This window comes from Aythya ferina (assembly GCF_964211825.1).
Source record: "Aythya ferina genome assembly, chromosome: 16".
Classification (NCBI taxonomy): Eukaryota; Metazoa; Chordata; class Aves; order Anseriformes; family Anatidae; genus Aythya; species Aythya ferina.
The window spans coordinates 14,688,258-14,976,615 of NC_140315.1; the positions used below are offsets into that span (position 1 = coordinate 14,688,258).

The window sequence follows — 288,358 nt, forward strand, 5'->3', positions numbered from 1 at the left end:
GCGTCTGTTCTCCTTTCTGAAACGAAATGGTTGATGCTCATTGTCATCCAGGGGAAGGAAGATGTGACCCATCGCATCTAGCCACATTCTGATCCTAGGTAGTTTGTACACAGTAGCAAGAAATGCTCAAAGGGAAAGATCCCTCAAAGAACATTTGAAGAAAAGGAATTTTAAATTCATTCAGGTAGAGATTGAGAAGAAAATATACCACCAAAGACTGAGCTCTTCAGAGATGAAGGAGACTGTGTTCCTGTGCAAAGCACCTAGCACCAAGTTCAGCCAGTTCACCAGTGAACAATACTCAAAAGTAATGGAATTAGTGAGCATCCATCAAGCTGCTGCAAGACTGTTCAATAATATGATTTGGAAGACATTAATTTTTGTCATTTTTGTGATCTGCTTTATCTGTCCCATCATATCTTTGCTTAATTGTTTTTTACTTGCTTATCTATTGAAATTAAGCATCCCAGCTTCATTTCCCAGGCCTCCAGTTAAAGGGACTTACCAGGTTTATGAGTAGGTTCCTAAATTTTGAACAGGAGTTAAAACAGGTTCAGGTACGATTACAAAACTTCATTTTTTTTTTTCAATCTGACAGCCCCTTTGGCTGCCACAGGTCTCCTCCCCACCTTAGCAGAGCAGCAGCTTCCATGCTAACCTGAACAGGCTCTGCCAGTAAGCCAACAGCTCTTACTTTCTATCATCTCATTTTTTTTTTTTAGATGAAATAGCTTGGTTTTGACTTTCTCTGCAGAAAATACTTTTTCTAAGTCTTTTGTCTTTTTCTTTCATGTTTATTCTCAACTTTGTGGCAGGATCTAATGAGACTCTGAACCAAATCTGACACAGTCAGTCTCAGACAGAATGATCTCTTCTCATAGTGCACATAAGTGCTTTTTGGACCAGTTTCCTTTCTCTCAGGCAATTATAGGTGATTTTAAAGAGATAGATGTTGTCAGATTTCTCCTTTGTCTGTCAGGCTTTTTTTTTTTTTTTTTTTCCCCTTGGCTTTCTCTTTTCTGAGTAATAACAAAAAGTTGGCATTTCTGGGTGACTTCCCAAATTTCTGACCACACCACAGGATTGCATTCCAGCACAAAATCCCAGCTATTTCCTGTTTTCTGTCACAACTAGCAAACAAATGCCCCAAAAAGATCAGAATTTCTAGGGAAGAGCTGTGGATAGTCTGCTGGCAAATGACTGCAGTTAAGTAGGAGCTTATATTTATGAATTCCCTTCTCATGATAAAAGACAAAGGTATTTTTCCCATTTACTCTTCACTTAAGAACCACATCTAGCTGAGCATTTTATTTCAATCTGATTGCCAGAAATACCCTTGGAAGGATAAAATTACCCATTACAGTCCTTATGAACAGCCTGGTAATTAGAAGCAATTAAGATGCCCATTAGCCTTTCACAGCTCTCACCAAGGTGCTTGCTCCAGCCTCCTGACCATCCTAGAGGCCCTGCACTGTGGACGCCCTCCAGTTTATCAGTGTCTTGAAATGGGGAGCCCAGAACCAGCATTTCACTCCAGGAAGCATGGAGCAGAGGAAAATAACCATTTTCTCCAACCTCTTGGCTGCCCTTTTATTAATGCAGCCCAATGTGCCTTTGTCACCTCTGCATTCATCTTTCTTTCCTTCACCTTGCTTTCTTGGTGAATAAATGAGCAGATTCTTTCAACTGAAAAGATTTTTTATGTCCTCTTTATCTTTACATTATGCAAATAAAGAAATAAATACGTATAATTAGGTATTGTTGGTTTTGCAGTAACCCCACAGCTTTTGCAAAACTTTAGTCTTAATTTAGCATACTTTTCAGACACATTTTGGTTCTAGGAAAGCCTGAAGGAATTGAAATGGGGCCCAAAATTGAGGGCTCGAGCAAATGTTAGACAGCTGCATGCATCCTTCCAAAGTAAAATAGATACTGAATGTAGCTGCTTGGAAATGAGGATTTTCTGCTTCTGCTATGCTTGTCATATTGGAAGTTCTTGTTTTATTTATCAGTTTGGATGCACCTGACCTTGTCCGTTCCATCTTGAAAACCTCCTTGTGCAGAGAGAGCAGCTGGACAACTGTCCCACTCACAGTCCCAAGCAAAGCAAACAAATAACCCAACAGGTTTGGAGATACACTTGTTTCAGACCTTGTTTAAGCAAAAAGAGGGGGCAAAGAACTCAATGAGGTTCACTAACCTTCACCAGCACAGGCAGAGATGAACCACAGATGCAGAAGAAAGTCCCCTTGGGTTGCTCAGCTCACAGCTCACAGTTGCTGCCGTCCCGAGGTTCTCTCTGACCCGAACGCTGTCTCCTTCCAATCGCCCTTTCTGATGTCCTTGCCTAGCCAAGATGGAGCAATAAACTCATCTGGGTAAAAAGCACCCTGCAGGAAAACAGAATAAAATGATACTCTTACTACAAATTTTGTCCTAATGTTGAAAATGTCAAATGAAAACTGGATGCACTCTTGTCCCCTGGAGCAGGGTGGTGGCTCCCAGGAGCTGCTGAGGGACACAGCAGTCACCCCGTCTTTGTCCCATCAGAGCCCCAGGGAGTGAAGCCAGTCCTCAGCCACAACCCCAGCCCTGCAGGCTCTAGGGGCCATGGCCATTAACCTCATTTCTGCCACCACTGGGGACAGCATCGCCGGGGTCAACTCCCAGCCGCCCTGCAGCGTCAGCAGTCTTACACCAGGGAAATGCCTACAAAATGCCTTTAAACCAGCACAACAAAAGTCCACGGCCACTTTGGTAGATGAAAATGGAAACGTTGAGGAAACAGAGATCAGACCTCTCGTGCTCAGAATCACAGTAAATAACTTCCCCACCTCCAGGATCATTTCTCACCTCCTCTGTCTTTAAATCATCAGTGTCATGGTGGAAAAAAAAACAAAAAAAAAAAACAAAAAAAAAACCAGAAGGACTCAGTCCCTTAAAGCTCTTTCCTCTTTTTGCCTATCATTTAATTAAATTATCCTATAATGAAATCTTTCCCTAATGAGTCAGTGTTTAATAATTTATTAGACGCTGAAGCCCTGCTTGGAGTCTCATCAATTATGTATCACAGCACCAGGCACTTTCAAACTCTCTTTTTTCATTTCTCATTCACTTCATTAAAAGCCCCAGCCTTGCTACTTCTAGGTTTCAGATCACTTGCCTAGACTTAGAGGTCAGCTCACTGTTTAGCCCAGAACTCACCAACAGATGTCTGCGTGCATGTGCTACGTGTTCTAAAATTGTGTGGCATCTGCATACATGTCTGTGCACATGCAGAAGGGCACAAGTACCTGTCTGTAAGCAAGAATGAGCATAAATCACACTGTTTTATTCAGATTGGCACATGGGTGTATACATATCTTTGTTGATTTGTAAAATCTGTGTATGTGTAGATGAGTTTCTGTTAGCACTCGTGCATCTGCATCTATAAGGCTATATTTGCTTTACATCCATGCACGTATATATCAGTACTGGCATTCCTGCCCACAGCAGTGTGCCAGCACACTCTTCTAAGTGCAGTAAATGAGCCTGTCTTTTCTCACTGCCTTTTTCGTTTGTTTTGCTTGAAACAGTAGCACATACAGGAATTCCTGTAGGAATCAGTCAGGAAATACGTACATGAGCTGTAAAGATAATGAATCTATGTAAGTGATCAAGAAAGGACTACGAAGTGCACATTGCTTCAGTCCTGACCAGCACCCACAGAGTCATTTGGGGAAACTGAGCTGATTTTTCACTGTGTTTCCCATCCTGGCCACTATAACCCCTCTGCCTCCTGTAGAGCACTAAGCCTTTATTTAAAACACATTGCCTTATTTACATGGAGGCAGTTTTGGAGTCAGCAGCTCTGTTGATTACATATCCTGGGAGCATTTTGCTGTAAAGACTTGTGTAAAGTGCACTGCTATTAAAAAACTAGTCTAGGGAACATTTCCCCCAAAGAACTGGTGATCTTGGAAGAGTTATTCTAAAACTTCGCTCATTCGCTCCAGCTTGTTTCGTCAAGTCTGGGTCAAATCTGCTCAGTTAGCACAGAAACACAATTAGTTTAATCCCCAGTTTGGGAGCAGAGGGTCAAGCTCAGTTGTTGCTAACTCACATGGTCTCCGCAGAAAGAAAAGTGATGTTGGTGCTCAGGGGAGCTGCAGGGCTGGAACAGCTGAAGCCTGTGGCTCCAGGTGCCTGCATGGGGAGCACACATCAGTGGGATGATGCTAGCAGCAGCAGAGCAGATCTGATGTTGATCTGATGCTGTGCTGTAAAGGGTTTTTTGTTTTCTTTTCCCGAGCACAACCATGCATATTCCATACCTGAATTGGGGCATGCTGAAGCACCACCAATTTGCCACATCTTAAGGTCTCCTGTAGCTTAGGGCAAGGATTCTCCAACGGGAGCAGGTCTGCTTTTTCAGTTTCAAAATTATGCTCTTTACATTAGCCAGTCTGGGGGAGGAAAAAAAATGTGGTGCTGGCTTCCTTTCAAAAGACTCAAATTGTGACTTTGTGCCATTTCACAGCAAGTCCAAGAAAGAAATCGAGTCCCACAGGACATGGACTGGGTCACTACTTGTTCCTGGTGGCCCGATTCAGACTGACCAGGAGGAACATAGGCAGAAGGAATCCCCTTATCTCCTCTGAAGAGCTAGCGAAGTCACAGCACAGGCTGGTGCTGTCCCACTCAGCCACTGCTTCCCTTGGATCCGGGCTGGTCCACTTTGCTGCTCCTGCTGGCTGCTACCAATGCTTCCAAGGATGGGGAAATGACACTAACTCCCATGCTCATGCATTTGCATTTTGAATACTTAACTAGACAGCTGTGCAAGGGAAAGATTTTTTTGATCAATTTATACCCCAAAGCACAAAATCTGATTTTCCTTGTAATTATCTTATCAAGCAAATCTAAAGGAGTTATTAGCTGTAACAATCCCATCAGGTCTTTCAAAAAACTGCTACGATTTTAGAGGGTCTTTTCTTACTTCAGATTGTTTCCTTCAAAGTGAACACTTCCCCAAAACCATAGTAAGAGACTCCATAACAGACACAATAACATACATTTTGCCAATCAAATGATGATTTAAAAAAAAAAAAAAAAAGAAAGAAAGAAAAAAGAAGCATGCAGCCCTCCAAAACAACCCTGTACTGGTGTTACTGGAACTCTTGCATTGCTCAGCAGTAAATATTCTGTGTCAATAGGCCATTAACTTTTAATCCCAGTGCTGGCCATTTGAGAACCTTACATCAACACTCCTGTTATTTTACACATTGCTTCTCATCTTATTAAGTGACTTGCACATATGGACAAGAGCACAGTTTCACAAATGAGCTTGCGTCAATAATGCACAGGACACCACCTCTGATAAGGAAGAGGGAGAATTGCAAGAAAATGAATATGTCTGGGGCTATCATGAGTATTTATTTACATTGAGAAGAAAGAGAATCCACTCTTGAAGAGCTTAATGCATTACCTAAGCTGAACTTCCAACATATGCTCACTCTCAGCGGCATTCTAACTTCATTTTTTTCATCCTCACAGCAAATTTGGTGTTAGTGAAAGATGCCAGGCTGACAAGCAGAGTTCACTGCTCACAGCACAGGCTGCTGCCCAAGCAAGCTTCTCTCCAGGCTCAGGTCTCTGCTGCTACCTGATGCAGACAGATGATTTCCAGGGTGAGAACTGAGCTTGCTGATCCAGCTCTACAGTGCTGTTGAAGAGCATCTCCTCCAGGAATAACAGACAAGGGGAGAGCTTAATAGTTTTGATTCTCATCCTTTTCTTCAACAGTATCTTGCAGATAAAATGTACAAAGCAACATTTTATTTTAATTGTGAAATATGGTGCATCAAAAAAACCTGGTTTTGAAATGAGCTCAGAAGGCTGAACATTGTTTCTCCCAATAAATTCTTTCCAAGCACTGAATTTATGATATTGAATCAAGCCCTGACCTGTTGATTTTAAACTGGTTCTCCTGTAAGTCACCCTACAAATATTTAGATTCCCCAACCGGCCCTTCTCTTCCTTCCAACTAACTGTTGTGCAAATCCACAAAGCTACTACAAGCAATTACTCAACTGGACAAACTAAGAAATACAATATCCTGTATCCAGCTACTAGAGATGTCCCTACAGTATTCCTCAGGCTGTTATGAAAGGTGACTGGCAAAGTTTTGAAAAGTCCTATTAGAGACGTACATGGTGAGATTGAAGGGGAAAAATGCTCACTTCTTGGTTTAGCTCTAGCACAGAAATAGAAGTGAGTGGGTAAGCAAAGAACAGAGATTTGCTGAGGGTGTCAGGAGCATGTGGCAGTCCAGCAGCCAGACAGTCACGCACACATACAGATATAATTGAATAATATTGAAGTGGCAATTGCTACTCTGTAATTGCATGGCTCTAATTCCTGGCATTTAGTTGGCTGGAATTCAGTAGGAGTTGGTGTGTCTTCTATGGAGAGAAATGATGACAGTGTAACAGCTGTGCTCTCCGGCAAACTGCGCAATGATATTAGGGCTTTACGGCTCTTTGGTTTGATTCCCAATAGCAACTACCCTATTATCTGTGGTCAAGACAGGTTAGCACCTGCTAAAAACAATTTCTCATAAATTAGTTCATGTCAGCTCTTGAATAGCTGCTACTTAAGCCTAAGGCCTGTCCGTGCCTGGCCGCAGCCACCCCTCCCCATGCAGATGGCCGTGGTCGCGCAGCTGTGCACCACAGCGGGGCAGCCCGCAGAACAATCAGGGCAGTGTGCGAGGCCTGCCAGGTTGTGCGGGGTGTCAGCAAGGGGACCCACACCTGTGCTGTGCAGATGGCAAACGCGCTCCTTCCCTTTGGGGGATTGCAGAGGGCCTGGTGCGGAGGAGGAGTGCATGGTGCTGCTGTTTGTGTCTAACCCTGGGTATCCCTTTACAAGTGGGGCCAGCTCACTGGAGGAGAGGCATAGCCCATGCCTTGCACCGGGTCCCTGAGCTGCCTAAGGGGATCTATTTGTTTGCACTGGGAAAGCTGTCCTCTGTCAGGAGGCAGCAGGTCTTACCCAGCCAAGTCAGGTCCTTGCTGAACACTGGCCATTTAACACTGGCCTTTACTAAGCATCTGAGGCCAGACCCAGCTTTATGTTTCAGCCACCGTGAAGATAAGGATGGCCCTTGAGCTGAGAGCAAAATCTGAATCACAGCTATAAAAATTCAGGTCTCTCTCCAGTTTTTGTCACCATTCAGCTGCATGTGCTTCATGCTCTCTTCTTGGACCCACATGTGTCTGTGCCCACTCCACATGCAGCTCGAGACAGCATCATACAAAGAGACCCGTGAGCGACACCTTTGCAGGCTGAGCTGCCGGCACTGACCTTGACGTGATCGAGATGTTTCCAGGACAGCACATACAGATGGAACATTTCCTTGACACAGACAGACCTTATATTACACAGAGTCCAGCAGGTCACTGTAAGTGCTCTGAATCAATAAGGCATCTCATGAGAGCCTGTGCAGCCCCCGAACAGAAATGAAATCTGATCTCGCAGCTCAATGTGTTACAACAATTTTTCAACTGCATAGAAAACAAGGGGCTGCAGGGCAAGCAGTTGTGTCTCTTGAGGAAATAGCCAGAAAAGGACGAGGTTTGCGCAAGGCACATTCAGGATCAGCAAACTAGGATTTGAACAGACCATTTGGAAAAGATCAAAAAGTAATAGTTGTGAATAGGGGGCAGTAATAAACATGGTGCCCATCAGTTCACTAACACCAGTCACAGCATGAGTACCAGCAGGACATTTTTGCCTGTTGTGTAGATTTCACTAGCCTGATGTTACAAAGCAGCATTGCCTGCAGATGCCATCACTATCACATTGCAGACCAGGGAGCATTGTTTCCATTTGTGCAACTGAGCTCCAGCCTTTCCCTTCACCTGGATGAAGTCACATCCCAAGGTCTCTGTCACCAGTGGCAGTTACAGGAAACACGATCAGCCTGCCATCATGCTTATTTTTCCTCACTTTGTCACTCCAGGCATCCTTTTTACATTTCAGTTGGCTTTTGTTGTTGTTGTTTTCTCCAGAAGATAACTTTCTCTTCATTTTTCCTCTGCATCTGCTCTTCCCACATTTTTCTTTTTTTCTTTTCTGCTATCCTACCATCTGCTGTGCTTGTGAAACCATACTTATCCAAAGTTAGTTCATCTTTATTTGCAAACAGCTTCTATTTTTATCTTAACAGCTATTTCTTTGGCTGTTGGACAACATACTAAACACTGCTCAAAGCTTTAGGTTTCCACCCAGAGGGAGGCTGAGCAGATTCTTTTTACCCTTCTCCAGGGGTAGGGAGAATGTGACACTTCTAGGGGAAAAAAAATAAAAAATAAAAATAATAATAAAAAAAAAAATTATGAATTAAACAGTTTAAAGACATACTTAGCTAAGAAGCAAACTGGACTGATTCCCCTTGACCCGCAAAAGCAGTGATGATTCTGGAGAAAAATATTAAATGAGATATTTTACCTGGGAAAAGTGACCATTCATTAGAGCAGACTCCAGATCCTACAAAGGTGGTATGGGTACACACAGCTGAAGAGCCCCCAGCAGTCATCACTTCTCCAAAACACACCACGTGAAATTTCTCAACATTTGAACTCTAGCAGTAGGAAATACTAGGAAGCATACAGCCCTGATGCTCAGGAGTTAAACAAACAGAGGGTTAGGTGTACCATTCTTGCAGGACAGCACTTGCCATCCAGCAGACCCAGCTTCTGAATAACAAAAAGCACCTGGAAAGTGTGAAAAAAGTATGAGAGTCAATGCAGAAAAGTCAGAGTCAGAGAGAGCACAAAGTCCTCATTTTGTAGCACCAGACAGTGAAAAAAAGGACATAACAGAACCAACTTCATCTGTCATAGACAAGCTGATTACAATCAATAGACACTTAATGGTCTCTCAGAGTCCCAGCTGGGCAATTAGCAATAGCATTAAGCAAGCAAAGACGTACTGAAAGCCCGTTTCTTCAGTGGAAGTGACAGAAAAGACAAATAAGAAACCAAATTAATATTTTTTGATACAAATTCCTCTCTCATTATTACTGCATGAAACCTACTGCCATTGGTAAAAATAGAATAAGAGTTTTTCTTTTCTTTCTGCAATTTTCTGATTTTTTTTTAATGAAAAAAATCTATCTCAGCTTCAAACTGTAATAAAATGTATTGAAGTCAGGAGGTAAATATGAGTGAGAAGGAAAGAGTGGTCTTTGGGGTATTCCTTTTACAACCAAATAAATCAAAAATAATGATTTTGAAAGTCCCAAGTTCATTAAAATCAAAGAGCACAATTCATGGTTTTGCTTTCTCATCCCTAAAATGCAGCAGGTATCATCCCAGTCTTTCCAATGATAGAAAATAGCATTAAAAATAATTGAAAAAATGAAAGTTTTCTATATACCTTTTATTTTGTTCACGGTGTAATTACTGAACTAGAATGCACTCAAAAAATATGACACTGCTGCATTATGAATGACAAAATTAGACAACTAAATGACTGCCTCCTCTGTGACCTCAGAACACTTTTCTTGAGAATTGGAACAGACCCAGTATTTTGCACAAATTTAGTTGATTAACCTAAATTTTCCCCCACAACTCAGGTGACCTGCTGTTTTGCAAGTTTTGACCTGTGATTTCATATGAAATAAAGAATAAAGTTGAAGATTATATTTCCTATAATAAATTGTGCTCTTTCTAGAATGTACCAATCCAGATCATCCAAAAATAACAGGGGAACTAATTGATGAGTGTGCAAATTTCCCGTGTGAGATGTGCTTAATTATTATTGCACAAGCAAAATAGGAATCTGTGCACACAGCTCAAAAATTGGGGACACTCTTACATTAAAAACAATTATATGTTTTGTGTGCCTTCAGTTGACTTACATGGACAAGACAAACTATCACACTGAAGTCAATCTATAACTTATAAATCAATTTTGAAAGATCAAGTTTCCAGAGTCTATCAGAGAATACAGTATTAGGCTCCATAAATGGCAAGTTATTAGCTGCTTTCTATATGCAAGTAGGGCCATTAAGATCAAATTTGAAGCAGATTCTTTTAACTTAATCCATGGAATTTTGCAGACAAAACAGACAAATTACACAAGCGTATGCCAACTTGCCAGTGGAAAGCCATATCCTCTGTATACATGAGTTATGTTGTACTATTTATTATGTTGAACTCTTATATAAAGAGCTGGTGAAGTATGTATTCCTTATGCATTTGCTCCATGGCATATCTATGAATTGAAGACAATAATCTCAAAGTGATAGAGAAAGAAAGCACTACAGCTCTGAGCATGATAAACCTCTATTATGGTAACTTACTGCATCACTTACCAGTGTAACAGAGACTTCTTTGAGTTCAGTGCTGCCCCTTGAAGGATCAAATTACTTTAAACCTGCAGAGCTACTACTTTTCTTATCTTTGATCTACTGTATAAAGCAATTTAAAGTCTGTCCTGAGTGGGCCTATTTTCAACAAACTTTTTAACTATTGAACTGGTGGTGAGCACTGAACAACAGGAGCAGCAACTCATTTGTAAATACTTAGTAAATCACTTTATCTGAAGTAGTTGTCAGTGAGTTAGAGCCTGTGTTTCTCTTCAAAATCTTATCTAAGAAAGAGGTCTGTATAATGGCTTTATTAAATATTGTAGAAAACTGAGAGTCCTCCAAACTGACATCCGTAACAACTGAGCCACAACCAGATGCCAGGAGTCAGGCCACTGCAGCAATTATATTTGGCAGTATAGGTTGCTGAAATGCTTCTAGTCATTGAATTTCTTCTTTAAAACCCCTTCCTTTCCTCTGCCATAATGAGCTTTGCAAACATATATAAAAGATGGCACTGAAACAGCTTCTAACATATTGACTGGGTTAACTGGGTCTGCCTAGAAGGGTTTTAGGTATGAAAGTGATACTGAAAGCAATCCTGAATGCTGCCTGCTTGCTCCTAATTGATTTACATAAATGTTTATATGACTCTGATTTGATAAACATTACATGCGATGTTAAGGGATTCGTAGGAAAGATTTTTACAGCTTTCCATTTGGTCTCCATTTATCAACAAAGCCCATGAGAGATAGCAAAGGACCAGAAGATCCAGTGTCAGAAGTACTGAACAGATTAAGTTTATAATGTCTGATGGGCTATTTTTAAAGGTTTCTGGGCTTCCCAGTACAACAGAGACATGGATATACTGGGGTTAAGTCCAGCAAAGGGCAACAGGGACCAGAGCATCTGATTTACTAAGAGGTGCAGAGGGCTGGGAGTGCTTATCCTATAGAAGAAAAGCCTCCTGGGGCACCTTTTAATGCATAAAATACCTGATGGGAAGCAGACAAGAAGATGGGTCAGTGGAATCCAGTGACAGGACAAGAGGCAATTTCTTCCAACCTCAAAGACTCTGTAATTCGGCTCTGCAGATGGGGTCCCTGCCACAACAAACAGCCCTGTTACTTTGATGTACACCATCTGAAAGGCTGGGTCTGTAGTGAGATACTGAAGGAAGAAGATAGAAGTGGGTTTTGTTACGTTCTTGATTCTCTAGATCGATATGATGGCACTCAAAATATGATGATAAATTATCAGTTGTTGCTAACTGTTAAACACAGTGGCAGCACTGCAGAGAAATATTTTTTTTCTGAACATGATGTGGGTGTATGCTAATGGCAATATCCTACATCTGGGTATAATTGTCATTATTAATACTTACATAAAGGAAATGTTAATTCTTGCTAATAGATTAAGCTATGAAATGTTTTAAGAGCAGAATAGCTACAGTAAAAGCAAATGCGTCGTTTCTTTGTAACTTGAAGGCCCACAGAAGTCCTGAAACATATCTTATGGCTTTACAAATCTGTGATAATTTCCTTCAACTTTTACTTTTATTGCCTTGTCATTAAATTCACATTGAGTTCTTAAAACAAAAATGTTTAAAACAGATGTGGCTATTAAAGTTACAATATGAATTTTACAACCCTAAATTTTATGACACTGAAAAAAATTTCGGCCACCAAGGTCAGAGACAAGAATGGAAGCTGAAGGCAGCACTAAGGGTGACAGATTTCTGTAATTACCAAAAAGTTAAGCAAACATAACACATACAGTATATACCAATTATGTAAATCATGGTTCAGAAAGAAAATAATCCAAAAAAATAAAATCATGAATTATCAGGAGTGAATAGCAAATAAGCAAGGGGAAAAAAAAAAAAAAAAGAGAGAGAGAGAGAGAAAGAGAGAGAGGTAAAGTTTTAAATGTCTTAATCCAACTTGTGTTCTGTATCATTTTGCTTTATGGCTCTTCTTTACAAGACCTAACTTGTTTGCTGCACAGTGATCCACACAATGACTTTGAAGCAATCCTAAGGCAAAGATTCCTTCTAACAAAAAACATAATTTTTATGATATTTTGAAGAGGACATTAAACATCCTTTTAATCTTCTTATTAAAAAATAAAAACCATACCAAACACAAAACACCACACAACTAAACTAAACAACTAAAGATGTCTGATTTCACTACAAGTTCCACTGTGTGTGGACAGACAGAAGTGTAGACATGGTCTATTTGTATCTTAAAATAATTCATAACAAGTGAAGGAATAACCTCTTGCAGTATATTATTCCGCACAATATGTTTTCTGATTTTTCACATGAATGGCTCCATGCTAATTCCTCCTTTCCTGGAATGAGGAGTCTGTGCCATAACCCTCCACTGGTATGCACACATTTCATTCATTCCCTGTCAGCAGAGAACGTCTTCTCCAGCTGACTATTCTTCTTCAGCAGGATTACATAATGATTATCCCAAGTGTGAGAAGTAGAAAATTGACTTCAGATTTGCTTCCTATTTTCTCTTTCTCTCAGCCTTTATTGCCTTTCCCGTTCTATAGATCTCTAAACCTTTGGTCCTCTTAGCAGCTGCATTTACAAGTTTCCAAGGTGATTCATATCAATGGTCGTTTGCTAAATTTGAGGTCTACATATTTCAGATAGGGTCTGGCTGACCCTCTCACAAGAAAACATCCATAATTTGGATTATAACCTGTCCTCTTTTTGTTGTTTCATCAGTTCTTCAAACCTCAGCTTTGTAATCAATTTAAGCAGTTTTAGTGAGGATTTGAACCTTATGCTCAAGGAAATTGGAAATTCTAGATGAAAATAACCTCCAGTGAGATAATACCATCTCCCTGTGTGCTGTGACCCACTATGTCAGAGAACACACTATGAAGTTTGCCATGTGGGTTTCAGTGGGATGTGCATTTAAGAAGAACGGTACCACCTACTTAACCATGCAATCAAGTTGCTGTATTTATATACTTCCCATTTTTGATTGGATCAGTATTGATCTTAGTTTGGTCTCCTCTGGCTGTATGTGAAGAGCATTTCTGGAAGCAGAGACACCCTTGCACCACACTGCTCTGTGTTGCCTCTTTGCTCTAGCTCCCCTGGCAGCTTGCTCCTGCAGACTTTTTTCTGTTCCCAGACTCCTGGTTCTTGCTTCCACTTCACTAACAATTGGCTTTCCAGCCTTCTGCTGCTCCTTGGTTTTACTGCCTTTTCTCTCATGCGCTTTACAGTCTAAATTCAGTAACTTCCTCATGCTTGCTATTTCCATATCATCAAGAACATCCTAGAAAACGCAGCTCTGTCATTCAGCCATGTTATTACATACACTGCTGGCTACAGCAGAGAAAACCTTTTGCCTCTTGTCTTTCAGCTGCCACAAGCTCCAGCTCCTCATCACCAGAGGCCACATTACCTCACGGCTTCGGCAGTCCTCCCTGTGATCTTTCCACTTCCCTTGGGACTGATCTCAACACTGGCCAGGTAACTTTCCATATTAGCAGTTAATCTCTCTGTTCCCATATGGCTGGGGTCAGTCATCATTTCCATGACTTATTTGTTTCAATATCCGTATAAAGTGAGGAAGTCCTTGGCATCAAGTAGCTTTAAATGATGTCAGGGGTCAATGGTGTCTTTGTTCCTGCACCGTAAATGTTCCCTCATGCCTGTGCTCACCTCCAAAGACTGCCCTGTAGTGAACAAGGGGGTAGAACAGGTGTCCGACTTTCTCATTTAATTTATTGCAGACTTTATTATATCCGTGGCAGTTCGGTTAAAAATAATATGCTCCCTTTTCTATCAGCCAAGTCATAGGTGCTTGAGAAACTTCTGAGCTGAGAGGGTACTTTCTTGTGGGAAATCTGCAAAATACTGCCTGCACTTCCAGAATTCCAGTGTCAGAATCTTAGATCTCTCTCAAAATTTGTATCATCCATGAAGGGTCACAAAGGCAAAGGAGAAGAAATTAGATATATAAAATGATTTTAAAATAAACCAGTCATATGCCAGAAAGCAGAAGCTCCGTTGTGTAACTGAGTGTATTTAGCTCTGACAACTGTCAGTCCATTTTGCTCATGTCTGTTAAACTTGGTCTATTTTAAACCTATTTTCCTAAAATTCCTCCCCCACTGCTGTGATTGGTGTAAGATCTACTAATAATGATGCTTTTGCAAGTAAGGCATATATATCTGTCAGCATCTTGGCTCTTCTGTCATCCAGACATGTTCAGAGTAGGATTGAATATCTCTTTGATTAATGTTAATGCTTGATTAGCGTACTAATGCTCTCACGAATGGTAGCAAGCCATCACATAGAAGAAAGCGTTGCAGGAAACAATTAGACACTGGCAGGAGATGATGATCCAAGAGGCCTCTTAATATTTTAGGTTTTATAATTTATTTTATCTAATTTATATGCAACTTGCATGTTGTAGTCTAATGTTAACATTATTTGAAAAGTCTGAAATCTCTCAGCTGTTAAGAGGCTCACAAACATATATGAAGTCACAAATATGCTGAAAATCTTAAATAGCTTCTACACATTTACAGCTGCAGCTATTGCATGCAGCTTCAGAGAAGGTATCTCTTCATTGAAAGTATCACCACCACTTCCCATTCACAAATAGTTTGGACATGATATAATAGCAACAGTGCTTCGAACTAAGCAGCCCCCAGATTTCACAGATGGGCTGTGTAACTGGCTGCCACCCAAGCTGCAACACACTCCACTCTGAGCAGTGCAAATAGATTTCACCCAGAAAGTCTGAGTGGCTCCTCCCTAGGAGTGCAGAAAACAGAGTATGAGCTATGTAATAATACACAGCTAGTAATAGTAATCAAGCTGGGGTGTCCTCCAAGGCAGCATGATGTTTGCTTTTGTGTTTAGAGACAGACAAAAAGAAATGATAAGAATAAATTCCACCTGCTGTTCCAGGACATGTTCAAAAGCTAATTAAGGCTCCTCTGGTCACAAAACCATGGTACAAGGAGGCAAAACAGGAGGAGGAAGAGCAGAGGGTCTGTGTAAGGTTTTCATCACATTAAGCATCTCAAGAAGCACTGCTATTTAGATCCTGGCATTGACATTTAGATCACCGACATTTAGATCCTGGTGATGTCTCTGAAATTTAGGAATACTGTAAACATAACAATCTCAAAGATATTCACTGAGAAGTTCTTGCCCCTAGTAAGGGCTTGAAATTTGATGATGTCAGAATCAGCACACTGCCTGGATCATTTGCAATCCCTAATGTTACCAGACTTTCACCTAGATCTACCTCATGCAGATCAAACATGCTAGTCTGCAAATACTCACTGGAGATTTGTGGAAGCTGAGCAGCTATCTTCTGTACTTAGTCATAAAAGGGAGCTAATAATGATTGACTATTGCAGCAGTGATGCAAAGATGAAGTAATTGACTTTGAGAAGCATTCAGATATGATGGTGATGCCACCACGGAAATGTACACAAGTAAATTAACTTTTATATTCCGGCAGCCTTTGAATAATGCACAGCACAAAACATCTGGGACCACATATTAAAAGGGCATATAAAAATCCTGAATACATGGAACATCCAGTGGATGAGGCAGTACAGTATAATGCAATTATGTTTTAAGTGAATCAAGCATAGAAAAAAAAAAAAAAAAAAAAAAGGCTACATTAAAGATACAACCCTAAATATCAACCATCCTACTTTTTGAGTGCTTGAATTAACAACTTCAATATAAGTTGTGAAATGTAACATAAGTTTTGTGGATAACTCTTTGACTTCTGTGAAAGCGCATGCAGATACCACTAGATAGTATCTATTATCCCCAAACTTTTCTCTGAGTTAGATTATAACTGAGTCTTGCACATGAGAGAAAGGAGAGGTACATGTGTAACACAGAGACAAACAGGCACCTATTTCTTCTATCAGCTGTGGCATTGAGGAACACCTTCAGACATTAGCTTTGTTTTAAAATTCTTGAACAACTTTCCAGATCTCTACAGCTTCTCTGATAAATGCACTCATAGCAAACGCCTGCAGAAAAACTTGATATTACATTAAATTAATCTGGTTTCTGATTCTGTCACAGCCTCCAAACCAAGTGCCACCCTGCAGAAAGATTTTTCACTTACTGTGGGAAAATTCAGCAATGCTATGATGGAAGCAAAAGCACAGCCTGGCTCTGAAAAGCATCTCTGTTAAAAGACCATCATGGAGCATTTAATCCCTCTCACTTTGATTTCTGTATTAAAATATATGCATATTAAAAGTAAATATAGTTTAATTAAAGCCCAGTTACCAAGAACAAAGTCTGGGGTGTGTGTGAGTTATTCCAGTCTTATACCTTCGTCTCATATTATTCTGTTGGTCAAATTTGGATCTTAGCAAAATTCATGATCCCCCACTGCCTTGTTGAGCTTAAGCAGGTGAATTTGAATCCTCGGTTTGCTGATCCTCCATTGTTTTTGTTCTTTCAGGCTACCAGAAGTAAAAATCAGTAAAACCTTATTTTTGGCATGAAAGGCAGAGGATCTAACTGAATACAGGAAAACAGCAGATTGACTAAAAGAGTTCCATTATTACATGGTCGTTTTGAATGTTGAACTTCACTTTAAGCCAAAGAACATGCTAAAGAAAATAAAGCTTGAATATATTGTTCCCACATTTGCAAACCACTAACATAAGAATATTTTTGAGCATCCTAAATATTCAGCATTTTTGGCTATAACTTTATCACAGTCACCATCTCCAATGCCAAGTTTATTTTTAAAGAGCAGCCCAGTTCCTGCTCCTTCAGGTTTATGCAGACAGCTGTTTTGTTTTGCTCTTCCCATGCTATGAAAAATCTGTCATTCGGTATTTAATTCTAGCACCTAACTGGCTCTCTTGAGACAACAGAGGAGCCTCTGACAAATATGAACCCATCAAGATCCCCGAGTAGGATAAAAAAACCCAAAGTGAAAGCTAAAGCAAAACAGCAGGTCAGGAAGCTCAAAGGCTTGTAGCATTGATTTCTTTGGCACAAAAAGCACTGTGTTAGTCCAGTCCATACTCTGATTTAAATGGAATTATCCTGAGGTAAAAATAAAGGAATGCGGTGGTGAATCAAGCTCATTGTCTACATTTAATACAAAGCTCAGATGAAGGCACTGGGCTGTATGTGATGCAAGGTGTAAATGAACAACACGCGTGAGCAGGACTTGATCTGTTCCTTATGGTTCTCGCTAAACTTTTTGTCCGGTATTCATCTGCACAGCTCTCAAGGCCACACAGGACTCGTCTGTTTTGCAATAAAATGATTTGGCTGCTATGTCAGGATCTTAAAAAACAATTGTATCCAAATGGTTCAGTAAGATTCCACCATTCCTCTGACAAAATTTGGAGGATGCCACATCTAATTGGGAAGTGTTTAAAGCTGTGAGCTTATGTTTGTCAATATGTATTTGGGAACAATTTGCTATCTTTGCATCTAATCCTTTCACATGGCTACCCCACAACTGTATTTGATTTTTTAAACTCCTGTGAAGGTTTAAGGGCTGGAACCCTGCTACTGCTTTCTCTTCTCCTTGTTATCCAAAGCAAGAGCTGTTTCTCTGCCCCAAATAACCTGCAGAAAGCAGGGATTTGGCTGGCCAGTCGTGCAGACTGCAAAGTTTCAGGTTGGGAGAGGCTGCAGAGAGACACCACGAAGAGGAAAGCCATAGAGGAGGCTGAGGAAGAGGGGATGATCAACAACTTACCATGCCCTTAACATGGCTTTCAGCAAATATCACCCTATTCTGCTTTATATTCCTCAGGAAAATTGATGGCAGATGATTTAGCATGACTTCAGGCTGTTTCAAAGGTGCATGAGAAGAGGCTCAGCAGCACAATTGTGCACTCACTCACCTGAGCGCTGAGCACATCAGATACCAGCATGAACCAGGGGCTCACCAGATCTTCTGGGTGTCCTGAAACTGTGCATGCTCTGGGTGTCCTTGTTACTGTGCATGCTCACAGTAACAAGGTTTGTCAGTTGGACTCCCACTTCTGTGAATCTGCATGCACTCTGAGCACAACTCTGAGGGGTTCCTAAGACAGACAGAACTGACCAGAGAAGTATCCACTGGAATATGCAGAGGTTTTGTTCTCTTTAAGGAAATGCCCCTAATGTAATGTTACTAGATAATGAGATACGAGTTCATTTGAAATACAAATGTACTGAAAATCACAGATATGAGGATAAACCCTTAAAGGCTGAAAGAGCACATCATCATTGCTTTAAGCACCAGATGACTTTCTCTTACACATCTCTCTAGTGAGGGATCCTCTTTGAGACGCCAGAGCTGCTGCCTGGGTGTACACAAGACTCCCAGAGGTGCAAGTGGCACTTCTCGAAGCAGCTGCTTGCCTTTACAGGATGCCTCTTCTGGAGATTTCCATATCTCACGATAATCTGGCTGAGTTTTAAACAGAAACTTAGCTGAAAAGAGGCTTCTCACTGTGTTTCACAATACCTGGCACTGACTGCTTCAACAGTGAGCACAAACACCCTAAGAAAAACACAAGTTCAGCCATAATTTCCTGTCTTTCTGTTTCTGCTTTTCGGGGTTATGCATACCATTACCTAGAGCTTAGCAGTGTTGTGAACGACGCTAACCAAGTGTAATGATTTAGGGAATTCTGCTCACTTTAGAAATTTTTCTCCCCCAAGAAGTTTTTCCAGTTATTTTACAGACACCAGAAGGAAAAACGTTTTACCTGGACAGCAGCAGAGTGAGCTGTCTTTGGGTTCACACCATCGAATGCAGAAGGCATTTGTTGGGCAGCTCTTGAAGTGTGCATGCCACCAGATTTAATCAGGGGAACTCAACTTTGTGTCCTGTTTTGCAAGAGGTATATTCCCCAGCAGGCCTGGGCACACTTCCAGAGAAAACTCGTCACTGCTGTGGAGCAAAAGGGAGAGGCCAAATGCTTTAATGGTGGAAATATCCCTACACTGCTTCTGTGCTGCCTGGTGACCAGACCTGGTCCTGTGGAGACAGGACCACAGCCTGTGCTCAGGCATTTACAGAATGTGGGGCACTGCAATGGAGCACCAGCACTGCTTTCAGCATCATGTGCTTGGCAGCAGCACAGGCAAAGCCCCTTGGTGAGTCTTCTAGAAACTCCAGAAGATCCTCCATAGCTGTCAAAAGTCGTAATAAGTTCTTGGGTTTTTTTTTCTTTTATTAGACAGACAACTTTGATTTGGAAGTTTGATTAGGAGACAGACTTATTTGGAAAGCCCTTTGTATTCTATAAATGATGCTAATGTTAAACCAACACAGCCAGATAAGATACCAACAGCCAAGGCAGAGAAGAGACAGATTCTGTTATCTTTGCTCAGATAAACTAGCACTTCTGTAAAAATAGCTCCATGGAAGCTGACAGCTATTGAATGAGAAAAAGATCAGCATTAAAATAATACCCAAATAATATGAGAATCAGTCTTTTTATAATAACAAAAATAAATGTCAAGAGTGATAATGATCAATACCAATAATGAGCAAAGCATGCTTCTTTTTAATGGAAAAACATATGCTCTCTCTTTCTCTCTTTTTTTTTTCTTTTTTTTTTTCCTGGACATTATGAATATAGCTGGTTTTGCCTGGGGAGGCAGAAAAGGTTTCACTCCACTAGTAACGCCTTCATTTTTCTGCTGACCCCTTGGATCATTTAATTGGGCTCCTTTTAAAGCCAGTATGTAGGTAAACTGCATGCATAATTAGCCAGCTGGGTTCCCTGCCAAGAGCATGTCATTTAGTATCTGTGAGTGCCAGCAGGGTCAGCGCATGACACATGGTGCATTTTTGAAAAGCAAACAACCTTAAGGTCTTGTCCATAAAACACGGAACATGTTTCAGGGCTGTATCAACCTCTTTTAGCAGTTTCTCATGCATGACCAGAGGTGTGGATTTTATGTGCAGCTCATAAAGAAAACTCTCCAATTTGCACACCACAAGCACTAGCAGGTGATGGCTTAGAGTAGCAGAGGAGGTGAAAAAAGTTTGGCAAAGACATTAAACTGCATGTGCACATAAAGAATACACTTTTCCATTTAGTGCAGGCATCGGTTGCTATGTGATGCCTTAAGGAGCTAAGCAGCAGGTTTGAAATCTGGTCAGAAGTAATGGCTTAATCTCCCAGCAGGACAGGCTCAGCCCTTTAAGAAGTCAAATTTTAGCAATCTACTTGTCAATGCATTTCAATTTGCATGAAATGCTCTAACAGGATGTACCCTTCATTTTCAGTGCAAAAGAGGTGCTTGGTACAGTCACCAGAGAGTTAATGGTGCCCCGGACATGTGGTCACTGGCACTAGATCCTGGGAGGATTCTGTAGAAGGGTGTGTGTAAACGAACTCCAGGCATCTTTGAAGCCACTTGAAAAGTACTTGTAGTAACAGAGCTGCACGTGTTTCTGCCTTTCCTGGAAATTATCAGTCACAATAAGGTCTGCAGCAATGAGACACAGAATGAGATTTTTCCGGACCTGTTGAATACAGAGGCCATTTCCTGACCATAGTAATTTAATGCATCATTGTTATGCTCTCACTTCTATCACGTCGCTCTTACTCCAAATTTCTGTCTTGCCTTTAATGAATTTCCATCTGAAATCCATCTGAGACTTGTATATGTGATGTGTACTTGCCTGTATTAGTGAGGAGGCAGCAGACATCATTACCTCTGCTCTTCCCCTGGCCAGCCATGACTTTGCCATCGGAGAGCTGTCTGCTCCTTTGAGGCCATGTTGCCAAGTACAGTGTTGTCAAATAAACCCTAATTCTGATGAGAAGGACTCTCACGCTTCATGTGGGGAACAAGAACACAGAAAGCACTCATAAACCCAATTGTTGGTGATATTCACATCCCAGTTGTGACAGACCCAAAGCAAAGCCCCATGTGTGGATCCCAGACCAGAAGCCCAGGCAGTTTGGTACTCATTGAGCACTCGGACAGTACCCCTCACTGCCTCACAACCAGCTCTGTACAAACACACAGCAAATGTCCATGGATTATCAATAAATGACAGGCAGAAAAGAAGCAGGGAACATTTAAGGGATGTAAGTACCCCATGATGCCCGTGCCACCTCTCACAACTGACACTTACCAGCCACACATACCAGACACATACCAGCCACTGCTTTTATTTGCTGAGGTATGGGCAAACTTGCAGGTTCAGAACACAAAGAACTGCCAGATCTGCTAAATCTCAAATGGATAGTTCTTCCTATTTCCTAACATTTGAATCCTTTAGTTTCATGTTTATGTTTTTTCTCCACGAGTAGGGAAGCTTGTAACTCAGCTATGGGCTTGCTTATGTAAGGTACATGGTAATGTTGACAAATTCATTCAGCTCCAGAAGCTGGAGGTTATGAAAAACACTGGTACTGGGAAACTCTCGATAGCCATAACATTTGATGTTTTGAGCAATGGAGCTGAGCAATGGAGTTTCTACCACTTTCAGTGGAGACTGCTCCACAACAGATTCCTGTATACTCATGGCTCTGTTATTCAGCACTTTTGTATTTTTACTACAAAACAACTCCCGTCGTATCATTTTTGACAAGCCACAGAGAGGAAAGCCAAAGTGTAGAGGTTTCTCAGTTCTCCATACCACTTAAGGTTATGAGATTAATACATTTATGTGGTCCACTTAAGGTTATCACAAGATTGTCTTCAGGAAATGAAAGGGGCCACTTTTTCCACATTTGAAGCACATACTAATAATTAAAAATAAATAAATAAATAAATAAATCACCTCTGCAATCTTTTTGTTTAACGAAGAAGACATTGTTTGGAAGATAGAAAATAAATTAATTTTCTACTATGACCTCATTAAAATTGGATTTAAGTTCCAACCCAAAAGAATTTTAGAACAACACTAATCTCTTGCCCCTGAATCTCCATCTATTGAAGCCGGTCTATTTATTAATTTTGCTGCCAGAAAGCATATTTTGACTGGCCTGTGAGCTGAGCAGACAGTCTCTCCCCAGAAGCTTACACATGAGGGCCATTTCCTTATTCACTTCTTCTCAGCAAAGAGGGTGTTTCCAACCATATCATTTTTAATCAAAGCACTCTTGACTCAGACACAATTGTTCCCTTTGATGGACAGATGGGGATTTGATCCCAACCCAAGAAAACAAAAAAAGCAGAAAGGATAGTGCCTCTCTTATCTGCAACAAATGAACAAGATTAGCCACAACCTGTTTTCTTCTCACCATACAACAAATCCAGTGTGTGCTCTCAGCACAGCCATAGATTCTCATCTTGTAATTTTTAATACAAGACATATACAGCCTGAGGGAACAAATTACTCTTCTGTATTCAACATGCTTCAGTGCCTTCAGAGGACTGTGCTTGAGAAATACACTTACTTTGCTTGGCAGAAAAAGCCTTTGAAAACAAAGGAGAGGGCTCTCTGCTATGAAAGTCGAGTTCATCCCAAAAGCAACAAAAGAAAGCAGTTTGGGAAGTTGGACATGCTTTGGGGGAAAATTGTCCAGACTCAAGTTTACGTTCAAAGTGGCACTGTACATCAAATTATTTTTTGGTAGCATCCCAAAGCATTACTGTATTTAAAAAGTTGGAAATCTGCAGGACCCTGTATCCTGCACATGCAATTTGCTGTTGGGGACCTGGAGCTGAGCAGTGAGGACAGTGGAGCCTTTCTATTCCCTCTACCGCCATCGGTCAGTCTGCTGCTAGAATCTCAGTTCTTCAGGACAGGCACTGCTTTCTCATGTGGAGGTACAGGAAAATGGGATCTCAAATGTTACTGAAATAAAAATACCAGTCAGAGATGAAAAACTTGTGGGCTCTATAAATAAGACAGAGGGGGTTTGCTGTCTGATACCTTTCTGCAGCTGTCAACGGCATGTCTACTAAATCATAATAGGGTAGGCCTTCACGCCACCACAAAATAGTGACATTAATTTAAAAAAAATGAAATTTTTAAAGTTATGAAGTTTGAGAGATTTGAGAGCTTTTTTTTAATTCAGCACATGGGGGTTTTGAGCCTATGAAAGCAGGAAAACCCAGAAACTTATTCTACCATTAAAATCAACAAAAACAAACAAACAGAGACAAACAGTAAGTTTGCTTTTACAAAGCTAGAAAGCGGGGCTCTTTTTATAGTGGATATTTGAAAAAACAAATCAAATGTTCCATTTGACTTCACTTTTCCCCAAACTTTTGCTCCGTAAAAATCTCCATTGGACTGCAAACGCCAATCACAGAAAATATTTCTATTTCTTTGACTGCAGTACTGCACTTACCAGCCTGTAGTGCTTCTACTTTTTCTTTTTTGCATAAAGCACTCTTCATTATTAAAGGAATCTGTAATACTCAATTCTCTCTTTTTTTTTTTTTTTTTTTTTGGGGGGGGGGGAGGGTGGGGAATGAAGGTACAAAGACAGCCCATTTCTTTTTCTTTTCCAGAAATGTTTTCAAACATGGTATAACTCTAATTCCATTTTAGTTCAAATGAAAATATCAAAATACAGCTACTTCACACTGCATCCTTTCAGAACATTGTTTCAAGTTTTAGCAACTGAACATTTTTGTTTTGCAGCTCTGATGGCAGAGCAGGAGGGTTTCCAATTTCTTAACTTTCTCCCTCAACAAAAAAACAATGAGACTTGTAAAAAGGATGAAAAGAAAAAGAAAAAATGTAAATAGAGACTGTATTTTTTTCAGTTTACAAGTAACAGAAACATGGAACTTCCAGTATAGAAACCCCAGTTAAGGTATTCTGTCCTCTTTCCATACAGCAGTTGGTGTATTTGTTTGCCAAGCTAAGTATACAAAAATGTATACAGACATTAAATGTAATTTTAGCATTCGTACAGTTGCATAGGTAACAACAATACTTTTGTTTGTTAGCTTGTGGACATACTTAGAGAAGTGCAATGTTTTGCAGTTCTGAAAATCTAAATTCACTTACAAATTCTACCAACTATCTTCCTTACCAACAGTTGTCAGAACAAAGAAAAAACATATGCAAAAGTTTACCTATACAGTGCCTATGTCCACAGACTCAAATAAAATACAACAAAATTAAATTAAATTAAATTAAATACAATATATATGGTCCCTGCTATGAATTTGACTTTGTCTGTAACTAAATTCCCCTGATATTTCAGTTTTATGGTGGTGTGATGTAGTGGTAAAGCGGGACCATACTGATGATCTAAGTCAGAAAAACCAGCATGTTTTTCATTTCAGAAGAAAAAAAAAAAAAAAAAAAGTTTGCAAGAGAAAGTTTGCCAGTTTCAGCACTTCCTGGCCGCCAAGAACATTTACTGAAAATCAATGGTCTGTCCAAAATCTAATGTGAGCAGGAGTCATAGTGCAGCTGTTAAGAATCTATACTGTTTCCTAGGCAAAGTTTCTAAGCCCTTTCAGTCCTTTAGAATAATAAAAATGATTAATGGCCTTGAACACTGTGAACCAAGTGTTTTGAAGTGTAACCTGCTACTTGTAATGTACTCAGTATTTCTGGTCTGCATTGCACTTGAATACAAGGCCTCTGGAAATTGATGCTAAAATGGGCAATGTTTGAAATGAATGAGGAAGGGTTCACGAAGTCTGAATGCAAAATCAGTTTTGCCCAAATCAAGACATTATTTTCCATCAGCTCATAAAGACAAAAAATAAGTGTAAATACATATAAACAGATAACATTTTCTATAAACACATTCTAAGAGAGCAATGCTGATACCACACAACATTTTTTCAGCAAAATGATCCATCTCACTCAGTGCAAGCATCTGACATAAAGAAACCTCAATATGTTTTAGAGAAACATAAAGAGTTGGGGCTTCTCAGAGATTTTACGCAGCAAACAGAGATTTGGAAGCTTGAGGGAACAAATTCTTCCACCTGGGCCTTCTCATATGGACTTGATGATCTTTGTAGGTCCCTTCAAAAAGAATTACCCTACATTGTTGTACCTTTAATGTAGAATTCCAGCAATAAGTGTAAGCCTTAAAGCCAGTTCGATTGATGTCAAGATTTAGTAGATTCACCCGAATCATAAAAAACACAGATAAATGTTGGTGACCAGATAGCAGGTACTTGCAGTGTACAGTTGCATAGGTTATTGCGGGACATTTCTTTGGTTTGCACAAAGCTGGTCTCCAGCTGCCACATGCCTGGTCCCTGGCTCTGCTCACGCTGAGGCTGCAGTTGCACAACCACCTTCTTCTGAGAATTTGGACTCAAGCCTAAGTTGTCAGTTAGCTCCCATTTACCTTGACTTGTTTGCTCATGCCCTGTACCAAACTCAAGCAAACAAACTGACAAAGTTGGAACTCACCTATTTCTAAATATTGTCACGGCCCTGAATTTACCAAGAGGCCTTAATTCCCTCGACCAGTCTCACCTGGGACCCCACCTCCTGCCCACGGCCCACGAGCTCTAGTTAAGTTCAGCACCAGGACACTTACCCCTGCCTGAGCTGTAGGTGTTTCTGTGAGCAGCTCTGACTCCTGGATAGACCTTCACCCTATGCTGTAGGCAGCTCATCTTGTTTTCTCTCTGGCCTCTTCTTGTTTTGCTCCTAGTAGGGCTCCCTGGATGGACCCAGGCCCAAGTTCATCACTCTTTGTACCTGGGGTCTCAATGGACTCCATTACCAGCATCCATCGCTGCCTGTGTTGGGGTCACACTTGGATGCGGGGTCACCTTCCCTTAGGAAGCTGTTGGCACCTGCTGCTCCCTGAAGAATATAGAACTTTGTGACAATCTGGGGGAGGAAGTGGAAAGCCAGCAAAAAAACACAAAGGAATAAGAGAAAGCTTGACCACTGGACTGAATCTCCACTGCTGCTTTGGCATCCCTGCTGCCACTATTTCTCCATCTGATTGTTGGGTGTAATAGAAGCTGAAAAAAGCATTACAAGGAACACTTAATTAACATTTACAGAGAGGTAATGTGCTAAGTTCTCTTATGAAACTTTTTAGTCTAAACTTACAGGCCTTACATGTGATATAATTTTGGGGACAGCAGATTGTATTCATTATATATTTTAAATGGTATAAACAAGGCAGTAGAAGTACTCAAATTGCCACAAGCCAGATGGAGATCTTATCATACTACCTCCCACAACTTAGAGCAACTTCTTGAAAGCCCCAAGTTATTCTGCTTCTAACGCAGCAGATGAGCAAATCTCCTGGGTGAATGCTGGGCTGTGTCACGTGCAACAGACACTTCTGTCCCCTCCCTTTGCTAAAGAAAGAGTAAAAAGTGCAGCCTCTTGTCTGGGCACCCACTGCTCAATTGTACAGTGGTGAGAGAAAGGTGCATGCAAGCTTAAAGTAAAAATTAAATCACGAGAAGTCACATTTTTGGAGCATAAGGGAACACTTTAGTCAAATTATCTTATTGAGCACAGAATGAAAAGGAAACATTTTACCGGAGTTAGTTTTTAAAAGAATTATCCTAGGTAAATTGATCTGCAGAGAATTGTTCCCAAAACTATAAATCATATTAATTTACTTGCTTTATACTTCCAAAGGGTGACCAATGAGTTATTGGATGGGTGCACTGAGCGCTTAGTCTCACAGGCTGAGGATGTGACTTATTCCTGCCTTTAATATGGATTAGCAAGATTCAAATGATCTCAATCACAGTAAGTGAACTATTGTTTCAAAAACAAAACAAAACAAAAACAAACAAACAAACAAACAAAACAGACTATTGGTGATTTCCTAGAACTATCTAATTAGATCTGAGTTTCTTAAATTTCACTATATTTACGTGGTAGTTAGAAAACAGTATTCCTTCTTTTAACTTGGGGTAGATCTTCACAGCTTGCAGTCACCTGTATTCATTAAATATAGTTCAAGTTGCACACCAAAAGCATGTTTCCTTTGGTGCTTTCCAGTTCTTCAGAATATAACATTCTGCCTTTTCATTAGTTTGTAAAACAAATTTGAAAGTCCAACCAATCCTAACAGTGGGGAAAATAGCAAATGCACCTACTGTATTCTTAGTTTGTTTAAAAAGATTTAATCATCATATTTTGGAGCATTTTTTCAATACCGATTTTTTTAATTAGGAAGTTTTCAGACAACTAAATTGTCTCTTCTGAACAGAGCAATGAGTTTGGCAGAATTGACTCATGGTCATTCTACCTGACAGCATTCCCTTTTGTGGGAATGTAACCCTTACTGTGAAAATGTTGTACTAAGCAAGCCTTAGTTCCGCTCGTAAATCAGTTCGATGAAAGGTTTGAAAGCCTGTTTCTATGCTGTAGTTAAATTACATTGAAAGTACAGCTGAATTTGTCCCTCATTTTTCCATCAAGTACAATGTGACTTAGAAGTTAGCTAAGACATGAGTAGAGTTTAGAAAGCCAGATGAGATTTCTTGAACAAAAGTAGGTAGAATTTAGGTAAACATTCTCCAAGTTTAAAATAACAAATTGAAGCATTTGTCTTTGATTATCAGCTTGAATGTACATAATAATAAGGCTTTATTCCCACCAGACAGGCACATTAAAAAAGTTCCAGAGTGCTTGTATTCAGAGTTCTAAAATCAAACTCCTCCTTGCAGTGAAAATCAGATGTCAAGTTGGAAGCAGGATGGCTTTTGATTCATGTGTGAATGAAGTTCCCAAACACTTGGCAATTCTAACTGTCAGATTAAATGGAAAACTTGTAGAAAACTACTCACCCGCTCTGTACCAGTGGTGCTGCTGTCACAGCAACAGCTGAGGGACTTTGACACTTTTTGGTAGCCAGTACCTAATTTGGAGCCCTCGCAACATTTAGCTGGTTTAGGCTTACTGTAACATCAACTACCTGCGGGCAGATGCAACATTATGTGGGTCAGAGGCAACTCCAGTGATGTCCCTGAATTACATTTTGCTTCATGCATGCTGCTCTAGTCATAAAGAAACAGCCAAGAATCTGAGTAGGTTTGCCAGTCTGTGGAATTCACAAGTCCTCCCTAAGGAGGAAGCTGATATCTACAAAATATTACACTTGAAGTGCAAAAAAAAAAAAAAAAAAAACCAACAACAAACAAACAAACAACCCATGAGAAAACTGCACAAATGCCTTCCATTTTTATTCTCAGTGCACTCACAGCCATATAAATGGACCATGAGTCTTCCTTTTGGACCACAAACACATCCTATTTTCAAAGGGAACATTCTTTTATTAAAAATTAATACAAGTTTTCTTAATCCGACTTGTAATGCACATACTGATTAGAGTTGTAAACTGACAATTTTCCGGCTCTGCTCTAGCACCAAAACCCATACTTTTCTACCTCCTCTCCCAATGGATCAGTGTCCAAACTCTGAGTGATTTTGTATTACTGGTAATTCAAATAACACATCAAATCTTTAAAATATTACTCTAGCTCTGTCCCAGGTCAGGTTTTCAAGTTTCTACTGCAGACCATAATTCCTTCCACCAGCAAAGCCACAGCCTTTTCCCCATTGAGAACAGGGTTGGTAACCGCATGTGCAGCAGTGAGTCAGCAGGAAGCCAGCAGGATTTGCATATAATGCTCCATCACAAGCTAGGAAGGCAGCACAACAAGAATTTCACTCTCCCATTGCTATTTAAAGAGCTCTTACACTCATGGAGAAAACAATCAAAATGTTCCCAGAACTTTTCCATTTCAATACCTTTCCAAGCAAACTTATTGTTAGGCACTTGTAGCCAGAGGTGTTGTTCTTATTCCTGTTCTCAGAAATGGGTGTCCACAGTAAAGAACCACCCTGCAACATATAATTTTTTTTCTCAATGGGTGTGCTATCTGTGAAATTTCATTGTCTGCATAGTACACATCATTTTTCTGCTAAAGCAGAAGGAAGCAGGAAGGATGGAGTAGAGATCTTTTGTTTCTACAGGAGAAATTCCAAGCAAAATAGTGGGAGGGTTTAGAAAAAAAAAGAAAAAAATCTTTTTCTTTTTCTTTTTTTTTTTTTTTTCATTTCAAGCCAGTAATGGAAATTGATTAATGAAGCCCATCTGTACCTGGTACAAAGGGCCAAATCTTCAGCTAATATAAAATAGCAAGCTTCCACTTTTAAAACCCAGAAAGAGGAAGGGGACATAAAACTAAAAAACAAACAGGCGCATTTGATCATTTAGTGGTGAAAAGATCAGGCACTCCTCAGTTGCAGGGTTTTATTTTTGTGCATTGTGTCAACGATTGGAAACCATATGTTTTAAGACCAGCTTCAATAGTATCAGTAGCTACAGTCCTCCTCTCAGATTACTTTTTACTGCCTGCCTAATTTTGAGCTTTAATAGCTAACATGCACTTTGTTTATCAGTTACAAATGTTCTGAATGTTGATGAAGTAGATCAGACAGCACATATTGGTTCATCATCAGTACTAAAGACCCAACTAACAACTTGTTTAACATCGTGGCCTGCAACTTTGCAAGTAAGGGTTTCTTAGGAATAAGAAAACCAATCTCACAGTCAATAGCTCTGGTTCACAATGCTGAGTGCGAGATGTTAGCACTGGGATCCTTATGCAGCTCTCGTGCATCCCTAGAAGAATCCTTCCTACAAGGTACAGAGTTTGTGGCATCAGAAGTGCAGCCAAGTGGAGCGTCGTTAAGTCTCTTCACATACCACTGCCGTTGAATAGCCAGCCCCATATTAAGTGCTTTATTGCACAGAGGGCAGTCTGGCAGTATTAAAATTAAATATGTTTAAAGTCTTTCCAGGATCAGACCTGTAGTACCTTACAGGATTGAGCACTAATATATGAAATAGCTCTTTTTAAAATTAATTCTGTTTAGCTGTATGACACAGAAGATTCAAAATAGTCTCTAGCTTGCATTATTTATCCTCTAATTACTTGAGGACAGGGTATCTCTCCTCTGTTTTTAAAGCACTGCAAAAAGTAATGATGTTCTAACAATAACATCAGCAGCAATACTGGGTATCTACCAGAAAGGAAGCAACCATTAGCCCTGAGAATGAAATTTCAATGCAATCCACAAAATAATGTGTTAGGAAATTCTTATGGTTGCCAACTTTCGCAATTTTACTGAAAGTCTTCTAAAATTTGAGGGTTTCTCTTCACAAAGCCTGAGCTCTGGCATCATGTTTTCATGTGAGATTCTCAGTTTTAATTTTAGAAGACAAGTAAGTTACTCAGCATTGTGGTTGCAAAGAAGAATTGAAAACATGAACCCTCGGACCAGAGAACAATTAGTAAGAGCTTGAAATGTGTTGCTTTTAAAATCTTACACTTGGTAAAACAACTTTGTGATGCTCAGGGTCTGATCCGAGTGCTTCTGTGCTTGGGGTTAACAATGTCCAGCACTCCAATAAGCCTTGGTACCTCTGTTTGAGGGCCTCTCGCCTAGGTTCGCACCAGAGAGTGGCACAAGATCTTAATTGTCAGAGAAGCTGCTAAAATAAAATATTGGCCCATTTCTCATTTGTACTGCTGTAATTATGTTCATTTCAGCTATGAGGTGGACAGCAGAAACTGGAAATATTTGAAGGAAAATGTGTTTTCTGTAGTACCTACGCTTGGGGATGTAGCTCCTTGCCTCCTCAGAGGAAAGGCAGAGGTGGGCTGTGGGCTCTCTTGCACTACAGGCACAGCAGTCCACATCTTGTAGACACAGAAAGCAGCTTTCCCTGGCAGAAAGCAGCTTCCTGACCTGTTGCCTTCCCCTAAAGGAAGGATAAGGGCTCACTGCTGGGGTTCCTGGAATGTCCAAGAAGGACCATTAGCTCCTCAGTCTGTCCAGGACACTGACACCCAGCCAGGTGACTGGGAGCATTTCCATTTGGTGAATACCTGAGCTTTCTCCAGTTTCCCTTTATTCTTTCATTTTGTCATACATGGGAATAAGCACAGAGAGTACCCCAATCCATAATCCCATCTGTGGCGCAGAAACCACCTCGTTTCCCCACCTTTCTAAGTTGCTTTTTAAGATCTACAGGTATTTTGCTGGTTACTAACAATGACGAAAATACTTAAAATTCCTAATTGAAAAAATATCCTTTATCTTCCTCTTTGCACCCTTTTTCCAGTGAGCCCTTATCTGCTTTTCTAAATATTGCATACAATGTTTTCAGTAAATAGAAAGAATATTGGAGTAGACAAACAATGTTTGCCCACCAGCTCAGGAAGGTGTTTCTGGCACCAATTCACAAGTTGCAGAAATTACTTATGCTGAAAAGGACAAGGAGTGTCTTTTTGTGTGCAGGGTGCTGTACAAACAACGAGGTCCTGGTCTCTGACTGGCTTTCTGTGGCATTACCACAAACAATACTAATTCTTAAATACCTGCCTGGCTTTAAGCACTTAAGTAAATAATTGTATTGATTCTTGTAGGACTATTCACATGCATAAAACTTAAGCATATATTTAAATATGTTGTGAAATCAGGGGTTGAGTGAATTTTGCATGCAAGGCATTTCTAGATGATTAGTATATATGAATTTACTTGTTTAGACCAGCTTCAAAAGCAGCTAATGTGGCAATCCGTTTTCTGGGCAGGGTGGGCAGAATTGGGGAGAAAGGAAAGGATTTTTTTTTCAAGACAGATCTTGAGAGACCTAAAGGCTTATTTGTCCTTCACAGACTCCTCACCAGAACCGAGATTACAAGAAAAAAGGCAGCGAAGAAGTCCCCCAAAGCAGCGATCTCTCCGAGTTTCATGTGAGAGCGGTGTAAACTCAGAACTGCAGATAATCCATGGGGAAATCACGGGGTTAGTGCTGAGAACTGATGGGGAATAACAACTGAAAGAGCTTTGGTTTTTCTAGGCCGGCAGGAGGTAGCTCATGCTAGGACGCTTGCCAGCTCCGAACTGATGCTGGGAGCTTTGTCTCCTTTGGATTGTAGGAACACACTTTGCAGTCAAACTGATCTGAGAGATTTTGATAGTAAAAACAGCTGTCTCGTTGCAATGATGTTTTTGTTCCATTGTCAAAATTTTGAGTTAAATCCATGAGTGGGCTGCAGCTTGTTCAAACCCTGAACTCAACACCCTTTGTGCTCCTTTGGCTTTTCCACTGCGGTTCATGATATATCCCCTTCCTGAGGAAAGGGCTAGGTGTAATAAAAGCCGTCGGTGCAAGGACTTGCAGGTCTCCTCTGATGCCTCGCCAGTGCTGCAGAGACGGAAGAGGAGAGCTGCAGGCTGCCTCAAATTGGTGAAAAGGGGGGAATAAAGAAGAAGAGCAGGGCGCAGAAAAGAAACACCCCAATGCCGCAGTGGCCAGGCTGCTTCCCCAGCGAGCAGGTATGCCAGTGGGAAGGGGCAGCCATGCAGTACCCGTACTGTGCCGTGTGTGGGGACAAGGCTGTGTGGGCAAGGTGAAGCACACGGAGGTGCACGCGGTGGGAGCCCTCTGGATATGCCCATGGCCACGCTCTGGAATGCACCCGGGTGAGGCTCCCACCACCAAGCAGGAGCAGAAGCCCCCCTCGAGGTGTGGGAGGGTGCCTCTGATTTTGTGCTGCCACAGGAGATGGCAGGGCACTTCCCTTTGGACACAGATCTGGTCTGGTTCCTTTGAGGATGTCAGAGGTAGAAGCAGATTGCATGGGTGGGGGTTGTTGACCCCCTGGAGAGTCAGGAGCTGTGACACCATGTGTCCATGAGTACAGAGGGCTGGCATGCTTGAATGAGACTATTCCTGAGGGTCTGCGGGACCTGCATCCCTGTGGTAGAGCGTGCGTAAGAAAAATAAGCATCCCCCCAGCTCCTTTTAAAATTGCTATTTAAAAATTGTCACTGGAGGTCAGCAACACGAAGACTGCAGTGATTATTTTCCTGGAAGCGAAGAGCCAAGGTAGCATTCAAGCATCCAAGTTTCAAACCACGACCCCCTCTTGAAAACTTCCAGCTACGTGCGGATTGATAGCAGCGACAGAGATAGAACTGGAGGTACGACCGCAAACCCGCAGGCTGGCAGTACCTGCCGCCCTGGGAGAACACAGCGCGGCTCTCCTTAGGGAGCAAGGGGGGGGCGAGGAGGACACGTTCCCCCCAGCCCAAGCAGCGGGGCTGGGCACTCGGGGCAGGGTCGTGCCAGGAGCAGCGGGGGGCTGCCAGCGCGTCCCCGCGCTCCGGCCGGGCCCCGCGGCGTGCGGGAGCCGCGGGAGGCTCCTCCTCCGCCGGGCCGGGCCGTGCCGAGCCGTGCTGTGCCGTGCCGGGCAGCGGGACACCTCCGAGGGCGGCCCCAGGCGTGCGGTAGGTGCGGGGCCAGCATCAGGTCGGTGCGCGGCGAGAAGGGGGTTTAGGGGAGGAAAGGGGTGCAAGGGGAGGTAAGGGAGTGTAAAGGGGGGTAAGAGGGGTGGGGGCACCGCGGGGTGCGGAGCCGCCGCCCCGTTCCGCAGGCATGCGCGCCCGCCCCGCACATGCTCGCTGCGCCCACCGCGGGTGCGCATCCTGCGCTGCGCCTCCGCGCTGCGCCTCCGGTGAGTCGGGGCGGCGGGGGGCGGCCGCTCCGCGCGGCTCCTTACCGGCTTCAGCCCTCCTTCAGCGCCCGCGGAGGGGCTGGGAGGCAAGGGGGGGCTCCGCTAAGCCCGCCTTGGTGGTGCTCGCGGGGCAGGGCGCTGCTTTGCGCGCCCGCGGAGCCCCCGCGGCGCGCCGGGGTCCTGCATGCGCAGCTGCGAGCAGCGCTTATTGCCGGCGTTAATTGGGGCGCAGCGCTAACGCCTGCCTCGGGAGGCTGTTTTGCGAGCTGAGGTGCGCGCTGAAATAAAGTTATTGAATGCTCTTTTGGCTGCTGCGCAAATGGGGAAAATTTCTAGCGCGGCTTGCGCGCTTTCGGGTGAAGTTTTGGGAGCGCTGAGTTGTGCTTGAGCGCCGTGATGAGCCGCTGGAGGAAGTTATTTATGGTCTGCTACCGCTTTTCAGACGTTTCAAATAGTAGTATGTGCTGTTGGATCAGATATTAATTGTTAAAATGCATACGGTTAACCAATAAAGAGTTTATTGGCCTCCATCAAATTTATTAATAGGACTTTTTTTGCAGTGTAGCATCAGATTTGCACATCCCTTAGCGCTGGTAAGGGCAGGGATATTTCATCGTTTCATCTTTCTCGCAGACTTCAGTAATTTGCTGTGAGCTTCCTCCCTCTGCAGTGCTCTCCACAGAGAGTTTTTGCCCCCCAGTATATATAGAAAGCATGTGAAATTTCTGCCTACGTCTGTGTGTTCTGGTCCCTAAATGACAGTATGGATTTAAGCTAATTCTTCTCTACGCTATTAAAAGTAATGTTTCTTAGCACTTTTCCTGCAGTCCACGTTGCATTGTTGTTTGTTACATGTAGCTGCATACAGGATAAGTCATCTCCTTGTCCATTTTGGTTTGAATAAACTGTTTCTGTTCTTGAACAAAGTTAAATTTTTATTTCTGCTTTGGAATTTAAGGCATTGTGTGGCCTCAAATGTTATGCATGCAAATAAGAAAGACTTAAAGTACAGCTACCTTGCAAATAATTAGTGCTTGTAGCTTTAGAAACATCCCAAAACCTTTAAAAAAAATACTTTGAAAATTCACTTAAAATGAGTCTGCAGCAAATAATTTGATTTAATTAGTCTAATTTGCATTTCTTTCCTCCCAAAAAATAATCTTCCAGTGCGATGCAGAGTTAAATTGTAAAGTTATTAAGTCAAACTGTCCAGACAATTCTCATGCCTCTTCTACGTTCCCACCAACAGGTCAAAACATTTGGCTAAATAACAAGTAGTGTACTCTTTTGGTTTGGGGCACATCGTTTTGTTTTGCTTTGCTTTGTTTAGCCCGCTCCCCTTAGCTCATTTTCTTGTGACAGTGCACAAGTACTGTGCAGAGACTTGATTCCCACAACTCGCTAATATTATCACCATTATTTGGCTGAAATGCTTGAAATTGGCTCCGATTTCAAATATCTTGCAACCTTGGCGGTCTTAAATTTCATTAGAAAAGCTTCATTAGGGAGAAATAAAGATGTTGCTGATAATTCTCCCTGCAACAATAAGTCCCACATTCAACATAATGTGTGTAGTTGCACCTTAATTATACAAAAAGATTAAACTCACGTATTCAATATGAAGAACTTGATCTCAGAATATCATTTAAAAATCTCATGAGTTGCTGTGTTGTTGTCCTTCTATTATGTCAGCCATCGGCAGATTTTTTCCTGAAAATTAAATAACTTAACTGTTAATCCTGCAAAAACAAATTGCATCTTTAACTTGGACTGTAAGATGTCCTGCTGAAGCAGTGTGGCTGTATTTGTTTGTCAGTGTGTATGTGTGCATGCTGCTGATAAATAAAATAATTAAAGAAGTTAGTAATTTTCTGCTGTCTTCCTAAGTGTTATTTATGATGTGTAGTAGTAAAACAGCTATTCTGAATTCAGCTATAATTCTCGTCAGTAAGATTTGTTTCTTCTGTGCCAAATTTTGCAGTAACCAGATGGCTTTAAGGTGTCTTCAGCTGGAGAGCAAGCAAGAACAGTGCTGAAGACTAATTATTCCTTGCAGTAAATTTCTTCTGCAATAAATTCACAGGTTGTTAGACTTAATCTGTGGAAATGATTGTTAAGATTACTTGTGCAGTGAAAAATGCTTTTAAATTTTTGTGAAAACTAGCAAAAGTTCTTAGAATGCCAGGAAAATATTTTTGAATTAATTTTGCCTAGCTGGAATAACTTTTATTAGGGATGAATTGTTAAGCAAAGTTGCAAACTCCAATCCTTTTCATAAACCATGGAACTCTGCAATTTTAATGTGATGATTTTAAATACATCCCAGAAATTGAGGGCTTATTTTTTAGACTGAGCAGGGAAAACTTCTACTACCATTTCTGATGGATGGTTACTGTATGCATGTACATTATTCACAGCAGTAATGCTGGACTAACAATCCGGTTCTTTTCATTAGATTTCATGTCATTGTGCTACACAGGACAAAAAATAGTTACACCAAGGAAAAACAAAAAATATGTTCAGAGCTATAAGCAATGACGCATGCAAAAGTACAGCCATTCAGGTTTAGGTGCATTCTCCCTTTCAGTGTATTAATTTAGTATAAGATATGATGTATGTATGTTTTTAAAAGTATAACCACTCAAACCTTTTGGCATAATAATCACTTTGATATGAACAAGGAGAACCGAGCAAATCTTTCTCTTCTTCCCACCCTCCCTTTTCTACTGCAAAGTCAGAGACCATCCTGGTTAGGTTTGTTTTTTAAGAGGTCTCATCAGAAAACAATTGTTCGTGGCAGCCTAATTCTTAAAACAATACTTCATCTTTATTTGCAGATCTTAACTCAAGTAAGGATGTTTAACAAACAACCTGTTTTAATCAGGTGAGGATAAGCCCCTCAATTAGGATGCAAATAATTGTATATCGTGGTTGTGTCATTTGGGGCCTGGGGGTGTTGCCATTTGCAGGTAGATTTGGTGCTACTGAAGTGTTGAAGCAGGAGGGAGGAGAAAACGGGAATAAGGATACAGGACTGCTCAGTTCTCTTGCAAAATATTTGTGATCGCAGCATATAAAACTAGACCAAGTTTCCTTCTTCAGCAAGCTGCTGATTAACAGTTAAAAATGGTGTGAAAGGGAAACTGGATCCAAAGTAGCTGTCTATGTAACTGTTGTCACATAGACAGTTCCAGTGAATGTGTCACAGAGTGAATATTTAATTTAAAATAGTCAAGCTTCTTTTCACCCACTCTTCCTAGCTGGGCTTTAAGTATCTATGTGAATTATTTTTAAAAGTACGTAAAATGAGAGGAAAAAAGTTACATGGGCAAAATCCTTCCCATTTAAAATTGTTTGTCTGCAGCTGCTTAAGTCCTGGCATTAGGAGTCACATACAAACATGTTTATTTAACATCAGTGTTATCTCTTAGATTGTACATGGTTCATTAACATGGAGAGAATACGTTTTGTTTAATAGTGTGTGGGAGCTGCCAGAGGTCAGAAGAGGTTGTTTGCCTGAAGTTGAGATGGCATCTTGGCTTTGCTCTCATTCTGTTTGTCACCTCTGCTGTCTCCAGAAAATACTTCATTAGTGGAATGTTAAGCTATTTTCCCTCGTGTTTATGTGCAGAGGCTCTGCAGAAAGCCAGAAGTATGCTGCAAGGCTGCGGTAAGGTTTATGAGGAATTTTAAGGAAGCTTTGTTGTAATTTGTGAAGGATTGGTTTAGTTGGAGTTCGATTAGGAAAGGTGCTTAGAAAGGGAAGAGCAGTACAGGAAAGGGGAGCCTGGGAAAATGTTGTGATGCCCTCAAAATGTGTGGCTGTAAATTGTGGTATTTTACAGAAACAGGGAGACACAAGGGGTTCAATGTGTTAAGAAATTCAGAATGTTTTGTGTGCTGTTGAAAGAGCGTTTTTGTCACTGTCAGTGCAGTTGGGTCACAGCCGGACTTGAAATGGCTGTAGCTGGTGGTGACGCTGAGCTGAGAACCAAGAGGTGAGCTGGTACCTCTGTCTGCACGGGACAGAGCAGGATTGGGCCCTTTCTGTCTCCTACAAGATTTGCTGGGTGCTGTCCGTTCTTTCTTCTGTTAACTAGCAGTGTGTTTGGAAACGTTAATAACTGGGGATGCTGGAAATATCTTGTATAGAAATAACCATAGCTTCGAGTTTGAAAAGGTTATTTAAAAAGTATTTTAATGCTATTTATGTATACAACCTAACAGCCATGTACTGTACACAGTATTCTGAAGGAGAGATAAGCACATCCTTTTTCAAACTTTTTTTTTTTTTTTAAACAAAAACAACAACAAAAAAACATTTCTGAATGTTTTTGACATGCTAGTGAATTTCTCCAACCTGAATTAGATGGGGGTTGTTTGGTCTTTTTTTGCTTTGGAGGGAAAAGAAGATAAATTTTGGTTAGAAAAATTGACCTCTATGATTTTTATCAAGGAAGGACCCTTAACAGATTATAACAAAAAGGCATTGAATAAAATGAGCATTATGGCAGAGGTCAAAGTAGCTATAGAAGAGGCAATTTGAATGAAACTTACTGGAAGCGTGCAGTATTTTAAAAAGCAAAACAGTAGAAATAGATTTAAAAAATAAACTGAGCATTGCTTGTTGTAAATGAAATACATTGAGGGGCAGAATGTTGTTGGGGCTTTTTGTGTTGTTGGTTGTTTTTGTTTTTTTTTTTTTTGAGCCAGCAAAACTTCTGTTTCTAAAGAATACTAGGTTCTCTCGTGGCTAGAGAGAAAACAAAAATAAGTGCTGTGTTGGTGGAAGATGTCTGGTGCAGGATTTTTTATTCTTTGAATTATTTTCAACAAGTACTTACTCTGTTCTGTATTTTTAAGAAATTATGTGGACAGCAATTTTGTTTCTTTACCAAGGCAGTGAAAACACCAAGAATCCTTTTTATAATTTGGAAAGAATGTCAAAAGAATGAAGTAGTTAAACCTAAGTGTATTAGATCATATGCTCTAAATGCATAAATAAGCATAACTGCAATCACAGAAACCAATGTTAAAACCACCAGGAAAACTCACCCACAAACCCTAATGACTTAAAGGGAATGACCTCAGCCATTGTGAAATTTGTGCCTATTTGTTGACTGACATTTTTTGTAGAACCAGAGTGCATGTTTCACTGGGGTGTGGGATTTTGTTGTTTGAAAGACTGCTGTTTTTTCTTCTGTTGTTGCTGCCAGTTTGAATACAAAGAGTGAAAATGGGATTGAGGCAGGGAGAGCCTGGATATGATTTGGGCCTCAGCAATTTGAAAAGCAGGTGAAGGGGTTGTTATTGATGGACAGAGATTGGTAGGAACTGATGGAAGTTTGTTTTTCAGACGTTAGAAACTTCCTCGATGATAGTCCATTTCTAACTTATTCCCAACTGGCTTCCTCTTAAGGAAATGAAGGTTTAAGGTATTTGGTTACAAACGTAAGATTTTTTCACGTCCGTGTCTTTGCATGAGTGCTGCTTGAAATACCAGTGTCATTCATCTCCCCTCTGCTTTTTTGAGAGGAAATTGATGCATAGTAGAAGCTCAACTTGCTACTGCTGCAACACCAGCTAATTCAGCAAAACTGAAGTCTTGAATTGTTTCAACAATAAAAGACTTATTTGGGGATGTTTTTAAATAAACCAGTGCTACAGGCAACAAACCTGGTCAGAGCCAAGTCACTCTGCAGACCTGGTTCATCTCTGCTGGCCATTTCCAGCAGTGGGCTCCTACTTTTCTGGGCTGTGGTAATTAAAGTAGGTCCAGATTTAATTGCCCCTTCTCAGTTGTGCAGACAGGTTTAAGAAAACATACTTTTACGCTCTTTGGTGCCTTACTCTAGACGTTCGATTTCATGGTGCAGAAATCCTCATTTGCCATCCTTGCTTCTGAGGAGGAAAACAGCCCAGCTAAGTAAGTAAATAAAAATCCTAGATGAAAAAGAACTATTTGGGACTAGTCAGTTCAGATAGTAATTGGTTAACCCACAGAGAACTGATGCTTCACTCTATGCTGAAAAGAGCAGACTTACCAGAGAAACTTAACTGGAGTAAAAAAGCAATGTATTTCTGAACAAAAGGCAAGAGGACGTGGGGAAATTTTCTTAAACTCAGCAAATGCCTTAAAAACTGGAAATGCCTCTAGGATTACTCAAGCACCCACAAGAAACAGTGAGGGAAAAGTGGAGCAGGCATCTGATTTTTTTTTTTATTATTTATTTTTTAAATAGGTTGAGTAAGCAAAGCATTCTGAGGGCCCCAGTTATTTACAACTTAGACTGTGCACCATGCAGAGATGCTCATCAGCTGTCTTAGAGGCAAGTTTTGCATCTATTGCGAATTGTCTTTTGATGACATGCTTGATTCAGCTTTTTTGCCATGTAATTGTCCTACAACTACTTTGAAAAAAACAATCGGTTTTGAATATAGATCTCTATCACAAGTTTTGATTCCCCTTGCAACTGTGCTTCTGTGCTAGATTACCATCTTCAGAATTTAATTGTAACTGCCTAATGATTCTTTAAGATTGTAACTCAAATCAAAACATATTTACAAAATACTTCACTTCCAGTAAGTGTTGAAAATGTTCACTTCAGTTTACAAAGCTAAAGTACTGCTATGCAAATGCGTGTTGTTTTTTTTTTTTTCAGTTTCTGTGGCTGAAACAATCAAAATTTTGTTTAGAATTGAGCAATACTTTTTCTTTGAAAAGATATTGTTTATTCACCCTTTAACAAACTAAAAAGCACCATTTTTAATGAAATGTAACACTTTTGTAAGTAAAACATTTGAATGTTATATTGGCTGTGTCCAAATTTTACTTTTTAAAAAGGATTTATTTGATTTTATGAAACACTTTCTTTTCTGAATTTATAAAGCACCTTAGTTTGCCTAAAGTATGCTTTTTGTTAGCTTACATTTGGTAAATGTTACATTGACACTCCTGCTCTCCACTGAGATACAGAACTGGAAGTCAGTCAGTTTTAATGCTTGTTGCAAAATTATCTCCTTTCTTGTGCTTAACTGTGGGCAAATATATGTCAGATCAGTCCTGCCCTCACTACAGTTTCCAGTCATTTCATTTAAATAAGGATTGCACCACCCATTGAGAGGGAGCAGTTTTAAATTTTTTGTACTTTTTGCTTAAATGCATTTAAAGAAATGGTTTTGTATCGTAACCACTGTCCGTGCAAGTCCGACAGACTTCTTCAGGGCCTGAGTCTTGCAAAACGGGAGCAGGAATTGCCATGTCTCTCTGCTATCCACACTCATAGACATTACTTGCAACTTGGCAAAGGTCTTCAGCAGCAGTTAGCAAAAGCTGAGAAATCCAAATCCAGTGGAAGCCCGTAAAGCTCCAGCAGGAGGTACCACAGCCCCTGCAGTAACAGTGGATGTAACCTCCTGCACCAAAAGACCGTTGCGGTGGTCTGACTTAGTACTCGGTCATAGCATCTTCTATGACCAAATACTCTGGGGCATATTGGTGGAGTCAGGAGTCTAGCAGGAAAATAAGACAGGCACCAATTTTCGTTTTATTTCTTGATATAAAATAATCAAGATTTTCATTCTGTTTAGCCTTGGTAGACTCTTGTGTAAACATCTACTTCAGAGGAACCTTGTTTTTAATAAAATTCAGTTCTCTTTGAATAAAGGACAAATTTAGGTCTTAGACCTAAACTACGGGATCTTTCAGCAATGCTGTAAATTGTGTGTACAAGGGAATGTAAGGCTCTTCTGTCTACAATCTTAAACAGACCTTTGCTGTCTCTCCTTAAAATGACTTTGCCTTCTTCAATCTCTCTGCACCTGAACATTTGTAAGTTGTAATTTGAAAGAAGGAATATTTCACCCTTAACATACGATTTGATTTTGTTTGTTTGGCAGCGATCCTTCCTGTTTGCTGCAACAGATGAATATAATTTGGGGAAGAGAAATGGTTGTGGAGGGAGACTAGGGAAGCAATCTTGTGTAAAATATTTGAGATCCAGTAAAACCTCTGGAGTAGATTAGTTTTGAAAATCCACTTATGCCCCCCTGCAAGGTAGGGGGTGGAGACAATGCTTGTTTAGAATTTTGAAGTAATAAAGGGTGCTACTGCTATAAGATGCATTGACGTTAGTCTGGTGTTTTCCTTCTTAAAGCTCAGTGCTGTTTCTTCCCCCAGTCCAAGCTGCCACAAATCAGGATTATTCAATCACAACAGTGGTTTAACTGCGTCTGTGGTGGAGTGTGATGGTTGCTTAACAATGCACAGAAGCATTGTGCCCTGGTTTAGGACAGGAAGTGGAAAATGAATGTTGTTTTGAACTTGAACTTCGTGAGCAGGCAGAAAGTAATTATTAGAGCTGGAACTCCCCCCGGGAGAAGCAGGGGAGTGATGCACCACACTTGTAAGATGCACTGTGGGATTTTAAATATCTAGTTGTGTTTAATGCTTTGGTTTTACATTTCTGCTTTTTAATTGATCTTCTGCTCCTCATTTTTTTTCATGGCTAATGGAGGAAGAGACAATTGTGTGTAGACTTAATGTTCTGTATTTATTGAGAGACATCTCCTGCCTGCCTTTCCCTGTAGGGGCGGACTGAATTTCCATCTTGGTCCTAGTGTTCCTTTCAGTTGTAAAAGAAACTCTTTCACTGCCTGGGTTATTTAATAGGCCTACTATAATGTGGAAAAGTGGCTTAATTGATGATTAAGAGCACATAATTGTGAAGCTATTTAATCAGAAATCCTAAATAAGGCACTTGTGTAGTACTCAGCATTAATTATAAACTATAGAAGTATTTTTTCTGTGTTATAAATAAGAAAACTCCACTGAAATGACACAGTCTGCATAATTGTGAGGTTAACATTTTAAATAACGCATTTTTAATAAACACATCACTATTAAAGTATTACTCTGACCACTTTCTAGGGAAAAAAATTAAAAGGCAAAGTTCTGCCTTCAGTGATTTTTATTTATTTATGTATTGTATTTCAGTGGCCTGTGATTTCAGCAACCTAACACTTAAGATTTTTTTTTCCCTCTATTTTGGCTGCTACTTAACAAGTTCTTCAACAAAGAATAGTCAGCAGAAGATTTTGCCTTTCCGTACAGACTACAGTTATCTTCTGTAGATTTTTAAAGTACTATTCCCTATTGCATTAGATAATTAAACAAAAAAGGGAAAAGATTTTTTCCATCATTCTGAAGATGATACTTCTAACCATTATAGGTGCAGGGTTTTTTTTTGTTCTTGGGAGGGAGCAACTCCTCTAAAAGATGTTTATTTTTAACATAAATATTCAAAATGTGTTCTTTATACTTCATGATAATATCTTCTTTATCAAATTCATAAGATTATTTTAATTCTACATTAACAAAGTTGTGGGATTCTTTATTTGTGAGTTTTAAAGGTAGCAAAACTAAGTCACTTTAAAAAAAAAAAAAAAAAAGGTGTGATGATTTATTGTGGCACAGTGGGAGAAATTCCTCCTGAGATTTTAATATCTTCCACCTGGTATAGAAATGAAAAGAAAGTAGTCTTTAGCCGGTGACTAATTTGTCACTAATACCCAGGGGTTCCTTCATTACAACACAAAGATGTCAGTTTTAAGAGAAACATACAGTAAAAAAGTTGAGTGCAACTTCCTGTTGCAGACACAAAAAAGAGAAAAATAAAGGTCTGGAAAGCAGCTGAAGCTGTGTGAAGGAAGGCTCAAAAGCTATCAATCAGGGTAAAATGAATGGAGAAGGATTTTACCTGCAGGCTTCAGTCGTATTCACTGGGACGTGTTTGAGGAGGAAAGTCACTTGATATGACTCCAGAGGAGGAGCTCTGGCAAGCAGTAATACCCAGACTGACGCTCAGTTCTCTTCCAATCTACACGTACTGCATCCTGGTAACTGAGGAGGAACTGTACTGTGTTTAAAAAAAAAAAAAAAAAAAAAAAAAGTCACACTCTGCTTACTGATGTCTTTTATATTTCATCATAATGTTAAATGAACTGCCTCCAAGACTTACCACAGTTCAAAAGAAAATGCTACTAGAGAATACCTGGCTCTACTGACAGCTCAAACCTGACAACAAAGATCACAGTTACATCAAAGATTCAATAAGTCCTTTTTACCAGCGGAGAACTATTGTGGTGTTCAGACACTTGCATATTTAGTGTCATCCCTTTGTTGCGTTAACAAAATTTTGACTCAGTTCCTGTCCTTTCAGTATTGTAGTTTCATGACAGCTTAGTATAAGAGGGGGAGCTTGAGTAGTCATCACACCCTCAAAAAAACAACACACTTCTGCACCAGTGTAATATGTCACTAGGCACAATAAAACATGTATGTTAATGTTGGACAGAAAACTTCTGCTTAAAACCAGATTTAGAAATGTGAACTAGGCAATTTGCTATGGCAGCAATGTGTTGAGCTGTGGTGGCCGGCCCTGTTGTGGGTGATTTACCTGTGCAAGAAGTGTGGTAATTGGTCTGGTTTCTCCCCCAGCAGCGGATGTTCTCAGATAGGGCAGGTGCCGCTATTCCATGCTTCTGCAGCAGCAGTCCTGCCTCTCAAGAACTTTGTTTTATTCTTCCCCTACTTTTTAATCCAACTTAAAAACTCACTTTGGAACCCTTGAGCTGGCTCTGGACATTACCAGTTGTCTGTGATAGTAGTGATTCAGTGTCAGGACTGCAGAGATGTTAGAGATTTAGAAAGTAGTAGTGAATACTACAGCAAAAACCATACATGTTGGAAACAACATGCTTGACAACTTTGTGGTAAAAGTGTTTATGTAGCAGGGAAAGCCCTGGCATGTCCTGCAGCCCCCAGGCCATATTAACACAGGCCTCTGTTTCTTGCTGGTGAGTAAGTTTTAATGTTAGCTGTTCTATAGTTGAAGAAAAGGAAGATTTTGTATTTTGTCAGAAGCAGATTATTGGAAAGGAAACAATTGGTTTTGCTACGTTTCTTTCAGTTTTAACTTCAGTTGAACGTTTTTGTGTGCCTGCGGGCTCGAGCTCGCTTGGAGAGCACTGCTCCTCTCTGGGGCTTTAAATTCCTGTCGGGGGAGCCTGTCCCATCGTGGTGCCCCCACAGGCTGCGGGGGAACCTGCTCCGGCGCCTGCAGCGCCGCCCCCTGCTCCCTCACCTACCTGTGTGCTTGTAGGGCTGTTTCTCGCACTTTTCTCCTCACTCCTCTCTGCCCTGACCCGTTTTGCTCTTTTCTTCAATGCGTTTTCACGGAGGTGCCACCAGCTTGCCTGACGGGCTCGACCGGGTTGCGCCGCGGGTCTGTAAGGAGCCAGCGGGAGCAGGCCCGGGGCAGCCCTGACCTCTCATCACAGAGGCTGCCCATGTGGGCAACCAATACACTATGCCGAAATTAGGGCTTTATTAACTGATATCAGACTGATCTAGAGCAGCAGCACTTCTCATCCTGGGAGAATTGCTGCAGTTTTCAAGGCACATCGTGACAGGGAACGAAGGAGAAGGGTGACGAGGGAGGTTGCACACGCTCCCGCCTCCCACCTGAGGTAAGTCAGACAATTAGCCCAGCGCTTGGTCACCTAAAACTGCAACCACTTTTTCAAAAGTCTTTTGAGTTGAGGCCAACTGACTCTTTAAGCATCTTGTGGGCACAGAAAATTGAGCTTGTGCTTTGCTGATCTTTAAGGACTGGATGTTTTCCAAAATAATCTAATTTTATTTGTACAGTAGTGTGCTAGCTGTTGAAATGTGTTGAATGTGTTGTTGTCTTTCACATGACTGTCTTAACTAGGGATGTGTCTTTTCCAGGTGCAAGATACATGCTACTTCTGTGGTGTTTTGTTTTTGTTTTTGTTTTTTTTTGTTTGTTTGTTTTTGTGTGTGTGTGTGTATTTTTGATTTTAAGTTGCGTGTAACTGCTTTGAAGATGGGATGCACTCCTGTAGCGAGGCAGCATCTACCATCTCCTCCCCAGCTTTCCAAAAGCCAGGTCTTTTTATCTGTTTGTTGTTGTGGTTGTTTTGTTTGTTTGTTTTTGTATTATTTATGTTCTGCTAATATTCATATCGTGAGGGAAGAAACAGGTGAGACGTGTTTCTCAAATCAGATTAAATGGTGGCAGTCCTCTGGTTTTGATCACATGCTCAAGGCCTTAAATAGCATTTAATGTTTTTTCCAGATGTTAGGCTTCACGACTTCTCAAGCCATTAACCTGATGCTTGTATGGCACCATTTTCTACCTGGTTTACGTTACAAACAAGGTGATATTTGTGTTCAGTTCCCCCTTGGCCTTGGCCTTCCTGGTGGTGATGGCAGCGCTGTGCCTAGGAGGAGCCTGGAGCAGGCGGGGATGGTTGCGGATGAGAAGGGCAAAGGATCCTGCTCTTTGCAGGAGAAGCAGGCTTACTTTCAGAGGAGTCAAATCAAAGACTTAACCTGTAGTTACTAACGAGATAGTAAGTGAAGATGACCAAATGGTGTTAGTGTTTTGGCACCTATTAATGGCCCAGTTACTGTGTTGGCAAACTAACATTTTGGGGGGTTTCTTTTTCTCGAAAAAGAGCCTTATATTTATGCCTTCATCCTGGGAATTAAGTTAGTCATTTGAACAGCAACAGGCTCAGGAAAGAGCTCTACATGAGCATTGTTATGCTTACTCAGACAAGCCAGACCCTTTCCCCAGAACACTGTCTGCTGCTCCAGAGAGAGACTGGTTGTCTTTTATTAATCATGCAGTGTTCTTTTAACTATATGGGAAATAAAACCCTCTAGGCCTGTGTTATCCTGCTTGCAGCCAATTCTCTTTTGTTCAACACCTCAAGCAGAACTTGGTTTGATACCCAATCTAGCGAGGTGCTGCCTCCCCCAGGAGACATGCTATTAATGGCCACAGATGTGTCCTTAACAAATAGGATTCGTTATGCCAACACGATGTTCTGTCCTTCCTCAAATGGACGCTTTCTGTGTTGATGCAAATACTATTACCAGAAGAAATATTATGGAACCTGCAATCGTGTGGTCACTGGCACTTACAATTCTGTGATTATTCTTTGCATATAATCTTAAAGGTTAATGCATACTGGGCTTTTTTTCAGAGTCACTGAAAATCAGGCTTTAAGTTGTATCTCTCTCTCTCTTTTTTTTTTTTTTTTTTTTTTTTTTTTTTTTTTTTTTTTTTTTAGTGCATGGTTTATATACCCTAGAGACCTTTGGAAGTGCAACTTGTAATTCACAAATCAAATATTAGTAAAGAAGAAGTAGCTGGGATGTGACTTGTGGAAGCATTTTTCAGATGGTCCCCTGACAATTAAGGGTAAAATGCTTAGAAGTTGGATTATTACATACGCGAAAGGAAAACCAGGGTTTAGTTGCCAAAATCTGACTACTTTAACTTGTAAGTTGACTCAATAGGAGGTAGGCTTTGCCCTGAGGTCTTAGCCTAGAAGTTACGCGGCAATTCCTGACACTGTAAATTTGAAGATTTCCAGGCTCATTTAAGTGCTGTCAACCAAGTCTTGTGTTCAGTCTTAAGTGTTTTGCACTTTAGTTAGGAAGGCCTGAAATCATGACTCCTTGGAAAAGAAGCTGTGTTATCCTGACATGAGTTTAAAAGAAACATTTATCCCAGATTGTAAATGTCCAAAATACACTGCTCAAATTTGTTCTGTTCAATGTTAACTTATAATGGTGAAGGTAAGTGACTGTAAAGTCAGTTTTCATATTTAATTAGTTCTGTGCATGATTCATGTATTTTTTTATTCTCATTCCAGTTTCTTGCCAGCCTTGTATTTTTATACTGCTATGAGTTTGTATTTCAAGGTAATACTTGTGGAGTGAGGGCCGCTGGCTCTCAGCTTTCACGGGCATACTAAGTGTATTTTTGATCTGGGGATTTTTACTCTATAGTTACTGACAAGTAAGATTTTTTTTGGACACAACAGACATACAATCCAGTTGTCTTTAACAATGCGTGTAATCTCGGAAGAGGAGAACCCTATTCTTATCCATTTAAAAATGAAAAAGAATTGCATGGTGGAAAACCTGCCAAGATTTCCTCTACTTAAAAAGAAAGATGGCAATGGCCACTTGCCTGACAAAGAAATCTTTATTCTCTCCACCCTTCTAGGTAGCTGCCGAGCTGTTGAAAGTCCAGCTGTTCACAGCATCTAAAATGCTGTGCTTACAAGGGTGCCCTGTAGCCAGCTACAATGTTCAGTGATACTAAACACTACTGAGCAATTTCCCACTAATTCCTAAATGCTGTTTCATTTTCTAGATATCTAGTAGAGCTTTTTGGCTCTCTCTTGACTGCAGTAGATGGCTGCCAGGGTAAATGCATGACATGAAGTAAACCCGCAAAGTAGTTTGATAGCCCTGTAAATAGGACAGTGCTGCAAGTACCTAAAGTAGATGTCAAGTAGGAATTGCTGACTCAGTCTGCACAAGTGTGGGATTAGTGTTGTGGATTATGGTGGGCATAGTCCTCAAATCCATGTCATGCAAATGTTTGTCACTTAGAGTAGTAAAAGTGGTGCCAGCTTCAAATATATAGGGGCATTTTATAGAAATATGTTGTTTACAGGGAAGTAAAGGTTGCTGTCACCTAAGCAGTGGAGTAATTTGGTCGGACTGTCTTACTTGGCATTATAACTGCAGTCACCTTGCAAGCAACAAGGCCCTCCTTACAGCAGTCATGTTGATAGATTGCAGGTGTAGATTCAGGACTGGATGAAGCTGACTGAGAGCTGTGTTGACATCAAAAGAAGTGGCCTTCTAAGCCTGGCTGCATGTTCCTGTCTCCTCCTTTGTGTTGGTGCTTACCAGACATGAGACAAATCAGATCAACTCACTGATCTAGCTGAAAAGAAAACCAGGAAAAAAAAAAAAAGTTTTCTGGTGTAGCTGAAAACAGACTTGTGTGGTTGCAGGAGCTTGTGGCTCAGGCAAGGACATAGAAGGGTTGCATCTTTGGTCAGAAGTGAGGTTTTGATTTTTATAGTCATTAGAAGCTGATAGAATGCTGGATGATGATGCAGTTTTGCTGTTACCCTTGATAACTGAACTTCAAGGCAGCAATTTGGAAAATAAGTCAATTTACAAGATGTAGTCACCTTGGCTGTTGAGGATTAATTGGTTTAATGCTTTAGTTTATATATAAATGTATATTTAAAGCCAATATATAAAATTCTATCCCTTACCAGGCTTGGATTTCCAACAGCACATGCCAAGTCCTGTCGTGTTCCTTCACCGGTTCCCAAAGGCATTTTTGGATAGGTATTTTTGAAATATGTGTCTTAAGCACGTCCTAGAGGAGATTCTGAGCAAGACATGAAGTTTACTACTGCTTTCTTTGATGACAGCCGTAGAAACTGGAGAAGAGTCATGTTTGTGTATTGAACTGATAAAAGGACTTGCCCCAGTGGCAGGAAGCCAGGGATGATTCCCTCTAGGCACAGGCTGTGTGTGACATCTTCAGTGGATAACAGTAATGCACTGATCCTGATTTCATTCCTGTTCGGGATCTTGTTAGAAGGGCCTTGCTTAAAATCTAACACCGTGTTAGTAGGATAGCAGTAAGAAAGAGGAATTCTTAATTCCTGGGTTTCTGAAAGCATTGGTGTGTTCACTGCTTAAAGACCTCACTGAAACAAGCTATAGCAATCTCAATTTTTTGGTTGCAATTTATACAATTTGGAAATTGTATTTTAAATTAATATTAACTCTCCCGTGAAGTGGGGTTGATGGGGTTGACTGACTAGCTATTTTAATTACTGAAAGTAGGTTACATATCTACAAGAATAACTTCTCTCTGACAAAAGCATATTATATCTTGGCTCTTACTAATAACCAGCTCAACTTTAATTTCACAGCTTGCTGCCAACAGCTGCCTTACTAAGACATAGCACTCATAATAAATGAAATTTCATGTAAAAAAAAAAGAAAAATGAAAACTTTGTTCCAGCTGGATTGAAAAGGCAGTTGGAACATTTTTGTCCTGCATATAAAGCTGCCATCCACATAAACATTTCAAATTACTTTTTCATTTTTAATAATCAGGATCAGACCTTTTCTGAGTATTGAGGCAACAGCAACATATTAGGAGCATACAGTTTCATTCAGACTCCATTAGTTATTGAATCCTGTCCAAAGTTAAGTATTTGGAGTGTTTTGGGAGAAACTCACCTTTTAGTTTCAGGATTTTGACAACCTCCTTGGATGAAAACCCTGAAATGAGCAGGCTCTAGTCCTGCTTGGTAGCTTTCGAAGACATTGGTTACATCATTTTCTCTTGGAGCTGTTGCTTGTGTGTTGTTGAAAGTCCTGCAGCTGATGAGTACTTGCCTGAACTACCAACAGGAGTCTCAGTTCAATTATCACACAGCCTCTCTGCACATGGAAGAGATTAATTCTCATAGCCACAAACAGAATGAATGCTTTGTACTTGCTATTATAATGTAAGTTCATGCTGAAATGCAGTGCCAGTAACCAACTTCTTCACCAATAAATTCACAGTTCTAATAACCATGTGTTTTTACAGCATCTTGATCCCAAAGGATCAAAGAAACATTGATTTACTTAGCTTTGGGTCCCATCCCCCCTTATTCTCTTTTTTTTTTTTTCCTCCTTGCTCCCCATGAGCTCGAAAAAGCCCTATATGAGAAGAAACCCAACTGTTGTTGTATAGTCCACAGCAGGGAAGGGCACTTTGCAAAACCACAGAAGAGAAGATTTTAGCCAGTAGAAATGGCAGGAAGTGTTGTGGGCAGACGGAACCCAAATACCAGAGCCTGCTTTGGCCAAGAGGCAACATCAACCTGTTTAAACTGCCATGAGGTCCTTAAGTGACTATAACTGGTTTGAAAGTTCAAAATCCAATACGTTAAAAAGTTGCACTATGCCTGCAGCAGTATCACTTTGCTCCTGTGTAGAGGAGTTCACTGAAGACACCACTGATCTTCTGCAGACGTGGTTGAGGATGCAGCTAAGAGTACTAGCTCAAGACAGTGAAGTCAAGAAGCGATGGAGCAATATGCCTAAGGCAGTCAAGGTACCAACAGTGGGTGCATTTTGGCCTTAGGAAAAGGTGAATAAAGCTCACAAGGAGCATTACTGTCCTATAGGTGAGCTTTTGGTACATGATTGTGTCCCCAGACCTCTGTGAAGGCCCCTTGTACAATTGTAAGCATGAGCTGAGAGTCTGGCACATCTGTAAGCACTCCCTGAGGGCTGTTAGGATTTATAACCTAGGGGTTTCCAATGTTGTAGGACAGGCTGATGTTCTCATCAAAAGGCCAACCGAATACAAGGCTTTTGAAAATGTGAATGGACAAAACTATTTGGTAAGTGTTACTGAAACTACTCTAAAAAGGTGTTCTGTAATTCAGGAAGTATTTGGTGGCTGTTATGCTGCAGTAGCAGGTAGAGGTCCCAGCCCCACACAGCGTGTAACTGAAGTGCTTCCTGACTCAGAATATTCTGTTTCTCATGAGGGGAGAAAAATGTGTGGAAAAACAGGGTGGACACAAGATATAAAATTGCTATGGCCAGGTAATTATGTTGTTACTAAGTAAACCAAATATTTGTTTTTTTTTGCCTGTGACTTATACAACTTTGGGACAGCTCAATAATTCCTCATTGCTGAAACATCCTATTCCTAAACGTAGAAATCCTGCTTCTGATTAAATGGAACTTATTTTTAAGAGAAGAATCCCAGGCTGAGTAGCTGCAACTTTCACTGTTTTAAATATTTTCAATCCCATCTTAGACCAATGCAATGAGATAGTTATTAGTTATACTCAGGCATATGTGTCTGTCAGAACAAGCAATTATTTGGGGAAAATCAAATTGAAACACTGGAGAGAAAAAAAAAAAAGGCAATTGGAGGAAATCCTTTTCTGTTATTAGTCTAACTTTAATGTGCTTATACTTCTGAAGTAAATTGTCACCTCAAGCGTGCTTTGTTTGCTTTCTTGCTTCTGTCTAGGGTCTATAAAGCAGAGGTTGAGGCCAGTACTTGAAGCAGCGCTTGTTGCCAGCAAAAGAGACAGAAAGTGTTGGGGAAAGGAGAAAAATTGAAAAAAATTAAACATACATGTTTGTATGTTTAAGAATGTTTTTTGTTTGTTTGTTTGTTTGGTTTTTTTGCTTAGGTTTTTGGAAAGTCCAAAAAATGCTGCAAAAATGACATTATCCCATGTCTTTGTGGATGGGAATGGCAGAATAACATGAGTGTCTTTTCCTGTGCAGATAATATATAGTGGGAATACTGAACAAAATGAATAAGAGTTAATATCTGTAGTTATTACCAACTCTAATATTATTCTCCCACATCTAACAGTGCAAACCTTTATCTGTCATTTGATCTGTACTGTCCATAGGTCTTTTATATACACAGAGGGATTTACTGCTTTGTAATCAAGCTGCTGAAGAAAAACGTTGTCCTTTTATTCACTAGGGATGACTGTAATAAATTAAAATGGTTTCCCATTAGCCTTCCCTACTTAGGGGAACCACTTAAAATTACTTTGGACTTTGCCCTTGTCTGACCTCCTCACCTTTGCTCAAACACTTCTGCTTCCAGGAGTGCGGCAGTGTTGGTCCTCAAGCCTTGCTTCTCTGAATAAAGTTACAAATCGTTTCAGGCTGGAAACAGAGCACCAAGGTGGAGCCCATTCGGAGTTAAAGGAAATGCTGAGTAATTTTAAAAGTCTGATGTAGCACCTGACTTGCAGGCAACCTGTGGCATCATAGATTGCTGTTTGTGCCAAGAGCCGATTGTAACTTAATTGCATGCATATCATTCACTAAGACCATGTGCATGAAAATGAAGATGGGTTTGGGTGTTTTTTTATTACTCCTCTGAGGTTTCTGTGGCAATAATGGCTTTACCAGCTTGTGGAAGAAGCTGTGGAGTTGCAACAACCAAAACTCAGGGGCCTGTTTGAGCACAGCAGTAGGTTTAAACAAGCATATGGGAAGTTCTCTCTTGCTTTGCTTATTAAATGCAGCTAGGGGTATGCTGATTTACAAAACAAACTGCAGGATTACAGAACCTGTTTGGTCAAATGTTCAACTATTGTTTTATAACTGATAGTACACTAGTGTTAAATGCATACATATTAATTAGGTATGCTAAAGTGAAAAGAAAATAGAAACAATTCTTAGACAGAATATATGTAGTTCTATTCTGGATTGTCAGTTTTAGTTATGAGATGAACGAGAGAGCTACTTTTTTTTTTTTTTTTTTTTTTTTTTATACTGAGTTGCCATATCTTGTGTTCTTTTGCCTGTTCCTTCTATTTGTATTCGGGTCCTAAGGTCAGTTTTTGCGCTCCTCGCTGGTGTGGAATCGTAACTTGAAGGTGGTTTGAGAAGGCCTCAGTGTGGTGTTATCATCTGAGGAGCTTTAGAGAAGATGCTGCTCTTGTAGCAGTACAGAGAAATACATGGCATCGCTGACTGGAATTCTTTCAAAATTTTCAGTAGCATAAAGTGCACAAGGAGTGGATAGCAGAACAGTGATAGGATCGAGAAGTTTTTTTTAACAATATGAAAATCACTCACATGTATAGAAGTCTGAGCAGACTGACTTTTATCTGTGCCAGGAAAGCCCGGAGGGCCAGCCCAGAACAACTCCGTGGCTGTGGTGTGCACGGTGTGTGGTGTGCGAATGTCTGGCTTTGGAGGCACTGCTAGTGGAAAACCCCCCTGGGTAATCATGAGCGTGCACTCCCTGATAGATGGCATGTTTATTAGTGCTTACAAATGAGCGGCTTATTTTATAGACAAGGAAACTGGGTAGAGCTCCAGATATGTCTCAGCACACCCATACTGGAGACAAGTAAATGCACTAGGGAGGGAGATAACCAAATCCTTCAAAAAACAGCACACTTGTGGGAAGGTAGGAACTGAGAAAGAAGCTCAAAGGGCATTCTGCAAAGGTATCTTGTGGTAGCCTGGTTTTACAGGAATTGGTAGATAATGTCAGTCTCTGTGTTTCAGGAAAATTTCCAAAGCTGTTCTATTCTCTGCTATTCCAATTCTGAAATATTTTCATTAAGCAAGGGATAACTTGTCAGAAGAGAAAAAGCAGCCACAAGATTTTTGGCTGGTCACAGTGAAGATCTCACATCTTAAGTATTTTCAGCTATCTGTGATTATTCCACATAGGTAAAAATAACTCATAGTCTGCATAAATTTGAATAAACAGAGGGAAACCGCAAGCTGACTGCAAATGTTGCTTAAAGAAATAAACCATACCCTGTGTGCCATTGATCAAAGTCATCAAGTCACAGCTGAGGGCAGTTTGGTATCGCCAGCATTTTCTGGTCAACAGGATGCTGAGACTGTGGCAACACGTGGCGGTCATAGGTCAGGCTCAGGTACGTTGTGTGATGTAGGGAATATCTGCTTAAGAAACATGGAAAAACCACTGTTTCTGATACTAGTTTTGGAACCTCGAATAATGTATCTTGGGCCATTGGGATGCCAAGGGCAATATTGTGAGCAGCTGAGAAAAGGAAATATGTTGCCTAGTTTTGCAATCATTAGTGCGCACTTGTATCCTGGGAGGAGGAGAGCAAGACCAGCAGAGCGTTTGACCAGGAAGGCTTGTCCCCATTCCAAAGCAAACTCTGGGCTTTTTGCACATGAAACTATGCAAGAATTCATAATCTGACCCTCTGTATTATTTGTATGTATACACAGGCTGCAATTTATTAAAGAAATCCTCGGTGCAGCTCCCTGTCTCAGCACCATCTGGGAGCAATGCAGAGATGAGAACGCTCTTAGCCACTGCAAGAGATTCAGGCAAAACCACCAGTTTGAACAAGCTTATCACTGGTGAGAGAACTGTCTCTGGCATTTCATAAATCATCAGCAGTACTAACATGCTGTTTGGAGATTTGTATCATTAGCAAATTAATCACATTCAGGAACACTCCCGTAGCAGTGTTGGATGAGACACTGTGCAACGCCTTTCTGCCAAATCAACTGTAGAAAGAGGGGCCTGGGGGTTGGGAGGTGGAGTGGGGAAACCAGAGCTCAGCTGTCGTATTACCTCAGTGTTGTCCTTGATAGCAAACTTTAAAAATATTTAAACAAAATGACAGTGAAAATCTTCTTCAGCATTTTAACTTATGCTGCTGGCAGAGTATGATGGAGAAATTCTTCCAGGTTCTGTCATCTTTTGTTTCTACCCCTTCAGGGAGAAGTCACAAAAGTTTGCTCGTTGGTCTTCCAAGTCTGTAACATCCCTGCCATGGCCCAGCCCTGGAGTGCCAATGCTCACCAGGCTGCTTCACGTAAGGAAGAATAGAGAAGCTAGGAAGTGCAGTGTTTATATGGAACACATGAAAACCCCATTTTGGAGTGAGAACTAAACGTGAAGTTCTGCCCACTTGAGCGCTCCTGTCTAAAACCAGCTTTTCTTGGCGTAAACCCAAAGTTTTGGTGTAACTGAGGATAATCTTGCCAGCTTGTCTAGAGTTTCATTTATACACTCAGTTTTTCTTAAATTGATGCAGTGTTCATTCTCTTTTTCCCTTGAATTCGCTGAGCTTCAGTTTTGAATTTTAAATCCAATTGGTAATATTTCCCATGCATTGCACTCTAAAATGCATACTTGGATAAAAGTTTCCATACAGCAAAAGATAATGTTTATACCGCTGCTTCTCTGATGTAATCTCCTTTCCCCTTTAAAAAAATAAACAAACATAAACCACATATTAAAACAAATGAGCAAGCTGCTGGACTATTGAATCTTGCCAGTTTTTAATCACTGGGTGTTACCTGCAAATTTTGAGCTATAGTAGTACAAAACACCAGCAGAACACTATCTAGATATTTGATAAACTGCGTTGTAAATAGCCTTTAGTTGGCTTTATCGTTTGATTAGACTTTCATACCATCCATCCAAAGATGAATCATTTTACTGAGGAACAATACAGCCAGCAGGTTATACTATGTTACTCCACAGCCCGCCACCACCTCTTCTGTGTTGTGGCATAAATCAGGTAACTGCCATTAGTGACTAAGCCTACAGTGTACATTTTCTGTTTCATACTAGCTGCTAGGTTAGTCTTCTCAGTTCTTCTGCTATGCCAGTGTGTGCCAGCAACTTTCAAATTTAAATGCTTTTTGATGCTTTGTACAGCACTGGCCACATTTATAGAGCTCAACTGGACATATGCTATATTGTGCTTACTTTTTAAAATAGCCATGATTCAGCTCCTTGTATGGAAAAATGTATACTTAGCTTTTGAGAAAAATCTTAACTCTTACAGCTCTTGGGGTCAGGCTATTGCTTTTGAAACTTAGATTTTTGCTTTGAGTGTGTATACGTGCTTTTCAATGTATTTGTCCCATGCATTTACTGGCAGAGTGGTGTGTGACAGGACAAGAAGAAAGTTTCCTTTTTCAGCTAGTTTTTATTAACCTTTTTCCCAATAAGCCAGAAATTTGAGGTCTTCTGGGCAGTCCCTTGACAGAGGGAAATAATGTAATTCTTGCAGAAGCATGTTTTGTTTGTTTACAAATAATACTGAAAGGGGGGTTGTATGTGCTTTGTTGGTTTGTTTTTGTTTTCTCCAGTGCACAAAAAGGAACAGAGATTGTGGTTTTCAGTAGTATTCTATGAGGTTTCCATAGGCCTTTCTCATGCCCGTGTCTCAGGAGCTTGTTTTTTTTTGTTTTGTTTTGTTTTGTTTTTGACTTTTTTTGCTCACTGATTTTGTGTCTCTCAGCTTCCACTAGTTCCTAGGCCAGGTTTAGAGGGAGAAGTTCTAGTACGGGCTGTCCTCTCTTGTTAAATGCTTGCATTTCTGGATCTTTGTCGAGCCCATTTGCTCTGCAATGGCTCTTGCTGAAAATGTACCTTCAGGAACTGTGTTAGAAGTGGGAGGTGCAGGACTTTCAGCCGTTACACCCCCAGCACTAGCTTGTGAAGAGAAGCTAAATGAAGGGAAGCTGGTTCTCTAATTGTGGCATTTCAATTCCGTGCTTAAATTTGCAGCTGAGCTGAATGAATTCAGTTTCTGGGCTCCTGAAGAATTGAAGTGCTCCAAGCAGGCACACAGGCAGTCTTTGTGATGACAGCCTGTAAAACCAGCAGCTGTCTAGGGGTTAGCAGATTGGTTCTGCTTAATGCAAACCATGGCAGGACATGTGCTAACGGAAGATGCACAACATACCTAGCACCTATTGCTCCAGGGTGAAAACAGACCAACTGGAGTAGAATGACTGGGAGAGGAGAGTTACGCAGCCAGTCGTGAATTAAAAGAATTTAGCTGTGCAGAAGTTGGGCATAGGAGAAAGGGGTTATGTGGTCTAGGAGAAAATAGGAATGTGAGATTCTGGTCTGTGCTGACAACTGCAGGCAGTATCTGCTCTCACCATTGGTAAAAAAAAAAAAAAAAAAAAAAAAAAAAAGTGGAGAAAGTAGTAAGGAAAGTCAAAAAATACACTAGTTTCATGGTATTCTTAGTAGGTTTAGGGTTTGGCATTTGTATAGCTTTCTCCCTTACTCCCTTGTGCTGATTTACCCGAATGTAACCCATTATCTGCATGGTTTTGAGCTCAGCTTACTCAGAAGTGAAAAAAATGCAGGAAGCCTTGCTTTACAGAGGTAAATAGAGGCAGGCAGATTAAATATGAATTGTCTCTGTAAGATGCTCTGGTAACAGGAAACCTGTGGCTGATGTGGAACTGAATACACGTCTGCCTAATGAGAGCCCTTACCATGCGAGTGTGGCTTCAAAATTGCCATTTCTGAGAATACCACTTGAGAAAAAAGTAAATTTTTACATAATTACGGGGTTTTTGGTGTTAGCATTTTAGGATGGCTGTTTAATTGTTCAGGGGAATTCATGTAGTACTGTAAGTCTGTAATTTATCTGAGCTGAAACCCCTTTTCTCCAATTTTTGCTTTGTTCCATGCAGTAGTTAGTTGTTTTGTTTGTTTCTGCTGTTTTTATTTTTAAAGGAGGCACACTTTCCATTTTTCTTTTGTTTCACTAGTTACCAGGACTGCTATTCTGGAAGGAAGGGAAAGAGATGAGCTACTGTACTTCCTTCAGAAGCTAAGCATTGTGCTCAGATATTTAGCCAAGTTGTTGATTTTTGGTAGCTCATATTGCAGTAGCCATGGCAAACAGTGGGGGTCAGCGAGAGCATCTTTGCATGTTGATTATTGTGAATTTGTTGCGTTTGTGCCATCCTGTAGTAGCCAAAGGAAATAAATGATTTTGACTCTTTTGTCTGTTGTTGAAGTTATTCCATCAAAGTGTCGGAGAGAAGCTGTGCCAAAGGCGATGAGCTGGACTTAATGTGGTGTCAGCAAAGGCATCAGCTGTTGAACCGGGCTGTCGGGTTCCTCTCCTGGGCTGTCGAAGGGGAGGGCCTTTGAAGTCCCACGTGCGTGGGAGAGCTTTGCCTTTAAGCTAAGGATATTGCAGATCAAATCTGAGTTTTAGGCCTACGGCAGTCACCTTCTTAATGTCATATGTAAGCTGCTTCTCATATATCCAAGAGGCTGAAGTTGGCTTTTGCTTGCAGCTGGATTTCCTAATCTGTGGAGATGATAAAGTTTTCTTAAATTATTTGAATGAACTTGAGGTAGCTGCCAATTTCTCTGCTTGCAGGAGGTTTTCCAGAGCTGCCTTGCAGTCCTGTAAATGAAGCCATCATCTCTGTTGCTGCCCCGAATCCTGGTACTCTTGTGTTCATGGCAGTCCCTGCGTTTGGCGTTGTGCTCAAGCAGTTGCTGTTGACAGCCAGGCTCAGAGGTGATGAGCTGCTGGACTGGTGATCCCAAGGGTGAGTGGTGCATAATGTGATAGGAGGAAACTGCTCTTTGGTGAAACAAAAAGGCTTCAGGGTGCTAGGTTTGTCACTGCAGCTGTAAACATCTGGTAAAAGACAACATGGTTTGTGGTCATTGAAAGTTGTCTCGGTTTTCAGATTTGTCAGTTTTGTTTGGAGAATTTGAAGCCACCAGGAAAAAGTTGGGTCATGGTAATCAGATCCTCTTTTTCTCAGTTTGCTTGTTTTTTTTTTTTTTTTTGTTTGTTTTTTTTTTGGGGGGGGGGGGAAGAAAAAGTGGAGTTTTCACCTTTAAACCAAGTCTTTCCTTTCATGTGTGTGCAAGTAAGTTGGGACAGGAGGTAACTTTTATACGCCTCCCCATGCAAACAGCACGTTGGGTATCCCACTAGGAGTGCTTGTAAATATTACTTACAAAAATTGCATGGTTACTACTGAGGTTCAGATAAGTAGCTTGAAATCTGCTGTCTGCTTTTAGCATTCTTTTAAATTTTAGTACTAACCAGATTGGCAAAAAGCTCTTAAGACACCACACGCATTTCTGACTTAAGTGCAGTTTGTCTGCCTTGTGAAAGTGGTCCCTTGTTTGAGAGCTGGGTGAGCTTGTAGAGTTTTAGAATTTGGGGTGGAATATGGGGATTTCCTGCTGAAGGAAATGAGTTGCTTGTTTGTTTGTGTGTTATTTTTTGTTTGTTTTGTTTTTTAAGATAAAATAGCAATTGAAAAATGCTGCTCTTATGTGGCTGCCTGGTTGTCTGTGTGAAGGAAGATGGTGTTGTCTGTCCAGTTGCAGGCAGACACATGTCCACATCACAAATCATCAGAGCCTCATGTAGAGCAGACAAAATCAGCCCATGCTCCTTCAGTTCAAGTCAGTAGAGAGACAGAGAGAGTGGAGAAGAAAACTTGCATTTCTCTTCTCCTTTATGTCTGCATTAAAAAAAAAAAAAAAAAATCCTCATGCACATCTATTTCCAGAGCACTGCACCGGCATCACTGACTGGAAGCAAATTCCCTCTCTGGAAAAAGTATTTTCGTGTGAGTGATCTGGTGTAACTTGCGGTTGTGCACAGAGCTTCTCCTGGCAGATAGGTAGCTGGTGGGTTTTGTGGGCTCGCTTTGGTGTGACGGACATATGAAAGGCACTGCTGTGTTACGTTTGGTCCTTGCCATTGCCCTTAATTTTGACATGCCATTGTAAAACCATTTAATAGGTGCTAGATTAAGTGGTTAGCTAATTGGCATCTTTGTTCCAGCAACAAAACCATGGCCTTTCTCAGCATTTTTCCATTTAGTGCTCTGTATGCTGTTTATGGCAGCAGTGGCAAACCTTTTCAGTGCGTCTGCCAGATTTATTTTAAAGATCATGGTGTTTGGTGCCAACTCTAATCTCTCCTGGTGCCAGACTTGGCTCTGCCAGCAGCAGTTCTGCATTGTTAGGCTTTTGCAACCGTTGCATTACATCACCCTGAAAGGAGGAATAGGGATTTTAAAAATTCAAGTTATTCAAATACAATTGTCACGGGGGAGAAAAAGAAGGCAGAAACCCAAACTCCTGCAGTTCAAATGTCAGTGTCCCTCTGTACTATGGCAAGTCATTTGAAGCCTGCCTAATATCACAGAAGGGCACTTTGAGGAAGTGCTTTTCTTTCTCAGGTCAGACTTTGCAAAGTATAACTAGGGTGTTTGTGTGAATGGCGTTGGGTCGATGCATTTGTCATTTGATGTTTCCATGTCCATGTTGCTCTGTGGTGTCTCAGTGACTGGACGGCAGGATTGCTGCAAAGGTTCTCCAAACTCTTCTTCCTTGTTGGATAATATCATCTGGTCATCCTGGTAAAAATCCCTTAGTCTTGAAAATAAATCTAATGCTAACAACTTCCTGATTTTTGGCTCATCTTAGCTTTCACCTGGGCTTCAAGAAAAAGATTCAACATATTGCCACACCAAAACTCTTGTGTGATCAGACCTCAGCCCACCTGAAGCCATGAAGTGAATCAAACTGTCACATTTCTTATTGCCATGTTATTTTAGTCTGATTCTGAAATGCCCACAGAACCAGGATGTTAATGGAACGAATGTGAAGGGAAATACCATATGAACATTTGCTCCAAGAAAATTTGTTCTCTGCTTAGTTGTTTTCATGCTATTAATGAGCATGAGTGACAAATCACAGTGCAGGTTTTGGTCCAGTACTGCTTTTCATTAGTTATTTCTCCTAGTATCTCCAAGATACACAATGATTGGACTGCACTACTTTGCTTACTACTGTTGTACCGTAGCTCCTAAAATGAGAGAAGTCTGCTCCATAGGCATGCTATGGGAATCCATTGCCCTGGCAGGCAAACTGCCCTTGGACCAGTTAACAGGGCTTGCATCCCACTGCCACCACAAACGTGTTCAATCAGCAATTACTCAGGAGTCATGGGTTCTGATTTAGTGATTCTTCAGTGAAGACCACAGCAAGGAAACCCTAAAATGGAAATATATATATAAAAATCCCCCTCCCCTGCCATGAAAACCCTATACCAGAAATCTATCAAAGATGCAAATAGAGAAGCCAAGTGAGGGTATGTGGGGGGGTGTTGGTTTTTGTTCTTCCTTATGTGTAGTAATGGGCTACCACAAAGATTTTTATATTTTATTTATAAGTACGAGGAGCTGAGGGAGGCTGCTTAGATTCCAGACTTTGAGACCAAGACAAAATTGTACTGGGTTTTCAAACATTTTGTTCAATTATATTGTATCTCCAGTTTATTAAGAAAGTGTCTTCAATTTTAGGGAGTTCACAGTCTCTGCATTTCCTTTTGATATGTAGGACATCGATTACACTTTGGATAATGAGGCTGGCATTTGTGTTTTCCCTCATCAAGGTACTTTATAAATAGGTGAAAAGTATCATAAATCTTTAGTGTACTGAGGCATATTTTGCTTCTGCATCCTTGAGAATGAGCTGCAGACAGACAAAATAGTATTCCCTTCCCTTACTGGGGGGAAGAAGAGAATCCCAAGCAAAACAAACAAAAAAATGCTTTCAGCACTTCACACGTACAACAGACTTTCCTCTTTGTTGTCTTCTCTGGTCTCTGCTTCTGGAGCAAGTTTGACCTAGGGGATTTAATCAAGGGGAATGTACGTCATTCTCACTCCGGCCTCACCTGTGCTGTTATGGTAGACTTTTTCCTCATATCCAAGGTCCTTTTACTAACTTGCCTTTCATAGTTCTTTTCCCATAGCTCTTTTTGAATTATTATTCCCTAAATGTCAGTCCTTTACAGGCTGAGAATGGAGGTGCTGACACAAGCCTGTTATAAAGGGGCAGCCCTACCTTTCTCACCACGTTGTTGGAGTTGCTGCAGGACTCTGACAGGTTTAAGGAGTAAATCAGAAGGGTGAAGAAATTCTCATAGTCTGGGAACGGAGAGCTTTTAGACCAAAAATGAGTGAGAGAACATGCCCTGAAGGACAGCTCTCGTGCCTCACCTCCTCCTTGGCTGTCTCGCATTCAGGACAGTCATTATTCATCAGCACAAATATTGGTACTGCAGCAGTGTAACAAATTTCACTTGTAGATATCCGAGCACTTTCCAGCCCCTAAAAAGAGCTTAATTGGCAGTTTATACTGTGTTTCCCACTTCCACAGAGGCCCTAATATAGTCCTGAGAAACTTATCCAATCTGCTAGTGACAGAGCCTAGGAGCAAAACTGAAAGCTCAGTTCTCGGTTGCCTCCTTGACACGTCTCTCCATAGCTGGCATCAGAGCCAGCAGTGTGGCAGTGAGCAGTTTTGTGCCTCACCTCGCTGCCGTTCACAGGGGCAGCTCTCAGCCCTACGGCACACCGGGCTCCGGTGTGTGCAGGCAGCTGAGGTTGCCCCAGGTGTCCTTCAGCAGGCTGGGTTTGGTCAGGGTCCTCTAAGAGTCTGGATTATTCATATGATGCAGCACAAAGCTAAATGTGATGGGTGAAGATATCAAGGCCAGCACAGACTTTGGGTTGATGTATGTTTGGCTAATGTGAGGGCTAGCACAGGTCCACCTCTTCTATCCGTGAAAAAAATGATGTTTGGCGGGGCAATTTTTAGCCATATCTTGCCTGTCGACAGCATGGATGCTAAGATGCTTGACACCCAAGCATGTTTTTCTAAAATCTCCTACTGTTGACGTAGTGGTGGCAGCAGTGCTGAGTCCGATGTGGTCCTGTTAGAGGGAACAAAATATTGCACATTGTTCACTGGAAAAACTCAGTAGAAGCTGCTTTCTTTTACTTTGGGATAAGCTACAGCCCTAAGGAGAATTTTAAGTATATATTTTTTTTTTGTTATTGCTGTTTATTTAGTACAGCAGTGCCTCCAGTAGGAGCCTGTTGCACTGATGGATGCTTCACATACACAGAAGAAGGGCACATGTCCTGACGCCTGTAGTCCTTGCAGAGGAGGAAGGCACACAAAGGTCAGGAAGCACAGTAGACACAAAGGACTCGCCTCGGGTTCGCCTGAGTTACCAGGGGCGGAGTGGGGAGAAGGACCCAGGTTTCCTGATGCTCAGCCCGGGAGCTGATCTGCTGATCCTCTGCTGCAGAACTCATTTGTACCGCTTCACACCCCTCCAGTGATGGCTTTGCTGTGCTGTTGGCACAGTGCTTTCCCTCCTGAGCCCTCCACGACTCGCGATAGCTTTTTTGTCTCATCCTGCTGTGCATAACGTGTACGTTTACACAAATTTTATCTGAGCGCAGGTTCTCTCAGGCTGTGCTGTTCCTTGGCCGCCAGGATCTAGGTGGGTGTACCCAGAGTGTGCCATGTGGGAAAGGGGTAAGTAACTAGTATTAGGGATAAAAGTAACAAGAGGGCTTCAAGACAGCAAACATTCTTGCACACGTCTGTAATAGAACCCAGAGGATTTCAGCCTGAATATCTAAGTTGTCAGCTGTTACTTCCTCATTCCAAATCTCATTGTTTTCCTCTAAATCATATTTTTGTGATTTAATTTTAAGCACGTTTTTAGCATTTGTGATTCTGAAGAGAAGAGATAACAAGCATAGTTCTTCAGTGAAAAGAGATGCTGAAGCAGTAACAAATAAATCACAAACTGTCTATTGCAGGGTCCAGCTCCTGAGAAGCCGGGTTGGTCTCTGGAGGCAGTCATTTTGTGTTACGGGTGTTGATGCTGCAGCTGGAGCTGCTAAGTGGCTTTCTGCAGCCATAGTCTGAGTAGGAAGACCTGTTCTTTAATGGAGTTAAAAAGCTTGTGAATGTCACAGAGAAGTGTTGAAACTGAGAGAGATTATATGTACATACATGCATATACAAGCAATTTTAGTTTTCAAATGACTGCAGATTATAAGCTTGTAGTGTTTCTTTACCAGTTTAGTCTGTTCTGTTTGGTACTTGATTGTTCACAGGAAGAGAGCTGAGCAATTATGTTTATTTTTTGGCAAATAGGAAGGTCTTTTGCAAATGTTGCTCCCATTTTAGCAAACAGGTTCAACGGGCAAGAAGGGCGTTCTGGAAAAATTAGAGTTTCTCGTTTTGATTTATTTTGAGTGAAATATTAGTGTTGAAATTAAAAAACAAAACGCAGTGATTCAAAGCAATTAATAAGTATTTCCTGGTTAGGTTGCCAAATTGAGAGCTTGTGGCACAAACCCCATCACTTTGAACCTTTGAGCTCCCTGCCAGACTGCGCCTTCATAATAACCAGCTGGGAAGAAAGCTAGTTTTTGGTTGTATTTGCTCTTGAACCCCTTCCAGTGCTTATTCCCACGTTTACCTCGGACTGATCAGCCTGAAGATGCTGATGCTTCCCCACTCTGTCTCCCTTCAATCTCCTCCCGGGTTAATTGCAGGAAGCGTGGGGACCGCAGCCTGCCTGCTCTCCCCCTCGCAGCACCGCTCTGTGCCTGCAATGTGAGGGTCAGGGAAGGAGCAGGAGTAGGAAGAATATTTATTTATTTGAAAACACCCTGCTTTCTTTAAATCAACAGGTCTTACACAAGCAACAGAATTTCTAAATAAATACTAATAAAAAAAAAAGTAACTGGAAATTAGTCTAGTATAGCAGGTGATGAAGCCTGGGGAAGCAAGCCAACGCTTCTGGAAATGCAGGGCTTCCAGGGAAACGAGTAATGCAATTATTTTTGCCAGTCCCAAGCACTCAGAAATCCTAAGGCAGGCTTCCCAGGCTTCCCTTCAAAAAAAAAAAAAAAAAAAAAAGTCGGCTCAAAACACTTTTGAGACAGGATTTTTCATCTTTTTTTTTTTTTTTTTTTTTATTGTCTACTCTGTGAGTTAGAGCAAGACGGAAAGCTTCCAGTGAAGTAAAATTTTGATCAAAAAGAATTGTCTCATTTTTTTTAAAAAAAAAAAAGGGGGAGGTATTTTAGTGCTGTTGGAGTAATTTGGGTATTTTTAAATTGTGATTTCAGAATTTGTCAGAAATGATCTGGCTTGTAGTCTCTCTTCTCAGATATTTTTCCTTAAATTGTTTAGAGTTAACACATTTTAAAAAGTAATTTAGGAAATTTAATTTAAATCCAAGTCAGTTTTTTTCTTTTGTCAGTGAAGTAATTTTAGATGTACGCAGTTATTATGGAAAAGGGAGGGCTGTTTCTCATTGTGATTTTTTTTTTTCCCATTTTGTTCCTGAATTAACAAACTAATTAGTGATCAACGTCCTGGGTGCTTGGGCTCCTGTTTCAAGTTTTGGATTGGTTTTTATGTTTATTTGTTTAAACTGAAGCAGTACATGTGCATCTCTTTCAGTTTATTAGAGCTGTACCTTTTGCTGAAGTAACCATGTGGCCAGCTATTCCGGTGGTGGACTGAGCAAAAAGGGTTATGTTTCCAAAGACCCAGTAAGACTTGAAAAGAGGTTGACAATATGTGCCCAAGGGCAGTGAGCAGAGGGCATGAATTTGCTGCTCTGCTGGGGGGCACTTTTTGCCAGGCTATTTCAGAAAGCAAATGACATCCTGCTTCATTCAAAATGAATACTTCGGTCTGATGTGGCTTTTTTTTTTTTTCCTGTCTTATCTATTCTGTGCTGGAGAATAACGCTCCTGAGTGCCCCAGCCCCAGATGCTGCCCTACAAGCTGTACTACTATGAATCCTTGTACTTTTTGTGTCTGCGATGGGCTGGGCGATGATAAATCCAGACACGCACTGCTGCTTTTATTGTCCGATTACGTCAGTGAAAGGCAGCTCTCAGGAACACAAACAGCCTGAGGCACGCTGCCCTGCAGGTCACCTTGAAAGGCTATCTTATCTGGACTGTCGGTCTCGTACGTGAGCATTTTTGCCAACTCAGGTTTAACTTTATGCCCCTTCAGCCTTTCCTGCATACATCTATCAGCTGAACTTGTGCGTGAGCTGAGAGGCATTATGCATTGTGGGTTTCACCTGCTGAAGCGTTTTTCAGTTCTCGAAGTGGGAGGAACAAAGGATCTATTATGTTATCGATGGAGAGAGAGCATCCAAACTGTGTGAGGAAGAATGTACTGACAGAGGAAGTGAAATTACTTTCCGCTGCTTGAAATTCATGGAGAGATGTAGCCAAAATCTTTAGGATGGGAGATTCCCTGCTGTTCTACCACCTGGAAGGTGACAGCGAGATAATGGTGTTTTCCCTGCACTGGGAAAGCATGGCTCCCAGATACTATTGGGAGCATAATTGTGCGAACTGTAAATCTTAATTCCTGATGAAAATTAATGAGACGTAGCAGGTGCTTTTGAAAAATTGACCCAAGGAATAAAAACAACAAATCTGGTATTTCCTAGGAATTAAGGAAAGACAAACATTTAGGATTGGGGCTTTTTTGTTTTGTTTCTTTGTATCAGAGGGAGTGAGAAATCAATCTTCTCACTTTTTTTTTTTTTTTTTCAGTTACCTTTTAGTAATTCACTTCTAAAGCAAGGAAGAAATCAGACTGTCTTACTTTTTATCATGAGAAGCATTGGAGTTGTAAAGTTTAAGCTTTCTACTTAGGAATCTGCACCATTTTTGAAGGAGAAGAAAGGTGAAAGCAGTTAATCAAATAACGAAAACCAGATAAAGTCATGGAAGCAAGACAAAAATGCAGCCCTTGTAATTAGGCTGCAGTCTGTCTCTACTCCTTCTCTTCCCAGCAAAGCTAAAGCAGAGGACTTGGCTAGTACCAGCCCTGCCTAGGGCTCTGTGTTGGCATATGCATACGTTTAGGAAGATGTAGTGGGTTTAGCTTTTATTTGGCCTCTAGCCAGGTATCAGTAAAAATTGAGAAGATCATTACATGGGGCTGTTGCAGGGAGAATCCTTTCTAGATCTGCCTGTGTCCTCACCAACAAACTTTCTTTGCAATTTCCTACTCCCTCAGACTATCTTATTTCTCTCATTGTAGGATCTGCGAGGTATTTCCTATGGGCAGGAGTCCCATCTTTTGTTTCTTATCTGCTTCCTTATGCAGGGCTCCTAGCTCATAAGTTCCTCTACTGATGGCAGATGCAGAGCTTGTTCTCACAACCAGGTCATCTTTTTCCCCAAGCTGTCTTCTACTGCCGGTATGTCCTTTCTGAAGTGTACCATGGGCCTCCCAGGGCTCAAATAACCTCATACAGGCTGCCGCTGTTATGGGGCAAATGCTCTGCTCCTCCTCATTCACGTTCCAACTGAAAACTCTCCAGGCAGACTCCCATGACAAAATCCGATGCCTCCAGAGTAGAGATGGAAATGCTGATGGTCCTGAGATATCTTTAGTGTGTTGTGAGGAGGGAGTTGCAAAACCATTTAGAGCAGCCTGAGAGATGCTTTAAATTATGCCCGAGCAGCAGAGCCCAAGCTTTGGAAAGAATCTCCTTCATCTCTTGCTGGTGCCTTCTGGCCTTTCAGCTGTGCTGAGCAGAGCTGTGGAGCGGTTGCGTGTGCCCACAACACCATGGTGGTTTCCTGTTTCAGCTTTTCAGGGTACCATCCATCAAGCTGCTATCTGCTTCTCATCACAGCCAGCATCCAGAGCACCTTGCTGGCTGGCTGTGCTGGGCTCTGCTCCGGCGCTGCACTTGCACCTCCTTTGAGTACTTCACTGGAGAGATGTGGGACTCCCCCATATATTGATCCTCAGCTCATGTTGGAGTATTTTGAGCTGGGGTCTGGCTTCACCGCCTTCAGAACTTCATTGTAAAAGAAAATGTGATTTGTAGATTACTCCAACACCTTGAACAAAAATTTGAAACTTTAAAATGTTTAATTTGGCATTCCAAGCTTCAGAGAGACTGCAATAGGCTTTTATTCTTTTTTCTTCCTAAACATTCCTGAAAAGAAAAGGCTCTGTTCTTGGCAGAGATTTTGTGGGCCAACTTTAAGGGCAAAATACATTTTTTTTTGAGTAGGGAATTCTAATGGAAAAGCTGAGCACCAAATTCACACAAGGTTCTTCTTAATTATATAAGCCAAAAGCTCTTCCAGATGTCTGTCAGCCCAGCATGCTAGATGCTGCCATTGCTGGTTTTAATAAAAGCTCATATTCAGCAAATTTACTACTGATTTACTGTATATTACTTAAGCCAGAAAATGTTTTTGCTCTAAAAAGCAAGCAAATGAAGTCGTGATACTTCCATCAGTTGCACTGCAGCATGTCATTCATTGTGCTAACATCCCGTCCACGTCCCATTATTTTACAGAAGATTTTCTGTAGGTTGCCACAACTAAAATTGGAATTTAAGAAACTCAGAAACTCTGTGAAGAAGTACATTAGCATGAAATTCATATGAACAAATTGGTAAATGGGGCATGCAAAGCCACTAACAATGCAAAAGTGTACATGACGTGCACGGCCAGACAGGCTTTTCTCTGGAAAGCTACCTGTTTGTACCTGCAACCAACACACACCCTAAAGAAAAATGGAAGCTGGGGAAGAAAAAAAAAGTTTTAAAACAAATACAGGGAAGGGTGACTTTGAATATAAAGGTGATCAAAACAAAGAAGAAAAGCATCAGAGATTAGCTAATGAAATCTCTGAACAATGATGTAATTAAAGTGCATTAATCATTATAAAAGATCATTTCCCTTTAAACATCTGCTCCCGTTCACTTGGCAGCAGTCTGGGCAGTGTCATGAGTGATAGGGTATGGGATTGTGCTGAAGGGCATGTGGTACCTGAGGAACAATGTGCAACATCCCCAGCCTGACAGGAGCTGGGATAGCAGTGCTTTTCCTAGATTCAGGCGATAGCGTTAAGGAAATCAGGAAAAAATCAGACCTCGTTTACAGTAGAAAGGAAAACCTGTTATAAATCTGAACCCTGCTTTTCAAGCAGTGCAAGCAAAATTTCATTTTGGTGCCAGTGGATTTGAATAAAGTAATTCCCCGGGGAAAAGAGGCCCTGTTCACCTGCTGCTTTCAGGGGAAGTCTTAGGAGCCACAGTCGCTCATAGGAGAGACCTCGTTCCTGCCCGAGGAAAAATAAGGCCCACCACATCCTTCCTGACTCCTTCCTCTGTTGCAGCCTGGCTGTGCAGGCAAAAAAAAAAAAAAAAAAAAAAAAAAAAAAAAAAAGTGAAATTAGCCATTTCAGGAAAATCTCCTTTTCCTCAGGCGCAGGCAAAGTGTGCAGAAGGGCCGCAGGCATTCCTTGCTGCCTGCCAGCCTGTGGCTCGGCGCTTCCCCTGCCACCCCTCTTCTGAGGCTGCCTGCAGAGCTGCTGCGTGGGCTTCAGAGCAACCACTGCCTGCAGGTACTGCTTCAGAGCTTACCTTGCCACGGTGCTGCTAGGGCTGAGTGACGTTGCTGGTGGGCTGTGCTTTGTGTAGGCTCAGGTCAGGAGGCCTGGATTCCCATTTTAGTGCTGTTATTAAATTATATTGCTTAGGGAGAGATTTGTAAAGCAAGAGGCAGTTTTGGTATCCTTGTACAAATCTGAAGCCTCATCACATTTTCACGCGTTTGGTAGCATGGGCAGTGATTGCAGGCACGGTTGGTGTCCCCTGTGCACCTGTGTCTGTATTTCTGTCCTGCTCTACCTTAGTGTGTGTCCAAGGCAGGACTTGTGTTGCTCTTGCAGGGACACGCCTGAAGGTGGAGCACTTTGAGGGGCTCTAGCACCAAAGAGCCAGCTGTGGAGCAGTACCTAGTTCTACCCTAGTCTTTCTTAGCAAATCTACAGGGCACAGCAGTTGCGGAATGTGGATCACACAAGCGGTGGATCCAGTACACTGTATTTCTACCCTGTTGGCATTCACTGCTGACTTGAGGTCTCCTTCGTGGCAGGTAATCAGACAGCCTTTGCCAACCTCTGGACTCGATACTACACTGAGGGCAAAAATACACATGCCCACATGAATTTGTAAGGGAGGCAGACAAGGCGAGTCTAGATTCTGTTTGGAGAAAGGAGGAGGACTGGGGCTGTGCACCTTGCACATGGTTATGTCGCTTTTTTCCCCTTTTTGGCAATTCTGCAAATTCCCAGAGGATGGGTGCAGAGTGTCTTCCTAGCTGGTAGGTAGGGGAAGTGAAAATGAAATCAGCATTGGTCTTTGCTGTTTAGCTACAGATAAAATATTTCATCTGATCTGTGCCTGTTAATAACAATATATACCCTCCCTCTCAGGAACTTGCAGTCTTTATAAAAGTGATTGAAGAAGTTCAGATAAAAAGTATGTAGTTTGTTCTCTGATTCTCAAAACTGGTAAAGTCATACACTGGCTTTTAAACAACAACAACAACAAAAAACTCAAAACAAATGTCCTTGCTTCTTACAGAACTGCCTAGTGCTGCAGAAGCCCAGTGTCAAGAGTTCAGATTTCCATGCTGTTGTCTTCAATTTCATGATGATTTAGGCATGCTGTGCAGTAAGTGCTGTGCACTGCTACTGGCCTGCTGCTGCTGTGCCATCTCCTGTCTTCATAGCCCAGTTAGGTCCTGCTGAGAGCAGGGATGTGCCAGCCGCCCGTACGGGCAGCGTGTTCAGTGCTGACCAGAAAGGGGAGCCCATGCAGGTTGCCAGGATCTGCTCACCACCATGTCCCCTCTCTCCCATTTGCTTTTGCTGTTCTAAGACCACATTTGTGCTTTTGGAGGACCTGCTCGGTATGGCTGTGGGAAGAAGTTTGAGCCCTTTTCAGATAGATTTCCATGTTATCGTGTGTGTTTTAGAGAATAAAGAATGAAAGAAAGAGAGAAGGAAGAAAGAGAGAAAGAAAGAGAACTGGCAACTTTAGCTTTAGATTTTCTTTGGCTGGCTGCTTCTTTGTAGTTCCAGCTGCAGCCACTGGCTGTGCAGTAAACAGGGGCAGAACCTTGTGGGAGTAAAGGTGCCCAGGAGGCTGACCTTACGTAAACACCATTGTGTATCATGCAGATGAATAACACACAGTTTCCTTGCTGTACTCACCTAGATGACTTTACCCAGTCGTGCAAACAGATGTGCAGATCTTGCTGCCATATTTTGGTATCCATCAAAAACATCCAACACTTCAAAGGAAGCAAGTAGCTCTGTTTTAAGCAGGTTTCCTTGGAGCCCACTTCCAAAAAGCTGCACAGGTGGAGTTAGGCACATGTATCAAAAGCTGTGCTATTTAGATGAATAGATGTGTTCACATGTGTAGGGTCTGAAAGAATGATTTATTCAGTCTCTTTTCTTAAACTCTTTGTGATGCACAGTTTGTAGGTTTTCATTATTTTGTAAACCATGCATGCCCACAAATAACTACGTTTTTCTTTGGAAACTCAAATGCTATATGACATAGATTATTCACTTGAAATTTTCAGTTAAATCAGATGAGTTTTTGTTTTTTTTTTTATGTGAAAGTGACTGCCCTGGTATCACTGCCACCTAATGGTCAAGACTTTGTAGTTGGGATCAGTCTTCCAGGGTATATCCAGCAGAAAGCAGGATTAGCCCAGACACCTAAATCTCTCCTATCACAGGTACCAACTTTCCTATCCGGTAAAAATACACAATGCTGTTAACTGCCCTCAGATTCATTTTCAGCCCTTAGTAGTCTGTTCTGGAACCTCAGAGGACACTGGTGGGTGCATCCTTGTGCTGCTGGCATTAAGGAAAGATGGAAATTTAGTTTTTGGATGGCAAAATCCAGGAAGAAAGGGAAAGCATTAATCAGATGGGCGTAATCTCCAAGGGAAGAAGTAGTTCATTGCAATTCAGCATTTCCCTTTGATGAAAACTTTAGTGAATGTTATTATGTGGAATTTATATGAAGCCTGGGTTTAGGTAATCAGCTTTAATATTTATACTCTTAGGGAAAAAAATTGAATCATTAGTAAGCATGCATAATTAATGAATAAATTATATTTTTCCTTTGTTTTCCTTCAGGTATAAGGAAATGCTAGATCTAGTGATATCACCCAGCCTGACTGTAAATAGAGAGTGCCCTGACAGATTGAAGCTTAACCTTTCTAACATTTATGCCGCGGCTCCAGATGACATAGAAGGTAGGCTGCCTCTTTTGCTCACTGCTTGTTAGCTTTAGCATAATGTATACGTATATGTAAAAGGAGAGCTGGCCGCATGCATGGCCTCCACTTCTGATAATTAGTTCTGCTGTGTAGCAAGCAATTGAGATTTTTATTTGAGAACATTTGTAGCTACTCCAGTTGTGGCTGAATTCTTTAGTTCAGAAAAGGTTTGAATGCAGACAGAATTGTAATGTATTACATGTATAGAGGTCTTTTTATTGGAGGTGTAAACACATGCACGCATGTATGTATCTGTTCACTGGCATAATAGCAGGTATAAAATGTGTTTTGTGTAGAGCTTGTACTTTTGGTCTAGACCCTACTGGAGCCCCAGCCCCAGAGGTGGCTTGAACATGAGCCCTGTGCTTTGGTGGCTGTGCTGCTGCCGGTGGGGTGTGGAGCACAGGGGCTCCTGGGCCCAACAACACACTGTGCAGCCAAAAAAACATTTTGCCAAAGCAGCCCTGTGCCCCAGTTTGCATCATTCTGAGGTCATTGCTATCATCTCCAAACGGTTTGTCCTGCTGATCTCTGGTCTGAAGTTTCACATTTGGCAGGTACCAAGGACAAATTCTTTCAGTGGTTGAGGCTCTGATGAAAATCTATCTGCTCTTCTCTTCTTCCTCCTCTTCCTCCTCCTCCTCCCCCCCATCATACTGTTCAAGTGAAGGAAACAGAAGAATGTTAAATCTGCTAAAAAAATTATTGGCAAGTGATGCAGCTGAACTAGTTCTTGCTAGTACAATTCCAGCTATTGTTTGCTGCGGTCAGGATCTGTCAGCCTTCCTGTTGGAGCAGAGTTAGCAAAAGACCCTGGCTATTATGTTTTAGTAGTAGGTTTAACCCTTCATTTATAGGCTCTTAGAAGCCAAGGAGATGTTTTGCTTGCATGTTTGCTAAGGCATTAGAAATTGTGTGATTAAAGCATGAACATCATGACTGCCTATTTACAAAAGTAGTCGAAGGGATAAGAATCTAAAGGAAACATCCTTTTAAATGTATGTGTTTGCAGAAAAGATTAGAGCTAGAAATGATTTTTAAATACATCATTTTGTAAACTCCTTGGTGCAGGAACTATTTGTTATTATGCAATATAAGTAAGAGCCAACAGAACACTTGTACCACAGATCAGCAATCTGTGAGTGACAGCTCATGTTGATAAGTTTCTTACAGAAATAATACAAGATTTTTTCTACAGAATGATTCCCTGTGCTACCATGATAATGTTCTTTTCATTGGAAATATTTATTGTTAATTTGGAAAACGGGAAAATACCTGTGTTTTTGAAAATCTCAGACTGCCAGAGCTTTTAGTGTGATAAATGCACACACGTATATGCTCTGTATTACACATATAGTTTTAATTTCAGCAAGTCTAATAGCAATACTTATTTACATAGACGTCTACTCAAATGTCTAGCTTGCTGTTTTCATGGGTGCTTATCATGATGTACAATCGTATCAGTATAATTTTCAAATACACATTTTGCCTGTAGATGTACACATTTGGACAGAAACAAATAGCTTTAACCTGCCTTTTTCGACAGTGACAGTGGCATATTGAATATTCACACACAGTAAATCCCTGTTTGGCATTCTTGGCACATGTATTTACTCTGTATTTATCTCTTTCAAAATTAAAAAATCTGAAGGTATTGTATTTCTGAAATAGAAAAGAAACTAAGCTTACGCTCAAAGTTCCTGTTCTGCTGTTTTTCAAATGTAAAAAGTATTCTATAAAACTTTTTTTTTTTTTTTTTTTTTTTTTTTTTTTTTTTGTAAAGAGCAACTGATTGGTAGAAATTCATACAGATTTTGTTTTCACAATCTAAAATCCTAATTTTCAAAACTGTTTTCTTTCAGGTAAGTCAAAGCAAATTTTTCACAGTGAGTATGAAGGTGAGTCAGGTAAGCCCAGCTTTGAATTTAAAAGCAGTCTTTTTCTATACCTGGTATTCCTATATCTGTAGTATAAATCCTTGTGTACATTTACATAACACTATCTTTTGCCTTACTATGTTTTATTCAGTTTTATTTATTTTTTTAAAAAACAAAACCTCTCTGCCTCTTGCTGGGGAAATACGTTACTGTTAGCCACATTGTAGACATAGAGAACTAGGGCACAGATACCGGTGGGTTTTACTTTTCTCAGGTGCTTCTGGAATACAGGAGCATAGAGTCTTTATGGTTTGGTTTGTTACTGCCCATAGCACATTAGGGATGTAGAGGATGCACAGTCAGGCTTGAGTTTGTTGTGCAGAAGGGGAAAGGCACAGAAAAGTATTCAGAGAAGGGAGAGCAAAGAGTGGGTCATAGAAGTTGATTTTACCGCAGCAGCTGCATTGGGATGAATTTGTTCCTTTTCTTCTTAATATCCAGAGAGAAGAGGGCGAAGCAGGTGTCCAGCGTGGCACTAGGAAAGAAATTAGAGTCCAGTGCATGGGCCTGTGGGCAGATGGGGTCAGTGTGCAGCACAGATACATGTCCTCAAGTTGGATTTTTCTCTTAGTAATAATAGCAGGCAGCAATGTCAATGCAGTCATGCCCAGCTCACTCTGAAACCTGTTCCCCGTGGTCATCAGTGCCTTTGTTACCAGAGCCATTTTTCCTAGAATAACTCAGCACTGCACTAACATTTCTGATCTATTCTAACCTAAGAGTAGTTATTAAACACTGCAGTTATTGCAGAGAAAAGAGACAGGAGTACACAGATATATTTTTTTCTAATTTTGTGTATTTTTTATTAAGTGATCTTTGATGATTTCTAAGTTTGTGGGAAAAAGGGCCTCTTTTTTGGAGAAAGTGTGTGTTCTAGGTATTTTCATGTCTTATTGAAATATAATTCTTTCTGAGAAAATGCAGCTCTTTTTTAGTTTTATTGTTACGTATAGAAACATTCTAAAAAGAGAATAATATCTTGTAATACATATTATTTTGTTAAAACTCATGTACCTCCATTGGAGTTTTTCTATTTGATCACTTCCATAAGTGAATAAAGATAAAAATGCATTTTACTTCAATTTACTTTCTTTTTTTTGTCAGATTAAATGTTTTTCTTTTTAAAACTATTTTGATGTAATTTTCATGTTACAATATAGAATGACAAAGCCATGTAAAATATTGTGAAAGAAGTGTGTGGAGGAAACAATATTAAAAAGGGTTAAACCAGGAAGATTAAATATTTCATATGCAAGCATGTCAAAGCTTTTTGGAAATTCTCTGCACGTTTATGGCATAACAAGTTACTTAAACCCATAGGACTACTTGCATGTATTTACATCTTACGTGTTTTTGTATATTTCATTAAATAAAACATACTTTAAATGTTTAATTCACTAACTTACAAACTGCTGAACAAATGAAGTGATTCTGTCTTGGACGACTCCGTGCTGAGGATAATGCTTCTGTAGCACTGTGGGTACATCCACCTGGATGCATGGGACAGCACTGCAGATGTTTTGTGCCTGGCAGTGGCAGTGTGCAGGCAGGGGGGACACTGCAGGAGTCTCCCTTCTCACCCAGCGCATGCTCCTGCATTGGAGAGATCTTCTTTTCTGCCTGAGTTTGGGCAGAATTTCCTATCCCATGTAAGAAATTAGATGACAGATGCCAGCACATAACGTGGAGAGCGGTGGTGCTATAGTCAGCAGAGAACATAACGGTTGATGTTATTCTTCCTGGAGAAACTCTTTGCAATTAGTTTGGTGTGTTGATTGGTACAGCCAGCAGATAAAAAGTTTGAATGTGTTGTGCCTAATGTCATTATTGATGATTGTGAAGGTGTGTTGGCATTTATACTGCTTTAATAACATCTAACGTCAACCAGGACTGGAGAATCAGAATTTGAATGGCATTATGGAGCCAACCTATGTAATAATACTCATGGTGGCGTTTAAGTATGGTATTTTCCTTATGACTTGTGGGTTTTGACTTACATTTAGGTTTAATTTTTATTTATTTATTTTTAAATCTATCTCTAGATTAAGACGGCATGTTTTTCTTTGCTAGTGTTACAGAACACAACTGTTTGATACATTGGAAAGCATCCTGCATGTTTAACTCATATGCTACATTTTCTAATGGTTTAATATTTTGATTGTTGGCAGGTCAATTAGGTAGATAGTTAACTCAAAAAATTCAAGAATGAGGAGATTTACAGTGTTGTATTTTTTCTATTTATTTTGATTTTATATGTTTTAACTAGCATTTTAAAGAAAGTCAGTCATGATCTAGGAGAGCATTTAAAAAAAAAAAAAGGGGGCAAAAAGTGCAGTGATCTTAAATCACTTCAGTGACCATATCAGGTGCTTTTATAGCCTTTAGCATGATTCATCCTACCAAAGCCCAACTTCATGGTTGGTACCAGTCCCATGTGAAGAAGAAAATGGTAACTCAGTCAATCAGTAGCACCCTCAGTGAGAAACTAAAGATGTATTTATTTGTTAAGTGGAGAATAAGTTTATCTGCTTCAGCTTTTTGGAAATTCACTCCAAAACAAAGTCTCCTAATTACTGTATATTTTTCTCAAACTACCAGTTGTAAAAGCAATGGTATCATCTTGGCTGTAGAACAGAACATAATGAAAATCTAAGACCCTTTAATTTTTTTTTTTCCAGGCAACAGCAAAGCAGCTCCACGTTGTCCTCTCCATCTGTACTCCACAAAGTGAGTGTTTCTGCCAAGTGCTGTGATTTTACCAATGATGTTTTGCTGAATAACCATTTTTTGTAGACTTCTGTCACCTTAAAATACATTTGTCTTAAGCCCCTTTACCTGTTCCTCTGCATGTCTCAGGCCCAGTGAAGTAACCAGTTCCCCTAATCTTGTTAGATATGGAGTGAAAGAAGGTTTGAGGTACTGTGTATTCGTACCCCTGGGAATCCAAACCTTATCACTTTGAATGTTGCTTTGTGTGTTGGTGACCATAGAGGAATATGTTAAAATGTCAGAGGTTTCCCATGACACTTGGTTGTTTGGCAGACTCAACATGAAATATGGCAATCAGAGTGCTGAGTTGTGTTTTTGTTTAATTTGCATGTATTTTGCAGAGTTGAAATAGACCCAATGCATATATGCAGCTTTATCTTAATAGTTTATATGAGGAGCCATATACTGAAACAAACTTTTGCCCCAGCCTAGTAAACTCTACACTCCAAAATATTCACCATCATTGAAGTATATTGATAGTATTTTATCAAAATGTCTAGAAATGTTTTACATGTACTCTAGAAGATCATGTATAATAACTATTGCCTTATGCCTTCTGCTTTCTTGTTCTCAATAGACATTATCCCCATATAGTGACAGTCTCATCATTCCCAACAATGGCAACATATGGACAGACTCAGTACAGTGCGGGAATCCAACAGCCTGCTGCATACACTGCCTACCCTGCTCCCGGGCAGCCCTACGGCATACCCTCCTACAGTGAGTACTCGGATACCATGTTACATTTGAGGACATCTTCCTCTTGCTCTTAGAAAAATATATTTGAAGATTTAGAATGGAAGGTCATTTCTGTCTTGTCAGTGTTCTCTTCTTAAGCTTGGAGGAAAATGTGACTTTGTTAGAAATGGTAGGATTACTTTGAATTATCTATCTACTCTTTGATATCCTGGGATATGGTCATACTAACTAGGTAAGGTTGGAGCTGGTCATTAATAAGGTAGGAGACAGCGTGAAAAACACAGGTTCAGTGGTATGTGCTACTTATAGTAGTAGTTTGTGACTGTTCCCATGGCTCACTGCTAACAGTCTTTTGTAGTAAGTAAGATATTTAGGTAAAATACATTTTGCCTTCTTTGATTCTTCCTGGGGTTTCAATGATAAAAGCTATGTTAGGAAAAAAATCTGTATACTATTACTGAAGAACCAAGGCACAGAGCAAAGACATGGGTGAAAAGATAAGGAGTACTACAGTTTTGGAAGACAGTCTATGTTTCAATGGATGGTTATTAGCTATAAGTGCCGTGAGCATTTCTAACCCTGGTCAGCTTTGTTCCCTGCGTTCCTGCACAGCCTTGCAAGCAGCTGTGTGGAGATGATGCTAGGCCAGGAGCAGCTGGAGGGTTCAGGCAGAGAACTAACTAAACCAGCACTCCTGATGGTGGAAAGCCTGGCAAACCAAATGTTAAGAGTGTCTTCAAGCTGTGCATGTAAATACCAAGCTCTTGAGGCAATTGGGAAGTTCTTTCCACTCCTGAAGACCAAAGAGATATTACTCTTGCTTAGGCACAGTTCTTTAACAGAAAGCTTTGGGCTTCTCATTCCCTGCTGATCCCATGAGTGCTGAGTCTTGAAGCATTAAAATGGCTTCATAAGTTCCTTTTCCACTCTTGGTTTCTCTCATGCTCTTAAACACCTTTGTTTGCTTGGCAAATAGAGTATTCTTTTCCAACAAGAAGCTTTTATAGAGCCACTGATAAGGCTTTTACCAAAGGGAAATTCAGTGCAACAGTCTGGAAGGCTAGGGAAATGGGCTTGGAGGAGAGAAAGCTCTACCAGGATGATATGAGGAATGTTTTGAGACCTTTTCCTGGAGCTACTTGTGTGTTTGCATCATCTGGCTGATTTCCAAGAAAAACTCTGAACAGTTGTCCTGTTAGAGCAGGTGAAAGTAGAGCCATTTGCTACTGCCTTGAGTCTTTAGGGCATACATGTGTCAGGCCCATATGCTGCTTATAAATCCTGCGGATGACCTCTTAGCATCCTTGAGCAGTGATTTCCCTCCCCCAACCCATATACCCTCTCTAAGATACTTGACACAGCATATGAAAAACTCCACCTGGCTGACAACCAAGAACAATGAAGCAGTATTGTTTTTAGGCACAAAAAAAATAAAACTCGGCCAGTTTCTAGACAAAACAGAACATTGTGTGGAAATTAATTTGGTGCTAAGTTATTTCACTGTCTGACAACAATTTTTAGACTTCCAAAAAGGCCCATTTGCTGAAGATTAATTGTAGCCAGGGTAGGTTGAGTGTTTGCATGCAGAGTGCTGATGTAATTGAAAATCATGGGATGTTATGAAAAGAGGCTTCTTTACATACACTCACAAATCCTTTTGCTCCCCCAGCAGTAATGGACCCAGACGCTTGCACCAAAATATGTTCGCTCACTATCCAAATAAATTTTCTGTGTTTCACAATGCAGCATTGTCATGTTGTTGCTAACTAGTACTCAAATTGCTTTGCAGTTATTCTCACCTAAAGCTAAAAGAAGAGATTTTACTAGAGAAGACGTAATCTGGGAGAAATTATTCCCAACCTGAGCATATGCAGACTTGTTACTTCTAAGAGTCATTAAGCTAGAAAACAGCATGCTTCATGAAAGGCACATGGATTTGACTTGTCTTTTGGCAAGTTTGCCCGCAAGTGCTAAAAGACGACAGCAGCCTGGGAAGCATATAAATCCAAAGCCAGAACATCAACATCAACAGGGTCTTTGTTTAGCCCCCATACTCAGGATGTGTCCAATGGTCATTTATGGTTTTGTGTAAATAGACATGCAAAGGAGGGGGAGGATCGCACCCAAAGGGTTCATAATAAGACATACCTTTCAGCTGTTTATTTCAATAATACAGCTGTAAAATCATGGCAGCGTCTCTGAAGAAAAAATCAGCCCCTTTCACTGCAAGTAAAGGTTTCCTCTTGCAGTGCTTCATTCAGCTGGGGCCACTCCCCCTGTAAATTGTCAGTTTAATTGCCCAAATTTAGTAATGAAAAGATTTTGTGGCTTCAGGGCTTCTGTTCCTGAATTGTATGTTATACCTATCTGAATAGGTGATAACCCCTCCTGTATGACCTGATAATAAATATTATACTACCAAAGCTGAAAATGTAATGTAAGTAGAAGATAATACCTCTATTGAGAACAGAAGTCTTGAGCTTAGTTTGCTGCAGGCCCTGTTGTTAATCGTTGCTTGCATCTGATAACTGTTCAGAAAGTTCTTGAGTCAATGAATTTAAGTGATTCTAAAACAAAACTGTCCATAAATTGTTTTTGAAAACAACGTTATTCACAGTTGCCTCTCTATCTTAGCAAAAGTTCATTCAGGTGTGCATACAGGATGTAGCAGACTCAACCATTCATGGTGAATGCACTTGGCTATATTGAGACCTGTTTGAGTAATGTAGATTTTTTTTTCTAAAAGAAAAAAAAAAAAAAAAGACTTTATAAGAAAAAACAAAAGAGTTCATTGGTTTAAAATCTGAAATATTCTGAATTCCTAAACTTGCATCTTTATACCTCTATGTGACAAACACTTATGTTCCGCTCTTGGTTTCTACCATATGTTCCAAAGGCATCAAAACGGAGGACAGCCTGAGCCATTCGCCAGGACAGAGTGGGTTTCTTAGCTATGGATCCAGCTTCAGTACCCCAACTGCTGGACAAGCACCATACACCTACCAGATGCATGGTAAGTACAGCTTGTTGCCTTGTGTGATGTGCTATGAGAAGTCACAATAATATGCCCCTTATTAGATCAATTCTTTTCCTTTTGCAATTAGAATGAAAAGATTAGGTGTAGGCAGTCAGGGTAGGAGAGACGGTAAGTCTGTAGAGTTCTGTTGTGCCTCATCAAGGAATTAATTTCTGGCAGAAGTACTGGATTTAGAACTTGTGTACCCTAGCAAAACTTCGCATATGACCAATATAGGCTTTGCCTTTCTACAGAGACTGTTCTTGTTTGTTTGTTTGTTTTGTTCTTTTTTAAATTAATTTTGTGATTTCCTCATTGGGATTCTTGGGTTAGTGTGAATTCCTGTATTCTGAGTGGAAACAAAACAAAAGTGGTTTTGCACTTTGTGCCGATACTAATGGTGGTATTACGCTTCTCCCCAGTGCTGTTCTGAACAATCTGTTGCATGGTAAAACTGCTGTGTATTATCACCACTAAAGTTTAAAAAATAAATAAATAAATAAAAGATACCTTCATATTACTTTTTTTTTTGACTGTTAACGCATAATCAGTGCCTGCTAAGATACATCTACCTGTTTTATCTCCTGAAGTACCAACATCATTGAATAAGTACAGGCTGTTGAGGTGAAATTCAGAAAAGCAAAGCTGAAAGCAGCTGTTTTTTCCCAAGGTTCCTGAGCTGAGACTTAATAAGTTTAGAGTAGCTGTTTTATTACAGTCAAAATAATTACTGGTTATAAAATAGAGAATTGGATTTCCTTATGGCATCGATGACAGTGCCTTGTGCTTGGAGCTTTCTAACACTTTGTTTTGTTGTACAACCAGGAAGGCCAAAATACCCTATTCCTAAAAATAAAACTTAAAGTTATTTTTTCATCATTCCATTTCAGAAGCTGTACGAAACACCAGATTTCATGATTCAGTGTTGATTTGCCAACTCCAAGAAAGTCTTGAAAGGGTTTAAATCTGAATTGCCAAAAAGAGTGAAGTAAATGAAAATGGTGAAATTTCATTTTATGATTCACTTTAACTCATTTTTAGCATGGAATTTGATTTCTTTGAGCATTTTGGTGCTGCTGGTCAGAATCCTGAAGTGCGTATGGGAGGTTTCCATTATCTTAGCTATAGTAATGTGTTTTTTTCCTCCAGTGTTTTTTGTTCCTGATCTTTGTGAATTATGTTTGTTTGTTTATTTACTTTCCTGAAACTTGCCAAGCCATTATGCATGAATCGGAGGAGGAGTATTAAGATTTGGATAAACTCTGTGAAATCTGAACTTAAAAATACCGTCCAGGGAATTCTTCAAGGAGTCAGCAGTTGCATTAGAGGAACCATAGCATAACCATTTCAGCTTTGTCAATCATTTTACATACAAAAAGGAATAATGAGTATGTTCTGAGAAAGAGATCATGTCCTTAAAATGTCGCTTCATCTCTGTCCTTCCACATTGAGTCCCATGAGAGTGCATTTTCGTTCCTCACTTGTAGGTCTCTTACTTTGAGTCCACTTTGATATTTGTATTGAACTTGACTAGTAAAATGCAGTAAAATTAGACTTCTGCTTTTTGTCTTCTGCTTTTTTGTCTTCTGCTAATCCTTAGCATGTGTGTATTTGAACATGCCTTGCATTGAACATGAATTGCCTTGAGTGCATGAACTGAGCCAAGCATTAAGTAAACAATTCCAAGAGATTAAAATGCAAATATTCTTGCTGTTTCTAAGCAAATACCTTCGTTACAGCTGATGACGTAACAGTAACACAAATGAACATGCCTCAGGTAGTTAAAAATTGCCCAACTTAGGTTCTGGTGAATTGGAAGTCTTTCCTGCTGTGACTACAGGTATTCAAACTGCCTAGTTTAAAAGCAGCTCAGGTACAACTGCAGCAGCTCTGCTGGCAGCAGTGCGAGCTTGTCAGTACAAAATATGCATGAGAGGCTGATCCGCTCCAAGATCCAAGTGCTGGAGGGAAGGCAAATGCATTCTGCCTTGTCTTTGTCCTTACCTCGAAAACTTTACGAGGGTTGGAAACCACAGAAGAATTATGTGACTTGTCCAAGTTCATGTGGAAGCCATGGAAAGGAGAAAGATCAAGTCTCTTACTTTGCTTTTTGATATTGCTGGGGGTCTTTTTTAAAAACTCTAGGCAAAGTGTCCTTCTGTGTTACTACACTTAGCTATCCCCCACATAATGAGGAACGGAAGGAGAAAATTGTATTTCTTCTCAGCCCTGAATGTGAAAGGTGGACAGACACATCTGGTTTGATTTTAAATCCAAGAGCAAATAAAATCCTAAACAGTTATATAAACCAGGAAACAAGGTAAAATCCATTTCGTTCCAGAAATTGTTTAGGAAAGCTAAAGACTGAGAAGTTACCTTTGGCTGAGACTTCATGTGCTAGTTTTGTAAAAGCGCACATCTCTAACACTAAGGTGTTTTTTGTGGCTTAGATTCCATGTGGGACATGTTCGAGACACTGGAGTTGAATGTGTCACCAAAAAAAAAAAAAACCAAACAAACCAAAAATGCACAGGGCTGTGGTTTTCTTAATGTTGATTCCTACATGCTCTATCCATCCTACTCCAACTAGGAGTTCAGTTTTTGGCTTCTATTTTACTCCTTGAATGTCTCAATCCCATTTTGAGATTGTGTTATGCTGTTAGCAGTGGAAGTCCTCTCTCTTTGGTAAAACTGGCTTGCAGTTAACAGCAGTTAGAGGCTCTGGAGTGTTGCAGCTTGTTTGCTGCTTTGTCAGTGAGCTGAAGTATCATGTATATGCCCTCCTGGAGCAACAGCAGTTGCGCTCTAGCCTGACTAGCTGCTATATGATGAGATACTGATGGCTGTTGCACCACTTTTGACAGAAGTATGGGCATTTTCTTTACTGCCTTGGAAGATCGGTATATTCATGTCTAGGTTTCGGGTGTTGGTTTTGTGTTTTTCTTTTGTTTCCCCAGAATGCAGCTCCCGCGCGTGCTTTGTGTTAGCTTAGAAGAATCTGAGCCATTTGGGAAGGCAAACTCTTGACTCATTTGGGACTGAAATTTTTAAGATGGCCCCTTTGCTCAATCAAGAGGTTTGGACAAACAAGTTTTATGCATCAGGACTTGAAAATCTTACACTTGCAAAGAATACTGACGTAACTGCGTGTGTTGTGCCAAAGCAGACTGGGAGGAACTTTGTGCGTGTTCATATGGGCATGAATGTGCCCAAGGTACCTTCATAAACTGTTTCTTAGGGCAATGCTGTGGTGTTAAATAAAATCACTTATTTTCATTCAGATTTTTATGCCATTTCAGCCAGCTAACTGGCTGAAATGCAAGAGTAAAACATAGGAAAGCAGTTTCTGTAAGTGGCAGGTGCTTACTCCAAGGCAAAGGGAGCAGAAGTAAATGTGTCTTCCTGTTGTAAATAAATATTTCAACCCTTCTTCTCCTTGCTCATGCAGGGGAACAGTCTGAATCTCCCTGACCATACAGTTTATTTACCTTGTTGAGTGCTGGTGAAAGGTTTGAGTGAGAAGCTAGGAGCCTTCCTGTGCTGAGTGCTACTGAGGAATGTGCACTCTGTGCTTTCCCACGCTGCAGCACCTGGGGGCAGGGAGGCAATTGTTCCATCTCCTTAACCCAATCCAGCAACTCTCCATGCCACCCAAACTCCAGGACTGTTGGGACTTCTGCCAAGTTCACATCAGTCCTATTGGCCACCCCATTACTGGCCCCAGGCAGGAACTCTTACTGATGTGATAAAACAGCTGAAAGTGCAAATTTTTATTTAAATGCTTTCATAAAATCAAATTTCAGGGGGACTTGAAGAGTCAAGCTCTTAACCCTCACTTCAAGGACAAAATATTTATTATGTCATGTCAAAAGAGAGAAAGGATCTTGAAGAGGCTGACAAGTGCAGTGGATCAGTAAGGAAAGTAATCTCCAGGAGTGCCTGCTGCTTAGTTTTGTATTTTACAGTGTGAGGAAAAAAGGACTTTTTCAAGCTTAGATCTGCAAGTATTTTAAGACAGTAGTAGCTCAAGTACCTATAAGTGAAATAACTTTGATGTTGGCCTCTCTTGAGCATCAGCTCCCAGAGCAACACAGTGAAGCTGTTTGCATGCAGGCGTGGGTGGTCAGGCCATGAATCTTGAGCAGCTTGTGCAGACTGTGAGATCCTCGCGGTCCCCTCATTTATGAATTACATGGCCAGGAAATAGGTGTGTTATGCAATCACGGACTAATGTACTTTTGGGTGACAAACACTTTGTCTCACAGAGCTCTAGGACAAATGTTCTCCTTCAGTAAGTGCCAAGGTAGCTGGAGCTGGTTGGTTTGCTCTCATGTTTCTTTGGAACCAGCATAAGCTCTGGCTGGGATTTGTGTGTCAGGGCCTCACCTCCCTGATGGCTGTTGTCAGTAATGTGCCGCTTCTGAAGCCAGATTCTGTGCTCCCTTAAATCTGTTCATTTTCATTACAAACACAGATAATGCAGATGCAATGTAGTGTTCAGCTTTACATTTTTAATTGCTGCTTCCACCTGTATCCTCGTTCTTTAGCAAGAACAGAATACACTGAAAAGTAATAATGAGGATAAAACCTTCTTTCAATCACTAAGTGGTAAAGAAAAAAAAATATTTTGTGGACAGCCAGAAGGGGAAATCTATTTTCATGCTCCCATAGCATGAAAATAAATTAAATATGGAAGGGATTTTAAGCCAAATAGCTAATGCAATATGTCACACACACATATAAATATAAAAGATGAGGTTGGCAAGTTCCATAGCTGACAAAAATGACATGAAACTGTGTCACAAACTTACTATAGATTGAAATAATGATTTTAATTGCCATGTAACAGAGTGGATGTGATAGTATTTTGGCAGACTGAGTAACATTCAAATAGACTGAAATCTAGTATTATTTACTCTGAAGGAGGGACTGTATTCTCTCTTTTCTTTTTTTTAATCAGTGCTGTTTACAGCGTTGATTTAGGCCATTAGTGTATTTACAAAAATAATATTTGATAATGAAGCTCAGATATTTGCAGTATGCATATGACCAGTTGAGGGATGCCACTTATTTCCAGAGCCATGAATCAGAAGTATCAGTTTGAATTAGGTTTTTCTGTCTTTAAAGTAATACTTCTGTAATGCTGGGGGGAAAAAGTGTTGATTCGATATGCCATTTCCTAATGGATCCTTATGTAAGTACACAACTGCAGCATTGAACAGCACCATAGTCTAGATATTAGAAATATTAGAAATATATTTACTTTTTAACACACATTTTTCTAAGTTTGCATTTTATGAAAATTTAGCAGTTCAGTGATTTGCTCGGACCTTTCGTAAAATTATTCAGTAGTAGAAATGGAATACAAGACACAAAGATTATATTCAGCCTCTGCCCCAAAGAGTTTACTGTCTAAACTGCTAATTGAGGAAAATGGTTCTTGTTGGGCAGGGGCCCAGATAAGCTAATGACACACACCCGCTCTCTTTTCTGGCTTCACTGCAGTAATGGTAACAGCACAAACAGACAGGAGTTGCAGTAGGGCGAACTTTTTGTACTCCAGCCAAGCATAATCTTACCCAAATGGTTCCATGGTTCAACAAAAAGGAAGAGCAGGGCTGTCAAACCCAGCACTCTCTGGTTGAATCACTGGCGTGTGTATCTGTCTGCGATACTATGTCTGGTAGAGCTAATTAAGATTAGTAAAACCATACACTTCCACACCTTTTGATAATTATTACTTTCCTTTTGTTTTCATAAGGCTGTAAATAGCTGGTCAAAACATGAAACAAATGTTCCAATTAAAATGTGTCTTGTTTGTTTGGGTTGGGCTGTTGTTTTTTTTGTTTATTTGTTTTTGGAACACCTCTCTGCTCCTCTCCCCTCCCCCCCCCATTTTTTTACAGCAACCCTCAGAGATATTTTTTATGCATCTACTCCCTAGCCATTGTGCATATTACAGACACCCTTACCTAGTTTTGTAACACCTCGTATGTATTTATCCTTGGTTACTGGAGGAGATTCTTGATGCTGCAAACTGTTGCTTTGGATTTGCATAGGCAGTAGGTGCTTCATCCAGCATCATCTCTCATCCCTCTGCGCGCTGTTCGCTTCCTGATGTGTTGATCTTCCTGTCCCTTGGATGGTGAGCGAAGAGCAGACTAGGGTTTTAGTGCTATGAATACTAGCCTGGCAACCTTTTGCTCACTTGGAAAGAACATTTTTGGATTTCATGTTAGTGTAACAGAATGGAATCTGGCCCTCCATAGGAGCAAATGAATTATCAAACGCTTGAGGAAATCTTTGGAATGTAATAAACTTGTCATTTAATCAGCTACGTAAAATACTATGAGAAAATTGTGCCAGCGTGTTAGCTAATACAAAAAAAACATAAGCTGCGTAGAGAGAGCAATAGCAGCCAGCTTATAGAGCATTTCCTGTGGTCACATAAGCATGTGTTACCCCCTCATTGCACATCAGGCCATCTCTTCCCAGCTTGTCATTAATTCCTAGACAATGTCTCGCTCTTCAGTTATTGCTAAAATGACAGCTGGTATGAAACTATGAAATTGCACAACAGTTAAAACTGCAGATACTGTTGTTGGGCAGGAAAAGATTTGACCTTTTTTTTTTAATAGCCAAATTCATCTACCCACAAAATACTTTTTACATTACAAAGGAAAATTCAGTTACGTAACTGGGATAAATTTCCTTTGCCAAGGAATTGCAAAGTAGTATTGAGTTCAGTACAGACATAAATTTGGGGCCAAAGACCTACGCAGTGAAATTCCTTGCTACTGCTGAGCATTTGTTTTCTTTATAGAGTCTGTTCTGATCAGCTGTCAAGTAATGAATGAATAGAAAGTGGCATATATTTTGTGCAATGCTGACTTGAAATGGACTAATCATGGATGTTGCTTATGTTTGTGGAATTGCTTATGCTTGAGACAAAGTAAAATCTGAACATTTAACTGATTGAAATGTTTTATTATGCTTGAAACATTTTGGCCTATGTCAGTATCTGGATAATATTTTCAAAGAGATGCCTGAATTTCTTGCACTTTGTGTGCGAGTTTGTGTGTTGCATATTTAATGTGAGCCCGTAAATATCTATTTGGCATGAACAGTTAGTTCTGCGTGCATTAATTTTGCAAAGGAAGTGACATGTTTAATTTTAAGCTCGATTCTTTAAATATTTAGTGATGAAATGTGCAAGAAGGGTAAATCTCAATTTACACTTGAGAAGTGTGGATCACACTTTGGCATACAGATAGTGAACCCATAAGTCCCAGAAAATAAAGGAGACGGAAAAAATATTCTCAGCAAACTGTCAATCAGATGCCTTAGATTCATAAAATTAAAACCTCAATAGCAAATGAGTAGCCTCTTTCAAAAGCTGCTGCTTCACAGCTGGTTTGCATTAGTTGCAGTCTCAAACTGTGGCAGCAAAGCTGTCCTCTGCTCCATGGTGAGTTCAGCGGGGAGAGGCCTCTCTTCAGGAGGGGTCAGACCTCACTTTTTACAGTGTAAATACAAGTTTCCCCAGAATAACAGCACAGCCTCCCTTTCAAAGATTTCTAAACACCAGGGGCCGACCGTGCTACATTTACTTTGTTTAAAAACCAGCTATCTTACAGGAGAGGGAACTCATGGGGAGAAGCAAAGGTGTTGACAGTGATGCACTGTAAGCTTCAAGGATCTGTGCTACTGAGACCCAAGGAGAAAGCCCTGCCTTAACTTTTCCTGTTTACTGCTTTTTTTGGTGCTTCTATTCAGAAACCTTACTGTAGTTGATATTAAAATACATTCCTAGGTCCTTATTAAACAAGGAGGGACTTAGGAAGGGATGTGCCATGGGAGGCAGTAAACACCAGGGTGCATGTTTCTGAAGCAAATGTGTATTTGCAGGAGAGAAAGGGGCTGACAACTAGTCTTAAACATCTTTAACAAGGCTTATCAGCAGCGTAACGTGTCTTTGTCGGTGCCTTCATCCGTAAGAAACACCAGGGCTTGTGGTAGGGTTTAAAGTTTGTATGGGAACACAGGTTCTCATGGCTGAGTTGCACTCATGGAAACTCTGAAGTAGTGGCAGAAAACATGTGTTGTGATAGTGGCACAGCTGAAACCAGGAGTCTGCTCTGAGACAGAGTGTGTGCTTGGGAGGTATCTCATGTCTGCCGAGGTGCTTGAGGAGGGTGTGGAGAGGGCTGTGTGGAGAAGAGCTTTGCCCACAGCCAGCTATCTGCTGTGAAGAGCTGCTGTATGCTTCATGAGGCCTCATTCTCCTAGCATGGTTCCTGTGTTTTGGAGTGTGTCCAAATCTCTGTGTTAAGAGATACAGGTAGTTTCAGACAGATGTGCTTGAATGAAAGGCAATTCACAGGTTTACCACAAAAAATTCTGGGGGTGTCTTGTACAAAACATCAGAATGACTGTTCCGGGCCTGATATCCATAGCATCTAGCTGCCTGTCTGAGTGTTGATGTTGAAATAAAAAGTGTGAGTGCTGCCCAGTGATCGTGGTGAATCCTGTTTGTACATCATCACTGCATAGACTGGACAGGCCATATATCAGGCAACAAGGTGTCTGCATGGATCGGACAGGCCATATATTAGGCAAAAAAAAAATCTTAAAGTTTAGGTATAACCTAGATAATATGACTATGAGAGATTTCCAAGATTACGGTCCTGAGCAACAGCCAGAAAGTTATTCATAGCCATTAAGAAAGGAGGGCTTAAGAAGTGGCAATTAAGATGTCTATTTTAGCTGTTTTGAAGTCTAGGTAATGATTTGACTTCTGCAAGGAGACCTGCAAAACAAAAGCCAAGATTTTAATTTATCCTAGAAAGGTTTCCTTTCCTGGATCTTTGTTCTCCTTTTTACCTATTAATATTTTGTAGATGCCTTTACAGTTGAACAGATTGGAAAAAATATGAATAATGAAATGGTCAAATATTACCCTAAAATCCCTTTACATGAGGCTATATAGAGATTTCTATTGAGACCTCAGTTAGAGACCAGATGAGTGCATGTATTTCAAAGGAAACAATACGTCTTTGCTATAATGAGATCTTAAATCACAGTTTTGACATCTTGTACAAGTGAGAGAGCTAGCTAATAAGAAGTGGATGAGAAAAAGGGAACATTTTTAATATCTTAATGGAGGTTTGGTAGCTAAGAGGTGGCATATGTGTTTGAATCAGCTTAAATCTGCAGTTAACATTTCTGCTTTAAAAATAATTAAGAAATTTTAAAATTATTGTTCTCTTTCATATAGATGCAACATCAACATAGAAAGCAGTTGAATTGCAGAGATGTTTGGGTGTTGTGGAGACTTCTGTTTATGAATTGTATTTTCTTCATTTTTGTAGGTCAAAAAATCATCAGATGGTAACAGCTTGAGAAATTATGAACTTGGCCTTCATTATTCAGTTATAGCGCAGGTCACATGGAATATGCTAAAGTGTTACAGAAACTTCACTGAATAATTGATTTGGAACACCTAATAATGTTTTCTTGAAAATACCTACAAGGCAATAGAAGACCTAGAATAAAATTACGTATGAAAATTTACATTAACAATTAGCATACCTGAATAGTCAAGCACTTGAAAGTTAGGAAACATATGATTCAAAATACTGGTGCAGTATTTGTACTGCTTTTTGTTTTATCTCCTTTTCAAGCGCTGTGTGAGGTAATGCTCAAAACAGAGCCTTAAAAAATAGAGTGCAATCATATGATCAGAGACTGCGTTAATATTTGTGGACAAATAGGGTCTGACTCTGCTTCACTTAGCACAGGCTTTGCAAATCAGGACTTTCTTAACTGCTGTGTTGGCATCAGATAACCCTCTTGCATGTTGGTTGTTTTTTTTACATGCAATTTGGATACACTTTCTATTTGTATTGGCAGGGTTCAAATAGTGAAATTTGTGCTCGACAGTATTGTGACCTGTAGAACTACAAGAATACCTGCACTGTCTGAAGAAGAGTCCAAGAGCCCATTGAGAGTTATTAAGGATAAAAAGAAGAGGATATGCATTTGGCTTAGAAAGTCTGTGTCTGGCAGATTAATTGAAGCTGATGAGGCAGTACCAGGCAGATCATTCTGCTTTTGTCTTGTTTTTCATACCTTTCTCTGAGCATCCTCTGTTGGTCCCTGTTTGTTTTTTTTTTGTTTTTTTTTTTTTAGCTTCCCGGAGGTATTGCAGTACTAAAGCAGTGCATAGAGGGGCTGGAAAAGCCTTGTGGCAATTGTCTGGCTCTAGGAAGTGGTCAGTAAAGTTATCATGATCCTAAATGATGGGTCAAAGAGTGGAAACATGCTGCCCAGCTTGCTCTTTTCTTTTCTTTTGGTATTTATAGATATTTGTCTTGCTCAGGGGGAAGGGAATTGCTAGATACGTGGCTATGCTCACAGGCCAGAACAGCATGACAGCGGAAGTTCTAGGGCCTGCTTGAGGTTAATGGTGACCTGGGAACTCATAACCACTAAACAGAACAGGAGGTGTCAAATCCAGCTTTCTTTTATCATGTCCAGTTATCTGTCGGTGGGGCTGCAGCAGGGTTGTGCCCCGGATCAAACCTGCAGCAGGAGGAATTGTTCATCTTCAGTGCCCATGGAGTCTCCCAGATAAAGTCAGTTTTGCTGATTGTTTATTTCAACAAGGGATTGCACAGAAACAATCTACCTCATTATTCTAAGGATGTTCACTTTTTAGCCTAAAACATTTCATTGCAATTTGTTCTTTAAGACAATCCAACGCAATTTTCTTCTGTAGCTGCAACATCATTGGATTGGAGTGGTTAAAAGGAACACTTTCTCAAAAAATAAAATAAAATAAAATAAAATAAAATTGAATTGCTTTCCCAGGGCTCAAATCCTGAGAGTGAATGTAAACCATCACAGCACTTTTAACACCATTGTTGAGCTGGATTAAGCTCTGCAGGTGACCAGGCTCCAAAGCACGGTAAGAGCCAGGCCTGTACAAGTGGCCTGGTTATCACTCGTTAAAGCTCTTTGAGGCTCTGTGCCTTGGATGCTCCCAGAAGCAGGCAGCAAGGGAAGAGCTTTGACACAGAAAAACTGTGCTGTGAACTGTGTTTTATATCACCATGCGAAGTGCCTACAAACACCTGGTCAGGTTAGCTGGAGTGGATGGGATTGTAGTGGGAGGAGAAGGGGCATATTTTAAATGGGCTGCATGTCAGGGATTATTATCTGCAGGAGGTGTTTGTATGCTCCTGGGAGCAGTATTCTTTAATAGACACCGCTGATGTCAAGTGCTATAACATGATAGAGCCGAGCTTTCATCTAGGTTAATATAGTGTGCTCTTTCCCATACTGTCTGAGCCCGTTCAGACAGAAATACAAGACTGTTTTTGGGGAAGGGTTCATGATGCCTAATGGCAAACAGTTGAGCAATATGCTACAAAGTACATATGGGTTGAGTTTTTCTTCTCCTTTAACAGGTCAGATAGTCTTGAAATACCTCCACAGCTGACAGCCGTGCAACATTTTATGAGTTTTCTTGCCCAATAAATGCAGGCAGATGTTGTAGGATTTGGAACATTACAAGGCACTGGAGTATAGTTGGTAGGAGGTAATTTTGAGGAGTGCTTAACCTATTGCTAAAAAGTAGCAGCTTGGAGAAGGCAATATTTACTACAGGAAACATTAGCTTGTCAGAGAGCTAAAGCACTGCAAGGAACCTTTTTGAATGACCATGCAAATCTTCATCCAGATGTTCTTCATGGCATAGAGTAATGCACACTCTGCTGGGAGTTAGATTATGGCCTTTCCTTGCCTCGCTCATAGTCAACATTGTTTCCTTTAGGAAAACAGCTTGCTAATGTAAGATTATACAAGCCGTAATAGGCAAACTTGTGAAATACCATGCAATTCAACTGAACCCTGTAGGCATTTATTTTATTAGTGCTAAGTGATCAAATGATCCTTTGAGAGAACTCCCCCTAAAACCGCTGTGTGATTCATCTCCGAGTTAGAGGAAGCACTTCAACCTAAATGTCGTCGTTCTATTTCAGGCGTATTCAGAAGGGCCCATGGCAGGTCTCCTCCAAACCCCCTTGTCTCAGTCCAGCTTGCCATGTTCTGAGTTGCAAATAGTGCTGGCTACCCAGGGAGCTGTGTTAAGTGCCCTGCTGTCCACCTTTGTCGAACCTGGCTGTCTCCTCTGGTTTTTGAGTGTCTCATTGAATACTGGAAGTACAAACCATCTGTTCTTTTAAATATAGTGGATTATTCTTATATAAGAATATTCAGCATAGGAGACTGAGACAAACACCCTTCTGATGACAGGGTCCCTCTGACCTGTGTAATGCAAGAACACAAACTAACTTTCAGACTTGCTGTGGCATTGATCCGAACTGCACCAGAGGTCCATTCTATCTCTGCAGTCACAACTCTCTAAGACACCAGTATTCCTATGTTGTACTGTGTATTCATAAGCTGAAACAAAACTTTTTTTTTTAGCCGTGCCAGAGCTTAGTTCTGAAGATACTGAAAATAACTGTGAATATTCCCTTACTTTCCTTACTTGCCCTTGCCTGAAAGGGAAAGGAAGAAATGCAGCCTGTAACTGCAGCAATAGAAAGAGCAAAGGGGAGAGTCTGAGTAGAAGGAGGAGCCGGTGTGCAGTGCACAGAAATTTGTGCAGTAGCAACACACACACCATTGAAAATTATCTTTGACCATGGTATAGATTTGAAAATATTTGAATTAAAATTGGAATGAGGGAAACATAGCAAATGAAATCCATCTGTATGAATGTATAACATCAAACAGCTCACAAAGAGTTTCTCTATAAATATTGCCCTTGGACACTCACAGAAGGAAGGGCCACATCTACTTATCAAGCAGCCATGGCACTGAATATGTACAGCATATGCATGGCTTTTATGTGGTGTCCTTTCATGCAGATGTGTTTGTGATATACTTACTTTAAAGGGAAAGTTTTTGGTACCATACATCTGAAGAGCTGTTCTTCTCCAGAATCCAGATTGTTTTATTACCAGCTAAATGTTCTTTAAGCTACCTGTGAATGAGGGCATTGTGACATTTAGCAACTGGTTTGATTGAACGCAGATGTGAACTTCTCCATATTCCATATGGAGAAGATGCAAAAGCAGAGATCGTAGGCTTGTTTCTGATTTGCAAGCAGGAATTTGAATGCAACTACTCGACATTGAGCTACCAAGATAGTTAGAAACAAATTACTCATGTGCTCATCTACGGTGTTGCAAGTGTAACATCAGCTGCAGTTTGAGATAGCGTGCTGTCTTCAAATGTTGGGAAAATACGCCAGTGGATATGAAAGTAAAACTCCTGTAAAAATGGGCGGTATCCATTCAGAAACAAGAGGGGGACAAGCATTTCTGTACATTGCTTCCCCAGCAGCTTCCTAGAAGTGCCCCAGGGAACATAACCACTGCTTTTCTAGTGTCGTTTCAACCTACCTCTGAATATTTCAAGTGCTGTTATCTAGGAAGGCATTTGAAGAAAAATGGGAACAGTGATAAATTGCTAATGCCAGTATGTAAGGTTTGTTTTCCAGTGGTTTTTGAGTGTAAAATCTACTGATGCAAAACTGAAATTTCATGCAGCAAAATTAATTTTATTACTGAAATTTTTATTTCTAACCAACAACTTAGGAAGGAAAAAAACAAACATTTGGGGCCAGTTTTGATGTGTCTCTGAGTGGCTCAGTTCTGTGAGGTTGCTCACAGAAACTGTAACTAGCAGGGCTCATTCTCTGCGCTTCTTTGGGTGAAAAGGGAGGTTTTATCCTTTTCTTCTTTGACTGCAGTGCTTGTTTGTTTGCCTTCCATTTGAACTGATTGTTCCACATTGAAAATGTGGTTTCTCCAGGAAGTCTAGCCTGTAAAGTGGAACAGGGACTGAGCTGTCGTCCCCGTGAGAGACAGCTCTAGTCCCCAAGACAAACATTGATGTTGAGTATTATTACAAGGAAGTATTTCTGAACCTGGATTTTCAAGATCTTTTGGTTTCATTCCATTGTTTGTTTGGTTGGTTGGTTGGTTTTTGTTTGTTTTGTTTTGTTTTGTTTTGTTTGATTGTTTGGTTTTGTTTTTCCCCAGCTTTTTATCCCTATTCAGCTGGGAAGAAAATCTGAATTTTTACCAGCTTTGGTTGCTTGGTTTTCTCAAGTGTCCTTATCTGTACCTGTTCTGCTCTAGCAAGGCTGAGCTGCCAGGAGATACCGAGCTTCGCAGCACTGAGTATTCCTGGGGTGGGGGAGCTTCCCTCCTCCTAGTGTGGTACTGTAGGAGAAGAAAGAAAAAGAGGACTGTGTTTGATCTCAGTTTAGACAAACAATACTCGAGTGATACTCCTACTCGGTTGGGATACTGTCAAGGGACAGAGTCAGTGAAAAACCTGATTTCCCAAAATCTTTTCCCAGGTCTGCTGAAGTTAAGGTTCTGGGAAATACCAGGCTTATACACAGCTAAAAAAAAATAAATAGGATGTTTAGTTTGTCTCAGCACCACAGTCCCTCCTTTTGAAAACCTGCTGGGCAGAGGGAGCCGCATTGTGAAAGCTTGTGGGGTTACCTGAACTTGCACCTGGGGTAGCTCAGCTAAAATGGCAAAAGTGTTCCACAAAACCACAGTGCAAAATCCACCAGGTAGCATCTAGTCACAGCGCACTGCAGGAAGCTGTGGAGTCATTTCCCCATTCTCTCACCCCTGTATTTTTTACCCTATTCTCCCTGCTCGCACCCCACCATGTGTGCACGGACCCACTGGTGTTGCACAGGTGGTGCAAAGCTCAAAGTAAGCTCGTTCCAGTAGTGCAGGTCTCTCCTTTTTGTAATTCTCTCAGATCACTTGGAAACTGGGAAGCTATGGTATCATGAGCAGGTAGCACAGCAATAAACGTGTTCTCATCACAATTTACACATAAAGTGTGAGTCCCTTGAGGTAACTCATCCCCCTCTTGACAGCTTTAATAAAGGATGATGGATTGTTTCTAAATGACAGTTTAGGAGGATCAGAAATTCCCCCCTGTATTGTTTGGAGCTCTGGTGTACAAGAGCTGTTTTGTGTTCTGTGAAAGTTGTTCTTGCCTGTAAGCGCTGGGGCTCTATTACTCCCCTTCACCGTGGTGAGAAATGCTTGCTTACCACAGGAATAGATTCCTCCTGCTGTATACTCATCACTTTTTTTTTTGGAAGAAATGTGGAAAAGCAAAGCCTGGCATGGGTAGGAGGTGGGGAAATGCCAATAGCTGAACATGTTGCTGTTGTCAGGATGCTGCTCTGGGCGGTCCCCCCCATATGGGCTGTACAGAGGAGGAGGGATCAGGTGCTGCGCTGGCTTTCTTCCTGAATACTAGGGGGAGGCATCACCTGAACCCATCTGCGCTAGCTCAGCTCTCCCCAGCCAGCATCCAAAGAAGGCTCCAGAGATCCAGCACTCACCTGCACCCTCTTTTCCTCCTCTCTGCCCTCTTTTATTTTTGAAGGCTACATGTGGCAGCTAATTAGTTCTGGAAGGCAGATCTTCCCTCTTGTTTCTTTTTGGCGTGAGACTTACTTCTCACTGCTTTTGCTTTGTAGCTGCACTTGGCAAAGTGGAGTTTGTTCAGCTGTCCATTCCCTAGCTAATCTTGTGTCTTAAAATAAAAACAAACAAGTGGACCTTTGGAGAAAAGATGCCACATGACTCTCTCCACATCTTCATGTGGCTAAAACAGCACTGCTCAAAATCATTCCTAGGGTAAGAAACATGTTAAGAAGAAAAGGCTCTTTATTAGGGCCAATTTCTCAGTTGATCATGCTCTGAGGTGACAAAATGAAGCCTAGGCAAGAGCCCACTGTGGCTACACAGCAACAAAATCAGACCTCTTTCACTGTATTTAGGTCACTGTGGAAGCAGTGGGGCTGAGTGCCCTTTGGAGCCCACCACCTTCTGTTAGGATGGAGTCAGCATAATCCAGCTTTTGCAACTTGTACATGAAGCTATCCCTTGATGCAAACACTCCTGACAACATGGGAAGAAGACTTTTGGTATAGATTAGCATCATGCCACATGGTCCCGAAAGAAATTCTCAATCCATACAAACAGGAAAATTTTGAAATGGGAAACAGCATAGACCGGAGTTAAACCGAGGCTAGAACTTGCTCAGGGGTCTAGAAAGGGGTCTAGAGGACAAGAAGCTTTCAGTCATCTGTCAAAGGAGGACTGTCCGAACCTCCTGTTTTCTGAACCTTTACTTCTCTGCCCATGAAATTCTTGCGGTAATGCTTCCCGCAGCTAAGAAGCCTTGGATGGATATCAGCTACTTTGTTGGGAAGGAACTATGTAAAACTCACCTGTCCATCCTTTCTCTTCATTATTTCATAGGATGAAGCAATGTTTTTGCTCCCTGCTGGTCCAGAAGCTTCAGGAATATTATTCTTATGTTTTGGTTACCAACACCAGGGTACAAATTTTCAAACAACCTACAAATTTTTAGGTACCTGGTCCATAAAGACAAGATTCTAGGACATACCTATGCATGAAAGTGTGTGTGTGTGTGACTGCAAATATAATCCAAGTTGTTTTCTTATATAAAAGATCATTAAAAAAAAAAAGTTTCCATTATTTATCGGAAAAAGAAGTGACAGATTTTTAAATGGGGTTGTTGTCTCTGAACGTCTTTCAGCAAGCAGACCTCAGTATTAGCCTGCAGTCTTTACAGCCTATGTTTGTCAAGATTTATGATACGCTTATTTCTGGGGAGCAGGTACTTTATTTCCTGGTGGAAATTCTTTATTTATACATATCCCACTGTTTTGATTGCTGCTGTGTTTTATGACTGTGATATTCTCTCCCTTAGGCACAACAGGGATTTACCAGGGAGCCAATGGCCTGACAAATACTGCTGGATTCAGTGCTGTGCATCAGGTATGGCTCAGCATTTATTATTGGTAACCTTGCCACTTATTTTAAGCACCTGGGAGACTGGCAGATCAGAGAGATTACCCTGGTGCTTACATATATTTAAGGAAGGTTCTAGGGTGTGTTTTGCCATGTGCCATTTTGGTCTGCTTGGGTGGCCTGGCGGTTAGTTTCAAGATGTGTGTATCCACACATGCTCCTGGTAGTCTCTGCTGTGGTGTTGCACAGCAGTTCCAGGAGTTTCATCATTTCACTGCCATCTTACAACTTTCAGGTATGTTTTCCATCTTACACAGAGAGCTCCCCTTTTAGGATCCTGTCCTCTGCTGTCTTGGCACTGTGTAATAAATAGGAACAAATTGAAAGAGGTGTTTGCAGGTGCTGAATACTCAGCCATCTGAGCCGTCTCTCTGTGCTTCCTTCTTGGAGAGTACACCTGTCTGTGGGCTTCATGCTTCAGATACCTTGAGAAATGTGTGTGTATAAATAAACAGCAAGCATATATGCACAAGACAGATGTTTTTGCAGTAGTAGATGGCTTTTCTTGATTGGACCAAACAAATGCATACACTGTCCAGAAAATGTTTTTTGGTTAGCTGTGGAGCAATAATTTCAATCACTAGACAGCAAGGTACTTGTTCTGACTCATATTTGTAATGACAACAGTGAGCAATTTTGTTATTACTTCAGTTTTGGCTACAAACATGGTCAATAAACACTAATAGAAGTGCATTTGATTGAAGTATAGAGGTTACCTGCAAAAAAGAAAAATAAGTGGGATGTTTTCATCATTTTATGATGTTCTTTAAGAGAAAACAATGAATTTCTCTCATTTCATTTTCAGCTTAAATTTTATTTTGACAACTTGAGTCATCTTTGTTCTTGAGAGCTCCATGGTGACTGAGAGTTAATGAAATAGCTGTGTCATAGACAAAGATGTAAGCAGTTAAGAAGGAAAGGGCTTTTAGTCTTTCTAAAGACTATTATTTAATTTTATTTTATAATAAAATAAATGATGGTAATTAATGTTTCTGAGGAAACAAAAACTGTTGAAAGACAGTATAGTTCTGTATCTGAAAAAGCAAACCAGGTGGACAAGAACAAGGGCTGCAATTAAAAACAAAAGAAACATTTTTTTTTATGTTTTAGTTATCCAGAGAGAAGTTTTCTAATGTATTTCAATGTCATCCTGCTTCTTACAAAAAACAGATGGGCAGAGCGTTACAAAGTTTATTTGGGACCTTTTAAAATAAGACAAAGATTTTTATTTTTAGTTCATTTTTTCTACAGACAGGGAAGATTATTCCAGCATTTAGTTCTTACTGAGGCAGTGGGACAATCTCAAGTGTGAGCATTTCTGCAAAACAATTGTTAGATTGCTTTTTTGATTTTTGTATCCTATTTGAACAGCTTATCAGAAAATGTTGCTGATCATGGGAAAATGCAGCCTACTTCACTCCTTCACTAGAATTGTTGAACCCTATGATGCAAAATGTGTCAGCGCTGATTAATAAAATCCCATAGAAAAAGCAGAACTTGCCTGATTTCTGACCTCTTGTTGAGGCCAGCTAGTTCTAATAAAGTAGGAATGTATTTGGGAGGAGGAGAAATTTCATAAGTGAAAGAAATGTGGTTCTTTAGCAAAAGTATTCCTGAGCCATGACTTGCTGCATGTGTAGATAAGACTGCCTTGCTGTATGTGGTGCCTTATTTATTCATAACACCAGTCGTACACAGAAATTACGTTTCTTTTTTCCTCAAAGGAATATTCATCATACCCAAGCTTTCCTCAAAGCCAGTACTCACAGTATTACAGCTCCTCCTACAACTCTCCCTACATGTCCACAAACAGCATCAGCCCTTCAGCCATCCCAACCTCCACTTATTCGCTGCAGGAGTCTTCTCACAATATCACCAGCCAGAGCACAGAATCACTGTCTGGTAGGTGCATTTCTTCTGTTCTTAGTTTTGCAGTTCCAGCCATCTGTAGACATAAGCACTGTAACCTTGTTGTTGGAATTTAGTTAAATACATGCATTTACCTGGATAAATGAGATTTCCTAGCACATAACAGTTCTGCTCACACAGTACAACACAGAATTTTCGGAAGAGACTTGAAAATACAAGTTCTGTAAGACTATCCTGTGATGTTTCCATGAGCACGCCTGGTTTGATCTCCTCTTAAGGTAGAAAATAATTACATGCAAAATCCAGATTAGTAAGAAGTACTAATGTGTTTAGCAATGAGTGGCATGCTCTGAAAAAGCCCCAGAGTTTCCTCACTTATTAGCGCACATCTCCATCAAGGTTCGTGTTCACTCCTAATAACAAAATGTAATATATGCATTCATAAATAAGTTCATTAAGAGAAAATCTCTCTTTATAAAAAAATCAACATAAACTGTTTGTCTAAGTTAAAAGTTCAGGATGAATTTCATGCAAAAAGTCTTCAGAATTTGTGGCCTCTCTTTGAGCGCTTAATTTTTAAAGTCTTGAGGCTTAAATGGTTTATGGAATTATTGACGGATTATGATCCTGCAATGTACTGTTCAAGTACAGTCTTCAGATATCACTTCCCTACTAAAGTTTTCATTGGCATGCAATAACATTTACATAAAATGCCACATAATTTGAGGATGATAACAGTATACGCCCATTGTAGGTCTGCTGACTTATGGAACAAATCTGAACATCTGTGGTTGCTCTGAAAGAAAAATAAACTAATATTGGTTGTTAAAAAGAAGTGGTCACAGATTGCTCTGAAAGCAGTTGGAGGATTTTCTGTTCTTAGATCTTATCTCAGCCTTTTTGAGAAAGCGTGGCTTCAAAAAAGGCTTGTTAGGCACAATCCAAGCTGCTCTGAAGAAGAATATGGTTATTATAGGAAGCTGGAGAGGCCACAGCTTAGCAAGGTGAAAAGAAAAATATGTTTGAAAAGGATTTGTAATGTAAGGTAAGTGAAATCTGGACAGGTTTAAGAAACTCCAGCCAATCAAAACAGATACTTTATACAGGGAAGTTTTACCTGTCTCTTCTCAGTTATTTCTAAACTACTGTCCCTTGTGAAGTGGAATACAGCTAAACAGGCTAGTTATGTATTTTAAAAATAAAAGTTGATGTTGAAAGTATCTTTTTAATCATGAGTATTCATCGAGTTAAGAAAACATCATTTTTGCAGATGTTGAATTGATCCTCGTTTCCTTTTCCACTTTCTAATTTCTCTCTTGGAAAAGGAGGAGAGGGGGGTAAAACTCAAAAAGTTATATTGTTTTTGTTTGTTTTTAATTTAAAAATGTGTTAAGGTTCTCGAAGTGACACATCCACTTTAAAATGTTTTATATAAAGACTTGGTGCTTTCTGAAATTGTTGCAACTAATCTTAGAAGTTATAAATCATTTCTCTAACAATGTCAGCTATTGACATGAAAAGAGATTTTCTGATAGCATTTTCATAATGTTTCTGGTGCTCTCCGCTAAAAGCTTTCCTGCTTTTATTATAATGATGGGTGCAAAAATTAAGCTTATAATGGAATTCTTTTTTTTCTAAATAGGGGAATATGCAACAACACCAGCAAAAGATATAGAAACAGACAGACATCACAGAGGTTCGGATGGCAAGGTACGAGCCCGGTCAAAAAGAAGCAACGATCCTTCTCCTACTGCTGACAGTGAGATTGAGGTAATGACATTAACTTACATAAATCCAGCAAAGAGAAGTGATTGCATCTATTAGCAAAACCGACTATCAAATGAGTGAGTTGTAAGAGCCAGAGTAAAATCAGTAATACAACTGAAGCCTTTTAAATTGGGTAGTCAGAATAATCACACAGTTTCTGTATTATTAGCATCTCAGACTGTTTTTCATATGTACGTCTTTTTACTTTGTGCTTCTTGTAAGTTTGCTGTTTTGTTCCCCCAACTTGACACACAACAGGTGATGTCTGTGATTGTTAGGAGAGCAGACTCTCAGGGCAATCAGAATGCACGTAGTTCCAGAATTCTTCATCTTTCATTTTGCATGCTTTCACAAAGCATCTGCAGTCAGTGCTCTAAATGGGCTTGAGATCTTAAAAAGCTCTAGTCCAACAGGACATATCTCCTGAATGAACAAATTCTTGCATTTGCGTAATGTGTAACTGTATTTCTCTTTTCCACCCCATCTGTCATCACAGCGTGTATTTGTGTGGGATTTGGATGAGACGATAATTATTTTTCACTCCTTACTCACGGGAACCTTTGCATCCAGATATGGGAAGGTAAAACTTAATTTTTTTAACATTACTGCTTGCCCAGCCAAATTGCATTGGGAACTGTGGGGGCAGCTAATAAGACATCTTTTCAAACAGATGCTGCTGATTTTATTCAGACACATTTGTATAAATATGTCCTGTGGTATTTCCTTCTAATGTGAAAATTTAATTTACCTCTCTTTCATGTTGCAAGTAGCCCCATGTTTTTCTAAAGCTTGTATTGTTGGCTGCTGCTAGATAGGACATCAGGATGTTCTTTGAATGTCTGTCTTCTGTGAGAAAGAGCCTAGCCAGGAGCCAGAGAGCAGTAACTCTGGCCTGAATGAGGTAACATTTTTTAATTTTTTGTTAGAATGCTGTTTTCTTTTGAATCTCAGACAACTTTTTTTGTTATTGTTGCTGTTTTGTTTGTTTGTTTGTTTTTAGGAGAAGTTTTGTGTTAGTCAGTCTAGGTTGCCATAAAGACTACTGGCTCTTATTCCCATACAGCTTCAGTGGAATACATTTTTGAGAGTTTTAGGAATCAGATCTTCAGCTGCCCTTGCGTCAGATACCCCCTTTGAAACACTGGCAGTTGTATTTTAGGCAACTCTCTGTGGCTGAACAGACACAACTTGGCTGCTAAGGAGAAAATGCTGGGTCTTGGATTTAGTACCACGTGCTTCAATTTCTTCCTAAGGCAGCTTTTTATGATAAACACTTAAGTCACTTTGAATTACACAATGTCAAACACTTTTAAACGGGTAGGAAAAAAGACAATATCATTACCTAATTAAAGTGGATGACCTAGTTGGCAGCTGTTTCCACACATGGCTTTGAACAGTCAACTTCATCAGGAGACTGGAAAATAACCCTGCTTCTCTCTAGAAAGCAGAAATATGATTTGACATCATTTCATGGCTTTAGCAGCTGTACTTGTTTTACGACACTTATAACAAGCTGAATGTGTAATTAGTAAGATAGATTTATTGTTTGCTGTTAGATGTGCACAGTTGTAAAGGATATAAAATGGTGTTTGTGGTGTGGAAGTCTACTGCAGCATTTGGAATGCTGCTAACACTTCCAGCAGCACCCTCTGAAAACCAAGCATGTGTTTCCAAGCAGGGATTTATTCAGACCCATGTTGTACAAAGTAATTGAAGTGGTTACTTTTCCCAGGGAACATAATGAATAAGGCAGTCTGAGGTATACATGTGTAAGCTCAAACCTACTGCCTGCAAAAAATAGAAAGAACTAGGCAGGATCAGGAAATATAAACTGAGCTGGTGTAGACCTGCGATGTGGTCATACTTAGGATTGAGTAGGGGCTGCAAATGGCATATGGAGAATTCCCTTCACTGTGTGGGGGGATATTTTGGCCCAGCATAAAAGCTCCGAAGCAGTTCCCTTCATCTGCTGCCTCCTGTCCAAGTTCAGAGGATGTGGGATCAGGATCTGCTACATGGGGGACATACGGTGATGGGCCAAGAGCTGTGACAGACTTGCCGAGGTGAGGAGCCCTGCCATCACAGTGACTGCAAGCTATTGCTGATGGGCTGCCGTGGAGGCAAAAGCTGCCATTTCTGTAGCAGAAATCATCGTGGGGATGAAGCAGCCTACAGAGAGAAGAGCACAGGAAAATGGAAACTCAGGGGAAAACTCAGAACCTTCAGTAGAAGGATTTTTTTTTAGTTCTTCATTTGCTTCATCAGTTTTAAATTCCTCAGAGCTTTTCTATAAGGTAATGGTTGTGTTATAGAAGTATTATAGACTAACAACTTGATCCAAAGACAACCAGAGGCTTCAGTGGGCTTTGGAACAGACCATAAACCAAGAGGGAAATAGAGCACACTCAGGCAGGCTGTCCTGGGAACCATTAAATAGTAACACAATTCAGAAATGTTCAAGTGAGTTGAAGTATCAAATATAAACGAAGCAGTGAGCCAAAGGTTAATAGTATTTCAGAATCTCTTACTTTGTGAAAAACATAGGAAGCGTTAATCTCAAAGTAAATTAAGTATCAGGGCCTAAAATTATTATGCTTATATATAATTGATCATAAAAGATTTACATGCCGGTGATTAGACATGCACGTGCCCTGAATTAAATCTCACACATGAAGGTCTTGGTTCTGTCTTCCTCCAGAAAGTGTGCCAGTTTGTACGATATTCACCGTTCCCTGAGCAACATTCCTGTCCCAGTATTGTCCTGTTGGTTGTGCTGGTAGAGCTGCTGTGCAGCCACCCAGAAAACTGGACTATGAAGCCACTTAAGCTGAAAAATAACACCTTTTTCTGGGGTGACTTTTCCTGGGAGAGGAGAGAAAGGGAAGTAGGAATATCAACCTAGCTTCAGAGACTGGGGACTAAACTCCTGTGTAGTTTAGCTACAAAATCACAGTGCTTATGCATATTGTTCTTTTCTTGGTGGTGGTGGCAGTAGGGAGCTGTCCAAAACAATCTGACTTTGGATAGAAAAAAGAAAAAGGAAGAAAAAGGTGTAAAAAAAAAAAAAAAGAAGAAAAAGCTGTGGGGAAGAATTCACAAAAGTATTACCAGTTAGAGTCATTACATGACTCTTGGACATTAATGATTAGTGCTCCAATGCATGCATTCTGACCTGATTTCATGTGAAAATTCTCTGTATGTCTGGTATAAAACTCATCTGAGGGAAACCTCGGTGATCCTTGCCATAGATATGGGTTCCTCAGTGCATGAGCAGTTGGTCTCGGGTGTTTAGAAAATACTTTGCTCACAGCATTAATAGAAGTTAAAGCACAGAAATTACTCAAGCTTGAAATACGAATGAATGGCTCAGTCTGTGTTGCTCCTCTAATCCCCTCTGTCAAACTCTGCGCACTATTCCATGTATTAGTCACCAGACATGGGGTCTTAATGTCTTTCCCATATGGTCCCTGCAGTACAGCCTTTACAGTGGCAGCCAGAGTGGCCTACAGATTCACATCTCCTTTTGCTTTCTTGCCCATGGTTGAATGGATGCATACCTGCACAAACACACGGAGTCACAGTCTAAATGGCTGGGGCAGCAAAGCTGTCAAACCTGAGGAAATCTCTCCACCCCCTCATTTCTTAGGAGGAGACTACCTGAGAAAGAAAAAAAAAATAAAATTCTATAGCCAATTAACTCTGGATATTATGTTCAAGAGTTTTTAGAAACCTGTTCTGCAGGCTTCTGATCACTGCATGGGTACAGAATATTTACCAAGTGCTTAGAGACCACACCAGACATAAACCATCATTATAGCTTAATGTGCTGATCACCAAGCCCTTTCAATCCCTTCAGACATGTATAATAGAGCTCCCATTCAGCAGGAAGGTGGCTGCAGCCTTCACTGTGTCTGCAGAGATCTGCCTGACAAATCACTAACGAAATACAATGGGAAAAATGGATCAAAATCTATTACAGTGCTGTTGGGATTTCACGTGAATTGAGTACATGTCAAGGGGCCTCAGCCATTTGAGGCAGCAAGGCACAACATGGAAAGACTCTTTTAGTAGTATTAGTTCAGACACAATAAAAAGAGATTATGAGCATTTCTGTGCCAAAAAAACAGAACACATAAGTCTATTCCTTTTTCCTTGACTTGAGATATTTGCAAGCTTGTTCCATAATCTGTTAAAGCATTAAGTATTTCTGCATCTCTTTCATAGAAATGTAAGTATTATGTTGCAGATTCATTCTCTTACTTTTCAGAGGACTAGTATCAGGAAGAAAGGGTGCACCAAGTGCATTGTTTTCCCTAGATGAAGGGTATGTGTGAGGCTAATTCCTTTTCTCACGATTTTGTACTGTTTCCAGAATGTGAGTTTTTTGTTCTGTGTTGAGATACTCCTTAGTAAAACACGTCCACGGGATTTTAGTGTCAAAATGAAATGCAATTAAACTAAAATCTAGCATTAAAATTAATCTTTCCATGCATGAGTTACTCTGAAATCCTGGAACTAAATGGAACAAATCCAGAGGACAGTCTAAATACCTGAATTGTGTTGGATCTTTATCAGCATTTTGATGTCTGCTGATACTCAGGAGTTAAGATTCATAAAATTCCCTGTAAGATGCATTTTATTTTACATTTCAGAAGTGGCAACAGTAGATTTCTCCAAGTTGTAAGCAGCCAGGTATCAGTGTGGTGGACACGGGGCACACACTGATGTTATGAGGGACTTGCAGTGCCACAGGTATGCTTGGGAGTAGGAGAGCATCCTCCAGCAGTAGTGGGGCCTTAAGACCTTCTGGACAAAGTAACTAAAATCACTGCTTGGCCCAGCTGAGGAGAGGACCTGAAAATGATTTTCTGCCATTTCAGATGAACATCAGAGCTGCTGTTGGTTGTCTGAACTGGGCTGTCTTGTTCTCACCAGAAATGTTGATGTAGATCTAAGATCCCTCAGAAGTTCCACTGGCAGTTACATGTTCTTTCAAAAAGCTTTCCTTTAAGTGAATTATCATTACCAATTAAAATATAAAAAATAAAGTCCTTGAAAAGTTCTTGCGTGGCCCTACTTGGGGTCCTTTTAAAAACACAGAGTTGATTTTTTTCTTTTTTTCCCTGCTTTCATTGAATGCTTTGAGTAGCTTGTGCTTTTCCTTGCATTGTTCCCTCACAGGACCCTAAAGCCAGGACCTGATTGAAACACCATAGGGATTTAATCAAATCTGATGGTGATTCATGCTTCTAATGGCCAAAACTGTCCTTAACTACTTTACAAACTGAGGAAGAATAAAACCCCATTTTATTGCTCGGCTGTTAAAAACTATCTGTAGAAGTTGCTAAGGTTCAAATCAAAAGCACCCTCCCTTGAGAACCATTAGTTAATTCAAAGTGCCATGCTGTTGCTTTTTTCCTTCTTCCCTCACTTGAGATGTGGCTATCACTATTGCTGTTCAAACATCTGAGAGTTTTCCATTCCTTTGACAAACATGAGCCAAAGTGCTTAAGGACATCTGTTTATTTTATTTCTTTAATGAGAAAACCTTCCAATTTCTTACAGGCTCAGCTGTGTTTATTTACATTTTGTTAGTCATATGTGTGGGGCACCTTGGGATGTTAAAAACCTGCAGAGGCCTATGTGGAGGGCTGCTAGCAGGCATCCTGGTCAGAAAGGCAGAATGAGCCCTTCCTAAGGAAAACACAGTCCTTGGAACTCCATAAAATAGATTTTCAAAACAAACAGAGCCTAATTCACTCAGTAGATCATGGATTAAGTCAAGATGAATACAATTTGGAAAGGATTTTCTGAGGAAGTTGGAGATTTTTTTACCCACTGGAGGCTAAACCTTGTATTTAATGCCTTTTTAAGTTAAGTTAAAAAAGCATTCAATCACTGCAGGTAATAAAAAAGTCTGTTACTTTAGACATGCTGCTATATCAATTATTAGTTCATTATTGGAGAGAAGGGAGTAAATAATTCCAGCTATTTGATTATTTCAAATGTGTATTTCGGGAGCAAACATCTGTGTTTATCATCTGTCCTGGCTTGAGCGGCAGCAGAAACAGCAAAACCAGACCCACAACAGCTTCAATGCTGGGCATAGGAGATGCTCTGAGCTCATATAGATGTAACCTCTTGTACTGCAGCTTAGGTGAACCGAGGGCTTTCTAAGCAAAGTGCATGTGTGGCATTTGGAAGTATTAAAGGGTTATTTCTGACATAAAATACATGTCAGGAACAATGCTGGATTGTCTAACGAGCATGAGTAAAGGGAACCTGCTTTCCCATGTCGCTGAATTGTGACTTGATTTTTAAGGGAAAAGTAGTATCAAAAAATAAAGGAATGTAACTCGCATTAGGAAGTTGCATGTTACAAATGCGCATTTGTGCTGAGGTTTACACACCACGATGTTTCCACCAAGCTTTCTGGGAGTGTTGTATTTTTCACAGAGCTATCAAGGGCTTACATAGAAATATGGTGATTTTCCTGTGAGAAGGGCAAGGGGGTTAAAACATGTATTTGGTTTAAATCCACTCCTTTTCTGACATTTATGCCCTGTATGGTAAAAAGAAATTATTTGTAGACTTTTGGTTGTGAACCTTTCGTGTTACTGTTGTGGTTTAACAGTGATAGGCAGCTCAGTACCATACAGCCCCTCTCACCCCCCTCCTTAGCAGCTGCTGTGGGGAAGGTTAACTCCATCCCAGCCAGACCCAGTACGATTCCTAAAAAAAACTTCCATTTGTTCTCGAGCATTATGGCCCAGCTTTTAAAATGTATTTAGGTACTGTATTCCCACAGGCCTGGAATCCACCCATGGGTTCAGGCGCTGTATATATTAGTTATTCCTGCTTTTCCCTAAGCATAGCTCATTTGAGGAGGGAGGAAAACCCTTTCAACCTCTGTGTGCTTCTCGAATGTGAGGATTTAATTACTGACACATCCATTTGCTTATTGTAGTAATTTCCAAGGTGTAGTCCCCAACCACTTCTGAACAGAACCATGCCAGTGAGTTAGAATCCTTCAGTAAATAGTAAGCAGTACTGTGGAAGTACCTCCCAAATCACAGCAATGGTGAATATTGAAAGGTATCTGAAGAAAAGGATTAAATGATACTTGCTTTCTGTCTGGCTTGGACTCGCCATGAGGTCACACTTCCAATGACTGTAGAGACATCATTTAAATTCAGTAGATTGTCTAACAAACCTGGATAGGTCAATGTTTAGGTAAAACTGTATGTCTTCATTTTGGGGGCCAAAAAGTTTAGAGCCTGGAAATGAGAAAAGTGGGTGATGCTATTTGAAAAAGGACAATTCTTTGTCAAAAGAAACAAAGTCACTTCAAAAAATGAGTTTGAGCTCCTGAACTACTTGGGTACTTAAAACCAGTGGTCTCACAAATAGCCACTCTCAGCTGAAAAGCTCTGAGAAGCTGGGTCTAGAAGTTACCTGCTTCTATTAAAAAAAAGATAAACAAAACTAAGCTCTAATCTAGTAAAAGAGCTAAATATGTGTTTTCACCCTCAAAGAGGATGATGGGGGGACACAGGGACACCAAGGGGACAGATGGGGACACAGGAGGACAGAAAGGGACGTGGGCAGACCCATACTAGGCAGGCAGCACGGCCATGGGGCCAGGCGCAGCAGCTGCCCCCCTTGACTTACTGGAACTAGAACTGATGCACAAGGTTAATTTTCTGTTTTTATGGGAAAGCCTGGTTAATGTCTCAAATTCAGATCAAGGTATAAAATGTTACAACCAAAGAATGATTATTCTCACAGGCTCTCTTTGTTCAAACATGTGGCGTTTGTGTCTTTGCTTTTTTTATTATTTTTATACTACAACCAAACCGGTCCATTTTTCAGGAGTTTCCAAGTAATTAAACCCAATTAAAACTATTAAATTCTTTCTCTTGGTGACAACTTCATTATTAACAGCTAACCACAAGGAAGAGATTTAACTTAGAAAGCCCTTGATTGTATACTAATCCGTCTCTCACCTCTGGCTGACACCTGTGGCAGATAAACCCTACAGAATAGGAGTCTGATGAATAACCTTAATTAATACTTTCTTCCTTGTAGAAAAGTAATTATTTGCTCATGGTATAAACAGGTATTTGACAGGGATTTAAAGACAGTGATTGGTTTTAAGTAGAAGGGCTTGCTTTATTTATTTATTTATTTATTTATTTATTTATTTATTTAAGTGGGGAGGTAGGAAGGTCTGAGTCCAAGATTCACTCTCCAAATGACTTTGTCCTAACATTTTGAAGGTTGGGTTAATTGGCACGTTGCTAAATAGACGCGGAGTCAGACAACAAGCGGATTTGTTACCCGTCTCAAAGGAGGCAGCTTTGCCCCTTTACTAATGGCCTGCATGTCTGAACAGGGTACCTGTAAGGCAGAGGATTGGAACTGGCTGATTTGGAGCCAGGACTGGGGTTGAGAGTGACTTGCACTTGAGAGATTGCCAGAGATAAGTCTGCTTCTTGCTTCCTTTCAAAATTACGCTATACAAGAGGGGCGAGCTGGCTGTGGACATCCAGCCAAGTGGATTAGTAGTAACTGCAGGTGTTAACAAACATGTCTTTTTAATGCATTCTTTAGGGCAGGTATAAGCAGTTTATGAAAAATCCAGCTCAGTTTTCCAGGAGCAGTGGTGAGAAGGCCATTTGGGAGGATGCTGACAGTGCAGTTTGAAGTGTGGCTGCATCCAGCAAGGGCTTTTTTGTAGGTAATGCTACCTTTAATAGTGAAGATACAGCAACACAGGCATAGGTGAGCCTGTCTTTTGAGCAAGGCCAGACTGAAGGCTGCTCATCAAGTTCCTAGCCACCTTCTGTCATCCTGTTATTCATAGTGAGAAAAATGAAACAGAAACAGAATTAATTTTAGGAAGGATGTTTTTAGCTTGTAGGACATAAGTGAATTAAAATTGTGATTTTAAAATGTAACAATTCACATCTACAGAATGAGTTCAAAGAGGAGCAGTGCATGCAACTAGCCAGCACAAAAGCAATATTCAGAGCAAATGTGTCAGCTCATGCTTTTGGGATCAGAAAGAAAACATTCCCCTTGGTGAATGGACACTTTTGCCTTCCCCTGCAGAGTGTTTCAGAGGCTTCTCTTTTCTGTGTTTTCCTCTAGTAGGGCTATCCACTGAAAGGGCAGTAAAGCTGCCCCCCTGCAAACAGTTACAGATCTGGGAGCTGGCAGTGCCTCACTTCTACTGAAAATTATCTCATTCACAGCGTTGTCGGCAGTAGGCAACAGCACATCAGTCCTCCTTAGCTAGAAGTCACATCCTGTGACAGACACAATAGGGAGACATGTCCAGGAATACACTTTAGGTTCAACATACTTGATCCAAATGTGGTTTGTTTGTTTGTTTTTTCAAAAAAAAAAAAAAAAAGCTTATTTTCCTCTTTTTATGTTTTAATACTTTGTGAAGAAGTGAAGTGGGGGCTTTTTACCTCTCAGTTCTCTCAGGATGTACGCTGAGCAGAAATGGGCAGCTGTGAAACACTACTACTAGGTAAATATGGAAGTGAAGGTGTGGCAGTTAGGGGGAGTATCAAGCTCTTTGGGAATGAGTGGTGCTCAAAATGAGCACCACTGCTGTGATGCTTATCCCATCCAGCTGACGGGAAGAAGCCCATTAAGGCTGTGTTGATCGGTCATGAGCTGAGCTCTGTTGGGGTGCCTGGTCTGTCGTGTAATTTTTGGGGCTGTTTAACATCAACCCTGAAGAAGGCTCCAACAATGTGCCCTGCAGAGGTGAGGCACACAGAAACGCACTGTGGTGCTGGAGGTTTTATTTATAGGAGTTTGTTGCCTGTTTTCTATCCCTGCCTCTCATTGTCCTTGTCTGTGAAAGCATGACTTGTAGATTAGCAGAGGGGTAGGACCTCGCGCTTCTAATGTTACTGAACAAACGCTCAGGGTCGAGGTTTTAGGTGAATCTGTTTTCACTGTAAAAAAAAAAAAAAGTGGTTCCTAGAGGAGATACAATTTCAAGCCGACCACAGCCCTTTCGTTCTTGGGCTTCACATGCATCAGAAAACATTGGCTAGATCTGCTATTGAGGAAGCTGGTTCCTAGGGCTCCAGGGTGCACTTTTCCTATGGTAATACATTTTGGCAGGAGTCATCATTATGGATACAGCAACTTCCCATTGCTCTGCTAAACTCAGACTGCTCTAACGTAGGCGTTAGCAGTCTACTAGGGCATCGCCTGCAGCACAGCCTTATCCTTTAGTCCTTCAGGACTTCTGTGTACACTTAGGAAGAGTTCTCCATTAACATCTTCAGGAAAAAAGAAATCATAATTCTCTTTCCAATTCTTTATACCATATACAGAGAATTCTAATGACGCATTGATATACCTGTGTCATTTTTGTGCTTGCCCATCAGTCTGATTCTCCTGTTTATTCATACTTGAATTGCAAGCTGTGGGTAGGGACTGTGTTTTTCCTGTGTGGGTAGAACTAGCACAGTGGGGTTCAAGTCTGGGACTAGTGCTTCTAGATCAGTGCAACAGTAATGCAAATAAATAATTGCTAGTGGAACCCTGGCCTCATGCCTCTAGACACCTACATCATACTGGGAGCACTGATTTGCCTTTTAACTTTATCAGCTTAAGACTTGGAAGCGTGCCTTGTTGCAGAGGAAATATCCATACTGTGAAAGCACTGATGCCAAATCATTTCCCCAAACGACTTCCCCTCTGGGTGGTAAAGTGCATTTTTCTGTTTTATTTTCATTCCATCATATTCTATATCTCAAGAGAAAGAGTTTTTGTTTTTTTTTCCTCTCATCTACAGTTTAATTTCCATATTGTTTAGTTTAAGAGAAGGTAACTCCATACACTGTGGAAATGTTTCTTACTCCCTGTTAGTGATTAATACCAATAAAACTAAAGACAAAACTTAGAGAATAAATGACAGATACCAACGAATGAGACTTCCTAAAAGAGGTTTAAAGGCTAATGATCCTTGAAATGTATAAAAATAAATTGCTTCATTAAAAACTATTTTACAAAATCATTTCTTCCTAGCAGCATATTTTCTTCAAAACAGTTCCCTCGTGTAACTACACCTGGGTAGTAAAATTTGATTCAGTGCTGTTCACATGGGGCCACAGTCAGATGCCCTAATTGCACCTGTGTCCCTGCCCCTCATCAGGGGAGCAGGTTTGGGGCTTAAAGGTAGACATGTTCAAGGCAAGCCTGGTGGAGTTTACTTTTGGCCCAGAGGAGAAAGTGCCCTTCTTTCAGGAACAGCAATAAGCATGTTTAAACATCAGTGACTGAGCTTTTCTTCAGATGGGCACAGTGCTCGTGAGTCACACACATGGCTGAAACCACAGCCATTCTGCTCTAATTAAAGAGAACTACACCAAGAATGCGTAATAATTAGGTTAGCGTGTAATACACCATCCATGTCAACAGCATCTGCCGCAAAGGTTGATTGAAATGTACTCATCCTCCAAACATTGTGCTCCCTGTTAGAGTTCCTCAGCTAATTCATTACTGTCCTGTCATACAATAACATGACTCCACAGAAATCTGCAGAAAATTAGAGCAAAGACTACATATAAATCTGACATTTTAGCATGGCTTGTAATGTTAGCGGAGGAAAACCACCCACATGAATGTAAAGATGAGAGATCCCTGTCCTAATGAAGATGAATTACAAATAAAAGCCTGTTGTGGGAGTGCTCTTTTTTCAAGTTCTGTTGTTGTTTAGTTTGAATGGGCAGAATGTTTTTGAGCTTGTTTTTCAAATTAACTGTAAATTATTTTTACTTGCATTTTTGAAGAAGAATATATTCTGAATGAATAATAAAACTTTCTGCTAGAGACCTAGTTTGCCTCAGAACATGTCTGTGCTTTTGTTGTGAGTTTAGGAACAAGGTCGGTTGTTTGAGGAGGGGAGACGTGGAAAAGTGGCTGCGGTTTATTTAATACTGTAGTGCACCAGGCTGGATGCAGCATGTCCCTTGGTTGTATTTCAGAGCATCAGATCCCCGGGTCTGTACACCGTGCCCAGGAAGCAGCTTTGAAGGAGTACGCCAAGGCGTAAGAGTCCAGTGGCCACTGTCCCCCTACCCACAGGGGCAGCATGAGGGACCAAGTGGCTTTGCTGCACACATGCAGTCAGCCAGTAACAGTCAATTCTACACGGGTTTGTCTGCGAGCAGCTTCCCTGGCCAAACAGTCAGCCTGGCTGCTTTGGTCTGATTGAAGCTTGTGTTTGTGACTTAGCGGGGAAGTGAAGTGGTGGCCCTCTCACGGGCAATTGTGGTGTCTTAGCTGGGTAGCAAAGAACAGGGAGAAAAATCATTTTCTAAAGTAAATCAACTAAACACACAGGAGGTCCATATTGCTTGGGACATCCTGCATTAGAGCTGCACAGGAATGTACTTGTTCTGTCACTGATTTTGGTAGGAGCAGGAGCAGGATGTTAAAAACTTCACAGGTGCTTAATATGTACAGGAGCTGTTTTAGAACTGCTGGCATGTGTGTTTTCATGTTCTTTTATTCATGAAAAAGTATGTTTTTAAAATTCTGTAGGCAGCCAGAGCTTCTGCATTGTTTTCTTGCTGTTCCCTTTAAGGAAGCAGTTGGGACCCTGTCTGGGGTCAAGTTAGGGCCAAGTTGGACCCAGACCTGGAGGAACTGCTGATACAAGAAAACTGCAGAACAAGCAAATTGTGAAACAGTCAGTCTATGCAGGCAGGGGCATTAAGTGCATGTCACCATTTCTAACACCAGTTCAAATGGCATATGGACTGATCCAACATTTTAATAAGCAATCTTGTTTTGTCTTCACTTTATAAATAGGTATAGTTACTTGGGTGTAACTGCCAGTATGACATCTCTGGCTCTGCAAGTAAGCTTTATGCCACTGCAGAGCATGTCCTGTCCTGAGCAAGAATAGTCAGACTTTGACAAGCATTTTATCCTGCTGTAATTGAGTTTGCATGGGAGGATGGGATTGTTTTAACTCTGCTGGTACTGTTAAATAAACAGAGAGCTTCAGCAGAGATGGAAGAGCTTTGCACCAGTGTGGCTGCTCTTGCATCTCCATGTGCACTTATGCTACCAAGGCCAGTACACACTGTGCCACACAGTGGGCTCTGATGTGGGAACAACACGTCTGTCTTTCTGTCCTTCTCTGTGCTCATCACCCAAGTTAGCATGGCAGTAAAGACCCAAGCATAGCGAGATGCAGATTGCATGCTTTAGAGAAAGAGAGATAATTTATGTTTGAACTTGTGGGCTCTGTTTTCAGATTCTGCTCATTGTGTTGCTGCTTGACGTTAAAAGTCTACTTTCATGTGTAAAGAATAATGCTGGCCTCTTACGGCTGATTCAAAGGACAGGGTCTGGAAAGAATCACCCTCTGTGGGCTCTGTTGTTCATAACTGTCCCCTAGCTGCTGTGTACTGATGCTATTGGAAATTACTTCTTTGTCCAACCTACTGAAGCAATTCTTATACAGTCTCAGGTGTTTAAATGTTCTTGTTAAACTCATCTGGATGTACAGGCTGAAATGCATAAGGTGAGCTATATCCATCCTTCAGAGAACAGAAACTGATTAGTAGAGAAAATAGAAAAAAAGAAAAGAAAAAAAAGGGATGGGAAAATCATGCTAAGATACACTTGGGAAATTAAATGACTTTAATGACCGTATCTTCAGAAAAAGGAATGTGTAGATCCTGTGTCTAAGATCTCCCACCCCCAAAAAAGAAATTGAAATGAATGGGAAAAAAAAATGATTCTCCCTCAACAGGACACTACAACGTCTGTGCGGATAGGTCTTATGATGGAAGAAATGATCTTCAACCTTGCAGATACACATCTGTTCTTTAATGACCTGGAGGTATGTAGCTGCTTATTTTATTTAGCATCTTTCTTTCTAATCATTTGCATCTGCTCTACAAACTTGTTTTTCTGGCCAAGAAACTTTCATTATTGACCCCAAAGAAATGGGCCTTAGATGGTTTATTGGAAGCATACTTTTAGTATGTCCCTTTGACATCTTCATTCTGTTAAGGAATTTTTTTCTAAATACACAGTAACAATGATGGCTTTTGGCAGTTTCAGTAAATCTAATAATGAGGACATTACTGCTGCTTCTCCAGAAATTTGCTATTTAATAATTTTATTAAGCTAAATTAGCATAGATCCTATGGGGCAGGTAACAATTAGCTATGATGCAATACAGAGGTTTTAAAAACAGTGTCTGTTCTTGAGGAAGCTCTGTTCTGCACACAGAGGCAGAGCAGGAGGTCTGCTCAAGTGCAGACACATTGCAGGATGAAACTATGTGAGTTTCTACATGAAAGACCAAGAGGAAAAATTCCTCCTTGTCTGCATTATGGCAGATTGTTACGATCTGGCTATGCCTTCCTTATACAAAGTGAAAATCCTTTTGAATATATAGTGAAATCCAAACAAAGTCATGCAAGCAAAATTCTGTCACCAGCTGAGAAACAGCTGTATAGTGCTGAAGAAAAGTTGTTTTAATTTGCAATCAGTAGAAATTATGTGAATGAGTCACCTACAGTGAGTAGGATGGGTTTGTGCTGTGGGCATCTTGGAGTCAAGAGTACTGCTTGGAGGAGTTTGGAGGAAAAAGTTCTGGGATCCCTCGGTAGGCTTCTGCGGACTTTCTCTTCACTTGAAAAATGAAGGGTTTGTTTCTGTGCTGGATAAAATGGGATAAAACTTTTTCTGTGCCTGATGAGTTCAGTGAGAACTTCTGATTCCTTCACTGCTTAATTGCACTGTGTTCCTCCACACATTACAGGAGGTGCCTGCTTTCCTGCCACCTGTCTCCTTACAATCTGGGGGTTTGCTTACTGAGAATTATCTGTTTGTTTTTTTTTCAGTCTTCCCTTTTGACTCATGCTTGACAAGTGAAACAAACTAAACTTTTTTTTTCAAATCAAAGACAAACAAAGGTGTTTCGATTTTAGCTGAGCATTTCAGTAATTAAAGTGATGGATAAGGAAAGATTCAAAAGAAGTGAATGTCCCTTACAAAATTCTGTGTTCCGAGAACAGAAGTCATCCATCTCTGTTCATTAGCCATCCTACTCCTTGGTTTTGGATTGTAAATGAAAGTCAGGCTTGAGCGTTCACAAAGTGGTATTTAAGGGTTGTACATCACCAAGTGCTGGGCTTGAAAAAGACACAGTGAATGATATACTTGAGAAAAAAATAGATTTAAAAAAAAAAAAAAAAAAAAGCACAGAAGCTGCTTCAAGTTCTAGACCCGAAAAGATTACCATATGCATTAGCACCATCATGTGGCATAACACTGACCTGTGCAACACAAAATAAGCTAAAATTGTACAGGGCTGAAACCATTTCTGATCATATTCTATGGTGGGGCCAGGTGAAAGAAGCTGTAACAGAGAAAGCGGTATGATTGTCACCCTGTTCAGTACTAAAGCAATACTCTTGTTAGGAAATACTAAACATAGCAAGACATTTCTCTGGCATGAATCCTTCCTTAGCCAAGTTCAGGCATTTTGGGGGTGCCCAGCATACTGAAGCAGCTAAAGTATGGCTGCCTCAGCGTGGGGGACAATTGTGAGGGAGAAGAAATGTCATCTCTCCTCACCAGAGAGGCAGGTTGGACAAGGAAATCAATTATTACCTTGTTTTGGCAACAGGGGACTGGTTTATTATGCTGTCTGCAGTTTTCAGTGCTGTGCAGAGCAGAAGGTGCTGCCAGGGTATAAAGCTTTGTTGAAACATTCCTAGAAGGTGCCTGATGAGGATAAATCATTTGCCCATAGATACAGCAAGGTTCACACAGTCCTTGCTAGCATTTATGTAATCCTCATTAGCCTGGTAAGGCTGTGACTGGACAGCCTAGCAAAAAATTGGCTTCAAATTCTGAGTGAGGGGCCTGAACTGGAAATAGTTGTTTGTTTGTTTTTTTCTATCAAAGCCACGTGATTCTTGCCTTATGCAGAAATAATGCTATCAGGCATTATTTATTTTATTTTTATATATATATATATATATATATATATATATATAATATATATTATCTGCATATATGTGCATTATATCAGGCACATCATACTTCTTTTAATGTTTCAGCAAGACAGGAGAGAAAAATAGGGTTTTCCTCTATGGCAACACACTGTCAACTTGTCCAAGAAAACTAGGCAGCCCTTTGTTTTGCTGCTCTTATCAATCAAGATAAAATCAAGAGAATGAATTACTGCAGTTGATGCAAGCTGTCAGCTCAGCGAATGACAGATGAATAAATAGCAGGAATTTTCAGAGCTTGCTTCTATAAAAAAACTGCCAAATGAATACAGGAGTCAGGCCACTGTTACTCTGCCTTCGCCTCACCTGTGCCATAGCCTTGAACCACACGCAGTGCCATCCTGCTCCCTGGCACCCTGTTGTTGGCCAGGGTTTTGTATGTTTTCAGGGTCTTCCTGGGTGGGATTCAGGCAACTTCTTCCTAGATACATTGCCTGGAAGCGTTTTTCCTGCTATGCCAGAGAAGGGGAATCTTGGGCGTGTGTGAAAAGTAGAACCAGCAGATCCATTCAAATAAGCTGCTACAGCCCAGCCTCTCTTGGTGCTGCAGCCTAGCAGAGGCCCGTTTCCCACAAGATTCACCCCCAGCCCTCAGGATAGCAGGAGGCTGATCACCAGTTTCCAGGGCAGGTGGGCGAATGGAGAAGCCCTAGGCCTAGACTCTTACCAAATACTTCTGGTCTTCTTACAGAAAGGGATTCTCTGCCAGCAAGTTAACTCTTGAGTAGTAGAACTTAGAAGATGGATTTATTTCCAGCAGATTTGGGCAGGAGGAGGGTCGATACTTATTAAAACACAGCTTAATGGTGTGGCTGCCCTGTAACAAAGAATGAAGGCACCAAACCTTGACAAGGGCAGCTTTGAGGGTATGCAGCCACACAAGTATTGCCCTGTTCTGGAGGCTGTTAGAAGCACAACCCAGGCAAGCGAGAGGCGTGTGTTTGCTGAGCCGCATTTTCAAATTATAAATATGTGGGTGTACCACACTAATTCACCTACTCATGTAGCACTTTGGTGCTTGTTGGACACATCACCTCTGACTGCAGTTGCAGTACAGGCAGGTTAGATCCCTACTGTCTGCAAATGCAGGCCATACAAGGTGTGGCCTATAAAGGTCTCTGATCACACTATAGACTATATGAGTAAATACACTTGAAAGGAAATCTTCTCACTCTTTGTTCCCTTTTTGGGAAATCAGGCAGAATAGGAATTGACCGCGGTTACAGATCATGGTGAAGCTCAAGTATGGACTCTGGGCTTTTCAGGGTTGTGCTTTTTCTCCCAGGCTCCTTTTGTTTACAGTGCAACACAAGCTAGAAAATAGTACATTTCATCCTCCCTCTGGAGATATCGTTGCCTAGCACTCTAGAAAGCAGGTGTGAAGGACAGCAGGACCGAGAAGGGGATGAGGAATTAGCAAACAAGGGGATTAGTGTGTTTACAGGTTATTGCCTTTCAGAGCCCTCCCTGGAGGTTTCCTGTTCTGGGAACTGTTAACCCCCTATCCCCACCTTAAGAAGAGATGTGAGCTCAAGTGATCAATGAATTCATTAGATGTTTTTTAAAATTATCTAACACAGTACTGATACAAAAATGGACAACCTGTATGTCTGCAAGCTGTTTCTACATGTGCAAGAGACTAATCTAGAGAATATGCAGAGAGAGCAGAAGTAGTAACTGAAGGAGCTTCTCCATGCATCCTCAGAACCAGCTTGTATTTCACAAGGAAGCAGCAGAAGCTTTTTCCAAGCCTGTGGTACCATTTCAAAGCTGTGCTAGCTCAAGCACCTTTCTGTGTGGGTTCAAGGGCTTGCTCCCATCTGGAGGCAGATTGTGTATCACTGACTGGCCTGGAGATGTCACAACAGTAAGAACAGTTCCGTTCCAGGAGCTTGGAGGATTGACTAGGTCTTACACGTTTGACTCAGTTACAGGTTGCACATTCAACAGATCACGTACCTCTGAGATCCTAGAGTATCGTTTTAAAAAGTCAGCAGATGTGGAAACTGGGTTTTCCATTGCAGACTTCCATTCAGACAATCTGGACCTTCTTTTCAGCAGCCCAGATATCCTGCCCTGATTCCCCACTCACTAAGATCTCAAGGAAATTCTGCGAGAATGAAAAATTAGTCTCGTAACCAAGTAGTAAAACACGGTCCACATTCTTGCTTTAACCAGCTTCCCTGTGTTTTACCCAGTAACATGATAGGCTCAGCCGGCGGACTATGAGGTAGTGTCTCACCAAGTGTCATGGTATTTTATTAAGTCAGAAATGTGATAGCTACTGTTGTCACACTTCAGTGTACAGAACAATTCATTCATAAATGAGAAAAACAGATCCCTCCACAAATACCTTTCCCTTGACTTAATGCCCTGCATCACACAACTGAAATGGAGTGGGCTGCATCAATATTATCCCAGCATGGCTCACAACAGCTATGGAGAGGGGGGCTTAAAAAATGACAGTGGGTGGAAGAGAGAGAGGTGCCAGCAGAAATCTGCAATACAGTTACTTGGTTCCGGTTATACAGAGTATACACCTCAGTCATATGTTGATGAAGAGGACTGAGGAGACAAGAACAAGATAAAATTGGATGACTTGTTGAGAATTATCTAAAACAAGTTCTGCAGAAAATGTCATGATTATGAGCAAGAACAATGCGTGACATTTTGCCGTTGATATCAAGCTTAGTTACTTGTTTGGGGATTTTTTCTTTTTTGGATGGGCTAATTTAAAGGAATTCGTAAAGCCTATAATTATGTAAGGTAGGAGATCGTGTGGTTTATAAAATACTGTGGTGGTAAAGGATAACTGTTCCTTAGTTAGCTGTAGTTGTTCTGACTTCAGTCTCCTTATATCAACTGTGCTTTTACTTCTATTGAAAATCAGCCAGAACAAAGGGTAGTGTTTGCCAGCTTGAAGGCTTTCTGTTTTCTCCTTACCTACAAGGATCATAGAGAAAAGAGATTAAGGCAGTAGGGAGAAGCTTACAGATTTTCCTCTCTCTAATGATGGTGTTAAGACTAGGAAGGAAACAATAGAAACAACATTTCTCAAGTTTTTGAGGCAGGGCCTCCATGATTCAAACAATGAAGAATTTTGCAAGATAAGATCTTGAGTACGTACTTCATGCAGGCTGAGCTCTAAGTGTACCTTCTGGTTAAATTTCCTGTCCGTAGATTTCCTCATTACTGACATATTATTTCTTAACTCTGCAGTACAGGGCTATGAAAGGGTGCCTTCTTCAGTGCTTCTCTGCACATCAAAGGAAGCTGAACCCCCTCAGTATGCCCTGGGAAAACACCAACAGGACAGGTGTCTCTGGAAATTTCTGAGACAGATCTCCCCTTATAATTATGTGGGGATACACCTTCTGTCCAAAGCAGTACTGTCACAGTGGGAGAGGCTGCCAAATCTGTGCCTTATCATGTATAACAACATTTACAAAACAGTTTTCCTGGCTAAAAGACAAGCCCCTCTCTCTCCCTCATATCTGCATAGGAAGGAATTCCATTTAGTGCGTTATTAAGGAGCTGTTGTGCCTTTAGATAGCAGCTTGTCTCACACACATTTAGTTATTTCTGCAAGTGCTGTGTAATATTGTTTGTAACAATTAGCTGGCTATACTGTACCAGACAATGTTGGCAACGTGTAAGATTTTCTCGTAGCATTAGCCTTGAAATCATTTTTCATTACATGAAGTGTTCTTTAAAATGTTTTTTCAAAGTATTTATTTACTGATGTATTTTTTTCATACGCTTCTCAGGACTGTGACCAGATCCACATAGATGATGTATCGTCAGATGATAATGGTCAAGATCTAAGGTATGGGATCTCCGGGTGGAAGCTGCAGGCCAGGTAGTCCCCAGCTGTTTGAAAATAGCAGGGGGTTGGTCAGTGTTGTAAAAAAACTTCCTTGGCCATGTGCCTTCTCCCCTTCCTGGCTCCATGCTGTCTGCAGTTATTAAATGCACAGAAGTACAGAGCTGCTGTTCACACATTAATTTGCCTGTGCCTACTGTCAAGCCCTGACCTTGCTCAGCTTTGAACCATTTTAGGAATTATGTTTAAAATTAGGGTGAACTTTGCTCTGACTACACTGGTTTCCAACATGATTTGGCCAGCCAGTTGGCTCAAGTGTAGCCAAACCCTTTCAAAACCAGACTGAAAGGTTTCCCACTGCCCAATCTGTAATAAATGAGCTTACTCGTAAGGACTGTCGTCCTTGCCAAAGCCACAGCCTTGTCACTGGTGTAAACATACACCAAAACTGCACTAACTATTAATATTGCCTGTTTAAGTTCATTAATCATGTACATAAAAACTATTTTTGTACGATTACATTTACCTTTCCCAAAGTTTTGCTTGTAGTCACTGTAATCAGTGCAAGAAAAAGATACGCAGAGCTCTTAAAAAACTTTAGTTTGTGTTTTTGTGGATGGTTGTTTTGAGAAATTGGTGCAGAAGCAGCATAGAAAACAAAGGAGCAGTCTTCTGGAAGAGCTTTCTCCTTCTGTAGAGAACACTCAAAAGATTTTTTGCTGAAACTGAATTGATGGTTTGTGCTTTGTAACGCACTGAAATGGCACATGCATGTTTTGGTCCTTTGGCTCCTGTGGCTTGTTAGCAGGTGAGTCTGGATAAATATTCAGACATTGATTAAAATAATAATTTGGGTTTTATCTCAGTCAGTGCAATTACTTTGAGTGAACAACAACAACAAAAGCTGTAAGCTAATAGTGTATCATGAATCCTGTGAAAAGCCCCTAAGTGGTTTCAGTTGTAGATACTTCTCATGCTTATGGTTTGTCTGTGTGGTATATGAAGTTGAGCTAAATGAAATACGTTAAGCATGTTAAATTTATCTGGATGTTCTAATACTGAAATAAATTGGCCTCAGAGCTTTCAAGAAGGGGAAATTACTGCATAGTAAATCAGGATGTGAATGTAGATGCACTGGCTACTGCCCCAGTGAGGTACCGGAAGCACATTAAGCTGAGCTGGCTTCAAGATTAGCCCAGGAACACTAGGTCTGTGTCACTGAGCATTTCTGTCTCTTCCCTTTCTCTGGTTCAGTTTGTCTGACTCCGCTGGGTGTGTGACCTGACCCAGCAGACTGTGTCCCATGAGTGCAGCTGCCCTCTTCAACTGCAGCCCAGTCTGCCTTCTGCTGAAGCTCTGAAACCCACCCTGATGCTGCCATCCAGCAAACATGTTAGGATAACATGAGCTGCTCCATACCCCACCCCCAGCCATATTTTCAGGGAATTGATCCAGCTGAAAAGCAACTTCTTTGCTTGTTTTTAAACTATGTTGTCTTTAAACTGGAACAGTTCCCTGATCTGATGCACCTCAGTGCTAAAGAAATGCTTGCACTGATACAAAGCGAGGTGCATCAAGGAGGGCTCAAGACGGGAACAAACACCTGGAAGAAGACAGGCTTGCTGCCTTCCAAGACATTGTCAGTTTAGAATGCCAGTGGAACTGCCACTAGCCCCCACCCATGGTGGTAATTACCCTGGGGTTGCTTTGAAGTTTTCATTCAGTTTTTGTTTAAAAAGCTTTACACAGTGCAGGCATTTAAGGCTTGTTTAGTTATTTTTTTTTTCTTGATTAATGTGTTCAGTTCATGTTTAACAATATAGCCAAGCAGCCAGAAAAATTCTTTAAGATTTGACTATTTCTGCAGCTTAGCAGCCTGGATGACAGGCAGGTAAGGATTTTCAGTGACCTGAGGACAGTCAGATGTTTTGTAGTCCAGAGAACCTCAGAATTGACAGGAAGTGCTAAACAACCTGTACTGCTTACAGTTGTGGTAGTTGTCGCTGTTTTTTTTTCAGAGATGAGGCTAATGACTGTGTGGGATCATGGGTCTGGCAACCAGGCTGATTCCCTAGCCTGGAAATAAATCATTCAAGTAAATGAAAAATAACAGGCCACAAATGCCCTTTCAAATCTTTTGGTTCTAGTTGCGCACAGAAAAGTTACACAGTGGAAACGAGCATTAGGCAGGGTGGCACACACCCTTCTGGGATACGTGGGTGAGAGCAGGCAGCAAGGATGAACTCCACGGCTGTACAGCGTGTGCTGTGTACATCTCTGCTGCCACTTGACTCCACATCACTTTTCAGTTGTTTCCGCTCCCTGCTGGCACTGTATAGACTGTGATTATAATGACCTCTCCCCTTCCCTCCTCCTTCTCCCAGCACATACAACTTCTCTGCAGATGGCTTTCACAGTTCAACTGCCAGTGCAAATCTATGTCTGGGCTCAGGCGTTCACGGGGGAGTTGACTGGATGAGGAAACTAGCATTCCGCTACCGCCGGGTGAAAGAGATGTACAACACCTACAAAAACAATGTAGGGGGTGAGTATTTACTGCCAGGCAGCAAGCATGCCGTTCATCATCTCAAATACTTCTGACCCTGCTAGAAGCATGCTGTAGAGGAGGTGTAGAGAACACTGTGATAAGAATATTTTACACTGAGCTGAGCAAGTGTTTCAGCAGTCATTCTTAAATGAGGATTCAGTATGAGGTTTTTAGAAGATATGCTACAATACTTGGTTTAATGGTTGGAGAAGGACTGAAGTCTGAGCATGGGCTTTATTTTATTATTACTTTGGCCAGAGGGCAGCCTTCTCAAATTTTCCAAAATGTCTAGTAAGCAAGCAAAAAGTTTAAAACTAAATATTTATTTATTTATTCCCCACAGAAGAACACAGGACTGATTTCTGTCTGAAAACATAACTACTTGCTTTTAACTCCCCTAAAACAATACCACCAGTTCTTCCAATAGGTTTTTCTGATTCTCTTTTATAACTTCAACAACAAGTCTGTGACAGGAAAGAAGTAAAACTAAGAATTGTTAAAACGCAGACTTTTTGTTGTTGTTTTGTTGGAGGAATACCCTCCCACGTTTACTAGAAATGGTGCACGGCTTTTTCAGGAGGAAAACAAAAACCTTCCTGGCTCCAGCTCAGGACATCAGCCCCTGTACACTGCTCTTTTGTCCTCTTGCTCATTTCCCGTATGAGCTCTGTGATAACTCCAAGATGTTTTAACGTGGTCCTGCAGACTGCAGGTGACTGATACTACTCCCTCAGAGAGGAAGGAAGCTGAGCTCTAGTAGCACAGGCATGCATTGCAGTCTGGGTTTATGGACCTCAGAGCAGAACCTTGCAGTGATGTGGCTGTGGGTAAAGGGGAGCAGCCTGCACTGAGGCCAAGAGAAAGGCCTTTAGGAGAGGCAGGATTCAGAACACAGCCGGGAGGCCTTTGGCATACTACATACAAAGCCACGCAGCTCTCTTTCTGTGCTTCTGCAAAGATGCTTTCCCTGCCTACAGGTTTAATAGGAGCTCCTAAGAGGGAAACCTGGCTGCAGTTAAGAGCAGAACTTGAAGCGCTGACTGATCTCTGGCTCACACATGCTCTGAAGGCGCTGAATTTGATACATTCCCGGTAAGAACAGCTTAAAGAATTGCCCACGGGCTTGATCCAGGATCTCCTTTGCTTCCCTTTTTTTTCTCCCTCTAAACAAATTGAGACACATTTATAGGACTTTGCTGGCCAAACTTGTGGGAGGCCTGTCTGCACATGTTGGTCAGACGTGTTGGGGTTAGCTTGAGATGATGAACTGAGCAAAAGAAAAACCAGCCCTTATTTCTTGCTTTTCCATGACTGCCTCCTCTGTAGTACACTTTTCCTGTGCACAGATTTAGAGAAGGAAAGGGCCCTTCTATCCCTGAACATGTTCACTCAAAGAACAAAAGCATGGCCATTACCTAGATAGCATTTAAATTCCTGCAGAATAGATCCTGGCATGTGTGCAGTAAGGCTGCATCACTGCTGATGATTTGTATTTTTTTTTTCATTCTATTAAATTGATAAAGAGACAATAACAGTACTAAGATTACCTGCCTCTAGCTGCATAATCCTTCTAGCTCCATAATTCCCCTTGGCTGGAGAACTTGCATTTGCAAGAAAGGTTTGCTTCCTGCCATCTTTCGATTTAGAGTAAAAGAGAGAAACACATATTGCCATTTCTACTAACTTTTGTTTTCTAGGCCTAACTGTGTGAATGTGTTGGTCACCACAACTCAGCTTATACCAGCTCTTGCAAAAGTTCTTCTCTATGGACTGGGCACTGTCTTCCCCATTGAAAATATTTACAGTGCAACAAAAACGGGTAAGAACAAACTAACTTATGCCTCACCAAAGATAGATTGAATTTTTGTCCCTAAGTCAGGCACACTCAACCTGATCACAACAAGCAATGTGTGAACTTTCATTTTAGCTCCATGTTTACACATCTGTGATTTGCATCCTGACTGACCATACTTAAGCTAGTACAGAGCACAAAAAATCAAGTCTTCCCAAGCATCTCTGGGAGGGAACAAGTCTGAAAAATATCCACCCTGTGGAGCAGCTAAAGTATGTTGGGTCTTAACTGCACCTAGCTAGAAGGAAGGCAGTCTGGTTGTACGTGTTACAGAAACACTGTTTGGATCCTGTTGCTCTTGCTGGAGTCAAGTGTGCTGAATGAGTTTTATGAAGCTGTGAGAGTAATAAATATTGACAGGGTTGGCTTGGAGGTTTTTTTTGCTTTGTTTTCTGTCCCTTTTGGTTTAAGTGTTTGAACTTTTGAGGTTTGTTTTTCATGAACAAGCAGAAGAGGGCTCTCAAAACTAAAAATGATGACCATTGTATCACTCTACCAATGGCCAGTCTAAGTAGTTCATCAGTCACAATGTTTACAGAAAACTTGCAGCACTTAGAAGTCTTCAGCTGATAAAGAAAGTGCTAGTAGCTTTCATGGGATGGAAAGAATCCATCTCACATGAAGATTAAGTTGGGTTCTAATTTCTAAAGAAAATGAGCAATGCAGCAAGTTCAATTAGGTTCCAACTTCAGTTCCAGTACCTGAATGTCAGCCCCACTTGTTGTATGTGTACAGATAAAATATGCATCTTCCCTTCTGTTTCTCAGGGAAAGAAAGCTGTTTTGAAAGAATAATGCAAAGGTTTGGAAGGAAAGCCGTGTACATTGTAATAGGAGACGGTGTTGAAGAGGAACAGGGAGCAAAAAAGGTACAGTTTGTGGATGCCATCCTGGATTCTTCCACATTTTCATTTCAATGGCTCATTCTTTACTTAAGCATTTAATGAAGCTCCCTCCATTTGAAACAGCTTAGAATTGGTCTAATTTCTTAATAAGCAAATGGCTTAACAACCATGTGAGCTATTTCATACTGTAAATCCTCCTTCCACCTTGGCAGTTAGTGAAATTTTTCAGGTAGCTGTTCTGTCACGTGTTCCAGGAATCATTCTTGCTTAATAAAGATGGCTTTAAACACAAGAAAAGGAAAACTCCAGTGTGTGATCTCAGATGAGCAAGCAGGGTGAATTTCTGATCTGTAGCTGTTTTGTTGTTGTTGTTATTTTTGTTTTGTGAAGTCCAAATTCTTGGAAGTAGTTTTGAATGGTCTATTAGAACATGCATGTATGCACACTTCTATTTCTATTTATGACTCAGTGAGGTCATAGGGCATAACATCATTACAGTAAATACCAAAAGGACCAGTACTGAGCTGTTGCCTATATTAATGATTTATTGATCAGTGTGATTGATTTCACAAGCAAAATGAAATCGGGAAGGTATACAGAACTTGAAGTAGAACAAAAACTCTGACAGCAGTATGGTCAGGAATGATAAGCCCACAGTTTGTAGCATTTCATGCTTGATGAATAGCCCACTGGCATAGGTAGACATAGAAATAATTAAATGGACTAACCCTTGCATCCAATTGAGTTCTACAGCCATTAGTGTCCACAGTTCACTCATTGTGAAACAGGAATTGAAGTTTCAGGGACCAGTTGAAGCATCTTTCTTTTCAGTAGGCTGTAAGAGGAGAGAAGCTGGGATTCCAGAGCTCGGAGAAAGTACAAGCAAAGTTTAAGAAGACCAAAGCCCGTGTTCTGGTTACAATGATTTACGAGGAAAAAAACGAGATTTAGAGTTACAGCAAGGGAGTACCTTCTGCCATGCACAAATGATGTCAGTGTATTAGAGAAACACAAGAGTGGTAGTAAGGTAACAACTGAAGACAGAAAGTAGTCACATTTATCAACTAAATTGTGCAACATGAGATTTGAAGTGCCACAGTTTTCATTTCCTAATCTTTAGGACAGCAGCCTGCCTGGAATCTCTGTTTATTTAGCTTTACAGAGACAGGAATACAGTTTGCTAATGGCAAGCATTAATTTCAAGATATCTTTGTGCATCTTGAATTTTGTGTTCCTGTTGTACCTGCAGCAATGTGATTGAATTGCATTTGCTTCAGGAGCACTGCACTTGAATCTAGATGCAGGGATTGACTGCATGAGGCCCATCTTCAGCAAACTGATTAGTTTTTAGGAGACACACAGATGGTTGTGGTAGCTTAGGTAATAGACAGAATATTACATCACGGTAACTCAGCTGTGAGGCTTGACTTTATGCTGGAGGACCTGACATCTCATTCTGAACGAAGCTTCTGCAAAGACTTTTCAAACAAATCTAATTCCTGTGGGTGCATAAACCCAGGAACAAAAGAATCCCAGCAAATAAATAAGGTGGTCAGCACATGTTCTAGCCCCAGAATTGTATCTCAAGTCATCATCAAACCCCTCCTTCTTATAATACATTTAGCCTTACTAATAAAACAACAAATCCCACCCCTTTGAAAACGGCTCAGATTTGCAGAGGGTTCTCTAGTTCATGAAGGGTTAAGGAGTCCTCAGAGATGAGTCCAGAATGCATGACTGGGAATGAAGTGATAATAGTGTGCTGCTTTTGACAGCCCAGTACCATACTTCAAAGGTAGTGGGTCAGTGAACATGACTGCATCAAAGGCCACCAGGCTCCCTGGCAGTATGAAGATGTGGGAAGGTTCAGCGGGCTCATAGAGGCAGGATTTCAAGAGTCCTCTTGCTTGTGTTTCTTGGCCTAAGCAGCTCTCCCATTAGTGGAGCACATTCTTTGCTGGGCTGTCACCTCCTTTGATTGATGACTATCATTAGTCAAGACTTCTACACACCTGAGCTCTATACAAAAAAAAAGTGGAGAGAGAGGGCAGGCAAAGAGCCTTTCACTGTTTTGCCGACAGCACTGATAATATCTCCTTTTTTTAGTGGGTCATTTTTCTTCACCTGTCTGATGAGTGGTAAATCTGTAAATGCTGAGCAGCAGGAGAGGCCAAGAGACCAAGCTTTCTTCCCTTTAAAGAAGGAAAAATAGATAATTTAATGGGAGGGGTTTAATAATAACCAGGGGAAGGGAAGGGAGAAGGAAGTAACTCTTCTTCTTAAAGTGAAATTGCAGAGCAATGGAGTCCAGGCACTTCAGAGGTCTGTGTTTGCTTGCTGTTTCTACACACACTGATGAATAGCTTGAAGGAAGCATTTGTTTACTGATAGGCAACATACCAGAGGGAAACTTGAGTTGTATTTAAACATCAGATGCATGTCAATAGACACTACACTGGAGGTTTTTTTATACAGGTAGGTAGACTTGGAAAAGGATCTTCTCCCTTCATCAGCATCATCTCTTCTTTAAAGCTTTGTTTATGCTATTTATTCAGAAACAGTATGTTTACAGTGATAAATTCAGAAATTATTCTCACACTAGAAAGACAGTACACTTTGTCAATTAAGGCTTAGTTACTGCATACTTCACGTTGACTGTACAGATACCTGTATTTTGGGAGGAAGCTAAGAAAACAATGATCTTATCATAAAATCTAAGTGCAAGTATGAGCTGCGTATCTTTGATCTAAAGTAAAATTGTTTGAATTGTTTTGGATAAGAAACAAATGCAGCTCAAACCACAGGCTGACCAGAACATACCTAGAAGAGTTGAATTTAACATTTAAAAACAAATTCTAATTATTTTGATATTTTCACATAAAAAGTGGCCATGGCAATTGCAGCCATTGCTAATCTTTATGGAACTATGTTGTTAGAACTGGACTTTGATAGAACTATTTATACCTTACCAGATTATAGTTTCCATCTCAGGTCCTTTGTTTAATTGAATCTCTCTTGTTTCACAGCACTTATAAAAAGCTGGAATCTTTCAGAGATGTTTTGTTTTCCTATGGTATATTCACAATTCTCATTAGATGATCTTGTTATCATAAAGAAGCTAATAGTAGGTCATAGCTGATTTGTGTAGATGCTAGGATATCAAGTGGCATGACTGGTTAGAACTTGGACATTTGTATACATGACTTCAGATTTATCACAATTAATATGAATTGAACAACAGGAAGGCAGAAGTACATATGATAGTCTCTCAAAAATGAGAATTGGGAGACTTCGTTGAGGACGGATTGTCATATAAACCTATTGCACCTTTCTCTGAGGCAGTGGTGTTACACTAAATGAAAAATCGATCTGAGCAATGATACCAGTTCCTACCTTTCCAGGAAATGTAGCATGACCTATTGCTCCAGTTAATTAGGAAAGGGAAGTAATTGTTAGAAAGCATGTTGTCTCTGTATGGTATTGCATCTTTGTAAGTTTAAATAACTTCATTTTGTGATAAATATATTGTTTACTTGGCTGTGATGCACTGGCTTTCACTTACAGCAAACAGAATAACTTTGAACCTTGTGTTAGAGGATAGGATTACAATGCTTAAGATTCTGTATAGTTTGTTACTATAGACAAACATCACAAAGTGGCAAGAAAATTGTTTCTAAGAGTACTGAAATTCTAGAAACTTTCTTAATTAATCCCTAAAAAAAATACAAGGGTAAAGTTTAGTGGCTAGTACATTCAGAAAGTCTTCCTGCATCCTACATCATCCCTGAAGCAGGACACTCACAAATTGTGGCAGATCTTTCCTTCCTCTCTGCATAGGAGAAATGCCTCAGCAAATAGAAACTTCCTTCTTCCTTCCTTTCTCTCTAAGATGAGCCTCCTTGCCTGTGACACCATGACAACCCGGTGGCCCAAGTACAAAGCTCTGTTACTGAGGGTCCAAATTAAGAAATTTGTTTTCATCTCAGTATTAAACAACAACATCCACCAAAACAAAACAAAACAAAAAACCCTCTTTTGGTTTCACTCTAGCACAACATGCCATTCTGGAGAATCTCTTGTCATGCTGACCTGGAAGCTCTTCGGCACGCCTTGGAACTTGAATATTTGTAGCAGACCCCAACATCTTAGCACTGTGAGGGCTTCACTCAAACTATTACATCGGTTCCGCCTATTCCTCAGCATTTTCTTATTAAAAAAAAAAAAAAATCCCACAGCAACTGCAGTTTTTCTTTTTTTGAAGGAGAACCCTTTCAGTGGAAGCCTCTAAGAACTTGCAGCCAAAGAACATTGTACCAAGTCCTTCTTCTTTTGAACAGAGGAAAAGCCTTCAGATAACTCTGGGGAGCCTGCAGTTACATGCTTAAGCCGGATGCACAGAGCTGTAACTGCCTTTTTGCCATCGACAACAAACACTAGAAGTCTTGGGTCTACTTGTCAGTTTTCTTTTAAAAGGGGAAGAGGACATAATAAAGAGTCTGTGAGCATGCTCTGTGCATAGTACATCATATCACATGGGAGCTTCTGAAAATAAGAGTGAAACTGTTGATTTTTTTGTTTGTATTTTTTAATTTATGAACTAATCTCATTACTCTGGTATTAAGCTCTGTACCTGTGTTTTTAATCTGGCTTTTTGGGGTGGGTGGGTGGGTGGGGAGAGTCCTGCCATTCTAAATTAAGAGTTCATTTCTCCAGGACAATCTCTGGGGAAAATCATGTTGTGTACAGTAAGAATAAGGACACATGGGACTGCCGGTAAGAACTATAGCTGTGTTTTTAAATCTTACATGGATGGTATGTGGACTGTGCATGTGTCTACACGGTGCCTTATGCTGCCATCTTGGTTTGGGGGGTTGGGGGTGGGGGAAAAGTACCTTGTGATGAGTGAAAGGCATTAAATAAAAAAATGTTTACATTTTGGGGAACTAGGTTACCTGCCTTCTCTTCTCTCCAGCTGCTCTTGGGCCTAGGAGTATATGTAGAATACATACTCCTCCTTTCAAGGTGGGGTTGGATTAGGAGGACTCTGAACACAGCCCCTCAGAGGCAAAACGGAGTCTGTAGCCAACTATTCTGTCTGTTGGTGCACAGAGTGAAGACGGTGGGTCTGTCCACTGGAAGAGAACACGGATGGTCAGCAAATCCAACTTTTCTTGCAGAGGAAGATGCAGGGCAAGCAAATATTGCAGCTGTGCATATTTATTTTTATGTAAATAAATGCATCTACAAGTATGTTTCAGCTTTAGGATTTCTGCTGAACTGGCAGTTAATTCTTGCTGTCAAAATGTTGCAGTTCTCTGGGTTTGGCTGAATCTGATTCATTTTCAAAACTGCTCTTTCTTGCTTGCACCAAATAACCTCACAAGGATCACAGCCTTACTGGAACAAGGTGTTAGAGCAATGCTGCAAGTAACATAATCCCCTTATCTATCATGTGTGAAACACGATCAAACACACATACATTGCACAAATTACAAGTGTTACACAAGCGCTACATAAGTGCTACACAAGCCTGAGTGATGCTCCCAATGTTAAAATACTTTTACCACAGGAAACGGACTCATTGCGAGATTTGTGAGGGGATTTTCTGCAGGACTCAAACAGAGAACGCGATCTCAGTCTTGGGCTCAAAATGTTGCAGCCCTGCAGCAGTTTTAAAATGTTAGCCATACTCATCAACAGCAGGCATGAACAGAACCATCCTGTGAGTACATGCTTTGGAGGCATTTGCAAAGAGCTGGTCTCTGGGCTGAGTACAACACACAACAAATTAAAATGTGATTTTTCTAGCAGAGGCACTGCTTGTCCCAGGGTCTGCTGAGAGGCGACTGGTAGAATTTTTCCCTCAAGGTTTTCCAGCAGTGTATGAGTGTCACAGGTAGGCAGTTTTATCACAAGTCAAAGAAATCAAACTGGAGAACTGACAGATACTTGCAAGATAAGCACATCTATGAATAAAACTTCTGAAAAAGGAACAAATGCCAGGGATAGCAGACTCCTAAGAAAGCAATACTTCAGCTTTTAACACCCTGTCAATCAGCTAATTGCTCTTGCTTGATACTCCAAATCTAACACCTGCCTTATTTGAGTCAAGAGTGATTCCCACCCAGCCCGCAAGGCTTCTTAGAAGATTTTGCTTTCTGATTGTATTTAAAGATTCTCAAGCTCTGTTGTTTCTGTCTCCAAAGTTCTTGGCGGCATTTTGTTCTCTGTTAGTGCCTGCTGGTGCTCCGCTTACTATATTACTGTTTCTCCATATATCCTCCCAGCTAATGATTTTTACTTACCCACAGGTAACAGAGCTGATGAGGGTGGTGTACACCAGCGTTAGGAACACTTGTTTGTCAGACTTGGCGTAGTGTTTCCTTCCTGTCACAGTAGCAGGTATTCATCTCTCACTAGAGCCAGACCATGAAGATTTACTGTTCCAGGGAATCAGATGGCTGGAAGAAGGTATCTGTAACAGCTTTTTATTTGTGAACATACATTAGGCCTGCAAACACATGCATGCCCCACACATGCAGGGGCCTTTTCACCTGTGTTTCAATGTATCTGTAACATTTTGTTACTCCTGAACACAAACGGCTTAATATTTTCAACTGTTTCAATGCATTTGCATAGTTACAGCATAAAATCCTTTCAGTCACATCATTAACCAGGTCAGAGTACAGCTATAATGTGACCACATTCTCAAATAAGTAGCAGTAGAGCTGAATCTGAGGTGAACAAACTAAACAAATCATGTTAGTACCATTATTAAAAAGATGGCTGATACCAAATTCTGCCCCAAAATGGCAGAACAATACACAAAGTGGCAGTATGTTAGTACACTTCTGAACCTCTAATTCAAACTTGTTGGAACCTAAGTAGAAAAGGGGATGTGAAACACATACCTGGTGAGATAACACTGGTTGGACTCTTGAATGAGACTGTAGTATGAGGGTGCAGTAGCTGCTGTCACAGCTCCTCTCCCATACTTTGACCAAAATACGTTTCCAAACAAGGAAAAAAAAAAAGCCTCTAAACTGGCATGTCATACATCACATCCTCTACACTATCATTCCCTCATAGTTAAATAGATGACATATGAATACAATGCTGCAGAATAAAAGAAAACAGCTTTTTAAAGCTACCAATTACTGATTGCTAATATTCCCATAATTTCATAATCAGATCCTTTGTATGCCATAATCTCAACTGGTTTCCTAACCTTTTGTAAAGGAAACAGTCTCGCTTGGGAGCCAGAGCGAAGATTTCCTTGCTGCTGTGATCCTCTGGTACCACGTGGATCCCAGACACGTGTATTTGATGTCTGAAAAAGCTGGGACTTAAAATGACAATACTAGAAGAACTAACAACCTACACCTCAAATCATGTCATGTGAACCCCCAAATTCCTGTTCTGCTGTAGCAGAGAAGAAGAGCTACATCAGACCCTTTGCCAGAAGGATGAAAGAAAAATCAAGCCATTTTCATAGAGACAGCAGGTATTGCAAAATACAGCAAAGCTAAGGGTTACGTGGGAGTATATAACCCTTCCCCTCTAAGCACCCACATGGGGCAGTATCACCAGAATAGCTGGTAACTCCTGCTGATCAGAGCAGAAGCCTTGTGATGAGTTACCACAGCCATCTACACTGCCTCCATTTCAGTCTGTTCCTATCAGAACAATGAACAGCAAAAAACAAAACAAATAACCCATACCAGTAATGGTACAGCACCTCCTACATTCCTGTTGATTTGGTGGAGTTGTGATCAAGGAAAGTAAAGAAACTCATTTTTCCTCAGGAGCAGCTGCAGGTTTTGTGATTCCAACACCTCCTCCCCAAACCCCAACAATGTGGGCAGACCAATCTCTATTATAAAAGACAAAATACTCAATTGCAAAGACATGCACTGGAAGCCATTTTTAAAAATATTTTACAGCATTTTAAAAGTATTTTCTAGACTATTACAGCCTCACAGCATGTTTACTGTTTGCACTTTCAATTATTTCCCAAAGCAATGAACGGAAAACTTGCATAATGTGGGTTGCCTATTTCAGCCAGAAACTTCTCAGATATGGGAGAAAAAACTGAAAAAGTTTATCATTCAATTATTCTGTTCTGAAATTAAGGGCAGTAATTCACCTGTTACATACTTCTTAGACAGGATGGAGTTTGAAATGCTGACTTACAGTAAATATGTATTTAATCTATTGCTGTAAGAGCAACACAAGTGCTGATGGTCTGCTGCAGGTACTTGAGACTGCAGTGACTGGGAGATAAATTCAAACAGATACGTTATCACTTGGCTCTTAAAAGCAGCTTCTAAAAGCCAGAGCAATTCTTGCTTTTCCTAGAAGTGTTTAATGTAGCTGTGTTACCTTCTCCCTCTCTTCTGGCATTTCTTGATCATCTCTTCTCTGTCAGGTAAGGACCTTCCTCACTTATGGTAGTTATTCCTAAGTAACATACTGTATATGGGCTTCATCAGGGTCAAAGTTTTATCCCTGAAACTTCAGTTAGCTTCTGCATGACCAGAACTTTGTATCTAATGCTATTTATTCAGCAGACTTATGAGGTACTGTGCAGAAACAGACCACAATAATTCATAGTATCCTTTCTCTTCCACTTTTCACCATAAGGTTTTCTTGCATGCCAGGACTCTAAATAAGAAGGTAACAGTTTAATTTTAACAGGCATATTTCAATATATAAAACTATAAGTAGAATGAAACCTGGAGATTATTTTCCCAAGTTTCAGTTACTTATCTTGTTGAAAAATGAGCAAAAGGCCGCAGCAAATTGAGTTGTGAAGTCCTTTTGTCCTGAAAACAGCAAATATACAGAATACTTAAAATGAGAAGTAACACAAAAAGCAACACACACAATGGAAAACTTGCAATCACGACAAAGATCAGACGAAGACAGATTCATGACCTATGCTGTCATTGGGAATCGAGTATCCCAGCAGACAGTGAAGGGAAACAGGCTTTCTGGGCACAGTTGCTTTTCCCTTCACCTGTAGTCCCTGCAAGTGCTGCCCCAGAGAGGAATTTAATAGATTTGCTCCATTTTCTAAGAGCACCTTTTGCTCATCATGTCAAATTTCAGTTCTGCCTGTGCTTTTGCCTGGCTTAAAGCTCAGGTACATTTCCTGGCTCTCTGATGAGCAGTGCTCATTCATTGGAGCCTATAGAGAATGATTTGCCAAACTGCGCTCACATAATGTACTCCTTTTGCAAAAGCCTAATGTGTTTTGTAGGGAATGATCCATACCACATACCTTTCCCCTCCATCCTCTTCAGGTGCAGGACTGAAACAAAATATTTCCTTCCCTTCCCCCCTCCCCAACTTTATCCTTAGGGTCTTCCCACCTATCTGCTCTCAACTGCTACTTCTAGCAAGTCATTCGTTTTGTGGAGTGTAACACAAAGCAAATAGCTCTTACCAACCAAAAATAACACTGAGATGGCAGGCAGGAAAGGATGCTATCTTCTTAGGTCTCTTTGTCTTAAAACTTTCAATTATTTAGTTAAAACAGAACTTGGATTTGAACGATTTCTAAAAACAGCTCTGCCAAAAATCACACTTGGACCTTGCCAAGCTTTGAATAATTCAGATGCAATAACAAAATAGCATTTTGTCAAACAACCAAAAAACTGTAATGGAAGTTGTTGCAAAAATGTACCTTGTTATTGGAGATGGAAGAACATGTCATTACTTGGCTAATTTCCTGTACTTTTTTTTTCCTTGCAGTTCTCGCGTTTTTCCACATGATGGCAGCTAGGCTCTGCTATAAGCTTCCTCTAGACAAAATCTTAAAAAGCTGCTTAACAGAATCTTGGCTTAGCAAGGTTTTTAAATGCCTTCAATTAAGCTGCAACTGTACAATTGTTTTTAAAAACTATCCTCTGTAATTCACACAAAGAAAGGGTTATTCAGAGGGACTTTGGTGGCATGGATCCACCTCTCTGTAAAGAATTTCAGTTGGTTATAGATAAGCTTAGACTGAGCATGACTAGTGGAGCCTACAGCACCCCTTCTGAACTGACACATCACTACTGTAGAGGATGAGAAACTTGGAGCCTTTGGCTCTAGAAGAGCTGTGTTGCTGTTGTTTGCTCCATGTTCCTCTGCTCTATAACCACTTTTCCATGATTTAAGCACTGAAAACCTAATTCACCAAGCACCAGCACAGGAAGGTGACAGCACAACTGATGGCAAATTCTTAAACCCTGCATTCTTAGCTAGCCCACAAAGCTCCCTCTTCTCCAGCCAGAGCTGCCAGAGCCAGGCTGTTGCCACCACGGCAGTTACAGCTGCATGGCATTGATTCAACTTCATCTGTCTGCTCGTCACACCCATATACTAACATCAGGTTTCTATTAGGAAACTTTGCTATAGTAAACTCCATCCACATCATACCACCTGGGGGACTAAAGCAAAACCTCAGAGCAGCCTGAATGCTGTATTAGCACGTTCTGACCAGTGCAGGGCTCCTGAAGGTGTGGTAAAGCTAGGAACACATTGCCATCTCTTGGTAAAGCTTCAGAGATGACTGGCCCAGTTAAGGAACTCCCGTGTCCATCTCTTCCTCCTGAAGGCCCAAGAGATAATGCAAGAAGAGTATAGAGATTTCTAAGTTCAAACTAAGAAAAGTTAATTTTCTCCCCAAAACTTAAGGAATCAGTAGTAATATGCCCATATCTCCTAGTAGGCTATAACACAAGATGGAAAACCTGAGGGATATCCATTGCCTGTAGCTGAATAGTGAAGGCAAGTTGTCCCAAAATGATATATAGCCAGAAAGGCTTCCCATTATTTACACTATCCCTTGCCCCCAGCAACTCAACACCTAATCACTGGCATTGCCCTCTGCAGCCAGACAACCCAAGGGCAGCCCCTCCAGACTCCAAACTAAGGAGTCTGCTGTCTTCAAGCCAGGACTGAATTAGGTTCTGCAACAGATAAACAGTCAGAAAAGTTAAAGTTGCAGGCCCAGCCCACTGATCTTTCCCAAGCTTGGCTCCTACGTAAGAGACACACTCATTAGCGGTAGGAGGTACTCCATACACAAGTGATAAATGCAGCTTAAGCCCGGTCATGACATTTGAATTTGTATTAAATAAAGTTACAGCCAATCTTTTAAATTCATATCACATCAGTGTCATCTCCTCTGGTATGTCCAAGCCAGAGATGTGTTCTTCCCTCACTTTAGATAAAATCATCAGAAAACTGATGAACTTCATAACATAACCAGCTAAAATGAGGGGAGGACACCAGTCACCAGAACATCTAAGATGATACCTTGATACACTGGCCCGATAACAAGTCCTCACTGGGATTTGGTCACCTATTATCCCATATGAGGAAAGAAAAAAGAAACGCCCATTAAAATAAAAATAAATAATAACGATGATCACTGAAATAGAGGCTTCAGAGATCCCAACATTATTAATCCAACATTCAAACTACATGGGGCAGGCCAAAACATCATTTCAAGCTTGCAAGATTTGTGCTTTTCTTTAAACAGGAACACTGGGAACGTTGTTTGATTTTACAAATGCATGTAACAAAATACCTACAGGAGTAGGAACTTTAAAAGAATAGTCATAGTAAGATTTTACAATTAGCTATTTCAGCTCCCTCTGGTTCTTTTAACAGAGGCACATAGCAGTCTTGCCCTACTTCATGCCCCAGAGGACTACAGCAGGACTTGTCATGGAAGTCCCCACCTCAACTCACAAGCATACCTGACAAGCTATGCGATCAATCCTTTGTGTCCTGCCCCAATGCAACAGATGAATAAATGTTACAAATCAAGCACTGGACCATAGCTGCTATTAAAATGAGTCTTTACATACGTGGACTGTTACTTACAGACTGTCAACACTGCTTTGTTTTTTCTCAAATCTGACAGTCTTGAATTCAAAGGTCCCACATTGCTGAGGCAGAAAATCACAACATAAGCAAAATTAGCTATGATCTGGAGACTGTGCAGAAATGAGCATTCATCCAGACTGAATGAACTGGAAATTCAGGAACACAAAACATTTTTCTAAAACTGTTTAATAAAAAAGTGTGAAGTTTCTTGAAAAATTGGAGAAACCCAAAGCATATCGCGTGTCACCTGTCTTAGTCACAAAGAAACACAATTTTCAAAAAAGATATTTAAGTTTAATACAAATTTTATACAAAGAAAATGTGAAAAAATACTTCCATATGCTAAAAGCAATTATGCTTCACAAATAAGGCCAGCTAGGCTATTTTTGACACAACTGCAATTCACGAATAATTCTGTTCTCGCTTTTTTCTTCTAATACTTTTTTCCCTCTAATATGGGTACTAGCTGGAGACTGTACAAACCGCATTCTTTTATAAACAATGGGAGAAATCAACATGACTAAAATGTACAACAGAATGTACTGGAATGATATCATACAATTAATTTTCTCATATACATACATCACCTTTGCTTTGTTCAATGCTTTCGTTTTACACAACATACAAAATGGTACTACAGTATAAGTGTAACAGACAGCATTTTCATGGGTTACTTTCTCTCATACTGTACTGTTTCATGCTTACATAAAAACATAAATTCCATCATATAAATAATACATGCTCTGGCCCAGCATCAAAAGTCCTTTGCCCATGTTTCCTGATCCATGTTTTTCTCCACATCTAGCTCTTGTTCCATTTGAAAACTTTTCAAAGTCCTTTTTAGAGGATTAAAAAGGAAGAAGAAGAAGAAGAAGAAGAAGAGGAAAAAGAAGAAGAAGAAGAGGAAGAAGAAAATAAAACTGAACTGTGAAGCACAGGAAAGCCAAAACCAAAACCCTTTCTCATCTTTGATATTAGTGATAAGAAATAATGCTACCAACCAGCTGATATTACACTTTCAAACTTTCCTGATATTAGGCTGAATTTTCAACTTGTCTCTTGTAAACAATTTTAACAGTCTGGTCACTGTAAAAAGCAATGTAAATATGTATTTCAGGTCCACAGATTGGAAATGTCATAATTCGCCTAATACAATTAACAGAAAAAAAGATACCCTTCATCATTTGGTTGCTCAACAAAAAATTCTACAAGAGTTTCAAAGTGCAGAAATTGTTTTCAATCCAAATGCAAATCAAGTTGCTCAGATTCTCCTGATTACGTTATTTGATGCATAACTGTGAATTTCTGAGACCAGTTTTCAGTGTTAGCTTGTGATAAGGCTATTTTAAACCTTTCTTTTTCCAACTTCAAACACTCTTTATAAGTTAAAGTCAATACAAATATAAAAATGAGATGGTACTCTAACTTTAATGACATCCACAAATTGTACATTATTTACAAAAGAAGCATAGATTTAACACAGATCTTACCTGTCCTCAGCTTTTCTAAGCCAGCGCTAATGCTTTACATTAATGTAGTGTAGTTAATGCTTTGTACACATATACAAAGCTAAAGTCTGAACCTTTGAGGTTAATCCAAAGAACTGTGTTTATTTTTCACATTTCTATTAGATTTATTTTTTCCAACAATTGTATGGACTTCTTGTTAGCAGTTAGACTCTTCGTACTTGGACTGGCATTGTGGTCTGAACATACTGAACTCCAGTTCTCATTGCCACTGTCCCAGCAGAAGGACTTACCACTACAGGAATGGTCTGTGAATTAAAACCAAGAGAAACATATTGTTATGTTAAAGGTCATATAAACATGACCACAGAAATAGAGATTTATTTTCCAGGGAAAATCCAGAACAAGTTCCAATTTTGTGCAAGAATTAAAACCTTTATTACCACAATGTCACCTTATTCCAAGGCAGAAAGTAGTATATTACTTTCCTAGAGCCAAGAGTTTTTTACTGTATTATTACTACTTCATAATTACAGGGACAGTTGTTCTTATAGGTAATGTACTATGCTAGGAGAATTAGGTTTTCAAAGTTACTACGTCCAGTTACATATTTTCCCCAAATTAATACATGGGGAGACGAAAAAGGGCTAAGAAAATCCTTTGTCATTTGAAAAACGTTTTGATGAATCAAACCGGAGTACAAAAATACCCTTGTTTATAAGTATATTCCTGTTACACATTACTTTTTTTTTTTTTTTTTTTCCCCAAGAGGAACTCCCCCATGCATTCAGTCTACACAAAAGAGAATAAAGAGCATCCATTTGAACAAAAAAAGTACTTAACTTTTACACAAATAGATAACAAAAACATCAGGATTACTGGGAACTGTCTTATACTCCCTGTAAAAATACTAATATAGAATAAATTTTTCACTTCCATCATACAGATCATGATCTATAAATCTTAACAAATGTAGTTTCAGGACATCTCTATGGGTGGTAATTGATTCTACAGATGCAGAGACAAAGGCACAAGAATGTTAAACAATCTCGTAACGGTCACATCACTCTGGAAGATCTGGAAAAGGATTTATTGAATCTTAAGCCTTTATCTTACCTTTCCTACAAAAACGTGAGAAAGTTTAGAAATGTCTGTAACATACAAATTGCAAGTATGTTTTGATACAATTCCAGTGATGGACAACTGGTGATCAAACAAATGCATCCATTTCAGTTCACAATATTTAGTGGAAGAAACAAGAAGTGAGAATCTGAGAAATCTGAAAGGGATGCCCAGGTCTTCCCCTTACTGTTAGTGTAAAGTTCCAGAGAGAACACAGAAGAAGAAATACAAGTTCACTGAAACCCAATGTCTCCCCACATTGTTTTAAGAAATCACATTAGTGTCTTAATGGTATTCACCAAAGATTGTTAATATCCCTACTGAGATGGATTACAGCCTAGAGTGTTTATCAGCTCCTTTGCGACAAAGTCTATGCCTTCCAGAAGCCTACTCATTCCATTCCCTGGAATGCAAAGATGATGAGTTCAAATTTTTACAATATTTAACAGCAGAAAGAATAAAAACCAAAATGAAACCAACTTTCTAAATAAATTCAAGATTTTTGTCATTTTACAGTGATTTCAGATGTGTAAAGAAAGTTCAATGGAAATGGTACCCAGAAGATATACTGGAAGTTGTTCAGAGGGGAGAAGTTCCTAGTTGGAAACAAAGTGCAAATTGAACCCTAAAGAAGCCATTGTGTAAGTCACCGTTAGTTGTATAGGCGGGGAAATTAAGGTTGCCACAGTTGTCTTATAAATATACACACTTACACAAATGAAAAAAAAAAGTTTCAGTTTTTAGAGTGAATGGAATGTGCAAGACTCCTTAAATGTGTTAGGATCATTCCCTGAGAGGTAAATTCTCCACCTCTGCCACCTTTTCACATATGTACATTTTGTATACATATTAAACATGCACTAAGGTTTAAAATTATTTAAATTGCACGTGCAATTGTTAGAATACAGAGGTGTCTGTAGCTGTGCAAGACTAATGCATATACGTGTACAAAGTTTTAAACATGCAGAAATAAAGGTTGAAACCTTCAGATGTTCCACTTATGCTTTACATAAGTCAATACACTTTGTTTTACAGAAAACTGATGAAGGTAACTGCCATTTTCTGAATATTACACGAAACCACTTTATGATCTTAGAACCTCTCAGCTATTCACAAAAGAACCTAACTTCACTGATGTTTCGCGTTTGACTTTAACGCACACAAAACCTTGTTATGGGAATTCAGTCCAAGTAACTTCATGCCAATCCTGCAAAGGTGCACAGTGCTCTCAGTTGAGATGAAATGAGTTGAGTAAAAATGCTTAGGAATGTGACAAGTCATGACAGCCACTATAAGCGATACATTTTTTGTGTGGAGCATGATGGCTATGAAACACGTGTATGTGTGGAGGTGCATATATTCCAATGCACACGTGTGGTATGCTGCAGCTGGAGGGGGAAGGTGCATGCATGTCTGTGTGTACACAGAGAGAGAGAAAGACAGAATAACTTAGCAAACCAGGCGTCACAGTCACAGGATGAAAATGAATTTAAATTATCTAACTTCAGGCAGAAAATGAACTGAAGTTACCCAAACATGGGCTTCTCTGCTGAACCCCCACTGAGACAAGGCATGCAGTTCAGTTACCAGTGCAGTATCAGCATTTCTCTTTTGGTAAGAACGTCAGCTCAGCTGCCGTGCTGACTCTGAAGTGAACACCGCAGAACACCACAAGTTGAAAGAATGTGATAGTATGGTGTGCAAAATCCCAAAAAAGCAAACTCACTTCTGTCCCATCTCCGGTGACTGATACTAGGGTATTCAAGTGTCCTTGGTAAAGTTTTCAGTGGAAAAAAACAGGTCTGAACACAATGCTATTTCTCATAATTTCATAACGCTAATGTGCAATACTGCATGGGAGATACACTACTGCTGAATGCATATTTTTTTTCCAGAGTTACTGAGATGTCACAGGAATATCAAGCATAGCTCAGAATTCATTAAATCTCTTTAGGATGCCATAGACAAAAAGATATTTTAAATGAATTCTCTATATTTACATTGATGTTGTTTTCAAGTATATACATGAAACGGACAAATAACTAACACAATAAGGAAAAATTGAAGTCTGACTGTCCTCAGTGCCTTAGCTGTTCTTATTGAGAGCTTCTCAACCTTTGTAATAATCAATGGATGAAATGATAGGGTGGAATGTTGCACAGCAAAATAGGACATTTTGCACTGCAAGTTGAGACTACACCAGTGAATTCATATCTTGATAGAACAGTGTACGGAGACAACCCCCCAAAAATACTGAGCAATTTTAATGCCAGGAACAGTACTACTGCAGACTTTAAATGATGATATTGTACTTACAATTGTGGGTTGAGTAGTTGGAATATAGGTGGTGGTCTGCGGTACCTGGACCAGTTTTATAGGCTGGTTGCTTGTCACACCTGTTGCTATCTGCAGAGACAGCACAGGTAACCTCAGTAAAAGTCTCAGCTTTTACATAAATTCCACCTAGTCATAATTATTATAATATGAAATTTATGTTGGATGTTTTGTTCGTGTTAAAAATTTGTATCTTAATGAATTCACAGGTTACTTCTTTGTTAATAAAACAAAATTCAAATTATGAACATGATCAATGTATACAGCATGATGTTTCAGGTAGAACACCTATGTGAAAGCAATTCCAGATTAGTATAACTGGAATATTCCCTGGCGAAAGTTTTAGGTAATTGATTTTCTCCCATCCCATATTTCTCCAGTAATACAATGGTTGTGCTGCCACAGACAATACGTACGAACTTCAACTGAGCCAAAGTTCAACTAACTTCCCCAAAGAATTCAGGTGGAACAGCACATCCTTTTTCCCCTCTTTAAATGTTTCCCAAGTTAATCCCTTAGATGACATGTCAAGCCCAAAGATCTAACATCAGACTGTAGTAGCAAAAGTGTCAAGAAATGAACACAGCTCTCTAGTTTACTATGCTTCCCAATTCTAGAGGACTATCTCAGTGAGACATCATGCTGGAATCACAATACTACAAAATTAGTTTGCTTTTAATATTTTAAAATACAACAAGGCTCCTACGGATGTAGGGGATCATGTGTAAGGGTTTGAAGGATCAGCCCCCCCATAAAATTTTTCATTTAATAAATCTTGCAAGGGCAGAAGAAAAACGGTACTGAAATTGCTAATAGTCAAGTCCTACCTATAAAGCAAAATCTTCTCTATAAACATTTTCTATATATGCAATGTTAAGTCCCTTTTATTAGAGCATTTGCTCATCCTTGCCTACTGAATACTATCAGAGTAGATGCTATGGAGGATTTCATAACTGCACACTGCTCCGTTAACTGTAGATCCAGGTGAACTGTTGTATCAGTGTTATGGAACATTGTGGTACCCTAGTGGCAGTCTGTTGTGATAAAGCAAGTTGATTTGAATGCAGGTCTTGAGCTTGGCCTCTGAACCCCCAGGCAAGAAGGGCTTGGAAGTGCTGCAGTCAGTATTGCTTATCAGAAGGCAACTTGTATCGAAAGATCCAGACCAGAAGCTACACTGATGGGTCCTGGAGAGAGAGAGAGAAAGAGGTCCAGTCCCCCTTGGCTGGAAGGATGAGTCAAGCCAACACAAGGTTTTATTGGGAATGAGTGAAGGGGAAAGGGTGTTCCCAGAGGACAGAAGGAGGTATTTTGCCGAGATGAAGGAAAAACAAAAAACAAACAAAACAAAACAAAACAAAACAAAACAAAAAACAACAACAACAACAACAACAACCAAACAAACCACAACTCCCTATCTTACTCCCCAAATCATGCTGTTTGAAATACGCAAATGGTTACAAATTCCTGGCTGATCCAGGGAAGCCTTTAGGGGTAGGTTTCAGAGGAATCTTACATACTATTTTAGTTTGAAGTGACCATAATGATACTCACTGTAACACTCTCTTTGCTTTTATCAGATGAAACTTCCTTCTCCTTGGGGGTGCTGGCTGTTTCTGTGGGTGTAGGCTGCACACTTGAACTGGGCTGTGATGTTTTATTTAATGTTTCTGTGCTAATTTCATTATCAGTTTCTTGCTGTGTTGCAGTAGCTAAAGGAAAAGAAGAAAAGAATAGCCACTACTCATGTGTGCCGGTCCACAATCACTCACTCTTCATAGGCACATCTGCACGCATGTAAATGAGGAATACTGAGTCACTGTGTATTACACCCACCCTAACTCCCTCAGCTACAAAGATGCAACCCAGAGTAAGATTACCTGACTGTGTGCAAGATTTCATATGCTCAGGCCAGTGAGCTTGTTGGCAGGGATAGTCGCAGTAGCTAGTATTCCAACAGCAGTAAAAGATGGCCTCTTTCTTGCAGTTGGCACACCACTGCTTCTTCTTAGTTTCATCCACCGCTTGCTGCTTTTCCATTTCCAGCTGCTTCTTCACCTCAGCAATCAAACGATCTCTTTCTTGTTCTAGACTCTGACGCATTTCAGCCATTGTCAGTTCTGATCAAAATACAAAGAAAGATGAATTTTCTGTTCCCCCCTCCAACAGCAAGACCCTTCTTGAAAACTTGGAGCAACATTTGCTAGCTTCCTACTTAGTTACTATGAAGTAATCAGCATAAAATATCTCTTGAAGAGGGATTATCCAATGATGCATTAAAAAAAAGCAATTTTTCTGTCCTATCAAAAGCCCTCTGTAGCCTAAATTTGTCTCAGAGGACTGAACACCTGTTATTTACAGGTATGCACAGACAAAAGTACTTTGTGTATGGATTGAAATGGCATCCACTGACATCAACACAGCACATTCCATAAGGTATTCTATCCTTTACAGGGCTAATTTGTAGTATCATATGATGAAGACAATGTATACTTCTGGCATTTAAATTTTCTATTTGGGACAAAAGATAGACACAAGATTTTGAACTGTCACTTTCATACCTAGATTATGCTTCATTTCTGAGAGTTCCTGTTGATGTAACCATTGAAGTTTTTCTATCTCAATCCTCAAACGCCGAATCTAAATATTAAAAAGTTAATACTTAGTAGTAATAAACAGGGTGCAGTGAATACATAACTATTATACAGAAAAACATGCCCATAACAAAGAGCTTGATCATCACTTACATTAAGGCTCCTTTTTATTAACATGAGGAAAGTGTTCTATTTGCTTGCTAGATTTTCTTACCATAAAAAGTGCAGGACTGTTTGAAAACAAAAAGCACTTTTATTAAATTTGGACTCCCATCTAAAATTAGTTGAGTCTCTAATTTCCCTACCAGAATCAAAAATCTGTTCCTCAGTTTTGCTTGTATTTACTGGTGATCTTTCTGCTTATCTTATAGAGCCCAACTGATATTTTTTCTGTGTTTTTCTCTACCACACTAATCATTACTTCTATAACAGCAAAAAAAATATGATCTCTAGATAGCATTCACATATAATGTATTATAGGAATAGCTATACAGTACTATATGATTATATGATATTTTTATACCATGTGAAATAAAGTTATTTATTTTCACAACTTTCAAAGTTAAATAGAAGCAGTTTTGTTTTGTTTGTTTGTTTTTGTTTTTTAATCTTACACTAACCTCAGCTATTGTACTTCCAGTGGTATTTTTTGAAAGATCATTATAAATTTCAGTCATTGTTCCTTTGATGGCATCCATCATCTGAAAGACAAAAATCAAAAAAAAAGTTGATATACATTTTTAATAGATACCAGCTTACTTTTCATTGTAATTCATTGTAACCACTCTAATATGAAGTTCTATTACTATCAAGGTCACATAGCTGTATATATATATGTTTTCCTGGATCTACTTTTAAAGGACTATTTTAGAAGGTAGAAGACAACATTATTCATCAGGAGTCTGATTTTTTTAATTGTCCTGAATTGGTGAACAGCTTGACCTTCTAATTACCAAGACATTGCTATTGAAGTCAGTTACAAACAAAAAATATAACTGAGTTTGGGAGAAAAGACAAATTAAAAAATTAAGAAAAAAAAAAAAGAAAAAAAAAAGAGGAAAAAAAGGCATTTACTGACATTGCTTACCACTGACAATCCTACCAAGACCATATGAAAGTTGACCACATTGAAAGTTGATAGTCAAGATTAATTCTTATGCTTTTAATATTTGTGTTTTAAAACAAAGCTACATTTTTGTGTGTTACTAAATACAGATAATGAAATGTTAATGTTTACTGTAAATATGATGCTATGGGACTATCTACACCTTTACCAAGAACAGGCCAAAACTGAACGCAGTGTAACCAAAAGAAGCAATGGGGAACATGAGAGCCAAAGAGTCTGAAGTACCTGGACAGCTAGAGGATATTGTACAAAGAACTCTGGCTTAGAATGGCAGCATTCAGCCAGTTGCACAATGATGGTTCAGCACTGTCATCAAAGTCTAGCTGTTTCTACCCAGCAGAATGAGTATACAACATATAATAACAATTATTAATTTCACAATAAAGTTTTTATTTCACAGTATAAAAAATTTAGATATCTGAAAGTTCATTTCATGACAAAACTTACAAGAAAATCCTATCCAAGAACTTACTTTGCTAGTATATTTAGCAATATCTGCAGCCACATCAGCTGAAGCTGTTGCAATTGGCAAGTCTGTATTAACTGAGGAAGAAAGTGTATTTGCAGATCCAGAACTTGTAACCATAGAAATCGGTTGAGTACTTGTAACCAAGGTTATGGTTGATGTGGAAGTGCTCTGGGTGATCTCTTTCTGCTGCACAGCTATGGTAAGAAAAGGTACATCAGATCATCAATCACAAACGATTATGAAAATGCATAGGCAAACTTTTTCTAATTTTAATGTTTATTAAATATACGCACCTAACCATTTCCAAGATTTGTCTTACTTATACAATGGTGCTATTTAATCAACAGATTATACAGTGCCCAGTCACTGAACTGATACATTATTAACAAGGCTTAAAGGTAACATAGCAAACAACTTCAAATCTTACAAGTTTAGACTGGCCAATGCAAAAGTCTCCCTTAGCATTTCCTAACCTCTCAATTTGCAGAACTCCCAACTAATAGCATATGTATAAGCATAACTTAGTCTTTGACGTTTTCATTTGTCACCATTTGGAAACATACTAACGAAGTTTTTTTTATTTTTTGTTTTCTAAACAAGGTTTAGTGAGATACTGTTGAAGACGGTCTGTTTCAGTCTCACTTTCTGGTGTTATTTGCATTCTTTTTTTTTTTTTTTTTTTTTTTTTTTTTTACTAATGCTACTAATTATCATTAGTTTTGAGTTGTGATGTCTTTAATATACATACATCCAGCTCAAGCTCAGCCATTGGCTGGGTGCAGAGCAAGGAATGCAACATGAGATTAACTCATTAAAGTAAAGAATTTCTTCAGAGAATTAAACAGGAAGAAAGTCTTGAGTTAACTCAAACAGGAAAAACTTTCTCATCCTTGCTCAATATTTCAAATAATTTTAAAACAGTTGGTAATTCAAAAATAAGAGCAAATACCTTTCACCTTTACATCCCTAATGACTCAACTGCCTTAATTTTTTTAGACAACTCTTTAAGCGATTCACATTATAAAGATGTCTCAGTTGCTGATATCTTCAAAACACAAATTAATGAAATACAATAGTTCTTCAAATTATCCCTAGGCACTATTTTTATGTCATTTCAGTACGTACAAAAAGCTATATATTTGAGAATGTTTTAATGTGATATTTCTAGCATATAATACATAAGACAGAATATAGCTGTGATGCACTCAATAGTATGTTGATAAAACACACTCACGGGCTGAACACTCAAAGTTTAGTCCATGTTATTGAGCTCATACTAAGGCATGACTATAAAAATAAAACACCAAGTTTCCCCTTTATTTCTCTCACTGAATATTTCTGTACCAATTTGTGCAGTCTATAAGCAGAAAAATAACACTTCATCACTTCTTGAATGAGTCACAAAACAGTTTGGGAGCAGGGAAATGTCACTCCGGTAAATGTTTGTATGTGTATGATATGTAAGCCTCTCTTATGTAAGAAATTACTGGCTTGCTAGTAGCATTAGCAGAATGGAGAATATATCTGAATGTATCTAGCACACCTGAAAATAGTTCAGCTGGTTAATCTGAAACTACAAATAAAGCTAGATTTGCATAAAGCTGCTGTTCTTTGAACTGAAGTAGTTGAGGTGCTAGCTTACATAACCATGCACCTACTATTACAGAAACCTCTGGCAAAAGGATGGTAAGAAAACAGTTGTGAAAACACTGTAACATGACAGACTGTTTGCTCAGTGAACTGGCATCAGAGTCCTATTAAGAGTTGATTCTTCCCATCAACAGGGATTTCAAAGACAAATGCAACCTGGGTAATTTCATTGTTAACAAATTACTGTATGAAAAAAAAACCTCTACAAACCAGCTTCTTGACAGATAAAATTGGATCCAGTTTGCAGATACTGAGATAGTGGTGGTGGTAATTGTGCAACTGGAATAGAGTTGATGATTTAATCACGTAATCCAGAAAATATTTCTGTTTACTCTCTCAAATCTGTGACAGCTAAGAATGGCAAAAATATTTTACAGATACATGCGCAAATGTTTTGTCATTCAAGTAAGGAGACATGTCTCTAAATACACACCAGAAAGAGCAGGTATGGTGAGTAAGTTGTTGTATTTTAAAGTCACTTAGAGTAGAACCAGACTTTGAGATTTTGTTTATATGGAAGAATTCCTGGTTAGGCAGCGTTGGACCACTGAGATCACTACTGGGGAATTATGGCATCATGGGCACATTGAGTTAGAAAGTGTATACCTTTAACTGCTTGTCTTGTCTGGTATCTTGTGCCTTGAGAGGACTGAGGTTGCTGTGACTGAGACTGTTGGTTCTGCTGCTGTTGCTGCTGTCTCTGCATCTTCTGCATGTGCCATTTTTGAGAAGATGTCTGAAATTTATTTGAAGAATTCCACACTACTCGCTGCACAGCAGGGGCTGTTTCCTTAGGCAGCAGAGGCCTCTGCTTTTTCACAGGGCTTCCAGTGGCTGCAGATGGAGCACTAACAGTAGAAGTAGTGCTGGTAGTTGCTGTCACACCAGCTGGTGGAGTCTGGGCTGCAGAGCGGGTAAGAACTGGAGTTTCTGGTAGAGGCTGGGTGCTTGCACTGGAAGAAGGTGGAGTTTTACCTACGACTAAACAAACATAAAACTTAATGTCAGCTTTTCACCAGCAAATCTGACCCATAATTTTACAGCTAATTTTTAGAAGAGTCATATGCACCTTCCAGACTACTTTGAATTATTTTCCTCCAAAGGTAATTATAGAATCACCTAGGTTGGAAAAGAACTTCAAGACCACCAAGTCCAACTGTCAACCTGACCTACCAAATCCCATGTCCCTTAGCGCCACATCCAAGTCTCTTAAATACCTCCAGGGATGGGGACTCCACCATGTCCCTGGGCAGCTCATGCCAAAGTCTGACCATCTGGCCCCAAGACCGAGCCCTGGGGGACACCACTGGTGACCAGCCACCAACTGGACTGAACTCCGTTCCCTAGGCCTCTTTGAGCCCATCCACCCAGGCAGTTCTTCATCCAGCAAACTGTTCGCCTCTCCAAGCCCTGAGCAGTCAGTTTTTCCTGGAGAATACTGGGGGAAGCAGTGTCAAAAACTTTACTAAAATCCAGGTAAACAACATCCACAGCCTTTCCCTCATCTACTGAAAATCATCTTCTCATAGGAGGAGATCAGGTTAGTCAGGCCTTTCATAACCCATTCTGTCTGCTTCTGATCACTCAATTGTCAACATATTGATATTCTACAAGTAAACTCATTTCAGTCTAGTTGAAATTGGTGGCAATTGAGAAGCACCAGCTATTGACAAAAACAAAACAAGAAGTACAGAACCCAGAAAAGCAGCCTGACCTCTCTGGAAGAAAGGTTCGCATTTGTTAGACAGTTTCTGGATTACCACTTAAACCTGTCATCCCAGAGTTCACAGCTGATTGTTCCACATAGCAGATCCTATTCTCTTGCTATGCACCTTGACAGGGAAATGTTACGATTTATCAAAAAAATCTCTTCACTGGGGTTGCTGGTGAGCTAAATGCATGGATGTTCTTACACACATTTTCTTGGTATAACTGATGTTACTTTAATATGTCCTCTTCTGACAAACAGTAGAAGACAAATAACTTTCAGACAACCAACTCAGCAAACAATTGGTATCTAAAAGCATCTGGTATCTTTTCATGTGTTTCATTGGCAAAGTACAACTGTTTACAGATAGACCTTAAACAGAAGTTCTTAAATAGATACTGTAAAAAATGGTCAAAAGCTGAAATATAATACCCCACTGTTATCTGTGCTTGTCAAGTCAAAGAAAAAAAAACAAACAAACAGGAATTCCTTAGCTCCAACAAATAATATGTAAGATAACACTAAACATATGAAATCCTCATTCAATGAGAAGGAATATGAGAAGAAATTATCCACATTTGAAATACGATATTCACTCAGGACTTATACACAGTCAATGAAACAGGGCAATATATGGTCAGGCTTTGCTCTGTCTATTCAGCTCTCCCTCATCACTGAACCACTGAAGCTGAGAAAATCCTTCCAAATCAAGTAAATAAATATGAATATCACTTTGTGTTGTGCCCAACACAGTTCTGAAATCAGCAAAAATATTACAGTTAACTTCTTTTAAATTTAACTTGTATCTATATAAGAAAAATGGCATCACTTGCTAGACATGAGTTACCAGGTGTAGAGTTTGGCTTGAATCAGCAATGGTGTATTAGTTCTCATGATTTACCACTGTCCTCTCTTACTGACAATTTACCATTTGTCGAATAACTCATTTACTGTCCCTCAGCTCACCTGAAACATATTACTTTATTTTCAAAATCCAGTGGCTAGAGGAGTAAGTACCATTCTCCCTCACATGACCAAAACACTAAGAAAACTGACAAACTCACTTTCTTAAAGGTCTAGAGATCCCTTTTACCCCCTGCAAAAGCAAACAGAAGTTTCTATTGCCTTTAAGCATTGATTTTAATGGGACCTTATGAAATTTGTATGTTTGAAAAATTCCACCTACTTCTACAGCTGTGATTTTGGGATGTCTACAGAAATGTAGTTTCAGATGGAACTCATTAACACAGCAAAAAAAAAAAATTCTAAATTTGTGGTTTAAATTTATTTAAACCAGAAATTATAATGGTGACTGAAAACCTTCCTTCATAGACATAAAGAATGAAAAATCATTCATAAAAATTGTTTTAGTATGGATATTTTTAGCATCTTAATGCAAAAATAGAGCTAACAGTTCTAACTTCAGCAACAGCCCTACAGTAAAGAAAAAAGAGAATTTCATCCTACCATCTTGTTTAGGAGGAGGTTCTTTAGATTCTTTCTTGTTTTTCCGTCCTTCACGCCCACAATGATCATCTCCGAGATCGATGACAAGTTCACTCTCGGAATCAGAGTCCAGTCCTAGATGCACAGTTGGAGAGTCTGTCTCATCTTTACCTTTCAGTTTTTCTTTTGCAGGATGTTGCAAACTTTTTCCCTTTTCAGAAAATTCTTTTTCAGTGTCGGTAATTGCCTTTTCTTTGACTGGGTCATCTGTTTTCTCCACTTCTGGACTTGTGCTTTTAAGTTCCTCCTTGTCTTCATTCTGTGCTGGGGGCTTAGGTTTTTTTTTCAAGCTCATTGATTCTTTGTCACTCCTTGTACCTTCCTTATCCTCTCCATCTTCTTGATCATTCTTTGATTTCTGATCCTCATCACTATATTCACTGTCACTGGTGTCAGATTTTTCAGAATCTTCAGAGTCACTGTGTTCTACTGCAGTATAAACAGCTTCAGATATTTCATTTATTCCTAATTGTGGGAAGGAAAGTACATTCCATGGTGATATCAGACTGACTGGCATTACCAAAAAAAAAAGTTCCCTCCGTAGAACGAGGAATATAAATACCATTACCCTGTCAGTCCTTAAGCTATAAGCACCTCCCTTAGTTCCCTATCTCAATATCAAAATGTGTAAGAATTACCTTCCACGTATTCCAATTATTTTTATTTGATTCAACAGCCCTGCTTCCACTGTTTTTCCCCCACTACCTACAAGCTGTAGCTTTGCTCGATATTGGGCCAATGCTGACAAATATGAAGAGGAATAATTAGTATCCACAACAAACCACCCTAAAATTAGTAGCACTGTTCACCTGATTAGTTACCTCCGCACATGTCAGCACAATCAGTTTTAGACAGCATAATTTTTGTGAGAAGAATCTGTAATTCTCTAGTGCCTAGAAAATCTTCAATTAACTGCTAGACTATGCTTATATTTTTAACAGCTCCTGTACGACTGGATATAATAATTTGTGCAGCTAACCTAAGTTAGGTATAGTTTTTCAATTTTTCTATTTACAAAGCAAATAGAAAGACTTTAATTCTGCTATACTATCTTCAACAAAATGGTTCACAAACAGATTAAAAGATGAAAGAATGAAAGATTTTTGGCTAAAATCTGAAATGTAAGGTCTCGCTATTTTAAGTTAAACTAGTTCAATGTATTCTATTGGTGTTTAAGAGCTCTAACACCCTCTTACTCTTGTGTTAATGCATAAAATATTTAAAGTTTTACTATTTGAAAATGCTTTTTAAACTCCAGAATTTCCTCAAGTGGTATACTCACCAAGTTGTGCTTTACAGCTCTCTATTGTCTTGTCAAGATTAAGCTGGAACCTACTACGTATCTGTCGTTTTGGTGAAATGAGTGGCACAGGGGTGGACTGCTGTTGGACTGACTCACTCAACTCCTTCAGATCCATCTCAGCTTTGCTACGATCTAGAAAAAGAAAAAGGATCAAAGAAAAATATTTTGCAAAAAGAAAAAAGATCGTTATCCACGTACGACAAATTTTACTGAGTAACAACACAACCTGAAACATGTTTCATTTCTTTTATAACTACAGGCTAAACAGTGATTCTAAAATGACTCCACTAAAAATAACGGACTCTTCCTCTCTGATGCTACATATTTCACATGCAAACTGCATGCATAAGTTATACGGATGCTCTTTTCCATCAACATTAAATTATCAAGAAATTATCATTGAGTAAGTTGCCCAACAGCAGCTCTACTAAGCTATTGTTATTTACTGCTATTAGTATATTTTCACAGAGAAAATTACATAATAATTATCCTTGTAGACATGAGTTAGAATTTAAAAGATAAGTCATATGGGTTGTTACACCAGATACAGTAATAAATTTAATAAGCTATTTTTTCAATATATGCCAGCAAAATCTTCTCTTGAGCTCTCCAATACAATTAAAGAGAATTTTGACTGAAATATACAGATCTGTCAGCAGAGTAGGGCTAAAACTGTCTTAGCAACTAAGTTTCACATTTTTGCTCCAGTTTTTAAAAAAGGTTACTTCTGTTCCACAGTCCTATTATTTACTCTTTGCTAGCAATGGGGACGCTTCCTTTTGGTGCTCAGAACACCAAACCACTCTGGAATTAGTTGCTTGTCTGGGCAGGAGGAAGAGGAAACGAACAAGGTGGATGGAATGGAGAGAAGAATTAGGTTCTGCCACTTTAGCTCCTTGAATTGGCTCATCGTAGGATTAAGTAAGATCCACAGAGGCCATTGAGAAGACACAAGACAACACTAGCACAACGAGCATTTTTACTTCATTTACAATTTCAATCCACAGAAGTTAAAGATATCACAGTATTCTTATTTTACTTTAAAACAAAACAACAAAAAACCCACTCATCTCCAAGACATTTTTTGGATGAACAATTCATAGAGGAAAGTGAAATAAAGAGCTAAGCCAATGATTCCTCTGCTCTAACGTTCCTCATGAGTTTTAGCTCAACTTTAAGGTACACTGAAGAGCCATCATAGAGTGCCTCAAGCTCTGCAATGCAGGTGTCATAGTTGGGCTGGCCACTCTACCTCCCACTAGGGCTGCAAACAGAATCTGTATTACATGTAGAGCAGGTGCAGAAGGAACCATTCAAGTATTGATGCACTTTTTCTTTTCTGCTTAAATAGCAGTTTCCCATCTCCTCCCAGAGAGAGGCAGCAACTTATGTGCTGCAATCCCACAAGCTAAATATACAGGCTATATATTGGATCACCTTGGATTATTTATTTTTATATATATATATATATATATATGCATTATAGCATACACAAATTCAGACTAAATAATCTAACGCACAGTCATATTTTCTAGCCCCAGTGAAATGATCCTAAAAGTAATATTGAATTTCACAGTCCTCATGTGGCATTTTCATACTGCAAAAGACCAAACATACCACAAACTCCATCACTTTTGGTGTAAATTTTGAAAATAATAAAGGCCCTAAATCGTTTAAGTATTTTTGAAAAATTTGCTCCTTGTGTTAGAACTAGGTTTCTCCTTCCTGTGTGTTTATAGACTGATAAAAACTGACCTTTAACTTTCTGTAAGAGATGGTCTTGAAATTAATTTTAATTCAGGAAGATAACTTTCTGCATGATATACAGTATACCAGTTTGTAACTTTGGAAAATATTTCACAAAGGAATTACAGTAAATTATTGCAGTGTGAACCAAAGGTAATCTAGTACTGTCTTAAGAATATTTTTTTCTGCCAGCAAGAGAACACAGACTTTTGTTTGGGGCTTCACTGCAGAAATAAAGGCAGACAAAAATCCCCTTATGCCAAAAAACTGGGACAGAAAGTGAATGACAAAAAGCAGACTACTAAAGAAGTTAAGTAAAATCACAATCACAAGTCACAGCTTAATTAAACTCTGGCTTTCCATAATCTACCCCAGAGGGGCTGAAATAAAAATGAGATTTCGGCCTAACTTCCATCTTAACTGATGACAGGTAGCTCTTTGCAAAAATACAAATTACAGCTGCATTGATTTTTAGGTTGGAAAGACAAGCTATTTGTAAAAGTTAATTTTTCTGTGATGAAAGAGATACTGTTAATTTTCCGAACCTGCAGTTCAAGATACTTCATCACACTGGAGAGCTTTGAATGGATTTCATCTACAATGACAAAACAAATAAGGCATCTAGCTCTAGTGCTTATTAAAGAAACAGTTGTTGTTTTTTTTCCCTATTGCTATTGTAGATAAGAGCAGAATAACACCCTTCAGTCTCGTATTTTGTTCTTAATTGATGTATGAATATGCAGGGGAGACATTATCCCAATACTAAAAGGATGTCCTGTCGCTGAGTTGCTTTCATGGAATGGAACGATATGATACATGTACTATAGCAAAGGAACGCAGAAAACTATTTCCCCTATCAAGCTACAAAAATGCATTGTTGATTAGAGTTTAAGTCCCTAGTAGATTTTGAACTAATTCACACATCCTCCTAAAAAAAGAAATTAATTGGACATATGGTAGACAGCACCTGTGAAAAATACCAACTTTGGAGCTTCACTCTTATTTTGACATTCCCAGAAGCAAATGAAGGAAAGGAGATCTCATTATCACCAGGTAGGTGCGTTGTTATAGGAGGATACTTCACCTCAAACATCAAAACACTATTCTAAAACTCAGTTCTAGTCAACGTTTTCCTTAATTACTATGATGACAGTAGTTCATCCTTAGATGACAGAAATGAAGGCTGCCTTTTTTAGGAAAGGGGCCACAGTTCAAAATGTTTTTAAACTGCAGAGTGTTTCTGAAACAAAGAAGCTGAATTAATAGTTCTAATTGCTGTTAAGCTACAGCTCTTCTGCACTCTGCACTTAAGAAGAGGGGGAGGTGTCAAAGACCCATTCATAAAATGAGGAGTATCTGGCTAAAGAAGAATAGAGGAAAAAACCGACCTGACTGCTGTATAGTAAGTATGACTCAATGTGATGCTACTGGAGAAGCAATACATCATAAGTGTCATTAGAAACTCTTCCTAACACTTCCTGACTTAAAGACTGGTTCTCTGAGTTATGCAAAACATGAATTATAACACATCATTCCATTTGGAGCACTTAAAAATATAAACACACAGGGAAAAAAAAGTGTGCAAACAAGAGGTGGTTCATAGGAAAGAGACAAGATCAATTTAGAAAATATTATGTAAGGGGGAAAATTCCCTTTGGAGAGATGAAACATGAAAAAAATATTAACAGCCTTCCTCCTTAAAGTAGAGAAAGCTGCCTAAAAGGTGATAGCGACCATGGTTCTCCATGGTCAGGAACAAACTAGAATAATGTGCTCTATTTCCAGCAAACATTATTTAGATTGGATATTCACGTGAGGTTGAAAGAGTAATGAAACTATCAAAAAGTTTAACCAGGAATAATGTGGAATTTCCCTCATCAATTTCCAAGGACAGCTTAAATAACTTTGTGTCAGAAATGAAGTATGGGACTTACCTCTTTTCCTTAGTGTAGTTTGGAATCATGATTTTACTGGAGCATTGCCAGCTTACATCTTAGGGTTTTACAGTAAGGTGTTTTGTTTACAGTTAGCTTTCAAGACGTGCAGTTTCCTTTCAGGCATGATAAGGATAGAATTTCAAAAGAAATCAGCACTCACAAAGCTTTTTCATTCACACTGAAAGAATTTGAGTGTTGATTTTTTTTTTTAATTTTGCCATATATATGTATATAATATGTATATAAATAAAAGAAAAAAATTATAGAAAGCTTTGCTCTAGGATTTGATAAATAAAGAGTTACCATCACTATATGGCAGGATATAAATAGAGGAAAAGATGGCCAAAAGGGGAAAGATAGACAAGAGACACTATAATATCTACCCAGCAGAGCCTCTATCTTAATATGGAAGAAGTGTCACATTTCAAACTTATCTAGCCCAGAAGGAGGTCTCACTGAGAAGATCTGTTTTTCCAATTTGTCTCATTAATTCTGAGGTATTAGTACAAAGAAAACAAGTAAGTTTTTCTCATCGCCCATCTGAAAAATATAATTCCTTATTGGGTCAAAGTTTTATTTCATCTTTTCTGACTCTAATACACAAAGACAGGCGTATATATATATAAACCTGGAATTAACACATTTTTCCAAGCAATCTGTGTATAGTTTGATCATTCACACCTGCACTTTTCGCTTTAGCCAGTCTACCAGGAAGAACTGATGGCTCATTTCCAATATTTGTCTTTCCTTATTGCTGAAATATTGCTGTAGGATGATCACACAGCCCTTAAGCTGGCTGCTTAAGGTACAAGTTTCTGTTTTCTATACTTTCACTTTTGTTTTTTCAAAGAATCCCTGTTCACACAATTAATCTTATCTAAAAGCCATGGGATTCCCAGATGAAGCCATGTCAGGTATAGCTGACATGAACAAATGAAGTAGTGCCCTTTCCATACCTAGTACCAAACAGCATATATTGCAAAGGAAATTCCCCTAAAGCTGAAGAAATATTTGATATTCTACCTAAAAGTATACTAGCTGTTCTTTTATGGTATTGCTTGTGGACAACAACAACAGATTTTCAGTTCCACCCTATGTATTCAAAATACTCGAAGCTCCAACTAATGTCTCCCACCTGTGGCTCAAACAATTTCAATACAAAAATGTTTCTTAACATTTTTTTTTCCCAAATGCAATTTTTTTTTTTTTTCAGGTAAGGCAACAAACAGCTGCAGTGCAGCAAAAGTAAGTAATGGTTACGTCCACACAGATGGATTCACACTAAAAAGTACACTATAAGCTTGTATCTACAGTTACATCTAGCTCACTGGAAGCATTTCAAATTCTGCTTGCTGTGATCAAGCCTTCCTTAAGTATTTGGCAAAGACCAAGAGAAAGAATCCTGTCTCTCCATGTAATATCATAGGGATGAAAAAAGTGGCCAGAACTGAATCAGAATACTCTTGGGAGCAAAGCATGACTGAAGAAAGTGATTTACGTCTCTTTGGCTTTTGGAACTATTTTACCAAAGTAGTACTTTCCTACTTCATCTTTCAAAATTTCAGAATCTAAAATTTAGGGAATTTCAAGATGTCTGCTAATTCCTTTTCTCCATCTATCTTCCTAGATGTGGATGGTTAGCAAAGAGGTGACATGAAGGTAGCAAAAGAGAAACCCTAATAAATCCTAAACCCTAAAAAACACAGGAAAACTTTACCAGGTGCTCACAGAAGAGACTGATGGGTGAAGAATGGCAATATTCATGTTATTAAAAGCTTTAAACTTACCTACTGTTTAGTAACATTCATTTGTACAGGTTAGCCAAAAATCATCTCAGCTACTTCCTTCCATCAAAAAGAAATGATAACAGGAACTTTAATTCCATTTATAAAACAAAAAAAGAACAGCTTATTTGATGAAACAATAATTATATAAGTGCCACATGTAAAGCCCTTTGTTCATTTAAAGCTAAGTAGAATCAAGTTTGTTCATATTTTCTCACATTAACACCACTGTAATTTACTCAGCTGTAACAGAATTAGACTTTCAAAGGTCAAGACTAACCAAGATTAAGATTCAGAATGCTTCCTGGAGTGGAAGTTCTTTCTTGCTTAGCAGAAATTGGTGTTGACGCTTGAGGAGAGAAGGGTTTGGGACTGCCTGACAAGCTCCCTGCTTGACCTGTTCTTGTGGGTGCTGGAGAAGCTGAAAAAGTACAAAATTAATAAAGAAAGGTTTAAAAATAATCACAATAAAGCCATACTCACTGGGACAAAACAGCTTTTAAACCTTTAAAAGCAGGGAAAGGATTTTTGTTTAATAATTTCAACATCATGTTATATCTCCACTGTAACTTACAACTGTCTCATACTTTAGTTTAATAAAAAAAGAAACTGTAAGGAAAATCATGTTACTACAGCTATTAATTCCATTCAGGCCAAATGAATGTTTAACCTCAAAACAACTCTGTTTCCAGTGAAGTTTCCAACTTTTGAGATTTGGCTATTTTAAATGTAAACGAACTCTGACTGCTATCTATTTTATTGCATGTATGTAGGTAAACATTTTAAAAAAATAAAACTAGCCCATTTTATAGATACATAAATAGAGAATTAAAAACACAAATCATACTAAATTTAGTCAGTGCAGTTGGAGATTACTGATGAAATCTCACAGATTAGGCAGTAGGATATTCTAATTTACACACAGTTTAGGCAAAATTCTGCGCTCTGATCCTTCAAAATGTATGCAAAGTCATGTTTCAAAAACAAACTTCTGGAAACACCCAATCTGTCTAGAAAGGGAAACATCTGTAGGCCATTACCTAAAAAGAAAGTCTTAACTCCTGTCAGCAAGAGTTGTCCATTAAATCTCTGCTTAATGCTCTGAAACTGTCATTCTAAACTCACTGCTGAACAATTTGTGTTCCCCAGTGCCTAAAAGACTGTCTATATATTTTTTCAGATTCCTAACAGGTAGTGATATCTGCTGTTTTCAGGAACAGCAGATATTCTATATTTCATAGAATCATAGAATGGTTTGGGTTATTAATTAAAATGGTTTGCATTATTAATTAAAACTCTACATCTTAAGACAGAAAACAGCACCTATAAGCTACACCTCGTGTGAAAGATGCACACACACACATACATGATAACTGATCTATAAAATGAATTATTTCTTTTGACATGTTATCATCTACTGAAATGTCCATATCTTTTCATACACTTTAACTCATCAGAGTTACTTTATCATCACTTTCATAAGATGTACAGGATCCCATCACAAGATAACGTGTACCCAAATGTCATTTCACAGCCTAGCTTTTTTGGACTAAGAGAAATAAGATTCCCAAACCATGACCTGCCAGGTCTACTGTCCATTTGGTGTTCATGGTTGTCAGTTTAAGAAATTATTTGACAGCACACACACTGCAGAACAATGGAATAAGCATTTCTATTGCACAACATAACCTCCATAATAAGTTACATACACTTGTTTGAAGAAGCTCTCTACAGCTTCCTCTAATGCTATTTTTAACATCAGATCGTCTAAAATAAAAATTTAGAAGGAAAAAAAAAGCTTTCTCTCAAGATTTATGTAAAATCTGTGTAAAAAATGTATGTGAATCTTGAGAGAAAGGAAGAAGAAAAATTTATATGAAAGCTTTTCCTAAGCTTAATGCTTCTTTTGGGTTACAATTTCAAGTCTAACATAAAAAAAAAAAATAAAAAATCTATGATATTGATCATATCAAAGCAAAATAAAATTTAGGAAACTTCACTGTTATCACTTCAACCATTTTTTCCAGTCTCTGATTTCTTATGTATCTTCAACCATCCTTTACATGTAGCTTTTAGAACTTCCCTTATTTTTCAGCTTCCATGATCAAGAAACTTGGAAAACTTCAAAGTTTTTACAAGTTTTTACTTGATTATATGCCACTATCAAAAAAAAAACAAAAACTCTTTAAAAAGGAATCTGAAAAATTAGACCCTGCCAAAAACTGTACCAAAATCCATTAGCAATTTGGAAATTTTCTATTGCTCCAAAATATGTGACAAAAAAATGCAGAATTGTATGTTAAGTCTGAACAATTATTTGCAGTTAAGCTACCCATTATACAGCACTGGTAAAAGTTTATCTCCAATCAATTTTTAAAGCATTATCAAAAGTTAAAGAAAAAAAAGATTCAATTTCCTTCGCAAAGAAATTCTTTCAACAAAAGCAGTTTTATGGACACTCAAATAACATATCATATTGGAGGGGTTAGATAGTGATGATTTTAATTTGATGGAAGGTTTGCATGAGCAACACAAAATTAGCTACTGTTTGGTCTTTCACTACATTGTAAGTCTGAAAAGTCCAAATTCTGTATTTGCTGCTCCTATTTCTGTTTATCTACACTGCCTGTACAACTGTAATTTTATCATATTTTAGCTACTCAGTTGGGGAACGCTAATTAACACCTTGAAAAAGAGCTATCAATTTTTAAATAGAATATCTCCTAATCATAACAATTCTAACTAGTAAATTAAATACATGCAGAAGTCTTGTACCCCCTTCTTTTTTTTACCTGTATTTTTCTCTGTAAAGTCCATGGATTCTTCGCTTGCACTAAAATGACTGGAAGTTGCTTTTTTCTCTGCATCCTGTTCAACATCAGATCCAGTGTGCACTGATGAGTTTGTACTCATTGGTGACCGTGGCATATCTGTCAACGAAATCCTACGACCAGTACTACTGCTCAACATAGGCTTGCTCATTAGAATCTTGGGCGATGCTGTCATATCAAAGTTCAGTTTGATTTTCTCTTGTTTGTCTGTCTTTGCAGTTCCAGCAGTTGGGTTTGCAGGATCTAACAACATTTGGTATTGATTGTTGGGAGTATATGGTGTCCGGAAAGGTGCATAATTAAATACTCCAAACTTTCTACGAATGTTATCAACATAAACCTCCATTTCTTGCATTGCACTATTGAAGATGCTTTTAGTCTTTTTCACAGAAAAAGGAATTTCTTTTGACATGAGGTAGCAATTATTTATTGGAACCCAGGCCCTATTAAAAAAAAAAAAAAAAAGATGATATGACTACATTTCACACTGCGAATTGACTTTGGCAACTTTTATTATTTTTCTTCAAATTTTGATTTATTTTATCCTAGTCATAAAGATATGCACATCTCAGGTAATTTCAAAGGCCTACCTCCACCTTCTTTTAACAGCTCAGTGCTTCAGCTGTGGTATGTAAGTAATTGCTTGTCTTAGATTATTCCTAGCTTATCTTACACTTCCCCAGTAACACATAAAACAGGAATAAACATTGGTCAAGTATGACGAAACATACTTAACCAAAATAGTCTGTGGAACTGTAAGATGACCGTTACTAAACAATCTTTCCATTGCTCATAATTAGCAGAGAAACAGAAAAACACAGTTCAGGAAAAAAAAAAAAAGACTTCAAAATAACATTCTTAAATACATAACAATCTATTTTTACACCTAATGTAAGAGCAATCAAACTCCCCAAGCGAGGAAAAATTGCTTCTCTCCAACAAGTACTGGAAAGATTTTATTCATCATGAAATGAGCCAGACTCTAAAACTTTGCTTTCCAAGGAAGCTCGGGAAACTTTGACTTAATAGTTTCATGGCCCCGTACAGCTTTAAAGCACATGTTTTTATAACTATATGGATTTGTATTTTTAATTCATTATAAATCAACTAGTCTTCACCATGGCTTTCTCCATCTAAGCTGAGGGTTCACAGGAACAGAAAAATTAATACCTTTCAGAGCAAAGCTGGCATTTTCAACACAGATCATTTTTGTCCATTTTTTAAATCCACAGTTGTGTGTTCATTCCTGTAGTGTTTACACAATATTTGGTTCCACCCTTAAGAACTGTAGTTCTTTGCAGCACAAAATCACAGTCACAGGAATTAATGTGCATATTCAGTGAGATTATATAGGTCTTACAAAAACGACTTGCATTCTACAAAAATGCATAGGCTACAGTATTATATAGCTTGTCAGGGTCACATTTCAAAAAAACAGAATCCAAAAACTCCAAGAGCACAAAATTACAATATGAATTTTTTAACTACAGCCAAAAACATCCTTTGGTTAAATTCTCACCTGTCATGTTGGCCAAAGAAACGGGCATCAACTTGCCCATCTTTATCCCTCAGTGCCTTAGCAGGCCAGAATGGAAAGCCTTTGAGTTTAGCCCAGACCAAAGGATGAGGATTGCTCTAGAGGAAGAGGTAAAACACACATGAAGAAGATACAAGCAGTATTACCTTTAAAACTCTAAGTGCAAGTACCACAGATGACCCATGAGCAAATATCCTGAATTTGTGGACTGAGAGGCTGCAAACTGCTTGCTGACAACTTTAACAGGTATTTCTCACTAGAAGTATGCAATCTGACAGCTAAACATCTTTAAATGGGCTTCAGTTTCCATGAGGACCATGATTTGCATGATGCACAACCACAAGCCAGTGGTTCAGTAAACTTCAGCAGTTTTCCTTGACTCACTAACTCCTCAGTAACCACCACAGGTTGAAAACAATGGGAGGATAACAAGTCAGAGTCAAATGAGAACTTTGTTTAATCTATTATCTAGGCTACCGTAGCCCTTAACTTACACAAGGCTCACAAAACCAATTCTCTCGTTTTTGGCAAGCAGCTAAGTAACATTCCGGACACACTTCAATTTCATTCATCTGAAAAGAAAGAACAAATGGTTATTTAGTAGCTTAAACACTGCCTAAAGTGTGATTAACAAATATTATAAAGTTAATCAAATTTACTAACATAATTTTCCCACAATTCTATGGTCATAAATCAACCATTACTTGTCATGAACTCAACACTGTTTTGACAGAAACCCATCTTTTTCTACCGCTGTAATGTATCATTTCCAGCTAATGAACTAATCACATTTTTACATGTCTCTTCAGATTATGTGCTACGCTGTCATTTACTCCAGTCAAAAAAATATTCTTGCTTTGTTGATGTATTTGTTCCAGTGATAAAGAATTATTTTTGAGGTCTCTTCCAACCTAGAAATTCTGTGATTCTGTGATTTATCATCATTTGTTCCAGACACAAAAATATAACCTCAATTGGGCATTTCATTTCATAGCAATTTAGGCAGAACAAAAAAATAAATATTTTGTTCCTTATATTCAGATTACAAAAAACATGTAAGAAACCAGGCTCAGGTTACACATGCATTTTTTTTCTGTGAAGATACAATCTCAGAATTTAATGCATATCATGCATATTGCTCTGTCAACCCAGGGGTGAGGAAAACACTTGGCACAAAGTGTCAGATCATCAGATAATTTATAAATGAAACACTGTTCAAATATACTACATTTAGAATAGCAAGTATTTGTAATGCAAAACATTACAAATTGCCACTGAAATAAAATCAGTGCAAATGATCAGCTAAAAACACAGGCAGTCATTTCTGTACTTATTCATAGGACTTCCATATAGTAACGGCAGATGAAACACAAAAAAATGTATTTATAGATCAGAAAATCTGTGTTTCTTTTTCCAACTCAAGCATTCATTTGGAAAGATAAGTGTCTGTGCAGATTCCATATGTCTTCTTTCTCCCACCACCCACCATTGAAAGTCTTCATTATATAGAGAGAATATCCTAACGGAAGACACTTTAGCAATGCCCTTTTAAAAATCATTCCATAGGCCATGGATATGCATCTCTAAACATAAGAAAGCCTACGCAAATTAGAGTTATGTAATATACACAACAAAAAACATTATTTCAATCACAAGTACTAGCAATGGAATGTGTTTCCACTTTAAAAATACAGATAGAACAATCAAATTAGCTGGGGAACACATACCTCATGCTCACAGATTTTGATGATGACTTTTGCTGTTTGTGTCAATTTGTGATTTCCTGGGGAAACAAGAAAAATGCTTTAACCAAGAAAACTTATGCTAAAATTGTGATAAAATCAACAGGTTTTAGTTTTAAAAGTCTGTATTAAAAGACAAAAGGGAACATCTAAGAAGATAATGCAAAACCAGTATACACAAAATACATACTTGTAAAAGAAATAGGCAAACAATTATGTTCCCAATAAATACAGTAAAGCTGTTAAAGTGTTCCCTTAATCCAACTGCAGCCTGCCCACCACTGATACACTGTAAAGTGATTAACATGTTGCATCATTTCCTCAACTAGGTCTCCTATAAAGCACAGCATCATGCAAAATCATAAAGCAATGTATCGTCAATTTGAAAAAAGTTTAAAATGGAATGAGCAAGTGATAGCACAGGCAGTATTTGGTCCTAAATTATATGTATGTCAGCTCTTTAAAAAATTATTGTGTTTAGGAACTATAATAATTAGCAAAAAGATACTTTCAGCATTTGCAAGCAAATCTACCATTTGATCTATTACTTTATCTAATCCTGAATTTCATATTCAAGGACATAAGTACACATGTGCATAAGTTCTTACCCCCATTGTAAATAATGCAGTTGTGCAAAATCCATTTGGCATCAGCCAAAAATGCTTCAGTGCAACCGTACATTTTCTTTTTAACATTCTGGAAATAAAAAAAATAAAATGTATCAGGAAACAGAAATGAGTAAGAAGTGAAAGCTTCTTCCTGAACAGTTTCCTACCATAAGTCATACAACTAATAAAACAAAATACTTATTTATAGTAAAGCCTGTAATTTTAAATACTTAAGAATCTATCAAATTCATGTTGGTTTTTCATTGTTCTGAAAACATGAACTAAATCAATTTAATAAAACTAAATTCAATTCTTCAATGTTAAAAAAAAAAAAAATACCAAGGGAAAAAATACACCATCCGTTAATTTCCTCAAACAGTATTATTCTACTGGCATGTTACTGCTCCACAGAACTCTTGCTTTTTTAATTTTTACAAGGCTCAGAAAAAAATTATTCACCAGACCACATAAGACAGGATGTGTGATATTCCAACCTACCATCTGGGTGAAGTAATTCATTTAGATAAAATCAGTCACATGGATTTGTCATACCTTTATAACACAGATATCAACGTCCACTGTAAAGGGACAGAGAATGAAAATGCTTGCTGACTCTTCACCAAGTAGTAGCAGAGCAAAGCTCTGCAGTGCTCCACTATTTATTAACACGGTGGAGAATGAAGAACGTCATGATGTGAAGCACCTAGCTTATTACTGAATTGACAATCAAACTACCATAATCCAACTCTTTACTGTTTCATTTTTCTTCCACATCTCAGGTGCAGTGGAGCTTACAGTATTTGTTGAATGATCAGTACATAAGTCTGGAATGACCCCTGGTCATACACTCACATGGTCCCAAGACAAATCAATGTACCAGTGATCCATTAATAGCTAACAAACATGATGATCAAATGCAAACTCTGATTAACGAAGTCTCCCCACAGGATGATCCCTGGAATTAGATGCATTTATACAGTAGGAGGTCATCAGTGTAAGTTTGTCTTTTTCATACTGTTTTTCCTTAGCATTTGCTACTGGTTCAGACAAAATAGCAGATTCATTCAGTGGGCATATGATTATTTTCAAGCTATAACTGAACTGGCATTTATAAGCAAAAAAAAAAAAAAAAAAAAGCAATAAAAAAAAATTTCAAACAACCTCTTTCCTGCCTCCCAACAAACACTCCAGGTATCTTAACCACAGCAATCAAACTGAAAGGATCTTCCTCTCCGTGCTTCATACAAACCTTTTCTAATGTACAAAGGTCCATTGGATGAAAGATATATTCTGCATAATCTGGGTGTTGATCCAGTGAAACTGGCTTTTGAAATGGCTCTGTCTGTTAGGAAAAAAAAAATCACACTGCATCTTAATTTTGAACAGTTTCATTAATACATATATTTCTAATCAGGCACAAAAACAACAGGTTATTAGTAAAATGCCTAAAGGGCAAAATATTTCTATAGCATTCATTAAACATTATTTTTCTATTTTTCTAGCATTTTCAAAATGTTTTGATTGTTGACTCAATATCAACAAAAACTGACACTTTGCTTCTGAAAAGCAGCTCTTAAAGCTTCTAATGCCTCCTCCTAAAAGAAGAGCATTGACCACTCCAGAGTAAAAATACTTGAAGAGCTAAAGTGTATCAAAACTAAAGAGTAACCTTTCCAGAAAGTGCCACTATTGTTGTGCTACAATACTTATCATAGAGACACCAGAGTTGCAAAGAGCCCATGATTTCACGCATCTGGTTTTCCCGACGTATTTTACTGTAACATTGCGGACAGACTCCTCTAACTTATTTATAGGTACAAGAAAGGAACAGGAGTTAAAGCAAGCCACGGCAATTCATCTCAGCATCTTACTTTGATTTACTTTTTTTCTTCACATGTGTGAAAACTAGACAAAGCTTGCGCAGTGAAGGAAGAGTGACCAGAAACCGAATCATAGAATCAGTGACTGGAATATCTGAAACTTAGAAGCACGTTGATCTTGAGGATTGAGACAGACTTGTGGAGAGAGGTAAAAGTCAAGAGGAAACAATTTTGCCTCCAAGACAAAAATTCATAGAGCAGCAATCTCAATTGGTATGCAAGTTGATGGCACAGGTTTTCAACACACTGAGAGGAAAACATTCAGTGTTTTACAAGCATATGATACTACTAACTTTTGTGGTAAAAAACTATATTTCTCCTAATAGACAGATGCTAGTATTTCAATCGTTATAATGAATTACCAAACAGTGTCTGTGCTTACAATCTTGCCCATGTACCTGGACTGGTAAGAGATCATATCCTGTCACTCCCCTTGTATCTCAGAAATAGCACTGTCCACTTTCAGTGAGTGAGAAAACACAAAGTCCCCTTGGGAAGCCATGCTGTAGTTTCATTAGGTGTACTGCAAATATCTCCAGAAGTTGCATTAAAAATTAAATTTTAAATGCACTCCAAAAACATATATATAGTCTTAACTAATGTTTGCACCAGGTGGTAGACAGTACAGAAGTTGTCATATATAGTCCAATAAAATATGCTAGGCTCAAGATCAACAAAAGGAAGCAAAATCCAGTGTTATGACAAGCATATGATCCAAGAATACAGAAAAGTCTTCCTTACCCCTGGCTGTTTCATTTTCTGTAGTGCAAACTTCAGTAAATATGATAGCTGTTCAATGGTGAGCATTGTCATAGCTTTACTCTGTGTTTCTATGCATTCTGCAACTGTGATTTTCTAAAAATTAAGATTACAAAATATTTTGTCAGCAAACATTTCAAGGTGAATTCTTCTCCATTAAAACATCCCAACATTTGAATGGAAGAAAATAATTACGTCCTATGAAACAAAACATTTCAGATGATGCATCATAAGTACTTCAGATAATTGTTTTACTCAATTTTAATTCTGAATACGTTAACAAAAGTTTAAAAAAAAATAAAAAAGGGAAAGGACTGGAAACTGCATCCATCTTCTATATCACACAAAGTGAATATGGGAATACATAATTTCAATAAAATGCAAGTTCACAGAAATGTGAATAAGTGAGAAATTAACCTGGGCTCTAATATGCTAAGTGGCCAAAGAATAGCATGTGATAAACCAATTTACTTTCATTGAAGATACTATGATGCTAATTATTCTCTCCCCAGGAATCATTGGAGAGGAATGGTTAAATTCTTCCTTAGCCCTGCAGAAAAAAAAAATAGTAGTAATAATAATAATATTCACTTGTTTACGAAAACCCTACAGCGACAAATAATTCAAGCACTGCTGCAGAGCCATCAGCCCAAAGGAAGAAGCATAAGTTAAACTAGCTGAAAATGAAGAATGTTTTCAGAACTAGAGCTGTGATGAAGGGATCACTCTTTGAAATGAAGCCTTCTCTAGAGATAGGAACACAAAGGAAGTTGAAGAGTCATGGTAAGAAGGCAAACACAATCCCGGAACACATACAGAGAAGTGGGGAAGCAACAAGAGATGCCTCCTTTTTTGTACAAATTCTTCTGATACTGTTACCAAGAGGTCATACAGGAATACAACAAATGTTCAGGAATGTAAAAAAGCTGCTTCTATCTCACACACATGAAAGAAATCCACTCCTTATAACAAACTAACCTCACATTCTGGGCAAAACCAATCCCCCTCTGGTTCCGCTGTCAGTTTCAGACACTTAGCATGATAAACCCGAGGACAGAGTTCACAGCAGAGGACTTGGCCTTCCCGATGACAAACCCAGCAATAGAAATCATTCCGTCCATCCTGTGGTACAACATCAACAGGGTCTGTGGTGAGTGGCTGCTTCATATAGTAAAACGGACCATGTCTTAGTTCTGACTGAAATGTAGGCAAGAAAAACAGGTTTGGTTTCAAAACAAATTTGCATTTTTCAAATAATAATATTCATTATATAAAACAAGCAGAAATCTACAGAGTTTGATTAACATTTATGTAAGCACAATATCCTTTTCATTGCACAAAATCATTCATAAAGAGGTTTACTTTCTCGTTCAGATAACAAATGCTGAATTACACTCAACACTCAAATTTTTGTGGCGAGGACATAATGTGCAGGTCACACAATCCAACGAGTATCAGTAAATACTTTTATCTTCAAGAAAAGAGTGTAGCTATAAAGGTTATATGTCCTCTGAACTCAGAATTCCATGGGACTCTGGAAGCTAAATACTGAGAGAGATTTAGTAGTGGCTAAACCTAGGACAACTGAAGAAGTTAGTCATGAAACAAGAAGCTGAACATGATGCAAATCTGTCCTAAGTTGCAGCAATTCACAACTTTTTAAAATCAAGAAAGACAGTGCTGGTTTTAATTGATAAGCCAAACCACAGAGCAGGGTGATACAGGAGCAGATTCACATCCTTAACAGGGTGTGCCAAAGCAGCATGAACCCTGGAAAAGATTTAATCTACCATTTAAATGTGTATCAAAATTTAAGACTCACAATCTCCACTGGTTTGCCTGCACTAGAAAACAGTGTTAACTTCATAAACAGCATGAACTTGACTTTCACTTGAGCCTCAAATAGCTCAGAGATGACAGTTGATATCAAAACACAACAGTTGAAGACCCTGGGATAGCCAAAACGGGTCAACAGAGACCCAAAGTTTATTAGATTGAATTTGAAGAGATTATAACATTTATTGGAAAATAAGTACTGTTTATCAATGACAAAGGAACTAAAGTTCACTGGTTGGTATTAACTATAGGCACAGTTTGCTGCAGAGGGGATGGAGGGAAATAATCTTATCTTTAAGCTATTTACTGTAATTTTTTTTTTTGTTTGACATAAAACCATTTGTTCATGACATTATTTTAACTATCCAACTGGCTGTTTGTAGTTTGCAGAAGCGTTTTGTTTGATTCTCAGGAAATTTTGTGTGCTTCCTACACCAATTAACAGCTCCACAAGTTCTTGAGCCCTTAAACTGTCACATGCCTACGTGATTCATAAAACAGTGGAACAATACGCATGTTCCAAACCTTTGCAGCATCCTGTACAAAACTACTCACACAGGACAAATACTAAAAACCACAAACCATTATCATGCCAGTTTGGACTGTGATCTTTCTAGATTTATTACGTTACAAAGGACAAGGTCTAATTATTTTCATGAATAGAGGATGTTCAAGGTGCAGAAGTGATATTCTATGACAATTCAGCTAAAGATTATATCTCAAAAGATACATCAGAAGAGATATTACCTGTAATTATCAAATACTGTATAGTATTTTAAGCAAAGAAGGAATGTCACTGTAATTCCAGAAGTGTTCTGCTACCTACAGGTTCACACGAATTTCTATGTTTTGACAGTCTGCATTTCCTATTCTACAGACAATACAGCCAGTGAAAAGGTACTTGCTCCCACCACAGAAATGGACCAGGTATTATTTTCTGTACTTTCTCTGTGTATGTTTAATTATATAATACAAGTTTTTTTATATGAAAGGTTCAAGGAGATCCTGTGGAATAAAAGGGATAAGAAAAGGCTTTTCCTACATTTCTAATGTATTATTATGCCATTCAAACTGAGACAGAAAGATGCATGTAAACACAGAGTGAAAAAGAGAAAGCTGCAGTTTACAATTCAGAAGCAGATTTTGTTTGTAGTTGCATGCACCACAGCTATAAGACCAAAATCTCAATAGCCTATACTTATACATAGATGCAACTATGGGGTGTTGTCTTCAACTGCAGACAAAGCAAATTACCAGTAAAATTTATTGCATACTTTGATTTTCAAGTGGATATCCACACTAAAATCCTAAGAATTAAAGATCCTGTTTTAAAATCTGTAAGACACTACAGAAAAATGATCTCCTAATATCTAAATAAAAGAGTCCATTTCTGCTAGAAAATGGGAGGAATTAGTTGTCTGATCAAGGATGTTCCTATCATTTAGACATCTATCAGCTTATTTTGCCTGAGCTAAGTTTAAGGACAAAAAAAAAAAAAAAAAGAATAAGATTCAAAAATGATCTGAACAACAAAACAACAGAAAATCTCAACTACATCAAAAGACCTTTTCAGTTGTACTAATCAGAGCAAAATGTTTTAGGAGTTTAAATTTTAACAGTCTTGAAAGAAAAACTTTGTTTTCTCATCAGTTTCACTAGCAAGTGTCCAGGATGTGGAGCAGTTTAAAGAGCCTGCAGTGAAGAACAGTAAAAGCCAAACTGGCCACAGTAAACTAGTTCAACAATGCCTACACATGCTATTACTGGACCTGCCAATTATCCTTCAATAAAATATACTTAACACTGAAAGACTTCTTTGGCCTGAGTTATTCACAGTTTTCGTTCCAGAATAACTGCAGTGATTAGGAATTTAATTTTCTTTCTTAACCAGTGCAATTGTATCATACTAATGTTTAATATGGATGCTATTAATGAGGAAAAAATGCTTTAAGCCACAGAACTTAATCCTGTGTTTTCATGATATTGGCAAAAATGTACTAACATGCAAAAGGACTTTGAACAACACAGAGGTATGTTATCTGTAAATTAGATGAGAAATAATTTCAGTAGGGCTAAAGATTGCTTTCATGTAATCTGTTCCAGGATGATACAGCTGTTTTCTAGCATTTGGTATCCAACATAATTCACATAATTCTTTCACTTGCATCATACATTGAACCAGAATTTCTCAAAGTCCTCTGGAGTTCTTCTAAGAGCTACAGCAAATGCTATGAACTCAGTATTCAGAAGACATTGAAAATAACGTTTCAAACATGAGAACTGAAAAATGCTGCCAGCATTTGATTCATCCAGTTTGATAGCAGTGTATACTGTCTGCCAATTAAAAGGAAGGAGAGGGAATCTGCATAGTACCAAGCAAGGGAACAGCTGGATTATTGTTAATAATTGGTAGTAGAAATGAGAATAGATTCTCACTGACACTGTGGTATCTTTCTTAATCTAGTAGATAGTGTCCCCAAACACTTCCTTCTAATGGTTTAAATTAACGAGAGTTTTTAGTGTTGTTGTTATTATTTCTATATTCCTTTATAATCCTTTTATTCAAAATAACACTTATTGGTTATGTCTTGTTAGTTTTATGAAATAAAAAGCAGGACACAGGTACTCTCTCTTAAAAAAAAAAAGTCTGCAGAATAAAAAATAAAGCCCACCCAAATCCAACTTAAAAAACTCCTACACCCACTGTATTCACCAATAAGTGTATACTTCTTATAGTACGAAAATTGTGTTTCCTAATGAGGAAATGGCACCTATTCATCTGTCTCTAAATCCTTCATTGTTTCACATCCTAGCATAACAAGACCATGACTTCTCTTACCTGCTCTTTATTATTACTGTTCAATAAACCAGGTTTCTTTTTCTTTTTTATAGGACTTGTTGATGCATCTTGTGGTGAGTGACCATTAGAGGAATGTGGAGGGCTGGGAAACTTCCTTTTTTGTGCTGTGCGTTCGACAGAGCCAGGATCTATAACAGATACAAGCAACACTCTTAAAGAGTACATATCAATGAACAACATTCAGACAAGGATACAGTTTGTCATTCATACTCCACCACTGAATAGAATAAAAATTCTCAATTGCCTTTCATCCAGTCACTTACAAAACTGGAATCATAGACTTGCTAAGCTGTGCCACTGTTAAGTGAATTCTCAATATATTAATTTAGATTAACATTACATTTTTCCCCCCATGGAATTCTGGCCATTCATATAATTTTAAATTTTAGTATCTTTTGAAGTGTAACAATTACATTCTGTAGTGTAACAGAATTTGCAGCATTTGCACAGAGCACTGTTCCGTGCAAATCTCTGCAATACCCCTTAAAAGAAGAATAAAAATAACAATTTTTGACAACTTCACAATGCAATTTAGGAAGATAAACAAAAGAATTTATAACATGATAAATGACAAGGTCATACACTCTTCCTATTTCCAATATTTAAATATACCTACTGAAATGTGTTAATAGAAAAAATCAAATTGTCCAATAGTCTGAAAATAATATTGCTTCAAATACTTAGTCGTTTGTAGTACATGCTAAATTGAATTGTAAAAAAGATAAAATTAAGACAAGGCTACCACTCAAGTAGTAACTTTTGACAGCTAGATAGAGTAACAAAAAGAAAGTGACACAATTTTTTAGTGTCCTTCGCAGGCAGCTCTTGCATTCACCAAGCAAGTTACTAGAGCAGTTTAATAAGTCACAGTTACAATCTATGCCCAAAGTTATTACTCCAGGTAACAAAGCTGGCCAGAAGGGAACATGTGCCTGTGTCTCAGCTGCTCTTAGTCGTGGTTTGCTATCTTAGTGTAAGCTCATCGAGCAGCTTAAACTAAATAGCAGCAACTTAAGTAGCCCTGGTGTATGCCCAGGTGGCTATGAACTGAAAAAATTCTTGAGAGACAGATAGAGGAAATTGAAACAGGTCTACCCATATATTGTCTATCTTCTGGTCTGTTTCACTCCTCCAATTATGCTAAAAAGTTATTAATACACTTAAGAAAAATAAATTATATTAAAAAAAAATCACTGACAAGCTCATCAGAAATATCCTAGGTGAAAATGTGAGCATTTGCAACTTCATTTTCTCAGAACAAAATTTAAATGACTCCTAATGAATACGGAAAGCTCAGCTTAATTACAAAGTACTAATGTTTTTCAAAAACAGAAAAACACAAGCATGCAATCAGCTGCAATCGACAATCATAGTTCAGTGAAACAAGTTTGACAAAACAAGTGAAAGATTAACAGATTTTTAAAAAAAAATGTTTCATTTTTTCTTAAGTTTTTGATGTGTGTAACAAAATTAAATGATATATAAAACCCAAGGGGTCAGAAGTCACCACTCTCATAAAGAGAAACAACTGAAACCTCCCCAAAATCACTCCAGTATTTTCAATTCCCTACTCACTTGTGCTAGTAGAAGTGTTTCTGTGGCTGCACGCAAAGCCATTGAGAAATAAAATCTGTCTAAAAACTAACTTTTCGCTGCAGCTCTTTATTCTGTGGTCCCACTCACTGCACAGCCACATGTGCATGTAACACATTCAGCAAAGCAGCTACACAGGTGAGAACAAAGGAAGAAAACAGGAAATGCTGCTTTGGGGACTGAAGCCACCTTGACAGCTTTTATGGCAGAGTAGTTTTTGGCAGCTATTTGACAGAAGCCAAAGTCAATCAAACTGCTGGCTGGGATGATGCTATTATCCCTTCCCTCCTGGATATGTGATCTTTCCTTCCAGGCCTCACTGAATGATGGGCTCAGTTGCATCAGGTTGCTAAGCCAGCAGAACTCACTGAAACGCTTCACCTGAAGTCTCTAATGAACGTCAGAACAACAGAAAGGTACCAGAACAACAGCCAGTAATTTATCAGCTTATCAGAGCGTGTATGTTGTCAATAGTTTGAAATTTAACACAAAAAGGTCCACCAAAGAATACTGAAGGTGTCCCCAAACAGAAAAATACTGAAAAACACAACATTAGACCATGTCATGTGGGCAGTGGATGAGCACTGTTTTCCCCACAAATGCCTCCTAGTCTGAATTTTAAGTATTTATTGAATGAGAAAGCGTCACTGAGCTACAAGGTAGGCCCATGGTCTCCTCAGTCCTCCCCAAAACAGGTACCAGAATGCTGTAATAAAGAGCTGAACGTATTCGGATAACACTTTACTTCCATAATTCTTCACATCTCCCAGATCCCAAAATGAAAGGCAGTATTAACCTCATCAGCATTACTATCAAAATCAATTTAACCTTGTGTGAGGAAGATACACAAAAACATTCACAAGACTAAAGACTGGAGAACACTTTTGCCAGCATAACCATAGCAGGTAGGTAGCACTCCCATCTTATCTGCCTGGGGCAGATGTCCTGGGCCTGCTCCAGTTTACAGCCGATCATCTTAAATCAAAGTTAGGCTAAAATGGGCAATTTAGGTGCCATTCAGAAGTGAATCATGCCTAAGACGCAACAAGGTTCACCAGAGGAGCTGGCAGATGGCCTGAGGAGGTAATATTTCAGGTATCTGATTTGAAGCCACTGCCACTGTTTTTGTCAGGGCTCTCAATTAGCAGGGCAGGCTAGTCGAGTGTCCCAGCTCCTTCCAGTTCCCAGTCCTCTTGGGTAGCACGTCACCTTCCCATAGCCTGTATTAATCCCCAGTGCCTTCAGGCATAGTTACAGAGCTACCTGAATTTGAACAGCTGTCACTCTACTCTGCCTGCAGAGCCAGTAGCAAGAGATGCGTATGGAGCCTGATTTAGATCTCCAGAGAACAACACAGTTGACTTGCCTCTGCCTACCATACAGCCAGGGAAGATTGGGCATGCTGCTAACTAAGGTGCTTTCATCAGGCAGCTGAGGTTAGGTGGACTGGACAGAGCTCTGGGATTTTATATACATGAACCAACATCAGCATAATCACACAGAATCACACAGAATCACAGAATTTCTAGGTTGGAAGAGACCTCAAGATCATCGAGTCCAACCTCTACCTAACGCTAACAATCCCCACTAAACCATATCCCTAAGCTCTACATCTAAACGTCTTTTGAAGACTCCCAGGGATGGTGACTCCACCACTTCCCTGGGCAGCCTGTTCCAGTGTCTAACAACCCTTTCAGTAAAGAAGTTCTTCCTAAGATCCAACCTAAAACTCCCCTGGCGCAACTTTAGCCCATTCCCCCTCGTCCTGTCACCAGGCACGTGGGAGAACAGGCCAACCCCCACCTCGCTACAGCCTCCTTTAAGGTACCTGTAGAGAGCGATAAGGTCGCCCCTGAGCCTCCTCTTCTCCAGGCTGAACAAGCCCAGCTCCCTCAGCCGCTCCTCGTAGGACTTGTTCTCCAGGCCCCTCACCAGCTTCGTCGCCCTTCTCTGCACCCGCTCAAGCACCTCCATGTCCTTCTTGTAGTGAGGGGCCCAAAACTGAACACAGTACTTGAGGTGCGGCCTCAGCAGAGCTGAGTACAGGGGGACGATCACCTCCCTAGCCCTGCTGGTCACGCTGTTCCTGATACAAGCCAGGATGCCGTTGGCCTTCTTGGCCACCTGAGCACACTGCTGGCTCATATTCAGCCGACTATCCACCATCACTCCCAGGTCCTTCTCTGCCTGGCAGCTTTCCAACCATTCCTCTCCCAGCCTGTAGCTCTGCTTGGGGTTATTGCGCCCCAGGTGCAGGACCCGGCACTTGGCCTTGTTGAACTTCATGCAGTTGACCTCAGCCCACTGGTGCAGCCTATCCAGATCCTCCTGCAGAGCCTTCCTACCCTCAAGCAGATCGACACACGCACCTAACTTGGTGTCATCTGCAAACTTACTGAGGGTGCACTCAATGCCCTCATCCAGATCATCGATGAAGGTATTAAAGAGGACCGGCCCCAGCACCGAGCCCTGGGGAACACCACTAGTGACTGGCCTCCAACTGGACTTGGCTCCATTCACCACGACTCTTTGGGCCCGGCTATCCAGCCAGTTTCTAACCCAACAAAGCGTGCGCCAGTCCAAGCCAAGAGCAGCCAGTTTCTTGAGGAGAATGCTGTGGGAGACGGTGTCAAAAGCCTTGCTGAAGTCAAGGTAGACCACATCCACAGCCTTTCCCTCATCCACCCAGCGCCTTTCATAAACCCATGCTGACTGGGCCTGATTGCCTGCTTGTAAGAAAGAGAGCTTGTCAGAACAAATTAAATATAATTCCTTTCTACAACAAAACCACAGATACCACAAATAACATGGCCACTGATGTGTTCTCTTTAGACATTCCTAAAAGAGCCAAGGAAATGAAGTTTATTTTAAAACTGTACACAAAATAATGCCCTGTGAAATTGAAGTTGGACTGAATCTCATTCAAAGATGAGATAATTTGTCACATAGCACAAATCTTAGAGGGTCAATGACACAATGAAAAACTAGAATAGATTTCCAGATGACCTCTGTATTTTCAACAAATGTGAAGGTCAAACTGTCAATAAGAAGAAATAAAAGACTGGCTGCAATAATGATTTGCACAAATGGAGCTAAGGTTAACAAGCTAGGCAGAAATTGAAAGATTTTGAACAGCAGTTGAGCATATACTAATAATGAATTAATGACTTGCCTCAGCTATGAAAACGGCCAAATGACATTGATGTAAAAATAGGAGCGATACATACAATGTAGTCTTAATAACCTTGGAATGCTTGCTTATAAAGCTTACATTTATTGAAAATAGCATATTTTTGAGTGGACAGAGTAAAACATTATCAAGAAACTACATAGTTACTAACGTAGAAAAACCTTGAGAAAACATGCTCAAAAAGCTCCATGATGCCACTATATCTTACTCATGATTCAAGTTCAAGAAGTGAACTGAAGCTGCATCTAAGCATTTTTAAGACATACACTGTCAACACGTATGGAAGAAAATATAAAGAAACACGGAAAAGATGTAGTAGAAGAACTTCTGTAAATGAGAAGTTGTAGTGCTCTACATTAACTTGTGTCAATCAGTCTTTTATAATTAGCTTTATAATTATAATTAGCTTTATACTCTACAGGTGAGCCCAGACCTATCAGGTGTAATGACAAGTATTTTTTTCTCCATTTCCTGGACTTTTTTAACTTTTTTTTTCCCAAAAATATGTAACTGCACAGAAAATAGCAGCTGTTTTGACTTCTTTCCACATGATTGTATGGAGAATTTGGTGCTATACAGTGATTTATGATTGACCAAAAGCTTGGTAACATGTCAAGATAATGATTAAGAATCAGGGAAATTGTAAATAAATATGAAAAACATCTGAAAAACACAAAGAAGCTAAATGGAAGATACAACTGAGGGAAGGATGAGAAATTTAGAAGCATTTGTCCATCCTGAGTTTTGTTCATACAGAATAGCTGCACTAACTTAACCCCACACATAATTTTGACAATACCAGGAAAAGCGTCTACTCCTGGAGTTACATAGGGGCACAGCTATTTCAGCAGTGCTGCCTAGCAGAAATGTTGCGTTGGCCGTCAGAGAAATTTTTCTGTACGCATAAGATACAAAATTTCAGCAGAATGTAGTTAAGCTTGTGTAAAGTAATAATTAAAAAAAAAAAAAAAAAAAAAAAAAAACACATTTTATGTTCTAAGTTGTCTTTGGCACTAAGAAATATGATTTTTTTCCCTCCTACCCCTCCCCTTTCTACAACAGTAGCCTGCATGTAGGACCAGTTATTTTCTCACATGCCTACGCTGAATTAAACCAATACAGTATGTCTGAGACCATTACTGTTACTTGACTTGTTTCAATTCAAGTGAATCTGCCTCCTACTCCTTTTAGGCTAAAATTCAGATTAGTTTGACAATACAACAAATAGTCAAATAAGATATGTCCTCTAAATATGAGAAAAATACATCTGCTTCTCTCCACCTCCTCAAGCAACTATGACAATAAAAATCCTAACACAGGTACAACTACAAGTGACAGATTAAGGTTGTTATTTGTTTTGTTGAGATTTTTAGTTTTCCTTCTTTGTTTTGTTTTCCAATTCAGCTAATCACATACAGAAGCTGGCAGAAGAACTCCTTTGGCTGGCACATGCTTCATATATCCCAAGAGAGCTGAGCTAATACAGCTATCATGAAAGAAACACTGCAGCAGTGTCAGCTAAACCAAAACCCACAACTTAACCAAAGCGATCAAACCTAAAACCCAAACAAGTTCTGAATTCAAATTTTTCATTAAAGTAGAATGGAGCTTACTCAGCACGGGAACTGTTTGCATTCGGAGCGATCAGCAAAAACTGCATCGCACCAGTTTTCTTCTCATCCTGCCATCACCACGTGGCACAAACAGTATGTACAACAATGTCAGGCTTTGTTTCTTTTCTATAAGCTGCAGTTCTCAACGAGGCATTTCCACACGCACCTGAAGGAAGCCATAACTAAATTGCTCTTACTGTGAAGTGCTGATCATGCCTTAATCCTTGTTTTCCCAATGCAGTGACCTGAAGAATTCTCTCTCCCTCCTGGAAACAACATCCTTAAAGTACTTTCAATGACCTGTGAGCTTGAGTTTCTCTCCAGCAAGTAACTCCCTCAGCATAACTCACTGAACAGACTTGGGCGTTTATTTCCAGAGCATACATACGTAGGCACAGCTTGAACCAGGAGGGTAACAGAAGCATTTAGCATTCTGCCCTTTGGCTTCCATTTCTTACTCCCATTTCTTACTCCAGTTACTCACATAACTGCCACCAGCGGAGTACACTGTGACACTGCATGTGGCGCCTTAGCTCTAGTATGCAAAGAAGAAAATAAGGTGTAAAATTTAAGTTGTTCTTTATTGGCTTACCTCCATAATGTCATACCTTCTCACTTTCATATTATGTTTTTTCCAAAGCTGTCTGATTCAGGTCAGAAAATGGTTAAGCTGCTATTAGCTAAACAAGAACTGAACTGCAATTCAGTTACTGCCAAATCCAAACTACACTTTAACTGGAAAAAGGTACTGATTCAATACTGATTGAACCAATGCAATAATGATCCCATAGAAATATATGTTTGGTTAACCGATTTTGAAAACTACTTTACATTTACATTAAACTAGTGTAATTTTCTTCTGTGGCTCAAGCCTGAAAATATTAGGGATTTTCAAATAAACAAGTGGTGACTCATAAAACACACAAAAACTTACCTGAATTATGATTTTTGTGTTTTTTGTTTCCAACTGACAAGTTACTGAAATGCCAAAAGATTTTCTGGAGGCAATGTAAGATATAACTTTAAGAAAAATAAGGAACAGACAGGAAAACAACAATGCAAAGGCATTTTCTTTCAGATTTAGTTGTGCTGGCAGAATAGTCTAATGCCTTTCTTTATCACTATATTTACCAATCACCAATTTACTGTCAGGGTACTAATAATATAAACAATCTTTAATTCAGTCCAGGTAGAGTAAGAATGACAGTACCTAGTTTCAAACCCTAATTAAGATAGAGAATGCCTAAGTTGTATTTTATGAGAATTTTTCTTGACAATAGTGCTCTGTTTAGCACACACTGCCTCTCACTCCTCGACTCTTCCAGCTCTGTTAGCAGAACGCATGTAGCTGTTCTGAGAATCAGATCAAGAAATTCACCCTTGTTAAAATAAACTGTCAGGAGGAAGGGCATTTTTTAACCTGGATTAGTTTCCCAATGTAGTTCAATTTAATATTTATTACTTGAACAAAGTGAAACAAATCCAAAAGGAAAAAACAAAGACCACTGAATTTAAACTATACAATAGCTTGGTGACTAGGACAATTCTATAGGAGGTCATTTTAAGTTTCCGCTCAAAAAAATAACACCAAGAATTTATGATCTCTTACATAGCAAGCAAATATTTCTTAAAAAGGTGTTTAATGAGGAAGAACAGTCTCACTTAAGAGTCTATTTCACAATGCCAGTTAATTGTCAATCAGTATACATCTCTGCCATCTCCCTGCTTCTTCTACAAAACTCCTGTTGTAGGTTGAGCAAGACAACTTGAACCAAGTTGGGTCAGATGGGCATTGACTGTACACTCACCTTTTCTACCTGAAAAGGCAGGGGTCAGACTTATAGTTACCCAGCACTCAGAAAGAAGTTAATATGAAATGTTCAGTACTCTAAATGAAGGGCATTACAGAAAAATAATAAATGAACATTTCGTTAAAGATTATATGATAAACCAATTGTTCTACTGAATAATCTTGCCAAACAATTTTACTCCAATTACTTCTCAATTTTTGAGATTTTTAATTTTACCTCCACATTATTTAAAAATTGTTTCTAGTACAAGTGAAAAAATACACTTGAAATAATCTTCTAAGTTCTCAGTAATAGCTACTTGTTTTTCATCATTAGTTTATTATTAATTGTTCTACAATGTTACCAACGTTGACATAAGCACTGATGAGTGCTCTCCCAAAGCATCCATTGGGAAATGACATGCTAGCCTGAGGTTCACCTGAAGTTTAGAAATCATTGTTTAAACATGCCATCATGTAACTACAGGATCATTAACTACTGTTCACAGAAGACTGGCCTAATTTCGCCTAGACTATCACTTCTCCCTTCCTTCCTCCTCCTCAAAAGCTCTGAGTGCATATGCGTTAAATGGTTTGAGGAAGAATTCTGAGACAAAAAGGAGCAATACTAACTCCAATGTGAGCATCACAATTGTCTGATTTGGTAGATCAAGCTTCAATTACTTACAGTTTCTGGAAGTATGAAGGCTCCCATTTATACTTTTTTATTATCATTATCCTGAATGGTTGCTAACAGATTTATGAATTTTCAAACCCATTACCTATCATACAATAGCATGCTGAATTACCTACAAAATGCTTAACAATATGATGGATAACTCTTTTAGAACACATATGCAAACTCTGAGGCATTTTAATCTTATGCCAGGATTTTGAAATATGAACCAGTTGTGATCAACCACTAAAGCCTGTTTACATTCCAGAAACTTCAACTGATGCAATTAACCCAATCCAGTTGCTTGATGTACAAAATAACTGAGGTTAGCCATGGTTGTGTAAATCCTGATTAATTCTTACATTACAGTTTTGGGCAAGTACATACAGACATTGTTACATGTCTTCAGTGCAGGACATCGAAAGATAAAAACAAGAAACATATGCAAACCTCTGGCAATATAGCAGAGGTAAACAGCTTATAAACTACAGCCTGGCTGTAGGGGGACTTGCTGCCCCAAGGTACTCCTGAAGACCCTCTGCACTACTGAAAAAAGTCTCAGGCTGTACTGCTTTGAACTGAAGCATTCTCAAATTATTTTTCACATTGAAGCAAGAATTTCATACTTGGTATCTATCCTGGTTTCAGTTAGGACAGAGCTGATTTTTCCTCCTAGTAGCTGGTAGGGTGCTATGTTTGGATTAGGATGAGAAGAGTGCTGATAACATGCTGATGTTTTAATTGTTGCAGAGCAGTGCGTACACCAAGCCAAGGACGTTTCAGCTTCTCACTCTGTCCTGCCAGCAGGCAGGCTGGGGGTGCAGCAAGAGCTGGGAGGGGGCAGACCCAAACTGGCCAAAGGGGTATTCCATCCCATCTGGGGTCATGCTAAACAATATATAGGGGTGACTAGCTGGGGTGGGGGGGGCGGGCTGCTTGGGGTTAGGCTGGGCATCGGTCAGCAGGTGGTGAGCAATTGCATTGTTTGTACATATTATTAGTAGTAGTACTATTATCATCATTATTGTTATTATTATTATTGTTATTATTTTTCTGTCTTAATAAACTGTCTTTATCTCAACTCACGGGCTTCATATTCCCATTTCTCTCCCCCATCCCAGAGAGGGAGGGGGGAGGGTGAGTGAACAGCTGTGTGGTGTTTAGCTGCCAGCAGGGTTAAACCACAACAGTATCACAAAGTTGATAAACAATGTTTTATTATGAAATTGTTACAATATATATAATTTATTTGGGAAATTTGATTTTACTGATCATTTTGTATTTATACATGTATTCAAAATAGCTGAACAAAGTCTTTACTGCTGAGAGGTGCCCTTAAGATGCCTTCAATACAAACCTTCAGCAGGACAAAATCTGTACTACTCAGAATTCTCACCATTAAGTGCAGTAGTGTTTCAGGATATCATTTGATGACACAGCTAAGACCATCTAATTACTAGTTGTCACTGACAGGACAAGTCTGATCCTATCAATGACATCTATCCAACTCCCTAGTAATCTGGTTCAGGGAGATAAGCACATATAAAACTGCTTCTGTACCCAAGTTCTTAACTCACTTAGAATAGGACTGGCTAAGTGCCAGTATACATCTAGATGCAAAGGAAACATAAGGAATGTATGACTCATGAAGGGATGGAGTGAGTTAAAGAACTCCGTTTGACTAGTTACCAGGCAGGCAAACAGTACTAGCTGAAATACAGCTGAAGCCTTTATGGAAGTCCATCTGCCACCAAGGCTAACTTCTATCAACAGGTAAGTAGACGAAAAACTGACCTGAGAATTATAAAACAAACAAACAAAATCTTCCAATTCAACAGCATGAAAAAGCTCATTGATGAGTCTACTGCTGTCCAAAGAAAACAAGTACAAGTGAAGACAGAACTGCATCAGACAATAATTTAGCTGGTTCTACTGCTCTGGGAGCACAACCTGGAAACATTCAGGAAATTCTCCAGAAAGCCTTGAAAGCTCCATCTTGAAATATTTAATAAACAAGTTTAAAAAGTAGTCCATAGGGCTGGAAAAGAAATACAACAAGACGTTTCTGTCCGATACGTTAATGTATTATATACAGAAGACAAAATATTACAATAATCTAATCTCTGGCCTTTCTCTTTTGCTAAACAGATACCGAATCCATCCTGTTTTCTCAGACTCTCTTTATTCTCTTTAATACATCATCTCCCATTTCCAGTTTCCAGATGCCTTACACCTGCTTGTTCTGATCAAGGCAGCAGTATATTTTAAAACCCCATCTTTACTGAAGCTGCACTTTCACAGCTTATAGGAAGACCTAAATTAGAACTGCTACAGTAAGTCTTCTCCTCCTCCTGACTATTGCTATAGACTCACTCTTAGACACCACATTCTGAAGCATAAGAAGTCTCAGCTATGACTTTATGTTTTAAGTTCATTAGAGCCTAAACCCATCTAAATATTGGCTGCCAAACCTCTACACTTCCTGCACTCAACTGGTATATTCCTGCCCTCTATCTTACACCAGTTCTGGCAATCTACCAAGCTATTTCAGCACACTAAGCTAGTAGAAAACTATGCATGTTTTATGGTTCAGTTAGTTTCCTGTCAGCTTAGCTATTGACGGAAGTGGATAAAACTGCAGCACTGAGCAGTTTGACCAGCTTAGTCTGCTTTGAAACCACCATCTTACTTAAACCAATTCAAAAGGCTATGTTGACACCTTTGTTACAGATTAAACAATGCATGTCTCAGCTTAGCCTAAACTGAACTGGAATTGATTTATAACAATTAGAATTAAACTGTTTATTCCAAAACACGAATGTCTATGAAGAGGTCTGCATAGATCTAGTTGGCTTTAAAACATTCTATTTCATTACAACTATCACTACCCGCTGTACAAAGCACACTGTAGCAGAGCAACTTAGGCTACAAACTTGGAGCACATCAGCTTCCCCAGGACAAGCGTGAAGTTAAACAATACTGTCAATTTAACTTCTGCACAAGCTTCTCAGACCATCAAGAACAAAACCACAAAACACAAACAGAGCTCTATGCTTACCGGTTTGTCTATATAGGGTCAATTTCCTCATCTACACCCTTTCTAAAACACACAAAGCAAAATTCTGAACAAGATTAATGTTACAAGAGGAAGCATTGCTACCACTATCACACCAGTATAGAACCTTGCCACATTTTTTCTATCTTATCCACAGTGTAATAACAGTTTTTAAATTCTGGTTTGTGAATTTTCTATAGCAGAAACACTGCATGGAACTAACAGAGAAACTCGTCTCAATACATATAACAAACCAAGAAAGGTTCATTTTAGCATGCCTAGAACATGACCAACTCTAGTACTAAGCAGATGACATTTATGTTCCACAGTCATTTCCTTTTTATTTTCTATGCAAACTTCCTTTGCATTCAACTAGTATAAATTCTACCACCTTATAACAAGGCTTATAGGCAAGTCTTTATTTATTTATTTATTTTATGTCCCACAACGCTTCTTCACCGACAAAAATGTAGCTGAAAGGGCTAAGAATGGGTGATGGTTATTTTTCCCCTTAGAATAGTGCAGGCACAGGTTTTGCCCAAGAGACATTTCAAATTTAACAAACCAATTAAAGAAAATGAATAGTCAGTGAAGTATAAAAGCATGAGTCTTTTTCTTACAGGTTAACTTGCTTAGAATTGAACAGAGCCCAAGCAAGGGATGCTGCAAGATGATGTGTGAGAGCCAAGATTGCGAGTTGAAAGACTGCCCCTCTCAATAACCATGAGGGATTAAATCAGCTTACTGTCCTGGGAAATTTCATCTTAACCCTACAAGAAAAGCAGAAGTTTTCCTGTGGGCTTAATTCATTGAATCACTACACCTTAAGGTCAGACCAGCACTACAATTAAATGCAAGGGAACTGCAACCTGTTGTATGGATCATACATTTGCTTCTGTGCTGAGTAAACAGCAGTACTAAAATTGTAGAGAACTACATAAACAGGTATTAGACTCATAAACGGCTTTTAGATATTGGATGTCAGACTGACATAAGTAATAGTTTACCTCACTTGATGCATGTGAAACTCTTATTAGTATCAATATCTGTGTCAAAGTCTTTCTAAGGTGAACTGAAGCAGAAATATGTCATATCACCTCCTTTGTCTCCAATATTGGCTGGGATCTGACAAGGACCACAAAGGAGTTATGTGGTGGGACCACAAAGCTGGGAGCAGGGAGGACTGAGAATTTCCCCTTTCAGTTACAACCGTTTTAAAAAAAAAAAAAAAGTTAATTTTCTGCTAGCTAAGCAAACAGAAGTATAGAGAAAAGTAAACATTACAAATAGTTCAGGGATGGAGACTGGTGTGCAAGACAAGAAGCAGAGAAGGGGGAAAAGTACAGGGAGAAGGGGGGCCAAAATGAGGAACTGAATCTCTTCTGAGCTGTCAGATGGTAGGTATTACACTATCTAACCATACCAAGAGAACTGAAACAAGAAAATTACTGTCCATTAGTACACATATGACCTAAATTCAATTTAATAACCATGTTATCTCCACAAGATCTGTAATTAACAGCAAGAGAATGAAGATGACCTGTGCCAAGCTTTTAAGACAATTACATCTGTGCAGTCAAGAACTGACAGGACTTAAGACCCCTGTAGTAGAAATGCGTGTGTGCGTCAGAATTTAAACAGGATGGTAGTATCCATTGGTGCTGTTTTACAGAAATAGCTTTCAGGTAAACTGAGCTACAAAGTCAGCTGCAAGTGCAAAAGAAGTGTGGACAGGCAGCTGGCAGTCAATTACAATGAACTGGAGCAAGTGATTATGCACAAGTATTTGATTGAAACGCTTTTCTCCCCCACTCCAAATGACAGTAGCATTATTTACACTGATAATAGATGGTTACATCTTCGGCTTTCTTTATACTGAGAGGGAACAGCATTTGCCTCTAGTAACTTATTCATGGGAAAAACTCCAGAAACCTGAGGGATAGAAATGCTCAGTCACCTACAATTCCATCGAGTTTTCTTCAAGTGAGGATAATGGGATACATATATTAATATCCTTGAAACCACACTGTTCAGTGGACCAGTTTTTATGGAAATTTAAATGTTAATGTTCTTCTTTATACTTAGAACAATTAGGATCGGTTACCATAAGTAAAAATATTAAGGTAGTATTTCCTTCCCCTACATTGCAAATCTAGAAGTACTTCAAAGGAAGCCATTGTAAGTAAGATGATACAAAAGGCTGATGTTTTCTCCAAGGACCTAACCTTAGTTATTTGTAAACCAGAAATAACAATGGAGCGTGCAGGTGGCGGGTGGGGTTGACATATTACAAAAACTTAGCAAAAACTTAAACACTTTCCAAGATACAACAGACACCATAAAATATACAGTGAGTCTTGCATCTTCACTGAAGTGAAGTTTCGTTGTAGATTACATGATTGCACAGCTCCTGCTATCCTGTTTACAAACATTCTTCTTTGTTGTAGAACACACCTGAAATAGTCCTTCTCACTCACCTTTGGATCGAGTGGAGATATCCATCCCCTCCACCACCTCCTGCTCTGCCTTTATTTCCTCTTCAGCCAAACTGCAGGAGTCAAAAAAGTGAATTAGAAGAGTTTTAGATTATATTATTCCCATGTCTAACTTCATACATAGAAATTCAACATGACACTGTCAAATACAACTATATTAAGATTTATGATGAAATTAAAGGTCTGCTGTTCGCCAGAGTATACACTGACCAGAACATAGAGAGAGGCAGTCCAGGTACACACGCGTGCTACATGTTACCCATCACAAAGGCAACATTTCCATATTAACAACAGCCTGGTAACATGAATGCCATTGTCTGTATAAATGGTATAGGACAGACAATTCTCTTCCTTGTGCCTCCTCATCTAAGGCCTGTATAAGCTGTGTGAACAGACTCCTGCTAATGTTTAAACACTCGCCTGCACCACTGAGCAGATTAGCTGAAGTAACAGATTTAGCAACAGAACATCTTGCAAAATTAGAATGTAACATGCAGTTTCAAAAACTATTAAAATATATAATTTCAAGGATTTTTAAATGAGACTCTATAACAGAAAACTACATATTTATAATCCACTGGCAATACAATTCCATTAATTATTATCTTTAATAAAGAATAAACAGAACTGAGTTGTTACTACCATTCAACCATGGGATCTTATACAGATGCTTTTAATTTATTCCAGGCAGGATTAAATGATTAATTAGATGAAAAAATAGAGCTGACTTGCTAGTATTCTACTTTCTTATAGTTATGCCATTCAGGAAAATAACTCAATACATTTTACTACTTAAGTCAGTTTGGAGAAGGACAATGGGAGATGAAAAAAAAATACAAGTATTGAGTTACACACCAGTTTTGCAACTATGACTGTTGTAGATGAATGATAAAAGAAAACATGACATTGAAGCAAGCCCAAATTCAAAATAATGGACAAATGCAATTACAGCGCTTGAAGCAGGTATCATAATACCACCAAAGCATGACAGGCAAGCAGGATGTAGATCTTTTCCTCTGCAGTGAGGATTTACTGTCTGGTTTGTTAACATAAGTTGTTGCTAATACCAGTTTATGTTGATATGGCAGACTGTGAGCTACTGCTGCTAAGAGTGGACTGAGATTTTCCCTTCAGCCACCCAGCAATAGGGACAGCTATTTCTACCATGAAGGCCAAGATGACAGCTAGAGACCTTTGCTTTAGCCGATACCATTAAATCTGCCTAAGGCAGCTAATCGGAGAGTTGAAGTAACAGGGAGGGCTTAGTTACATTTATAACAGAAAAACTCTTGAGACTGACAAACAGTTTGTATTAGCAGAAGTTTTGTTACTGGTATAAGTTAAAACAGTTTTCTAAACAAAGTAAAACTTACCAGCAGAAGGACTTTTTAGTCTGGTATTCATCAAAACTACTTTTGAGCACCTATCAACTGTCAGGGGGTTGGGTTGGAATTCCTTTCATATTTTAAACAGGACAGTTACATCAGCCAAAATTTTAAATACAAATTAACAGAGCTCATTGTATGGAAGACTCAAAGCTGAGAAGATCCATCAACTCCAGAAAACGTTATTTTATATTTGTCATTCATATATAGTAATAATTCACAAATTAATCACTTTAAAGTCATAAAACACTGAATACAAGTTCTGTTAACGATGCTGCTAATTCCAGGAGCACAGAAAGGGAGCCATGTGACCACAACTATGGTAAATGTGTAGCACTGTTGACCATAGCACAATGTTTCTCAGATTTATTTTGCACAGACAAATTAAATGCATAGTAGACTTGATCATAATATGATGCTCACCGATTTACTATGCATGGGAAGATCAATTATACTGTGCGTTTGTTACATCCTTTCCCAGAAGGCCTCTAGCAAAGAGGAGCTGACAGTGTGTGGCAGACACCAGAACTTGCCCTTGCCCCTTATCTTCCCTAAGAAATAGGGATGTATGGGCTTACAGGATGGGTTCGTTACTCTCTTCCCATGTTGCACAACTTTTCTTCTCTTTCCCCATATAAAATCCTATTTTCATATCACCAAACTGTAATGAAAGAACACTTTTTTAAAAATCGACTTGTAAATATAATACACACTAATTCTGTCAAGAGTGAAATAAATTGGCAGCACACATTACCTGTTTTAAAATACATATCCAGTTTCAGCCACAGATTAGAACATACACGTCTTGTAAAGACTCCATTTGAAGTCTTAAGATCATTTTACACTGTCTGCTACTAAAAGAAAAGGTCTCTCCAATAGCTGACTTCATGTTCCAAAAATCATGTTAATTTTAAATGAATCAATTCTGTTATCTAGCTCACTGTGCAGCTAGATGTGCTGAAAAGAGGAAATGAGGATATAATGCGGGCAGGGGGGAGAAGGAGGCTGTTGGGACTGAAATACCCCTTTAGCAGGAGCTCAGGTTTAATTTACATTAAAACGATGATGTTCCAGACTCATCCAAATGCGTCAGATGCATTTTGTTCATAGAATCATTCAGGTTGGAAAAGACCTCTAAGGTCATCCAGTCCAACCCTTAACCTAGTCCTAAAGTCCACCACCAAACCATGCTACTAAATTCTACTCCTACATGGTTCTTGAAAACGTCCAGGGTGTTCAACCAGGGCTCAAACACTTCCCTGGGCAGCCTGTTCCAACGCTTCACAACCCTTTCAGTAAAGAAATTTTTCCTAATATCCAACCTAAACCTCCCCTGGTGCAACTTGAGGCCTTTTCACCTCATCTTATCACTTGGTGCTTAGGAGAAGAGCCTGATCTCCACCTCACTACAACTTCTTTTAAGGTAACTGTAAAGCACAGTAAGATCTCCCCTGAGCCTCCTCTTCTCCAAGCTAAACAACCCCAGTTCCCTCAGTCAGTCCTCACAGGACTCATGTTCCAGGCCCTTCATCAGCTTCATAGCCCTTTTCTGGGCACGTTCCAGCACCTCCATGTCCTTCTTGTAGCGAGGGGCCCAAAACTGAACACAGCACTCAAGGTGCAGCCTCACCAGAGCTGAGTACAGAGGGACAGTCACTCCCCTGGTCCTGCTGGTCACTCTATTTCTGATACAAGGAAGGATGCTGTTGGCCTTCTTGGCCACCTGAGCACACTGCTGGTTCATGTACAGCTGGGTAGCGACCAAAACCCCCAGGTCCCCTTCTGCTGGGCAACTTTCCAGCCACTCTTTCCCCAGCCTGTAGCTGTGCATGGGGTTGTTGTGCCCCAAGTGCAGGACCCGGCACTCAGCCCTGCTGAACTTCATACAGTTTGCCTCAGCCCATTGATCCAGCCCATCCAGCTCCCTCTGCAGAGCTCCCTCCTACCTTCATGCCTAACCTGCCGTCATCTGCAAACTTACTGAGGGTGCACTCGATCCCCCCGTCCAGATCATTGGTAAAGATACTGCAGAGAACTTGTGCTAGCACTGAGTGCTGGGGGTACAACCTCAGGGGAACATGATACAACAAGAATAACACAACAGCTGCCCCAAGTCAGCATTAAACAGCAGAGCGTTGTGCATGAATACAGGGAGAAATGGGTGTGGCAGATCAATACAGCTGCTCAGGAGTGGGAACTGTTCCTACATCCCTGACCAAAGAAGCATGGGAAGTCAGAGCTGACTGAAGGTGCTTTACTCCTGTGGGCCCAAACCTAGCACCGCGGGGGTGTTACAGGTTAGGACTTCTAACATTTCTTCACTCAAAATCTGACTCTTCCCATCTACTGAGATCAATTTTGGAAATTCAGCCAGCTCCCCTTTTAAAAATGTTGTTTCAAGAGATCTAAAGAAACAGGAAAAACATCCTTCAAAAGCGTATCTTGACTTGACACATCTGGTTTATCATATAAAAGATGATGTCTGAAGACTGCTTCTCCCAAAGACTTGAAATGTAAAAGAACAGTTAAAATGGATTCACCACTAGACACAAAGGTTATACATCTCTCTTAGCAATGGAGGTGCATATGTCCTATACACACATCTTCACACTGCTCTTCACCCCCAACTAACACAAAATTCAGCAATCATACAGTATACTATGAAAGTTGACCTTTATAGGAGCAGATTGTATCTCCATTTCTCTATTACATTTAATCTCTCTCAACTGACAACAACGGCACAAATATTTAAGTAGGTAAGAAAACTACTGTGATTATTCTAAAAAAAAAAAAAATCAAAATGTTGGGGGGAGAGTTAAATAAGTGTGTTAGACTTAGCTATAAAAGATACTTAAAGTTCACAACTCCTCAGAAGCATCTCCCATTGTTTTATTTGCTGTAGTGTATTATGACTTGCACAACATGACATTGTTTGAATGGTAATAGTGATGATTGTAGTAGTAAGCTTTAAAATTCAAGCTTGCAAATACATGCTAGGAATTCACAGCAAGTTTACAGTAACTCTTCTAAAGCTGACAGATCTTTTCACCTTCATACCTTCCATCATTACGAGCAATATTCTGAAAATGCTTTATACAGCACAAACTTTCAAACGCATAAATTTCATTAGCCAAAGATTTCAAATGAAATAATTCAAGAAAAACAGGTCCTTAGTAAGAGGTATCTTCTTATTACACATAATGAAAATAAAATGAAAATCAAGAACAGCAGCAAAGTAAATACAAACAAACATCTATTTTTATGTAAAAAATAACTGTGTGATCAAGTAGGCCAGTCTAGAGAGTTGTATTTTGAGGGGATTTCATTTTTGCAGGGCTTAGAGATGCTATTTCAGATAGCATGCATTACTATCATGCATGTGTATTATTAATGTGATGCCCTCAGGTTGCGGCTCAGAAATGATGCTGCTATGTAGGCAACTAGGTAACCAACTGAATACAGAAAATACCTTGTATCATTCTGAATGATACTCTTATTCTCTTATTTCCTTATGAAGATGAATGAATAAAGAGGAACATACTTTAAGAACACAATTGAAATTTAAGCTTTGCCAGTTTCACTGTCAATTGACTAGAGCACCAATTAATCATTTAAAGCTTCCCTACTAGTGTGGACAAAACTTACTTTAAAAAAGAAATTGTTTCCTAAAATGTTGAACTGATGTGTTTCATACAAATTATCTTAACATGTCTGAATGAGAGGGGAAGAGGTGGAGGTTATTCCTTTGGGGATAGTTGTGGAAAGAAAGAAAAAAAAAATGAGGATTGCAAACATACAGGATTTACTGATACTTCAGTTAAAAAAACAAAACAAAACAAAACAAAAACAACAACAACAAAAAAAAAACCAACTAAACAACCTTAGCTGCACAATTTTAAAATACATTCTCTATTAATCTATTAACATGAAGAGTCTTGTTTTATTTGAATGAAATTCAGTTTTCCAAATTTCAGACAAGAAATACTGTCTCTTCTGTTTAGGAAAATAATTCCTGTACTATTAGTATTTATCTAAAAAAAAAAAATGTACATACACAAAAATCTTCAAAGCTGCCCTGATCTATATAAACTACCAAGAGCAATTAAAAGTTGCAGATGAACTAGTGCACCTTGACATTTAACCAAGAAAAAACTGACAGATATGGAAAACCACTTGAAAACAGCCAATGACCATATACACAGCCTAGATCTACATTAGGGAATAAGCACACTAATTCTAGAATTATGTATTTATGGAATTCATTTTCCCTTTTAATTAACAGAAAACAATCAAACAAACAAACAAAAAAAAACCACTGATTTAAAACTATAAGCACTAAAACTGAATTTCATCCTTAAGATAATTCCTGCCTCTCCCATATCACATTTGTGAGTAGCAAATATAAACAATGATTTCAAAAAACTGCATTCAATAAAAATTTGAAAAAAAAATATTTGCATGCCATTGCTGAATAAATAGCAGCTTTGTATAAGCACTCACCTATAACAGTCTCTTACTCATCGGTAGCTATGCTATTTATGCAGGATTCTTAAAATGGCGTCTGACAGCACTGCACTGCCTCATTCCTGTACTGTAGTTAAAATGGTAGCAGTTTATTCAATAACAGTATCTCTTGTTTAAACAGCAGTGCTGTATTCGAAGCAACCATCTAAATATCAGAAATGATATGAAGTACGACAAAAGCATACCTGACATCTGAATGTTTATCTAAAAAGGCACAAGACAGAGTTTTGTGAAGTCACAGGTTACTAGGGAAATCACTCAATTTTAGATTCACTCTCCAGTTTGAGCCTCTCATATTTTAAGTTTCCTTTTGTAGAATCCCCTGCAAAATGCTCCATTTATACTAAGCAATTAAGATACACAAAATGTTTATTCAGCTGTCTGTATAGAGTAATGTTTAAGCTATTTACCTCTGCTGACATGCAGAGCCAAAATAGATATTTTTAATTTAAAGGACATGCAATTTCTTTTTAAAACCTTACTCTTTATCCAGTACATTCAAAATAGTGCCACAAAAGAGAAAATCTGGGGCAGGAGGGAGACCCTTGGTGTTATACGGTCCTCTGTAAGACTATAAACTAGAACTGAGGCCCAAGCAAGGCAACAAGAATAGCTATAGATTTCAGAAGCCAAAACCATAATTTGAGAACAATCATGTTTGAAAACAAAGGTTTATACTGGCTACATTAAGGATGCTGACATTCTGCTACAACATAATTTTAATCTCACAGTATTAAACAGATGGCACAACAACTACCAGTAAGGGGTTAACATAAGGATGACAAACAGCTATTAAATAAGTAAGTTTCCGTTTCTATGTAGCAATTTCTAAATAAGAATTTAACCCATGAATATGGGACACATTTGTTAAGAAAAAAGTACTAAAAAATACTTTCTAAAGACAATTTAAAGGGCCAAGCTATGTGGCCTACTACAATGGTTTTCAGCCTGTGGTCTGCAGACCCCTCAAAGCCTGTGTAGTACTTTCCCTGGGTATTGCAGAAAATAGGTAAATCAAACCTATTCTATTAGGCTTAAATTCATTGTAATAGGATTCATATGCTCATGGGAAAATGTGAGGGATACACAAATAACAAAATTTCAAAATTGATGTCTTAGTGAATAATACAATATTCTACATGGGCAAAGGTTACGTTCAACTTTCATGATATTTATAGGATTCAGATCAGTATCCTGAATTCCAGACAAAGAAGAGGAGCGCTTTCACAGAGATTTACCACCCCTTATCCAACTGTGCTGAAGTGGCACCATTACTATGCAAAACTGACCATCACCGATCTCTTTCCAGCTACTGGATCCACATGACCAATACACTTGAAAACAAAGCAAAAAGAAAATCAAGGAAAGCCAAAACCAACAAACAAGAAAAATAGCAGAAGTGATATCACAAAATGGGAGACAGCTCACGAAGAAGAGCCAACTGAAATTTGTGAACACTGATATGAAGAGGTAAATTTACAACTCAATCTATTTTTGATTTTTGAGCATGAAGTCCCTTTTAGTACGTGCCTCTTTAGTATCACTGTAGGTTTTCCCCTACATTTCAATATTCCTGCCTGAAGAGAGAGGGAAAAACATCACATTTGGAGTGGTTTATACTCTGCACTTTTTTCATTCTCAGTATGTTAAGTAGTGTCATTTGTTTAAAGAAATCATTCATTTTTCCCTAGTACTATTTAGCTTCCAACTAAAACAGCTTGCCTGGGAAGAATGAGGGAGGCATGTAGCTTTTAAAAAGCTACTGTTTGCATCGTAGCTTATAATCCGGATCACTCCTTTGTTTTTCCCCCACTACATTCTTTGTCCAAGTGATTATAAAAGTAACTGGATGCTGGTACTAAATAATAATGGCTAATCATACTCATCCTGGACGATACAAATTACTCGTTAGTAGCCAGAAAATGTAAAGTGCAATTATACGATTAACTGCTAGTTACATTAGAATAATGGCCATTTACTAGAAGCTGAATAAACCTCAGCTACACTGCTTCGTATGTGTTCTATCTAATTGTGAAATTCCCAAGATCCAGTCCTAGAAAATCTTGGGCAGAAAGAGTATGTGCTTTTCCCCCATGACTATCACTTTAACAAAACCCTATATTCCATCTGTCCTGAACAGCAGAAAATCTGCAGAGTGCTTCTTATTATGCAATCTATGAAAGTGAGTGATAACATCGTACCTTGACAAAGCACCAAAAATACATTAAATTCTTCAGCTTGGCTGAATTTGCTTTACTTAGGTGGAACAAAGATGGTAGAAATTTCCAGAAGGCCTTTCTCAGTCTTGCCACTGCAATTGTCAATCTTTAACCTACCCTCTGCTTCTATTGGCTCGAGTACTCCATGGAGCAGCGCGATTGGGCTGATCTGTAAAACAACACTGCTGTCTCTACCTTGCCTCAGACATCTTGCTGCAATGCAGACATTTATTTTTTGTGAACTATAAAAGAATTATATTTGAGTGATTAAAAATAGTGAACCTTAACAGACTCACGATGCTATGTTTCATTTCATGTACAAGGGCAGCTTACACAAATATGCTTCACTGTCAGCAATGTGTCTGGAGGTGCAGATTTGAAACAGATCCTAGTTTAACAAAACCTGTGGGAGCCATTTTAATACAAGCTTTTTGATTGCAGATCACTTACTCCTGCTTCCTCACATTAAACAAATATTATGTTGTGCAATTTTTAAGACTGAAAGTAAACTGCTAATGTGTATAAACTAGTGCTACAAAAATTATATCCAAATGTAATTTCTGTTTTTAGCAATTGAAGAACGAAGAACAGAATAACTTCTTAGCTGTGTTAGCACCTTTATGTATGCTGAAAAATGCATTAAAATTGCATACAAAACTGCTATCACATGAAACTCAGAGGTACAACCCAGCAGTGTTTTAGGTTGCAAATTGAACTAGAGATTCTTACAATGTAATTTTATTTTTTTTTTTCGGGGGGGGGGGGGGGGGGGGGAATGGGGTGGGGAAGTAAGCTAAGTGAGGTACTCAGAGTAACATACTCATACAGGCAAACAACTAAGCAGAGGTGAATGCCTATGTTACAAAATGTTATCTTGGTAACCTTCCATAGAAGTTAACTTGCAAGTGCACCAAGGTGCAGTCATTTTCAAAACTACCTGAGCTCTACATTCTCTCCTAAAATCATGAAAGTGTGTGAACTGTCAAAAAACAGTGCAAAAATTACATTAAAGCACAAAACAGCATATTTCCTCTGCTTTGGTAATGTTTTTCATGATCACTGAAAAGCTACTTGTTAAAACAAGCATGCAAAGGTTACAATTAAAAGCTTAATAAAGGGCACAAAATGTTCTAAATCAGTTATGAATCAAGCAAGCTTATCTGAGATTATGCTTTGTATACTATCAAAAACATACATTCATTAAGTACTATTTACTTTACTTTGTACGGTCATTTCATTGCTGAGTACTAGCGCTTTCATCACACTTCACAAACCTAATGAACAACCAAACTGCGCTTTACCCTACAAAAATGGTAATTAAGGATCTACAAACAAATACCAAGTAGAATATTTTTCACTGGCCTGAGGTAAACAGTAAGTATAAGCTTCAAACTTCAGAAGCAAATTATCAAAAAAAGACGTGCATTCAAATTGGAACAGTTTACATGTACAAGTCCCTTAAAATGGACGCTAAACAAATCGGATTTTTTTTTTATATGGCTAACCACTAAAATCACTTCATCTACTGGACTAACTGAACCAGTAAAAGCAAAATGTTTGGAAAACTATAAAAAATGTTCAGAGTAGCATGCTGCTTACTTACCAACTGTTCAAGCACCCATCTCATTTTTCCAGTTAAGAAGATACAACAGGCTGGCAGATTTGGGAATTGATCAAAAAGGAATTTCTTGAAATAATTACGTAGCATTAAACCAAAAGTTAAAAAAGACAAAAAAAATAAGAACGAACAACATGTACTACTGTCATGAACCACAGATGATTTTATATCCTCTGGACTCCACAACAGAACTGTGGCTGATACAGTGTAAAACAAAAAGGCACAGATAAAAGGTACATTAGTTTATTCAAACTATGTAAAAGAAGAAAGCTAACAATTCAAAAGCATTTTCCATAAAGAATCAGATTTGTAAACTGATGCACTGCTGCATTTTATTGAGCAGCTACCCATTTCCAAAATCTGCAGCATAAAAACTCCCTTTTAAAGGAACAAAATATTAACCATACAGTGTCTCTCAGAAAGAGAAACACATTGTATTAATTATTCCTGCAAGAAAAAGAGTTCAATAATCGTTTTAAGTTAAGATAAGCTGCATAAAAAACATGATGCAACAGCACACCACCACCTAGGCCCAATATCTACAATCTGCCATTAGCACTTTTTGCTGATGTCTAGGTTTTTAAAAATCCCGTATTTTTTCATAGATAACTTATCTTAGCTATTCCATTCACTGTTTAGAAAGGTAAACTTGCCTGTTCTTCTGTCTGCCATTATCCCTGCTTGACTCCCTGTAGGGCAGTTAAATGCATCTGCTCCCTAGCTTCCATTTTCTCTTCAGCAGGCATGTGACACAACAGACAATAGTGCTGGCAAACTGCTCAGAGAGAGAAAGCTTCTTTGGAATACCAGGATCTTGTTAAATTCTAAAAACACCATCCTCCTGTGCAGAAGTAGGTATGCCAAGGTTTTGCCAGTCTGTAAAATAAAGCTGTGGCTAATGGCTACTAACCATGTGACCCAAGAAAGCAAATTTAAACAGTTTCAACTTAATAAAGTGCTGTGGTGTGAGTTTTGCACAACAAATCACAGAGAATCACACTCTCAACCCACAACTCATAGGTCTTAGAGAAAAAAAAATGTAAAAAGTAAGGCTTACCTCTGTGGATGCATTGTTAACACAGTGTTATGTCAATACTTATAAAACATGGAGGACAGGCTCTCAGTACTCAGACAGAAAGGGCTTGGCACTTCAGCTTGATGATCTGTCTTCCCAATAAAAGCTAATCCTGGATTGGCTACTTTGCTAAATCTGAATGTAAAGCTTCAGGGGATTGGCTGAAACACTTCCTGAGCGATTATCTTTGTGCAGCTCTGGCAAGCAGGAGCCATCCTGTGCAGAGAGGAGACAGGCTAAGCTAGGCCCGTGGCATCAAAAGAAACTTGGGAAGGGCCCCCAAACGTCCACCTCCCCTATAAAATACACAGATTTTCAGGCCGAGGGAAGTGATCGCCAACTGCCTGCCTGAGCAAGCGTGCCCCAGCACGCCGCTGCTGAAGGCAGTTGGATATTTTAAACCTGAGGAAGGAAGAGTTCACCCAGGTCACAAACGCTACACGTTCCAAACAAAACGCTAAATTCACTTATCTGGTGCCCCACAACGTGTTGCACGGGGAAAGCGAGGCCACAAGAGGACAAAACGTACTGGAAGTGAACGTGCACAGGAGGAACGGAAAAAAAAATGTGGAAATTCGGGGAGAATCCTGCACACCAACACCCACTGGAGCAAGCACACGCTGACAGCACGAGTGTTTTACATACTGCACGCCAAGCCCTGCATGGGAAAAACCTGACGGCTGATTTCTACAGAAACTAAGATACAATAGGAATTGCATTCTCAAAGAGGGCTGTTGGCATTCGTTGCGTGCCTTCCCCGTTTATAAAAAATGCTGCAGTGAACAGCCCAAAATATCAGTATCGCACCAGATACTGTATTCTCAAATTCCCGCCCCCCCCCTGTGGCCCCCACCTTTCAGCCAGCTAGGGCTGGCTGTTCAACAAAAATCTGACTTCCGTATGAGTCGGCTGCAGCTGCAGTTTCCTGTCTATTAACCCTGTAGGACTTGGTACTTTTTAAGATACAAGGCAGGCCCTAAAAAGAAGTAGAATTCTTTATGTGGCACACTATCAGTGTGCGTTCACAAAAATGTTAATAGAGCTGTCCAGCTTTTTTTTTTTTGCTTTACCTTTTATCTTCTACTGAAATTCTGCAAATGAAACAAAATGAGAAAACAGCATGTAAGTGATCCATTTGATCTCGAGCCAATTCCCAAACATTTAATTCAAAAATGTATTAATTCCTTTTCCTAAAATTCTGTGATTCAGTTCTCTTTCCTAATGCAGTGAAAGTGGGAGGATTTATCACTGTGCCAGGAAGGAAGAAAGTGTCGACTCCATATGAGTATTTCAAAGGTCAAATCTATAGAAATGCCCTGCCAAGGCATTACATTCTGTTCAGAATTTTGCGTCTGTATTAGGTAGTTAGGTATTAGCATTCTATAGCCATCAACAAATTATAATGGAAATTGTAGATGAAAAGGTGATTCTGACACATGCTGCATAATATTAAAGGATTATTTCTACAACAATAAAAACTAGTGGAGTTGTAGAGAGAGAACTTCAATATTAAAGCAAAAATTATCAAATGAGCTGAAATAACAAAAGCAAAATAAACATCATGCCAATAGATTTAAAATTGTGTGAAAATGATTATAGAAACCCCTCTCCCATAAATCAAGGCCAGTTGCAAACAAAATATATGCACTTCACTATCTTTACCCAAGTGCAAATTATGCCAGAAACAGTCACCACAAATAAGGCTTATGCCCCCCTTAGCTCCAACCAGCATCTTTCACGATATAACTACTTTACCATACAAACCTCTTTGCTTGTGAGCTGACATGACTCATACCTATGCTACTCAGTAAAACTAATACTGCTACGCTGCATTGTCCCACACTGAATTCAGATTATTTCTTGAGATATCATTGTCAGAGGAAAACTACCAAGCCATCCTATCACCATGCTTACATTTTTTTGTGTGTTCCTGTGCTTTAGGCCGCAACAGTGGATTAACAGCCCAGAGTATAAATTCTCATCTCATAAGTAATTCTGGAGTCCCTGCTGGAAGCATTTTCCTTTTTTAGCTTTGGCAACGTTTTTCAGGGCAGGGAGCAGGAAGGCTCATGGATTACACTGGCAGTTTGTTCTGTTTTAGGAATGTAGCAGAAACGAGAGTGCTGCTATAAAGGGAATCGTACAGCCCACTGCAGCAGCAAGAAAGCACTGGAAATGCATGACATTCAAATGAACACTTGCATCAGTTTTAACAGTTTAAATCATTCAAGATCAGTTTATTTTTTTTATTGCATACCTAAAGCTCTATGCCTCTCAGAGATACCAGCCCCCAACGCACAAATATCCAAATTTTGATCTATGAAGTATATCTAAGTAAGAGAGGATTATTGGCCATTAACATTGATGCTCATTAATTGACTGCTCTACTTCAATATTATTCTATTTATTAAATATATATCCTAATGCCAATGAAGTACAGCAAGGGAGTAAAACTTAACACACTGAATTTGTGCATGCCTTATGCTAACCCAGACCTGACTCTGAGAATGCAGCAGCGCTGATGGTGGCTGGGAACACTGACAAACTGACACACTTGGACTGATAGGAGAGAAACAGCATGCAGCAGACAGAAGCAGAAGCAGTCTTAGAAAAGGCCTAGAGTCCTATCCTCTTGATTCAAGAAAATGGTGGCCCAAATGCAAAAGAAACATTTACAATCCCTCAGTGATTAACAAGAACAAGGATGAAAACGTAGAAAGTAAATCTGACAACTGCATTCAGCCATTAGACATGCTATTAAAGTAGAAAAAATAATTCCGTCAGGAATCAGGAGGGAAAAGCATTAAATATCCTTCTCTTTGTTTTCTTGTCCCTACATACACTTTACAACTGGAGATACAAGCCCAGTATAACAACACACAGGTACATCTGGAAAACTCAGAAGATTCTGTCTGTTAAGTTACAATGAACTCATGTCCTGCGCGACTGATTATTTTACATAGGAGTGGTGATTTTTTTTTGGAGGGGGAAGGGAAGGAAGAGAAAGGAAAAGAAAACAAAAGAGAGAGACAGGGGAAGCTAAAAGCTTTGTTAAAGCAGAAGAGAGGGCGGAGAGATTAGCTAGTATTTGTCCTTTTCAGTGCTTTGGAGATGCTAAGGGAAAACATGGCTGTGATGCAGGAAAAAAAAAAAAAAAAAAAAAGGCTAAAGAGAGAAACCAAGGGAAAGATGGAAAGCACAGATACAATCAAAAGGAAATTAAAGATAACAATGTTAGAAATGCAACCTACTATATTTAGAGTTCTTTGCAAAGAACTGTGCCCACTGTGCTGAATCTCCAGAAAGTGCACACATCAAACACCATTGTTAAAAAGAAAGAAAAAAAAACATGCATTTTAAGACACTATACTGCTAAATAATTTTTTATGAGGCTTTCCAGTATATAAGTCACACCACCAAGGAAGAGAACTTTTTTATGTGACAGAAGCAGGGGTTTTGATATATGCCCCTACAGGAAGCAGACAGTTATTCACAGTCCCCCAAAAAATAAGTACTGTAGGGTGAAAGTATCAGTGGCAGAAAGGAATACATAGGTGATGGACAAAAGATGAAGCTTTAGAAATAACATTTTGAACAGATACACAAAAGGAAGAATGTCATATTGTCAAAGGATTAGCAAAACACAAGGGAAAGACGTTGCATTTAAGGGCTTTTAGCTTCATCCTGCATTTCCAAGTCATTGACTGAGAATGCTAATTTCTAGATTAGAAACATGAAATATTGTACTTCAGCATCCTTCCTTTAAGAGTCCCCTCTCCCCACCCCCTTCTACACTTTAATCTGAATCTACCCAAGTATCAGTAACTGCTTAAAGACCAGAGGACAAGACTGCCAGCTGACAAAGAATCCAGCAAGATCTGGAAAGACAGCTCCTGAAATTTTAGAATCACGCTGGATGCTAAATTTATTAACCTGCCTAAGAAGGCTGGTAATTCTGTCAACTACACCAGAAGGTGTACTGCTGGAGAACTCCATTTGTCCTGGTGAATAACATCTTTGCATACTTTTGATTTAGGTTACTTGTGGATGACACTGATAAATCACTGTCTAGGGATTAAAATTCTGATTTTGTTTGTAATACGCACTGAATGTCTGGAGCATTATGAAATTTTCTTTTGACAGCCTTTTTAACTACTGCCTCATGTACGTTTGCTTCCAAAGAAAATCTCCATTAATGTTCAATCATCTGCCAAAATCATCTTTATCAAAAAAAAAAACACCAACAACAAAACACAAAACCACACCCATGAGCCTTGTTTTAGCAGCTGTACCTATTTCAAAAGAGGTGCTATGGCCTATGTTATCTTAAGGCATAAGGCCATGTATTTAATCTCTTTCACCCCTAGATTAGACTTAACAGCTGTGAGTAGGGCTGTTGGATATCTTATATAAAACAGGATTTTTGTTAGTATACGTTTAATTGGATGTTCTATAGGAAAGCCTACCAGATATAATTTATTTTGCATTTGATCTGCAACCAAATACTTTTTTTTTTTTAGTTACCTGGAAAGCTGCTGCGTGACATATGCAGATATACTGCATGTCAGACCTAAAGCATATCCATCTTGCAGTTGAACCACACCAGAGTGCATGTGAATTTATCATGGCCAGACTGTGCTAACACAGTGATGAGCCCAACTCACTGCACATGCACGGCTTGTGGGTATCAGGATGTAGAAACCCTGCATGAGAACTGCATACAGAATCCTGAAAGAAGTCTGTGTTTCACCAAGGGGTTCTAATGCCCAAGTGCGAGACATCCTGCATATAGCATTTACTCTGATATCATGGCCTTCCCAGGAAAACAGAGGAGTCACTACTGCGAGGGAAGAATTATTTAGGACAGACTTTAGGTAACGCTAAACCATAGTCCCATTACTATGGTTTAAGTTTTTCTTCTTATTTTATTTTTTCACACAGCAACTGCTTGGTTTACATTTTAAATCATAAAATTGGCTTTTTTTTTTCCCCTTCTGTCATTAGATACAAGAGGTTTTTGTTGTTGTTGTTGTTTTGTTTTTATTGTTGGTTTTGATGGCCTGTTTTTTATATACAAGATGATTATCTCACATAGGAGTCCATCAGCTAAAGCTCATACCAAATATTTAAAAGGGATGGAATTGCAAGCATACTGTCACCACAGCCATTTTCCTCTCACCTATACATATACTTCATCACAGCCCAATGCAGGTCTAAACTGCATCACTATTACCTAGAACCTATTCTGTACTATTCCATCCAGTAAATTTGCAGGCTGGCTTCAGTTTTAAGCCAAGTTTTAAGTCTCTTTTAAGTTTTTTAGTCTTTTTTAAGTTTTTTAGTTTTTTAAGTCTTTTTAAGTTTTAAGACTCTTTATTCAAATTTCTATATTTATCTCACTTTTCTAGTTTGCCTTTCAAGTGCAGTTTCTTTTTCCACCACAAATGCTCAATCCTATCACAAAAGCTTAACGCATAGTTTCACCAACTTTTTTTTTTTTTTTTTTTTTTTTTTTTAAATTAGAAGTACTAACTTGAGCATCTCCTTATTCCTTACAACCACAGCAGGCAGCTCAATCATGCTGCTTGCAGAACTGTCAGTATGGTTGCATGGAGAACAGGATCAGTGAATCCAATATTTACTATGCTAACTTTAACCCAGGAAAAACACCAATTCACAATAGTTCACTATGTTGCTGCAATAGTACATGTAGGGGCATGACTAAGAGGACAGGAGTGAGCAGCTTGAGATAATTTAAAGAATCATTATGACCAAAAGAAATTTTTGTGAAACTACATGCTGAAGCACTGGATCTACATTTTTACATTATTAACTATGTTCTGTTCACGCCTAAATGACACTTCAGATCTGTCCTCATCTCCTCAACCTTCTGAAAGGGCAGGAGGAAAGAAAGCCTTTAAAATATAACCACATTTCTGAAAAGAAGCAAGACTTTTTTCCAGTTGTGGCATTGTCTTGTGAAGCCAGGTGAAAGACTTGCCCATAATCAGCACATATTTCACTCACAGTAATTAACATCTCCATAAAGAGTTGAATTAATTTTAGAACTTTTACAGATTGTTATTTTTCATGCACTGTTGGACTTGCAGACAATGTCAACTAAGCCCTCCTTATCAGGTGACAGGTATGAGGACTTGACTGAATTAACGCCACTGTAAAGTTGTTTCAAAAAGGGTATTACTGTAAGGAAATGTATACCCACATCAAAGAACATAATTCTGAAAGAGCAGAAGAAATCAAGCTGTATTTATTCTGTTTGCCAATAACATAATAAAACCCAAGTGTGTGTGTTAATTAGGTATACAAGTAAGTCTTAACTATTATAAGACTAGTCTGCAAGCTTTTTCACTAAATGAGCTTCACTACACTTTTTTTTTTCCTAAACCAACAAACCCTCACATAACATTAGAGTGAACAGATGTCAGATGTAAGGGATTCAAAAATGAGACTGTATGCAACATTTCAACCACATGAGGAACCACAGAATGAAAGTATAAGGGAAATGTATTTATTTCTGTGTTTAAGTTACAATAGGCCCAAGAAGAACTCAAGCAAAATGTCAGTTTACCTCTTTATAAAGCATTATTCTGACTTATTGTACAATGGTCTTGCCTAATCCTCACTTTTAAACATTTGCTGGAATGTAACAGCACAATGCATGCTCGAAAACAAGTTGTGATATTACTCTGCATTTCAGAGTGTCATTAGATATCCAGGAAATACCAAGATATTGCAGAAGTGGAAAAAGAAATTTCTGAAATTGTTTCTTAAGCAACTCTATACAACATCCATTCATAGACTGTTGGAGGATAAAATTAGTACTGTGACCCTTGTTTTATTGTCCTTCTCTCCATCCCTCAGCTGTATTTCTCTTAAAAGCACCTTGGATTCCAGTCCTGCATTGTTAATCTCCTAAATATCTGCATTCAGATATAACTACTCCTTCTTTCAAGGGATGTAAGAATATTTTGAAACAACAGCCAGTTCTGGACAATAGCAAACATTTTAAGAAAGAAAAAAAAAAGATCAGGAAAATTAAACATTATTTGCTAGCTGTTATAATTAAGTTCTAATTTACAGTGCATTTTTGTTCATCTTCATATGATAACAGAAAAAAAGCAACAATAAAAATATAAAAGGTAAAACTGTGCCAACAATTCTATTAAGATAGAAATACCTACAATTTAAGATAAATTATATGAGCTACATAAAGACTGACAAACGAAACGTTTGTGACTTAGACCACCAAAATGGTCTAACATGGATACAGATTATCTGTAGTTCTACTCCAGTAGTTACATGATTGTAAACCTCACCTACAAGAGCTAATTCACAAGGATGAATACACTTTTTGAACTGCAAATTTATCAAACCAGAGACATTATTTGCACATATGTTTAGGGCTTGGCTCCCAAATAATGCTTTAGAATTTAATGAAACAAGATCATTATTATGTAGGAGCTTACCAACACTGAACAGGTTCTATTACTCCCAACCTCATTCCCAACCACTTATTCCAACTCCTTCCATCACACTGGATCTTCTGTTTGTATAAGCGAGGAGTGAGACAGTTCTGTTTGCTCAGTTTGCAGGAAACTGAATCCAACAGCAAGGTTAGATTCTGCATCCACCAATAGTGACTGAAGGTTGTCCCTTTCAACAACTGGGGGTGGTTAGATCACGTTGTCTGTACTGCCCCCTCTGTTCCCCAAAAGACACTGCTACGAAAAGAAAATTACACAGATACTTGACAGTTCTCTGAACTTTCTGTGCTTTGACTTCTCAATGATAAAAATCTCTCCCATAGCCCTTGCCACTATCCACAGTTTTGTGTGAGCTTAGTTCTTTGCATTCGTGTGAGTAAAAGGAACCTTACAGTGTTTGGTCTTTTTTTTTCCCCATTTTTTCTCCACAAGAATCTATATTAAAAATAAAAATAATATAAAACAAACAAAAAATCACAGTATATTTGCAGTGAACATTTGAGTTTATTTACATGTGTATGCTTTTTTTTTTTTTTTTATAAAAACTTAGATCTTGATGGAAGGATAGCATAGAATACTACCAGCTTTTTGGAGTGCACCCAAAAATTGACACTAACATTTTTTTCTGACAGCCCAGAAATGAAGAAAGAGACTATATGAACTAAGAGCAAGCATCATGCCTTTTTTTTTTAAAAAAAAAAAAAAAAAAAAAATGAATAACATAGCCACATAAGGCAGGGCTATCAGAAAAAAAAAAAAAAAGGCAGCTAATATCTAATATATATATATATAAAATATATATAATCTAAATAAATCAAAATATAAATGTAATCTAAAATATATATAGAATCTAATATATACAAAACTGGTCTTACTTAACTCATGTAATAATTAAAAAATCCTCTTCAGTATTGCTTCTATTTGCAAAGATTTGTAAAACAAATACTAAAATAGGCAATTTTAAATAGCAATTTCTTTGGAAGTTAAGGTTGTTCCTGCTTATTGTTAGGATTTTTTTTTTTAATTAAAAATAATCACCTACTTACATTTTTATATGTATTTGTTCCTTATGTCAAATACAATAAGTTTACAAAATTGTTCAACAGCATTTAAATATTTCTATTTTATGAAATTTTCATAAACACTTAAAAGCAATGTGAATTATTTAAAGGAAAAACAAGTTTTCATGCGAAACAGCCAGGCTTGTCCTGTAACAATTAAGACCTGAAACCTGCATGCTGTTGCACGTTTGTTGTCAAATGACAGCTTCTTAAACTGGAGCCCTGGACTAAACAGCTTTGTAGGTAGTGTATCTGAAATGTTCTTTGCCTACTTTTGCACATAACCTATTGAAATGGGATCCTGATCTGGATATTTCTATGAGGAAAAATATTCAAAAATAAACAACTTTATATATAAATAAAAAGGACATCTTCCCTGGACTTTTAGTAAAGAATAAAAAACCACAATCTGCTTCTACTTACTCAGATGTGTTACAACACAATACCCTTCTATATCAAATGGCCAAAAGCTGCTTTCCCTCACCATGTGTGTCAAAGAAAATGGTAATAATTTCAGAGATTTTTTCCTACATTGTTCCCAACTTTGGTAGAAATGTAGCATCCCCTAGTGTTCATTTATTTCACTGAAAAAATAAATATGGCCAAATAATCACCTATCTAGAAAATAATGCTATTCAGAACTTGTTTTTTTGTGATAGGATTCAGTATTCATTTTCATTTCAAGACTTTGTCAGACTCCTCTGGTCTGCCTGATAACCACAGACCATATGATGGTTAGGTTTTCCTCATGGGACACGTATCTAGTTGTACATGCTGCTCTGCTGTAGCAGCAGGAAGAAAAGCAATTAAAGAGCACCTTTAAACCCTTCTCCAAGCTGGTGTCACTGCCAAGACTAAGGCTGAGCCATCCTATCCTGACCTGCATGACTCTTACACCCACAGCTGCCATGCTGAGCCCCCAGACCAGCCCCAGCCAGCAGTGTTCAGTCATTTCTTAGTGAGGTAAGCGTGGAACCATTTTGAAGTTGCCCTGCACTTCAATGGAAGAGAAGACTGAAGAGTCTGCATACCTTTCCTTATACTAGGGCATAATCTTCCTCTAGCCACATCAAATACCTCATGTGTAAGTTTAATTCCAGGAAGACGAACAAGCTTGACGCAAAGCATTGGAAATCATTATGAAGTCTCAGTCCATATATGTTTTTGGTATATAAATTGTAGTTAGACATCCAGACATATGTAAACAAATCTTAGTAAACCATGGATAAAATTCTGTTTGTGAAATAGACAAAGGCTAGAAACAAACCTGGAAACAAACTGGTTCTTGTATGGTGCAGCAGTAGACAGAAAATACTGAAGCAACTGGGACTTCTCTACCAAAGCACATCAGGAAAAGGAAGAAACTACCACCAACAGGGGACACTCACATAATTCCCGTAAACATATATTCATAAGATCTCAACCTGCTCAAGACAACACTGTCTGAAGAACATAGGCATATAGGCCCTCAATAAAAATGTATGATTTCATCACAAATTTTGACCAGATTTCTTCAGAAATCAGTCAGCACTGGAGGATGTTTTGAATTTAGTAGTCTTGCAATAAGTACATTTGGTTTTTTGTTTTGATATGTTTGATTTAAATTCATTTTTTATAACACTAAGTAAAAAAAAAGCAGATTATCTGAGCTTTCATATCTACATTAAAAGTGATCAGTTGCAACCAGAACGTCATTCATTCTCAATGCCATATATACCCATATATCTTTCAAAATAGGGGAAAAAGTGTATTTGTTTCAAGTCACATGTCAATCACACATTGTTTTATTCTATGTATCGCTGTATTCTGTTTTACAAGTTAACCCAGAAAGGACATAATGGCCCAGCTCAGAATATCTGCGTTCTCTGCAGTAAGCAAACAGACTTACAGAAGTAATTCACCTAAAAATGCCACACACAATGTGCTTTGTGAGAGGAGAACTTCCAATCACATTTTCTCGACCTCTGGTTTCCCTGACATTTTTTAAAGATTTTTTTTTCCTGATAATGAAAAGAAACCTCCTTACTTTGATAACACACCATTTAAACAAAATGTAAATCAAACTAACTCTCAGAAATTCTTATTGAGAAAATACCCATGCAACACATATACATTAGTAAAAATCCTCCTCCTCCTCTGGATGGCATGATGGCACTGTTTTGCCAGCTAAAACAATAGAGAAGAGCTATACTGCAAACCATTTCAGTTAACTTTTCCAAGTAGAACGATACAGTGCTTCAGAAATGAACCTCTCCATTTGTCAGCTCAAGCAGCATAAGAGAGCTTCTCAGTTCTGTAATTAAAAATCTGAAGTATTTTACTTAGTCCGTCACTCCTCTCTGCCCAAATCTTCCTGCATCAACAGAATAATTCAGATAACTACAGAGACATCTAGCAATGCTGATGTCCTAGGATATTCCACGCGGCCTCTAGCTTCCACTCCCCAAGGCCAAAAGTCACTGCTAAGCCCCATGTCATACATGTGAGCCCCAGGAGGATATCTCAGCTCCCAGAAAGCACTTAGAATTACATAAGTTATTTATACTTAAGAATCCAAATCCCACCCTTTGAAAAAGTCCTTGACTTGAAAGTCTAGTTGAGGTGCTCGTTAACAGCCAACTGGAACATCAAGGAATTGAGGTTTTCACTCTCTGAAGAGATGCCTGTACAGGCTGTACAGAACAGTCAGAATTAATGTATTCAGACAGATGGATAAAAATTTATAGAAGTTCCCATTACCTCACCTGGTTCAAACTACTATAGCCAATTTGTGAAATTTTATACAATGCTACTTCTTACAAAGAGATGTCTTTATTGATGCTTCATTAATCTCTTCAATTAAATAGTTTTATATGGTTACCATATAAACAACAACAACAAAAAAATTCATAACAGACTAATCTTCTCAACATGAGTAGAGGAAGAAAGAAACATAAAGCAGATGAAGAAGATTTTTGATAATTAATAATATTATAAAATTCCTTATGAAATTCTAAAATGCATACAAAGGAAGCCATAACAAGCACCTCTTGTACCATGCTCCACTAATACATTTGAAATTACACATCATTAAACCACAGAAGCATAGTCACAATCACTTCTACATGCACCTAGCACACCCCTAACACTTTTCCAGTCACTGAAATAGTGCACCTTTCACTGGTTTGTGATCAGGAAATATTTCTTCCTAACATTAATACCTCTCTGTCTGTTAGAGTAAGCAATTAAGCTGGGAAAAGCTAATTTGATAGTAGGTTTTGTGGTGAAAAAAGGAACAGAGCTTTATTTTAGTTAAGTTCTTGCTTTTTGATACTGTTACAGTGACAAGAAAGCTGGTCTTGGACAGAAACGTCTGTATTATTTTTGTCCATATTTTCTTTTGTGGTTTAGGTTATACAAATTATACTAGTTATATTTATAAGAACACTACATCTATACGGTGTCTACCTACTAATTCTCATTTTTTCTTTAACGCTTAATTGGTGTGACTACTGCACAGAAGAGAGATGATGCTATTATTAATGGAGAGTAAGAACAGATGCTTATACAGAATATATGATTGGTCAACAGCTGTGACAAAATATTCCTTATTATAGGATAAAATCTAATAAGAAAAAAAAAAAAAAGCAGTTTGTGAAAGAGAAAGGTTTCTCTGCATCTAGCACTTCGCTGTTATTATCTGCCCTGCCCAGGCTCAATTGTGAAATTTCATTTGTGTGATCTCAGCCTCATAGTTTGCAATAATGTCAAATAAATAGATTTGTATTACAAATAGTAGTAAATCATGACAATAAATCCAGGAGAAAAAAAAAAAATCTCCTCTAAAGTCCCTTCAAAACTTTGTGTTTTATTGCACTTTCAGTGGTTGTAAGGGTCAACAATGAAATCTTTATTTTTTAACCCATTTTAGGAGATTTGCTGCTAGATGATTCCCCATCTAAGCAACTCCAGTGTAATATGTTGGCACACTGCTACATAGACACTAGCTCAGGAGATTTCAAAGAAAGCATAATATATATTTATAAATATTGACTTGGGTAGGACAATCTTTAAAATGCTAGAAAAATTAAGGTAGTTTATCCACACACATAAAAGATAAAGAAACCAGATTGGGGGGGGGGGGGGGGAGGGGCATATTTTCAGTTTCAATTATTTCTAGTCATTAGTTTTTCCTTGACAGACTACTTAACGTATTAATTCATGAATGAAATATTAGTCTTTGCATTGTAGGGTCATCTATTGAAATGTCAGTTTAATAGCTTATTACATAAAACCCTAGGGTGAAATCCAGGTCCTATTAACTCCAGTGAGGCTAGAGTTTCACCCAGGACATTCATCTGTTTTTACAATGCATGGAAATTATACTCTTTCAAAGACAATAAAATCTGTTCTAGGCAAATTAAAAATTATTAATGTATCTAAGTCCTTCTTGCATCTATTCAGTAAGTAGTGAAAACAGCAGTTAATAAAAATGTTAAATTGACAGAAATATTAAATGGATCTGGAAGAGCTTTTCCAACCAGGAGTCTCTTTTTTATTTTTCATTAGTCTGTTTTCTTGTATTACTGTTACCACTTTGCAACTCTCAATACATTTTTAATACAAAACACTTTATAAAGCATTATTCTGCCCATTTAACAAATGGTAAAAACATGGAAAGGAGAATAAAATACTTTCCCCTTGTAAATGACAAGGTAAATTCCGTGTTACTCAGACCCAAGTGATCTCCTTGGAATATAAAACAATTTTATATTTTGGTTGAAAAAAAGCACATGCATTCTCTCTTCCTTTTGAGCATCAACACCCCAAAGAATCTTGAAATTGTGCAATATTTCTTCATCTGATTTCTGTTTTTATGACTTCTTGATGAATCACAAGTTGCGGGAAAAAGCCTGACAAAACACGAGCCTTTTCATTCCTTGGTTAAGCTGTACGCTACCTTCAAGCCAAAATAACAAAATTAGACAACATCAGGTATCAAAAGTTAATGGGCTTGAAAGATATCTGGAACAGAATTAAGGTTTCAGTTTCAAGGACTGTTCTGTAACAAGTAAAATATGTTGTTTTTGTACAGTGATGTTAGCACAAGAGCATACAGGCATGCATTCTGTAGGCATGAAAATAAACTTGCATCAAGATTAAACAAAGGCTTCTTTGGAAATAAGGCTAATAATAGGGAGTTTAGCTAACTAAAGCATTCTAGAAGCATGTCCATCAGCTTGGCTGTGATTTATAACACAGCCTTATAAGCCAGGTTGAATGGTGCTTATTTGAAATACACAGAGATTTTGGTGCCAAAATTTCAATTAATACAATGTCTAAATACAAAGTAACATGTTTTTTGGTTCTGTTAAAAGCCCTGCAGGTTTTCATGGCCTTCAGCCTCCCAAAGGTAAACAGAGATGACTGCTAAGAAATGGTCATGGCTCATTCACATTGTTCTTGTTAGTTGATTTATGAAGGCCTGGCTGAACATCACTGCTGGCCTACCTTTGTGGTTTTGTTTTGTTTTGGGGTGTGTGCATGCGGAGTCTGACCTCACAACTTCATCACACTTTGAATAAGAGGTTCGTCTACAGACTTCCTGGGATCACTTTCAGACAGATTTTTTTTGTGTTTTGCAAAACAAGTATGTTTTTGGTTCTGTACTGACACAGTCTAAATCCTCCTTAAAGTTAACATTCAGGTAAAGCGAGCCTGTAACATAAGTGTTCTTTTCTAGCAATAAAGTCAAAGAATAGGTCTGACCTGTACTTCCATTCCTATTTATGTTTTAGTGGCAATTTTTATTTTTGTTCAGGAAAAAAATGTGATACAACAAATAATTCAGTTTATCTCAGGTGAAAACACAGAGAGAAAAAACTTACTCTTGAACTAATACCAATTATAGGATCATTGTGCAGTCTCTATATATTATAGTGGTAATTATTTCAGATGACAACCTGCCTCTAGTACAAGTGTGTATACTGCATGTGAATATATTATTTTTATTCTTTTTTATTTTAAAAATATTTTTTAAAATATTTTCTTAAAATATTTTAAATAAATAATTTAAAATTTAAACAATTTTTTAAAAATATTTTTTAAAATCAGGAAAATAAGTATGAAGTGCAATTTTTTTTTTTTGGGGGGGGGGTGTTACTGCCATATTATTAGTCTATCAGGGAGGAAAAGGAAATAATTATTACAAAGACAGTCATAATAATAATAATAAATATTTCACAAAGTCAGATGCAAATGAGAAGTGTTTGCTGGAAATCATTTAAAAGCTTTTATCTTAAACTTTCCCTGAAATAATTTTGTATGGAGTTAAATCTGCCCCAGACATGGCCAAAAACAAAAAAGCCCGAAAACCTAAGTTATTAGTTTATTATCGTTATCCAAGCTGCAGAAGAAGCACATATTACTTTGACAATATAACATTAATTAAATGTTTACATTTTCTGTTTTCTGGAATGTCATTTCTGACAAAACACTTTTAATATAAGAATTTTAATCAGTTGGTGACCTTGAAAGCTGTTCTTTGAAGAAGAGCATATTGAGATCTACAAACTCCATGTGTAGGGGGAAGCACATTACATGGGAAATAGCACATAAGTGCAAAAAGGTGTTTGTGGAAATAAGTAATTATATTGTATATACTGGATGATTCAATGATTGCTGTTTTACAAGGTAAATAAATAAATGTAAAACAATGCAGGTTTAGTGCCCTGTATATATATATGATATGCGCTAAAAACCCTGATGGGGTTGTAAAACCCACATCAACTAATGTACAGGGCTGACTTTTTAGATGTATATTAAAGCAGTCTATTTAAACAAGAATTTGGCAGTATCTGGAGAATCTACTTAACTACATTACATAGTGAAATCCTTTCAATTGCTCTATTTCTGTTCAACTATAAAAAATTCTAAAATACCTTGTAAAGAAAAACGATCCAACAAATACCAACAAACAGATACCTTCAGCATAAATACATAATACTTAAGCATCTAAATGTCAAAATCATCTTCATACCAAGCTACAACAGTATGATAACGTTTTATAAATAAGTGTTTTTAACTTAAGGGTGTTACTGAAACCCCATTGATAATTGCATTTTCTTTGTGATTTGAAAGATCATTCCATCACTATCTTTTTGGTGTACAGTCAATATAGTAACAGAAAATAAATTTAAATTAAAACTATAATGTGGGTCTCCTAAATAACCTCCCCTTAAACCAATCATTCTATTTTTAATTCAATTGCTCCTGTCTTTCTAGAAAATCTTATGACAAAAAAAAAACAACCCTACACTTGACTTTCTAAATATAGTGTTATAAACTAGTTTGCAGTCAGTTCAGCACCTAGTAGATAGCCTTCGAAGATGTAATGTTGGACTGTAATGGGATTTGCAGGTTGAAAGAAAGAACCATCCTTGGAATGAAACAAAAGGTGGTGTAAAGCCAGAGAGATGTAGGAGCTTGTATTAGAAGTATGGTCTTTTAAGAAAGCACTACTGCTTTAATGTATGCAGGAATTGTTCCACCTGCTCTGCAAGTAGAGTATTTATTTGCGTAATAGACTCTAAATAAAAACTGCAATCAGTCACCTCAGAAATTGCACATCATTGCATAACAGCCAGTAATTGATTACCAGATGCAGACATTGAACTGAATTTCTGATTTTGGTTTTTACAAAACAGCAAGATAGCTTTTCACTCTTACTTGCTACCTAAAATCTAGTGCTTGTTTCCTGCCTTTCTTAAGGCTCTACAATAACTATTCAATTATATATTATAGTAAAATGACTTCAACTGTTGTTTAATTGTAAAGGGTTTTTTTGATGTATGACTCCCATTGAGTATTTTAATTATAGGGCTGAGACACAAATCCATTCTTTCTTCACTTTCCTGTCCCGATTACATGACCTAGTCTGCACATTATTAACACAGTTTCCTTTATTTCAGAGACTGTAGAGCATCAAAAAACAGGCAGACTGCTCTCTAACTGTAGCGCTGAGCTCTCAAAATTCACTAGAGTACACTTAATGGTACACAATAGTATCCCCTTTTTGCAAAGCTACATTTTTGTAAAACTTTTAGGCAGACTAAATGCTGAGTTTTAGTTCTTACAAAGTAGAAGCCTGCTTTACAGTCACTTAAGAAGTAGAAAGAGAAGCAAGAAATACCATACAGAAGCATATCAATCATCCAGTTAAAAGCCCTGTCTGCAGAAGTGATTGGATCTTATATGTCAGAGGAAAGCACTAAACTATTTTTTTTTATGAAAAAAATTATACTCTGACAGAAAAAACTCCTTTCTTAGCTCAGCTGATAATTCCTTAATTCCCAAATGGACGACAATTAATAGGCTCTGGTAATTTTAATCTCAGCTACTAGTATTTAACCTTTTTACATGTATTATTATTATCATTATTTTGTTGCTACTGGGTCTTATTTTGTTTGGCATTAAATGCCAATTGTGTAAAACAAGAACATCCTGTTTAAGTTTTGCTTTTAGGTACAGAATAAATCAAAACACCTGACGTATGTATCTTGCACTTTATTTTACTTTATACCTCTCATTCTCCTTCTCAAACTACAGTAGAACTCTGTTCACTTCCAACAACTAGATTCTGTGCAGGCAAATGCTTGGCATAAAGAGAATATTTTTCAAATGCAAAGACTGGAAATCCTAATCTTTTTCTACTTTGTCTTGTAAAACCAGTATCTTAAGAACAGGCAGACAGCAAACTGGTTCAAGTAGACTAGTCCCTTGCCCTCAGGTATTTCTGGGCCCCAGACAGATCAAGGAAGATCATCCTCACTTCAGTCATACCCAGATGATTCTTCCTTTCCTTTTGCCATGTGACTATAGCTGAAGACTGTGCAGAGAAATCACCTGTAGATTCTAACTTATAAAGGTAATAATTTTTGATTATTATTATTTTTTTTTTTTTGCAAAAGGCAAAAAACCTCTGGCAGTCCAAAATTTGACTATACTCCTTCCATGATTTACAGAATGCACATCTCTCTTCTCTCATTTTTCCCAGCTAGTCCTTTCCTAGGTACTCTCTCGTCCCCTACACCCCAAAGGATAGAATCAATACATTTTTATGCCACTGAACTGCTCAATGCTTATGGGGTATGGTTCTTCCCCACAGGGAAACTATCTTGTCTATTTAGATCCTAAATGCTGCTAGCAAAGGTCTCTAGCTATTCTGTGTTTATACAATTCCTAACACCTCCTCACCGTACCAAAAACCCCAGTCTTGGATCGTCTTTTAACGCACAAACACAAAAGGAAATCATTTAGCCAATTTTAATGTATTTAATTTGTGATTTTTTAACTGTCTTACTTACCACATGATGATACCTTTTTTTCTCTGAATTTTCTCAAATTCCGAATTAAATCATCTTAGTTAACTGAAGCATAAAATAAAGAAGTCATTCTCAGTTCCTTCTGCGTGAGCAAGCAGATCTCAGGTTGATTTCTACAGTTCTGCAAAATACATTAATTTCATTCTGCTTTCTAGATACTAGAAAAACAAATCAACAAAACTTCAGAGGAGACTAAGTATCAAATCCTGTGCAGCTGTTCTCAAGCTAGCTGGCTAATAATTTTCTGTTTAATTCCTTTACTAGATAAATAAAATGATAAATCAACAGAAAAGCGGAAAGGCTAGACCATAATCTTTTCTTAACGAGAGGCTGTTTTTGTTTTTTTTTACTCATTTAATGGAAAAAATCATCTAAAAATAACTATGTTTGCAAAACTCATTTGTTTAAAGGGTAGGACATTCAAAATGACAAGGTGAGCTGTATTTGATATGTGCCCACGTATAACATAGAATTGTGGAATCAAAGATGTAAAGAAATCTTGGGTCCTTAAACCTGGGACTCAATCGTTCAAACAACAAAAACACAGAATTATAAACCAGGCAGGAAAGTTAGTAGCCAGAAAAATAAGTGGGTTGTTGGTATGCAGGCCCAAACAGTTATCTCAGTTTCCAAATACTAAATAACAAATTCTGGAAATGTACCTCAGAAAACTACTTGCAAGCAACAGAAATATAGGGTTTATTTTGTCTCTCCCTATCTCTTTTTTTTTTTTTTTATAAAAAAAAAAACAAAAACAAAAAAAAAAAAAAAAAAACAAAAAAAACACGTATGTACAGTACTTTAAGAAATAAGATTTACTTACATGCCAAAGACAAGACTTCAGCACTTTAGAGATCTACTGAAAACAGCATACTTGTAATAGGTAGAAGGGGTCACTTCACTGCTTGAACATGACCCTGTCATCAAATTTCAGAAAAGAAGAAGAAAACTTGACCACAGGTTCTAAGGAGTAAAATGGCAGCCTGCAACATTACGTCTTGATTTTTCTTGCATCCCATACACAATGTTTTACTGCAAAAGAATAGTTTTAAGGCTTTTGTTAATCAAAATGAACATGGTAGACAACAGTGATATCCTCTTAAGCACACAGCATATGTCTATTTTAAAAAACAATATATATATATATCTTACTAGATAGCTCTTGTGGTATGAACTTGAACGCTAGCTTAATATTACTTTAATCATCATACCTTATTATCTCATTATAGCTCATGATCTAAACCTTCCTTGCCATTCATTGATCTAAAATAGTAAAATTACTAACTATAAATTTTAAACTTGATTAAAATATTAAAACTTACTTTCTCCTACAGAAAGCATACATGTACGTAAGAGACTAGTAAGTGATAAATTCAAACTCTAGTGCTTGTTTACAACTTCAGCATGAGAGCTGAACTTTATGTTAAAAGTAAATTATCTACAAAGCTACAAATCTAGAAGCTATACAGGTATAGAACAATTCTTAAGGCCTTAAAGATACTGATCTTTTAGAAAATCGTATTCCTAGGGGAAAAAAAAATAAAATTAGCTTGTGCACTCTGCTTCAGTACAAAAAGAATACTAATGTTTTTAATGAGATTAGTATATTCTGGGTTATAAAATCATAAACCAAGTTTGTGTTTTTTTGGTTTCAATTTCTATTTATCATTATTTGCCTCTTTCTTTTGGACGTTCCAGGGAGAAGAAATTATTTTGAAATATGACTAATTTTTGTAGCTAAAAAACAAACAAACTGCAATTATGCTAAGTAATTATGACATTCTTTCAATTTTATTTTACATTTTTCATCAAAAATTAACCACTGTAAAAAAAATAACTAGAAGTATTTTATTTCGAATATGTCTCTTCAGCTGAGGAGAAGAACATGCACAGCAGCATATTTTCGCTGTACAATTGCTCTTTAGCAATTCTTAAAATAATATATAAAATCCAGTTTCTGAAAACATTAGTCTGAAACTCAAAATAGAGGTGGGAAAAGGAATAGGAGCATAGCCAAGCTCAGCAGCATAACATTTAACAGAAAGCAGACTCTAGCATATATACTTCAAAACTGTTTAGGGAAGCATTAAACATTTAATAACCAACAGGTAGCCAAAATAGCTTTACAGGGGAACCAAATTTTAGGTGCAATTTTGGCAACTGGATCCAGCTGAGTCTTGCCCTCCCTAAAGCCAGTTGAGGCCAGGCACAACTTGATTTTCCCTTTTTCCTCTTCTGTCTGAGGCCTTACTTGTCCCTTGGCCTTCTCCCCAACTGATTTTTATTTCTGATAAATTGCTCCATTTTTCCCACTAAATTCCACATAGAACCAGCAGATACACAAATTTTTAACACCTCAGAACACCACGAATCTGTTCTCTCTCCACTTCATAGTGAGAGTGGAATAAAAAAAGGAAATGAAGGGACTTCTCAACATCTTTTGCCTAACGAGGGGTGAAGAATCACGACTGTTCTCCAGACGGGAGGCAGCGGAGCCGCTGCAGGGAAGGTTTCTGTTCCTCAGCCTCGGGAGGAGAGCCGAGCGCGCGAGGCTCCCCACAACGGCGGGAACCTCCTCAGCTCCCAGCCGCTCCCGTCCCCCGCCCAAGCTCCACCCACCCACGTGTGGGATTGGCAGGAGCCCTTGTCACTCATTCTGCACCCGTCTCCAGCCGCGAGCGCCCAACCGCCTCACGAAGCTTCGCCCCCTTAAAAACCGCTCTTTCAAGTCGCCTAACCGTTAGCTTCCACCGCCGCCACTCATGGCTTCCTTCGTCTTGATTGGTTAAAACCAAGGAGGGGGCGGGCCCTTGGGGCTGGCTGTGTTTACCGTGTGTGGGTTGAAGGCGGTTGGGCGGGAGTCGCCGCACCCCTCAGCGGGGCCGCGGGCGCGATGGGGCTCCGCAGGAAGGGCAGGAGCCCGCCGGTGCTCAGCCCCGAGTTCGTCCTTCAGAACCACGCGGACGCCGCGTCCTACCTGGCCGTGGGCATCCTGCTGGGGCTGATGTTCGAGGTACAGGGCGGGGCGAGGCGGCCGTCGGCCGCTGAGGGAAGCGGTGACTGGTCCCGGTCCTGCTGTGGGGCAGCAGCTTTGGGGTGCCCGCCTCAGAGTCCCCTCTGCGCCTCAGCCCTGTGGCTGGGGGGCTCTGCCCCGCTCCTCTGCCCCCGTTTGCCTTTCCCCTTACCCCTGCAGGGATCGTGGTTCTTCACCCCGACGCCCAGCTCCGTGCACCTGGACCGGGCGCCCTCAGCTCCCCCTCAGTTCTCCGCTGCCTTCTCTGCCAGCTCCTATTCGCACTTTTCAACACTTGTGCTGGCTGCTCTCTTATTTTCTTTCTCGTCCAGTTTTCTTTCACGTTTGCACCTTGATTCCTAACAGCTTCCCACAAGCTCCCTTCCACTTAATTCCGTTATGAGAAAAATGCCCCTCACACAGAGCAAAGTCACTGCATGTCTCTTTGTTGTGACTGTTTTGAACTTTTTTCCCCTCTTCAAATGCCCACGTGGTAAAACAAGTAGGAACACTATTGTAAAGAGGGTTTCAGACCACCAGTTTTTATTTTAAGTATGCTTAATCAGATGGTAATTAAAAACTACTAGTCACACTTCTGCACAGCTGCTCCCTTTATTGCTGTATTTGTCATCTTTTTCCCACTTCTGTGACAGAACTCTTCAGTGTGTGCTACTGAGTAAACACGTTACACTAGTGTGGAGTAAGGGATAAGGCTTGGTAAATAGAGGTTAAGCTGAATAGACAAATACTACGCAGAGATATTTCAACATGTTCTGCCAGTTGGATGAGATTTTAGTTCAGAACAATCTGATTTATAATTACGGTTAAATTCGGACAGAAAAGAGTTACATGCAGTTGCTCACTTTTTTGAGAAAGCAATTGTGATGTATAGATAATTCCCTTCTAAATGGGGACAAACTGATGTTGAGGTATAACGTTTTGTTATCTGTGGAGGAATATGGTATAGAAGTTTATATATGAAATGCAGAACTCAGTCTTGGGATATAAAAAAATAAATAAAAATGCTAGGAGCTTAACAACTTGGGTGATAAAGACTTTAAGAACAGAAGTAAATGCTGGCACATGGGATAATGTAAACCCTGTTCGGGATCCCAAAAGGAACTTTTTATGTATCTTGATATATGTTACTTCTAAACTGGTATTGTCCTGTGTCTTTCTACCGTTAAAACAAAAAAAATTTTTTTTTTGAGTTCAGTCTCCAAATTCCATTTGTCTTTGTGCAGGCTTTGTATATGATGCAGAGGTCGTGTTCCTGTAACTCTACAGGTATTTGGAGGGCCTCTGCAACTCCCCCAGGGTCAGCATCGTTATTCTGATGAAGGTGACTTCTTTAAAGGAAGAAAGGAGAGTTAATATTAGTTACATCCAAGTATGATTAGTAAATTAATTCCTACTCAGTATAACTCTCAAAGTTCAACATTCTGCAGACTATATTCAAGGGTGGCATGTGATGTGTTTTTATACTGAGTGTTTGAATATACTTACTGTATAATTTAAACGTGCATCTACTTTTTGATGCAGAAATACTCTGTGGATTGAGATAGCTTTCAGGTGCTACGCAAGGAACAGTGGTGCTATGTAACAGGTGATAAATACTCATATTACTATAATCTATATTAAAAAACCCTATACATCCTTTCGTTCTACAACCAGATTTTTCTGTATTAGATCTGTCTCATACAGAGCAAAACTATAAATAAATACGAGAGTTATGTGAATTAAATCTATATTTCATTTGTTCACTGTGGAGGTTTTAGACCATTTTTTAATCTGTAATTCAGTCTATGCCAAACAAACAAAACTACTGATGTTCTTCCAGTATTTTTTGGTGACATTCATTATGTTTCTCTATTGAGTGCTTCGTAAGTATTACTGGACTTGCTTACACAGCTGTTATTTCTATTTTCTTTTGGTCTTGATTTCCTGTCTGTATTAAAGAGAAATTATTTTTAACTTTTAAGTTTGAAGCACTGAAGGACTACATTTTTTTGTTGTCTTTTTAATCAATGCTTTTCACTGCATTTTATGCTTTCTGTGATTTCAGCTGCAGCTGTCAATAATAGATGTCCAAACCTAACCTGTGGTACCTCAGGGTTACACACTAATAAGTCAAAGAAAGTGTAAATGAGACTTCTCACAGTTGACTAACTATTGAATGATCTGCTCAGGGTTGCATAGTTCCGCGGTAAATACAGGGTTTTCTTTTCAAGATGGCTGTTGCTCATAGTTTTAAGACCATATGAAAAAACAATAAGTGTGTTAAAGTTAGAAATGAGCATTGGAATGCTATAAATTGAATTACAAGAATTTCTTTAAAGGAAACTCTTATACTTAAGACTGTTTATCCACCTTAATTGTGTTTCCCCATACCTTAACTTTGCTGATTATAATGAGGTCTAAAGATGTGTGTAAGGAGATGTGCTGTGTTTATAACATGTTGAAAAGTGGCAGTTAAAAAACAACAGGTAAAATAGTAAAGTTTTTATTTTCTCTGAGAAACTTCATAGTCTCTTATGTGCCCAATACTGTTCCTTTTCCTGAAAACAGGGTGACACTTGTCTTCTAAAGAAACCTTTATTTTAGTTCTTCTTAAGCCTCTATTATCTTTTAAGAGGAAGCTTCATGTGATTTCTTTCCTCCTCTTAGAACAATTTACATCATCCTTATATCCATGGCTGTCTTACCACAGAATACCACTTAATTAGGCTCCAGTACTTCCAGTAGAGTAGAGCATTTGTAGTGTCATGTTGTATGCTTCATAGACAAACAGACAAGCTAACCTGCTGGGCTCTTGTGAAGATGCTTACTACCCTCTTCTCCCAAAGAGCATTTAGAAAAAGAGAGAGCTTATCCATAGGAGAACTAACTTCCTGGTGTGCCATTGGGATATGATCATAATACTTGAGTGGATTCCACTAAAGGAAGCATATGATTTCAGTTCTTTTTAGAGTGAAATAAGATGAATTAGTGAATAAGATAAGATGAATAAGTGAATGTGTAGGGTAACAGGAATTATGTTAATGAAGTAAATATGAAGAAGGTATTTTGTAAAATGTGAAGCACAAGCTTAACGGTTAGATTTGTAAGCTATGCACCCATTTACTTTATAGATTGCTCCTTTTCTTCTCTTTGTCATTTGAGCTGCTCTGGATTCTGTAATAAGGCTTTTCTCACAGCCTGCAGTCATCCACAGTCTCAGAAGGCAGCGCAGCAGAGAGAGCCACAACCATTGACCACGTCGCTGTTCTCATTTTGGCATGTAGAATGAGAGGGAAGAGACATGGTCCCGAATTAAGGGATCTGGCAGAAGTTGCACGGTGCAGTGATAATGCCTCTCTGCAAGGAAGAGTGTTGCTGTGGGTCCTGGGTGATGACTTACTGAAAGCAAACGGTTCAGTTTTAGCTTGTTGCTGGTGACATCAGTCCCTATATAATTACCTGTGTTTTCCCTGTCTTTTCCAGGAGAATTGTCAATGGACTTGTCATGCTCTCATTCCATGCACACTTTACGCTGGTGATGCTCTCGCTGTTTGTTCTCACCACTGAGCACATGAAAGAACTTTCACAGCTGAGTAGCGCAGCATGTTAGGAAATATATCTGTGTTATAATTAGTAGGGTTTTCCCCTCCCTTTTGTTTGGCTGGGTCTGTTTTACTTTGTATAATTTTACTGTCCAGTTCAGCACATCACTACTTTTGATAGCACAAACGGACAGAGACAAGAAGCAACTGGCAGACAAGAGAAAAGCAAGATCACTCCTTTTGATGGTAGCGCTGGCTTACACAAGGTTAAATCATTTTTGGGACTTCAGTGTCTGATGGTCAATTTTGTATGCCAGAATAAATGTTTTTTTTTTTTTTTTTTTTTTTTTCTTTCCTTAATGAGAATTCATTTCAAAAGCACTCTTGAGGATTATGACTCCTCTACTGTTTAATTTCATGGATGCAGTGTACTGCAGTGATACGCCATTTCCCCCTTTGTTACAGAGGCTCTTTAGCATTTTTGTGCCACTTGTTTGATTTGTAGCTGGTTAAATGGATGCTTGTTTTATGTAATCCTGGATGTTTTCAGTTATACTTTGAGAAAATAGACTGTGTAACACCTGGTGAAAATAGCTTTCTTTTTTTTTTTTCATTTAATTCATGTTTGTGAAGATCATTTTAAGAGAAAATATAACAGGTACAAAAATGTATTCTCTTACTTCACATCATTTTTCAGATGAAGCCTGTTGCCCTTCTCTGATTTATTACCTAGATAACTGACTGCTTGCAGGTGTAAAAAAAAAAAATGTTTTCATTATGGTGGTGCAGGATATAATTCCGTATTGCATTTTTTGCACCAAAAGAAGCAGTTGTTTGTTTCCCCTTCCACTTATATCTCTGTTATAGTTCATCACTTTATCACTTAGATCAACACAGCTGTTTTTGAAGTTGTGCAAGCCAGATAATGAAATGTTTTCAGTTAACTAAGCAAACATTTACCTCTTACCACTCAGTTGTAGGATCATACAGTAATCCAGATTATAAACAGTTCCATTGCCATAGCTAAGGGCTATGTATACTGGAGGATGGAAATGGGAAGACATTATCAGGAACTGGGGATGGCTGAAAGCACTGGGTGTAGGTTTTTTTTTTTTTTTTTTTTGTTTTGTTTTGTTTTGTTTTGTTTTCTGTTTTGTTTTTTGTTTTTAATAGTCTTGCCACCAGAGGAAAAAGTAATGTAAAAGTATACCATTGGTTACTGTTGATCTTATTCCTAAGATCAATCTTTTTTTTTTTATTCTTGCTTGATTGACAAAAATTCATAGGTGAGTCTTACAGTTCTACTGTGATGTTTTGAATACTCAGTTTGTTTATACAGAGGCTTAGCCAGTATATCACTTTTTTGAATATCTAGCAAGGTTGTGTGAAACTTTCTATCTGGATTAATTTAGAGTCTTAACTTTTGAAATAAATAAAAGCCATTTACACTTTTAAACACTTTAAAATGTTATTTAGTAGAACAGTGAGTAATTTGATCCTTAGCTAAAAAGACATAATTCAAGTCCTGACCCTACGCAGCAAATGTTGAAGGATTTGCAACAAGGTGAACCTCTCCATTTGTAAGAGATGAATAACACTTCGGGGACCTTGCTGATTTAAATTAAAAGTGGAAGAACATTTGTTGATGGCATAATCTTCTACTTTTAGCTGTTGTATGGTCTGGTTTATTTGAAAAATCTGTTAGCTTTTTCTTGTTTCTTTTAAAATTCCAGGTCACAGCCAAGTACGTCATCATCTTTATTACTGTGCAGTACAATGTCACCTATACCATTGGTAAGATTAAATCAAATCTATTTTGTTTCTATGTAATGGAAGAGCTCAACTGTTAAAAGTTATCTTTTTTCCCTGCTCTCAAAACTTCACTTTTATAATACAAATATTTTACTGATATTTGAACAGCATCAGGTAGAAATCTCCTAAAGCAGAGACTAAAGTAAAATCCATTTGTAGATATAAAGATGTTTGTGATGTGACCTCTTCATAGTGTTTGGTGTGTATGTGTGTATATATGTGTACAATTGTGTGGTCAGGTTTTAACAGAAGATCTAGATGAGTTTTGCACCAGGAATTCTGGAGGTTTTGACTCAGGAATATATCACTAGTGAATGTCTCTTTTGAAAAATAGTGCAGACAGAAGCAGCATTTGATAGGCAATTACTTGTTCATTGATTATATCACAGGCTGTTTTCAAATATGGATATGGTACATTTCACACTTAGAATTCTGCAAATGTACTGTGTGTTAGGACCTGTGCCATTCCTGTTATGGGAAGCAGTTAATTGTTTTCTTGACACCTTCTGGCCTAGTATCCTTTAGAAAAAATGTTTGGCCATATTTCTGCTGTTTATTATTTGTCAAAGGATAGTCTTAAGGCTAGTTAGACCAAAAAAATTTTTTTTTTTTAATTCCTCGATGTTTATGAAAAGTGGCAGCTGAAACAGCCAACTCAGTGCCCTCTCTTAGACAAAAGCAGAGGATTCTAAATAGTAGATAGCCTAGCCTGAAAATCAGGATGAGTGTGGTTCTTCACCAGTTGAAGTGCAAGTTATTTCTTTTCTGTTGTCTCATAGATGTGTGAAGAAAGGTGGAGCTGTTGTAAGGGGTGTCTGTAGGCCAAAGGAGAGACATCCCTACAAAATATGCCTTCTTCAAGCCTACTGCTACTTCTACATGCTTTTTAAATTGAATTTCATATATATTTTCTCCTACACTTAAACATTGTAAATGTGAGCACTTGAAGTACTTGTGACAATAGTAATATTCTTTTTTATAGTGATTTTGTTTTTGATTTATAGGAACATATATTAGTTCTGTAAAAGTAAAATTATTTTGCAAATATGCAGCATCTCTTTAAAAAGAGAAAGAAGTTGCTTGTTATTTACCAATGTGTCAAATGACTATGGATACTATCCTCACTATATAGTTTTTTTTCTACGTGTAGTCATGAGTCTTAAAATCGAATCTGTTTGGTTCTCTACCAAAATGTAGACTGTAAGATGTTTTGTTTGTTTGTTTTGATGGTCTGGATGAAGAAAATGGATTGAGGCTATGGCTCAGTGTCTGCTGCTCTCAATAGTTCATTCCTGGTTTATAATTATATCACTATATTGAAGGAAAAGAGGATGTAGGTTATTTGAATCAGGCTTAAAAAGTAATTTTCAAAACCAGAAAATAACTGGTCTCTTGTATCAGTTTACTGTAACTTCCAAGAACAGTGGTCGCTGCTGCCTTTTCTTGGTTGCAGAGTATTTCTTCAAAGAATGTAAAAAATACACTTTTTCTTTTCCAGATGACAAGAGTGAGCATGTTAATTTTTATGAATATGGTCCTAAAGACATTGCTACAATCTTCTTCTACATGCTCATAGCTATTATTCTGCATGCTGTAATCCAGGACTACATATTAGATGTAAGTTCATTACTGGTGCGTAGTTCCCTGTTTTAAATGTTATTTTTAGCCATCACTTGCTAACAATTTTCCTATTTTTCTGTCTATTGTTAAATGGTTGTGGAATATCTTCATGTGTAGATCATTTGAACCACAGAAGCTCAAATGATTTCTGTGTGCAAATAGATTAGAAACATTTATCAATATGATTATAGGGAAAAAAAATTTGAACATATCTCAACATCTTCTGTGTGAACTTCACTTTAGTGGCAAATCTTAGTAAAGCAAATTGGTGTATAAAGCACAGATTAAGGTTTTGAATAGTGGGAGCTATGCATTTTGATTAAGGAATGGGAGATTTGGGAATTAAGAAATTAAGAGGGGACACTAACTCCAAAATAGTTGTTTGTCTTAGAAATTAAATGTATTGTTCATCTTTTTGTTTCTAGAAAATTAATAGACGTCTGCATTTGTCAAAAACAAAACACAGCAAATTCAATGAGTCAGGACAGCTAGCATTTTTCTACTTATTTTCATTTGTATGGGGAGCCAGTATTTTGAATGCAGTAAGTAAGTCACTCTATTTGCTATTTTTATTTAAAAAAAAAATAGACTTGAAGGATTAAGAAGGTCCTTAAATCAATGGCCTTTATCTTTAGGAAGAACTCACGGTGAACCCAACATTACTGTGGAAAGATTATCCCCATTCTCGTATGCTGTAAGTATTCTATTTTCAGTTGGAAAACCTGGTGCTTCTACTTACTGGATATTTCCCTGCCCAAAATTTTAGGGACTGCTGTTAAGGTAGTGACATTGGTACTTGATAAGAATGACAATTAAGTGAAAATCCTTTCTTTTGTTTGAAAATTGATGGCTGTTTTATCCAAAGGTAATTTGTGATAATTTAAAAATCTAAAAGATACTTGCATGTCTTTTTACCTTTACCTTTAAATTAACTGTGGTTGCTGACAAGGTGAAACTCTTTGCAAAATGGGACCTATAATAGGACTGATGAACTGTTCTACACTCAAGAAATGTATATTTGTGGGTGGGTTAATAGACAGGACTTAGAGCTTAATTGATTTTTGATTACTATTAAGATGACTTACAGAACTCATTGTGTGGCCTTTTTTCTTTTTCATCTCATCTGTTTCCTGGCAAGGGTGGTAGAATGAAGGGAGATCATACTAATTTTTAAGAAGTGAGTTTTATTGCTCACATGATACATTGTTTCTGGTTTTTAGGGTCTTTTTTTTCTTTCTTACTGTCTTAAAAGGTGATTGAGAACTTGCTATCAAGAAGCTTATGAACGCTAATTCAAAAAAACTGTCATCACAGGTTTGTTTTGTATTTGCAGTTCCCATGATTTGGGAATCATAAAGTATAATGAGTCAGAATGACGTATTTTAAGATAATGAAATAAAATTTATCTCATTTTAAAAGATGGTGAGTTTTCAAGCTTTCGTTTTCTTCATCTGAATTATTGTTTAGTTTTCAGGTAAAATTCTTCTATATTTGCCAGATAGCCTATTGGCTTCATGCACTGTCAGAACTATACTTCCAGAAGATCCGAAAGGTATGGAGAGAACTCATCAGTACAGTTAATTAAATACATATTCATTTCAAATTATTCATATTGATATTTGTTTATATTGCTTGTATTTGTATATGCAGTTATTTAGATACCATTTATGTATTTTATTTTCTTGCATTCCTAGGTAACTTGTACAGGCATTCTGTAGTTTCACATTCAGGTGTTCTTTCCAGACACTTGCACAGTAGTATGAAAAATAGTCAAACTTAATGAATGATGTGCTTTTTCTTTGGATAATATAGTGAAACCATAACAGCACTTAATATAATTTCTCCAATTTTAGGAAGATATTCCAAGGCAGCTATGTTATATTTGCCTTTACATTGCTCATATCTCTGGTGCCTATATATTAAAGTAAGTATTTACATGTTCATTTTCAATCAGTGTATCTATTTTCTTCATACTTAAATTAAAAAATATATAACTTTTCTGTTTTATAGTTTGCAGCGTTTGGGGCTAATTCTGATGGTACCTCACTATTTAGTGGAACTCATTTTTCATGCTTCACGTCTTTTCTACTTCAGTGATGAAAACAAGCAAAAAGGGTAAATCTTTCATGTATTAATTAAAATTCAGAAAATTTATACTAATTGTATATAAGTGGATTTCAATGTATGTAAAAGTACTTAGGTAAGAAGTCTTTTGTTCTATGTGTAATGTTACCTGCTTTGAATTCCAAAAGAAGTCATCATAATTGCATAGACATAGAAGCAAATACATGTACACCACCTCATAATCATCGTCGTAGGAGTTTGCTTGAGCTTTTCGTTAAAGTCCCATATGAGATATATATTGGCTTCTGCTTCTATATGATGCCAGTTTACTTACTTATGTGTCCATAAATACTTGTATGTAGGGATGACTTTATCAATTCTTTTTTTTTTTTTTTTTTTAATAAAAGCAACATTCCCTGTAAATTCTTGCAGGTCTCTCTCCTTTATAGTTAAGGTGCAGAAGGGAAGTAACTGTACAACATGGGAGGTGATGTCTAAAAATGTGTAGCTGATAAGGTGTGTATATATATATATATATATATATATATATATATATATATCTTGAGTAAGGTTCTTAACTATTCTGAGAATAATGGGTATGAAAGTAATGAATTTGAGAAAGAAATGAGATGTAGAACAGAGATATGTAACAGAAGCATGCTAAGAAGGATAGGGTATGTTTTGCCATTTGAATGCAAAGAATTTTGGAGGTTCCAACTTGAAAAAAAAAACAAAACACAAAAACAAATAACATTGTTCCATTTATGTGTTCTTGCTTCATATTCGTCCATTTTCTGACCAGTTTATTATCATAAACACCTTGCTTTCTTTCATGCAATCAATTATGTATAAGCAGACTCCTTTGAGGTAGTGTAGTGCTGCTTCCCTTTCTGGTCTTCTCACCAGATGCATTCAAGTCATTCCTTAAAACCAGCATTTTAAATAGGTGTGCTGAATGTTCTTTTCAGAAAATCTGTGTTTATGAATGCATATAGGGGACGTGGGAGAGGTGATTTTTCATTTGTATATCCTATTTAATTGTGAGTTTTTTGGAGGTAGGAGGTTACCTGCTTTTCATTATATAACATCCAAAAGCATAAAGGCTAAACATACTGATTAAGAGAAAAATCTTTTCCTGTCTTATAATCCTAATGATTAAATAAGCAACTATGCCCCCTCCTCCCCCCCGATAGTGCCTTTTTAATCCATTTAATTCATCAGTCATTTGATATTAAGTATTTTTCCAAATAAATCTTTATCTTATGGCAGTAATAATACTGATTTTTATACATTTATTTTTATCTTTTTAATGGCACTCTGTTACTCGGGATTCTTCTCTCACATCCTAGAGCAAAAAGTTGCCCCCTATTCCACAGTGAAAGCTCATTTTCTGTATTTAACACCTTGAAGCAGTACTGAATGTTTTGCACGTCAGTTTTTCTGTAATTATTGGGCCTTTCTGTAGGCTTTTTCTGTAGTTACTGAGAGGAGCTTAATGAAAAGCTCTTTGTATGTTTGAGTTTATTGAAAAGAAATGGGTTAAACAGAGAAAGCACATTAATTTCATTATTTTGTTTTCAGATTTACCATCTGGGCTTTACTTTTCGTAATGGTGCGTCTTCTGACCCTAACTTTATCCGTCCTCACGTTTGGATTTGGTCTGGCCAAAGTAGAGAATCCAGGTTTTTCCATAGCAGATGGAAACTTCAATGTACTCAGTGTGAGGTATAACAAGGCTAGTAGACATCAATTAATGCTTGTATAATGTGACATTTCAAAATATCTTTTATTAAAACAGTCCAAGAGGACAGTGTGTTTTGAAGAAATTCCCTGTTTGACACCTTTCCTTTATATTATTTAAGGAAAAGGGAATTTTGTGCTCTATCTTTTTTTTTCATAGTAGTAGTAGAACAGGATATGTGTGAAAGAAGAAAGGGGTGTCTTCTTTTTTAACTGAATTGTTTATTTATTTCTCCTATGAATATTGTGGACATAGTATCATTTGGAAATAATAATACCCATATTTAAAAAATATTTTTGTATGTGTTCATTTTGAAATTTTATTACTTTTCCATCATGAACTCATCACTTTAATGCTCACCTTATAAATCAATGCTTGCAATCTAGTATGTGGGAGGGATTTTTAATCTCTATGATTTTTCATTCATAGATTGAAGCCCTTTCTGGCAAGCAGTCACACATTCTCCTATTGGCTGTTGAAAGCTATGGTCATAGCTCCTTGATAAACATGATTGCTGATATCAGTATGCTTTCATACAGTGCTCATTCATTTCGTGTGTGATGCACTTTATCTTGAGTAAAGCCTTCTGATAGATCTGTTTTCTGTGGTATGGAGATTTAAATTGTTTTAATAGTAGACTTCTGGGGAAAAAAAATAAGGACAGATTTATAGTCTGTTAATGAATAACCAAACCTTTTATCTAACTGTCCCTAAAATCCTAAATTTCATTAGGATTAGCTGCCTGGGTGCTGTTTGTTTAACGCAGGCCTGGATGATGTGGAAATTTATAAATTTTCAGCTGAAGAAATGGAGAGAGCATATTAAGAAGCAAATTCCAAAGAAGAAAATAACAAACACAAAGAACAAACTGACAAAAAAGGAACTAAGCAGAGGTCAGTGGCATAACATTTTAAGTTCTTTCTAGACCAAATGGTTTGATACAAGATGCATCATCATCTTTTCATAAAGAGTAAAAGCATCTATCTCTTGATGTGTAGAGAATATACACAACATGATAACTTCTTCAGGAGTTAGGACATGTTCTGTAATTGTCAACAGGACAGCACTCAGAGTGCTGCCTATGTTTAGTGCTAACCTTGGGTGATCTTCATGGTTAGTGTTATTCATTGAAGACTATTTTAATCTAAATGCAAGGAACAGTTCATGAAATGGGGCTTAATGTTTATTTTTTTTATCTTTAAAGTCTTTCCAATGCTTCAAAAATTGTTTAACTTAATGAGAAGAGTATCGTCTGAAATCCCTACTATATCTTATATATTCTATTAATTTCAGATCATTAAAATTTAATTTGTTCACGTGTTCTTCTATGTAGAGATGTATTATGTAAAGAACATCAAACCCACCAAAAAAGAACTCCAAAGGAACATCCCTGACATCCTAACTGGCAAAGGACAAATGGAAAAAGTCTTTTAATAAATGACATTATATGACTTTCAAATCCCTGTATTATATCAATAAAGTGTTACGAAGATTGTGAAATTTCATACCGTTTATACGTTACTTAGTTCCATCTGTACTGTTACACCTTTTCTTCGTTCCATGGCCTGAACTTCTTAAGCTAGTGACAGAGAAAGCTGTTAAGTGTGAAGTGGCAAGCTGTCTAGGATAGCACCTTCCTTACTGGTGGAAGAATGCTGTATAAAGAAAAAATCTGAAGGAATCACTAAGATTGGTACAAGAAATAATGGAAAAAAAAAGATACCTGTTAAACTAAGGCATCATAGAAGAGATGTTGATTAATACTTATTAGTAATTACTCAAAATATAAGAATAGTCAATTGTCTAAATAATGACAATAATCAATTGTCACTCTAGACAGAGCTTATCAGTAGGCCCCAACAAGTTTCTATACTGATGTATTCATAAACAAATTGGTGAAGTAACAAAACCTACCAATGAGACAAAACTTCAGATGCCTGACAGGAGAGCGTTGTGGAGTGATCTTGCAAACATGGAGAATGGTTTGCCTTTTTTTTTTTTTTTTTTTTTTTTTCTTTTTAACAAGAACGAAAACCTAAATTCATAATCTACAATGCATTTCCTAAACTAAGCTACTCAAAGTAATGCATATTATGGAGGGAGGGAAAATGAAATATAATCTATGTATACACAACAATAGACTTCAGAGTGGCATTAATGTCTCATGAAAGATCTTCATAATCCTTTTGTCAATGATTTGTTGCAGTCAACACCTTACAATGATCTAAATGCAGCTTAGACTTCAGGAAGTTGCCAAAGATCCCCTGGAATCTGAGATGTTATGTTGGTAGGGCTGCCCTTTATTTGCCGTATTTTTAATATTCGTCTTGAAACATCTGCTACTGCTCACTGCTGCAGATAGGAGACTAGACTTAAAAGCAAATTCTGTCTGATTTCCTATTCTTAGTAACTTCATACAGCCAAAGTTCTTAAACATGTTAGGTACCTAACTTGAAGTTAATTTCAACTGGAACAAATACTTGATTTTCTTCCCCTGGTCTAATTGCTGTGTTTTTCATGTGAGAACAAGTTGTATTTCTACTTACTGTATTTTAATTTTTCTTTATTTAAAATTACAGCTAACATCATCAATGGAGCAGCTAAGCTAGAAGATGGAGCATCACCAAGAATAAGAAAATGAAAAACAGTACATGTATGAGATACAAGCTAGTATCAGAAGACAATGTTTGACAGAATGCTGAGTTAAAGAATTGATCCTGCAAAGCTATAATTTGGATGTCTCATTATTTAAATGGACACTATCAGGTTATATTTTTACAATATTTTTATTAATAACCCTAACTTTATGATAGGATCCTCTTTGATCTAGTTTATCCCAGTAGTCATATTTAAACTCGCTTATCTCTAACAATAAAAATGGACAGATCAATTGTAACTTCCGGTTCTGTGATCAGAAATTAGTACATTTCTATAATATTTTTATTACATATATTTCAGGAGGCTGTCTAAATCTTAGTTGTTTGGTTTTATGTTTTTATACAATCTAAAGTCTGTACCAGAAGGTTCTTACCATATTTCTTTACCCCGTGTCTCCCTGAGAGTTATTTTCTTTGTTGCACTCCTCTTATATGGAGTAAGAGGAGTATCTAGAAGCTATATTGCAAAAATATACAGAAAAATGCAAAAATGCTTTATAACTAATTTCCATTCGAAGATTACAGATTTAGAGTGCAAATTCTGACAGGACATTGCTAATCTTGCAGTATAAAGATGTGGACTATCTTTAGTAAAGATGCAAATTGTGTCCCTTGGCATAAATGGTAGATTGCCTGTTGGATTTCTGTTGTGGATTATACCCTCTTGTAATAGGAGGGCAAAAGGAGGTGGAAATAAAAAGTAGCCAGTTAATATCTGTTGTATTTTAGCCCTTTGGAAGTTTTGTCTTTCATTTTAAAATATTTCTAAAAAGTTAGTATTTTACACTTGCAATCACATGCCAATTTTTTTCCTCAACTGTTTTATTTTCCTTTAATTTGTAACAGCTGCTTCTTAAACTTGAGTCTAATATTCTTCAGGGAGGCATTCAAACAGTATTGCAATGAATGCTATACTAAGCATAACCTAAAGGCCTTTTTTTTTTCTTTGTCTCTGGATAATAATTTATTTTAGTCTCTGACTCAAGTTTTTTTGTTTGTGAAGGTATTAATTTGCTCCTTATGTGAACACTTTATTTAGATGTTATTTTAATATTAATATGCTTATATTAAAATGAATTATTTAACTATAGAGAGATTAATGGTATTTTTGTAAATAACTCTCTTAGGTCTGATGTTGATATCTTGATGTTGGATAAGTTTCAGGAACACACTTTCTTATTTGCCATAACCTTCTGTGTGACTAAATTGTAGGAATATTACATAATTCACATAAACCTATACATTTCTACTAAAAGTGTGTACTATGGAACTAGACTACATTTGTTGATACTTTTAATGGACTTAAGTACTACTGAATGCCTTGTTCAGTGAAAGTACCACCTCTTGAGCAGTTTGAATGAGATTTGCCTAGCCTTCAAGTATTTCTCAGCACGCTGCTCAAAAGGCAGTGTTTAAAGTATACTGCAACTGCAAGCCTGAAGTTCTTGTCGATTTCAGTGTGTTTATACCTAAGTTAGCAAACTTTCAGACTGAATCCAGAGGAGGTGTAGGTTCCAGTATCCATTTCTAGGCACATGAAACTAGATAACTTGGAACATTAAAGACCTTTTTGGCAAGTGTTACCAGAAAGTATGTTACTAATACTACCACTTGAATAAACTGATAACACTTTTGAATGTTCTTAATCCACTCACAACACTCATGATGGCCATATATATATATATATTAAAGACTGTAATTTTTTTATTTGAAGTATTGTTGTAGAAATACTAGTGCGAAGTCTCAGACGGGATTTTCAGAAGTCTTAGAAACACAGGTCCTAAGTGCCATGAAACAGACAAGTCAGCCTATGCTTAAGGTCTAGGCTAAAGACTATGCAATATGTTGGGGTATGTGTTGGGGGGTTGTTTGTTGTTGTTGTTTTTTTTAACAGCTTTATCAGCATGCTTTTTTTTTTTTCCTCCAGAGAACTATGAATGTCACAGAGTAACAATCAAATTAGATGTTGACTTGTTCCTGTTTCAGCTGTGTAGCCTTTGCTGAAGTTGCATGAAATCTGTTAGCACAGATGTTGAGGCATGTTCCCTAGTGGTGTGATGTTATAATAAATGATCCTGTTAAGTATTTTTAACATTTAAGGCATTAATTTATGTGAATCTTAAGACTTCCAGAGCAATTGTATGTAGTATTTTCTAACAATCTAATTGTAAACTTTATAGGGTAGAAGTGCTCTGCATAGTCACGTGTGTGCACATCAAAACGTAAAATACTACCATTCACCTGCTTTGGAAAACCAAAATTATATTCTTTTACTTCTAACTTTCCTTTCCTCTCAGTGAGTATCTAAGATTATTTTATTTTTATTTTGTTTTAAAGATAAAACAGCATCTTTTAGTGCAGAAAATCTTACATTACGAATTTGCATTTCTGGTTTTGAACAGTATGATAGGAATGAACAGATTTTCTTTTCAATTTTTTTCCCCAAAATCAAGACAAATTCTTAAGCTGATATATTTTGCATCCTCTTCTTTCAAAGGTTCTGAGTTGACCACCTGAAGCAGAATAGTTTGAAGGCTGTATAGTGGCATAGGGATTTGGATGATGGTGTTACTGTTGCCTGCTCCTGTTTAAAAGCCTACTAAAAACTAATTATTCTAAGTTCTAAACATAGAGGATGTTGTCTTGGAGCTAGAGTTAGCAAATTCTGCAAACAATGAGAATTTCTAAATGCTCAGTAACTATGCAAATTGTTTCATTATGTTGTAGATAAGTGAACTGGGATGACGAAAGCAATGTTTCATCTGTATTTGTTTCTTAGTATTAGAATGGGTTGCTACATCTACTTAAATTGAAAGCATACTTGTACTGCCTTTCTTAAACTATCTGAATGTTGACTTTCACCACAGAAAGTTCTAGCAGTTAGAGAAATGGGTGGAAGAGCACTGATATATTGTAAAGTATTAAATTTTAGGTGTTTAGCTTTAAGTGTCAGTAGCTGGCAGTCACTTTATGAACTTACTGACCAGAAACAACAGAGTAATGTTTACAAACAATATCATTCTAACACTTCTATTTGATGCTGTTACAATTATCTCCTAAAATGTAGAGTTACTCTACCTTGAAACCAACAGTGTACTGTGGGTTATATTGAATGTGTGTCTGTCTGATTGCAACAAATACACGGGCTTGTTTTTAATTCTACTTAAGCTGTATTTTCATTTCAGTTAATTTGTCTGTGTTTTTTTTTTTTTCTGGGTAACCAAATAGAGTGTTGAAATGTGTGGTTTTTAATGCAATGTGAATACCTGAATTCAGGTAAAAATAAAATCATTAAGATTGGAAAAGACCTCCAAGATCATCTGGTCCAACCACCCCCTACCACCAATGTCACCCACTAAATCAGGTCCCCAAGCACCACGTTCAGCCTTCCCTTGAACACCCCCAGGGACAGTGACTCCACCACCTCCCTGGGCAACCCATTCCAATGCCTGACTGCTCTTTCTGAGAAGAAATTTCTCCTAATTTCCAACCTAAACCTCCTCTGGTGCAACTTGAGGCCATTCCCTCTGGTCCTATCACTAGTTACCTGTGAGAAGAGGTTGACCCCCAGCTCCCCACACCTTCCTTTTATAATTTCATCAGTTATTGTCTAAGCTAAAATTATACTTTAGTGAGAGCTTGCTTAAAAAACAAACAAACAAACAAAAAACACAATTACATTAATACTGCAGTGTGTGTTACACATAGGGTTTTGGTTTTTATTTAATGTGAAATCCATAATGCGTAGAACAAAAACTGTTTTCAACATACGTTTGCTTCTGATTCATCACTTGATAAGATACTGATGAGGAGAATTTTCTCCATTTAAAAAGAAAAATTCTCTAAAGCTGTGTTACTGGTGCATCTCATTTTACACTGGAGTTTTGTTTTTTTTTTTTTTTTTGGTTTTGTTTTTTTTTTTTGTTAAATCATCCTTTAAAATTACATTAATCAGTTAATTTTGGTAGTCTGGTCAGTTAAGCAGATTAGCCATGCAAAATGAATTGGTAGTCTAGAAAGAGGGGTATATATGTAGTCTGGATTTATTAAAAATAAATTAAAAACAGTACCCCCAAGTATACTGCAGTTTTTCAACATCTTTAACCATTTCTTAACAGTGTTGTTTTTCTTTGATTGTTATTCAGTGCCAGAAGAGCTTTTCTCTTCCAGCTATGCTAATTAAAATTTCTTGGACAGTGTATATTCTCTCCAACTTTAGACAAGCATTCTGCAATCAATTTGCTGCAGTGTACAGAAAACTTATTAAAATAATACAGAAATTAGTTAAAATTTTCCATTTGTCAAAAAGTGCCAGTTCAGTTCCAGAAAACCTGGGGTTAATGGTATCCACCTTAGTTCTGATTAAACTGGTTAGATCAAAGAACCCTAAACTAATGCTGTGTGAATGATGATGATGAAAAAAAAAAAAATCCAATACCAAAAATTTGTGAGGATTGCTTTTCTTTTCACATTTACTGTTTCTAATTATTTGGTAAAGGAGGAAGGGATGGAAAGCTCCTTCTGTCCTGGACTATTATTGGAAAATATCATAGACTTGGAAGGTTGCTTTTAATGGGCTATTCTTACCTTTTCCTTGCACTTAAATGTAAAATTTAAAAAAAAAAAAAAAAAAAAAAAAAAAAAAAAAAGAGTATATGGAATGGAAAGTAATCTATTATGTGAAACTTCCAATAGAGAGTGCTTTTTGATTGCTGTTTTTAATTTTTTTTTCTGTCTCTGAGCAGAGAACAATTAAATGTGCTGAAGAAACAGGACTTTCCCTCACACTAATTGTCTAAAAATAAAGTTTTCTTGGAAAATTCAGGAGACAAATCAGTTATGTAGAGAGATTCCAATAGACAGAACATTTTTTTTTTTTTGAGAAGAATAATAGATGATGGAAAATGATGACCCTCTGTGTTACTGTCACATTAAAAATGAATGGCATTGTCCAAAGAGTAAGTTATGAGTCATGTTTCCCTAAGTCTATGTATCCATTGGCTTTTTTTGACTGAAAAATTATTGGGATCAGGTTGAATTTAATAAGTATATTACATAAATTAACCTTAAAGTCAAGTATGCCCCTTACGGTATACTTTTGGCCAATTTTTTAATACGTTTAGACTTCTAAAGGTTTCTTTAAAGAAAAATGCACCAGCAGGTGGAGCAAATAGATAAAAATGTAGCTGTAGAACTGCAATATTTAACAATTATTACTATCAGCTTCTAAGTACAGAAAATTTGAGGGAGTTTATTACTAGTTTCTGTAGAGCATCGCATCAATGAAAAGTGAAAGTGTTTTATCATTGTACCCTTCATTATATAAAGTGAGCTAACTTTGAAATTATCTTTCTAATTGCTAAAACAGAAAAAGGTTAAAAATGAAAACAAATATACACAATTTGGAGACATGAATTTCTGAATTAGTGCTGAGTCTAAAATGTCTTAGATTCAATCTAAGTATAATTGGAAGACCTTATGGCCTACATGGGAAAAAACATGAACAACGTGTAGTTGTTGAAAACAAACAAACAAAAAACACAACTAAATTTCAGTGTTACTGTTGTCTGTCATCAACCTATTCCTCCCTGCACACCTCTTTTGTTCTTGTCGTGGTGAATGCTCCATTGTAATCCATAGTGGAAGAAGAGAACATCCTGCAGAAAAAGATAACTCATAATGGAAGAAATGGAATCATTAAATAGCAGAACTCACACTTTGGGGAGATGCACCAGGACCTCATTTCTTTTAAGATACCCTAACAACATCAACTCTTTCCTGCTGTGATAACATGATAAAGATTCTGTCTCTACCAGTTGGTTAAAACTGAGTTCACAAGTCCAAACACACATTTGTAATTGGCAAGTTCTTTTATAGTATAACTACAAGGTAAAATCTAAGGTGAAACTTGTTTTTCCAGAACTCGACATATTCGGATTTCTTTCAGCTCTGTATTCACTTGGTTTGCAATGTTTGTTTCAGAGATAGCCAAAGGCTTGTATTGTACTAGTAAGTTACTCATAGGTGCCCAGTATTATTTTATTTTATTTATTTCTTTCTTTAATTTGGGAATTACTGGAAGGTATACTTAATTGCTCCATTAGTTTGTCCCTTCTTAATACAAATTGTGGCTACGGCCCTGTAAGGGATTCTGTATGAGTAGCTTGGCAGGTCTTCAGTTTGTGAATTTTCATTATTTTGTGCTCTATGAAACCAGTCTTTCAATTTTGGAAATATATATACACCACCTTTATGAGTACCTGAAACCTCGCTATATCATATTCTGCACACATCCTATTTTAATGTGAAATGGTTTAAATTCTGTTTTTAAAAATTACTAAAAAAGAGGATTTCTGCTAGGAAACCTGGGGCACGGCTAGGTTATACTACTTGAGGTCCCAGTCTTGTATGTCCTTGCCTTTTATTTTTTTTAAACAGATGGATACTGAACGTCTATTCTGACTTCGCTTGAAAACCGTCTCTAACGTATAGCTGCAGTAGGGAATAATGGGTATTATTTGTGTACTTCTTAACTTTCACTCCAACCTGTTTGTGTTATTTTAAGCATTGACTTAAGCAGCCTGGCTTTCCCCTGTTGCAATGGCACAGCTCGGACTCGGTATAGCAAAGCCCCCCAGCCACTATCTCGCAGTGCGGGGCTGGCGCCTCGCGGCGTTGTGATCCTTCACACGTAGCAAAAGCTCTTCATTAAACCCTGTCTCCACACGGCTTCCCCCTTAACCCCCCCTCAGCTGCAAGGGGAGGGCGACCCCTCAGCGAGCTGGGCCCCGCCCGGCCCAGGGGAGCCCCCAGGGGCGGGCGGGCGGCTCCGGCCCTGTCAGGGCGGGCAGAGGGCGGGTGGGGCGGTGGCTCCCCGTGACACTACAAGTACCGCGCTGCCCCGCGCGCCGCCCTACTACAGCTCCCAGCGCGCCCCGCGCCGGGCGGCTGGCGGAGGCCGGTTCCTATTTAAATGTGGGCAGCGAGGAAAATGGCGGCGAGCGGCTGAGCGCGGGGGAGACGGGGAGCAGGAGCTGCGCCTTGGCGCCTTTCCCAGGTGAGCGGGGCTGGGAGGGAGGGAGCGGGGAGCGGAGGGAGGGAGGGAGGAGAGCGGCTGCGGCTGGTTCTTCTCTCTGCCCGGCTCCCGGCTTCCAGCGCCGAGCTGAGAGCGGGCAGGGGGAGGGCGGGCGGGCGGCTGCCCCCGGCTGGGCACGGAGCAGCCCGGGGTTGGCCCTGAGGGGCGTCCCTCTCCCTGACCTGCCGCCCTCTCCTCGCGCGGAGGCGGCTTCCCGAGAGAGCGGAGCGCGGTCGGGTCGGGTGTGAGGAGTAACCCCTGGGCTGGGGGCGAGGGGGTGCCCCAGGCAGCGCCTCCACGCCTTTACCTCTCCGCAAGCGCTGTAACCTGGGGGCTGCGCGCAGTTAGCTGCGGGCACGGCTGAGGCGGGAGGCTGCCGTGCGGGGCTGGAGGCTTCTCGTGTCGCTGTGTGATGCGTTTCCAAGTAAGGGGAGTTTGGGTGGAGGTTCCTCGTGTAGCGCTGGGAGCCTTGGGGTCGTTCGGAATTTCCCAGTCTTGCGTTTAGAAGCGTCTAATTCTGTTTCTCAGCCTGGGTAAAAGGTGTGTGTGTGGGTGAGGTACCTGGGCTAGGATGGCCCCGTCTGCCATTCTGCTGGGTTTATCTCATACACAGGCGGTTCCAAAGACCTTGTTATCTGCATTCTCCTTCTGATCATCCTGTAGTGTTGGTAAGTTTCAGAGGTGACTTCTCGTATCTCTGCTAATGAGGAAAGGGATGAGAATAGTGGAAATGAAAGGTGATTTCCATTGCCTCTTTATTTGTTTCTGCCTCACAGCCGCAATGAAGCTGTTGTTGAGGGATGGAGATAAGAAAACATCTGTGTGTGTGTGTGTATACAATTTTTTTTTTTTGGTGGGGGGGGCTAGGAGGAGGAGGTCACAGACTGCTCCCTGGAAAAGGTGTTAGTGATACTGGGGTGTAAATGGGGGTAAACATGGGTGGGGATCTTGTCTGAGGTTGACATAGTTCCCAGAGTCCTCTTTGGTTCTAAAGTTGGTTCTGTTTGTGGTTTCTGCTCCTGGTCTTTGGCATAGGCTGAGGTTTTCTTTTAAAAGAGAAGCTTCTCACTTTTGTCAGCTCATCTAGTGATCAGTTTTAAATTAGTCTCCTTTATTTGTGATGTGTTTCCTTCCTGCTTAACCTGTTAAAAGAATAAAGAAATAATTGATTCAGCCTTTAGTATTGTCTGTTAACTTTTAGGTAAAAGATTTATATTTTATTAGGAATAGTAAGACAGAACTGAAGCAAATTTGGAAACATAAGAGTCAGTAACGTCTAGCTGTACAATATCTATCATATATATATTCCTTAAAATATTTTAATGTATATTCCTTAAAGAGGAAACTTAACATATGCTTAAATATCAGTCATCACTGTTGTAAAATAAATATTTTATACTAAAATACCTCCCCCTGATAGTAGAAGGATGCAAAAATGTGTGTTCCAAATACAAATATAAGGTAACTTCATAGTAACAAGTACTATGTGTGAAAGCCACAGTATAAGAGCTTCAATTTAGAGGAAACTGACTAAATTGCATGTTTTTTCATTTTTTTTAATAAACTAGACTGTGATAATCGACTATAATTTTATTTGCTGTTAGGAGTTGTTGTAAAGGGCTGTTTCTCTGGCTGTGGTTCTGAATTTCATTCAGCTCTTTTACTATTACTAATATGTCTTCTTACTAGTGGATTTGCTGTTCTGATATGAAACTAGAAGTTGGGGGATAAGTGAGGGAAGTGTGGTAGCAGGCAGAATAAACCCAATATTCAGCCTTGCTTTAATTATTGTTCCTGACAACAATGTACTGTTTCCAGTCTGCTTTTATGTTGGCATGTGAGTTGTGGGATTTCTTAAATTCTTCTTTTGAAACCCTAGTTCATTCTGTCTTTGGATTTATTAACTTAGAAGCTTGCCATATTTACATTTTTTTTTTTTTTTTTTTTATAATATTGCTCAGATTAATGTATAGCTGAGATAAAATGCAGGGTGGGAAGGAGAAGGAAATCTGTTCTACAATAGTGTTATCATGTGCTTTTTTTTGTTAATACTAGACAAGAAATCACAGTCAAGACCTTTTTTTATTAATTTCTGTGTTACAGTTGCATAGAGTTTTTTTTTTTCTGCTTTAAAAGATAAAGAAAGGGCATCTTAGTTAGATTTGTCTGCAAAATCAAGCCACTGATAGCATGCAAAATGATATTGGACACTACAGTCTGACACTGGAGGTTGCTTCAACTCCTGCATTTAAATGAGCTTCCCTTGAAGATGTGATCTTGAATGACTGTATGACACAGGATATTCTGCATTGTGTTCATGGAAGCTTTTTGATGATAAGAAGTTAGAAATATCTTAAATATTTTTAGTATTTTTTTTAAGTACTAAAAGACAGAGGGGAAAAGGTGAGGAATAGTATCCTTTATGCCAAGGATATTAGAGGATGGTGAAGAATACTTAAACCTGGATGCTAGGGCAACATGCCTGTGTGCTTTTTTTTCTGTGTCTAGATCTATTGATGTTTCTAAATGTAATGTATTAGGGAGGAGGCAACTGTGAAAGAATTTAGCTGCTACTGATTAAAATCAGAGGACAAATATTCCGTAGTAGATCTGCTGTGTTGCATTTATTTGAGGGAAGGTACATCAAATCCTTTTTCATCCTGTGTAAATAGGGGGTATACTTCAGACAGACCATATTACTTTAATAATATTTTAAATTTAATTGGTGACTTTTGTTTTCTGTTAACAGTTACCAGCAAGCTGATTGTCCTTGAAGCAGAACAAAATTAACTTGCATCCAAACTCAGTCACAGAAGGGAATTTGTCTTCTGTGTGAAGTATATGGAATTACTGTTGGTGAGGTTTAATGCTTTTAGATGTAGGTTCTGGTCTTTCTTTTATGTTGTCTAGAGCCAGCTCTGTTTCTGACATTCTGTAGAGGTAAGAAAAGGGCAGTTGCTTAAGACAGTGTGCTATTTAAATGAGAAGGAGGAGAGGGGCACTAGGAGATCTTGCTGCCTGTTTTGCTTATACGCTGGGAACTCAGGCTTGTTACTGCTGATAACTTAGGATACAGTGTAAGGCACCTACCTCTGAGGCTGGGAAAAAGGTTTTCCAGCTGCAGTAATCACTGCTTTTGTGATGTACTAGAAGAATGGAGGTGGTAAGTTCAGTTCTGCAGGTATCTATCTACCTTTGTCTTTTTGTTCACTGATCGTGAACAGCACATGCTGTTTTTTCTTATTTTTATTTTTGCTATATTTTGTCACCTTTTCTGTTAAATGTGACTTCGGTACACCTAAACTGCTGTGAACGTTCTTTGGCAGGTTGTGGATCATTGCCTTCTTAGAAACTTTATTTTAAAGACTTTCTGACCATCAAGTTATCTTCATTTTTGAAGACTACAAGCATGGGTAGTGTCATGACTTCAAGCCCAACACCATTATAATTACATTTTATGAAATATATACTAGAAACCTGAAACACTATGAAAGTCCTCCAGAAAATGTAATAATTGTTAGGTCAGGGCAAGCAATTTTTTGTCAAAAAATTCATACACATATGGTTAAACTACCTAGCAGTTGTGCCCTGATTTATCAGGTGCACCTGAAGACCTGCAGAACAACATAACTCTTATGCTGTTAGCTGTAATGATTAGCACCTGCTGATCATAGCTGAGCATGAGATTTTTGTCACAAAGCCTATATTCTTTACTGCTTCCATGCATATTAGGATGTGTCAGAGCTGTGCATTGAAATAGTTTAGTACTACAGGTGTATCCAGCAGGCCTTTTAGAGACACATTTTCAAGGTAGGTTTATGTATATAGATGCACGGAATATCATGTGTGTGAGACTTATGAGTTACGAAGATTTTCTTCCTCCTGTTCTCTGCTTCATGGAAGTGAGAAAATGTGTTGTCTGCTTTTTCAAAAGCAGCACTGAAACAGGTTGCATGTCTAAAACCATTATCAGTATAGTGCACTTCACCTACCTCTTGGGTAGTTGTAGACTAACGCTATTTCTTTGGTAGTGATAGAATGGGGGACTGGGTGGGATAGGGTAAAAAGACAAAAACCTGTTGTTTCCCTGGTTTCAGACTGTGGGGCTGTTTAATGTATGGATGAGACTGACTCTTTAGGATTTGCTTTGTTTGCATAGTATCTTTATTGAGATAAAACTCAGGTAATGAGTAGCATGACCAAAGAATTTGTTTGGAGTGGTGGCATCAGTAATTCATGGTGTTGAAACTTCTATGTGTGAGGTATGGTAAAAACCTGTTGGACGCTGTGTTGCTTGAACTGAGAGGTTAGTGGGGGAATGGTTAGTTTAGTGCAACTAAGTGCTACTGTGTTCTGCTGTGCTAGTGTTTGGGATTACATGTAGGAGTTTGGAGGTGAAGCTCTGGAATGCTAATGGATGCCTCTAGGTCCCTGTAGGTCATCATATTAAACCTGATATGGATTTAGAGATGTTGCATTGTGCAAGCTTTGCATAAATTACATCTTTAAATGGGTTTGGTATTCTGGGAACTGCCTGTTTTGGGAACGTCTCATCAGACTTCCTACTACAGCAAATACTCAGAAGGTGCAGTAACCTCAAACTAAACCTTCTGTGGAATAAGAAGGGGTTTCTCTTCTACAATGCATCATGGAACTGTTGACTTTGATACTGCTTTGAAGGCTTCTTTGTACATTCCATCTAAAAAACCACATAGAACAGACAATGGGATAATCTCTTTGCAAGTATTGTGTTTTGAAAGTGTATGGTTTTCAAGTTTTTGTAAGATGTAATTATGAGTTACTTTGCTGAAGCTTGTCTTTTTCTGGGAATAAGCTAAGGATTTAGTCCTGCAGGCTTCCTTTACAAAATGGAGAAGTGTGGAAATATTATTTGGTTGGTTTATTGAAAGCTATGTAAAATGGGTATTTTTTTATTATAGTGTAAATCCTAAATTATTGACTACTACTTGTTTGTTATACTAGCTCTTCTGTTTCAGCTTATTCTCTTGATTAGGCAGAAAAACACTGTGCAAGTTCTACCCCTCTCTGTAGCTTGGAAGAAACTCATGCGGATCTGAAAATGGGAACATTAAAGTTGACTTCTAGCCCTCCTGAAACCTAAAGGTGAAAGAGTTCATCTCAGTGAGGATACATTTTTCAACTCAACTTTCCTTTTTGTTCTTTTTGAATGTCAGCTGCTTGTGCAAAGCTCTAAGGATTTTTTTCCCTAGCAGGGCTTATGGTTTTGAGTACCTCTCAGGATCACTTGGAGTGGTACATATGTATAAAGGACAAAGGCAGTGAGTGCAAAGTATGGAGTATTCTCTGCTGATAGGTAGTACTCTTAACACTTAGCTTGTTAAGTCCATTGTTCTGAAACTTGTACCAATGTGGAGACTGTAAGAAACTGTCTCGTTTTACTGGAAACCTGAACTTTCTTAAGAGTTGTGACAAATTTGAGAATTAGTGTGTGTGTATGTGTATATACACATATACATTTAAAGCTGTCACTTGCTGATAATGCTCCCGAATGTTGTCTTCAAAGACAACTATCAAATGATGCAATCCTGAAATCTGTTAGCAATGGGCTGGGTAGTAAAATTAAGCAGTCTTCCTTACCCCATGCTTTTCTGAGCAGCACTAGGTGGGTAAGTAAAAACATATGCTTGCTGGGCAGAGACAACACAAATGGTGGCTTGTTAGCACCAGCCACTGCAAGACTACTGTTGTAGTCTCTTTTGGAGTCTTATCTTTAATGAAGACTTAAAATAATCTTGGGAAGAAATGTGAAATACAGCTTGTTTCTGATGCTTTATTAAGCTGAAGTGATGGAACCATACTGTAATGATTTTTTTCTGCTTTGTTAATCTGAAAACCTTCAAATTTCTGCTTTTCTAAGTACTAGGCACGGCTGTCACTGCTCTGAGCTGTAGCTAGTGCACAAGATACAAAGTGTTGGAGCATATTGCAACAATACAGGTATTTCTACTTTATGTTGGCAAATGAGTAGCAAGCTCTAAGGGTGCTAATTTACTATTTAATTAGTGAAATATGACTTCAGAAATCATGAGGACAAGATCTGGTATATAGATGGGCTTCTTTCATGAGTTGCATAAGCAACAGTTGACTTTTTGTCTTTTAGACCTCTTACTGTTCTTAAAAAATAAGTCTTTCAAATATTGCTGTAGTTCTAGAGAGAACCTAATGCTGCATGGATTTAATGCTTTGTTATTAAATGCCATTTGCCAGATCGTGACTAGCATTCACATCTAGATAGTGGTGTGAAATTGAATACAACTTCCAGTGGTGATTCAGCATGAAAAGTTCTGGTGACCAACTCACTTGTAAACCAACTTGGTCAAAGTACATCAATCAACTTCTGTACAAATTGTATATAAAAGATTTTTTGTATTTGCCAAAAACCCTAGAAAAAGTGATGCACATAATCTCTACTCAAGTATTTTAAGTGAACTTAATAGTTCAGAGTAGTTAGTCAATATAAGATTTTAGTTCTTCCTGTGAAGAAAAAAAAAAAAATCTAAAGCAAAGATAGTGCATATGGAAAAAACAGGGGAATGCTAACGTGTCATTCTAACACATCAATGATCATCCTATGGGATGTATTAACAAAGTAACCTTGCTGGTTTTGTCAAATGTCTGAGTTATTTTCACCAGATTTGCTGCAGGCTAGTGAGCCTCAGAACAGGGCCATGTCTGTGCTGCATGCTGCTTTCAACCGTGTGTAGCAGCTGATACGGTCTACTTGGATGAACTTCTCTGAAACTTGTTTTTAGACAACCATTCAGAGTGTATGTCTGCACACAATTAATGTGTGGAAATGCTGTTTCTTGTCTCTTGGAAATTTATGTATGAGGAAGTGAAACTAATTCTTCAACTTCATGATGGTGGGTTAAAAATGGTTACCTGCTCTGAGAAGCTTACTTTCTAAAGGTAGCATCTACAACAAAAATCAGCAGTTTATTTTGCCTGTGCCAGAGACTTCCTTTGACTTCTTTCCACATAATGTCTGGGCTAAAGATGCTGGACAAAACCAGGGAATTATGGCTCCTAGCTAGTTCCTTTTCAGCTCTCTGCATCATTGCTGCTGTGTACTAAAGTAGATGTAGCAGCATCTTTTGCTCTAGTGATTCCTCCTCTGCTTTCTCAATCTTCCGTGGAAGCTTTTCTAATGTCACCAATGGGGATGTCTGGCTCAATGAACAGATCTCAGCATGTGGCTGAGATGACCACATTCTAGGTAATGTTAGGTATTGGTGGATTTCTGATTCTTTGAGCCAGTAATTATACCATTTGTTTGGCTTAGTTGTAACTGTTAAGTGTTACAAGAGAGAGTCCTTATGTTAAAACTACTTAAGGAAGTTTGAAAATACTTACTCAGTCATATTGCTGTAGTTGTCATGTAAGTATAGTTGTGTGGTAGCCTTTTGAAATATATAAAAGGAAATGGATTCAAGACACTAAAGTTATCTTATTTGTTTGCTTAGTAGTTTGATGGCATGTACTGGTGTAAGCTTTGTTCTCATTTTGTAGATAACTTATTTTTGCATATTTGAAAGCAAAATTATTAAAATAGGAAATAATTTTTATGCAGTAAATTGATAAAAATTCCTTATTAAACAGTATTTAAAGTAAATATTTCATAGTACCTCTAAAGGCTACAAAAACAAGAGTACTTGATCTGCAAATTGTCCTCTTAATTGCATAGAACAAAAGCAGCACCTCTGTTACCCTCAGATGTCCATTTGACCCCCTCCCCCTTAAGAGGAAGGGATTCCTTTTGATCTGTGTACAGGAGACTGACAAAAGAAGGTATCTGCGCTGTGTAGAGTAGCTTTTGAATACTTCTGTGTTACACCTGTGGGTTTTCTGTTGAAGCTCTCTTCTAGTGATGCATATTTGTAGCTCATAAATAAGACTTGTAGAGGTCTGGTATAGAGAAAGGACTAGGAAACTTGTCAGGCTGGTAACGCCCGTGTTAGAGATCATAAGAAGGTGGTAAGGGTGAAGAGTAAGATGCTGTGAGATGTGAAATGAGTAGAGATTTAAGGAAATTCGAGAAGAGCCATCATTTGAGAGGGTCAGAGTACCTTGCATTGTCATCCACTCCAGCTTTATCCTGAACTGCTTCATCTTCCCTTGCCCATCTGTCTGTAGTTGGACCTCAAATGACCTCTATCAAGAGATTAATGTGTAGTACGATAACATTTCAGATTATCCAAGCAATGCTATTAGTATACGAGTAAAGTTTTTTTTTTCCTGTCTTAGCACTGCTTTTTGTCCATGAAACTTTTGCTTAAACTGAGGATTCTGTCTAGTCACAAGTCTTAGTAGTTTGAGCCGTACACTTGAGAGAGCTTTTTAAAAGTCTTAAAGCAGTGGAAATTTCCAGTCTTCACACACTCGCGTGCACGCAAGATTTAAAGTTCTAGTCAAATAACTGCTTTGCAAGAAGAGAAAAATATGAAAAGGAACCGCAGACATTCTGGATGTCAGCCTGTGAAACTTTCCACTATTTCCTTTAATAACATGCAGGCATGCTTATGTTGCTGGAATTTCAGTTAGGAGTTTCATTCTGACTGAAACTTCTAGCCTCTTGTTGAGCAAATGATCCCTGTAAACTAATTATGGAAAAAAAAAAACCCTCACGTGTAAGAATGTACATAAACCAAATACATGCTGGATACCAACCATGGATATTAATATATTGATCTTGCTTTCAATTTCTTGTTTTACAGTTTGTCTTAACTGTTGCTGTTTCTTGATGATCACTGCCAGGTGACGATTCATCTTGTTTCTTGCTGGCAACAGTGATTCTAGACTTATATTTTCAATAAGGATTTCATGTTAATACAGATTGTAATTGCCATGTCTTTGGTAATCTGAAAGAAGAAAGACATTAGGAAACATATCCTGCTCTAATCATATTCTTCTATAAAAAAGCTAACTTTTAAGACTACTTACTGGTTACTTATAAAATTATTGTAGATTTAGATACATTGCTCAAAATAAAACTGAAGGGCTCTACAAGTTCAACCTCACGTATCTACCTCAAAGCTCTTTTCTGTTGAATTCTTGTTTACAAAAAGGCTCCCTGACCTTTCTCCAAGAACTAGATGACTCTGTACTTTTGAATGTGCCTTGTCTTTCTGTCGTTACAGATATTCATTGTTGACTTGTGCTCTTTTGGGTTAGGGCACAAAGAATCCTGAATGTTATGTTTTTTTTTTTTGTTGTTTTTGCTTTGCTTAAATGCTGGGGTGGGAGCTAAGGTGGTATATTGTGTAAAAAGCAAGCAATGTCACAACAAAGTGACCTTCCTTTATTAATTGGAAATAAAAAAACATAACCCTTTAAATGTATTCTTATGGAATGCCATCTTCCTGATGCCATGCACTGCACTTCCACCACAACTCCAGCCAAGTCAGGACTGTTATGCTTCCTTTTTCTTATCCTCCCCTTACACTAGGACTGGGGCTCTTGCACTCAGCAAACTGATTCAATAGAAAATCTTGATTCCATTCCCAACAAAAAAAAACACAGCCCCCCAAAGTGAACAAAACTACCCAGACAACTTTGGGCTTTCAGTTTACCCCCTAGTTGCAGAAACACCAGTTCTGGTGCAAGGGAATAGCAGGGGTGGGGTTGTAGCAGCTGCAGCCTAGCAAAGATAAAATTGGATGGAGTTCCTGTAAGACTGTTCCTGAAACAAATTGGTTTTAGAGGATACTCAGGTGGTACCTAGGTGTAGAAGTTCAACACCCTTTGTCTACCCTGAGGCTGTAACTAGTAAGAGTTGGAGTTATGTATTATTACTGATAGCTCCCAATCTGTTGCATCAGCATTGGAAAATTAACTTCAGTTAAATCAATAGGGATTAAGTAGATGTATTGAGTGCTGTTCTGAAAGCTGATCTTGAGAAACCTGCGAATATTTGATATGGATTTGTTACTAGTGTAATGTAAATAGGTATTGCTAAACAAGAGTGACCTGCTGAAAGGGTGAGTACTGCAATAATGCTCTTTTGAGGTAGAATTAATCTATCGGGTCACTTCTGCAGAGACCCAGAAAATGAGCAGCCCTGTGCTATTGGGCCTAGTGTTGACAGACTTAACAGGACTGTAAGATTAGAATATATTGCTGCTTGTTGTGAAAAGCTTTCTCTTGTTTGTTTCTCCTATGCTTTTGTAGTCAGTAGTCCTTCATAGCTGATAAGGGATGTCCTGGTTTCTAGGTCAAGGTTAAAGACTGAGAACTGGGAAGATTTTGCATAGTTGGTGATATTTGTTTCTAAGTCAATTTGCAGAGTAGATTGATATATACGGTAGCATTTGTAGGATCCATACATAACCTGTTGTGGAACTGTCATTGAAGCTGTAGCTTTTACTTGCACCTAATGAAGTTGTTTTTGTCTGAGGATTTGTTATGTAGGAAATAAAACAAAATGGGAAGGGAGGACAACAAGATAGTACAGACTCAAGTTTTGTCCTACTATATGCCACAAGTGCTTTTCATGCTTAGTTCTAGATTATTTTCAAAGTAAACCTGTGCAGTTACGCCAAAATAAACAGCTACATGCAAAGTTGAAGGCAAAGTATTGTGCTCTGATAAAGTATGTTTACCCTAGGAAGCTATTGCTAAATAGAAACATATTCAGTGTTTATATGAACACTTGTTCTAAAGGAATATGTCAATGCCTGTACACAGATCGATTGGACAGGTCAATTTAGAATATAACCATCTTGCCTGCAATGGCACAGATGAAAGAAAGAAGTGGAATGTGACAGCAATTGATAAGATCATCAATCTCAAATAATACTTTTTTGAGCCAAGGTGGCAGTGTTTCTAGACCTCTGAAAGCAATGTAGCTGAACCCTTTTGATTGGTAATTGTACTATAAAAAACTGTCACCAAAATATGGTGGTGGGGGGAAGGTAGTTAGGGCCTTGTGGAATGTCTGCTTAATATTGTTTGGGAACTTCCTTCCCATTCTGTCATCTTTTTTTCCCAGTTGCATATTAACTTTTGTCAGCTCTTTTGAAGTGAAATATATAGTTCTCTAGTTTTTGCTATATTTTCTTTAATGCTTCAGTATCATATGAAGTAAAGTGGTAATTACTTCATCAAGAAAACTGCACGTTGTATTAACTTGTGTAGGGACAGTAATAATGATAACCTCTACTTAATGCTTTTTTTTTTTTTTTTTTTTTTGAGTTATATTTACATATATGTAGCAGGCAGAGCTTCCTTTCAGGGAACTAAGTAACTCTACTCCTCATGTAGCTTTAGGGTAAAACCAAATCTCTTGTTTCTTAATTCTACTGTTCTGTCCTGAGTGATTATATTGTCTGCCCTTCTTACTGCAGAGGGAAACATTGCTCAAATTTCAGTGATTGGAAACTCCAGGTAGTAAGGTCAGCAAAGCAAAACACAATGACACAATTTTGGAGAAATGTATGGCCAGACAGAAGGGATATCCTGTTAGTGCCCTCAATGAGAGTTTCTGTAGTGTGAGCTTCTGCCTTGTAGGTTGTATCATTGAAAGACTCTGTGAATCCCAAACTGGGGGGAAAAGCTTCAGACAGGTGCGTAACTTCTCTATTTCAATGCCTATGTTTTAAAACAAAACAAAACAAAACAAAAAAAAAACACAAACCCACAATATCCAAAGATATAAATTTTACAGGTGCTGATGTCACCTAAAGCAGGAGAATAAAAAAAATATGGAAGCGAAGGTGTGTCTAAGTAGTTAAAATTAAGTGGTGTGAAACTTTGGGGGGTGGGGAGGAAGGATGTGGTTTACTCTTTCCTCAGCATTTTTTAAAAATAGGTGTTATGTTTTGAAAGGGACACTTCAAGAAAAGATGTGTGTTATTAAATGTGTGATAACCTATTATCATTTTTTAGTTGATAAAATGAGATCTCTGAAAGAGTTTCAATGGAGTATTAAATAGACAATGAAGTATGAGAAATCTTTCTGTGTGGCTGTAAATTAAATTTAGGTATGCTTAAAGGAGCTTCTTAATGTCTTTTCAAAAAGAGCAAGGTTAAAGACAACTTGTACTGTTGTCACTTTCTCTGCTTCCACAGAATTCTGTATTCAGGCTTTCTTAAACTCAAGGACACTACAGTAGTGCATGCTGTGTAGAAGACAAGTATTCCTTCTGAATTTCCCCTGCAAGCTTGCCTAAATACAAGTTGTATCATTAACTTCTCAATTAGTGAAGTGTGCAATTGGAGTGGAGGTCTGGCATGTGGATCAAGTTTCACAGGCTCTTCCTCCCTTGATGTTAGAATAGACACGAGCTTTTTTTTTTTTTCTTTAAAAAAAAAAATCTTGCTACTTCTTATGTATCTTCTGAAATCTTAAAAAAAAAAAAAAAAAAAAAGACAAACATGAATTCCCTTTACCCTGCTAATACTTCTTAAAAATACTTTGCAGGTCACATTGTCTGCTAGGGTTTTGTCTCTACTAGGGTACAGATAGTATTGCAATCCTTGAGATGCCTCTATGCCCTTGTGTTTCTCCTTCTAAGCAAAGATCAAGAGTGTCGTGAGAGTGTCATGAAAGTTAAACGTAGGTTAACTCCTTTAGGCTACAGTTTGTGGATGGAGGAGTTCCTCATCCAGGTTTCAGGGCAGGTACTTGACTGAATTAACTAAAAACGATATTCTTTAGAGGAGTATTGAAAAGCCTATTTTAAAATATATTTACTTCTGGCTGAAATTAACTTTTAGCTGACAGAGTGATTCCACTGGTGTGGAGATTCAACAAATGTTTTCCTTTGCGATAAGTGCAAATCCGTGACTGGCTGATTTCTCTGAGGCAGAACAGTCCTAACTCTTGTTTCTAATCATAGGTAAAACAAATGTTTTACCTATACTAGAATCTCTTGGACATCAACAAATTATGACACTTATCTGATTTGGCCCTTTCTTCTAGTTGCAGTGTAAGGAAAAGATGGATCTTGCAAATGCAGTTGAGTTTTAAAGGAAAGTTTAATATCTGACTGCTAGAGTTTTATAACTAACCACTTAAATATGTTCATTAATCCTTTGTCTTTAAACAGAAATGGTTCTACTGAACCATTCTGTTAACTGGCACTTTTCAATTCTGGCTATTTCATTTTTATTCATATTTAAGGAATCATCCACTTCTTCCTGCTCTGCCAGACCTCACAGGAACTAGTAGCATATTATGTAGAGAAAAAGCTTTTGGAGCCACACAATTAATTCCAGGTTGGTTTGAAAGTTTATTCAAGGTGATGAGGGTTGCACAGGTGGAACTGAGAATATTCTGGCATGCAAAAATAACCTATTTTGCTCTCACTTCGCATCAAATTTGACCCCATTAAGCTCTATAAAGTTTACGTGTATTAGGGAATTTGACAAAAGACAAACTTCTTTCTCCAAGGTATGTGGTATTGCAAGGTCTCTTCAGCAGACTCATTTGTTCAAGGACCACCCTCTGGATTAAGACAGTGAGTAGCTTCAACTTTCCTTAGTGCATTATTTTAGGGTACTTTATTTAACTCCTGCACTGTGTGAACTCGTACAGCCTGTGTCACTTGTATTCATACAGAGAGCATACAGCATCTTCTACAGCACACGTTTTTTAAATTGTAAAAAAAAAAAAAAAAAAAAAAAAAGAAAAACAAATCTGACTTCCTCCTTAAACAGTGAGCCCTAATGCAGGGTAGATGTCCTTATTATAGATGGGTTGCACCAGGCTGGCATTGTCAGCTGAGGATGTACGGTTGTGGTGGGGTTACCATGGCGACTGCCTTCCAGGAGCTGCTCAAGGTCACCCAGCAGTTGCAGCCTGGAGTGCTTGCTGCTTAAGCAAAATATCCTCGCCAAACATCAGTCCGGATGTGATTGCTGCCTTGAGAAAGCAACAACAGGGAGGCAAAGCAGGGGTTTATTTTGGGGTTGAGGGAAAGGAGGTTCTCTTTGTTCTGTGTTCCAATCCATCAGATATTTCAGGATTCTTCGAATCATTGCAGTAGGGTGGGGTTTGGTTGAACTGAAAGCCAGAAGTGGTCTAGTATCAATGACATGAACATTGTTTTATTTAAAAGCAAAACACTTATAAAATGTAAAATGGAATTCTACATGGAATCTGTAGAAGCCTGAGCAACTTGACTAGAAATTGGTGACCAGCCCCGAAGCTTGTAGTGCCAAAGCAAATGCCTATACTGGTGGAAATTTAATTAAGATGGTGAATATTGTTGTGCTGAACTGAGAATTCAGAACTTCTTACATGTAAGGGTCTCTGTTATAAGATGTCCAGATTCATTCTTGCATCTAAATCCTTCTGGATATAGTTTGAGAATGTCACTCTAACAGCATTTTCAGTCAAATGCAGACAAATTCAGAGATAAGGCTAGAGAAGAAATTTTTTCATGAAGCTGATTCTGTGTCTGAGGTTACACGACTTCATACTGCATGCATAAAGTTGAATCCATTAAACTAAAATTTCATTTGAATGAAAGTGCTGTTTCCTTGGTTTGGATATTTATCTGATGAGTAAAAAGCCACCATGTTTTATGTGGCTTTTTGTTTGTGCTTTTTCCTACTTTTTGGATTTAAACTTGGTTTTCTTCTTTCCTCTTACATCATTTCTTGGTCTAAAGTAGTGTAGCATGACAGCAACAAAGCTATCATTCAGCAGATGATATTATGGCTAACATCTCATCTCAAACCTCTTTCATAAAGTGGTAAGCTTTTTTTTTTTTTTTTTTTTTTAACTCTTCTCTCTTCCCAACATCCATTCTACTAATGTATTCAGACAGTAAATTAATCTTCCTCCTCCTTTTTAGGCTGAACAGACTTAGAGTTCTTCTAGCTTCCTCTCAAGAACCTGTATTATTAATCCCCCCCACTTTTTTTGTAACCTTCTGATTAGTTTGTAGCTTTGGGGGATTTTATTTCCCAAGTGATTTTTATATATTTATAGTAAGGTACTTTATAGAGCTGTGGAGTTTTTGTTAACATCTGAATTGTATGCAAGGAGTCATTTCCTAGAGCCTGATCTGGACCTAGATTTGGTGCCATTCCCTTGAACTGGATTGAACTGGGTTTGGAGATGTCTGTTGTTAATAAACGTAACCAAGATATAAGTCTTGTATTTATGACCTTTAAGAGTTTGGATTAATTTGGAATTTTTATATAAGCAGGTTCAGTAGCAGTGGTTCAGGGGAACCTCCAGGCTTGAAGTACTACCAGTGCTACACAGCAATGTCAGGTGAGCTGGTACTTCTGTTTCCAGGTTAGCAAGTTGTGCATATCTCTTAAGGAGGGAATGAGAACATAAGAGTGAAGGGTATCAGATGAACAGTCCTGGTGGTCTCTGTTTACCTTCAATAAAACAAGCCAAGACCCCAGTAGGGGATGGGGGATAGTTGTAGATTCAAACTACTTGTAAAAGGGTCTTGAGAAAAATCTCTTATTAAAGTCAATCTGTAAGACATCTACTTGTCTGCATCTTTTTCCCCAAAGTGAGCAGTCTGCTCAAATTTTAACACATTATAGCATGAAAATACAGGTGTGTCTATTGTTATAGTGTGAGGTTCTAGCAAGAAAAAAAAAAAAAACAATTTTCACCTGTGCCACATAATCGAGGTTTCCAGGGCATGATACACAAGTCATTTCCTCATGATATGAAGTAGCACTTCATATCTAAGCACTTGACTCTTTGACTACAAAATAAGCAAAACTGGCAGCTAAGAAATTGCACTCAGTTCCCTATTTGTTTGAGCTGTGGGGCTGGTATCTCCATTGCTAATTACCAGGGACATGCTTCCAGTCTGAGGTACAGGCTTAGCACCCCAAAGCTTCAGTGTGACTGTGGAGCTGTGTCACAGGATGGCTATCTTGTTGATCTGGTCTGGTAGCAGGTGCTGAGTTCCATGGGAAGTATATCCAGATTCTAGCCAAAGTTCTTGCTTCATGCAACATCTTGGCTATGTTGCTGATAGAAGGTAACTTCAAAGCTCCCTTAGGCACATTCAGGCAAATTTAATTACAAGAAATGTACACGAGAGAAACAGTCTGATACTCCACAGCTGTTACAGATTTCTTGAGGGTGCAAGTAGTTCGTATCTTTTAACAAAATCAGGTGTGCTAATGTGGCAGATAGTGGCAATGTTTTGTTCTAAGTATACATGCTGGCATTAAGCAAAATAGACTTCATGTTTAGTGATGCTAATTGCCTCAGCCACTAAAAAATCTTTTTTTTTCAGTAGCAAGGCTATTTCAATTTTCTAATATAACACTTTAAACAAAAGGTTGGATACTTTTTTACAGTTGTATTTGCTCCCCTGAAAGTTTATTCTATTACGGAGCTTTGGTATTTAGTAATTCCAATCCAGTCTAGACTTGTTTTTTTCGGAATTAATAAAAACTTGCAAAACTTCCAGGCTTTTCTTCCTCACCAAATAAAATTAGTAAGACATTTCACTAGCATTGCAAACACTATAATCTTTTTTATAAATGAATCAATGTACTGTTAGAAATAAAACCCACCCTACAATACAAAACAAAAAAACCCACAACACCAAAAGCACTACCAACAAAAATGTCACTGCCAGTTAGTGAGCGTGAAATGGAATATCTCTCTTCTATAGTTATGCTGGCTCCTCAGCATCAATAGTGGAACAAAATAAGAAGTAATTGCCCCATAGAGATCTTAGCTAAGTCAGTTGAAAAAAAGGTTGTAGGTAGGGCTATTGGTTAGTCACAAATGCCAACCCAACAACAAAAACAAAATAAAAGAACACAACTGAGAAGCGGCTTGTTCTAACCTGCTTGTGTATTAGTGCATTTTTAGCATATTCATTCTAGCTTACAGGCCCTGCCTCCAAACCAGACATTTCATAAACTTCTCTGACTTTTCTCTCAATCTTTGCATAGACGGTCTTCATGCATTTCAATATTATATTCAAGAACCTGAGGGGACATGGAGTAGAATTCAGTAATTGCCTAAGAACCAAACACAAAGCTAGCCACCAGCAGTTAGTTTTTAGCTGCTGTTTCATAGCTGGCAGAATTTGCATTAAGGCTTGTTACATAAAATTGTATTGTAAACACATTCTGCAGAACAGGTGAAGCAGCTTCAATATCAATGACACTTTTTTAACTCTTACAAGCATCTTCCCTAATTGTATGATTGTATGTAGCCAAATCAGCTAGTGTTTTTTTTTTTTTTTTTTTTTTTTTTTGGGGGGGGGTGGGAAGGGGGAATTGTACAACTGTGGCTGCAGAAGGGGTTCCTGGGGACGTGCCTGGCACTGGTCCTAGAGACAATGTGAGTGGTGTTTTGAGGGTGTGACTGCAGAATCAGTCCTGGGAGGGAGTTCAGAGGCTGTTCTACAAAAGCTTCTAGATACAGGTTGGTGTGTGTTTAGAAAGGCTTCTGGATGTCTTCTCACCAAGTCCTAGGGGCGTGCTGCTTCTGGGTGATGGTTCCAGATGTGAAGCTAGAAATGTCTTGAGGTGGTTTTTGAAATCATCTTAGTTTTTAGAGGTGGTGCTGGAAAGTTACTCTAAATGTGGTTCTAGATCTGACTCAGAAATCGGTAGCTGAGAAATGGCTTCTTGGTGCTCTAATCACATCCCAGGTTTGGGTTATTTTTATTGTGATTGTTACAAGTCCTATTTGACTTCAACACCATCCTCTGAGCAGGTGTTGGGTTTTGTCAGTGTGCTTTTGAGATCTGATGTTTGCTTACAGTGTGTATCAATTCTTGAATGAGTCTGGCCTCCAAACAGGGTTACTGTTGTGTGATAAAGGGTACCGCTGCATGCAGGATTGCTCAAAGTTTGTTGTCTCTTAAAGACAAGCTAGATGCTATTTGTTAGCATCCTTGAAATGCAGAAGTGTCTTCAAGGATGGGCTTGTTTTCAAAGGCATCGTCTGTCTTTCAGATCACTATTATGTAAACTTGGCTCTTTCCTAATAAGTCAATCATGAGAATAGTCTGGGTTGGTTTGACCTTGTGAAATGCTTTTAAAAAGCATCTTCAGCAGGTCCTACAGCACTGTCCTAAATTTCACTATTAAAAAGTTATGCTAAATGAATTGTGCCATTGCTGTCAAACTATATGAATGTGAAGATTGCTTTTTTTTTTCTGTGAGCTGCATCAAAGGGGGAGGCCAGTTTTCTGTTGTTTCTTAAAGTTTTGGAATGAAGCTTGTGAGGCAAACGATGACTACAAAAAATAATAGCAAACAATTAAGTACTGCTTTGTTAAGCAATTAATAATCCTTTATGTGGCATACTGTGGCAATAGGAGATTGTTTGTTTGCTAGATCCAAGTAACCAAATTATTTGTTGGGCTAAACATTTTATTTTGTAAGGACATGAATTCCTAGCTGCAGCTAGGAAGTTGATTTGATATAAGAGCTTATTTATTAATTTACTGCTAATGAGAAGGGACTTGACTAAAGTTAAAAATAGAGCACATTGAACTTGACATGAACCTTAATATCTTTTCTAGCTTTTACAAGGATTGTACTCTGAATTGTGTATTGTTTTGCTGGTTTATCACTGATTAAAAATATTGAAATAAACAGTACATTATGAAATAAAGCCTCTGTCATTGCTTTGTTTACATTTTGAATATCTTATCTAAATGTTACTTTGCAAATTCGATGCAAAGTTCAAGCTTGAACATGGGATTTCTAAGACTTATATTTTCTAAAGGCTAAATATATTGTTGAAGATGTAAAACAACTGAAACGTCTGTATTGTCAAAGCCTAAAACAAACTTGTTTTGTTTACTTAGATGCTGGATAAAAACAGTGGTAGATCAGATTTCACTATGTGGAGTTTGTTATACAAGATTAAAGACACTTCCAGAGTTTGAGTTTAGTTCTACATAGATTTTTTTTTAAATTCTGCTTAATATGAATTCATTTATTGACTTAACTGCCAATTTATGAATTCCTTTATAGATGTGAGACTTTGATATTGTATAATACAATTTTGCAAAGCTTATTGCATGAAGAGTTGCCATGCCAAAAAGAGTACAGTGGTCTTAAAGTACAGAGAAATCCAAAGATCAAATCTATGGAACAGTTTTTGTATGAGAAATAAAATTTACCAGAACTTCTACTATCTTTTGGCTTAAGAGTACAAGACTGATCCATATGAAATAACCATGAGTGTCATGGAAAATCAAGATGAAGACAGTGTTTTGGTTTTCAGCCATTTCATGTATTTCTCTCCTATTTATTATCACATGGCAATTAAAAAAATTAAGGTACTTTTAAATAGTGTGGAGCTTAATTGCAGAACTTGCTGCCACAGAATATTACAGCTGTGTTGATTTTAATGGGTTCAAAAAGCAATTCATATACTTGCAGAGGAGAAATCCAGCTGCTGGGAAACTCGGTCCTTGTGAACCAGGAAATTCCTGAGCTGGAGACTATGAAGTTTGAGAGAATGCTGAAACAGTGATATGCTTACCTTGTTCTTTCTAGGCTTTCCTACTGGCTTCTGTTGGAGAGAGAATGCTGAGCTAGGTAAGTCTTCTGTTTGACTTGGTTGTCCAGGGCTACTTTGAGTTACAAGAACTGATCGACAGAAAACACTGATAGTAAGGGGTTTGGAGAAGGGACAAAATAATTGCAATTCCCTTATGGAAATGTATTTTCTTATGTTCTGTATTAATAATCTACAATACTTTATGGATTATATATGTTCTTTTCCACTTTCTTTAAACTTGGGGAAGTGTATGGTATTACCTGTCCCCAGTGCATGTAGTATCTAAGGCTAGTAAGCACAGAAAAAAGATTGTTTTGTTTCAGCTGCGCTCATTAAAATGTTCCTAAGCAATGATTTACAGACAGGTGCCACAATGAGGTAAATAGTATACACTGGAGAGAAGGGATAAATAACTTTTGTTCTTGACAGGATGGAGGCATATGTTTAAGCATATTGTCTGTCATAAATCTACCTGCAATGGGAGGGGAAAAAACCAACAACTATATCACAGCATTTATATCTTGAAAGACAGAAGGAATTACGTTACTTTTGTTTCATATGCTCTTGTGTTCCCTCCATGCTATGCCATGTTTATCCTGTTATTGCATGTATGATGTCATTTCCATATGAGAGAATCTGATGGAAGCCCAAATGTTGGTAAGGTTTTGTAGATTTCTAAGTCTCACTGGATTGTTAGGTACACTAAAAAGGCTCAGTGGGTTTTAAATAGAAAACACTAAAGCTATGCCGTGCGATTTTTCTGCTAAGAAGTAAATTTGATGATGTACAGGAATATAAAGTTCTGACTGATGTACATAAACATAACATCCCTTTCTTTTAAGTGCAATGTCAGCATGATGTATTGTCATAGAAATGCAATGTGGCATTTTGTTTACTGACAAAAAAAAACACATAGTATAAACTACACCCAATAGGTGATACGTTTGAGTTCTGTGGCATAAATTCATGACTGGTGCTAATTGGTTACGAACCATGTTTGACACTCACCAGATGCTAATAGAAACCTCCCAGTATGTGAGTGTGACTGGATATTAGCTTTAAAGCTTAGCATCAGGTTATGTGCAAAATTACCTGCAAGTCTGCTAAAGGGAGCATGACTTGTTTAAATTATGGTGGATACGTCTTGGATGTCCTGTTGGCAGACACATGCTTAAGCTATGGATCCCCAGCTCATGGTTTTACTGCACATAAGCTACGGTTCAGTTGGTCTTCTTGGGTGGGAACTGAAGATAAAGTGAATTTAAGAAAAAGTAGTCGTATTAATAATCTAAAAAAAAACAACACCACACACACAAAAAACACTAAACAAAACAGAAAACACTCTATCCTGATAGTCCCTCCAGTGCTCTGTATAAAAATACATTAAACTGCTTCCTAATGTTGTGAAACTACGCAACCATTTAGTCATTTATCTATAAACAAGGAAGCAACTGGATCTGAAACAAAACATTACAAATGTTTTGGGGACTTGAAGACGATGGATGTAATCCATTCTTCTGTTTTTGGCAGTCACTGACCTCTTGTATTAACTTCCACAATGGTTGCAAATCTTCCTAAAATTACTTGGAATTTCTGTGCTAATGATGACAGTGTTATTTTGGAGAATTCTGCAGATAAACATCAGTGTATGAGACATGCTATTTGTATAAACACTTTAAGGAGCATAACTGGTTTTCTAATCGGCAAGCAGCTATTATAAATATACCTTTTGTATGAATCCTGGAGAGGTTAGTGAGATTTATTGTACAATTTCTTTTTAATGAAAGTGAAGGTTTTACTTGTTTAGGAGAACATTAGAAAAAATAAAAGTGTAAGGTTTTCATGCAATGGAAATGGTTGATGAAGAATATAAAATTCAGTACAAAAAATCCAGAGGGCATTGAGAACTTTATTCAAAAACATGCTGGTTTTGCTATTAAATGGAAAAAAAAAATCCTTGATGTTAGGAATTAATGTTGTCATCAGGAATATATAGTTTCTTTCCCATAAAGATGGGAATACTAATGGATGTATGCAAAATGTAAAGGATTTGTGAGACTAATAAAATATACTATGATTAAAACAGTAATGAAAATAATGTAGTGACATATCTTGAAATTAAGATAGAGTGCAATTAATCGTAAAGTCCCTTGTCTTAGTAACTCATTATAATGGTACCAGTTTATCACAAGGCTGCAGTATATAATTCTCTCATGATAATGTTTCACTGAAAATCATAGAGATGTTATGCTAGCATCAATCTAAACCTTGCTGACAAAGAGCTGTTTGAGACTTCTGTTCAGTGAAGGTTTGGAAGGTTTCTTAGCAAAGAGATTCCACAAGTTGTCTGGAACCCATTCTGGTATTCAAACTCTTTAAAAATTGATATTTATCTTATTGGAGGTAGTAAACCCTGCCTCTTGCCCTTTTGTTGTAGGACTCAGTAGTGAGTCTGTGGCGCTCTAGTCTCTAACATAGACATAGGTGCTCTTTTCCATTTTGTGTAGCACTGAAGAAAGACTCCGATTTCAGCTTAACTTGTAAACAATTGATCCCTGAAATTTAACATTTGAGCCTAACAGTGACATGCAAAACCACATTACAGCTTTCATTTTTTTCAGTAAGTTTTAGCAGGTGCTTTTGTGTTACAACCATTGGAACACAGAGGATGGGTAATATTTGAAATACAGTAAGATAATCTGACTGTACAGTGGCAAAACAAATTATTCTAATATGAGAATTATTCTGTTCTGTCCTTAATTGGCAGTTTAGTTGAAGGTAGTCTGTTAAGCTTTGGTCAGTATGAAAGTGAAATACAGGAAGATACTTGAAAACAAGTGGAGGAAAGTGGATTTTTAGCTAATGAAATGCTCAGATAAGGTATACCATAGACACATAACTGTCACTTCAAACTCTGCATGCTAAGCATTAGCATTGAACTAAATGAAGGCCTTTTGCTGTTGTACCAAATATACTGTCTGTGTACACTCAAATTTATTCAGAGATGTTAATTACAGCATTGAGCTAGGAATTCCTCCATATTTCAAGGTCAAATTGTGTTTTAGAAAGGTCCCTTTTGCATTAAGTAGCTCTTCTCCCTCCTTACAATGAAGCAAAAATAGTACATAAGCACTGATATCGTGCATGGAAAACTAAACTATTTTGACATCATTTCTTCAGTAACTTCCTTTGTTTTCATTCTCTGATCTTGTAGTGCCTCTTCATATTTGAGGGTCCAGTTATGCCAAAAAGTCAAGAAACTTGATTAACATACTTTTATTATTTTTAGGTTAGAGGGTAACAAGATCAAATTTTAAAAGCAAGGGGAATGTGTGCGTGGCTTTGTTTTTCTTAAAATTAATAAACAAACACAAACTAATTTAATAGCCTGATGAAAAGAGATACTGAGTAGACTTTTCAAAAGCACTCTAACACATCAGGCATTTAACTCCCATTGAAGCCGGTTTGTGCGAGTCTGTGTGTATGTAATCTGAAAACCCTTAATGGATAGCTGTCTTCCCTCCTCTCCTCCCCCACCTGCACTCAAATACTTTTTCAGAAAACGATTCTATGTGCTTGTTCCTCTTTAGCTGTGGATTTACTAACCACAGGTTTTGTCTTGTGTTGTTTTTTAAGCAAATTTAGTACTTCACATTTAAAATGCTAATATATCCAAAGCTTTGATTAAAATCAGTGGGTTTACAGTGTTAAATAATACATTTACTGACATTAATTCTATAGCTTAGTTCCTGTGGAAACACGTGAATAAATGTCCATAAGTACTGCATCTGCTGAGTAGCAAAATGTGCTTACGGCAAGTCGATGTGATTTATGGACTACATTTCTTTCCAGCTCATGTGTCGCCACCCCCCTATTGGCTGGTGTAAATATTTCCAACAGTTAAATCAGTGATTTAAATGCCAGTTGAAAATCTGCTGTGAATGAATAGTCTTAATCAGAAGTTGTGGTCTGTGATAATCAAGATTGCGTTTGTCTTGTTTACTCCTCATAGAAAAAAAAAAAGCATCCTAATTTGTATGTAATTGAAATACACTATGTACCTTTACTGGGCAAGGCAAAGCTAGGATATAAGTCTTTGTGAGAATTGAGTTCTCCATTATAAGACCATTTTATATCTGTGTTTGCTGAAATAATGTACTTTGGAGGTGATACAAGTGGCATAAGTAAATCTATAGTAGTTTTTTTGTTGAATCGATGGGTGCCAGTCTCAGGTAGACACAGCAATGTGCTTAATTATCTATGTGCAACTGGGGTTAAAGGGAGAGGTGTTGAGTTGGACAGTGATTTTTAAATTTTTTCGATGATTTCAGAAGGTTAATATTTTCAATGTAACTTTTTGGTAAGCCTTTAAGAAGAGAATGGAAAAAAAAAATAGCAAAAAGGGAAAAAATAGAAAAAAGCGTTAAAAAATGTTGGCTCTGTTTGCCAGCAAGGTTGGCATGTGGAGTTGGACGGAGCAGATGGGGACATCACTTTGGCCACTGGTCTTCATGCTTTCTGTATCGGCTAGCCTCTTTTAGCGCTACTGGGCGAGCCCCCCATCTGCTGTTTCAACTGGGATCCTGAATGGGGGGGCAGCCTTCACGAAGCCCTTGATCCTGCTGCTGCCTCCTGTTTTCAGAATGGGTGGGGCAGTATAACCTAGAAAAATGTCCCTGTTCACCAGCTACTGGGCTGCCAGGCGCTTTAACTGCTTCATAGCTGGCAGGGTTCGTAGGCAAGCTGCTCCTGGTCTTTATAATACAATGATAAAAAGCATGTTCTGTCCTGTCAGCATGGAGGAGTGGTGCAGTAACAAAGCTTGCTTGGTTAGATAAAATACTTGAGGATTTTGGCAAGTGGTTTAAAACACAACTGAGCATGTGCAATGACTTTAAAGGCACTTACCATCTGTGCAGAGCAGCAAGATGAAGTTTAGCTTGTTTAGAGATTTGAGCAGTTTCTTTCCTAAAACTTCTCAGATGGAATAAAAAGTTGCATTTTGTTCAACATAATTATCTACTCTGTTTTTAAATGTCTGAACCAATTTTATGCAAGTCTTCCACCAAACGTAATTCTGAGGGGTGTGTGAGACAGTCATTAAAGAATTAGAACAAGCTTTTGTGATGGAAAATGTTAGGCATCCTTAACCACAGTGTCTGCATAGGTAATGATATGCTTTAGTATATTTTTCTATTTCAGGCAAAGATGCCCACCCAAAACCAACAATGTTTTGTTCCTTCTACTACATCAATTTGTCAAAATGAACTTTCATTGAGCAGATACTCCTAATTTTAGTATGAAACTTTGGATGCAATGTTGGCTATATCAAGGCTATTTTAAAGATGAAGTGTATTAAGTTGTCAGTGTGTTCATAAATAAAACCGGTGGGGCCCACTTCCTAGACAAACAGATGCCCTTGTGGGGAATGTCTGTTGGTGTGTGGTTTTAAACATTTTCCAGCAATCCTTTCCTTCCCCCCACCTCCTGTTTGGTACTTCAGATTGTACAGTTCTTATTTGTGCACACAAAAAGCAAAAATAATGCTCTGCTTTGTTTGGTACAGGTCTTATTTTCATGACCTGTAAGCTTCGTGTCTGGAAGTGGAAGAAACTGCAGCTGTTTAGCTTCATGTGTAATGTGAATGTGGCATGTTTGAACAACAACAAAAGAAATAATATCTTGAATATTATAGGTGAAAACAGCTAATTTCTAGCTCATCTTGTAAACAGCAGGTATAGTCTTCAGAAACTGGAATAATACATTCTGTGGACTTCTGGAAAAAGCTTGCATAGTTAACTCAAAAGTGTTTTTCCTAAATGGAGTCAGAATAGGACACTGTGGATTGGGTGGAGCCTCGGAGTCTCAGAAGGACTGAGATGTGCTGTTAATTCAAGGGCAGCCTCTCATTAGCTTCATGAGCTGCATAATAAAATACATAATGTAAAAACTGTGTACATTTTCCAGGGAATTGCATAAAGTTTAGTAAAGGATCCTCAGAATTGTTCATTATTACAGACATGCTGCTGCATCATTTTCAGTCTTTTTGCTTGAAAACACGGTTATACAGACTGACTTTGGTTAATAGGTTACTTATGTGGTGATCTAGTAAACACTTCTAAATGTTACTCAAGTGTTGTAATTAGTGTATTTTAGGAGACAATGTTAGAAATTTCTAGTGTCTTCCCATCCCCCAGCTTTTGAGCTCAGAGGAGTCTAGTTTGCTTGCAGCTGCAGTGGTAGGCATCTTTCAGGAAGTGACCTTGGCTTGTATTAATCAAATTCAGAACACACAGAAAAGCTGCTTGGTAACATGCTGACTTGATGTAAAATTTTATAGCATCCATTTTCTTTTAAAATGAGGCCATCTTATAAAAAGGGAATTTATTTGTGATACTTCAGTTTAAAAGAATTTTGCTGAAAAGACATAGTATTTAGAGAAGGTAAAAAAAAAAAAAAAAAAAAACTTTTTACTGAGAGGAAAATAGCTTTTTATATATGTAATTAAGCCTTCAATTGCTCTTGGCAAAACGTTTTTTTAAACTATCTAAATTGTGAAAATAGTGTTAAGTATTTTTTTTCCACTGGTGTCTTATCCTTTTTGAGCTGGAGTAAAAAAAAAAAAAAAAAGCCTGGTAGTAAGGTCTGATCTCAAGATTTTCATGATGCCTTTAACTTTTTGATGTATTCTAATCACTTACTACATCTTTTAACAGCTCTCAAGGCATTAAGCTTAACCACAGAGTTGCTATATTGAGCTAATATGCCTGTTTGCATAAATTGAGAGAAGAATCTATCTGTGCCTGTTTAAGAATTTGCAGAATCACTGTTGTTTGATTCCTGGAGCAGCTTTGAAGAGCATTTGCATTATTTCCTTCATTGTGCCCCAAACTATTTTGTGCGTTGGGTTTATAAAAATGGAAGATTGCTAGCAGTATTTTCAGCTGGCATAGCTGTTTGGAAGAATGTCTGTTTATGTCTTTATTCTTCCTTGGGACCTATGCAGAGGGCTGAGACATGAATATCTTTCACCATTCTGAAGTGCTGTCAAAGCCCTGAGTTTCTTGGGTAAGATAATTTTCAAACTGCATGTTTGTGGAGAATTAGTAATAGCTGCCACCTGACTAATGTTTTTTTCCCTTAGGTTGTCATGTGCGTAATCTCAAACAATCTGATATCTGGTTGTTTTCAGGGTTTGAAAAACTGAGTACTACTTTAATTGGCATCTTCAGCATAAATGTCTTGTGCATGTTGATGGCATGTTTGCCCATTTTACCTCTTCACAATTGTATTCTGATTGAGATCTCTGCAGAAAGATTAACAAGAGTATGCTAAGATACATGTTCTCAAGTGTTTTCTGGCTTTACTGTTAGAAGCTGCCTGTAATGGAAAGCTTAATTCCATGTTGTCTACCCTGTAAGTGTATGCTGTGACTTTCCATTCCACTTGGTATCCAGTCAGTTGCCGATCATTTACTTCAGGTCTCTACTTAACCCTGCCCTTTTCTGCTGTCTTAGGATACTTAGCCTAACAGATGTCTGAACTACATGTTTTTCTCCATTTCCTGCTACCTTTTATTATATTCTGTGTATTAATGCACCAGACCAAGAACTTTTCATCCATATCATCCCTTAGAAAGCTTTTAGTCCTCTTGCCCAGAGCATGTGAGGCCAATGAAGGGGTGACACATCCCTTGCTATCTGCTTAAGTGTCACTGACACCAGCTTTCTAAGATCAAGCAGAATGCAGTTACAGGTTGCTATTCCCGTGTTATTCAGTATTTCCGATCTTCATTCAACATTTTCATCAATCTCCTAGAGATTAAAATTGGGCACAGATCTTGGGATACTCCCACAGACTGGTGCATTGAGTCAGTAGTGCCTGTGATGAAACTGCATTGCTTGTGATGATAATTCTGACTCTGGAAAGCTTTTGTCTTAATTTCATCCATTACAATTTTACACCAGAACTGCTGATTAGGGGATGACAGAACCTAAGATTGTTAATGCAGAATGGAAGCATACAGTGGAACGAGAAACCTGTTCCACATTCTTCCTCTAGCTCCCTAATCCTGCAATGAGAAGAGACTAGGATGTTTATTGTCTTTTTATGTGCCAAAACAAGAAAATCTGTTTAAAATGTGTGGTGTCCAGACCATTCAGATTCTTTTCTACTTTTGTGGCTGGATGCGGGTTAACCCACAACTACTCCAACAATTAACTCCATCCCAGCCAAAGCCAGAACACTAGATGCTTGCTCAAAAGTGCTCATTGATATACTTACTGCAGGACGGGAGCTTCTCTTCATGCTCAGTCATATCTGAGCTTCTGATTTTATTAGTTACTAAAACTTATTCTGGGGAACAGAATACAGTATCGATATGTGAGCATTACTGTATGGGTTCATATTCAGGGGGTGCTCTATTAACTGCAGAAAGTTCCTTTCTTCATTGCCAAGAGTTTCATAGAAGGAAATACCTCAATTCCTGCACTGAGCAGATGGTTAAAGGACTTGGTGCTACTTCGGGCCCCGATTGGAAGGTCTGACTTCTCAGGATGTTTCTGCATACTGTGGTGGACTTCATAAATCTAAAGAATTGATCTTAATCCAGAAATTAGGTTACCTAAACTTTTTCACTCTGGATTTTTGAAGCTCTACTGTATTTTGGGGGACCACTACCTCTAATTTCTCTACGTTTCTATCTAAACCAGATAAAATTTCACATTGTAGTTTCTCAGGTGTGGAAGACATTCATATACCCGTTTAAAGGCCCCTCGTGGTTCTGGCTGTGATTAATATTGCTGTATTCCAATAATTTTGTGTTTTGCAGGTCAAGCTACCTCCTTCAGAGGATGTCTGAATAGTTATCATTTTTTCACAGTGCTGCTAATCAGTTGCTCTGCATCCATCACCAAACCATCTCAACAGCAGCCCTCTCCTGTGGATTGCACACTGCAACATACGTGGTATTTACACAACATAGTGAAATTTGGGACAGGCACCCGAGGCAGATACTGTAAGCGGCAGTGCCAGGGAGCCATAGGATCCATCCCTCAATCAAACACACCTGAGGCTTCTCATTCCTGTTAGTCTGTCATTAGTCCTGTTGGCCAGTCATTAATAAATCTTGGAATGAGGTTTATATTGTCACATATATGGCAATCCAGGGTAGATGACCACCTTTGAATCCTGCCTGATGGGGGTTTGTAAGTGCTTTCATGTCCAAGACTGCACAGGATGAGCCACCCCTACACTGTCCCTCCTTCTCAGGGTAAATGGAGGGTGACTTTTGGGGGAGAAGTCCTGAGGCAGAGAACTAGCAGTGGGCAGCCCCGTGCTGCTCTATGTCAGTGCCCATCCCCGGCTGCCCCAGAGGCAAAGCAAACCCTGCGGGGCTTCGCTGCACGCCTCAGTCCTTTCTGCCCATTCTGCCCTCCTCTACCAAGGTCACCCCTTCCTCTTTGCTGTCAGTCGCACTAGGGCCGGTTCAGAGCCCTTGGGACTTCGCCTAGCAGCAATCCTGCGGGGCCGAGAAGCCCTTGACTCGCCCTGTTCACTAGTTTTTGGGCTCATTCCTCACTCCTCAGGGCCGGGCGGCAAGGAGTTAAGCCAGGGCCGCGGTCCTGGCCGCCGCCGCCGCTCTGCCATTGGGCGCGGAGAGGTGAAATGGAAACCAGGCTAAACTTTTGACCCCGCAGCGGCGGTGGCGGAACGCCTTCCTCGGGCCCGGAGCCCAGCGAGGGCTTCCCCCCCCCCTCCTCTGCCCGTCCTTCCCCTCCGCCGCCGGGCCGGGCCGCGGGCAGCCGCCCGGGGAGGGGGCAGCGGGAGCGGGCCCGGCGCCTGCGGGCCCACGGAGCGGGAGAGGGGAGGGCCCGGGGGGCGCTGAGGGGCCCTTGGGGTGCTGCCGCTCCGGCTCCTCGCAAACTGGTCGGTGAACGGCGGGTCGTCCGTTTGGCAGTTTCCACCGTGTTTTTTTTTTTTTTTTAAAAAAAAACAAAAAACCCAAACTCCAAATTGATGCTATCACAGCTAATTAGAAACTAGGGAAGGGAGGATGAGTCATCGGACACAGCGGCGTGCTGGCTGCAGGGAACTCTGCTGCTTAATAAACGGGGCTTGGGCTTTTTTTTTTTATTTATTTATTTTATTTTTATTTTTTATTATTATTAAAAATGAAGTGGTTGCTGTTTACTGAAATCTGAGGTAGAAATGCCTCGTTAGTTTCCAGGTTGGTGTGTTAAACGCACATTCACCTAGCTGTAGCTGTTTTTCTGTTCTTTTATGTCTTCTTTAAACAAAATAATTTGTATTTTCCTGGGAAAGAAGAAGTGCCTGCGCAATGTCACTGCCAACTTGCGGAGTGCCAGAGTCCCATGGTAGCCATCTTGCAGATTTTTATTTGGGTAGGGTGACTAACAAATTCTGGACCCAATTAGCGTGCGTGTCACTTTCATACTATGCAGATTTTGTCACACACAAAAAAATCAAAAATATCTGTGGTCAAGTAAATTCACCTTCCCTCTGTAGCTTTGCCAAACCAGACAAATTAAAGCAGCATTACGTTTGCGATGAAATATGAATACGAGATTTAGTTAATCCACGTTTCTTTCCCCTCAAACATGTCTGTCTTTTCCCTGACAAAAGAATAGCTGACTGGGTTACTTTGCTGCATCAGCTGCCATTTTCTCCCTCCCCCGCTCCCAGGCACAGGTAGCGGCCTGCTCTTCTGGCTGGAGCATTCAACTCACTGAGTTTTAAGTGCCACTTAATCAAGGAGTCACTCAGCACCTTACTCAGAGATAACATTCAAAACTCTTCCTCAACAAAGAAACTCGATTCCCGACTACTTCAGGCTGATGTTTTCACCTCTCTGGTGGCTTGTTCTTGCAAATAGTTTCGTCAGATTTATGTAGTGTGCTCATTTTCCTAATGAGAGATTAGGGTGGGGACAAGCCCTCAACTGCTGTGATCTGGATTTTTCTTTTCTTCTTTTTAAATTCAGTACACTAAGTTTTTCGGGTGTGAAGTGTTTAGTTTATGGCAGCGTTAGCACAGTAGGACCAGGGAGAGAAGGTTTGGTCCGGGATTCTTCATGAGCGCTGTACTTGCTACAGCTTTATCTGGGAATTGAGGGAGTCTCCTGAAGCATTGCCAGCAGCATCAAGGGAACAATGAATATAATATGATTAATAGCAGATCCCCTGCCCCCTCTTGTGTGCAATTCTCCTTGCAATAGCAAAAGAAACATGCGCTTGTAATGATAGTTGGTGGCCTCCCTGTTTGTTCCAGTTAGTGTTCCCGAGCAGCAGCTATTATATAGTTTATTTTCTCCCACTCCCTATGATTCTTTGTTCTCTCCTCACTGCGCCTGTGTGCATCTTGTCTGCTTCTCGTTGTCAGTTTCATGGCAGTTCATCTGCCTTCACAATGGAGCTGCACTGAAGTCACAAATCATATTGCATATCACAGTGAAATAGAATAAATACTCTTCTAAAAGAAAAAGGAGTAACAATTGTCAGGAACTCAGAAATGCTTGTGAACTCTGTTTCTCAAGTGCCATTTAAGTGTCCCTATTGCATCGGGGTAGTGTTGGATGCACATGCCTTTTAGTGTTAGAAACGAGTAATCTCTACAAACATTAATACCTATGCCAGAAGCAGGGTAAGAAACCAGCAAAAAACAACCAAACAACCAAAAAACGTCTTTCAAGCTACAGAAACTTTAACTTCACTACATTTGCACATCCTGTAACTTCAAAGTATCCTATTTTGGGTGAAGTGGCAATAGGCTGAAAGTGAAGTGCCGAAAATGAGGAGAGTATAACCTTTATTTCTAATAAAAATGGCCAGAAAGAGGGGTATCAGAAATACTGCCTGTGCATTTTTGTAACATAAAATCATTAAATGAGTACTCTTGGACTGAAAATAAACTGCTGAGTTCTATATATGTTTCTTCAGGGTAGATTTGGAGGTTGGTTATATCTTTCAAGTTTCCTCAGGGTGAATTGCCAATTGTTTGGGAGTTGCACTTTTAGATTTTTTTTCTTCACTATTTCCAGACTGTGAATTGGAAATTTGAAAAGGAGAAGTTCATGCCAAGGTGTTTTCCTCCATTATTTGTTATCTAGCATAAACAGTTCCTATTGTCCTGTTTTAGTGAAGGAAGGGTGGATGATTTAGAGAGAAGACTTTAGAGCACAGCCTCTGAAATAGGAAAATGATTTTATATTCCAAAACTCATTGTCGATACTTCTGTAGTCTATTTCAAGTTTCTGCTGGCTCATCCTCCTGAGTTTCCTGGCTTTCGTCATGGAGTTGCATGGTGAACTGCACTTGGAGATCTCGTATGAAAGGTTGTCATTTCCACCCAAATCTGCTCCTAACTGTAAGTGCAGGCACAAATGACACTGAAAAACAGCAGAACAGTAGTATTTGGAATGTAAATTTTTGTTTGTTTTTAAATCATTATCATTGTATCTCTGTCTTCTCTGCTTTTATTTACATTTCAGTTAGTGGTGAAACTTAATATCTGCAGTCCAAGCCTTGCATGGTGGGATGCAGTAAGCAGCCTCAGTAGGTCCATCTCTGAAGGCAGTCTTGTTGGCATACTTGCTGCAGATCTCCAGTGATGAGTGAACTCTTGGTCTTCTACAACAAAAATGGGTTGAGTTTCTGGAATGAAACCCCCTCTTGGAAGAGCTGTGTTGGGTGTGGTGATGTAACCTGTTCTGAGATGTACAGTGATCAGGTCTAGAGGTCTTCAGAACATTGTGAATGGACTTTCAAGTCCTGTTTTGCTCTAGCCTTGGAGCAGGTTTCTAGTAGCAATTTTTTGAAACACAATAAATAAATTCAGTGTATTCATTTTCATCTCTGAAAAAAAAAAATAAGATGTGGACATACTGATTCCTTTAAGCTGAAGTGTACATATCCACTGTCTCATTTCTTTGGCACAGAGTTTAGGAGTCAGGGTCTACCTCAGTGTCTATGATATATATACATTCTTTCTTTTAATATACAAAACAGTGTAGACATCAGTGTTTTTCAGATAGAATAAAGTGGTGTGATCATGGTGAAGCAGACATCCCTCTGTGAGTTGTGTGTGGCCTTTCACACTTTCTTGAAAAATGCAGTAAGTATAGGAATTGGTTGCTGTAGCTGAAAGGACTTTTTGCTTTTATAATTTTCTTAGGTTGCCTTATCTATACAGCTCTCCCCCTTGCATGTCTGTGGGTTGATACGCCCTTACAGTCAGTTTGTTCCTAGCTTCTGTTATAGTTTGAAGTAGTCTCAGTTTCTCAGACTACAAGGACAGTAAATAGCTTCGCTTACTGATTTCTACTGAAGGAGCAGACCAGAATACTTTTTCTGTAGTTTTTTTAGAAGAGTGTGCTTTATTTCCAGCACAGTTTGAAGCTGTTTTTAGGTTGGTTGTTTGGATGGGGTCTTGGGGGTGGGGGTTGGACAAGACAGGATTGTTCAAAGAAATTCCACATGCTAATGAAGAACCCTTTCTGCCATTCACATTCTGCTTTTCTTTGTGTGTTCTGGAAAGCTTTTCTTATCTATCTTGAGTCATTGCTAGCTCTGATTTCTCTAAACTTTCATTCTGATGTTTATTAAGCAAACAATGCATGTCCTTCAGGAAGATAATCAGTATAATCTAACTGGTTATTTCTCAGCTTACATGGAATTTCAGTAATAGACAACATCCATGGACAGATGCAGGAAGGAAGATAGAAGGCTGGCTGAAGTGCTCCGTAACTGTTGAATTCAATCATTTGTGGTACGTAGTCTGCTGAAGTCTCTATCTGGAAGGCTAAGACAACAAAAGAGATCAACTTTACAGTTTGTGGTATTAAAATTTCTTCATGATGGATCACTTCACAATGTCTGTTGTTCACTCTTTCCAATCAGAAGTAGAAATGCACATTTTTATTTTTAAGATCAGTAAACTAAAAACACAACACAGTAATATTTTAAATAATAGTAAGGCCGGAGTCCTTATAGCCATCAGTTTTCAATCTCAAGGTATAAATAGGGAGTGTCCTGCTAAGTTAAGGATTGGACAAGAGTAAATAGATTCAGAGCAAAAAGGGTTTGCCAGCAAAAGTGGTATGTCTTTTGTCTTGCTGGCTCCACATGCTATTGTAGTTGTTTGGTATCGATGCTGTGAAAACAGAGGACAAGTATTTTTCTTTTTGGGTGTTACTACTTAAACATATTTCTGTGACCACTGGTGGAACAGACAACTGTCAATGTTCCTTCATAGTTAAGTTCAAGGCTGTGATGTGATAGAGAATAGGAAAATGAGCAATTCCTACCTATTTTTTTTCCCCAGGTTTAACTTTATCTGTCCTAGGGAGGAAAAAGGGCCATGTGTTCTGAACATGGAAAATTACAAAATCAAGTTTGTTTTATTTACAGGAAGAATTTGTTATGTCTTACAGTAGGAGAAATAATCGTGCTTTTTATTCAATGCCTTTTTAATGTAATTATAAATGGACAGGGCAGAATTGAATTATCCTGGCTATGCAAATGAAGGAGGAAGGGCAATTGTGAATTCGGTGATGGTCACTGTATCCGCTTGAATTGATCTCTATCTGTAGTTCATAGAAAAAATACCCCTTTAGATAAAGGCATTTCTCATAATATTAATTTTGGGAATTTTTAATTAATATTTTAAAATCATATGTAGCAAATTATTAATAACTCTTCTCTTTTTTTTCTTTTCTGGATTCTTATATAAAATTCTCATTAGGTGATTTTTTATTTCAAAAGCTGTCATTCCTGTTCTCCTCCCCACAGCACTGTTAAAGCAGGGTAGACAGTTCTTTCCATTTGCTTTGAATTTCTTTTTATTTTTCACATTACTTCCCCGCCACCCATGTAATGTCATCCTCCTGGGTCCCATGTCAACATCACTTTTCTTCCGTTGTGACAGTATTAGAATTGGGGACTTCAGTCAGTAAGGAATCTGTTTTGAAATATTCTAAATTTGAAAATGAAGAAAATTAAGATCAATGTGAAGCTTTCTTAAGGCTTTTGTAAGAGACAGAAGAAAACATTTGGAGAGAGAATAAATGTTTGAGTTTTGCAGAAGCTGAATAACAGTGTGGCATAAGAACAAACTGGAGCCTTGTGTGTTTTATGGGGAGGACAATGGGGACGTGGGGACAGCCTAAAATGAAAAGCCAATGCATTTAAAATTGATAAAGAAAAAAGAATTTTACTTACACAGTTAGCAGGCATGTGATATCAGACAAGTTATTTGTATACTAAAAAGCATTTATTTATTTTTTTTTAAGTAGGAGAGTATCTATAGTTAGTAGAATTCATACTTAAAGAATATTCTGTGATATTTATTAGTTTCCTACTAGTTTCTGAAAACAAACCCACCCTTTGGTAGATTTATCTGCCCACCCTTTTCTACTCCTGCATAGGGCAAGCCTGGGATATGGTGTGGCGTGATGAATCCTACGTTCCTTTGTTAAAATGGGTATTGGTAATGAACACTCCAGAGCCAAAAATGCTATCTTGTTATGAAGGAAATCACACTACTCTTTTCTTTTCCTGTTATTATATGATTATATAATATAAATGTTAATAGAAATGTATTCTGAAGTGATGTTATTATGTCCCTTTAGATGTTCAGAATACATTTCTGATATTTCTGAAAGTGGAGCATTCTAAGTTGTGATTCTCTTCATTCCTTGCTTTTATGGTCTGTCAGACCAACATTAATACTGTTTAATGGCACTGATTTAAGTAACTTGCCATTAATGCTAGCCTCATAGTGTTCTTCAGTTTAAGTTTTCATAAAGTTTCAGGTTAACCTCTGAGAAACTTGGAAGGCTGCTAGTCATCTATTGGCTCAGAATTTAGGAAAAATTTACCTTGCTTGGCCGTGAAATCAAAATTAGTCTTTGCTTTTAGACACTTAATTCTGTGTCTTTGAAGTGCAGTCATAACAACAAAAAAAATCACCCTTTTTCCAGGTGTTTTTAAAGACTTTTTCTGTCTTATCAACTAGCAGAACTAAGACAATTTTTGTTGGTAGTGTCCTGGGCTCTCTGATGAGAAGCGGAAGAAGTTCTGCCCTGCTTGTACTTTCTGACAGTTACTTGTCAGTCCTGAACCACTGCAGTTTGCAGAATGGTGTTTGAAGATACCAACTGCATTTTGCTTAAAATGCTTTGCCATGATGTGTGACATTTTAGTGGCTAATAATGAGCAATTTGTCAGCAAGTAGCTGGCCATGCAGTAATGGCAGGACAGTAAGTGGTAATGTCCTCACTTGGCCAAAGACAAGAATAAATCCCTGCTCATCATTCAGAGGTCTGCAAAGATCCTAGAATTGTAAAGAACATGTAGAGATAGGAAAGACGTGGAATTTCTAAAGAAGTAAAAATAACTACTTGTTTATTCCAAAATTGCAGGGCTTCTGGCTTTTTCATAATCCAAGGCTGTTACCATTCACAGAGAGTGAATTTAATTCTTTCATGGTGTATGGGTGAAATTTACCTCTCATCCAAACAAAACTTCAAGTCAGTTTTAAGAGCACTTAAACTGGGCCTGCAGATTTCACTTTAGAATGAAATAATCTAGCGATTTTCCTAAAAGTTGTGAAGACAAAAGGAAAATTAGAAAATATAATTTAAAGACTGAGTATAGTTTTATAATGGGCTTTTAGAATTTCTCAGTGAACTATTGTGTCTCTTCTGTAATGCTTTCAAACTTTGGAATTACTCAGTTATGAGTAACCTGAATGAGCTGTTTTCTGCTTCATGGGATATTTTTCCTGGTCAGTAGTACATACACTGTAGTACTTATTTAATTTGACACTTTGGTCATCCTTACTGCCTCTTCTGTCCTGTTGTGTATGCTTATTGCACTAATATAGGATATATTTACTAATGTGTCTGTGAAGGAAGCTATTGGAGCCATTGTTATGAGAATTGTAGTTAACCAGTATGTAATGTTAGATTCTTATTTTGAAACAGAACATACATGTACAAAAGTTGCTTGTCAGAGCTGTACACCTTGGTATTAATGGCTCACTTATTCCAGGTTACAGCCTTTTCATAAGATTTTCTACCTTGTTTGTTCAGTTCAAATTTCACGTTACCAATGTTGGTTTCAGAGCAGGTACAATGAATACTGTAAACTAAATGTGCAAGGGGACTTTTTCATACTTTCACTGTTTCTTATGCTGTAAGATCTGAAGAGTTATTTTTAATTTTGCTGAAATGTGATAGTTTGCTCTGATAAGTGTAATCACCTTCTCAGCTAAGGGATGTTTTGATGTTTACACTGCTACAGATACTGCAATATTTGTAGTAAGTGCAGCGGTTAGGTTACCACTGTTTTCAGCAGTTATTGTTCTGTTTTTCAGCACTGGTGTTCAATGTGGTTGATGAAAGGTCATCTAGATTATTTACTATAACTATAGTAAGTGCTGGACGGTTTTCTGTGTCTGTTTAAAATAAAAAATGTGAACATTGAAGGACATAATTATATTAAGTTATTATTGACATTCTTTTAAAACATCAAGTAGAATGATCATTTTAAGCAGAAATCAATCCATTCCAGGCACTAGGCTTAACATAGATCCTGGTACCAGAAAACGCTTAAAAGTTGCATTTGGAGCAAACAGATATCTGTTTTTCTTGGCTGTGTGTAGAAACACACCTATGTTTCTAAATAGCCTGGCAAATAATCAATTGTCAATAAAATTTAGGTCTTCTGAGCCTTTCTACTCATTTTGACATATTTACGGTATCTTTCTAGTTGAGCTTAATAAAAATATACCTTTAAAAGTTTTTTTTTTTCTTCCTGTTGAAGATAAAATTCTGAAAAAATACTACGTTTGGCCTTAGTAATCCTACTGAAGCTGGGGATAGAATTCTCACTGAATTATCAGAAACAGCCCTAGACCAGTGCTAAAAGCTTCTGAAAATCTCAGTGGAAATATACTAAATTAGAATAGATCAAAATACTTATTACAACAGAGAGGGAAGGGCATTGATATCACATGAGTATTTCATCTTTCAACATGCTGAGCTTTTAACCTGCTCAGGAAAACTAGCTAACACTTTTCACAAAAAATCACAGAAGACTGTCAGAGTGCTTCAGACTTGGCTGCAACAGAAGAAACATGCTTGTTAATGTGGTAATCACAGTGAAATCTTTAAAGTCCATTTCCCCATTTGGCTTGACAATGGTAGTGTAGAAGTCATTTTTCGTATGCACAAAATTATCAATTATATCTGGTTTCAAATAGGGGAACTGGAGAAGGAACAGCTTTTAAGAGGACTGCACTGTAGATAGGGATGGGATGCTTGGCCTAGTTTTATCACATCAAAAAGTAATATTTCTTAATGGACAGTTGAGACAATCTGATCCCCAACTCACCCTTTACAGTGCAGCTCGTGTTCAGCTCTGCTCAGTTTGTTGTACCTGGGTTATTTCTGTAGGATACTTTTAGCATTTTATAATGAGTGATTTACTACAGCAGGAACTGTTCAGGTTCATGCTGTTGAATGAGTCTCTGATTGCAAGACATTTTATTCATGTCAACAACAACAATAAAAGGGGGTTTTGTTTCTTTTTCAGCTTATTTTGCTTTTGACTTTTCTGAACACAATACTTAACATCATCCCTTCAGCTAGTAATGATTTTCTCTGTCCCTGTACATCAGTCTCATCAATATGGAAGAGAAGGTGTTTGCATTTTTATGTAAATTGTAAAATTGGACAGTAAAAAATACAGAATTGGAAGTGGAAATATGAACGACTGTTTTTTCCCTTTTCAAGTTCTTTTGGACTAGGTTTGTTGAATGTGTCCACTTTGGTAGAATGTGTATAGTAGAGTGTAGCAGAGATTTTGGAAATACTACCATTAATTTCAGCATAATGATGTTATCTGTGTAACAATACCCTGCTTTGGAGGTTAAAATTTGAAAACACTGAACTTTTGACCTTGGCTAAATGTTGCCATGTATAATGCATTATATCCAGCTAGTGAAGTAAAAATTGCATTTTTCTGGGCTCTAGTTTGTGGAAAGTGTAGTGTATATTGGGCTGTATTTCCTGACAGCTGACATTTATCAAGGGTAACATGAGCTTTACTCATTCTCACGTTTTTAAGCAGGTTTCAAAGCTTTACATGTATACACATGTTCAGCATATGTCTTGCAGCTTTGAACGTTTTGTTCTAAAGATGTTAAATCTCATTAAAATGAGAATCCAGACTATAATAAACCCATAATGACTTTTTTGTATATCAAATTTAGGCACAGTGTTAACATCTTGTAAACTGGCACTGTAATGTAAACAGTAAGAGTAACATTAAATGTGTAAAGTGTAAAAATGCTCTTTCCTTATTGGCTGTATTAGTAAACTTCAGTAAAGAATTTGTGTTTTTAATACACTGGATTATTTTGAATGAACACATTTTGTAGAAATCATGCAGTCAAATACAATAAAAAAAGCCATTTCTTACTAAAATAAAAAGCTTCTCTTGGAGAATTTTAGAAAGAAAAAAGCATTATCTTTTCAGTGATGAACAAAGTTCTTGGTAGCCATTTGGATATCTTTTTAAACAGTTTGTGTACCTTAGCCAAATGAAAAACTTGTTCTACTTGCTTCAGATGTTGTAAAGAATGACGTGATTGTCTTGAAATGTTCAAAACTGTGTATGTAATTATTCTTGCTTAATAATCCTCTTAAAGAGAGAATTGTCTGGAAAAAAATAATTATTTTCTTATTTAATAAGTTTTCTGCTAGTCTAAACAGTTTGCTGGGCTATTTTTATACTCCTGTTACTTCAGTAACTCAGTGTAGTGGTAAAAAGATTGCATTGGTCTGGTGCCAGGGAACTCCAAACTGTGGGTGACTCCTCAAGATGAAGTGGCTGAGTATGGTAAAGAAGAAAACTACTCCTAATTTTATATTGCTACTTCTCTCTTTATAAATTTTCTTTATGGTCATATGATGGTCTCTGGTAACATTTTAATGTTACTCTTCTGTTACTGTAAAAGTAGAATTGAACACTATAGCCTTTTCATTTGTTTGTGTTCATAAACTACTAAAAATTCGTAATAAAGAGGTGAAATCTGAGGACAGTCATACCACTAATCTTGATTTTTTTTTCCGGTATTGTTAATGACTTATTAAAATCTGTCCTAGCTTTCAACCATATGAAATCTCTTCAAAATAGATGAGGTGTGCATTTTGCTGTGTCTTTCCATCCATAGAGATCACCTTGGTTTCTTTGGCTTCTTAGTTCTTCCATATGAGATCGCAGGAAACCTCTTGGCTGATGCACCAATCTACCTGCTGCCAGTGGGCAGCAAAATGTCTGACAGAATCTCATCTGCCAGAATCTCTTTGGCTTGCAATATCAAGGTAGTTGTCAATGAAGTATTTCTCTGATACATCTTCAAATCTGTTTATTAGGAAGGCTGAGGATTTCATATTATAAATCCAGTATTACTCAGATCTGTCACCCTTACATATGTTCATAATCAGTGCAAGTTTTAACACAGACTTCAGGCTTCTTTCAGCCTTTGGGAGTCTAGGATTTTGTTTGCCCCAAAACATGCACTTTTTTGAGTCAGAAGGGAAATCCTAATCTGAGCGGGATATTTCTGCCCGCAGTTCTCTGCTATCCTGTGTCTTAACAGAACAGGAGAGAGCTGCGCAAGTTGACATATGAAGGAATATTTCATATGTTTTGTCATAGTTGCAGGTCTGAAGCCAGTTTGGAACTTCAGGCTTTGCTGGACCACTTTGATAAAAATTGGAGATCTAAGATGGTATTTCTTTGCTCCAGTTTGGCAGCAGCAGGATTCTAAGCAGTAGTTGATCTTGAACAGTCCTAAGAGGCTGAGCAGATTTACTGTGTTTTCTCTGTTGTTTTGGATCAACCTCAGTCAAATCTGCGGTCATAATTGTAGAATAACTCCTCCCCATAGAATTGCTGAGCTTCAAATAGGGAGTACTTTGTTCTAATCATTTCAAGATACTACTAATTCATAACCAGGCATGATAAAAATCATACAGACAACAAACAAGACAAAGTAAGATGACATTAAAAAATACATCTCTTTATTGAGCTTGCTGGTCTTTAAATAATCCATAGATTTTGACTACTGTTCTTAAAAGCTTTGCAAATTCATTTAAAGAAATGAGTGCATTGATTTATGACATTTTAAAATTTTGAAACAAACATAGTGCAGAAAAGCAGACTTTGTTTTAGGGGCTTACAGACCCATGGGGACCTTAAGCTGATGTCTAGTAAAATTTGGTCTTGCAGACAAAATAAGCTGTATGAATAGCAGAAAATATCTTCTTAAAAACATAAATAAAAAGTTAGAGTAGTTTTCCCAGTGTGATTGTTTTTAACTACCTGCGAATGTCTGTGTATTACAAGAAAGTCAGAAAATCCATTTTTTTTCTGTAGCAATAATTCCTCATAATTTGTCTGCTGTTTGTGGAGTACTGGTAGGATGATGGGCAAATGGATCCCTTAGGAATGTTAATTTTCCTGTATCAGACAACATTTATATACTTATATCCTGTAAAGACTTTCTTCTGTTCATTCCCCCATGTGCACATGTCCAAGAAGCCAGTATTTTGTACAGAGATACCTCTTTTGTAGAGGAAGATACTGCAGCAGGCTCTTCTCTACATGATTTTTCTTGAGATATTTTGTGTTACCGTGCTAGAAACCTGTGTGATCAATGATGTACTGTGATCTTGGTGGTGATGATTTTAATTTGTTTTTGAGGGTAACAAGATATTTTGTGCAGAGACTTGAAGCTTGGCTGTCCTTTCCTGCCTGCCCTCGGCTGTGGTAGTTACAGTCTTATTTCCCCGTTGTAACACAACAGTTGACCAAGTGGGACTGGGGTGGGATGGGGAAAGAATGAGGAAGATACTGTAACTGCCTTGATACAGAGACTTGTGTGGTATTGGCCTTTTAAAAAAGCTACGAGAAGAAAGCATTAGTGGGTAGAATAATTGGTGGTGCTTCTGTCTAGAGGAGCTGGATAGTTTGATTTGCTCTATATCCAGGACTGGTATTTTTGTGAAATGTTGCTGCTACAATAGCAGAGTTTGTTTACACACGTGTGTGTGTGTGTGTGTGTGTGCGCGCGCTGTGGTCAACAACAGAGTTAAGTGCTTTCATAAAGATCTTAAAAGTGAGAATCTTTCTGAGTTAGATTTTGGATTACTTTCTTAATTTTATACAAACTGAAATGGATGGTAAGGTACATGTTGGAGGGGAGCATATTTCTGCCTATAAATTTATGTTGCTTTGTTTTTAATTTTCCTTATGAAATAGCTGTAGGCATCATTATGCAAAATTATGGATGCTAGGAATGACATAGCACATATATAAATCCTTTGTTTGAAAAAGCATTTTGTAATAACAAGAATGGACAAGCTTTATAACAAGCTTCATTTTTATCAGTGCTGGTCACTGGTAACGAACAGTGAATTATAATAGGGAGCATGGTGAAATTGGCATGCTGTAATGCAGTTTTGTGCTGGAATATTGCTATAGGGATTGTGTGCAAAACTCATTTTGCAACAGAGTTAAAGTCTTAAAAGTATCCTGCAGTATAGGTACTGTATTTGCAGTATATTCTCTTGTGGCTTACTTGATTAATCTTCTATAATTTTTCCAGTTTCAAATATTGCACAGATGCACATTCATTCACTTGCAGTCCGCACAGGACTGGAAAGAGGTTACTAGCACACAGCTGATTTGTGAATACCTTGACAAGATTGAACGTCCTTCCCTGGTTAAGGAATTTGTATAACTATTGTACCAATGTTTGCGTTTACCTACCTGGTAAAAGGTTTCAGTGTTACCATACCTCTAGTTTTATGCTTTTGTCATTATAGTGGCTATGGCTTTCTAGTTCAACATGTGCTCCAAGCAATTTATGTAATGTTAGGATGTTTAAGTCCAATTACTTTGGAGGTAGGTCTAACGTGGGTATGATGTTTTATCCGTATAATAATGCTAGTTAGTTTCCCATGTAAACCAGCCTGTAGTTTTTGTTTTACAGATCCCTTCTATGCGTAGTTTCTCAGGGTGCACTGATGTTCAAACCCTTCTCTTAATTCATTTCTCCAAAATACATTTATTCTATGTTCACTTGCTTGTTTTTGTTTGTCTATGATCTAAATAATAGCTTTTTTTTTTTTTTTACTAAGAGCAATTTAGACAAAGAGAAGTAACAGCTAATGTAGTTATTAATATTGTTCATATTAAAATACTTAGTTAACATAGCAAAGAAAACAATTATTTTTTCTTCACATTTTTATGTCTGCTGCAGGCTGCCACAATGACATTTTTTTTCCAATCTCACTCTATTTGGCATTTCTCTTCAAACCCTGTCTGTGCCAGTGACTCAACAGGCAAAGCACCTCTTCACTTTTTGTTTTAAAAGAAAAATAGTTTCCATTCCCATAACATTGTAAAAGCAAATTTGAAAATATCAACAGTTTACACAGAAATTTGATAGAAGGAAATGGAAAAGCGAAGAGGTTAAATCTAGAAACCACCTATTTTTATTTTTATTTTTATTTTTATTTTTATTTTTATTTTTATTTTTATTTTTATTTTTATTTTTATTTTTAGAATTGGGGAGAGAAATGTGAGTTTTTATTACCTGTAATTGTAAAGGTGGGCCAAAAAAAAGAACAAAGCAAACAACAAAACCCCAGAACCAACAAACACATCAAAAACAGGACTTGGAGAATTCAAGGTTTCACTGACCTGTTTTTCTCCTCCCTCATTGACCTCTGGCCGATAAATGCTTGAAGCTTTGACTTGTAGAAAATGTTAGATGTTTGGTATGATAGCACTATGTTTATCCTAGCAGTTTTTCTTTGGCTTAATCTTTTACAAGGGAGGCTTCCTGGTAAACCTCTATCAACAAACCTCTTCGTAAAATTATATTTCTCACTGGCAAAGGAGTCTCTCTGCAAGTTCCCTTAGTAAAATAGGCTATATGGGTAAATACATCTCTGCCACTGCACTAAAGCAATTCAAATATAAAAAGAAATCTTCTTCAAGTTGTACCAAATGCACGATGACAAGAAATGTTAGATCAGTTTGAGGATCATGTGACTCACACAGTGATTCTGTGTGATTTTCATTTTTTTTTTTTTTTCAGGGCAATTTTTTCCCTCTTAAGACCAGGTTTCCTTTTCAGAGGTCATGCCAGGGTGGCAGACCTTGTTTACACTCAGTGATTTTATTCTTTAGGTTGGCCTCTACCATCTTCCTAGGGATGGAAGTCAGTCAAGGGATGAATGTCACTGGTCCAGAGCTCCTCGGTGTCCGTGCAGCCTCCTTTTTGCCAGCAGCAGTTAAACTGGTCACCTGCCAGTCCTCCGATTCAGCAGCAGTTTGTACTGACAGACTGTGCAGCTTAGCTGGCAGTTCTGAGCATTCATGTTTGAGCCCCTTGCAGATGACGGGTATCCTGGTGACTGAGCAACACCCGGTGTGTCTGTTTGCTTTAATACTTCCTCCATGAGTTCTTAACATTTTCTACATCTTGCTCCTCCAGCCAATTTGCTGCAAAGAACATGCTGGCTGTGGGAATCACCCGAGCATCTTCAGTGGGACAGACCAGCAGCACAAATTGATTTGTGGGGCTGTGGCTTTATTTCCCCCGAGTGTCCACTTTCTGCCTGTGCCGTGAGGAGGTTTGCTGGCTGCCTGGCTGGCTTCCTGCTTCTCATGTGTTTAAACATCTTTTTACTATCAGAGTTCGGTGCAAGGCACACTTCGTGTTCTTTTTTTAGCCCTGTATTTCCTGTTTACATTTGATTTACCGGGTTTTCTAGGCGTTCCAGTTCTTCCTAGGTGGACAAGCTTTGAAATGCTGACCTTTTCCCCGTGGAAGGCCCCTTAGCTTTCTTGTGGAGCCATTCAGGGAGGGGGGTTTGATGTTTTTGTTCTCTGCTGCAAAAGCTGTAGGTGCAGTAGCTATTATTCAGAAATCGTTTGAGAGGCAGCATCATTTTTGTCTCTCCCTGTCTGGCTGTTGTCATCACACTACAGTCATACAGTGACAGTGTAATCACTTTCCATCTCGAGGGCTGGGGGTGTGTGGAGATGTCCTCACATATCGCTGGAGATGTGTAAATTAATATTCCACACTGCTGCTGAGCTGCAGGGTGGTTTTTAAACACAACTGATCTTAGAGGAAAATAATACCATCTTTGAGATGTGTGTGCACGCATTAACTGATTAATGTGCTGACTTCCTTTTCTTTTTATTTTCACCACTTACAGCTATTTAAAATATTTGGGTTTAATAGTTTGAACTGGAGCTACAACTGGTGTTATGTAATGAAGAAATAAATAGAATACAGTAATGTGCTAGAAAATTTAGAGTATGTGTTTCCCATAGCCTATATGCCTTTGTATAGTGTGGAAAAATGTTTTGCCAAAATTATTTGTAGTGTTGAAAATTAAATCTTGATTCAGTTCTTGTAGTGTAACTCATGATTTAAACCTGTAAGTTTTAAATAACTGGGGACTTGCAGTGATCATAATATTGAGTATTTTTACTGTGCCAATTAGTGTTCCCAGTGAAAAAGTCATCTTAAAAATGAAGCTTACGATTGAAAGGCCTTTTTGTACTTCTAGCAGCTGTATTCAGAGCTGATAATTCAATTCTAAGTAGTACTCCTGTTGGTCTTACAAAGATCCCACAGAAAACTATTTCAAATTTGGAATTAAATTTACAAAGTCTACTTTTTAATCTACAAAGTCTAATTTACAAAGTCTACTTTTTAATCTGTGAACAGCTGGTGAGTTCTAGTAAGAATTTGATCTTTTTGGTTTTCTTTTGTCTTTACCTTGGTATTTCTCTGTGGCTCCAATCCAGTGTTTTTGGCCAGGCGATATTTTTTGTCTGAGGTCCTTAGAAGTGCTAGGCTTTATTTGTTCTGTAGATTCAGCCCTTTGTTTAGTAGCTTTTATAAAATGTGTCCATTGTACCTAGCTGGTTACTTTTCTTTAGTAAAGATGTGTTTTCTTTTCCTGTTTCTCTCTGTTTGAGTCTGCTTCATAACTTAAGATTTATAATAATAATAATAATAAATTCAGTTCAAAAAAAAAAAAAAGAACAAGAAGTTAGACTAATTTATTTTTGGCACGCAATGCTTCCTAACAGCATTTTCGAGAATTATTCACATCTTCACATTCCAAACAAACCCAGCCTGCTCGCCTGCCTCCCCCACATCCTCCATGTAGGCCTTATAAGCAGGCCATTGTCTCTGTCCCACTGCGGTGGCACACATGTGGATGCTCTTCTCAATTCTTTTCTCCCTTGCAGCTCTAATGACCGCTACTCTTTTGATTCCTTTTCTCAGGCAAATTGACATAGGCTGTACAAAAAGAAATTCAGGTCACAAATAGCTTCATTCTGCTTGAGTGAGGGGAAGATTCAGCTGAATGTGTGCCTATATATACTGTAAATTTCTGGCAAAATATGGCAAAATCTGTGTCATCCCACAAATATCTCATCATCTTAGATCATCAGCTCAACACTATCACCAAAGGAATGTGCAGTTTTAGTATGAAATGTATGTGCAGCTGAAAGAGTTTTAAAGCTATATTTATGATTCTCTTCTGGAGATTGAAATCAGGTGTTGTGTTCTTCTGTACTGTTAATGCAACTAGGATTATTAGGAATGACTAATTTTAAATAAATGAATTTATTTTATGTAGTTTCATTTCAAAATGGTTTGTTCTATTTTGACAGAAGCCCATTGACCACCCTCAATATCTGATTCCCTGTCTGTCAGAACAGTGAATTTAGGGTTATAGCTCTAAGCATGGGAGTAGCTTTCCTCCAAGTACCTGGAACACTAAGAGTGCCTCTTGGCTCATTACACTGAGGTGTAGTGGTAGGTAATTTATACTTGCTTGTGGACCATATTAGTCACACGTGTGTTCAGATGGCTGAGTTGAGCAGGCAGTAGCAATGCTCTTTTATTCATTCAGAATTACTTTTCTCTAAGCAAACAAATTCCCTTTTTGCATGCTCCTTATATATGCCGCTCATGTGTAGAAAATGCAAGCACTTACAAAAACAGGAAACTATTTTGTGTCTTGTATTACATCTCCGTACTGTCTTGTAGCAACATCCTTTTATGGCTGGCTACTTGATTTTCCAGTTAAAATTAACAGTGCATTTAAAGCATACTTCAGTCACGCACTTCATTGCTTCTGTAGGCTAAGTTGTGTGTGCGGTCTAGTCCTCCTTTTTCACAGAATCACAGAATTTCTAGGTTGGAAGAGACCTCAAGATCATCAAGTCCAACCTCTGACCTAACGCTAACAGTCCCCACTAAACCATATCCCTAAGCTCTACATCCAAACGTCTTTTAAAGACTTCCAGGGATGGTGACTCCACCACTTCCCAGGGCAGCCTGTTCCAATGTCTAACAACCCTTTCAGTAAAGAAGTTCTTCCTAACATCTAACCTAAAACTCCCCTGGCTCAACTTTAGCCCATTCCCCCTCGTCCTGTCACCAGGCACGTGGGAGAACAGGCCAACCCCCACCTCGCTACAGCCTCCCTTGAGGTACCTAAAAAGAGCGATAAGGTTACCCCTGAGCCTCCTCTTCTCCAGGCTGAACAAGCCCAGCTCCCTCAGCCGCTCCTCGTAGGACTTGTTCTCCAGGCCCCTCACCAGCTTCGTCGCCCTTCTCTGCACCCGCTCAAGCACCTCGATGTCCTTCTTGTAGCGAGGGGCCCAAAACTGAACACAGTACTCGAGGTGCGGCCTCAGCAGAGCTGAGTACAGGGGGACGATCACCTCCCTAGCCCTGCTGGTCACGCTGTTCCTGATACAAGCCAGGATGCCGTTGGCCTTCTTGGCCACCTGAGCACACTGCTGGCTCATATTCAGCCGACTATCCACCATCACTCCCAGGTCCTTCTCTGCCTGGCAGCTCTCCAACCATTCCTCTCCCAGCCTGTAGCTCTGCTTGGGGTTATTGTGCCCCAGGTGCAGGACCCGGCACTTGGCCTTTCAGTTAAGAGCACCCAAAAGGGAAAAATTTCACGGATACATCACGATCTCTAGTTGTTTTACAGGATGCCGTGATTAGTCTAAGCATGTTAGCGAAGTTCTTTAAGCCGTTTCTTGTTATTGTGGTTTTTTTTTTTTTTTTTTTTTTTTTTTCTGTTGTTGTGTTGTAACAGCAGAATGCTATGCCTTCAAATGTTTGTGCCCTTGAAAGTGCTGTGTATTTCAGCTGTCTGCAAATTCGTGATAGCAGCCTGTGCAATTTATGACATGCTTTTCTTAAGGGGATAATCAGTGCTTCTGTCCAGTGCTAGAGGCTTGGTAGTGTGGGGTGCTGTGCTTTGTACAACAGCCTTTGAACGTTTAGCAAGAGGGAAAGAAATTCCTGTGAGCATGTTTTGGGTGGCATGTTATGTCAGCTCATCTGCTGCAGACCCAGAGCACCACTGGCAAGGCTTGTTTCTCTCCATTAAATTGTGCATTACTCTGCTGCTAACATCAAGGTCTGTCTTTGAAGCACTGTAAAGAATAGAACCGAAAGAGTTCATTAAGCATTTTATTGTTTTCTAGGTGTCAGTGCAATGAACGTCTTAAGAGACAGGAGTTTTTCCAAGGTTAATATCAGAGACTAATTCATTAATTGTGTAACAAATTGCATTCTTATATATTAAAAACAAAATCCTAGGATGTTGTCTTGACACTAAAATAAAAGATTCTTGAAGCTGCACCACCGGCTGCATACTTTGTAGACCTAATGTTGTGTCATTCGTAAACATGCAAGGCAGACATCTTAGGGTTTTCTTTTCAGTAGTCAAAATCAAAGAGGGTCTTTCAGTTGATGGCTAGGATGTTCCATTACATTTTGAAGTTGACCTGATGCGTTTAATGCTCAGGAATTTTCATGTCAGAGGTCTTTGTGCTGAGGATAAGAACTTGCCTCACTTGGTCAGTCTGGCTGAAAACGGTTTCTTTCATAGAATCCACCCAACAAAAGGGGAGGTCTATCAGAAGTTTACAGTATCTCCCAGGAGACTGTATACAAATATAGAAACAATTATAGTTTACTGTTCCCCAGTACTTCCACAAAAGCAGAGTATGACAGAGCTGTATAGAAATCCTCACAGGCACCAGGACTGTCCTTTTCAGGGATTTGCAGATTCCAGCTGCTGATGTTCTGTGCCTCTTA

At 38.6% G+C, this 288,358-nt stretch overlaps 4 protein-coding genes and 3 long non-coding RNA genes across 40 annotated transcripts in view; 3 read left to right on the forward strand and 4 right to left on the reverse strand.

Annotated features, from left to right (window-relative positions):
• Nucleotides 1–6,278: 6,278 nt before the first annotated feature.
• LOC311445475 lies at nucleotides 6,279–8,786 on the reverse strand. Its single transcript, XR_014698433.1, has 2 exons — nucleotides 8,494–8,786; nucleotides 6,279–8,332 (listed from the first exon to the last, which is right to left on the reverse strand). It is a non-coding gene; the product is annotated as an uncharacterized lncRNA (long non-coding RNA).
• Nucleotides 8,787–33,009: 24,223 nt separating this feature from the next.
• EYA2 (EYA transcriptional coactivator and phosphatase 2) lies at nucleotides 33,010–130,734 on the forward strand. 16 transcript variants are annotated; one of them, XM_084537837.1, is made up of 18 exons: nucleotides 33,010–33,279; nucleotides 58,434–58,608; nucleotides 71,921–72,039; nucleotides 73,926–73,961; nucleotides 76,679–76,727; nucleotides 77,347–77,489; nucleotides 80,365–80,481; nucleotides 97,345–97,412; nucleotides 99,170–99,347; nucleotides 100,957–101,084; nucleotides 101,578–101,661; nucleotides 114,883–114,972; nucleotides 120,928–120,986; nucleotides 123,368–123,528; nucleotides 124,509–124,623; nucleotides 125,229–125,350; nucleotides 126,151–126,251; nucleotides 130,278–130,734. In XM_084537837.1, exons 3-18 carry the CDS (start codon nucleotides 71,931–71,933, stop codon nucleotides 130,356–130,358), a joined length of 1,641 nt encoding a protein of 546 aa, XP_084393963.1. In that variant the 5' UTR covers nucleotides 33,010–33,279; nucleotides 58,434–58,608; nucleotides 71,921–71,930; the 3' UTR covers nucleotides 130,359–130,734. The 16 variants fall into 16 exon arrangements, with proteins under 16 accessions (XP_084393963.1, XP_084393966.1, XP_084393956.1 ...); XM_084537840.1 differs by lacking the exon at nucleotides 58,434–58,608; XM_084537830.1 differs by lacking the exon at nucleotides 73,926–73,961 and having other exon boundaries at nucleotides 33,015–33,279.
• Nucleotides 40,522–45,030, reverse strand: LOC311445578. The gene is made up of 3 exons (XR_014698519.1): nucleotides 44,961–45,030; nucleotides 43,571–43,724; nucleotides 40,522–41,228 (listed from the first exon to the last, which is right to left on the reverse strand). It is a non-coding gene; the product is annotated as an uncharacterized lncRNA (long non-coding RNA).
• LOC311445577 lies at nucleotides 130,495–135,046 on the reverse strand. The gene is made up of 2 exons (XR_014698518.1): nucleotides 133,139–135,046; nucleotides 130,495–132,711 (listed from the first exon to the last, which is right to left on the reverse strand). It is a non-coding gene; the product is annotated as an uncharacterized lncRNA (long non-coding RNA).
• A 3,234-nt stretch (nucleotides 135,047–138,280) lies between these two features.
• On the reverse strand, nucleotides 138,281–218,567 carry ZMYND8 (zinc finger MYND-type containing 8). Of its 9 annotated transcripts, XM_084537845.1 has the most exons (23): nucleotides 218,424–218,567; nucleotides 216,892–217,100; nucleotides 216,051–216,189; nucleotides 187,302–187,372; nucleotides 172,888–173,036; nucleotides 169,191–169,409; nucleotides 168,195–168,308; nucleotides 166,823–166,915; nucleotides 165,574–165,661; nucleotides 164,951–165,006; nucleotides 163,718–163,795; nucleotides 163,206–163,321; nucleotides 161,648–162,129; nucleotides 159,136–159,276; nucleotides 153,368–153,520; nucleotides 152,047–152,550; nucleotides 149,478–149,852; nucleotides 147,225–147,415; nucleotides 146,247–146,327; nucleotides 145,594–145,672; nucleotides 144,913–145,152; nucleotides 144,587–144,744; nucleotides 138,281–139,884 (listed from the first exon to the last, which is right to left on the reverse strand). In XM_084537845.1, the coding sequence occupies exons 3-23, from the start codon at nucleotides 216,053–216,055 to the stop codon at nucleotides 139,783–139,785; spliced, it is 3,495 nt and encodes a 1,164-aa protein (XP_084393971.1). In that variant the 5' UTR covers nucleotides 216,056–216,189; nucleotides 216,892–217,100; nucleotides 218,424–218,567; the 3' UTR covers nucleotides 138,281–139,782. The 9 variants fall into 9 exon arrangements, 8 of the variants coding, with proteins under 8 accessions (XP_084393971.1, XP_084393977.1, XP_084393972.1 ...); XR_014698520.1 differs by lacking the exons at nucleotides 216,051–216,189; nucleotides 216,892–217,100; nucleotides 218,424–218,567 and adding an exon at nucleotides 198,123–198,272 and having other exon boundaries at nucleotides 138,281–138,946; nucleotides 139,601–139,884; XM_084537851.1 differs by lacking the exons at nucleotides 216,051–216,189; nucleotides 216,892–217,100; nucleotides 218,424–218,567 and adding exons at nucleotides 143,015–143,104; nucleotides 198,123–198,272.
• Nucleotides 218,568–218,886: 319 nt separating this feature from the next.
• Nucleotides 218,887–233,605, forward strand: LOC311445581 (translocating chain-associated membrane protein 1-like 1). 3 transcript variants are annotated; one of them, XM_084537858.1, is made up of 11 exons: nucleotides 218,887–219,081; nucleotides 224,357–224,417; nucleotides 225,934–226,052; nucleotides 226,481–226,597; nucleotides 226,691–226,749; nucleotides 227,523–227,607; nucleotides 227,909–227,979; nucleotides 228,066–228,170; nucleotides 229,701–229,844; nucleotides 230,593–230,753; nucleotides 232,440–233,605. In XM_084537858.1, exons 1-11 carry the CDS (start codon nucleotides 218,962–218,964, stop codon nucleotides 232,499–232,501), a joined length of 1,104 nt encoding a protein of 367 aa, XP_084393984.1. In that variant the 5' UTR covers nucleotides 218,887–218,961; the 3' UTR covers nucleotides 232,502–233,605. The 3 variants fall into 3 exon arrangements, with proteins under 3 accessions (XP_084393984.1, XP_084393985.1, XP_084393983.1); XM_084537859.1 differs by lacking the exon at nucleotides 232,440–233,605 and adding an exon at nucleotides 231,154–231,365; XM_084537857.1 differs by lacking the exon at nucleotides 232,440–233,605 and adding an exon at nucleotides 231,194–231,365.
• Nucleotides 233,606–239,441: 5,836 nt separating this feature from the next.
• NCOA3 (nuclear receptor coactivator 3) overlaps nucleotides 239,442–288,358 on the forward strand; it is an 84,926-nt gene continuing 36,009 nt past the window's right edge. For 2 of the 9 annotated variants that reach the window (XM_084537674.1, XM_084537680.1), the window contains exons 1-3: nucleotides 239,453–239,574; nucleotides 254,790–254,857; nucleotides 259,096–259,137. The gene's annotated coding sequence lies outside the window, so the exon portion shown is untranslated. Of the gene's footprint in view, nucleotides 239,575–240,205; nucleotides 240,261–254,786; nucleotides 254,858–259,095; nucleotides 259,138–272,794; nucleotides 272,885–288,358 lie in introns of those variants that run through there. The other 7 variants (XM_084537673.1, XM_084537681.1, XM_084537675.1 and 4 more) reach the window with 6 other exon arrangements.

Excerpts from the sequence above, each read along its gene's own strand:
- ZMYND8 (XM_084537851.1), bottom strand. Across the intron at positions 163,796-164,950 it reads TCAAAATCTGTGAGCATGAG|ATGAATGAAATTGAAGTGTG; the intron begins GTATGTGTTCCC and ends CTTTCTTTTCAG. Across the intron at positions 144,745-144,912 it reads GAAATCTTGCACACAGTCAG|CTACTGCAACACAGCAAGAA; the intron begins GTAATCTTACTC and ends CTTTTCCTTTAG.
- EYA2 (XM_084537827.1), top strand. The coding sequence starts at position 44,620 with ATGTCCTGCAGCCCCCAGGCCATATTAACACAGGCCTCTGTTTCTTGC. Across the intron at positions 120,987-123,367 it reads GATAATGGTCAAGATCTAAG|CACATACAACTTCTCTGCAG; the intron begins GTATGGGATCTC and ends TCCTTCTCCCAG. Across the intron at positions 123,529-124,508 it reads CTACAAAAACAATGTAGGGG|GTTTAATAGGAGCTCCTAAG; the intron begins GTGAGTATTTAC and ends CCCTGCCTACAG.
- LOC311445581 (XM_084537857.1), top strand. The coding sequence starts at position 218,962 with ATGGGGCTCCGCAGGAAGGGCAGGAGCCCGCCGGTGCTCAGCCCCGAG. Across the intron at positions 226,053-226,480 it reads TCCAGGACTACATATTAGAT|AAAATTAATAGACGTCTGCA; the intron begins GTAAGTTCATTA and ends TTTTGTTTCTAG. Across the intron at positions 229,845-230,592 it reads TTCAATGTACTCAGTGTGAG|GATTAGCTGCCTGGGTGCTG; the intron begins GTATAACAAGGC and ends AAATTTCATTAG.